Source organism: Mustela erminea, chromosome 10, assembly GCF_009829155.1.
Source record: "Mustela erminea isolate mMusErm1 chromosome 10, mMusErm1.Pri, whole genome shotgun sequence".
NCBI lineage: Eukaryota > Metazoa > Chordata > Mammalia > Carnivora > Mustelidae > Mustela > Mustela erminea.
In genome coordinates, this window is record NC_045623.1 from 57980190 (window position 1) to 58268547 (window position 288358).

Sequence of the window (288358 nt, forward strand, 5' to 3'; positions counted from 1 at the left end):
AAGCTGGAAATGGCCTAGCAAATGAATCAATAAACAAATTGTGGTACATCCATATAAAAAGAATACTACTCAGGGTTGCCTCGCTAGCTCAGTCAGTAGAGCATGCAACTCTTGATCTCAGGGTTATATGTTCAAGCCCCACAAAAGAGAGATTACTTAAAAATAAAACCTTTGAAGAAAAAAGAAGAAACACACATGCAAAGAAGTAGAAGGAAATCAAGGTATATAACAGCAATTACCTCTGGATTATGAGAGACGGTATTTTTATGATCCCCTTTATACTTTATTTATAGATTTTTCATGTTTTCTATGGAGAATCTGTATTCTATAAATAATTTCTATAACTAAATTAATATTGCGCTGTGTTAGCTAGCTGGAATCTAAATGAAAACTTGGGACGGGGGAAGAAACTACACTATGTGGGGAAAAAGATTCCACTATTTGTTTTCTTTTTAGTACCACCTTTAAGTGGTAATTCTCCTGTCTTTTTACTGATAAGTTATCCTTTATCATTTAGATAGATGCATGCATTCATTCATTCACTGACTCTTTCAATTCACAAATATGTATTATACTTCTGCTAAGCACCAGCTCTTTGAAAGGTGTTAGGTGAACAAGTCAGGATGGTCCTTGGTCTCATAGAAATTGCAATATGTTGGAGGAGACAGATATTGAATGCCAATCATGACTGTGAGAAGTCCTACAAAAAAGTATAGGTGCTGTCGGAATGTGGACAGGAGGAAATAGCATTGGAGGGAGACAGGGAAGATGTCCGAGAGAGTGATGTATAAACTGACTGTAAGGGTTAAGTAGTAGTTGGCCAGGTGAGAAGGGAGAAAAACCACTTCATTCCAGGGGAAAGAAGATTTTAAAGTAAGAAGTTAATGTATCATCATTGAAGGTTTAAAAGGCAGCCAGTATAACAAGAGCATAGAAACGGAGTAGAGTGGAAGGCTTAATCGTATCGGGCTTCTAGATGGTGTCAAGCATTGCAGTCTTTAGCATGACTCCAATGAGCAACCAAAGGGGTTTTTTTGTTTTAATTGTGGTAGAATATATACAACATAAAAATTACCACTATAGGGATGCCTGGGTGGCTCAGTTGGTTGGATGACTGCCTTCGGCTCAGGTCATGATCCCGGAATCCCGGGATCAAGTCCCGCATCGGGCTCCCAGCTCCATGGAGAGTCTGCTTCTCCCTCTGACCTTCTCCTCGCTCATGCTCTCTCTCCCTGTCTCTCTCTCAAGTAAATAAATAAAAAAATATTTTAAAAAAAATTACCACTATAACCATTTCTAAGTATAAGTTCAGTAGCACTAAGTACATATACATTGTTGTGCAACTATAACCACAATCTATCTCTGGAACTTTATTCATCATCCAAATTAAAACTCTATACCCGTAAGACAATAACACCCATTTCTCTTTCACCTTGCTCTTGGAAACCACTATTCTACTTTCTGTCTCTGTGAGTTTGACTATTCTATTCCCATATAAGTGGAATCATATAATATTTGTCCTTTTGGTCTGGCTTATTTCACTTAGCATAGTGTCTTTAAGGTTCATCTCTGTTGTAGCATTTCAAAAGGGTTTTAAACAGAGGAATATTGCAGTCATAACATTTTAAAGCAATAATTCTGGCTGCCTTTTGTGAATGAATGAAAGGAAAAAATGAAGTGAAACCGGATGGGGGGAAATGGTAGACTGTACTAGGTCAAAGTCAATGGAGATGGACAGAAGTGAATAGACTCAAGTTATTTTCAGAAAATGGAGTCAACAGTACTTGCTAATAGATTATATGTATAGGGTGAGTGAAAAGGAGCAGTGTCTCCTGGCAGTTTGAGTCTGGGTCTGTTATAAGAAATGTGGAGTTGGAGGGTGGTACAGTATGATCATGACTTGTTTGGTACGCATAAAGTTGGAGGTTTCTGCCATGCATCCAAAAGGAGGCACAGAAGTAAGTGTTAGATACAGAGTTCTAGAGTTTAGAAAAGACATGTGGCAGAGTGATATGAATTTATAAACCATTAGCACATAGATAGCATTTGAAAACTTGAGAATGAATGAGATCACTAGGGAGAGAATACAGAGTACAAAAGAAAAAAAAAAAGAAATGAAAGAAGTCCGTCACTGAGGTCTGAGAAACTCGAACATTTAAAGGCCAGTAACTGCCATGTGCAAAAGTTAGGCTTTTCTGCCTCTGAAAGAGAATTTCTTTAGGAACATCAATCCAGCAGGAAGATTTAGATTCTTCTATAAGCCATCCAGTTTTCCATAAACCTGAGCTCAAATCACCTAGGTTACATTCAAAGGCTAGGAAGATCTACTTCTTCAGTAAGTTATTAATATGCCATTTGGGAGTCTTCCTACAAGTCCAGAATTTTGTCAGGTTTCACCAAGATTAAGGGGGAAAAATAGCAGTTGGCAATTCTGTGAAAAGAGCTAATGATTTCTCATATAATGATTTATATATACAAATACGTATAAATGAGAGGTAGGTTAAGTCCTGGCTAGATAAATATACAATGCTTGGTCAATCCCATTTCCAAATCTTACAGTGTTCATTGAAGACAGCTTTACCTTCACCATTTATAAATCATTTGCATTCCAACAACAATGATTTAAAGAAATGTGTTTATCATAGGATATCAATCTCTGATAAATGCAACAAATAACAAATGGCTTGCATATGCAGTTTATAATGAGAAAAGACATGGAATTTAAAATGGAAACATTGGATGGTGACATGGTGATCTAGTGCCATTAGGCATTAGCAGTTATTAGTTACATGGCTCATACAGAAATTGATAATTAAAATACATTGAAAAGTGGGGCACCTGGGTGGCTCAGTCCGTTAAGCATCTGCCTTGGGCTCAGGTCATGACGATCCCACGGTCCTGGGATCGAGCCCTCCTTCACGTTCCCTGCTCCACAGGAGACTGCTTCTCCCTCTGCTCTGCCTGCTGCTCCCCCTGCTTGTGCTCTCTCTCTCAAATAAAATCTTTAAAGAAAAATTTAAAAATTAAAAAAAGTATGCTGAAAAGTAATTCATTAATATGTAGACAAATGCTTTAGAAAGCACCTACATTGTCAAAAACAAAACAAAACACAATGCTGTATTTGTGTACACTCAACTTCCTGTCTGGTGAAATCTTCCTGTACTGAGAAATCTTTATTTTTTTATTTTTTGGGGGGACACACAGAGATCACAAGTAGGCAGAGAGGCAGGCAAAGGTGGGGGGAATAGGCTCCCCACCAAGCAGAGAGCCCAATGTGGGGCTCGATCTCAGGACCTTGAGATCATGACCTGGAGATCAAGACCTGAGCAGAGGTTTTAACCCACTGAGCCACCCAGGTGCCCCAGCACTGAGGAATCTGTATTGGGATAGTCTCCAGTTTAGGCCAAGAATCGTGGCCCAAATCTCTCTCCTTTTTTTTTTTCTTTAATTTTAGGATTTTATTTATTTGTCAGAGAGAGAGAAAGAGAGCACACACGGGAGGTTATCAGGCAAAGGAAGAAGCAGGCTCCTTGCTGAGCAAGGAGCCTAATGTGGGACTTGATCCCAGGAACCCAGGTTCATGACCTGAGCTGAAGCCAGATGCTTTGAGCCATCCCCCAAATCTCTCTTCTACCCAAGAGTTCTACTAGGCCTGAAAGGTGGTCTCTCAATTAAAAGAGCTCTGACAGAATAGGTAAATTTTAGATAATCTCTTATAAGAATTTTCAATTATTTGTAGCTGGCAAATAATTAATTGATGATTCCATATGAATCCATACAAATTAATGCTGAGCAACACTGCAAATGTTATGTTAGTTCATTTGTTAAACCCAAATCACAGATTCTTCCTGGCTGCAGATTTTTTCATTATGTTAAATTTTGATTTATTTGTAACTTGCTGAAATGAAAACAATATGAAACCATTTAATGTCTTCTATTTGTATCCATAAGTCATTCGGTGCTTAAAACTTTTATTTGAATAAAAGTTCATGGATATCTGGAGTCTCTGATTCTGAATTAAGTTTGTTCCTGTGCCAAAATAATAATAGTTTCTGAACTCATGTTTCAGTGTCAAATGGTTATTAATGAAGCTATATGTGAAAAAGATTGATATATAATAAATTGGGTTTTTCCCTTAGAATTCATTTTTGGAATCTACTATAAAGGATATCAGTCTGAATTAATTTATATTAATATTTTATATGCAAATATTAATATTTCAAATGGCAAAAAGATAAGATTTTTAAAAATACAGATTATGAAGGACATTTTTTAAGAGATAATGAATGTCTTCTGTTACCCCTTTTCACCAGTGTTCTTGACTAAGGAATCAAGATGGTGTGGGAGGTTCAAAAATGGCTGCCTAAGAGCAATCCACATCCTAACCCCTGCAACCTATGAATCATATGGCAGGAAAAGGACTTTGCATATAAAATTAAGGACCTTGAGATGGGGAGATATCCCAGATTATTCAGATGAGTTCTAAATGCAAAAGTGCAAAAGAACATAAGTGTTCTTCTAAGAGGGAAGCCAAGGGAGATTTTATTACAGAAGAGAAGACAGTATGACCAATGAAGTAGCGACTGAGGTGATGCAGCCACAAACTATGAAATGCCAGCAGCCATCAAAAGGAAGAAGCAGGGGACGCCTGGGTGGCTCAGTTGGTTAAGCAGCTGCCTTCGGCTCAGGTCATGATCCCAGCGTCCTGGGATCGAGTCCTGCATCGGGCTCCTTGCTCGGCAGGGAGCCTGCTTCTCCCTCAGCCTCTGCCTGCCATTCTGTCTGCCTGTGCTCGCTCTCTCTCCCTCTCTCTCTGAAGAATAAATAAAATCTTTAAAAAAAAAAAAAAAGGAAGAAGCAGGAAATATACTCTCTTCTAGAACCTCTAAAGAGAGCACAGCCCTCATGACACCTTGTTAACCAGTGTTAACCAGTGTTAACTCAGTGATACTGATTTTGGACTTACCAGAACTGTAGAAAAATTCATGTTGTTTTAAGCATGGTAAATTTTACCATGGTAAATTAAGCCACAGGAAACTAATACAAATGCTTTAATTTTATGGAGGAGTATGAGTCAGGAAGCTCAAACTCATCTCCTGATTCCCTAAAGTGTGACATCAGAAAGTCAGTAAGAGAATAAGAAAAAGAAGGGGCGCCTGGGTGGCTCAGTGGAGAATAAGAAAAAGAAGACTATATTCTAAGTGTCTACCGGTGAATAAAAAATAGAGAAAAGTGTATCAGATACAACATAAGTAAAACAGGGAATCAAGAAATCATGGAGTTATTTCCAAATTATTTTGCTCAAATTATATGAATAAGTTAAAATGTTTTTTTTTTTCTTGAATTGGCTAGGAAAGTTTTATTCACCATGTAGAATTGGATGCAACAGACTGGGAGTGTTCTGTATACCACCTTGAGGTTTTGAATACTCCCTATCAAAACTAGCTTTAACGCGTGTTAGCAATTTTTCATAATGAGTGAATTTTTCTTTCCTTTGACATTACTGACTCTTGTAGCTCCTATTATATATTTTTCTTAATTCTGAAGATATCTTTGAAATAATTTATATTCATTGCCCTCACTCTCCTTTTGTCCATCTATCCCTCCATTCAAATAATCTATAAAATACTAAACACATAGTGCAAAGTACTTAGGGTTCAGATTAGTCATCTCAGGTAAGATCCTGTAATGAAGGAGTTAGAAATAGAATAGTGCAGGGGCACCTGGGTGGCTCAGTGGCTTAAGCCTCTGCCTTCAGCTCACCTTAGGATCTCAGGGTCCTGGAATCAAGACCCGAGTCAGGCTCTCTGCTCAGAGGGGAGCCTGCTTCCCGCTCTCTCTCTGCCTGCCTCTCTGCCTACTTGTGATCTGTCTGTCAAATAAATAAAATCTTTAAAAAAAAAAATAGAATAGAATAGTGCAGACACATATAAGAAACAAAGTATGAGACACAAAAAATATTGATTTTTAAAGCTAGTATTAGAATTAAAAAATCTGGGGTGCCTGGGTGGCTCAGTGGGTTAAGCCACAGCCTTCAGCTCAGGTCATGATCTCAGAGTCCTGGGATTGAGTCCCGCATCAGGGTCTCTGCTCAGCAGGGAGCCTGCTCCCCTCTCTCTCTCTCTGCCTGCCTCTCCATCTACTTGTGATTTCTCTCTGTCAAATAAATACATAAAATCTTTTAAAAAAAACTAATCAATAATCAAAACTTCTACCTTTTAACAAACTAGGAAAAGAACAAATAAGCCCAAGGCAAATAAAAATAATAAAATAATAAAGATAAGAGCAGAAACCAATGAAATTGAAAACAAAAATAAAGAAAAATCAATGAAACTAGAAGTTCGTTCTTGGAAAAGATCGATAAAATTGATAAACTTCTAGCAAGACTGACAAAGAAGAAAAGATACATCTTATTACTATCAGGAATGACAGAAGAAATATCACTACAGACCCAATAAACAATAAAACTCTCTACACATAAATTTGACAACTTGGATTAAATGGACCAATTCCTCAAAACCCACACACTATCAAACCCTCCTCCACCAGATGAAATAGATAAAATGAATGGCCCCATAACTGTTAAAGAAATTGAATTAATACTTCAAAACCCCCCAAATTCTCCACACCCAGATGTATATTTAAACATTTAAAAAAGAAATAACACCCAATTCCACTCAGTCTCTTTAGAAAATAAAAGGAAGAAACATTCTTGACTCATTTATGACGTCAGTATTGCCCTGATACCCAAACCAGACAAAGACATTATAAATCAAGAAAACTAGAGAGGAAAAAAAAAGAAGACGAAGAAGAAGAAAAAGAGGGACGCCTGGGTGGCTCAGTTGGTTGGACGACTGCTTTCGGCTCAGGTCATGATCCCGGAGTTCCGCTCGAGTCCCGCATCAGGCTCCCAGCTCCATGGGGAGTCTGCTTCGCTCTCTGACCTTCTCCTCGCTCATGCTCTCTCTCACTGTCTCTTTCTCAAATAAATAAATAAAATCTTTAAAAAAAAAAAAAAAAGAAAAAAGAAAAAAAAAAAGAAGAAGAAAAAGAAAAAACTAGAGAGGGGTGCCTGGGTGGTTCACTCAGTTAAGCAGCTGGCTCCTGGTTTTGGTTCAGGTCGTGATCTCAGGGTCCTGGGATTGAGCCCCTTGCTCAGTAGGGAGTCTGCTTAAGTATTTTCTTTCTCTCCCTCTGTCCTTCTCCCCACTCTCACATGTGCTCTTTCTCTCCCCCTCAGGAAAAAAAACTGGAGACCAATATTCCTCATATACATAATCACAAAAATGCCCAACAATGTGCTAGCCAGTTGAATTCACAATATATACTGTAAAAATAGCATATCACAACCAAGAGCGCTTTATCCTGGGAATTAAAGGCTGGTTCAATATTTGAAAATCAATTTTCAAATTATGTGGATTACACAACAGTGCAATCCATCATATTAATAGCCTAAAGAAGAAAAATAATATAATGACAAAAAATATTCAACATTTCTGCATACTGAAAATATTTCAGTAATTCAGGAAAAGAAGGCAACTTTCCCTACTTAATAAAGGGCATTTGGGGGTGGGGGTGGGGCAGACAGAGATCACAAATAGACAGAGAGGCAGGCAGAGAGGGGGAAGCAGTCTCCCTGCTGAACAGAAAGCCCAATGCATAGCTCGATCCCAGGACCCTGAGATCATGACCTTAGCCGAAGGCAGAGCCTTAACCCACTGAGCCACCCAGGGGCACTAAAGGGCATCTACAAAAACATCTTCAATGAACTTCATATTAATGGTGAAGTACTGAATGCTTTCCTTCCTAAGATTGGGAGCAAGGTAAGGAGATCCACCTTCATCATTCTGACTCCACATCATTACAGAAGTCTTAGCCAGTACAATAAGGCAAGAAAAAAGAAAAGATATACACATTGGAAAGAAAGAAATGAAACTGTCACTATTTGCAGATGACGTGTTTTTCTATGTACAAAATCCTAAAGGATCTACAAAGAAAAAACTCCTAGCACTAATAAATGAGTTTAGCAAGTCTCAGGATACAAGAGTAACATGCAAAAATCAATTATGTTTTTTGTATAGTAGCAATTTATAACTAGAAATTGAAATTTAAAAAATAATACCATTTGAAATAGCTCATAAAAATAAAATATTTAGATACAAATCTTATAAAGGATGTACAAGATTTGCAAGCTGAAAACTGTAAGATGATTTTTAAAGAAATAAAGGAAAACCTAAATAAGTGGAGAAATATACCATGTTCATGGATTGGGAGCAACACAAGAAACATGTCAATTCCCCAAAATGATCAGTACATTTAACACAATAGCAACCAAATCCCAGCAAGAGATTTTTATAGACAACTAGTTCTAAAATTCATTTGGAAAGGGAAAGAAACTAGAACAGCTAAGATAATTTTGAAAAAGAACAATAAAATTGAAGGAATCAACATTACCTGATTACAGATTTATTATATACAAACTATACAATGAAGACAGCATAGTATTGGTGAAGAGAAAGACACATAGATGAATAAGATAAAATAGAGTCCAGAATATAGCCACACAAATATATACAAGTCTATACAATCAGTTGATTTACAGCAAATACACAAGAGCAATTTAAAGGAGAAAGAATAATCTTTTCAGGAACTGGTGCTGGGACCACTGACATCCATATGAAAAAAAAATTAACCTCAACCCAAACCTCAAAACTCATACAAAGATTAACTCAGAATAGATCACAGATATGACTGTAGGAAGTGAAATTATAAAACTTATAAAAGAAAATAGAAATTTTTGGGTGACATGGAATTATGTAACAATTTCTTAGACTTAACACCAAACACATGACCCAATAAAGAAAAAATTGATAAATCAGACCATCAAAATTAAAAACTTTACTCTCCATATGATAGTTAAGACAATGAAAAGATAAGCAACAGACTCAGAGAAAATATTTACAATTCACATCTCCAACAAAAGGCATATCCAGAATTTATTAAAAAAAAAAAAAAAGTTTCAGGGCGCCTGGGTGGCTCAGTTGGTTGAGCAACTGCCTTCGACTCATGTCATGATCCTGGACTTCCAGGATCCAGTCCCACATCGGGCTCCCAGCTCCTTTGGGAGTCTGCTTCTCCCTCTGACCTCCTCCTTTCTCATGCTCTCTCTCACTCATTCTCCCTCAAATAAATAAATAAAATCTTAAAAAAAAAAAAGTTTCAAATCTCAAAAGTAAGAAAACAACTCAATTTCAATGGGTAAAATAGGGCACCTGGTGGCTCAGTTGGTTAAGTAGCTTCAAACTACCCTTCTTTCATTCCTTCAATCTTCTGGGAGTCTTATTCCCATCAAAAAAATTGCACAAGCCTTCCCCTCCTTTTTTGTTCCCAGGACTTCACCTGTATTTTATGCTTAATGATCACTGCTAATTAATTTAAGACTTAATATTATTCCTTAATAGGCTAATATGTAACACATTTTCTTAATCATGGTATCTTGACCAGTTCTTTCTCTTACAAGTCTTATAATCTGTCTTAACTAGGCTGTGCCCGTATTAGGAAGAAGTAGATAATATTTAAGTTTCTTAGATTCCTTAATTTGACTTTATTTTTCTTATTGACAGAATGATGCTTGTGGAGGCAATTCAGCCAAAGACTCAGAGAACCTCATCTGTAATAAATGTCCAGGCCTTAGCTTTTATAAGGAGAGCTATAAAGAAAGTGAGGCTCTACTTCAGTGGTTCTCAAAGTGTGGTTCCTGGAACCCCATAGCCTAAACCTGTTAAGGGGTTCCAAAAAGGCAAAATTATTTTTTTAAGAATTTATTTATTTAGGGCACCTGGATGGCTCAGTGGTTAAGTGTCTGCCTTTGGCACAGGTCATGATCCCAGAATCCTGGGACTGAGGCCCATGTTGGGCTCCCTGCTGGGTGGAAAGCCTTCTTCTCCCTCTCCCACTCCCCCTGGTGGTGTTCCGTGTGTGTGTGTGTGTGTGTGTGTGTGTGTGTGTGTGTGTGTAATAAATAAATAAATAAATCTTTTTAAAAAATTTATTTTTTGAAAGAGAACGCACAAGCACGGGTGGGGAGGGGGCCCACGGGAGGGTATAGACAGGAGGTTGAAGAAGAAGCAGACTACCCACTGAGCAGGGAGCCCAAAGTGGAGCTCGATCCCAGGACTCTGGGATCATGACCTGAACTGAAGGCAGATGCTTAACTGACTGAGCCACCCAGATGCCCCAGCAAACTATTTTTTTTAATGCAAGATTTTTTTTTTTTTTCCTTTTTACTGATAGTGCAAAAGCAATGGTGGGTAAGTCACCTTAGCCTGAATCAAGATAGAGGCAACATACTGCATTGTAAAGATTGTATTCTTCATTGGCACACACTACTTAACTTAAAAACAAATGCCGGTTTCACTTTAATTCTCAACCCTTGGCCACATATTATATTATATATTGGCAACATATTACATTAATATGCTGTGTGATGAAGAGAAAGAACATACAAAGCACTTCTACACATTCCTAACTACAGCTGGTGTTTCAAGGGCTTCCCTTGAAACACCAGCTGTTTCAGGTCTTTATTTGAATTGAAATTTGAATGAACGACCTTATCATTTATACCATTTTTACTTGAATAAAACAAGACAAAAAAAAAAGGCTCACAGGGAAAAAAAGTATTAGATTTAAAATAGAAGCTCAAGAAGTAGAATAATTTCTTCTGGATTGGATAAAGGATTAAAGGCTCATGAAGGATGAGGCATTTAAAAATATATGTTAAACGTACAAAGTGTTAGTACTTGTCACAATCTATCTTCTCTGACAAAGCAGGGCTCTATACATTTTTGGCACTCAACAAATATGTGGCTGACCTATTGTGTATGATATTAATAGTCAGAGACACAATACAGGAAATTCTAGGAAAAGTGAAAGACATGAGAAAATGCCTGATACTTCTTTCTATCCTTTTCGAAATCCCACTTATCCCTTCAAATTCATTTAAAGTTCTAGCTCATTCCTATTCTTCCAGCCCACACTAGTTTTTCCAACTTCCCTAAACTTGTTCTATCAAACTTAGTCTAATGCCTTAGTGTAGTACTTCTCTAGATTTTAAAACTCATGCTTCATTTCCTTTAATAGTTATTAAAATGTGCTTTATATTATTTAAATTTTAAAATACATTGTACTGTATGACTAAAAACAAAGCACTATTTAGCTTCAAACTACCCTTCTTTCATTCCTTCAATCTTCTGGGAGTCTTATTCCCATCAAAAAAATTGCACAAGCCTTCCCCTCCTTTTTTGTTCCCATGACTTCACCTGTATTATATGCTTAATGATCACTGGTTATTAATTTAAGACTTAATATTATTCCTTAATAGGCTAATATGTAATACATTTTCTCAGCTTTTCCTTTTCTGAGGTCAGAGATCATGTCTACTACTTCTCTGTTATAACTAATGCAATATGTAATAGAAACTTGCTAATTGGATATCCCTGAATACCATTTACCAGCCCAGTCATGTAAATTTTTATTCCCTTGTAAGAAAACAATTTAAAAGATAAATCCAATTTTTGGCAACAGATATTTAGAAAAAAGCACAGAGAAATATACTTTTTAGCAATGCTGCATACTCATATCTGAAATTCTTAGAAAGCTTACAGCTTTCTATAACCAGCAGTACTGTATTTACCTTAGCCTCATTCACATGACTGAACTTAAGCTGGCAATAAATTTAAGTTGGTTGATCTTGTATTAAATTGTAAAGGAAAGAATAAAATTAAGAATATGTTTAAAATGTTGGATATTTATCAATTGTGTCTAAAACAGGGGCTCAGTGGGTTAAAGCCTCTGCCTTCGGCTCAGGTCATAACTCCAGGGTCCTGGGATCAAGCCCTGCAATCAGGCTCTCTGCTTGGCAGGGAGCCTGTTTCCTCCTCTCTCTCTGCCTGCCTCTTTGCCTACTTGTGATCTCTGTCAAATAAATGAATAAAATCTTTAAAAAAAATTGTGTCTAAAAGAAATTAAAAAATATATATTTTTTAATTTTCGGAGAATGGAACCATACCTCTAACCCCTTTATAATATGCAGGTCTTCTTTTTTAATATTAATATATCTCTTTTTTTTTCTTTTGACTTATTTATTTTTAGAGGGCGAGTACACACGAACGCAGGGTTGGGGGTGAGAAGGGGCAAAGGGAGAGAGAAAAGAGAGGATCTTAAGTAGATGCTCCACAAGGCGCAGAGCCCCATGCAGGGCTTGATCTTACCACCCAAGTTCATGACCTGAGCCAAAAATCAAGAGTCAAATGAGTAACTGGCTGAGCCGCCCAGGTGCCCCTTAATATATACCTTTAGAACTGTTAATATTTTTTAAAAATAAGAGAACTTATTTCTTATTATTCATGTTATATAAAACAAGTACATATATATATATATATATATATATATATATATGTTTTTTTTTTTTTTAAGTAGTCTCCATGCCCGAGGTGGGGCTTCAACTCACTACTCTGAGGTCAAGAGTCACATGCTCTAAGGACTGAGCCAGCCAGGTGCCCCAAGAATCCATCTTTAAAGTACAAATTAACTTTGGTCAAATATCACAAATATAAGCCACTGTGAATAAGTGGCATAAGAACTGAGAATCCTATTCTTCATCTTCCTTAGACAAAACTAGCCATAGTTAACAAGTACAGATACTTTTAAGCAGCCAAAATCCTTTACCTCTTCGACTTTAAGCAACCATTCCCAGTCCTGCCCCTCAAACTGTCTCTCACATTAATTTCATCTGCTTTCCCTAATTTATTTCCACGATTTGCAATCTTTCTCCTTGAATCATTATGGTTTTTTGGTTTGTTTTTGTTTTTGTTTTACTCAAGCTAAGCTGAGTAGCAAACATAGGCTTTACACTTCTAAGTAAAGCTAGCAGGGCCATCTTAATATGTCCTTATACTTGTAACTTCACAAAGAAGCGAGTCAGTATCTTTTTAAGAGCAGAAGACTTAGTATCTACCTCACAAGTTAGAAATAATTTTTATATATTCTCTAATAGGGTGGGTGCATATGTCTCTTATAGATAGATCCTTAATATACAATATATTTCACCAAAGCAGTCTTAGAAGTCATAAAGGACTTAACCCAGTGCTGAGAAATATTATCAATCGGTCTCTCTCTTTCATTTTCTCTCTCTCCCTCTAATGAATATTATGAATAATAAGTAATATGCTCACCCTCTGGTGGCCAAAATCAGAAATATATTTTCATTTTCCTGGATTATATCCAAAATATGATTAGTGTGGTGTATTAAATTTCTGTATCATATTCAACCTACACCAAAAATAGATCTAAAAGAAGGCTTCTGGCTTTAAAAAAAAAAAAAAGGCAACAGATCTACTAGAATATCTAATGAAAAATCAACAAAACTATTAAATGTAGTTGTCTTAATCTGTTAGTTAATGACATAAAAACAAAATCTGGGTAAATAGAATTTAATAGTAATGAGCCATTTTTTCTTACATGTATATATTTTTTTTAAGATTTATTTATTTGATACAGAGAGAGAGATTACAAGTAGGTAGAGAGGCAGGCAGAGAGAGAGGGGGAAGCAGGCTCCCTGCTGAGCAGAGAACCCGATGCAGGGCCTGATCCCAGGACCCCGAGATCATGACCTGAGCTGAAGGCAGAGGCCCAACCCACTGAGCCACCCAGGCGCCGCTTATGTGTCTATTTTTAATATGTCCTAATAATTAGGAAAAGTTCATACTGCAGGTAAGTTTAGTTTAATTTTCCACCCACTTTATTCTACTGTCCAGGAAATATTTACTGCATATCTATTGTGATTCTATGCTATATACTGGAATTATAACTGTCCTTGCTTTCAGCCTTTTACCTTTACAGGTAAAACTAATCAGTTATTCCCATACAGTATGATGAGTGCTACAACAAAGAATAAACATGAACTTTTGGGGCCACCAAAGTAGTTGTTGTAGGGCCTTGATCAGGGAAGGATCCTTAGAAAAAAATGACATATTCACTGAGACCTGAAGGAGGAAGAGGGAATAGAGAGATAGTTACTATTCTTTTTTTTTTTTTTTTTAAGATTTTGTTTATTTATTTGACAAAGAGATAGAAAACACAAGTAAGCAGAGTGGCAGGCAGAGGGAGAGAAGCAGGCTCTCTGCTGAGCAGGGAGCCCGATGCAGGGCTTGATCCCAGGGCCCTGGAATCATGACCTGAGCCGAAGGCAGCTGCTTAACCAACTGAGCTACCCAGGCACTCAGATAATTACTACTCTATAGGCAGAAAGAAACATTGCATCCAAATGGCCTGAAGTGAGAGACAATGTGGAAACTGGAAGAAGCTATAGAAGTGTGGGTGAAAAGAAATGTCAGAGGTAAGAAGAGAATCTGAAGAATATTAGAGAGAAGACTTTAAAATATACACTATAGGGTGTCTGGGTTCCTCAGTAGGTTAAGCATCTGACTCTTGATTTCGGGACAGGGTATGATCTCAGGCTGCTGTCAGTGACACAGATGGAACCAAGATGGGACCCATAGCCACATTTTATCAAAGGTATTGAGAGGTAGCAGAATCTGCCACCTCAAAACGTGCTCCTTTAACATGTGGATTGTTTTCAGCTGAAGGCAATTAAGACCTACCGACTTGGGAAAATCTTATTACTTCTCACTTAACTGCCTAAAAGAATTTTGATAGATGGCCTGTACCAGACAGCTATTACTAGAGATAGTTTTTTTAATATCAGAAAGACTTATCTCCATAGCATGGCAAACATCTGTTTAGCTAACATTCACTCTTCTCATCTTCCTGTGAATTGTCTTCTTCCACTTTGAAACCCCAGACTCCTATCCTCTCTCCTCTGCTCAGGATGATATATAAGCCTCAATTGGCTGACTGCCTGCGAGTCTCATGTCTTTCTTGGGCTCCCATATGTACATAATGAAATTTCTTTTTCTCCTGTTAATGTCTTATGTCTATTTGACTCTTAGACCAGCCAATGACTCTAGAAAGTGAGGCTAGATACTTGGTTCCTAGACCTGTTTTGAAAGCAGAGGCAGAACTATAGTTGTATTAGTTGCATTAATTTAGCTCCACATTCTATTTTGTTCCCTACTTATGTTTTATGCATCTCTTAACTTCATACATGATCAATCACTACTACTCCCTATTTACCCACTGACTGTAGAAACCTAATGGGTAACATTTGTCTTGAAATTATCTGATGTACTAGATCATACCAGGTCCCAAACGGCCCCTCATTGTCTGGAAGAATGCATACCTCCAGCTTTTTTCAAGGCCTCTCTCTTCCTGGTTCAAGAAACTCTTCACCCTCCTCTCATGTATTCACCTCCTTTCCCAAACATATACAAACTGTCCTTAGGCTCAAAAGGGCAAGGCAGCTTTGGGAACGATCTCCTGACTTCTTTTTGGGCTGCTCTTCTGACAATAAAGCTCCCTTTGCTTAAAAAACCAGGCTCTCGGGGCGCCTGGGTGGCTCAGTGGGTTAAGCCTCTGCCTTTGGCTCAGGTCATGATCTCAGAGTCATGGGATCGAGCCCCGCATCAGGCTCCCTGCTCAGCAGGGAGCCTGCTTCCCCCCTCTCTCTCTCAGCCTGCCTCTCTGCCTATTTGTGATCTCTGTCAAATATATAAATCTTTAAAAAACAAAAAAAAAAACCCCAAAAAACCGGGCTCTCAAACATACTGTGTATCAGGTGCTCGGACAAGCTTGAGTTCAGTAACAAAAGAAAGGGAAAAATTTTCCCCAGCAATAACTTGAATGCTTTTAGCTAACCATTTCTTTGAGTAGTTCAGGGATACAACATCATTTTGCATGAGGAAAGCTGAAATTCCATACAGGTACCACAAGATACTATGCATGCTCTAATCCAGTAAAATGTCTATTGCCGCAAGAATGAACTTTAACACATTTATCATAGTGTGCTTTCCCATCTCCTGGATGGCTAAGGCCCCAGGTTCTGTGAGTTAATGCTATTACATTACATTCTGATGTGTCTCATCTTATAGATCATTTTTGGCAAGAAAGGACAGATGATAGCAGAGCAGACTGTATAGTTGAAGAAACTGCATATACACTTTCTTTAGAGCACCAGCATTATATTTGCATGGCCTCTGACATCTAAGAGAGTTATAAGATTATGGTTCAGGTTAAAGATCTTCTCATCAGGGAAAACATCCTTGAATTTGTGATTTGCTGCAGTTTTTTTCTCATTTGTTCAAATGTCAAATCACTCACCAACCACTACCATCAGTTGTCATGTCTACTGTGCTATGGTACACTAAGACAAGAATCCCCTCAGAAGTAAATTCAACACCCCATCCAGACCTGTTGCTCCAATCATACCGCCTGCCAAATGGCTGCCAGTATGGACAATGGTGGAATAGCTTCCAGGGCTTGCATACCTACAGGGCCAGAAGGGGCTGGAGGAAGAAGCATCAGTTCAAAGCTGAAAAGGTGCATCAGGAGTAAAGGCTGCTGGTGGAAAGGCAGGTTTTGAAGGGGCTATACATTAGCAGCAGCAAAGAGAAGGGGCCCAGGAGGCTCCCTGGTCTTCCCACAGCCACATGCTTGTGACCACAGTGGCATGGGTGGGAGTCTGTGACCTTTTGGGCTCCTGGGACAGAAGAGTGAGAAGACAGGGTGAGAGACCAAAGCACTAGCTGCAGTTGGCCTATTTTCATTTTCTTTGAGTTTATTTTTGGTCAGTAAGACTAAACCAAAAGTATACAGGATTTTGTAGAATTCATCAAATACTACTTTTTAAAAGCTTATCTGTAATTTTATTTATTTTTTTTAAAAGATTTTATTTATTTGACAGAGAAATCACAAATAGGCAGAGAGGCAGGCAGAGAGAAGGGGGAAGCAGGCTCCCCACCAAGCAGAGAGCCTGATGCAGGGCTCGATTCGAGGACCCCAGGATCATGACCTGAGCTGAAGGCAGAGGCTCAACCCACTGAGCCACCTGGGTGCCCCAACTGGTAATTTTATTTTGATTTACTCTTGGTAGATGAAATAGGCCCAGATTTCTCATTAAATTAATAAGAGAGTCACACATTAAAAACATTATTATTTCTATTTTATATTTATACTTTAATCATAAAGTATATAACATGGGTATAAAATATAAACACATACAAATTAAATAGGTTGTTTATGTACATCAGTTAAATTGATTAGCATTTAGTTTAACAAAAATAACAGACTAAACCTGGAAGAATTCTTAGCTTGACAGCCTCAAGTAAAAAACAATATTTAAGATACAAGGGAATACACACAATGATATATCCATTCTTGTCGTTCATTCAGAGGCATTACATGTTGACAAACCTGCATATAAAAATAGAAAACTTTTACTTTCCCTTTACATATTGTTATTTTTGGCTACTTTTTAAACAGGGTAACATTTCTAGGTCCTATGCAAAAAATAGCCCTGTGAGGATAAAATTCTATACCATTTGTCTTTAGTGGATACCTACAATCTATGATCTGATGTCTAACAGAATAATCCAGCATAAATTCTACTCAAATATAGTAGTTGATATTTGGTGTATATAAATGTGAGGTAGGAGTAGTAGAAAAGGGAGTAGTGGAAAGAGGAGTATCATTTTTTCACTAAACCTAGAGCATTTTCTTAAAATTCTCTTTGGGATTCTGTAGACTCCTCTTTATTCGGCTTTAGAATGTTTTAGGATTTCATGGACAGAATGAAGAAAGGGTAAGTAAGAACAGAAGGCTTTTTCTTTCTTCCCTTCACTAGAGCAGTTTCAGAGTGCCTGCCTTTGAACCCCTAGCTAAATTAGAAACCCACAGCTCTGCTAACACTAGAAACTACAGCTGTTCCTGGCTCTTGACTTAGATAACTTAAGTTGTCTAAAACTTAAGAGGCCTTTTCTCTCTCAGGTTACTTTGGAAAATCTTAATAATGTAGATAAAAATATTTTGGATTAGCAAAATTCCCATTTATTATAAACATTACTTTGTCTTTCTATATGATGTTGCAAAATGTTTTCACTTACACCATTTTATTTTTATCTTTACATTTTTTTTTTTTTTTTTTTTTTAAAGATTTTATTTATTTATTTGACAGAGAGAGAAATCACAAATAGGCAGAGAGACAGACAGAGAGAGAGATGAGGAGAATCAGGCTCCCTGCTGAGCAGAGAGCCCTATGCGGGACTCGATCCCAGGTCCCTGGGATCATGACCTGAGCCGAAGGTAGAGGCTTAACCCACTGAGCCACCCAGGCGCCCCTTTTTATCTTTACATTAATCTTGTGAACTACCTAACACTAGTAATATTACATTAATTTTACATTTAAAGAGACAGGAACAGAGTGGGTAAGTGAATCTCTCATAATCACTGGACCAAATAGTGAGAACTGAACTAGAACAAAAATCTCCTAATATAGGATGATAATAATATGAATATCATATTTAGAATAATTTTCTACTTTATTTCATACTTCCACTTATTCATAGTATTATTAGTAAAAATGTTTTTTCAAACAATAAAACAAAAAGCTTAAATTAGAAAACAATACATTACCATTGTAGATTTTGATGCCACTTCTACTGCAAATATGTTGAGTCCTCTGTTATTTACGCAGTTTTTACTTAGCTCATTGTTGATGTGAATAATCACTTTATTATCTGACTATAAAAAAAATTTCATAAGTTGCCAGTCCTTTCTTTAATAAATACAAACAAATAAAATGATTATTATAAACATTTTGTAAGTCTTGTGATAGAGGTATTCACAAGGTCTACAGAAATATAGAAAATACCATAAAAACACAGAAACATTAGCTTAGACTGGGTTAGCAAGGAAGACCTTAAGGAAGAAGCAATACTTGAGATAATAGATCATAGATATTAGATAGCCTCTGAAGCTGGTGAATGAAAGATACGTAGGCACCAAAGTATTCCCCTGCTAAGAAAACTACAAGCACTCCCGAGTGACTACAAGGGGACAGTATAACATTATACTACCTAGATTCATTTCTCAGCTCTACTACTCAGCATGTGACCTTCTGCAAGTTATTTAACGTCCCCATGCTTCAATTTCTTTGTGTGTAAAATGTGGTTAGTTGGGTTGTTGGGTTGTTGTGAGAAGTAAATGTGTTAATAAATGTAAAGTACCTAACAAATGGGAAACTCTAAAATATTATTATTATTATTACATCATTTTGATGCAGGGAAGTTTAGTCTTCCTTGAGGGAAAGGAAGGAGATGGAGGGTTGAGAAATGATAGCTAACAACAGAACAGAGAAACTGTGGTTAAGATAGTGACTCCCATCCATGCTTTTAGTTTTAATAAAACATAGAACGGAAGGGAAGGCATGCTGGATCTTAGGAATCACCCTCCAAAGCTTTATGATCCACTTGAAGACTGGAATCTCCTAGCTGGGGACCCTAACTGTTTTTATGAAGTCCAAGTCCTCCACCTCATTTTCAAGATAATATATATAATCTGTACCCATACCACCTATGTTATTTATCTTTGTACTACTCCTCCAAATAAAGTTCTCTGTTTCTACACAGAAGATATTCCCACTATTTCCTCTACTCTCCACATTAACCCTCTTACATATTACTCCATACACTGTTTCTGTGCTTCTAATGGCTGTCTCTGCATATCTAATCTTAATTTGTCTCCAATCCCATACCACTGTCCCCTTCCCCTCATCACAAGTCTTTCCTTATCTTCTATAGTCCAAATTAACATCAAGCACAAGAGACGCAAATATAGTAAAACTACTGCACAAGTAAGCAGTACCAGATAATTTAACATTTAATTATTCTCTGATCTATTTTGAGAGTATTAATTCTGTCTCTCCAACTAGGCCAAAGCTCCTTGAAAGCAGAGATCATATTACAACTGATAGTGGTCTCTTTTGTGACTAGAAGAGTTAGTTACATAGTATATATTCACATTGACTCAATACTCAGCCAAACTTTAAGCACTTTAAGAAATTCATGGTAAGCATAAAAATAATGTTAAGTATCACCAGGAACTAAAAGAAATAGCCAATAGTCCTAAAAATCCAGCCATCTTGAGTAAGATTTTATGAAAATTTACGTTTCCAGAAAGCTGAGTATCCCTAAGCATTTATATTCTCTTGGCCTGCAATATCAGTAGTAGCAGGATGGTAGCCAGAGTTAGCAATAATTGGCTTGATAAAAATAGGTCCTGGCCAGTGGAATATATTAGATAAAATGATGACAGTCTATAGAATTTCTAATATTTCAAAGTGTGGAAGAAGTAGGTCTAAATTTTTTCTTTACTTTGTCTTATTTCTTTAAAACCTAATGTCTGTTATTTGAAATAGTTATGTATGTGTGAAGATTTTTAATAACAAACTAAATAAAATACTTTGTACCCATATTATGCTCTATCTTCAGAGATCTCCAGATATTTAATTTTCATAATACAATTATCTCAAACTTTAAAAAATGTGTAAAAATTATCATGCTGTTTGAATTAGAAGCCTAAAAAGAAGAATTGCCCATTATAAATATTATTAATATAATGTGATATTAATTACTGTGCAAGAATAGAGTAAGAAAGAAGATGGAACATATTAGTAAACAATGCAGTTACGAGGAGAACACCTCATAAATAATACCTTGTTTTCAATAACTGATGTTATCCAGGTGTCACGCTTATAAGTATGTACAATTATATTTTCATAGCCATCCATTACCCTGGCATCGCCTTTATTAAGGACAGATTTACAAATGGCCTTCTCAAGTTGCCCACTGCATGCCTCCATATGGACAGCTTTAATTCTTGGCTTGCATTTGTCTGCATAGATATCGATGATAAATGGGCATGCCTGATAGGAAAGAAAAAGCGAAACTTGTTTTAGCTTTCTGATAAAATTAAAAATAATCTGTTATTAATATGTTTATCATGTGGTTTAAGAAGATATACTGTACCTTCCAGCTTGACCTTCTCATATACCTTTAAAAGATTTTAGTAGTATGAATTCAATAATAAAAAAGCATAAATTATTTTTTGTTAACATATAAACTGACAATGTTCACAAAAAAAGGAAAGAAAACTATAATCTCAAGCAAATCAGTAATCTTCCTATCAGCCACAGCACCATCCCTCCATTTGGTTTAAAATTAAATATATAGCATATTAGTTATTTAATTTCCTATTCTAACTTTAAGACTACAGAAAGAAATCCTCAAAGGACTGTAAAAAAAATTAATCTATTTAAAATTGAAACTTAAATCATGGATATAGAGCACCAAAAGGAATGTAGAAAACAAATTCACAGTTCAAAGTTAGTGTAAAAGCACATTTAAAATCTGAGATCTAAATGACATTCTGTATTTGGAAATGGATCTTTCTAATGTCTATCTTTTAGTCTTTACCAGAGCTAACATGATGATGCACACAGGAGCCTTTGTCTCTCTATCCAACCAAGTCTTCCTGCCTTGCTATATTCTTGCTACTCTGATCATCCAGATCCTAGAACAAATAAAGCTCTTTCCCGTGTCAGAGACTTTGTGTATAGTATTATATCTGCTTTGAAGGTTCTTTCACATCTTTTTACATAGGTACCACATTCTCCTCCTTCAGGTTAAGGCTTAAGGGTCACGTCTACAGAGAGAGTTGCTTGGATCTCCCAGTCTCCTTCCTGCCTATACTATTCTTCTCTAGTTTGGTCTATGGCTTGTTTCTTTCAAAGTGTTTTTTAAATAATTTTATTTATTTTCCAATTAATTAATCATTCTCCATTGTGGAACGTAAATTCCATAAAGGCAGGAATTCTGACTATTCTATTCACCATTTATCCTCAGTGCCTCTTTGTTACAGACTCACCACATGGTAGGCATCCAATAAATATTTGTTGAATAAATAGTGAATTTATACATATTGATGGTCACCTTTTTATTTGGAGGACAAAATATAAAAGCCTGAAATTAGTAAAACATGATCAGAAATTTTTATTTTTAAAGAAGTTTTTAATGATTCTAACCTTCGGCAGTAATAAAGTTATTTTTATAAGAGAGACAGTAGAGTGAAACATCACTGGACGAGAAAACAGAAGACCTAGGTTTGTAATTGGATTTTGCCATTTGCTAGCTATGTAGTCACTTAACTTTTATGAAGTTTAGTTTCTTTAAAGGAAAAGTGGGAATAATTAATATATATTCTGCCAAGGGTTGTTGGAAATATCTAATAGGCAATATGTGTGAAAATTTCTTACAATGTAGAATTCTAAAAAAAGAAAAGATTTGTGATAGTTACAAGAATATATAAATATATAAATCCTTTGTCTTTATATTTATTTTATTTTATTTTAATTCCAGTATAGTTAAAATAAAGTGTTATGTTTCCGGTATACAATACCGTGATTCAACAATTCCACACATCACCCAGCGCTCATCTCAAGTGCCCTCCTTAATCCTCATTACCTATTTTCACACATCCCTCCCACCTACCTACTCCTACATCAATCCTTTAAATCAAATGTTACCACATATATACAACCCTATCACTAACAGAAACTATCCAACATATTTATACCAATTTGTTGATTATGAGTTATTTTCTCCTTCTTATATTACTATTTGCTGGTGTAAACAACTCTAATTGAATTGTAAACAATTCTCAGTCCAACAACTCTATAAGCCTTATTTTTCTCAGACATAAGATAGTAAAATATATAAACTAATAGCTAGTACGCTTTTAGAATAACTAACTTTTAAAAAATGCTGTAGAAAAAAGGAGGATTTCCCCCCTCTGATCAAGTAACCCTTAAAAATGAAGAAGGAGGGAGTGCCTGGGTGGTTCAGAAGGTTAAGGGTCTGCCTTCGGATCAGATCCTGATCCCAGGGTCCTGGGATCAAGCCCTGCATCGGGTTTCCAGCTCTGCTTCTCCCTCTCCCACTTATCTTGCTATGTCTCTCTCTGTCAAATAAACAAATAAAATCTTTTAAAATTTTTTTTAAAAAATGAAGAAGGGGGAAGAAAAAAACAAAAATAAAATAAAATTGAACAAGGGGTGCCTGTCTGGCCCAGTCAGTAGAGCATGCAACTCTTGATCTCAGGGTCATGAGTTCAAGTCCCACACTGGGTATAGAGCTTACTTTAAAAAAAAAAAAAAAACAACAAATACATTATATGATATCTAAAATAATGACCATAAAGGAAGAGACTCAAAGTAAAAGAAATTCCATAAAAGCTAATATAGTATATTATAGATACTATACAAGTAGTTTAAAAGTACTATAGAAACACTTTAGAAATATTAAAGTCTGTACATAAAACAATAACAAAATAGAACAAACCCATGGAGAAGTTTAAGGATTCCATCACAGATAGGCAAAACCTGGACTGCTAAATTCTGAAGCACTGTGTATGATTGTGTTCTAAAAAAAAATGAGGGTAAGATCTGGAAAAACCAGAATGTCCACCTAGATACTAGATAAAATCCTCCATGAAACAACTCATTCCAATAGGGATAAACTGGCTATAATATTAATCATTGGGGAAAAACTTTCCTAAGATAATGAAGGATGTGGTTAGTCCATGCTTTATCTATAGGTAAATTGACCTGGAAAAATTGTGGTATATGAACTAAGACTAGGCTCCAGAAGACTCTCTAAGCATTTCCAAATTGATTTTATACAGTTGAATCTTTTTCTATGATTTATGAATATGTACTATTAATAACAGTACAGTTATTTTCAGGATGGGTCAAAATATTTCACTGTTGAAAAGCCACAACCAGGGCACCTGGTTGGTTTGGTAGAACTCTTGATCTTGGGGTTATGTTTGAGCAGCATGTTGGGTGTAGAGATTACTTAAAGCCTTTATTGGGATGCCTGGGTGGCTCAGTCCATTAAGCGGCTGCCTTCAGCTCAGGTCATGATCCTGGGATCCTGAGATGAAGTCCCTCATTGGGCTTTCTGCTCTCCCTCTCCCTTAGCCCCTACCCCTGCTCTTCTCTCTCTCAAATAAATATATAAAACATTTTTTAAAAACTTAACTTATTTTAATTTAAAAGTTTTTTTAAAAGATTTTATTTATTTATTTGAGAGAAAGAGCGCTGCACAAGTGGGGCAACGGGCAGAGGGAGAGGAAGAAACAGACTCTCCACTAAGCAGGGAGCTGGATGCGGGACTTGATCCCAGCACCCTAACATCATGACCTGAGCTGAAGTCAGACGCTTAACGGACTGAGCCACCTAGCTGCCCCCAAAATAAAACCTTTAAAAAACAAAACAGGGGTGCCTGGTTGGCTCAGTCATTGAGCCAGTCGGTTAAGTCAGTTAAGTCCAATTCTTGGTTTCAGCTCAGGTGGTGATCTCATGGGTGTGAGATGGATCCCTGTGTCGGGCTCTGGGCTCATCAAGGAGTCTGCTGAAGATCTCTCTCCCTCTCCTGCTCCTTTCTGTACACGTTTTCTCTTTCTCTCTCAAATAAATAAATAAATCTTAAAAAGACTTCTTTTAATCTCAGAAATCCTTCTTGCCTATGGCTTCAAAGGTTAATGACATCAGTAAATGCTATAGAGTATCTTATATTGCTTTTCACTAATTTCTCTTATTAACTGAGGACATGTGTAGTAGATACAGTATTATTTATAGATTAGATACTGATTTTGCACCACAGGCAGAATGTGGGATTCACTGAACATTAGGTAAGTACGATGTAAAAAGTTATTATAACTACTCACCTCTTATTTTTAAAAATGGCAAAAAAGTTATAGAGAACTTTTCAGTAAAGAGGTTTATGAGGGATTTTGAATGATGTCAAGGCTAGGACTTAAACCAAAGTCTCCACACACACAAAATTTAAAGCTTGTTGATGTTAGTGTTACCCTCCTGAGCTGATTTATTTAGAGAAAGGACAGATACTATTTTTAAGAATATGAATGACAAATGTACTGTTATTTGATGCATGGCCCGAAACTCATAATTTTTTTATTTTACACCTGACTCAAAAATATAGAAGTTAAGAAATCCTCATTTTTATTATTTCTCTGGTTTACTGCAAATCTTAATAATGATAGCAAATACATACACAATGCTATATATAAGCCAAGTACCATCCCAAGTGTTTTACACATATTAACCCAAGAATCAGAATTCCAATTCTCACATAGACACATTCTCCTTATTTGCAGGCTTTATTCTGTTAGGACAAAGAATTCCCTATAGACATGAGACTTCAGCAACTAAAACAGCCATTGTCAATTAAGAAATATGATTTTTTAATTACCAATTTTTTTCTGCATATCATAGCTCAAACTCTTTTGTTCCTGAATTATTTCAATGCTGGAAAAACTAAATTTCAAGTAAGAATAGGAACTTTCATAAACTAGCAGGAACACACTGCTACACTCACAATTCATTCATATATTGAAATTCAAGGATATGAGTACCCAATTCAAAAGTCATGTGTCAGGAAAATGTTGATGGTGTAAAATATTATGGACCTTAAACCCACTGCAAAACTTTCAGACTGCTTTACCTCTGTCAATTCCAGAGCTTTATTGTAGCCCATTGAATGCAGAGTTACCCAAAGGTCACGAGGATCTCCTTCTCGATCATTGGCTTCCATTAGATTCAGATCCATAAAGCCCTGTCTTGTTAGTTCATTCTTCTTTGTATCAAAATTGTCTGTTAAAACAACGAAAAGTTTCTCTGTTACATAATTTTTTAAAGATTGATTTAGTTATTTTCAGAGAAAGAGCAAGTGAGCAGGGGAAGGGACAAAGGGAGAGCAAGAGAGAGAAGCAGACACCCTGAGAAGCACAGACCCCAGTGAAGGGCTCTAGCCCACAACCCTGAGATCATGCCCTGAGCCAAAATCCAGATTCGGATGCTCAACTGACTGAGCCACCCAAGTGCCCTTCTTACATAATTTTAAAAGTCATACAGCTAATAAAAGGCCTATGTGTATTATTACTCATAATTATTTATTTTAAAGTATGCCTTCCTATGATTCCATGAACAATATAAAAATGGAATGAAAATAAGTCAATTGGAGAAAGACAACTATCATATGATCTCCCTGATATGAGGAAATAGAGATGCAACGTGGGGGGCTTGAAGGGTAGGAAAAGAATAAATGAAACAAGATGGGATCAGGAGGGAGACAAACCATAAGAGTCTCTTAATGTCACAAAACAAACTGAGGGGGGCCGGGGGGAAGGGGGAAGGGAGAGGGTGGTGAGGTTATGGACGTTGGGGAGGGTATGTACTATGGTGAGTGCTGTGAAGTGTGTAAACCTGGCGATTCACAGACCTGTACCCCTGGGGCTAATAATAAATTATATGTTTATAAAAAAATTTCAAAAAGTTAAAAAAAAAAAAAGGAATGAAAATGGCTCAAAACATACTAGTGATAGCAAACAGGATCCAATAGCACATTAAAAAGATTATCCACCATGACCAGGTGGGATTCATCCCTGGGTTACAAGGATGGTTCAACATTCGCAAATCAATCAATGTGATAGAACAAATCAATAAGAGAAGAGAGACGATTCACATGGTCCTCTCAATTGATGCAGAAAAAGCATCTGACAAAATTCAGCATCCGTTCCTGATTAAAACGCTTCAAAGTTTAGGGATAGAGGAAACATTCCTGAACTTCATAACATCTATCCATGAAAGACCCACAGCAAATATCATCCTCAATTGGAGAAAGCTCTCAGCCTTCCCGTTGAGATCAGGAACACGACAAGGATGCCCACTCTCACCACTCTTGTTCAACATAGTATTAGAAGTCCTAGCAACAGCAATCAGACAACAAAGAGAAATAAAAGGTATCCAAACTGGCAATGAAGAAGTCAAACCCTCTCTCTTCGCAGATGACATGATTCTTTATATGGAAAACCCAAAGACTCCACCCCCAAACTACTAGAACTCATACAGCAATTCAGTAATGTGGCAGGATACAAAGTCAATGTACAAAAATCAGTGGCTTTCTTATACACTAACAATAAAAATACAGAAAGGGAAATTAGAGAATCGATTCCATTTACTATAGCACCAAGAACCATAAGATACCTGGGAATAAACCTAACCAAAGAGGTAAAGGATCTGTACTCAAGGAACTACAAAAGACTCATGAAAGAAATTGAAGACACAAAAAGATGGAAGACCATTCCATGCTCTTGGATCGGAAGAATAAACATTGTTAAAATGTCTCTACTGCCTAGGGCAATCTATACTTTTAATGCTATTCCGATCAAAATTCCACTGGTATTTTTCAAAGAACTGGAGCAAATAATCCAAAAATTTGTATGGAATCAGAAGAGACCCCAAATCGCTAAGGAAAGGTTGAAAAGCAAAAATAAAACTGGGGGCATCACGTTACCTGATTTCAAGCTTTACTACAAAGCTGTGATCACTAAGACAGCATGGTACTGGCATAAAAACAGACACATAGACCAGAAGAACAGAGTAGAGAGCCCAGATATGGACCCTCAACTCTATGGTCAAATAATCTTCGACAAAGCAGGAAAACATATACAGTGGAAAAAAGACAGTCTCAATAAATGGTGCTGGGAAAATTGGACAGCTATATGTAGAAGAATGAAACTCGACCATTCTCTTACACCGTACACAAAGATAAACTTGAAATGGATAAAAGACCTCAATGTGAGACAGGAATCCATCAGAATCCTAGAGGAGAACTTAGGCAGTAACCTCTTTGATATCAGCCACAGCAACCTCTTTCAAGATATGTCTCCAAAGGCAAAGGAAACAAAAGCAAAAATGAACTTTTGGGACTTCATCAAGATCAAAAGCTTCTGCACAGCAAAGGAAATAGTCACAAAACAAAGAGGCAACCCAAAGAATCAGAGAAGATATTTGCAAATGACAGTACAGACAAAAGGTTGATATCCAGGATCTATAAAGAACTTTTCAAACTCAACACACAAAACAGATAATCATATCAAAAAATGGGCAGAAGATATGAACAGACACTTCTCCAATGAAGACATACAAATGGCTATCAGACACATGAAAAAATGTTCATCATCACTAGCCACCAGGGAGATTCAAATTAAAACCACATTGAGATACCACCTTATACCAGTTAGAATGGCCAAAATTAGTAAGACAGGAAACAACGTGTGTTGGAGAGGATGTGGAGAAAGGGGAACCCTCTTACACTGTTGGTGGGAATGCAAGTTGGTGCAGCCACTTTGGAGAACAGTGTGGAGATTCCTCAAGAAATTAAAAATAGAGCTTCCCTATGACCCTGAAATTGCACTACTGGATATTTACCCCAAAGATACAGATGTAGCGAAAAGAAGGGCCATCTGTACCCCAATGTTTATAGCAGCAATGGCCATGGTCGCCAAACTGAGGAAAGAACCCAGATGCCCTTCAATGGACGAATGGATAAGGAAGATATATGGTCCATATACACTACGGAGTATTATGCCTCCATCAGAAAGGATGAATACCCAACTTTTGTAGCAATGTGGACAGGACTGGAAGAGATTAAGCTGAGTGAAATAAGTCAAGCAGAGAAAGTCAATTATCATATGGTTTCACTTATTTGTGGAGCATAACAAATAGCATGGAGGACAAGGGGAGATGGACAGGAGAAGGGAGTTGAGGGAAATTGGAAGGGGAGGTGAACCATGAGAGACTATGGACTCTTGAAAAACAATCTGAGGGTTTTGAAGGGTGGGGGGGTGGGAGGTTAGGGGATCCAGGTGGTGGATATTGGAGAGGGCATGTATTGCATGGAGCACGGGGTGTGGTGCAAAAAGAATGAATACTGTTACACTGAAAAGAAATTAAAAAAAAAAATGCTAGTGAATTATCATTTCAGTTTCCCACAACTCAGCACAAAGCACCATCATAGTTCATGATTTGAATCATGAGGAAATTGTCATTTTTCTGGGTAAGTCCCAACCTGCTTGCTTATCTAGAGTATATACTGATACATATTTTTAAAAATTAAAATGCTTCATATATGTTTGCCACCTAAACACAGGAGAACCTGGATGAATATGATGTAATACCCCCTAAACTACTGGTGTGTCAAAAAGGGAGATGTGGATGGTGCCAGGTTTAAGGAGACTGCTATATGCCTAACTACTCTAATTTTAACCAAATTGCCCTTTGGTCCTTAAAAAACTGTCAGATAATGGGAAACACTTTCGGTTCTATGAATGTCCCAGACAAATAAATCTACGTATATCTATTTTAACATTATTTGTAAGTAAAACTAAATTCACCTAGAAATATCTACACATGTATAATTCCTGAATTTGTCTATTATATGGATAACAAACAACTACTCACCTTGGGTTATATTCTGTTAACTGCCCTACAATAAGAAAGATTTTATTTTCCAGCTTCCAACTGTAATATACCCAAGGAAAATAGGTATTCCTTATGTAAGATATCTCTTTTGGATGCATTATTGTGAAAAAAGCAGCAGAAACATAACAATTTAAAACTGATTAGTAGTTTAATAGTAGTATAATTGATTAATGGTATTAATAGATTAATAATTTATAGAATTTGGAAAGTGACAAAGAACTTTTGCAAGAAAAAAAGTAAATGTAGATTAAATTAGGTCATAGAAATGGTAATAATCAGGGCACCTAGGTGGCTCAGTGGGTTAAAGCCTCTGCCTTCACCTCAGGTAGTCCTGATCCTCAGGTAGTCCTGGGATTGAGCCCGGAATCAGGCTCTCTGCTCAGCAGGGAGCCTGCTTCCTCCTCTCTCTCTGTCCGCCTCTCTGCCTACTTGTGATCTCTGTCTATCAAATAAATAAATAAAATCTTTTAAAAAAATGGTAGCCATCAAACTGGGGGCTGGAGCTACAATGTAATAAAGTAAGATGAAAAAAATAATTGATATCAATACAACAAAATTATTACTTCCAAGAAAAATATATATAGATACTATACTATAGAGACTATCAATAAGTAATCTACTTTTAAAACTTAAAATTCTCAATCCTCCATTACTTTTTTATAAATTCATTAATACCCAACTATAAGATTTTCTTTAAAGCTATATAGTATTCAAGACAGTGTGATGATAGTGGCAAAAAATTAGGCACATAGATCAGTGGAACAAAACAGAGAAACCAGAAAAAGACCCACACAAATATAGTGAACTGATATTTGACAAAGGAGCAAAGTCAATTTAAAGGGAAAAAGGATAGTTTTTGTTTTTGTTTATTTTTTTTATTTGGAAAAAGGATAGTTTTATCAATAAATGGTGCTAAAACAACTGGATATCCACAAGTAAAAAAATAAATATAGACAAAGACCTTACATATGTCGCAAAAATCAACTAAAATGGGTCACAGACCCAAAACACAAATCTATAAAACTTCTGGAAGATAACAGGAGAAAAAATGGGTGACTTGTGTTTGGCTATGTGTTTTTAGATACAACACCAAAAGCGCACAATCCAAAAGCATAACATATGAAAAGAAAAAACACCTCAATCAAAAAGTGGGCAAAAGATCTGATAGACATCTCACCAAACAAGAGATAGATGGTAAATAAGCATATGAGAAGATCATGTGTCATTAAGGAATTGCAAATTAAAGCAATAAGATACACACCTATATTCTAGGCTAAAATCCAAAAAACTAACACCACCAAATGCAGATGCTCATTCGTTCCTGGTGGAAATACAAAATGGGACAGCCAGTTTGGAAGACAATTTGGCAGTTCTTTCAAAATTAAACATAGTTTTATTGTACCAGCAATCACTGAATTGAAATGAATTGAAACAAGTTGAAAACTATACATGCACAAAAATATGCACGTAAGTATTTTTGTTATTAAAGATTTCACTTATTTATTTGACAGACAGAGAACACAAGCAGGGGGAGCAGCAGAGGGAGAAGCAGGCTCCCTGCTGAGCTGGGAGTCCAATGAAGGGCTCAGTCCTAGGACACTGGGATCATGACCTGAGCAGAAGGCAGATGCTTAACCAGCTGACTGAGCCACCCAGACACCCCTGCCCATGAATATTAATAGCAGCTACATTCACAATTACCAAAAATTCAAAATAACCAACGTGTCTTTTAATAGATGAATGAATAAACAAACTATAGTACCTTCATACAATAGAATTATTACTTAGCGCTAAGTGCTGAGCTGTCAAGTCAAAAAAAGAAATCTAAATACATCCGCTAAGTGAAAGAAGCCAGTCTGTAAAGGCTACATACTATATGATACTCCAACAAGGCACTCTGGAAGAGGCAAAACTGTAGAGACAGTAAAAAGATCAGTGGTTTTGCCAGGGGTTTGAAGGGATGAATAGATACATGAGTAGCTAGAACACAAGGGATTTTTAAGGCAATGAAATTACTCTGTATGATACTATAAATGGCAGGTACATGACATTATATATTTGCTAAAATCCAGAGAACTGTACAGTACAATATAACCCTAATATAAGCTATGGATTTTAGTTAGTAAAAATGCATTAGTATTGGTTCATCAATTCTAACAACTGTATCAAAGTAATGCAAGATGTTAAAAGTAGGGGAAATTCGTAGAGGGTGGAAAAAGAATATATGGGAGATCTAGTGAATCCTTACTATAAACCTAAAACTATTCTAAAAATAAAGTCTATTAAAAAATAATAAAAATAAAAGTACTTTTAAGTTTAAAAAAGTTTATTATCTTACAGATAAATAACACAGATTCATATTATCAAGGAGGATAGATAAAATTAATATTATGTATGATTAGAAAAACAAAAATTTTTAGAACTTAAAAAGCCTAATTCTTTTCAGTATTATTAACATTGGTGAAGGAGAATCCCCTCTAAATCATTTTTAAGTCAACCAGACTTGGGGACTTTTTTTGTAGCAGGGGATTTAAGGTTCTGGTATTTAATTGCCTGGATGAGAAACTCAGCTGTGAAATTTCTTGCTGTTTGATCAGATGACTTACTGTCTTTGATTCTGTTTTCCTTATTTGTAAAATAAGAAATAATAGGATATACCTCAGAGAGTTGATGTATAGAAGTATTTCCAACTGGGGGCACCTGCGTGGCTCAGTTGGTAAAGCATCTGACTCTTGATTTTGGCTCAGGTCATGATCTCACCTCAGATCATATCACGGTTGTTAGGTTGAGCCCTGCAATGGGTTCTGTGCTGGGTGTGGAGCCTGCTTAAGATTATCTCTCCTTCTCCCTCTGCCCCACCCCCCACTTCTCTTAAAAAAAAAAAAAAAAAAGAAGTACTTCCAACTGGTATATGGTAAATTTTCAAAAAAATGTTAACTATCAATTCTACCAATTAAATTATTATTATTTTTTAAAAGATTTTATTTATTTATTTGACAAAGATTACAAGTAGGCAGAGAGGCAGGCAGAGAGAGAGGAGGAAGCAGGATCCCTGCTGAGCAGAGAGCCTAAGGCGGGGCTCCATCCCAGGACCGTGGGATCATAACCTAAGCCGAAGGCAGAGGCTTAACCCACTGAGCCACCCAGGCACCCCTACTATTATTTTTTTTTAAGGAGGCTTCAAGCAGGGCCTGAACTCGTGACCCTAAGACAAAGACCTGAGCTGAGATCAAGAGTCAGATGTTTAACTGACTGAGCCAGCTAGGCTCCCCCAATTATGAAACTAAAATTTTATTCATCAAAAACTTTACCCTAAGAAAATTCTAATTATGATTCACTCTTATTTTTTTTTTTTTAAATATTTTATTTATTTTTATTTATTTGACAGAGAGAGATTACAAGTAGGCAGAGAGGCAGGCAGAAAGAGAGAGGAGGAAGCAGGCTCGCCACTGAGCAGAGAGCCCGATGCGGGACTCGATCCCAGGACCCTGAGATCATGACCTGAGCCGAAGGCAGCGGCTTAACCCACTGAGCCACCCAGGCGCCCATGATTCACTCTTATTGAATGTGCTCTAGTGCCAACAATAATCAAAAGATTGTATCGTTAAAGTTGGAAGATGATTATATCTTCCTAAAACTATTCTGTGTATTATCAATCTTGTTATTCAAAGTTTAATAGTATAAACCAACATGTATTTCTTGTTCCTGATTATATTACATAAACTTCCAGTTAAAAAGATATATTTATGCGGGGCGCCTGAGTGGCTCAGATGGCTGAGCATCTGCCTTCAGATCAGGTCCTGAACTCAGCATCTTGGGATCAAGCCCTGCAGTTGGGGCTCCCTGCTCAGTGGGGACCCCGATTCTTCCTCTTCCTCTGCCATTCCCTCTGCCTGTGCTCTCTGACTCTATCTCTCTGTCAAATAAAGTCTTCACAGAAAAAAATATATATATATTCTTGAAAATCTTTCTATTAATAATATTTCTACTTTATTTGCTGTTTAGATAGACAGATTTATAAGACTCCCACTTGGCTCACTGACTTTGCCAACCTTAAACCGTCTTAAGAACCAAAGGAGTAGGTAACACATTACTACCCCAGTGACACCAATATGTGAGTTAATCTGTCTTCTGACTGCATTCTGGTTTTCTTATTCAGTGATCTATAGCTGGCTATGGCTTTTTGGTTTTCCCCTTTGATCTTTCAGTCCTTGGCTTAAATATGTAAGTCCTCCTCTCTTCCCAGACTTCTCCTAAGAGATAACAGAATTTGTCTCATCCTCAGTAATTTTCTTTGCCTACCTTGGTATTTTTGGTGTCCATACCTCCAAGGATGTACTTTCTCCCCCCTTTTCAATGGGGAGACTGCTTCTCCCTCTCCTCTCTGCTCATCTTCTCTCTCTTGCTATCTTGTCTCTCTCTCTCTCAAATAAATAAATAAAATCTTAAAAAAAAAAGAGAGAGAACTTTCTGGAAACTGCTTAATTTTTAGTAAAACTCTAGCCTGTTAGTTCTTTGATGTCCTGTCCTGGGCACAATTCGGGGCTCTCAACCACTTCAGTCCCATTATTATCAAGAGCTGGGACAAAATTTTTTTCCATTCTAAGCTCCAAAGAGCATAGGCTAAAAATGAAATTATATTTAAGTAATTGATATTTTAACTTAAATACTATACCAACTATCAATCTAAGGAAAATAAATGTTTATGTTTTTATGGTCTACAAACAATTTTACTACTTTAAAAAAAAAGATTTTACTTATTAGAGAGAGAGGGAGAGCATGAGCATGAGTATGAGCAGTAAGGGCGGGCAGAGGGAGAGGAAGAACCAGGATCTCCTCTGAGCAGGGAGCCCAACGTGGGGCTCTATCCCAGGACCCTGGGATCATGACCTGAGCCAAAAGTAGAAGCTTAACTGACTAAGCCACCCAGGCACCCCTCAATGCTATTACTTTTTAACTGTCCTAATTGCCCTAATAATATTCTATGGAGAAGTTTAACATTTTACTTCTTAAGAATGAAAAGACACTACATATTTTTATGTATCCACTAAGAAAAAGAAAAGTGCAGGGTACCAGGGTGGCTCAGTCAGTTAAGTGGCTGACTTAATTTCGGCTCAGGTCATGATCTCAGGGTCACAGGATCAAGCTCCACATTAGGTTTGGTGTTCAGAACAAAGTCTGCTTGTCCCTCTTCCTCCTCTTACTTGTGTACTCTCTCTCTCTCACATAAATAAATAAAATCTTAAAAAAAAAAAAAAAAGGAAAAAGACAAGTGCTTACCACGGCAGACAGCCCAAGCATCTTCATCACATTTCTCACCACTTGTTCTCAATTCAAAAAAATTATATTCTTCAAGGCTTAGAAGACCATTTCCATCTAAATCAATTACTTCAAATATATCTAATAAAGTTGACCTAAAATTACAAAAATAAGAAATTATTTGTCTTCAAGACAACTAGACTAAAATGAAGTAATATCAAGGCATTAAACAATTTTTAAAAACTAAATGTACCCAGATATATTTCTTACTAAGTCTACTTGAGATAAACAAGCTTCTGAAACAACCATAGTATCTCAACACATAGTAGGACCTTAATGAATAGTAATACCCTCCTTTTCTTCTCCTTTCTCCAATCTACTCTCTTCTTCCTCTTCTACCCAATGTTATTATATCTATTTAGGGGATGAGAGAGCCACCTAAATATTTGGATTTCATATTTGATAGTTATCTAAGTTAACAGTGCAACTAGCAGGATCTATTTCCAAGGCAGTGCCTACCTAGTCAGGTAGAAATCTGTAGATGTGTGACTAAAGTTGACTTGCTAAATGCAATCCAGAAATGAAAGGCAACTAAAGTTGACTTGCTAAATGCAACCCAGAAATGAAAGGCAATCCCAGATCTGTGAATGGAAAATCATTTTCAAATGCCCAGTGAGTGAGTTGAGTTACTGAATTCGAATCTAGGGGTGGTGGCTGGCCAAAGGAAAGGATGGAAGACAGGCTATTAATCTATAACCTGTTTAGATGTTATAGTTCTAGCCTTAATAAACAAAACTTACCTAAATTCTTTTGTAAGAGATAATTCCCCTGTTTCATCTCTATACACAAGTTGGGCCTCTTCAGTTATTGGTTTTATTTCTTTCTTCAGCCTACAGCCAGTTGTGGAAGGAATTAACCAATAAATTCCAGGTCCTAGTTCTCCAGTCCACCCAAACACCTTTTCTCAAAAGAATTAGAAAACAACAACCACCATGAATCTTACTAACTTTTGATCTTTCTTCTGAAAGAGAAGTGTTAAAAGTAATTTATCAATATTCACCAACTCTATTATGCTTCTGTTAATCTTTTACAGGCTTCAAAATCTTTTTATGGGGGAGCCTGGGTGGCTTAGTTGTTAGATGCCTGCCTCCAGCTCAGGTTATGATTGAGCCCCACATCAGGGTCCCTGCTGGGCAGGAAGCCTGCTTCTCCCTCTCCCACTCCCTCTGCTTCTGTTCCCTCTCTCACTGTGTCTTTCTCTGTCAAATAAATAAATAAAATCTTAAAAAAAAAAACTTTTTGTTAATGGTAGCCCTGGCACAAGACCATTAGATGTAGTTCATAATATATTTTAAAAACAAATGCCTAACAGTATAGTAGTAAGAAGTTACATAACTTCTCAATCTCTTCAAAAATGTTTGTGATGCAAATATCTTCAACAGAAAGCAGAGATCTTAGAATAATTTTTCAGTCACAATTCCCTAGTTTGATTCAAAACAAAATATTCGAAACAAAAATATGTGATTTGTAAATTAGATTTCAAATTACCGAAATTAAAAATATTTCAAGAGTTCACTATTTATATGAACTAGCCACATTTGTAAGAGTGTAATTATGTAGACAGAAGCACTGGAATCCTACTATCATTTATATAATATGGACTATAAAACAAGATGGTAGAATCCCAGATAAACCTACCTTATACAAAATTCTTTTCCATCACAGTATATTTATGAGTGCCAGGACATTTGTATGGGAAACATTTTATTCTTCTGTTTCATAAAAGAAAGTATAATGGCATCTCTCTATGGACCTTCTAGGTGTGTTCTGGAACCAAACGGCTACTTATAAAACCTAGGGGTTATCTCTGTCAAATACATTAAAATCTAAGCATTTCTCATGGTGTATAATAGCAAGCAAACAGCTATTTGCCCTGCAGCACAGAATCGCCTTAGGGAATCTACCCAGTATTGTATCCAAAAACTTCCAAAATGCAGATGTATTTTAGATCATCCTGGGGACTCATACACAAAATAAAGTTGCTTATATGAATTCTGGGATCAGCCCTATTTCTGCCCTCACAAGTCAGCAGAACCATAATCATTCTAAAGTAACAACATTCTATCTCGATACAAGAGTAATCCAGTAAAACTAGGGTCAGGTCATTTTGAAGCCTAAAGACTGACCAAATCCCTCCTTGGGAAATCATAATCTTATAAACTGGTCAGATTTAGGCTGATATCTAGGAGTGAGAAGCAGTTCCTGCTGTTTCCTAATACATGTTATCCTGAGAATTTCCCTATCTCCACATATAACCTTGAGCTGCCACTGTGGATGGCAAATGGAAAGTCTTTCATGGGCACAAAACTTTGCTTAAAGAAAATTGTGAAGCTAAAACTAAAGCTAAAAATCTTTTGTAAATATGACACATTACAGAAAAACAGAAGCCGATATAGTAAAAAGGTAAATAGAAACTCATTCAAAGTTTATTACAGGCTTGCTATGTACTAACATTTTTATACATGCAATATCATAAGAAAGCAATTTTATCCAAAACAAAATGGGAAAAGCTATTGTTTTAGACAATGCTTTATCTTGAACTTAACTTTGTAGTCAGTTCTGAAGAAGAGTTTCATCAAAACATTAGCTTCTGTCATTTTATTTGTTTCTTGCCTATAACTATTCTTGCCTGTTAGGAAACCTACAATAAAGACTTTTATACAACATTCCATCAGGGAAATGTTTGTCTGCCGCTGGACCTATATAAAGATTAAATATGATACTGCAGTAAGCCCTTGAATAGTATTATTCCTGTTGTTGTGTAGCAGATGTATTTTGTAGTCCTCATAAAATAAATAGCCACATTTATGTATCTGCCTCACATATTTGGCCTCTGAGTAAATATATAATTAGGAAAGATCAGAACAACCCCACAGGCAACATATAAAATCATTTAAAAGCATTCCTTCAGATCAATCTATTTTTGAACCCTATGAGTCAAGCCTGAGGATAGTAATCTTGAAGTTTTTCTTTTTTGCAGTAGGATTATAAGAAAGACAAACATCTAAAGCAACTTTTCCAAAGTCTTGAATTGCTTGTATTTAGGGAAAAAATCCACTGGCATCAATCATTTTCATTGCATATAAAAAAAATGTTCACATGTGAGTCATCTGGGCATTTAGAGAAGAAGAAAGTGAAGTAAAATGTCATACAACTTATAAGTTATGAAGCCAAGACTACTAATCAATCCTTAGCTCTTAATCTCAGCAAACAAGAAAAAATCCAACACAATTAACGAGATATATAATATGCATAGTGCTTAAGTACTGTATATACCCTAACTGGAGGGGAAGATACAAAAATTAAAAACAAATATAGAAAAACTACTATTTTCCCCAAACTTGAGATCATATTTTATTTTCAAATTAAACATTAGGAAATAAATATGTATACTTCTCTATTTCGTAGTTCAGTAAAACACATGAGTTGTAGATTTGCTTGACTCTCATTTTCCTTAAGAATATATAAGGCAGTATCAACTGATAACCAAGGGGATGGTTTTCCTAGAAACAAAAAACCCAAACATCTTAAAATAAGCAATTACTACTTACTCTTTCCTATGTAAATAGAAGCTGGTGGTTTCTTTCCCCTTTGGATTTTTTTTTTTAAAGAAATACATAACCTGTTTTTATATAGAAATACATAATCCTTTTTTAATATAGAAACATCACAGCATCTATAACTATATACAGGGACCTTGCTAGAAATATTGTCTATACTTACTTTCTAAAAATCAGAACTTTTCTTAAATTTATCAGAAAGCTGAGGTTGCAAGGCCTGAAATCCAAGGAAAAACAAACCCTTTCCAAGAGATGAGATTCAAGCACTAGCTTACCTATGGAAAGGCACTGGGGGAAAAGATGTTAGACCCCACCCATGTGCTGGCAACTCCATAATTTACATCTCCAACTGGAACCTTTTCTTTGAACTTTAGACCCATATAATCAACTGCCTATTTGACATTTCCACTTGAACTTCTATGTCTAAAACTGACCTTCTCCAACCCCTTAAAAAAAAGCAACTGTCCATCTATATTCTTTCTCAGTCTCAGTAAATAGTAATTCATCCTCCAGTTGTCATACTTCCAATCAAGCCAAAAATCTTGAAATCATCTTTAACTTTTTTCTTCTCCTGCATATGATAGTCAGTCTTCAGGAAATCCTGTGGTTTAACCTTCAAAATATATCCAGGATACCCACTTCTTATCACTTCTACATTTCTGATTCAAAGCATCAGCAGTACCTTCCTATAAGTCTATAATAGCATCATAGCTGGACCCCTTACATGCACTTGGGTACCCTTCAATCTATTTGCAATATAGCAACCTGACTGCTTTTGTTAAAATATGTCAGGTTACGTACGATCTCTACTCAAAATCCTCTCATGGAGTTGAGAGTTGGATTAATGTTGCTCCTACCCTAACAATAAGAAACAGTACATAAATCATAATTTCTTATTCCTTGAACTCATCAGAGCTGAGGTCCCAGGGTAACCAAGTAGTATGAAATCCAAGAAAAGTCACACCCTTCCAGGAAGAGAGGAGATGCAAGCACTGGCCTATCTGTAGTGCAGCATGGCAGACTAGATGTCAGGCACCATATAAATGGAAAAAGAAAAGAAAGAGCAGAAGAAATATTTGAAGAAATAAAAGTGGAAAATTTTTCTAAAAAATAATGAAAGACAGTAAGTCAAAAATCCAAGCAGAATAAATACAAACACACTCCACAATAACAGCATCAATGAGAAAAACAAAAGTACCTAGACATATATTCAAACAGTTGTAAATTAAAGATAAAGAAAAAATCATGAGGGCAGCCATGGGAAAAATCCTCCTAACATTCCTCATTTCTCTCAGAAGCCCGAGTCTTTATTATGGCAAAAACAAACCAACAAACAAAATCATTTCTACCCCATTTTGTCCTGGTTCCTCCCTGTCTTCATCTCCTGCTTTATTCCTTCATTCTCCTAGCTCATTCTAGCCATTCTAGTGACCTTGCTATTCTTCTAACACCAGTCACACTCTCACCTCAGAGCATCTGGTTAGAGTATTCCCTCTATGTGGAACGCTTGGCCACCTACCACTCTTCACCCATCCTTTCCACCAGCCCTATATCCAGAAAACTTACTCCCTTGCCTTCTGTGGAACACAGCAGAAATGGCTGCCCTCTCTATATTCACAGCACATTACAATGCAACTTTGCAGCTCCTCCAACAAGAGAAAAGTCTAGTTTTCTATGTTATAAATCTGGACTTGCTTATAACCTGCTGTGAACAATAGAATTACATGAAGAGAACAAGTCCAGGCTAACTCACTAGAAGGTAAGAGATTAAATGGGGCAGAGTCCAGTTGTCCCAGCTGAGACCTCACATAGAGACCAGCCAAGACCAGTAAAGCCAGCAATGACCTAACCTGCAGCTGATCACAGATGCATGAGTGAGTCCTACAGAAAAAAACAAAGCACAGCTCCAAACAAAATAACTATTTAGCAAACCTGCTTACTAGTGAATAACTATTTAATTGTTTTAAGCCACTGAGTTTTGGGGTAATTTGTTATATAGCAGTTGATAATTGTTACACCTCTTTCAAAGTCTTTGCTCAAAGGTCAACTTCTTAATGAAGTATACACTAACCACTCCATTTCAATGGCAACTCATATTCCCTCAGGTTTCACAATGCCTTATCCCTCTCTATTTTTCCCATAGGACTTGTCACTTTCTAATATGCCCTACCATTTACTATTTATTATGTTTATTATTTATTATTAGTTTCCCCCACTAGAATGTAAGTTCATAAGGGCAAGAAGTTTTGTCTTTTTTGTACTCTGTTGTTGTTGTACATGTACTCTTATGTATCCTAAACACCTAAAATGATATTTGATATATAAGGCTCTCAATTGGTAACTGATAAAGTATTGAATAAAGGATCTCCTTCATAAGAATATGGAGAATTAACATCTGCATTGAATATGCAGGCCTATCTTGATACTTTTATCTAAAAAAGTGATAACTGTAATTGTCACTTAAAAGCATCAACCACCAAATGTTTTAAGTATCTCATAAGATACACAGTAAAAACTTTTATAATCTTTACCTTAGGAAGAAAAAAGAACAGAATGTGGGAAAGATTCATCTAGTTATAAAGTAAGTATTTTCTTATTATGTAAACAGAATAAAATAAAAATAAAAATTGATATTTAGAATAATCAACATTAAAAGGATATCTAGGGAAAGTACCCTTATAGACATTTTCACTAATTAAAAATACAATAACCATTTCAGACGCTAGGAGATTAATTTGTACCTAACATTCAAATACAAAAAAACAATATTACCATGAATGCAAAGATTATTAATAAAGGTTGTTTGCAGCTCATATTGGCACAAATTATATTCCTATAAAACTTCTCTTAAACATATGAATTTTAAAAATTCACAAATGGAAAAGCTACAAATTAGTAAATAAAGCTAATTCTATGTCATGAGGAAACCAGTGTACACTTTGTTCTGCTTTTAAATGAATTAAAATATAACATGCTTTAAACATAACAAAAAACAACTTAAATACTTTGCAAAATATGATAACACAGTCCAAATATAAACTAATTCTTTCTTGAAGTATATGTATCTATGTTTCTTAGGTAGATTATTTTCTTTACTAAGGCTACCAAATATCTACCTAAATATTTTCAAAGAGGGCATAAATTGAGATTTTAAAAATACATGAAAAACTTAAAACTTGCCTTCAACTTGACTCAGGTTTAATGGTTTAATTGTTAGATAAACCATGGATCTCTGAGCTATTTGCATCCTATATTGATGACTAATGATTTCACCATCTTCTTCTAAGAAAAAGCAACCTTTTGATTGTACACATTGCCACTCCTGAAATAAAGGAAAAAAATTTTTTTTCAAATACTTAGTAAATGTTTCTAGCATGCAGAATAATAAAGAAAAACTGAGGAGGATATAAAAGAAATGTCAAATATAGCACTGATCTCCAGGAATCTGCGATATCCTTAAGAGGTAAAACAAACAAACAGAAAACCAACCTAACATAATCCAATTATAATTGACAGTAGTACACGGTTAGAACAAGAAAATAATCACATGTGCAAAATAATAACTCTAGTTCCTAAAATAATGCCTGGCACACTGTAGGTATTCAATAGTGCCTGACTGATGGGGGGTGGTGCTTGGGCATCGATGTAAACGGAGAGGGCAATCTATGAACCATATCTTGAAGGATTAGCAGAGTTTATGAAAAGCTAGGAAAAGACATCATGGAAAAAAAGAAGAAAGACAAAGTTCATGAGAGTGAGGGAAGTATGGAAACTGTGTAATACATAAAAATGGTGCTAGAGAGGCACCTAGGTGGCTCAGATGGTTGAGTGTCCCTCCAGGTCTCAGTTTTGGCTCAGGTCATGATCTCATGGGTCATGGGATCAAGGACCCTCCCCACTTTCCATAATGAGTCAGGCTCTGCGCTCAGCAGAGTATCTGCTTGAGGATTCTTTCCCTCTGCCCCTCCCACCACTCATGTGCTCTCTCACTCGCTCTCTCTCTCTCAAATAAATAAATAAATCTTTTTAAAAAATGCTGCCATGATAATTAGGGCAGGATTAGTGCTTGGAACATGGTAAAAATGATTAAGGACCACTAAAACTGATGTTAAAAGGAAAAGTGATGACTTTGTATTTAAAAGTTAAAGTATATGACAACCAAACTTACCTCCCAGGTAACCAAAACAATACTGAATAAGTTTTATAGATATAACAAAATGCTCAAAAACATCAATTTTGAGAAAACGTTCTATGCGATCATTTCTGCTATTTCTGGTTACCCAAATCACTTCTGGTTGAAACCGAAAGCTCCAGGAGCTCTCAACTAGAATTAAATAAAACTCGAAGATGACGCCATATGCAAAAAGTAAAAAATTCTCCATTGAAGATATGAGAAATTGTGTCATTGCCATAAATGTGTACAAAAATACCCTTCAATTTATCATTATAGGCTTGTCTACCTATAATATAAAACATTTCTGTTGTATTCCTAATGAATTCCAAACATATTTACAAGGTTTTGAAATGACTTTATAAAAAAGGATTTTGAAAAATTATCTGGGAGGATATTTAAATAATAAGCCCAAGACTTTAATCATATTAAGAAAGCTACTGAAACCATACGCATTAGCTATATACAATATATAAAAAACACTAGGAATTGATTATAGAATTACTTACTATGGCACTAAAAAGGGGAGAACAAAGATAATTTACACTGAGAATGACTTCTCACCCACTTTGTTAATTTATTGTTTTTTTAAAAAGATTTTATTTATTCATTTGACAGAGACACACCAAGAGAGAGAACACAAGTGGGGAAGTAGGAGAAGAAGCAGGCTCCTCACCCAGGAGGGAGCCCAGTGCGGGGCTCGATCCCACAATCCTGGGATCATGACCTGAGCTGAAGGCAGATGCTTAAAGACTGAGCCACCCAGGCGCCCCACACCCACTTTTTCTTTAAATTAATTTTTAAATTTTTAAATAAACATATATTTTTATCCCCAGGGGTACGGGTCTGTGAATCGCCAGGTTTACACATTTCACAGCACTTACCATAGCATATACCCTCCCCAATGTCCATAACCACACCACCCTCTCCCGATCACCCTCCCCACAGCAAACCTCAGTTTGTTTTGTGAGGTTAAGAGTCTCTTATGGTTTGTCTCCCTCCCGATCCCATCTTGTTTCATTTATTCTTTTCTTAACCCCCAAGCCCCCCACGCTGCATCTCCGTTTCCTCCTATCAGAGAGATCACATGATAGTTGTCTTTCTCTGATTGACGTATTTCGCTAAGCATAATACCTTGTAGTTCCATCCACGTCGTCGCAAATGGTAAGATTTCATTTCTTTTGGTGGCTGCATAGTATTCCATTGATGCCACATCTTCTTCATCCATTCATCTGTTGATGGATATCGAGGTTCTTTCCATAGTTTGACTATTGTGGACATTGCTGCTATAAACATTTGGGAGCACGTGTCCCTTCAGATCATTACGTTTGTATCTTTAGGGTAAATAACAAGTAGTGCAACTGCTGGGTCATAGGGCAGCTCTATTTTCAGCTTTTTGAGGAATCTCCATGCTGTTTTCCAGAGTGGTTGCACCAACTTGCATTCCCACCAAGAGTGTAGGAGGGTTCCCCTTTCTCCGCATCCTCGCCAGCATCTGTTATTTCCTGACTTGTTAATTTGAGCCATTCTGACTGGTGTGAGGTGGTATCTCATTGTGGTTTTGATTTGTATCTCCCGGATGCCGAGTGACGTGGAGCACTTTTTCATGTGTCTGTTGGCCATCTGGATGTCTTCTTTGCAGAAATGTCTGTTCATGTCTTCTGCCCATTTCTTGAGGGGATTATTTGTTCTTTGGGTGTTGAGTTGGATAAGTTCTTTATAGATTTTTGGATACTAGCCCTTTATCTGATATGTCATTTGTGAGTATCTTCTCCCATTCTCTCAGTTGTCTTTCAGTTTCATTGACTGTATTCTTTCTTGTGCAAAAGCTTTTGATCTTGATGAAGTTCAAATAGTTCATTTTTGCCCTTGCTTCCCTTGCTTTTGGCAATGTTTCTAGGAAGAAGTTGCTGTGGCTGAGGTCAAAGAGGTTGCTGCCTGTGTTTTTCTCAAAATTTTGGTGGATTCCTGTATCACACTGAGGTCTTTCATCCATTTTGAGGCTATTTTTGTGTGTGGGGTAAGGAAATGTCCCAGTTACATTTTTCTGCATGTGGCTGTCCAATTTTCCCAACAACACTTGTTGAAGAGACTGTCTTTTTTCCATTGGACATTCCTTCCTGCTTTGTAGAAGATTAGTTGACCATAGAGTTGAGGGTCTATTTCTGGGCTCTCTATTCTGTTCCATTGATCCATGTGTCTTTTTTTGTACCAGTACCATACTGTCTTGATGATGACAGCTTTGTAATAGAGATTGAAGTCTGGAATTGTAATACCACCAACTTTGGCTTTCTTGTTCAATATTCCTTTGGCTATTCGAGGTCTTTTCTGGTTCTATATAAATTTTAGGATTATTTGTTCCATTTCTTTGAAAAAAATGGAAGGGATTTTGATAAGGATTGCATTAAATGTGTAGATAGGTTTAGGTAGTATAGATATTTTCACAATATTTGTTCTTCCAATCCATAAGCATGGAACATTTTTCCATTTCTTTGTGTCTTCCTCAATTTCTTTCATGAGTACTTTATAGTTTTCTGAGTATAGATTCTTTGCCTCTTTGGTTAGGTTTATTCCTAGGTATCTTATGGTTTTGGGTGCAACTGTAAATGGGACTGACTCCTTAATTTCTCTTTGTTCTGTCTTGCTGTTGCTGTATAGAAATGCAACTGATTTCTGTGCATTGATTTTATATCCTGACACTTTACTGAATTCCTGTACAAGTTCTAACAGTTTTGGAGCCCACACCCACTTTTTTAAAGGCTAAGTAACCCTAACATGTATTTATATATCATTTTCCTATTATATAAATGATAATTATTTCCATAATTTATATTTTAATATCTTATGTTATTAATATGTATATTCATAGCATCAAAATACATATAAAATTGGAAGTTTAGAAATAGGGGAAAAATCTGCATAATTCTATCATCCTAGTTTGATTCTTTGTAATCCTTCCTAAGATGGGTCTTACATAAAAATTTACTTTTTATATTCTAATTAACATTATTTTATTGTTATTATTATTATTTAATGTTAATCTAAAATATTTGCTACTGAAAAATAAGAACAAAGTTAGAGAACTTATATGTCCCAATTTAAAAATTCACTTCAAAGCTACATAATCAACAGTGTGATAGTGGCATAAAGACAAATATATAGACCAATGGAATACATAGATAGCCCAGAAATAAACTCTTACATGCATGATCAGTAGTTTGCAACAAAGATTCTAAGACCAGAGGCACCTGAGTAGCTCAGTTGGGTAAGCCCCCGACTCTTGGTTTTGGCTCAGGTCATGGTCTTGGGATCCTGAGATCTAGCCCGGTGTCAGGCTCCATGCTTTGCTCAGAGTCTGCTTGTCCCACTCCCTTCCCCTTTACCTCCCCCTCACTTACCCGCATGCTCTGTCTCAAAAATAAAATCTTTTTTTTTTAAGATTTTGTTTATTTATTTGTCAGAAAGAGAGAGAGAGAGTACAAAGCAGACAGAGTGGCAGGCAGAGGTAGAGAGAGAAGCAAGCTCCCTGCTGAGCAAGAAGCCCAACATGGGACTTGATCCCAGGACTCTGGGATCATGGCCTGAGCCGAAGGCAGTGGCTTAACCAGGTGTCCCAAATAAATAAAATCTTAAGGAAAAAAAAAAAAAAAAAGATGTTCAGACCATTCAATGGGAGAAAGGATAATCTGGCCAACAAATGAAGCCGGGAAACCTGGATATCCAAATGCAAAACAGTTAATTTGAATTCCTTACACCATTAACAAAAATTAACACAAAATGGATCAAAGACCTAAATGTAAGTACTAAAGCTATAAAATTCTAAGAAGAAAACATAGTAGAAAAGCTTCATGGCATTGGATTTGGCAACTCTTGGATATGACACCAAAACGATGTGCTATGACTATAGAAAGGGCAGCCATTTTTGCTGCACAGAAGGCAAAGGAGTAAGCTTTGTGGATGTAGGGCTGGTAGAAGGGATGGGTGAAGAGTGCTATATTACTTTTTTTTTAATGGATTTTTTTTTTCAATTTGAATCACATGGGATTTTTAAAAATTTTATTTTATTTTTTCAGTGTTCCAAGAGCTTACTTAGTACTATAATCTGTGATAATTACCCACTTATGTCAACCGGGATCATGTGACCAATCTTTTTATGAGCTAAAGGAATGGTGGGTAGCAAAGCCCACATAGAGGGAATACTCTATCAGAAGCTCTGAGGTAAGAGTGTGCCTGGTGTTAGAAGAACAGCAATGTGACTAGAATGGCTAGAATGAGCTAGGATAATGAAGGAAATGAAGCAGGAGATGAAGACAGGGAGGAACCAGGACAAAATTGGGTAGAGTAAGGGTTCCTGGGGTGCTGATAATATTCTATTTTTTAACTTACATAGTGGTTACATTGATTCCCTTAAGTCCATATTTAATTTCAATATGAAAATTGAGTACCTACACTTAAAATCTATTCATATTTCAGTATAGATATGTGCCATCTCTAAGGCACTAATTTTTATTATTAAACAAAAGATATGTATATTAAAAACAGAGCTTGAAGAAAATGTATCAACACAGTGAAAAAGCAGCCCACAGAATGAGAGAAAATATCTGCAATCATACACCTGAAAATGGATTAATACCCAGAATATATTAAAAACTCTTATAACACAACAAAACCCCAAAAAACTCGATTAAAAAATGGTCACAAGACTTGAATACACATTTCTCTGAAGAAGATAACAGATGGCTAATAAGCACATGAAAAGATGCTCAACATATCATTAGGGAAATGCAAATCAGACCACAATGAGCTACCACTTCATACCAAATAGGATAGCTATTAAAAAAAAAAAAAAAAGAAACCCAAACCAGAAAATAATAAGTGCTGATAAAGATGTGGAGAAATTGGAAATCTTGTTCGTTGCTGGTAGGAATGTAAAATATGAAGCCATTGTGGAAAAGATTGTCAGTTTCCCCAAAAATTAAACATGAAATTACTACATGACCCAGCAATTCCATTTGTGGATGTGTATCAAACAGATATTTGTACAACCGTCTTCATAGCAGCATTATTCTCAAGAGCTGAATGGTGAAAAGAATCCAAATGTCTACTGATGAATGAATGGATAAACAAAATGTGGAATGCACATACAATGGAATATTCTTCAGCCTTAAAAGGGAATAAAATTCTAACATATGCTGCACATGGATAAACCATGAAGACATTATGCTATGTGAAGTAAGCCAGACACAAACGGACAAATAATTGTATGATTCTAATTATATGAGGTATCCAGATTAGTTAAATTCAGAGACAGAAAGTAGAACAGTATTTGCCAAGAGTGGAAAGAGGAGGAAATGGGGAGTTATTGTTTTATAGGTAAAGAGATTCAGCTGGGGATGATGAAAAAGTTCTAGATATGGATAGTAGTGATGGTTGCATAACAATGTGAACGTACTTACTGCACAGAATTATACACTTAAAAATGGTTAAAATGGTAAATTTTATGTTATGTATATTTTGCCATAATGAGAAAAAACATTTTGCTAAGTAATAGTTTTTTTTTAATTTGACTAGTTCTATAATTAATCCATTGAATTGGAATACCATTACTTATTTCTAAAATGTTGGATATCGAGGTATTTTCTAATTTCTCATCAGTATAAATAATAATAAAATGAAGGCTCTTTGTCTAAATGCTTTTCCTTTCATGAATAATAGCCTTCAAAAGAACTCCTAGGCCAAAAGTATGCACACTTTTAAGGCTAATGACATGTGTTACTATATTGCTTTGTAAAACAGTGATCCAATTTTACAATACCACCAACAATGTATAGTGTAATAATTCTGCCACTACCATAACTTGGTCAGTAGTGTTATCATTTAAAAAAAAACTGGATGGTGGGGGGCAACTGGGTGTCTCAGTCAGTTAAGCATTTGACTCCTGTTTTGGGCTTAGGTCATGATCTCAGGGGTCCTGGGATGGAGCATGGCATCGGGCTGCATGCTCAGTGGGGAGTCTGCAGGAGATTCTCTCTCCGTCTCCTTCTATACCTCTCTCAGGTCATGCTGTATCTCAAAATAATAAATAAATAAATAAATAATCTTAAAAAAAAAAAACTGGGTGATGGTGGGGAATGTTTTCTTAAGCAAGGTGTGGGTCCATAAAATATTCATTATAGTATTCCACATATTTTTGTATACGGTATTATATCAATTTTGTGTCAATTTGTATTTATGCAATAAAATGATATTATAAAGTGGTATTATACCAACTTTTGCATTAATTTGAAGTTCTCTGATTACTAGCAAGATTGGACTTTTCCTGATATGCTTATTATCTTTGTCTCCTTTTGTGTCAACTGCCTATTCACCTCTATTTTCATAGGTCTATTACAGACTTGGTATTTTTGTTACATATTTTAATAAATTATTTTGACTGTTTAGATGTTGACTGCCCTTTGTAAGCTTTGATGTATGTATTTTCTCTGTTTCATTTTATTTTAGTTTTCGTTACTTTTCAACTTATGTAAGTTTTCCATTTTTATACTCATCTTTTCTTTGGAGATTTCTTCTTAAACTGAATTTTAAGAAATTACTATTACTGCTGAGCTGTTACTCAAGCTTCCAATCAGTCATTAATCACAAGCACCGCTACACCTTTGGGGTATAAAAGATATGTGTATTTTTAATTCTGAAAAATTAAAATGTGACCTTAAATTATTAGAATTCATCTTTGTAAGTATATTGCCTGTGACAGAAACGAGTCATTATATATGATGTTTCAACAACATCCCTATGAGGCAGTAAGGGGTAGATATAAATTAGTCATTTTAATAAACAGAGAAATTAAGGTACCCAGAGGTTATATAGAATCTGAATTTTACAAGGAGTTTGTAGAAATATTAGGTCTACAGCCTAAGAATTTTGGATCAATGCTTCTACCATTAGATCATATTTCCAAAACAAAATATACTCTGGGTACTAAATTCAAAATTTTTTATGACTCAATGAGGCTCAAACAGGGGCATGAGCCAAAAGTTCAAGTTCCACTATTAATGGTGAGTAAGAGTATATACAGATTTTCATTTAGCCCCCCTGTAAATCCCTTGGATGGGAATATATCAAGGACTAATAACAGATGCTGACATTCTTCAAAGCCAATTGGGCAAGGTATAATTAACATGACCCTGGAAGATGACAATTGTTACACAGAAGAAAGGAAAGATATACTCACACAGTATTTAGACAAGTTACCATTTGAGAGTTTGAATTAAGATTCTGACATCAAATAGAAAACATGATTTCCTTTCAAATCAATTTTGACTATAGCATTATCAAATGGAATTAGATCTAAAATATTTTGTGAATATGTTTATAGTCACCCATATAGAATGGTAAGGGATACTAGTTTAGAATTATAAAATATTTAAGGTAGAAGTATAAAAAGCAATCCATTCCAGACTTCTCTTTCATTGAGGAAAGTCTGAAAAATAAAGAAATGTATTTGTCACAATTCTCCTTGATCGCAGAACCAGAGATGGACCTAGGTAGGTCTCCTTTGTCTCTCTCCAAACTACCAACTATATTCAAAATTCTGTTCTTTTTCCTCACTTAAATATCTGGCATGATTTTTTCAAAATCTGGTATTTAAAGAAAGCTCATGTTGAAAGAAAAATCTATTATGCAATTACTAATAAAGTATGAGAAAGCATTATTACTTGGAATTACCCATATATTACAGTGTTAAGATAAAATTAGGGGCACCTGGGTGGCTCAGTTGGTTAAGCATCTGCCTTTGGCTCAGGTCATGATCCCCAGTTCCTGGCATCAAGCCCTGCATGGGGCTCCCTAATCATCAGAGAGTCTGCTTTTCCCTTTACTCCTCCCTCTCCCCCGCTCATGCTCTTTATCTCTCTCTCTGTCCCTCAAATAAATAAATAAATAAAATACTTTTTAAAAAAGGATAAACAATTATTTGGGTTCCTTATTGAAAAATGCAGATTTTGGGCACCTGGGTGGCTCAGTCGTTAAGCATCTGCTTTTGACTCAGGTCATGATCCCAGGGTTCTGGGATGGAGTCCCGTCAGGCTCCCTGCTCAGTGGGGAGCCTGCTTCTCCCTCTACCCTACCCCCTGCTTGTAATCTCTCTCTCTCAAATAAATCAATAAAATCTTAAAAAGAAATGCAGATTTTAGTGGCTGGAAAATTTGTATTTAATTATGGGTGTTGCAGCCTCCTCCTCCATAGTTCATAAAGTGTTTAAACAAACTAAAAATAGAGGTGTACCTCGGAGATAATGCTGGTTTGGTTCCAGGCCACCACAATAAAATGAGTATCATAATAAAGCAAGTCAAACAAATTTTTTGGTTTCCCAGTGCATAGAAAAGTTAGTTATGTTTACACTATACTATTGTTTATTAAGTGTGCAATTTTAGACATAATTAGCATTATGTCTAAAAAACAATGTACACACCTTAATTATAAGCTACTTTATTGCTAAAAAATACTAACCATCATTTAAACTTTCAGCAAGTCATAATCACTGATCACAGATAATTATAACAAATATAATAATAATGAAAAGTTTAAAATACTGAGAATTACGAAAATGGGACATAGAGACATAGTGAGCAAATGCTGTTGAAAAAATGGCATCAATAGACTTGCTTGATATAGGATTGCCACAAAACTTCAGTTAAAAAAAAAAAAATGCAGGGGTGGGGGTGCCTGGGTGGCTCAGTGGGTTAAGGCCTTTGGCTTGGGTCATGATCCCAGGGTCCTGGGATCGAGCCCCACATCGGGCTCTCCGCTCAGCAGGGAGCCTGCTTCCTACTCTCTCTCTGCCTGCCTGTCTACTTGTGATCGCTCTGTCAAATAAATAAATAAAATCTTTAAAAAACAAAAAAATGCAGGGGTAGCCTGACTGGCTCAGAGGAGTGTGTAACTCTAAATCTTCGGGTTGTGAATTTGAGTCTCATGTTCGATATAAAGATTACTTAAATGAATGAATAAAAACTTAAAAAGAATGCACTATCTGTGAGGCACAATAAAATGAATCAAAATAAAACGAGGTAAGCCCATATTGCACTTTGCCTGGTAAGCTGGTAGTGACCATAGGATGTGACATTTGGGAAACTCAAAGATGGAAGAATTTTTCCATGTGCTTATTGTACTTTCAGGGGGCAGTGCCATGGGCTGATAGGAGATGCCTTTAGCTGGGGAGTGAGTTAAGCATTATCATTGGAGGTCTTTCCTAAATTCCAATTTTAGAAAAAGTACAGGAAGGGAATTTATAAGTTTCCTTGGAAAAACAGCCAACCTAGATTTTACAATACATGGTTAAGAAGGCTGGAAAATGATGGAACAATAGCTATTATAAACAGAGAGACAAATGCCACATTATTTATATCAAACAAACTTCAATGTAATAATCAGATTATTTTTAATACTAAATAATGACATTAGTAAGGAGAATTTGTAGCTCTCCTGTTAAAAGGAAGCATTCAAATTCAAATTCTTAAGATCTGCCAGAGTTATTTTTTAAAAAGAGCTTATTTAATCTAAATTTCTTTTAAAACAAATAGACTTCCAGGGGCACCTGAGTGGCTCAGTGGGTTAAGCCTCTGCCTGCGGCTCAGGTCATGATCTCAGGGTGGGATCAAGCCCTGAATTGGACTCTCTGCTGGGCAGGGAGCTTGCTTCCTCCCCTCTCTCTCTGCCTGCCTCTCTGCCTACTTGTGATCTCTGCCTGTCAAACAAATAAGTAAAATCTTAAAAAATAAACAAACAAACAAAAATACAAATAGACTTCCAATCACACAAAGCTCTAGAACCTAGATGAAAATGCTATTAATTAAAAGAAAAAAGTATGGGGTGCCTGGGTGGCTCAGTGGGTTAAGCCTCTGCCTTCGGCTCAGGTCATGGTCTCAGGGTCCTGGGACCGAGCGCCGCATCGGGCTCCCTGCTCAGCAGGGAGCCTGCTTCCCTTCCTCTCTCTCTCTCTCTCTCTCTCTCTCTCTCTGCCTGCCTCTCTGCCTACTTGTGATCTCTGTCAAATAAATAAATAAGATCTTAAAAAAAAAAAAGTATGGATAAAGTGGCTAGCTCATTCAAATAAATCAATTTGAGAGGATTATAGATTAAGTTGACAGTTTGAGTATTATAAGAAAAATGGAAGGAGGTTAAGTTTTTAGAAAAAGTTTTAGAATAACAGTGTAAGAAATTCTGGTGATACAGTTTTTAACAATACAAAGCAGAAATAAAATAGTAGCTTGTAATTCTTACACAGGGCATAAGGTGGTGCTATATTCTACCAATTCAGGTAAATTCAAGTAAAAGGAAAAAGAACTGAATTTATTTGTCATATACAAATTTTACTTATTTTCATTCACAATGTATAAGGAAATGCTGAAAAGAAGCACAAATTAAAATTGGTTACTTGAAAATTCTACTTATCAAAAGACTTAAATGTATCAGTAAAGTGATATTTCTTGGAACACTATAGAGAATACAATTTGTTTTGACATACAATTTTATATTATTATTAAAGTTTTAGGTGAGGTAGAATTACTAAGCAGTAGATCTAGCATAGACTTAGATTGCTATCTAACTGACAAGCTGAATCGATCATCATTTTGAAAATATGAGGAATTTAATTATTTGGAGCCTTCATAAAAATTTAGACAACCCCTTCTACTTTAGAATGTTTGTATTTGAATTGTTATATAGACATATATAAAACAAATGTTATATAACATATCATACCCAATATATGCATATGTTATATAACATATGTGTTTTATACAATACACATAAATATTTAAAACACATTCTATGAGTCTGGATGTAGGAAGTATTGCATCTCTAGAGTTTACAACTCATGGTTTGGGCTTTCTCTAATTCTAGTCAAGTCTGGCAATCAAAGCTATTCCTCTCTCAAAGAAAAATTCCTAACATTCCTTGCATATGACAAAACCTAAATGAGCAGGATTCAGGATTAAATACAAAATAGTGATAAAGTACCTACACGTGATCTATCGAAAGGGTCTTATTTTGCTCCTGTAATTCATGTCCTTTACCAATTGTATGAATTTGTAGTTTAACGTATCATTCATGGATACCCTATTTCAACAATTTTCTAACTTCTGAAAAGACCTTCCTCTGTCCCAATTCCATATTCCTCCACTACACATGAAACTGAGGCACCCAGTGCACTGGAGTGTCTCATTGTGTCTGCCTTTGCCTGGGGTCATGATCCCAGGGTCTTGGGATTGAGCCCTGCATCGGGCTCCCTGCTCCATGGGAAGCCAGCTTCTCCCTCTCCCACTCCTCCTGCTTATGTTCCCTCTCTCAATGTGTCTCTCTCTGTCAAATAAATAAAATCCTTTTTAAAAAGAAAGAAATTAAGGTACCCAAACTTGTTTAAATAGATCTTAAGTATTTGAAGAGAAAATTAATTTAACAGTTTTTCTAATAACTTAATTTATCGATCTTAGTTAAAACAAATCACACTTATGCTAAGCAAAATAAGTCAATCAGAGAAAGACAATTATAGGATTTCACTCGTGTTGAATTTAAGAAACAAAACAGAGAAGCATAGGGGAAGGAAGGGAAAAATAAAACAAGATGAAATCAGAGAGGGAGACAAAGCTTAACAGACTCTTAATCATAGGAAGCAAACTGAGGATTGCTGGGGCAGGGGCAGGGGTAGGGTTAGGGGGATGGGTAAGAGGGTGACAGACATTAAAGGAGGGCATGGGATGTAATGAGAACTAGGTGTTATGTAAGACTGATGAATCAATGAACTCTACCTCGGAAGCTAATAATACACTATATGTTAGCTGAATTTAAATTAAAAAATAAATTTTAAAAATTTTAACTGAAAAAAATAAATCACACAGTAACTATATTTATAATGAGTACTTCTCAGAAAATACTTATAAAATTCATGAAATTTACTTTAAAATTTCAAAGTAAAATGCAAACAACTGAATCCTGCTAAATAGAAGAATCTTTAAAATTCACAGATTAAAAGAAAATCATTTCAGCTCATCTAAGAAATATCAGATAGTAAACAATAGTGAGAAGTATTAACAACAGAAATAGGATATAAAAAGTCAGATAAGGGGCATGTGTGTAGCTCAGTCGGTTAAGCGTCTGCTTCAGGCTCAGGGAGTGATCCCAGGATCCTGGGATTGAGCCCCACATTAGGTTCCCTGCTTAGTGGGGAGCCTGCTTTCCCTCTCCCATTACCCCTGCCTGTGCTCTCTGTCAAATAAACACATAAAATCTTAAAAAAAAAAAATTAAAAGCTGGGTAAATAATATGAAGACTATGAAATATTTCCAAAACACATTAAATCTTACATGAAAGCCACAGAATTTAAAAGTTGACAGTACGCCATTTTCTTCTTCTTTTTTTTTTTTTTAAGATTTTATTTATTTATTTGAGAGAGCACAAATCAGGGCCAGAGACAGAGGGAGAGGGAGAAGCAGAATCCCCAGTGAGCAGGAAGCCTGACTCAGAGTGTGATCCCAGCACCCTGAGATCATGACTTGAGCTGAAGACAGACGCTTAACCGACTGAGACACCTAGGTGCCCCTGCCATCTGCTTTTAATCATTAATTTTTCCAGTATCTTTTACTCAATTTCTCCTTGTCATCAGCACCATTCCCTTCTCTTGATGTCTTAGATGCAAAATATAAGTTGTCTTTTGTTACACGATCACTATGGCCTATAGACGGACTATGGGGTTATCTGTTAGATCTGTTCCTTCTTTATTTTTTTCAGGTACTAACCTAAGCCTACCTGTTGTCACTTTATATCTGGATATCTCTATCAGCCTTTCAGATAGTCTCCCTAAATTGAGGCTTCCATACATAACCTACAACAGTAACATAAGTTCTCTTTCTTTCTTTCTTTCTTTTAAAGATTTAATTTACTTATTTGAGAGAGAGAGTAAGCGGGAAAGAGTGCACATGAGCAGGGACAGAGGGAAAAGGAGAAGCAGACTCTCCTGCTAAGCACAGACCCTGACCTTGGGCTTGATCCCAAGGATCCCAGGATCATGACCTGAGTCAAAGGCAGACGGTTAACCTACTGAGCCACCCAGGTGCTCCAGCAGCTTGAGTTCTTAAACTATACTTTTATCATGTCATTCCTATATAAATACCTACAGTCATATCTTAGTTCTATAATATTAGTAACAGTATTATCTAAGTGATTACTATGTTCCTGGCACCATGCTAAATGCTTAATACATGTGAGATCATTTAAATCTTTCAAAAATACACTAAATATAATTATTCTCAATTTATAGATAAGGAAACTGAGACTCAGAAGAGCTGCTGACTAACTTAACAAGTGACAAAGCTAAAATTCAAGCATAGGCCTGTCTCTATTCAAAGCCCTTAATCAGTATCTAAACCAGAGCATGTCACAGTGTTACCACTCAATAAATATTTGTTAAATAAATGAGTGAATAAATGAAATACTATGCTGTACTACCTTGGTATAATATTAATAGACAAGTAAATTTTTCATTTTTTAATATAATACCCATTTTTTACACTAAGCAAAATAGCTGGCATATATTACCTTTTGAATGAATATTTGAGTTAGGCTACATTAAGAAATTGTATTAGTTAAAACAAAAAGAAATTATATTGGTAAGAGCCCCATTAACAGGAGCATGACACTGAGAAAAAGTCTTATTATGGTTTTAATATAATCCATATTAATATTTCTCTATATTGGTTAAAATTATTTATAGTTTTGAATTAGGTAAACCACAATCACTTAACTAAGTTAATTTTATGAGCATTTAATTTAGTTAAAAATACAGGAAGCTTCCACTGGTAGAATATAATATTGCTGGAGCACTAAATATTGTGTGTGAACATGTTGGACATGCACACCAAATTGCTTAGGGTGTAGAGATTCCTAAACAGTCTGGACAAAATTCCTTGGAGATAATGTTTTAAAATTTTAATATAGAACAAATGTCACTCTCTAGCAATTTAAAGATATAAGGGACTTCAGAGTTCAATAACAAATACAGAGTTGTTATTTGAAACAAAAATGTAGCCCTTGAGAACAATCAGTTCAGTTTTCTAACAGCAGTTATAGTATGTGGTCATAACCATTTTTCCCCCTTTTACAGAGGTCTCTAGGTACACATTTTTAATGTATCCTAGCAGTTTCCAGTTAATGTTTTATATTTCTGTAGCTATTATTTTCTGTTGAAAGAAAACTAGTAAAGGTTGAGTCTAAAAAGGGAAAACAAAGAAAGAAGATCAATATTAACACTCGACAAATATTGACTTAGCAAAGTGACTTTGTTGTCTTTCTCTCACAGGAATTGATATTGAATGAATGATTTATTTATAAGAAATACCTATGGAAAATATTTGTTAAGCAAAATTTAAAAATTGCTTGGCAAAGTAGATATATATAGTTTTATAAATATATATATATAGCTATATATAAATATAAGTTATATATATAGCTTAATATACGTTGCTTGGCAAAGTATATATATATATAATCAATTCTTCAAAAACTTGAAAAGTCACCTCTTTCAAACTAAATACCTTTTAATAATATTCTTATTCATCATTTTTACTTTAAAATTACTAAAACTGGCCTATAGGTAGAAATGCTGTAATCCACAGAAAAATCTCAGAAAATTACTTCACAAATTTCACTGGTTCTCTGTAGACATCGAATAATTATATATACACTTATTGTCAATATTTTTTTCAGAAAAATTCTTACCTATTAATTTATTAAGATACTATACCTTTGGGGCACCTGAGTGGCTTAGTTGGCTGGGTGACTTCGGCTCAGGTCATGAGCTCAGGCTCCTGGGATCCAACCCCACGTCACAGAGTTCCCTGCTCAGCAGGCAGTCTGTTGTCCCTCTGCCTCTCTCCCCCACTCATGCTCTCTCTCAAATAAATAAATAAAATCTTAAAATGTAAATAAATAATATAAAATATAATACCTTTATTGAGTTTGGCTCAGTTAACTTTGAATTTCGGTTACTATTAGCACCCATGATAATTGTGAAGGAAACAGATGTTTTGAACTTTCTAGTTGTTGCCATTAAAGAACTCCTGGTATCACCTGTAACAAGTAATAGTCTCACATCATGAAAAGTTATCAATACTAAGTCTATTTCTAAATACAGTGTAGTATAAAAGACATGTCTATTAATTTCTTTCTCTTTGCTCTTCCTATTGAAATAAAGTCAGACATTTCATATTTATCTGTCTTTAATGGTCCCTAATATATGGGCTACTAATAAGATTCTATATTTCAGTATGTCACTCTTTACCCTGAAATTTTAGTTTTAACAAAATATAATAAGCATAGCCAAGCTAAGTTCTACAATAAAATTTTTACTTCAATAGATTTTTACAGCTGAGAGTCTAGAAACAGTACCTAACAAAAGCTGGCTTCTCATTTGTTTTATTACTGATAAGCTTAGAAGAAAAATTTATCTGAATAGGACTCTTCATTCTTGACCAAGAAATCCTTAGTGTCAAAAGTAAATACCTTTATTTGAGAATGTTTCCTGATCAGTTTTTCTTATGATTCTGGGTGATGGTTTTGGTACTGGTGATGGGTCCCTTTCAGGGGATCCTTCAGTGTGGCTTCCAAACTGCTGACGCTTCAGTTTACTGTCAACCTCCAGTTTTTCTACAGTAGTTTTGAGACATTGCTCAATGGTTGTCATGTATAATTTACAAAACTATAGGAAATAAAAAAGTAGTCCAGTGGGTGAGACATTCAATCATACATTTGGGAGGAGGCAAATGCACATTAGTAGGCAAGAGATAGACTGATAGATGGTATATATTTCCTATTGAACTAGGTTAGTCATTTTATTTTCCTGAAATCAGATTGACCACCCCCAAGTGACCTAGTGAAATGCAGCCATGATTCAATGAGGAGGTCATACTCTGAGTGAAAATAAAATGTTACACAAAGAGAGGTGATTTATTATTTTTTTATAAGACATGTGTAGACTTGAGTTTGTTCTAAATAATTTTTATGATTCTTCCACCCCCGAAAAGGTATATTCCTGAGGATAGTCTCTATGTTTTATGAGTACATGCATGTATTTTACCTTGATTGTTTCTAATATAGTCATCAGATTACAATACTCTTCAGATTAAATTTCAAGTGTAACTTGTACACAACATATTAAATATGTCATTGCCAATATTAAAAAGATATTCTCCTTTAAAAATTCTTCTCCTATACAGTATACAAATTTACATTAACATGATCTCATGTACCTTGATATAATCGAATTTGCCATCAGCATTTACATCTGCCAAACTTATTATGGCATTTACTTCTTCACGAGACATCTTCTCACCTCTCTGAAAAAACAAGATTTATTTTAAAGAAACATGACAATCACTTTATTATGAGGGGGAAAGGGCAGAGTGGAAATTCATTTTAATTTTTTCTATAAGTCAGCTTGACTATATGGTTTCATTATAAATCTCAGAATATTGAGCAAGAATGAAACAATAAAATAAAATTTCACAATTTTACTGAATTTTGTAGAAGTATGAACTTCAGTTTGCTAAATTTCAACAATATATATCATCAAACCAGTAATAATATTATCACTGAATTTAGAGTAATGATGATTTCTCACGGTATACCAAGAATCAGAATGGATTCCCGATCCCATTTATACTTTGCTTCTTATTTATTTATCACATATGAATCTATTCCCAAATTACAAAACATTCTGGGCAGCAAATAATTGTAAGGGAACATAAGGGATTGCAACATGGGTTCAATTTTATACTTTAGGTTTTATTTACAGAGCACCTTTCATCCAGAAGGATCCTTAAGTACTTTATAAACAACATATATGTGATTCATTTCACCTGCTAATGAAATAATTATTTTTAATGTGGCCTTGGTAGCCAAAGCTACATTCCAAATAGTTTTGCCAGCAATGCATATTACAAAACTATTTCACAAATCTTACCTTTGTTAGAAGTTTATAAAGGTCAGTGTGTAAAATAGAGCCATCGTCATTTACATCTAATTGCTTAAATGATTTTAGTAGTTCTGATTTTGAAGTAGGTTTCTCCTTCCTTAAAATTATGCAAAAATCATCAAAATTCAGTTTGGCAGTTTGAGGAGTCCAATACTTATTAATGGTCTTTTGGGATGGATTTCTTCCTGCATGCTGTAGAGCTGTCCAAAAAAGCAAGTGTTATTTGTTATAGTAATATTTGGGATTGTTATCTGAATGTATTTTTTCTTTCCATCATTATTTTATATTATAATATTATACAAAAGTACATACATACCTTTGGGGTTCATAATCTAGTGATTATCAATGTATGCCTGACTTTCAAAAATGAAAAAATATCTATGTTACCAGCTACAGATTCTTGATCTATTAATACCAGAATTAAATATTTTTCTGTTCTGACAGTTGGTTCTCAACCTATATGGTTTAACTGATAACGTGATTTACTTTGTAAAAGTGCCTGGAAAAAAAAGATTAAAAATAATCATCCATTTAATTGTTTTGAGGACCTAAGAATAACCACAAAAAGCATTAATTATTACTTTTCTGGCCCAACAAATACATTAGTGAAATAAGGAAATCATTAATTTGAGAAAATTATTGTCAATAAGGCATGATATCTAAAATGTTCATCATTGCTAGATATTAGGGTTTCAAGAATATTAATCACGTCACAGATGTCAGATACATGCACAAAATTTAGCTATTTGCAGTTATAGCCTTGCTAAAACTCAAGAATCTCAACATACTTTGAGAGAAGTCTATTACGGAGATGCAATGATTGAATTACTCTTTTCTTAACCAGAATCTTTAAAAATACTCCTATAACCAGTTATTCATGAGATGTTATTGTTTTAAAAGGCATGCCCTTATATCAATGTGAGGTAACAAATCACAATGTGAGAAAGGCTTTGTATTTGTGTATATCCTACACACTGAAATATAATAGTTCTAAACAATTATATTTTGTACAGTTTAAAAGAAGTAAACTGGCAATTTGTACATAAACAAATCTCTACATATTAAGACTTAATACTATCTAAAATGAACCAGTGATAAGATTCCTAAGCACTATAGATGGAATTAATAAAATTAAAGGTATAACTGTCCTGAATTTTGTTACCAACTTCTACTAGAAAGCCTTATATTGGGGATTTCTAACTATCTTAGGTGAGATTTCACAAGATCTGGGCACTGTCAATCAGCACTAAAAAATGATCATACGGATAGCCCACAATATGATGAATAAGGACTAATATATATAAAATAATTTTTAAAAATACCCTCAAGGAAATAGAAATTAGAGCAGAGTGATAAATACGGATATTTGTGAGTCCATTATATTGAACATTCACTGTGTAGAAGCATAATACAGGGTGGGTTTTTTTTTTTTTAAGAGATTCAAACTTTTTGGTTGCTAAAGTTTCTAATCTAAATAGGAAGTCCACACCTGAAGTGTAAAATTGCTACCTGTGGTCATGATTTAAGGTTAGTAACATATTAGAAGTCCACAGACTAAGAGAAACGTTCCCATCCTCCAGCTTATGCAGCATTCCTAGATAACTAAAACTTTGGTAGAGAAAAGGAAACATGACAATCACCTAAAGGCAACAGAATTTGCACCTAGGAAGGCTTTGTGAAAATTTGTAGCAGTGGAGAAAATGTAATTTTTTTTAACTTCCAAAGGCTTATTTTGGATGTAGACAAAGGCCCTGATTACATGCTGCCCTAGGAATGAAAAAAAGATAAGTATTTGCCTAGCATAAAAATGAACAATTCCATAATTCATTTATTAAGATAATCAGGGAAAAGGTACATGTGTTTTAGGATTCCATCCCCAGCCAACCTCCACCCTTTAAAAGGTAAGAATACAAGTAGGACCTAAATGAAGTTGTGATTTGAGGTGAAAAGTCCATGTGTCTGGCCAGCTTGGTGAGTGGAGCATACAACTCTTGATCTGGCGTCATGAGTTCAAGCCCCAAGTGAGGGGTGGAGAGAAAGAAAGAAAGAAAGAAAGAAAGAAAGAAAGAAGGAAAGAAAGAAAAAAGAAGGAGAGAGAGGAAAGAAGGAAGGAAGGAGGAAGGAAGGAAGGAAGGAAGGAAGGAAGGGGAAAGGAAAAAGAAAGAGGGGTGCCTGGGTGGTTCAGTCAGTTAAGCGTCTGATTCTTGGTTTCAGCTCAGGTCATGATGTCATGGGCTGTGGAATGGAGCCCCTTGTCGGCTCTGCACTCAGTGGGGAGTAGGCTCAAAGATTCTTTCCTTCTGCGCGCCGCCCCGCCTTGTGCTCTCTGTCTCTCTCTTTCTCTTTTTAAAATAAATAATCTTAAAAAAAAAAAAAGAAAATGCTATTTTTTGTACAGCTTTGAGACAATGGGTATGTAACTTTCCTACAAGTAGCAGGTCAGCATACACTTGATGCTGTCTTTAATAACAAAATGGCTTTTGGGGGCACCTGGATGACTCAGTCAGTTAAGCTCCAAGTCTTGATTTTGGCTCAGGTCACGATGTCAGGGTTGTGAGATCAAGCCCCACAATGGGTTCTGCAGTAGGCATGGAGCCTGCTTAAGATTCTCTTTCCCTCTGTCCCTCCCCCTCTGTAAAAAAACAAAACAAAAACGGGTTTTTAATGTACTACTAATTACAAAACTTTCTCAGAATAAAATTAATTATGCCTAAACATGTACTCAGTAAGCAGACATTCTCTTATCTAAGAAATAGGTATAACTTAGTAATTACTAATGTAACTAAATTTCTAATTTTGGAATTAGTTGGAGTCCGTTATTATGTCTAATAACAGTAAAAACATGTAACTGTAAATGTTTAAAGGTTTACATGAAAATACTGATCTTTTGCCAAGGTTTACTTTAAGCTTTAACATGAATCCATAATACCTGTTATTATTTATAAGTTGGGAAAAAAAAGGAATCTAAAACTTTGAAAATGGTACTGTCCTGTCCAACCTTGAAATGGAATGTCAAAGCACATGTTATAGGCATAAACGACAGAAAGATATAGATGAAAGATAGAGTAGTAAGAAAGATATCACTGATTTACCCTACTTTTAAAAAATCTAGATTATCTGAACTCAATCATTATTATGTTACAAAGAGAATTTCACCATAAAACCGAAAGTGTATATAAACTGAAGAAACACTGAATTATCCCGATAATTCTCTAAAACTGATAGCACCTTAGTAATACTCATATACTCACCTAGTAATATATATTCTATATTACATAGTATATATAGATTCACAAACTAAACGTCATAATAATGAAAGACAGGTTAAACTTTTAAACAGGAGATTCATGACCTCACACTACTTTCATAAGAATAAAGAAAAAAACTAAAATTGTAGTTTATAATAAAAAATGTAAATTTAATCTTTTCAATTTTCGTATTTCAAATACGGATTTCCTCAAATAGAGATCTTACTGCGTACAAACCTAAGACATTATTGCAAAAATATGTCAGAATTTTTCTTTAAGGAAACCCCAACTTCTAAAGTTGGCAAAATAACTCAGTTTCTGTATTCATGAAGTTATTAGCTGTGATGAAACTGACATGGGTATTCACATATATATAGATATCTACATATATGTGAATATATGTGAATATATAATCACTTATAATCATTCAACCTGTTTTTATATATTCTTGACATTTTCCCAGTGTAGCTCAAATTCAGGCTAGTGATTCAGATGCCACATGCTTTAAATTCTATTATTATAGACTCTTAAAAATCTTATATATCTAGAATCTTATATAAATCTTAAGGTACCAAATAAGAATTTTAAAAAATATATTTTAAGCAAGTAATTGATGGACGCTTTAAAAATACTAATCTAGTTTATATAAACATTGAATGTTTTATTTTGAAGCTACTAGAATATATAAATATATAAAATGGTATAATGGCATAATATAGTTCCATTCCTCAAGCTTCCCTAAGAAACTGGGATGATCCAACAAAGTAATTCTTACTCCTGTCTTTCTGATCTATTAACTTTCAACAAATAAGGAAAAATATGTAAATTTTAAAGAAAAATTTACCCAAGTAAAGTTGTTCTTTCGAAATAATGTTTTCTAAGCTGCTTTTAAAAACAGTTAAGTAGGCAGCTCTACAATTCATATAAAATAGCTCTTCTTCGGTTAGTGGAAATTTCTTTGTTCGAGGACTCTCTGAAAGCGCTGACTTCTGACTGGAGAAAGCTGCATCTCTTCCTGGACTGATGGCCATTCTATTAGAAAATAATTTTATATTTTAGTCAATGTTAATCCCCTAAAATGCAAATGTCACCTTGCCTTTCAAATGGGGGGAAGAGGAATCAATGCATTAAAGCTTTTGTATGTGGGGGGAAAAGACAACTATAATATGTATCTGGTTGTATTATTATATGCTAAATTAGAATAAGCTTTTGGCAGTACATACATATATATAAATATACATGTACATTTAGAAATAAACTATATATGAGATGCAACATATACATATGTGTGTATATACATATATATATATATATATGAGAAGCCAAAAGGATAAAGCCAAAGCAAGGCTGTAATATAAAAACAAAATAAGTATTGTCAAATAAATAAAATCTCAAAAAAAAAAAAACAAAAACAAAATAAGTATCATAGAGCAAAGGAAAAGCACACAACAATACTCTTAGAGGACAGTATGTTGGGGCACCAGGGTGGCTCAGTTGGTTAGTGGTCTCCTGCTGCTCAGGTCTTGATCCCAGAGTCCTGGGATAGAGTCCCACATCAGCCTCCCTGCTCAGTGGGGGAGTCGGCTTCTCCCTCTGACCTCCCCCCTACTTGTGCTCACTCTATCTCTCATACTCTCTCTCTCAAACAAATAAAATCTTTTAAAAAAGGACAGGAAGTTAAGTTTTCGTAAGGTTGTCAAGAGGATTAAATATGGTAATACGTGTGAAGAATACAGAACAGTGCCTTGCACATAATAAATGCTAAATAAACTCTGAAAGAGTGAAACTCCACAATAATGAGACTTTGGATGTAATGTGATCAGCAGTTGGCATCCATCCCCTCAGCAAGAGCAAAAGGTCACTTCACCAACAATTCAGTAATGCAGGCCAACCTTTTGAATGACTGAATTTTTTTTTATCCCATTTACAGCATTATTGTGAGATTTTACTGCATTCCTTACTAATAATGTTGTGGGGTTATATAGCACCTCGGCTCATAAGCCTTAAAGAATTACCATACATCTTAATTTATCCTTATTACAGCGGTTAGGTACTTTTAGACCCTTTTACAGATAAGGAAATTGAGGAACAGAGACGTCACCCAGCTAGCAGCAACAAGAGTAAGTACATTTTGATAACAGTTTCTTCTTTATTAATGTGAATGAAGGCTTCTTGTACCACAGTTACTCTGAGGCACTAAATTGTGCTGGTGCTAACCGTTTCCGACATCATTTTACCCAGCTTTGACTTCTAAAAATACATTCCAACCTAATAAATTGAATATTTCAAGTTCAACAATAAGACGACACAGGTAGGGTCCCCTTCAGGACTCATTGGATTCTTACTCAGGAGGCCTAAATCACTTGCACCTTCTTGAATTATATAGGTCTTTTACACTTGGGAAAGAAAGATAATAATCGCTTATCATGGATGAAGTACCCTATTTATAATACACAGACTGCCTGCCTGACACTTCCATATTACACCAGATTTAGAAGGACCCCATAGGGATGCGGTGTCACAGTCTGGTTACTGCAAATTGATACCACTATAATTAGGCATCAGTTTTAAACACATATGCGTGCACGCATCTCCTCACGAATCTGGGGGAGGGGCGTGCGGAAACGGTTCTGATAAGGGAAGAAGAATGAACGTTCATTTCGCAGCAAGCCATTTTTAAATTTACGGTTTTGGGTTTTTTAAAAAATTTTTTTCTGGGGGGGGGGGTCGTCCTCGAATACGCTTTCGAAATAAGGTGACTCCCTCACGTGGAAATCCCACAGCAGAAATGTTCCACAATTCTATTCTTTTCCCTTGTTGTGACGAGAGACTAAGCGGACGCTTCAACAAATCGATCACCGCTCCCCTCCGGCTTGGAAACCGCCTTCACGGAAAACTCCAGCCCGAGACCAAGACGGGGGCCTAGACAGCCCAGCGCAGCAAACGGCTCCGTAAATAACCCGCCACACGACAGCAAGAAAAATAAACTTGTTTTTAACAAGCGCCTCAGGCCGCTCTGAAGGGCGGAGTGAAAACAGAGCCGCCCAGTCCCCGGCCCTGCGCGGTGGAATCCGTTCTCAGACGACCTCGGGCAAGCTCTCTCTGTCCTGGGGTTTCTCTAGGACACGGCTGCCGTTTTATATACACTTGAGGTGCACACGGACCCAGCGCTGGTGTGACAGAGAAGTAAAAGAAGCAGGTGAGAGAAAAGGAAGCCGGACAGCGAGCGAGGCAGGGCGCGGCGCAGAGACAGAGACAGCGAGCTGTTTGCTACCTAACTGCAGCTCGCACGCGAGGAAGCGCCGCCAATTCTCTCCGCGGATTTCTGATCCTCTCACCGCTGCCACACCGACCTCGGTCTTTCCTTTAATTACCATGGCAACTGCGCCTCTTACCCCCCTCCCCACCCACACACCGGAAATAAGATTCAGAGCACCTCCCCAAACAGTCCGGGTAGAAATCTAGGAAGGTGAATCAGGAGAGGACAGAGTCGGCTGTGCCGCTCGTCTGTCGGGGTCTGGAATGACCAGAGCGGAGAGAGGGTCCTGGGGTGCACTGGCAAGGGTGGATGAAGTCCTAGGTCCTTAATTAGACTCTCTTCCCCTTTCCCCCCTACACTCGGATCTCTTGGAGGGGGGAGCGTGTTTCCAGCGGGCCACCTTGCGTGTGACACTGCGTCTGGCGGCCGCAGGCCCGCGCTTTTCAGACTCCGGCGTTTCCTGACGAAGGGTTTCTGCTTTAGGAAGAAGGGGGCTCCGTTCCTTTTAACTCGCGGTGGTGCTTTCCTGAGTGTCGAAATGCCGTAGGTATCCGCCCTCCCCACCTCATTGCTGTTTGTTGGGTCCCTTTGTGAACAAAAAGAGTAGATACTATGTTGTCCTTAAAAATAAAAAGCCTGTTCTTTTACTAGCAAAATGGGTTTACTAGGGAATAACAAAGCATTTCTATTCGCTGCGTGCAAGCTATGGCTAAATCATAGGTAAAGTCCAACAAAGGCGAGGAGTTATTTTACGGAGAAGAAGGAAGAAGTTGGGAGGGGTCATTTTGACCCAAAGTATGTGGGAGGGCAGTCAATTCAGGTTCAAGTTGAAGGTTTCTCCTTGCCCGAGTTGCAGGAGTGCTCTGTATTTTGTAGGAGGTGCAGTGTACGTCTTTCCGTATTGCGACTTGTAATTAAGGGTTCTTCCCTGTGGAAACTCTTCTGTTGGGGTGTGTCATTGACAGTTCTTGCTATAATTGACGTTCAGTGGTATGAGATCCTCTTTTAGCCTCCCCTTCTATCCTCCCTACTCTACTTTAACGAAGCTTCCCCTTTATTATTTTTCACATTTCCTCCCTTTGGTCAAGATCTTTCTCCGAAAGCATTGCTGATTAAGGGTCAGGTTCTTCTTAATTCAGTGACCTCTTGTCTTTTAGTGCCAGGAAGGATCTCTCCTGGATGTTATGTCCCACTTTGGAGGGAAATTGTACAAATTGGAAACCTATTAAGGTCAAATTTGAGTAACCAGGGGTAGCAGGGAGAACGCTCAAGGCATTTTCCCCTCTATGGTCCATATTATCAAGACTGTAAGCTTTGGAAATGGTCTTACTGAATATATCGTTTTTACAAAGATTTGACAGGCAGCAAGTACACAATGGAAAGTAACATCCCAATTACAAATTGTGTGATGGTTCTAAATCAGGATCCTAGATCTGAAAGTAGCCAACTTAAAATATTGGCACTTATTCCAACTTGGGGAAGAAAATTAACCCCTGCTGAAGCAAACCCAAGTCGTGTATGCATGCCTTCTTGAAGTCCCTACTTTAAGCGGTCATGAAAGCAGAATGATGATTACTGCAAGAGCACACTGAAAGAATTATCTTGTGCATTTGAGAAGATACAGTGTAGGTATAAACTGTTGGGTCCTTAATCAAAGGAACAAGACTGATACAAAGCGAAGGTCAAGCAAAGCTTTATTTCCACACCAAGCATCACGAATCAAACTGACCGGTCAGGGCCATCTCTTACAAAGAGGTGACCCCTCCCAGCCTCACAGACTAACTTTTATAGAAGTGGTTGAGCCTGGCTATACACAGGTGGCCAATGAGATTGCAATACACAGAGAAAACTGCATAGTCATGCTAGGTCAGCAACACAGAACTGCACAGTCATGCTAGGTCACACACAGGTGGCCAATTGAATTTCAATTTACCCTAGTAGATATATGCTCACCCCGCTGATTGGATGTCTCCACCTGGCCTGACCTGCCCTTGTATCTGGGTTTTGCAAGTAAGTTCCTCTGGGAGGGGCAGAATCAATCTAAGTTCCCTGCCTAAAGACAAAATGGCTCCCTCTGGCTAAGTAGGTCCTTACATAAACATGAAGCAATAGCTGGTGAACTTTTTGAAAAACAGTAAAACTTCAAAGACCTTTTTAAAAAAGTATTGTTATCTCAAAAGAACTGTTGGAACCAAATGTGTTGTTAATAATACAGTAAAGTTGAAAATTCGGAAACCATGACTTTTGGATAAGAATCCAGAGTTAGCTAATATTCCAGATGAAAAAGAGAGACTTCTGTGAATCCCGAACCTTCTAATAGACCTGGTCCAGACATCTTGGAAATCTGTGTTATCAGGTATTGTTGGCCTCAATTCCAGGAAATCTTTGTGATCAGATGGTGTGCAGATCCAGTCAGGATTTGATGCTTTCTTTGAATGTGTCACATGAATCCAAGAGTCCATTCCTTAAGGTTTGGCACAAAAGGGTTGGCTGACAGTCCCTGACAGGGGCCTTTCCAACTAGGTTGAAGAGAGTCTTTCTGGAGGCATTTGTTTGTTTGTTTGTTTGTTTTGGGTTTGGGTGGTTTTTTTTTTTTTTCAGTAGTTGAAATCTCCCAAGTTGCAAGAGGAGGTGCTTAAAGTTTTTGTCTCCTGAGAGTACACTGGAAAAGATTGCTCTAACAAGGCATAATTAGTTTTGATAGAAGCAACTAGGCCTTTGTAATATTGAAATATAATCTCCTTTTATCAACTGTGGGTCAAAGGAATCAGGAGCCAAGTGCATTGCAAGTCCTGTGACTGTCTCAAAGTCTATGAGTTCCCAAGGGAGTGGGTCTGATACTTAGAAAGAACAAAGGCAATGCTTTAGGCCAAGATATTTGTGGCTTTGAGTCTTAATAGTGCCATTAGTGTGTTCAACTAACCCTGAGGATTGATGATGGTATGCACAATAAAAGTGTTGTAAAACTATCCAAAGAGCACAGACTTGTTAAAGCACCTAACCAATGAAATGGGTTCCCTAATCACTGAAGTTCAAGAGAAGTTCCCCACGTGGGGATAATTTTTTTCTAATAGAATTTTGGCCACAGAAGAGGCAATGGCCAGTCTACAAAGGAAAACTTTAGTCCAGTGAGGAAACATACAAACCATAACCAAAGCATATTTAATCCATTAGATGGGAAAGCTTTATGAAATCCATTTGTGAAAACTGAATGATCTTTGAGGTAATTTAAAGTGTTGGAGAGCTGTGCAGGCAGGTTCCCTGCATTGTGTTTTGGGCAGGTGGGACAAGTGAGGTGGGCACTTTTTGTGACCTCATTAATACTTACTCACCAATATTGGTTCATGAACACTATCATTTTTTTTAGTAGACCAATGGTTTAATGCATGTACAGGGGTAAATAGTGGGAATTTTAGGATTTCTGGTAGGGCCAGATTGTTAATTGGTTCAAGTCAGTTTTTTCTTTTTAATCAAATGAATAGTTATTAGATTTGTAGTATTTTTTCCTGTTCTGGGGCTAATTGTTGGATGTCTCTGGTCAGTTTTTCAAAATTATCATTTGGGGGACTATCCCTTTGGAACATGACAGAGGTTTGGCCATTGGTTTCCTTGACAGTAGCATTTTTGGCAGAAGTATCAGCAAGATGGTTTTCCTTTGGCATCCAGGGAGTCGTTTAGGAGTCATTTAGAATGCTCAGGATCTTAACAACCAGAGCAGGCAGCAAAAGTATGGGATCTAATAAATTGTAGACATAGGAACCATTTTTAATTTTATCCCTATTGGAGGTAAGGAAACCTCAGTGTTTCCATAACATATCAAAGTCTTGAACTACCCTAAAGGCATACTGGCTATTGGTATAAATGTTTGTGGTTCTACTCTTGGCTAAGGTACAAGCTTGAGTTAGGGTGTATAACTCAGACTGTTGGGCCGAAGTAGCCAGAGGTAAAGGTGCTACCTCAATGACTTCAAAGGAGTTGCAGTAACATAGCTGGCACAATATTTACCATTTTCATCCTTTAAATGAGAACCATCAGCAAACCATGTAAAAATCTGTATTGATTAGAGGAGTTTTCTGTAAATTGTTACAGGGAGTCAGAAGGTAATCTGTCAGCATTTAGCAGTAATGAGAGGTCTTGTCAGTGTAGGAGAGGAGAATAGCCAGATTAAAGTCACTACCGTGAGAAAGAATTATACAAGGAGTAGTTACAGGATTTCACAGATGAAATGACTAAAAAGGGGGGACATAGGTGGCTCAGTTAAGTGTTTGCCTTCAGCTCAAGTCATGATCCCAGGGTCCTGGGATTGAGCCCTGCTCAGCAGGAAGCCTGCTTCTCCCTCTCCCACTTTCTCTGCTTGTGATCCCTCTCTCGCTCTCTCTCTCTCTCTGTCAAATCAATAAATAAATTCTTAAAAAAAATTGACTAAAAAGTGTTAGTGTAATGAGAATTAAGAAGGGCTTCTTGTGCATGGTGCACAAAGATGGGATTCCCTGACTATTTCTTCAATGGCTTTATCCAAAAAGGCAGAGGCAATGTGGATATCCTTGTGCTACAGGGTCTAGTTGTTATCTATAATACCTATGAGTTAATGAAGGTCTCCCCATTTTGGGGTCAGTACTCTAAGGGTATTTCCTTCCCTCTCATATGCAAAGAGGAGAAAAAGGGAAGTTGATAATTAGGACATCTGAAGGCAGGGGGCTTTATTTAAGGCTTTTCTTTAAAAAGCTTATCTTCCCTGTCTTTAAAGTCCCCAAAACTTGTCTTCCCTATCTTTCCAAATAATAGGGTCAAGTTTGTTATTTTTTGGTAAAGAATATAGAGTATGAGTCATAAGAGAAGTTTGAAATCAATTTCAATGGCAGCCAACTGGTCCAAGAAAATATTGTAATTAGTGCTTTAGTTTTGGTTTTGGGGAAGTTCAGGATGCCATAAATCCTGGATCTAAATGTAGTCCTTATTTCAAGGTCACATGTCATTAAGTATCAAACCGGGATTTGACCAAACTGTAGTTTTTCTTTGGAGAATTCATGTCCTTTTAAGACCAAAAGTTTTAACAGGTAGATGCTGTCATCCTGTGAGGAGGTTTGAGAAGGGCAGCAGAGAAGCAATCATCTGTGTATTGTAACAAAGCAGAACCTACAGAATACTTTATGTCATCCAGTTTTAAGGTTTGTGAAATGTAAGGACTCTGTGTAACCATGGAACATTACTATCCAGGTGTATTATTCTTCCCAAGTGAAAGCAAAAGTATCTTTATCAACTAGAATACTAAAAATGCACCACGAAGATGAAGTATAGTAAAATGTTTTCTTTTAGTGGGAATAGATATCAGTAGTATGTGGGGGTTAGGAATGTAGGGTGCCAAGGGATAACAGTGTTACACTTATTGCGCAGAGGTCTTAGACCTCTATCCTTGGACATTGGGTTTTCTCACAGGAAAATAGGGGAATTGCAGGGACCACTGCAAGGGATAATAAGGGACTGAGTCTTGTAATCTTATATTATGGACTTGATGCCTTGAAAAACTCTTTATAAGATATTGATTAGTTCTGGGGAGAGGTTTTGAGATCTGTTTGAATCTTGATGGGAGGTGCACTGTAGATTCTACCAACACCAGTTGAAGACTTTGTCTATAAAAAGGATGGTAGCTGGTCCAAGAGGGATAACTGATCATTGTCCCCAGACACAGCTATAGTGCCATCAGAGGGATCAAATAAAAGATGTCAAGGGTCATTTAATTTGCTTGGTTGGCTATTTTGGTTACTACTATCAAATTTTAGACTTAAATTCCCCTCTAGAAGAAAGAAATTTCATCATAATATTTTTCTAAAAAGTCTCAGCCCAATAAATGGATAGGGGCAGAGGAACTAAGGAGAAAGGGTCTGTAGCTCTAAATCACCTAAACAGAAGGGAATAGGTTAAGAGGCAAGAACTCATTAAGGTTTATTCGGCACCCCTCCCCTTTGAACTGTTTTAGTATTTTGAGGCAGGGGCTGCTTTATAGCAGTGGGATTAAGCATTGAGAGTGTAGCTCCACTGTCAATAAGGATGGAGAGATTCATTCCCAATCTGGAGAGTAGTTTCTCCAAGCTGATTAAGAGAGGATTGGGAAGAGCCCCTATTAGTTCCTTGGAGCCCCACTGGGAATTAGAACAACATTGGAAAGTCTGGCTTAAAGGGCTGAAGGCACGTTCAACACTTAAGTTTGTTAACAATCTTTTTTCCAGTGTCCTGGTCCTTTGCAATAATAGTAGAAACTAGTGGAGAGGAAGGTTGTTTTATTTAAGGGCTTTCATTTACTAGAGTTGAAAATTGAAAATTTTAGATGTCTTCGTTTTAAAGTACTCATCTAGCATGTGGGTGAGCTGGTTTGTCAGGTTAACCCAATATGGAGGAGACATGATTTCCCATTCTATCTTCATCCCTTTAAAAGAGAAAGATTCTAGTTTAGTCCATTAATAAACATAGAGTTAAATTCTACCTGGGTAGATTCAACATCTAAAGGGTGACCAAGTTATTTAAACTTACCAACCTAGTTTCTCAGATTTCTGTTAGTTAGTCTTCATACTTTTGTGGGGACCAGGCCAAACACTGGATGAAACTAGCACAGTGGGGACGTTGTAGAAGGGATCTGGAGAAACAGACAACAATCTTTGGCAAGATGCTAGAACAATCACTGGAAATCTCCACCAAGCAATTATAGTAGCTTTTCCTAAGCTAGCTAATTGGAACAAAATTCAGGCTTGCACACGAAAGCCTGACAAACACGTACGTAACTATTACATTCAACACCAAACTGTCTTCTACAATAATTCTGGTCTTCTAGATGTTGAATTTTTCAGCAAACCCACTGATGTCCTCAGTCACTTTAGGAAACTTTATGGCTTGTAATTTGGCCTTAGTTCAGAGAGTATAAGAAATGTGAGGTTTATTAGGATCCTCAGAAGACTTAACTTTAAAGGGGTAGATTTTAAGAGGTTCAGGAAAGTAGGGAGTGGGGGAAAGATTTGAAGGAAAAGGGAAGTTTGGTGAAAGGATTAGCACGAGGGACAATAGGGGAGGTGGTAATGGTGTGGAGAAAAATGGCACCAGAGATAGAACCTGAGCACAGAACATCTGCCACATGTCCTGAGACAAAGAAGATGGGGAAGGCCAAAAAGAGGCTTCAGAAGCCCATCTGTCTGTCTTTCTTTCTTTCTTTACTTCAGTTAGTCTAGAAACTGTAGTTTGCACAGAGGCAACTTTAGTTTCCCAGTAACTTTTTTTTTTTTTTAAGATTTTATTTATTTATTTGACAGAGAGATCACAAGTAGGCAGAGACGCAGGCAGAGAGAGAGAGAGAGGAGGAAGCAGGCTCTCTGCTGAGCAGAGAGCCTGATGCGGGACTCGATTCCAGGACCCTGAGATCATGACCTGAGCCGAAGGCAGCGGCTTAACCCACTGAGCCACCCAGGCACCCTCCCAGTAACTTTTGAAAGCTTCAAAATACTAATCAAAATAGGCATCCAATTCAGTTTTGACAGTTTTAGAGCTGTAGCTATCCAATTCAGTTTTGAGAAAAGTTAAGTTTGGAGAGAGAGAAAGTTTCCCATAATGGCCATTGAAGTTCTAAATTACTTTTGGTAAGTCATTTCATTTAAGGAAGGACCACAGTTTTTAAACCTAAAACCAGCTGGGGTCACAGAGGGGGTGGGAAGAGGTGGGGTACCCTTAAATCACTTTGATGACAGGGATTCCATTTCTTAAAAGATTTTCTTTTTAGAGCAAAAAAGAAAAATTCCTAGACAGCACAGTTTCAGCAGGAGCAGCCTGGTTCCAAAATAGTAACTTTAAGTGAAGTAAAGACTCCAATGAAGAAGCAGAGAATATCAGACTAGATTTAAAATCTATGTATAGATTTAAAATCTATAGATTTAAAATCTATACATAGATTTATCTATACATAGATTTTACATACATATACATTTTAAGTTATATGTTTATGTATAATTGTATAATTTATATACAACATATATGTAATATACATGTGTTTAACATATATATATTCCAACTCATTTAATCCTCATAACACTGATATTACCTAACCTGATACCAACATATGGTAAAAGAATTAATAAAATATTACTGACCAATATATTTCATGAACATGGAACCAAAAATCCTTAGCAAAAGATTAGCAAATCTAGGGGCGCCTAGGTAGCTCAGTCAGTTAGGCATTTGCCTTCTGCTCAGATCATGATCCCAGCATCCTGGGATTGAGCCCCTTGTCGGGCTCCCTGCTGAGCCTGGATTCTGCTTCTCCCTCTACCGCTCTTTCATCCTTACATATGTGCTCTTTCTTTCCCTCTCAAATAAATAAAAAAAATATTTTGAGATTTTTTATTTATTTGACAGAGAGAGAGAGAGAGAGAGCTCACAAGTAGGCAGAGTGGCAGGCAGAGAGAGAAAAGGGGAAGCAGACTCCCTGTTGAGCAGAGAGCCCGATGTGGGCCTCAATCCCAGGACCCTGGGATCATGACCTGAACCAAAGGCAGAGGCTTAACCCACTCAGACACCCAGGCGCAAATAAATAAAAATCTTAAAAAAAAAAAATTAGTAAATCTAATTCAACATATAAAGGGGACGATGTATTATGTCCAATTGGGACTTATCCCAAGAATGCAAATTGTTCTGTTATTTTAAAATCAATTAACATTTCAAAAAGAGAATAAAGGAGATCATATTAATAGTTGTACAAAGAGCACACTCATTCATGCTAAAATAAAAACTCACACTCGAAGTAGAAAATTCTAATTCTAAATTCTAATTCTAATTCTAAAAACACTAAGAAGTAGAAAATTCCTGTGAAAAGCGTACACATATCATACCCAGCATTAAACACTTACTCTAAGATTAAGAATAAGGCAAGATGTGCCCTCCCACCACTTCTATGTAACAAAGCACTAAAAAGAAAGGAAGTGTGTAAATGTTGGAAAGGAAAAAGTAAAACTGATGAATTGTGGTGATACTGTCATGAACATGGAAAATACTAAGGAATTTGTAAAATAGTTATTAGAGCTATTTAACAAAGATACACGTCATATAGTCAATATACAAAAATCAATTCTATTTCTATATTTTAGCAAGAAACACCTGGAAATGAAGCTTAAATGTTTCCATATACAATCACATTTTAAAACTACTTGAAAGAAGTTTAACTAGAAGACACTTAAGATTTCTACATTGAAGATTAGAACATGTTGCTCAGAGAAAAAAATCTAAATAGGGGCATGTTTATGGACTCTAAGTCTCGATAATGTTAAATTACTAGTTCTCCCCAGTTGATCTTTAGATTCAATGCATTTCCTGTCAGTCCCAGCAAACATTTTATAGAAATAGAAAAACTGATTTCAAAATTTTTATGAAAAGGCAAAGGACTTATGAGTAAATAATCTTGAAAAGAATGAAGTTGGAGTACATATGCTAACTAGACTTACCATAGTGGTTCTGAATTCAATGTGGTTTGGGCATAAAGACAAATAGATAAAATGGAAGGGAATCTGAAGTCCAGAAATAGACCCACGGAGGTGCCAAAGCAATTCAGTGGGGGAAAAAAAGTCCAGATGGTTCTGGGACACCATACAGAAATATTAATGAAATACCCTCAACTTCTATCTTATGCCATATACAAAAACTGATTTGAAATATAGCATACTCCTATATGTAAAGGTAAAGTTTCTGAAGGAAGCTTATGAGACTCTTGTTACAACATGGGGTAGGTAAAATTTCAGGCAAGATACAAAATCAGTAACCTAAGAGAAAAAATGATAGATTAAGACTTCATCTAAATTTTGAACTTACGGTCATCAAAGGACACAATTAAGAAAATGAATTGTCAAAAGCTGGAGGTATTACAATTTCAGATTTCAAGTTATACTACAAGGTTGTCATAATAAAAACAATATGGTACTGACACAAAAAGCGACACATAGATCAATGGAACGGAAAGCCCAGAAACAAACCCATGATTATATGATCAATAAATCTTCAACAAAGGAGGCAAGAATATGCAATAGCAAATAGTCTCTTCAACAAATGGTGTTGAAAAAGCTGTACAGCTACATGCAAAAGAATGAAACTAGACCACTTACACCATACATGAAAATAAACTCAAAATGAGGAAAATAAACTCATTTTTTCTCTAAATGTGAAACCTAAAACCATAAAAATCCTAGAAGAGAGCACAGGACAATAATTTCTTTGCAACTGGCTGTAGCAACATTTTTTTAAGACCTATCTCCTACGACAAGGGAAACAAAAGCAAAAATAAACTATTGGGACTACATCAAAATTAAAAGCTTCTGCACAACAAACAGTCAACAAAACTAAAAGACACCCTAATGAATGGGAGAGGATATTTGCAAATGACATATCCGACACATAAAAATTTATACAATGCAACACCAAAACCCCCCAAATAATCCAATTAAAAAATGGGCAGAAGACATTAACAGACATTTTTTCAAAGAAAACATGCAGATGACCAACAGACACATGACAAGGTGCTCAGTATCACTCATTATCAAGGAAATGAAATAAAAACTATGGTGAGATACCATCTCAGTATGGCTAAAATAAATATCAGTATGGCTAAAATTAAAAAACGCAAACAAGTGTTGACAAGGATGGGGAGAAAAAGGAACCCTTATGCATTGTTGGTGGGAATGCAAACTGGTGCAACCACTCTGGAAAACCATATGTAGGTTCCTCAAAAAATTAAAAATAGAATACCCTGTGATCATAGTTAACACAATACTAGGCATTTACCCAAAGAATACAAAAGCACTAATTCAAAAGGATATATGCTCCCCTGTGTTTATTGCAGCATTATTTACAATAGCCAAATAACCATATATATATATATATATATATACACACACACACACATATATATGTGTGTGTATGTATGTATGTGTGTGTGTGTGTGTGTGTGTGTGTGTGTGTATCTATATGGAATATTAGTCAGCCAGAAAAAGAATGAAATCTTGCCATTTGCAACAACGTGGTTGGAGCCAGAGAGAATAATGCTAAGAGAAATAAGTCAGTCAGAGAAAGACAAATACCATATGATTTCACTCATATGTGGAATTAAGAAACAAAGGGTTAGAAAGGGCGAGAGCCAAACCAAAAACCAGACTCTTAATGTAGAGACCAAAAAGATGGTTACCAGAGGGGAGATGGGTGGAAATAGGTGAAAGAGATTAGAAGTATGCTCATCTGTGGCATCTCAGTGGCTCAGTGGGTTAAGCCTCTGCCTTCGGCACACGTCCTGATTCTCAGAGTCCTGGGATTAAGCCCTGCATCGGGCTCTCTGCTCAGTAGGGAGCTGGCTTTCCCCTCTCTCTTGGTCTCCCTCTCTGCCTATTTGTGATCTCTCTCTCTCTGTCAAATAAATAAAAACTTTTAAAAAATAAATAAATAAAAATAAAAGTACGCTTATCTTCAAGAACCCTGAATAATGTCTAGAATTGTTGAATCACTATATTGTACACCTGAAACTAACATAACACTATATGGTTACTGGAATTAAAGTAAAAATAAAACTTTTTAAAAATGATTTGTTAGGGTACCTGGCTGGCTCTGTCTGTAGAGCATGCACCTCTCTTGATCTCTGGGTTTTGACTTTGAACCCCACATTGGATATAGAGATTACTTTAAAAAAAATTTTTTTTAATGAATTGTCAAGCCACTGAGTAGGAGAAAATATAAGATATATTTTAAACAATTAACATTTAAAATAAATATAAAGAACTCTTATAACTCAACAGTAAAACTAACTTAAGTAAACAGTTAAACTCATTGAAATAATAGTTCAAAAATTTGAACCAATACTTAATAAAAAAAAAAGTTATATAAATGGCAAGGAAGCATTTTGTTAGTCATCAGGGAAATACAGATTAAATCTATATTGAAATACTGCTTAACATTTGATAGAATGACTTTAATTACATTTTATAGTTAACAATATTATGCTGGGCGCCTGGGTGGCTCAGTGGGTTAAGCCGCTGCCTTCGGCTCAGGTCATGATCTCAGGGTCCTGGGATCGAGGCCCGCATCGGGCTCTTTGCTCAGCAGGGAGCCTGCTTCCCTCTCTCTCTCTCTCTGCCTGCCTCTCCGTCTACTTGTGATTTCTGTCTGTCAAATAAATAAATAAAATCTTAAAAAAAAAAAACTATATTATGCAAATACTGAATCTTAGTAAATAGATTTGCTTTGGACAGGGGTCTGGATTAGCACTTCTGAAACTGGTTTCTGTGTATTCTACACTTGAGCAAATGATTAGTGTTTTGCATGTAATAGGAGCTAGGTTTTCATTGTTGGATAGAGGAATTTTAAAATATGTTGGCTTGGCACTGGAAGTATCAATATGAAATCACAGATTTTTTAACTATGCCTATATACAGAGAGATAGATGTGTATTTTCTGTTCTAGCTCTGTGTATCTTTATATGTACACTTAAAAAATCTGTGATTTTTTGGGGCGCCCGGGTGGCTCAGTGGGTTAAAGCCTCTGCCTTCAGCTCGGGTCATGATCCCAGAGTCCTGGGATCAAGCCCCGCATCGGGCTCTCTGCTCCGACCTGCTTCCTCCTCTCTCTCTACCTGCCTCTCTGCCTACTTGTGATCTCTGTCAGATAAGTCAAATCTTTAAAAAAAAAAAAAAAAAAGCTGTGATTTTTTTCCTGGCTACTGATACGTAATACAATAGTCTTTTGTGGTGCTAGGCAGTGACATGGAGCCACAGCTCTCAATCAGCTCCACCCAGTTTCTAGGGTCAAAAACTGATAAACTTAAAGCCATTCTATATCCATATAACCATTCTGTTTTTTACTTTTGGTATAGAATTCAGTAAATTACATGAGATGTTCAGTACTTTATTATAAAATAGGCTTTGTGTTAGATGATTGTGCCCAACTATAGGCTAATATGTGTGTTGTGAGCATGTTGTGAGATAGGCTAGTCTAGGCTATGAAATGTTGTAGGTTTGGTGTATTAATTGCATTTTCAACTTGAGATATTTTCAGCTTAGTTGGGTTTATCAGGGCATAACCCACAGTAAGTCAGAAAGAACTAGAGCAAGAGAGAAAAAGAGAATGATAAATAGGACAAAATGTAAACAAGTGATAAGTCTAGGTAAAAGATAAGCACTCTTACTCCTAAAAATTTTTTTTAAGTTTGAAATTAAGTAAAAATTAAGTTACCTCCAAAGCTCATCAAATTGTTTAAAACAACAACAACAACAATGCCAATGGGTGGATTAAACAGTAAATTAGATATAATTGAAGAAAGAATTAGACAATTGGAAGATAGATCTGAAGGAATTGCCCATACACAGTACAGAGACAAAAAAATGCTAAGGAATAAGAGTTTAGAGATATAGAAAATGTAACTAGAAAGTCTAAAATTACTACTAGATGAAGTCTAGAAAGGGAAAAAATGAAGGAAAGTCAATCTTTGAATATGGTTTAGATTTTTCCAGAACTATTAAGACAGAAATCTATATGAGACTATGTTAGAGATAAGACCGTTAATATGGCATCTTTTGGGTACCTGCATTGAAACTACCTTAAACAGAATTGGAGGACATAAAAAGTTAAAAGAATTAAAGTCTCAATTTGAGACTGAAGTTTTAAGTTAAAAATAAATACAATTAATTGAATAAATCGTTAATTTATATAACACTTTTCTTCCCATCACTGTGTCAGGCTTTGGGCATTCAAATATGAGCAGATACTGTATTTGCTGGGAGTCTTAATTTTTGTGGGAAAGATAGTTTAACAAGGATATTTAACCACATCACTTAACAGAGGAGGTGGTAATGATATAAATATCTTAGTCCAGGGAGGAAAGACAAACATATAAACATACTATTTCAATGTTGGTAAGTTTTGTGAGAGGGGCATACACAGTGCTATAGTGCTACAGAGTAGAAAGATCCTTAATGCAATGTGGACTGTGTCAGAGAAAACTTAGAGATTGTGCTAGATTCTCAAGGGGAGGGTAGACATCAGTGTAAATTTGTTATTAATTTTTATGCTATAAAATATAATACCAAAAATATGTAAAATATCACCCATTTCCCATATTTAATTCTGATAAAACTATTTGGCCCCTTTTGATAAGTTTTAAAAGGATTTAACTTACATCCTTTATATATATGTATGTGAGATGATACACACATATATGTATATGTAAGTTTCTCACAGGAGGAAATAATGAATATTAATGTTCGTTTTTGAGAATACTTAAGAATGAAATTATCTTATGACATTTCTCATTTTATTTTGCCCAGTGACAATGTCTTCTGTATTTATTTATCTTATGGAGTCAGTGTTCCCAAATATATCCCTTTACTTCTGTAAGAATTGTTTAGCTAATTCTCTGTTAACCTTTTAATAAGGAAGCTTTTGACACAAAAAACATCTGTTACCCAATAACTGCTTAAGGTTTTGGCCAGTTTTATCATGAAGAATAACAGGATGCATTATTTATTTAGGTGCTTTCACATGATGACCATATTTCTACATGTAACAATATTTCTCTCTACTCACCCATATGTGATAGTAAATTATATGACCGCTTGAATGTTGAACACAAAAGAGCACTTGAGAGTACACAAAAGGCTTGAATGAAAGGAAGAATATAAAAGGGATATAGAAGATTCTTCTCCCTTCTCTTCTCATTCTCATGCATAGAATGGAAAATAAATCATTTCAGATATCTCAGATTACACCAAAGGAGTCACATGGGATGTGAATTTGGTCATTGCTTTTCATCAAAGGATTTCTAAGCATCTCACAAGTATACTCACTCCTTTAAATTCTCTTGAAATATTGTCATCACTATTATAGTGAGAAGTAAATGGAAGCACTGACATTGTAATTGATATTTTTATCTTCCATTCAGAAATTACCTACTAGTTTATAGGCCAGTATTATCAACTTTATGAAGCTTAGTGAAATTATGTAATTTGCCAAAGCTTAGGGGAGGAATTCGGCTTAGCATCAAGGCCCTTTGACTCTTACCTGCTTTACCGAGTTTATCTGTCTCCTCACACACACACACACACACACTCTTACCCTCAGCTCTGCTATTCAAAATTATATTTAATCCAGTGTTTTTGTTTGTATTTATTTATTTATTTATTTATAGATTTTGTTTATTTATTTGACTGAGATAGATATAGTGAGAGAGGGAACCCAAGCAGAGGGAGTGGGAGAGGGAGAAGCAGGCTCCCTGGTGAGCAGGGATTCTGATGCAGGGCTCAACCCCAGGACACTGGAATCATGACCTGAGCCAAAAGCAGATCCTTAACTGACTGAGCCACCCAGCCACCCTGATCCAGTGTTTTTAAAGAAAAGCTCAAAGGGACATTTGGATGGCTCAGTCAGTTGGGTGTCCAACTCTTGATTTCTGCTCAGGTCATGATGTTGGGGTCGTGAGATCAAGCCCCACATTGGGCTCTGCCTTGAGCATGGAGATGACTTGAGATTCTCTTCCCTCTCTGCCCACTTGCACTTTGAAGCTCAAAGCATTCATTTTGTGTTTTTTGAGGTATCATTCTTCATTCTTAATTAGAAATCAAATGAAAATTTGTTTTTTCTGGAGTAATTTCTTTTATATTGTCACCAGTGTTAGTATTTTCTGTGTTTATGAATTTGTATAATAAAACTCATGTACTTGTTCTGTTCTTGTTGAATCAGAGAATCCTATTCAGGATACTACCACATGATAATTTAAATAAAATAGGGGAGGATAGTCTTACTAATATAACTAATCCTACAAACATAGTTACTTTCTATTCTTGATATAAAATTGTATGTCAAATATATTTATCTTTCCTAAATTCTCAAGAGCAAAATGTTGGTAGGAACCAGAATTTTCATCCCAATGAATCTAAACTTAGTACAACTAAAAATGAAGCACGGTAGTTAAATTATGGACATAAGAGTAAATTTGGGTGAAGTTGGAAGTGGGAAGTAATCTGCAGAGGTAATAAGATTACTAATAGGAGGGAGGAAATTAGAATATAGTACATAAGTGCCCATTTAAAAATTTATTTTTTTTTTTAAAATTATTATTATTATTATTATTTTTTTTATTTCCAGCATAACAGTATTCATTATTTTTGCACCACACCCCGTGCTCCATGCAATCCGTGCCCTCTATAATACCCACCACCTGGTACCCCAACCTCCCACCCCCCGTCCCTTCAAAACCCTCAGATTGTTATTTTTTTTTAAAGATTTTATTATTAGAGAGAACAAGAGATTGAGAGAATGAGTGGGAGCAGGGACAGAAGCAGAAGCAGGGAGCCCGACAAAGGACTTGATCCCAGAACCCTGGGATCATGACCTGAGCCAAAGGCAGAGGCTTAACCAACTGAACCTCTCAGGTACCCCCAAAGTTTATAGTTTAATCATTAAGTGTACAGTTCTATGACATTAAGTATATTCACCCTGTACAACTATCACCATCATCTATCTCCAAAACTTTTTTCATCTTGCAAAACTGGAATCTTATACCCATCAAACACTAACCCCCTATTCACCCTTCCTCTCAGCCCTTGGCAACCACTATTTTCTGTGTTTATGAATTTGACTACTCTAAGTAGCTCATTTGAGTGGATCATACAGTATTTGCCCCTTTGATATTGGCTTATTTCACTTAGCATGTTATCTTCAAGGTTCATCTGTGTTGTAGCATCTATCAGAATGTTTTTGCTTTTTAAGGCTGAATAATATACCACTGTATATCTATACTACATTTTGTTTACTCATTTAGCTGTCAATGGGCACTTGCATTGTTTTCACATTTTGGCTACTGGAAATAACATTGCTATGAACATGGGTGTACAACTACCTGTTTGGGTCTGCTTTCAGTTCTTTTGGATATATACCCAGAAGTGGAATTACTGAATTATATGGAAGTTCTACACCTAATTTTTTGAGGAACTGCCAAACTGTTTTTCATAGCAGCTGTACCATTTTACAGTCCCACCAGCAGTATGTGAACATTCCAGTTCTCCATATCCTAGCCAACATTTTCTGGTTTTGTTTTTGTTTTTATATTGGACATCCTAATGGCTGTGAAATGGTCTCTCTTTGTGGTTCAGATGTGCCTTTTCCTAATATTAAGGATGTTGAACATTTTTTAATATTTTATTGGCCACCAGTATATCTTCTTTGAAGAAATGTCTATTTGAGTCCTTTTGGGCCTATTCCATTTTTTTAAATCAAAGTAGTAACCCCTAAAACTACTTATAACTTTACAGAACGACCAGAGATACACCACTTTTAATTGCCAACTGGCACTGGTAACAAGTGAGTAAATACTTTAGAAAAATATTTACCCCACATATTTAATCAAGTTTTGTCTGTTTGTTCTTTATAGTGTATGTTTCAACCATCTCTTCCTCTCTGTTCTTTATTAACATCATCCCCTTCCATGTAACATAATTTCATGCTTATAGTTGTTTATGGATAAAAGAGTAGATTAAAAAAAAAAGAGTAAAAGCATACAGTATGTGCTTAATAACACACTTGACAATGGGCCTAGTTCTAATAGATCATCATAAAATCCTCTAGTAGGTTTGCTGTTCAACTCCTCCCCAATTCGACAAAGATTTGTTGTGCACAGGACCTGAGATCTGAGTTTCTGCCCTTCAAGCTGTGGGACCGTGGGCACATCACACCAGCTCTTACATATTGGATGAACTAAGGGATTTTTTAGATTTCTCCTAGTCTCATCTATCAAATCTTCTCATGATTCTTGTAAATATTACCAGGTTTTAGTTTCCATGCCTAAATTATCTGAAAACTGTATCACCGACAATAAATCATGTTTTTCAGATTCTCACTAAACTGTTAAAGTAGAAAATAACAGTCCAAGTCTGCTCAATTTCTTGTTTACTTATATATTTCCTTGGGCTTCTTAGATCAAACCTGGGATGTAAACCAGAAATCTCTTAAATCCAAACATCGAGTTACTTTCTTTAAGAATTAGTCATCAATGGGACGCCTGGGTGGCTCAGTTGGTTGGACGACTGCCTTCGGCTCAGCTCATGATCCTGGAGTCCCAGGATCGAGTCCCACATCGGGCTCCCAGCTCCATGGGGAGTCTGCTTCTCCCTCTGACCTTCTCCTCGCTCATGTTCTCTCTCACTGTCTCTCTCTCAAATAAAGAAATAAAATCTTTAAAAAAAAAAGAATTAGTCATCAAGGGGCGCCTGGGTGGCTCAGTGGGTTAAGCCGCTGCCTTCGGCTCAGGTCATGATCTCAGGGTCCTGGGATCGAGTCCCGCATGGGGCTCTCTGCTCAGCAGGGAGCCTGCTTCCCTTCCTCTCTCTCTGCCTGCCTCTCTGCCTACTTGTGATCTCTCTCTGTCAAATAAATAAATAAAATCTTAAAAAAAAAAAAAAGAATTAGTCGCCAATAAGTAATATATATATTTTTTAAAGATTTTATTATTTATTTGACAGAGATCACAAGCAGGCAGAGAGGCAGACAGAGAGAGAGAGAGAGAGAGGAGGAAGCAGGCTCCTCGCTGAGCAGAGAGCCTGATGCGGGACTCGATCCCAGGACCCTGAGATCATGACCCGAGCTGAAGGCAGCAGCTTAACCCACTGAGCCACCCAGGCTCCCCAATAAGTAATATTTTGAACAATTAATGTCAGGGTGGGGCTTATTTCCTTCTAATAGGTAGTATTACATCTTAGCATTTAAAAATAGAATTAAAAAACTCTGTGCTGTGTACTTTTATTTATTTATTTATTTATTTATTTATTTATTTTTTTAAAGATTTTTATTTATTTATTTGACAGAAATCACAAGTAGATGGAGAGGCAGGCAGAGAGAGAGAGAGGGAAGCAGGCTCTCTGCTGAGCAGAGAGCCCGATGCGGGACTCGATCCCAGGACTCTGAGATCATGACCTGAGCCGAAGGCAGCGGCTTAACCCACTGAGCCACCCAGGCGCCCCATGTGCTGTGTACTTTTAGTTTTTGATTTCTACTTTCGAAATTTTGTAAAATACCAAAATATCTCATATACCTGAATAGAGTACTATGTATTCCAAAACTAAATATATACACTTTTTTTGGATCATGTGCCATTTTTATTTGTTCATACCTCTATTCTCTTCTTGCTTCATTGAGAATTCACATTAAATTTATTTCAAGTCGACTTCTAAAAGATACAAGTTATTTTTCAAATTGATTTAATCTCAAGAAATAATGTTATAGGATAAGCTAATGTAGATATAATAGCAAAATTAAGTGAGCCCTTTTTAAAAAAATTTTTTTTTAAGATTTTATTTGTTTATTTGACAGACAGAAATTACAAGCAGGCAGAGAGAGAGGAGGAAGCAGGCTCCCTGCTGAGCAGAGAGCCTGATGTAGGGCAGGATCCCATGACCCAAGCTGAAGGCAGAGACTTTAACCCACTGAGCCACCCAGGCGCCCAAGTGAGCCCTTTTTTGATAGATTAAATTTACGTATTTAATATTTACTACTCTGTAATATTTGTAAATTGTCCATCTCTTCTATTTTTTTCTTGTTCTTGTCACTTGTTTGAAAGTCAGTATTCAGGAAAAAAAGTAAATAGTTATTTATGAACAGTCATTTTCTAATATGTATAAAATTTTTCTAATTTTCTATAATATAAACTTTACAATACAATCCTCTTTTTTTTCTTTTTTCTTTTCTTTTCTCTCTCTCTCTCTTTTTTTTTTTTTTTGCTTTATGCTCAAATTCTCTAGTATTTTAAATAATGTAATTTCTTTTTCTCAGGGATCAAGAAAGTACTTTTGATGCTGCATTTATTACTGGGAAAACTAGTTTTAATTTATATTGACCTTTTTCTCCTTTGAGCATTTAGCCTGCATTCAATAAAATGTTGATGACTGCTCTTTAGAAGACAGCTGTACGAAATAAAGTATTATAAATATTCAGCTTTCCTTTCTAAGCATTGTCACCAACAGCTGGGCATCCAGTTTAGCAGAACAGATTTTGCACAGAGAGAGCCTGGCATGTTCCTGAATCAGTTTAGTGAGGGAAACAAAAAATAGTTTCTTATGGATTGGGGACTTATAAAGACATAGAGCATCTGTTCCTCAGTTAAGTCATAGTCTGGTAGCACTGAATCATGCTTAAAGCTAGAATAACGTGCAAAACTTTTCACCTTGTTCATACCTTTATTTTAATACCTAGTACATTATTTCTACAAATAATATACTTTCAACATTTCCATTAAGTTGTATAAATTGTTTGGTCTTTATGCTTAATTTTTCAATAGTGTTATTTTAAAACACAAATATATTCATTTTTACTAAGATTATTTCATAATATGACTTTAATGCTTGAATTGTACAATAGTGAATGTATATGAAACTGTATATAAAAATCCATTTGAATATTTAATTATTCCATATTGAAATATGCTATTAAAAAAATCCAGTTTCATCGTCATGAAAATTGCTCTCTTCATATGGTATTCTGCTTTCATTGGCAAAAGCAACTCAGAATCTTTGTTTATATTTATTACTCTCAAATATTTGGCTACTTAAAACATATAAACCTAAGATTTCTTTAAATATTTTGTTGGCAGAGTTAAGAGATCACTGAAATTGGATCATCTGTTAGAAGCAAATGTAAGTATTTACTTGTGAATTTGTAACTGCATAAGAAGAATGTATTTTTAATTTATGGGAAATTTAATTTACAGGAAATTTACCTTAAGAAATAGAAAAATTTTCAAAAAACACTGTGACATTATTGTGATTGGTACACCATTTTCTATATAAAATATTATTTATAAATCAAATATATGGAAATTCCTGGCCAGATTAAGGTTTTCACTTAAGAGGCAAATTATTTAGAAACCTTAATAAAATAATTCAGTAGAAATGAATTTACTATTTGTGGAAAAAATATTCTGCCACTTAAATGCACAAGAAACAATATGGAACAATGGCAGTGCTTTAATCTGTATTATATAATCTGCTAAATTGAAATAACAACATTAAGAGCACTTTTATATCAAAAATGTAATTACCTCCCTAAGCTATTCTGGCATAATTAAACAATAAAATACTAACAGTGTAATAAATTTCACCATGGTTGTCACAATAAAAATAAAAATGTACTGTTGCTATTACTTTTTGTAAATCTAGTCATAGTACATTCCCAGTGCCAACATATCATGACATATGTTGGTTTATTATCTTTTCATACCAATTGTGGAGCTAGATACAAATACTAATATTGAGCTACTTAATCTTAAATGCAAGTAAATTGATGAGAAAGTAAATTAAAACAAATAGCTAGTCAATAAATGGCACTCTTACAAAATCCCATATGAGAATGCCATTTCAAGAAATGGATGTTATATGGAATTTCTCTTTGGACGACTCACTGATATTTAACAATTTACCATTTTTAAAACTTCCAAGATGCTTTTTAAAAAAAATTTAAACAAAAGTGGGAAAATAATGCAATGCCACTAAAAAAATCATTAGCAGTGTAATTAGCAATTTAGAGTACCATTATCCAACTTGTTCTACACAGAATGCAGCTGTGACTATAATTCTACATCTGTTTCTTTGGTCAGAATGGTATTTTGGTAGATGAGTAGTCCAGCTTAAAATGAAATATTGTTCTTTCCTGCCCTCAAACTGTTCTTTGGGAGATGGTAACATTATTTGAATAGCAGAGACTGGCCATTTAGGAATTCATCCTCTTCTTGAAGTACAATTGTCATCATGGCAAGCTTTCAATACATTTTTACTTCAGATTAGGATATGTCAAGGTTGCCAGTGCCACAGCTAATATCCTGTAATAGAAAAATACATTGTTATGTTTGGCCCAATTCTGTACCCTTAAATCAAGGAGACTTAGCTTGACTTAGCTTGGTATCACATGGCCATTCCCTGCTAATTGCAGGTTCCTAGCATCTAGCCTGGGTCTTTCTTCATCATTTCTCTTCTATATTCTGACCTATTTCTGGTAATTTCTTTTTTTTTTTTTTTTAAGATTTTGTTTATTTATTTGACAGAGAGAGAGATCACAAGTAGGCAGAGAGGCAGGCAGAGAGAGAAGGGGAAGCAGGCTCCCTGCTGAGCAGAGAGCCTGATGGGCTCGATCCCAGGCCCCTGGGATCATGACCTGAGCTGAAGGCAGATGCTTAACGACTGAGCCACCCAGGTGCCCTATTTCTGGTAATTTCTGCCTTTGTATTCTTGCCTCATCGTTTGTTGGCAGCTCTGTATTCATATCTTAGAGCTGGCAGCTTTTGTTCTGGTGTTTAGTCTAGGATTCTCTCCTTCGCTACATTTATGCTTCCATCTACTCGAGTAACAACTTAGCCCATGCAAAGGAAAATCAGACATTCAAGATATACCTATAATTCTAAGAGTACCTAATTGCTGTAAAACTGCAGAGGAACTAGTAGTAACTATAAGGTCATTTTGCCTTACCAGTATGATACTGAAGGAAGAAGACCGATATCCACAGAAAGGAGATGGCCCTTATATTCCAGTTGGTTAAAGTGGAACCTATTCATTCTCATCTGCTGCTTTTTCCTCTCAGAGACGTTCTAAGCTCCCAAATCCCGGTGTTCCCAAAGCATCTACAGACCTTCATAGAGATAAATGCTGCATGATGTTAGGGAAAGTCTGCAAAAATCATTTTCTTTAGGAGTCTCCTAATGGAGAAAACAGCTATAATATTGTGACCTTCCTTTAATATCTGGAATATATACTACAAGTACCATCATTTGCTGAACCTCCCACATTGTTGGGGGGTGGTGAGGAGTTAAAAGAATGTTCTAGTTTTTCATCACCTACAATATTTTAGCTGCTCAAGTCATTGTCATCCAAATACTGTTTCTAGAAGAATTTTTAGAAATGAAGATGAATTATTTATTACAAACTGCTGCCAGTGGCAATTCAGATGAATTTATAGGGATAGCTAGCTACCTAATCATGTACATAATTTTGTTCAGGCCACCTCAGAGAAGGAATGGAAGAAGCAGATGCTACAGGTAGGAAGGGAAGGACCATTCTTCCTACCAAGGCCAATTCAGTAGGCTTGCTGCTAGAAGGAATAGCAGTGCAAATTGGGGAAGGTTGGGGAGGTTGCTAATTTAGGCATGGTTGCCCAGGCTAGATTACTCCCTTACTATTGGTAGGACACTTCTGACTATTCCTAGGGCCTAAACTTGTCTTATCTCTCTGGGACAAGACTTCTGCCACCTCCTGAAATTAGAAAGAACTTTGAATTTCAGGACATTGGAAAATTTTATAGCTCTCATTCTGCAGTCCTACTTACTGATTTGGTTCAAATCTACTTTCCTCTCTCCTTCCCTCCCTCTCCTTCCCTTCCTTCCCCTTTTATTACAGAAATTTTCAAACACAAAATAGAATAATACAATGAACTTCTGTGTTCAACGATTATTAACATTTTGTTAATTTTGTTTCGTATGCATATATGTATATGTACATATGTGTGTATATCTGTGTATTTTTTTTCCTGGCATGTTTTACAGGACCCAGACATGTCATTTCATCAGAAAATTCTTCAGTATGTATTTCTAACAGATAATGACTTTTTTCATAACCACAGTGCCATTATCATCCTTATAAAATTAATACTAATTCCATAATAATATCTTCTACACAGTCCATATTCACATTTCTGTGGTTGTTTCAAAATATCCTTTTATAGTTGGCTTATTAAAATCAGGATTAAAACAGGCTTATACATTATAATACTTTTTATATATATCCTAAGTCTTTTTAAATCTAGTTAAGTTTTACCCTTTTTTTATAATTTATTTTTTGAGAAAACTGAGGTATTTGTTTTGTAAGCATATTTCATATTCAGGAGTTCATTGATTAGTTTCTTGTGGTGTCCTTCAAATGATTTCTCTGTTCTTCAGATTTGCTATGAAACTGATAAAGTTAGAGGCTTGATTAGATTCTCTTTCAACTTTTTGATAAACATACCTCATAGATAGTGTGTATAGTTCCTATCACATCCCCTCAAGAGCACAAAATGATCTGATTTTTGGTTTGGGTATTAATCACCTTGATTAACCCATAATAAAATTCCCATTAATCTTTCTTGAGTGTTTTTTTTTCCATTGATGATTATTTCCTAGATCCTTTATTTCACTATAGTTACAAAATAGTGTTTTTTTAAACTTTTTATTATTAAGAATTTCAAACAGAGACAAAGGTAATGCACTACCTGTTAATAAGCAAGCTTTGATAATTCTTAACACAAGCCTACTTATTTCACTTATACTCCCTTATATACTTTAGTACCCCATACTAGATTATTTTGAAACAAATCTGAAATATCATCCATATCATCCATAAATACTTCAATGATTATTTTTAAAAGAGAAAACTTTATTTTTTAAGATTTTATTTATTTATTTGACAGAGACACAGCAAGAGAGGAAACACAAGCAGGATGAATGAGAGAGGGAGAAGCAGGCTTCCCTCAGAGCAGGGATCCCAATGCGGGGCTCGATCCCAGGACCCTAGGATCATGCTCTGAGCTGAAGGCAGACACTTAATGACTGAGCCACCCAGGTGCCTCAAAGAGAAAGACTTTTTAAAAAACTATAATAGTATTATCGTATTTCTCAGAATTGATAATTCCTTTACCATCAAATGGACAGTCTTTGTTTATATCTTCTAATTATCTCATATACTTTCTAATAGTTCTCTTTTTTTAATTTCAGGAATTTTTATTGATATATAATTCATATAACATTCATCATTTTGAAGTATACACCAGTCGTTTATAGTATACTCACTATGTTGAACAACCTTCACCACTATCTGATTCCAGAACATTTTTATCACCCCCTCCTGCCAAAAATCCTGTATCTCTTAGCGTTTTATGTTTTTTTTTTTTTTAAGACTTTATTTATTTATTTGACAGAGAGAGACAGGGCGAGAAAGGGAACATGAACAGGGGGAGTGGGAGTAGGAGAGGGAGAAGCAGGCTTCCCACTGAGCAGGAAGCCTGATGTGGGGCTCAATCCCAGGGACCTGGGTTCACAACTGGAACCAAGGGCAGAATGACTGAACTACCCAGGCACCCCTCTCTTAGCAGTTAAGTGGTGCTAACTTCCTCCTCTTCTCATCCCCTGGCAACTAATTTACTTGCTGTCTCTATGGATTTGCTCATCCTGGACATTTCATGTAAATGGAGTCCTACAATATTGTGGCCTTCTGTGACTGACTGCTTTCATAACATTTTCACGTTTCATCATCTTGTTGTTTGTAACAGTACTTCACTCCTTTTTATAGATGAATCGTATTTCAGTTTTCTTTAGATATTTAGGGGTGGAATTGCTGACTTACATGAGAATTCCATCCTTCTTGAAAAACTGTCAAACTCTTTTCTACAGCTGCACCATTTTACATTCCCACTACCAGTGAATGAGGAGGGTTCCAGTTTCTCCAGATCCTCCTTGCTATTATCTGACTCTTTGATTCTAGCCATCCTGATAAGTATGGAGCAGTATCTCATTGCGGTTTTAAGCATTTTTTAATGATATTGAGCATTTTTTTACATGCTTATTGGCCATCTATATATTTTCTTTGGAGAAATATCTACTCAAATTAGTTACCCTTTTTAAAATAGGATTTTGTGCTTTTACTTTTGTGTATTCTGAATACTGTCACCTAATCATGGGTTCTCTGGGTTGTCTTTTTACTTTCTTGGTAGCATCCCTTCAATGCACAAAAGTTTTAAATTTTGGTGAAGTTCAATTTACTTCTTCTTGGTTGCATGTACTTCTGGTGTCGCATCTAAGAAACTGTTACCTAATCGAGTTAATTTGGCACATGATATGAGAGAAGGGGCATGTATATTCAGTTGTCCTAGCAGTATTTGTTGAAAAGATCTTCTTTCCGCCATTGAATGGTGTTGATACCTTTGTTGAAAATCAATGAGCTATAAATGTAAGGATTTATTTCTGCACTCTCAAGTTACTCCATTCATCCCTGACTGTCTTTATGTCACTACCACACTTTTTTTTTTTTTTTAAGATTTTATTTATTTATTTGACAGAGTTAGAGAGATCACAAGTAGTCAGAGAGGCAGGGAGAGAGAGAGGAGGAAGCAGGCTCCCTGCTGAGCAGAGAGCCCGATGCGGGACTCAATCCCAGGACCCTGAGATCATGACCTGAGCTAAAGGCAGAGGCTTTAACCCACTGAGCCACCCAGGTGCCCCACTACCACACTGTCTTAATTAAGTTTTCAAAATAAAGTTATAATTACTGTAAATTTGAAATCAGAAAATGTGAACCCTCTTTTTGTTGTTCCTTTTCAAAATTGCTTCTGCTATTTTACATCTGTTGCAATTTCATAGGAATTTTAAGATCATCTTGTCCATTTCTGAAAAACACCCATTTGGAATTTTGACAGGGATTACAGATCAACTTTGAGAATTTGCCATCTTAACATTAATAATTCACCCAACAACAGCAGAACATATACTTTTCACATGTATTCTCTCAAAACAGCATCCCTATCCAGGCCACTTTCAAAAGCTTTAGATTGTGGAAGTAGAGTTGCAGATAAAGTGTTCAAGTTCTAGGGAGATTTTCCATGAAAGCCATTGTTTGAATAACAGTGTTGTGAGTTCCTTTGCCTCACTCCTTCCCCTCACCAAGAGGGAAAAGGAGGTGATGCTGTGAATCCTGGCCCAAGAAATTGGCAGTACTAGCTGCCTATACTGACCCTATCTATCCTGCTTTTTCTACTATTTTCTTCGTGTTCCTTGAACTTTTCTGATTGCAAATCACTTACCCACCATGGCTACATTCTGTGCCTCTGGGAGGAGGGCAAGTAGATGAATCTCATCCTTCTCCTGAAAGTAAGCTGGCTTTCTCTGTGAAGTTGGGGCCTGCTGGGCTTTCATTGGATATGAGGCCATCATCTGGCCGATGCTCTGATAGAAGTGGCACTTCTTGGACTGGAGCAGTCTGCATCCCTTAGCTTGATGGTCTAGACATCCAGTTGTAGCACCAGTCTCATTTGCATCTTTGCTTCTGCATGTTCTCTTTCGGCCACCTCTCACTTCCCAATACTGAATACCTCACCAGGACTGGGGACACAGAGAGATTCTAGGCCCTTGGAAGACATCTTAAAGGTGAACTCCACTGCCTTGCCCTTCTTCCTTCAAGCTCTGGAAGCCCTCCATGTCACATAGGCGTTAATATTCCAGGGATATGCTAGATTGAGTGAGGAAACTAAAATTCAGAGTAAGTGGTATATCCACAACAGCACAGCTAAGACACAGCTAAGCTATTATATGAGCCCAGGCTGCCTTCCATTAACATAGCTGCTTTTCCTTTAGTGTACCTAAAGTGTTTTTCCTTTAGTCCTTTATGAATCTTCATTCTATTTGGCAAAATCTAGTTTCTAAAACTTTTTGGTTCATATTATCTTTACAGTTGACTAAATTTATTAAATTTTTTAAAAAGATTTATTTATTAAAAAGATTTATTTATTTACTTGGTGGGGACAATTGGAGAGGGAGAGAGAATCCCAGGAAGACTCTCCACTGAGCAAGGAGCCCAGCGTGGGTCTTGATCCCATGACTCTGGGATTATAACCTGAGCTGAAATCAAGAGTTAGACACCTAACCAACTGAGCCATTCAGGTGCCCCTGAAATGTTTTGAAATATTGGGTTGATTCAGTAAGAACAAAGTTTTTTAAATATCCCTATGGAAAAAAATAATCTTCATCTTTATCTCACTTGATACACAAAATCATAAGCATAAAGTAAAAGTTAAAAGCATCAGGCTTCTAGAAGGAAATACAAGAAGTTATCTTTGAGACCTAAATTTGACAAAATTTCATACAACAGAAAAAGTACTAACTACAGAAGATAAAGTTAATAAGGTAGACTTTATCAAAACTAAAAATTTTTGCTCTTCAAAAGCCACCATTAAGAAAATGAGTAGCCGGAGTGCCTGGGTGGCTCAGTTGTTAAGTGTCTGCCTTCAGCTCAGGTCATGATCCCAGGATCCTGGGATTGAGCCCTGCATCAGCCTCCCTGCTCAGCGGGAAGCCTGCTTCTCCCTCTTCCCTCCCCCTGCTTGTGTTCCCTCTCTTGCTGTGTCTCTCTCTGTCAAATAAATAAATAAAATTGAAAAAAAAAAAGAAAGAAAAAGAAAATGAATAGGCAAACCAGGGATTAAGAAGAAAATATTTGTCATACATCTATCTGGCAAAAGACTTGTATCTATAATATATAAATCAACAATAAAAAGTACAATAAAATGCACAAAAACTTGAACCAACATGTCACAAAATAAATTTAAATGAATATGAAAAAGTGTTATGAATATGAAAAAGCATATGAAAAAGTGTTCAACATCATTTATCATTGGAAATACAAATGAAACCCACAAATGGATACCACTCCTGCCCACTAGAAGAGCTAAATAACAAAACAGAATGGCTTTTAAAAAACAACACTAGAGGAACCTGACTGCTTCGAGTTGTAGAACTTGCAACTCTTGATCTCAAGGTCCTGAGATTGAGGCCTATGTTGGGAGTAGAGATCGCTTAAAAAAAAGGGGGGGGGCATCTGGGTGGCTCATTTGGTTAAGCATCTGCCTTTGACTCAGGTCATAGTTTGGGGTTAAGCCCCACTTCGGGCTCCCCATTCAGTGGCGAGTGTGCTGCTTTTCTTTCTCTCCCTGCCCCTCCTACCAACTCATGTTCTTCCTCTCAAATAAATAAATAAATAAATAAAAATCTTTTAAAAAAGCAAACAAACATGAGAATGACTAAAACAGTGCTAAAGACTGATAAGGATGTCGAGCAGCTGGAACTCTCTTTTACTGATGGGAATTTAAAATGACACATGCGGGGCGCCTGGGTGGCTCAGTGGGTTAGGCCTCTGCCTTCGGCTCAGGTCATGGTCCCAGGACCCTGGGATCGAGCCCCACATCGGGCTCTCTGCTCAGCGGGGAGCCTGCTTCCCTCTCTCTCTTTCTCTGCATGCCTCTCCATCTACTTGTGGCTTCTCTCTGTCAAATAAATGGATGGAATCTTTGAAAAAAAAATAAAAATAAAATGACACATGCTTTGGAGAACTCCAGCTTTTATTTAGTTGTTTTTTTTTTTTAATTTTTAAAAATACTTTATTTATTTATTTGACAGAGATCACAAGTAAGCAGAGAGGCAGGCAGAGAGAGAGGAGGAAGCAGGCTCCCTGTGGAGCAGAGAACCCAATGTGGGACTTGATCCCAGGACCCCAGGATCATGACCTGAGCTGAAGGCAGAGGTTTTAACCCACTGAGCCACCCTGGTGCCCAAGATTTTTTTTTTTTTAAAGATTTATTTATCCTAGAGAGAGAAAGCATGCATGTGAGTGGGGGGAAAGAGGAGGGAGAGAATCTCAAACTGACTTCCATTTGAGTGCATGGAGCCCTACCTGGGCTGGATCTCATGAGCCATGAGATCATGACCTGAGCTGAAATTACCAGGCTTAACTGACTGAGCCACCCAGGGGCCCCAACATATACAAGAATGTTTTTAGCAACTTAATTCATAATAGCCCAAACTGGAAGTAATCCAGATGTCTCCTAATCAGAAAGTGGAAAAACAAATTCTGGTATATTTATACAAAGGAGCACTATTCAGCAATAAAAAGGAACACACTACTACCACATGCAATAATGTAGATGATCTCAAAAACAAACCCAAACCAAAAGTTACATTCTTAATTTATATGAAGTCCAAGAATAGGTAGAGGTATCAGTGATTACAGGAATTAGGAAGCAGTTGCCTATGGACTAGAAAATGGAAATTGAGTAGAAGGGTGTACAAGAAAACCTGAAATGGTTGAAATGTTCTATATCTTGTGTGGTAGTTGCATCAGAGTATACAGTTGTCAGATCTCCTCAAGCTGACCATTTTAATGTATGTAAATTATACCTTAATAAACAGACAAGGGGTGCCTGGGTGGCTCAGTGGGTTAAGCCTCTGCCTTTGGCTCAGGTCATGATCTCCAGGTCCTGGGATCGAGCCCCTTTCTCTCTCTCTGCCTGCCTCTCTGCCTACTTGTGATCTCTGTCTGTCAAATAAATAAAATCTTTAAAAAAAAAATTTAAAAATAAACAGACAAAAATATATTTGAGCTGGAACTTACTTTATATTCTGAGAAACATGAGGATATATGAAGGAATGGTGGGAAACATCCATGAAAATATTTCATTAAAATCTCAGGAGTTATATACAGGACAGTTGCAGAATAATGTTAACTTTAATATTCATATTTTAGGTGCACCTGTATGGCACAGTCAGTTAAGTGTCCAACTCTTAGCTTCAGCTCAGATCATGATCTCAGGGTTGTGGGATTGAGGTTTGCACTGGGCTCTGCACTCAGTGTGGCATCTACTTAAAAATTCTCTCTCTCTCTCTCTGCCTTTCCTCCCCCTGCCAAAAAATAAATAAATACATCTTTTTATTTTTAAAGATTTTATTTATTTATTTGACAGAGAGAGAGAGAGAGATCACAAGTAGGCAGAGAGGCAGGCAGAGGGAGAGGGGGAAGTAGGCTCCCTGCTGAGCAGAGGTGCCCAACGTGGGGCTCGATCCCAGGACCCCAAGACCATGACCTGAGCCAAAGGCAGAGGCCTAACCCACCAAGCCACCCAGGTGCCCCAATACATCTTTTAAAAAATATTTTAGTATTTTTAAATTGTGGAACAATAATGAATATAAATAGAAACTATCAATGTATCAACTTTGTAAGCCAATGTTTCTTTTATTTTTCTATTAAAATTTTTTTATCAAAGTAAAATTTATATATTATAAAATCCACAGATCTTGAGTGTACAATCCAATGAGTTTTAACAAGTGTATACCTCTGTGTATCAAACACCCAATCAAGAAATAGAACGTTTCGGGGCGCTTGGGTGGCTCAGTGGGTGAAAGCCTCTGCCTTCGGCTCAGGTCGTGATCTCAGGGTCCTGGGATCGAGCCCCGCGTTGGGCTCTCTGCTAGGCAGGGAGCCTGCTTCCTCCTCTCTGCCTGCATCTCTGCCTACTTGTGATCTCTGTCAAATAAATAAATTAAATCTTTAAAAAAAATAAATAGAACATTTCTATCACCATAGATCTAATATGTTGGTTATATTCTTTCTCTGCCATCTCTGTAGATCACTGAGATTAGTGCACAATGCTTTTGCGCCCATAGCTATTATAACAAATAACAATGAAACCCCACATTATTAGAACCATTAAGAATGATAATCATGGGGCGCCTGGGTGGCTCAGTGGGTTAAAGCCGCTGCCTTCGGCTCAGGTCATGATCCCAGGGTCCTGGGATCGAGCCCCATATCGGGCTCTCTGCTCAGCAGGGAACCTGCTTCCTCCTTTCTCTCTGCCTGCCTCTCTGCCTACTTGTGATCTCTGCCTGTCAAATAAATAAATAAAATCTTAAAAAAAAAAAAAAAAAGAATGATAATTATAGTAGCTGATAAGAAGTTAGTTGGTCCCTAGGACTGTTCTGAGAACCCTAGGCCCAAACTGTGAAAGGTACCCAAGACAGCTAATATTTAGAGTATTTAAATATAAACTCCATAATAGTATTAATAATTTATAATAATGTCTTAGGTAAGACATTCCAATGACCTAATTAACCAGTGTAAGGTTATGAAAAATTATCTCCCTTTAATGCCCTAATTTTTCTTTTGTTTCTGGTTACCCAAATATCTATAGTACCTGTGTTTTAAATATTTCACTGATAGCATAGGGTAGTACTTCATAATAATAATAGCACAACCTTTCCATCATATTTCATCCCAAAAGAACCCTTAGTTGGTACTTTCTAAACTGTTTATAATAGGTAAAAATCAACGCAATAGAGGCATCTTTTTGGTAGAATATGCTTTAGACAAAGTGACAAAGCAAGCTACAATTTGTGAAAGATATTGAAGGAGAATGTCATCTATAGTTGAAATTATGAAGCGAACATTCATTTCTTTTTTTTAGACAGAAAGATCAATGCTCAAATTTTAGTTTTGCTAATATACAAAGTTTGACCACTTTACAAAAAGTATGGTGGTATTTGGGCTGATCATAGCATCTTTTTTAATAGTGGCATTAACTATCTCTAAGGAGTCACTGAATATTATAAGCAGTTATAAATTATTATTATAGAATTATGACTTACTGATTTCTCTTTTCCTAATTTTATTCACAACCTTAATTCCTTTCCTTCTCTAGCCAAATCTAGTCTGCTCACTTTCTCTTCTACTGTTTTTTAAAGGATCTGATAGCTAGCACTCTTCATTGCAGAGTGGAAAGAATGCTAGACTTCTCAATTTGTAGCTGTCTTCTCTGAAATCCCAATCTTGACTGTTCCTGGTATAGGTTAGATGGGTTCTGGGATCACTTTTAAGCATCTTCTGGGTTTTAAAGTTAGAGGACCTGGACAAAACTTTTGAGGGGGGAAAAAAATCTTAGAGAAGTAAGATTATGCCTTTGCGTATATCAGCAGTCAGGTATATAAAAATGTTAATTACTGAAGAACATTTAGTGGGATAGTAAGGGAAGGTAGAATTTCATTTTTCCCTCTTTGTATAGTAATTGTAGATAGACATTTTTCCTCTTAACTAACACAAATGGCCTAAAAAAGAAAGCAGCAGAGAAGTCTTGGGATTTTTCCCCTCCTCTCCCCCCACTCCCCCACCCAAAAAGTTTCAGTATTTTAAGATATGGGGGAAAAAATACCACACACACACACGCAAACACACACAGACTTATTTTATGAAAGCTAGAAAATGGTTTTCAAGGAGAAATGTATGATCTATAGGTAATGTTTAGATATTTGGCAATTGGAAAAAATAATTTTTTGATAAAATAGGAAAACAGATTGACATAAATGTACATTAGTGTAGTGACTTCCATTTCTTGTACATATACAGTGAAATAGTTCTGGGCAATAAATTCTTGGAAAGGTAGGGTAGGATTGGATAAATGTCATAGTTTATGACTAAATACATACAAACAGGTGAAAACTCAAGATGGAGAGGTAATAATAAACATCTGATAAAGAGACTTAAAAATCTTTTCACCCTACAATAAAGATTGCTTTAGAGTTATAACTTGATATTATAGTTTGATTTTTAAAAAAGATATTGGTTACATTTGTGGCTACCGTGGATACATAAAATAAAGAATGGAAAGCCTTCTGGTTCCCCAATATGGAAAAGTATTTATCATTTAAAACCTTAACTGTAAAAAAAAAAAATTGATGCTATAGATACTGGAACTAATACCAAGATTATTGAAAAAGGTGACACAGCCACTATTTTTGCCAAGATGTCTTAGAAATCAAGAATCATTGACAATGGAGAATTATATAACTATTTCAAGTCAGCTACCAAAATAAGTTTAATTCTACAATGTTAGTAACATCATAACCTTCAGACCTTTTTTAATCCCCTAAATCCAGTCTATGCCATCTGTAGCACTTCTAGATTTCAGGTTTTTCATACCTTTCATTTTTGCTTATCTAAGCCTCATCTTTCCTCCTCACAAGAATCCTTCTGTAAGAGTGCCTGGGTGGCTCAGTTGGCTGGACGACTGCCTTCAGCTCAGGTCATGATCCTGGAGCCCCGGGATCGAGTCCCGCATCGGGCTCCCAGCTCCATGGGGAGTCTGCTTCTCCCTCTGACCTTCTCCTTGTTCACGCTCTCTCTCACTGTCTATCAAATAAATAAATAAAATCTTTAAAAAAAAAATCCTTCTGTAAAATTACTGCAGCCCACTTTGATTTTCCTTTCCTCTCAATTCTTGTAGCACCTATACTACTGTTAAGTAGTTAAGACCTCTACTACTGTTTGGACACTTCTCTGCTGTTCATGAGGCCAGAATAATTTTTTCTCTTTCTTTGTACACATTAGTTAGCAAGGTCTGGGTGATTAGTAAGCATTACAGAAAAGAGTTTAAAAGGAATTTAGAAGAACAAGAAATTAATAGTGTGATAATGGATGTTTGGAGGAAGTGGATCATAAATGGGGACCTAAACTGAAGAACAATTTCATCCTGGGGAAGATAAGAAAGGACATTCCAGCCTAGGATCACAGAATGAGCTGTGGCCCGAATGTGTTTAATCTAAGTGACTGGGATATGGGTGTCATTTCATATTGGAAGAATGAACTAATGAACAAATGAATGAATTCAGAGTGGCTTGGCCAAAGTTATTGGACTATTCCTTTTACATCATTCATTCATTACAGATTTTTGAGTTCTAGACCACAAAGATGAAGAAATATTTATTTTTAGGAATTCAGATTTTAATGGGGCAGACAGAAATGTAAAAAATTATTAAAATAATTTGTAATCTTATGGAGTCGATAGTCTCCAATGAGAGGTATGCACAAGGTGTGTAAGGAACAGAGGAGAGGATAGAAGGATATCCTATAGGATAGGCTGAATTCTCAAGGGCCTTAAATGTTTTTTTTTTTTCTTTTTTTTTTTCTTTTTTTTTTTAATTTATTTATTTATTTGTCAGAGAGAGAGAGAGAGCAAGAGCGAGCACAGGCAGAGAAGCAGGCAGAGTCAGAGGGAGAAGCAGGCTCCCCGTGGAGCAAGGAGCCCGATGTGGGACTCGATCCCAAGACGCTGGGATCATGACCTGAGCCGAAGGCAGCTGCCCAACCAACTGAGCCACCCAGGCGTCCCAAGGGCCTTAAATGTTAATACTCAATTGTTTGAACATTATTTTGATTATTTTTTGTAAAGATTTTATTTATTTATATGACAGAGATCACAAGTAGGCAGAGAGGCAGGCAGAGAGGGGTGGGGAAGCAGACTCCCTGCTGAGCAGAGAGCCCAGTGCAGGGCTCAATCCCAGGACCCTGAGATCATGACCTGAGTTTAAGGCAGAGGCTTAACCCACTGAGCCACCCAGGTGCCCCAACATTATTTTGCTTATTCTTAAGACAAGTCACCATGTCAGAGCAACTTTGTGAAGGTTTAAGAAAGCACTTACCCCTCCTAGGATTTCCTTGTGGTGGGTTTTACTACCAGTACTTCTGAGAGTTTCCCTGGCCCAGCCCATAATTATACCTCAGGTTCAGCAGACAGCTCAAGTCAGGATGTAACTGGAAGAGTCAGTCATCTCTAAACTGTTTGGAAATACCATCTCAGAAGGTAGTAAACCTTTAATATTAAATTTTCACAAATAACCTAATTGAGATGCTCTAGTCAGTATGGAGACCTGAAATATCTACAAAACTTTAAAAATAGTGTTCATTTTGGAAATGATAATTGAGTGTATTTAAATTCTGAAAAGAAAGAGCAAGGAAAATAATGCTGGTTTGAATTTTACAAGTTTTAAAAGGCATTCTCAAAGAACTAAACATAAGTATTTTTGTCTCAAATTAATATTTATTTTCAGTCATTCGATTCTTCAAAAATCACAAGGAAGAAAAGTATTATAACTTACTCTCCAACAACTGGAACTTGTCAAATGAGCCCAGTTGCTTCTCCTGCAAGCTCTATAGAACAAGAGCACAAAAATGAACCATCAAATGGTTAGTTGAACATTCTTTTCCATTTATTGTCATATTTTTCTAGTTACTGGTTAAATCAGAATTTTTATTTAATAATATATGGGTCTTGCTGCAACTGTTTTTTTCTTAAGGAATTCAACATAAAGAAGTCTAGAATATATAGGTATGACTTTGGACATAAATGTAAACTTTCTAGGCACTTATTTTAAAATGCTACTGCAGACTTTGTTCCCTTACTATCCTATCCATTAAATAGAAATTATGGTCTGACTGCCTTCAGCTACTATCAATTATAGTGGTTACAGATATACCCCTTAACAAGCTATCCATCATGTGCATAAATTAAAGGGCATATAATTCAGGTACTGCTGCACTACAGTTTAAGAGAGATACTTATAAATGTTATTTTTATTCATGTTGTCCATTTAGTTTTATCCACATTTCGTTTATCTTTATATAGCTTGCTTTTATTTATTATATTTCATTCCCTTCTTTTCCTTTACTATCTTAAATGCATTTGCAAAAAAATTTGTAGGGTTTTCCACTAGAGAATAACCTAATTTTATTATGAAATTGTTTATTTTAAAATATTTAGTTTAATTTTGACCATGCATATTTCTGTTCTCTCGTAGTTTATTGCTAAAATATTTATTTAAAAGATATATGATTGTAGATTTCATAGACTTAATTTTTAATATTATAAAAGGTCATGAATCAGCAACATGTCAGGTTTCTATAATATAAAATTCTAAGTAGGCTCAAATTTAATAAAATATATTTTAGATGTGCTGTGATTAGCCTAATTCATATTTTATTGTTTAACATTTATTGAGTGCTAAGAATATACTAGAAGCTACACAGAAACAAAGAAGTCTCATTTTACCTAATTTGTTGTAATGAAACCTATAATGAGATCTTAAACTTTTGATTGACTTTTATTTTACTTAAACCTAGTGCTTTTTATCTTAAAGCTATTACTATTAGGTTTGCTTTCACAAAAATGTATGAAGATGTATACATTTTCTTCAAGCTCTATGTGTTTTTAATACACTTAATTTATCTTTTGTTTAAAATTAAAAATTAGTGCCTTAGAGATGGCACATCTCTATACAGAAATATGAATAGATTTTAAGTGTACATACTCAATTTCCATATTGAAATTAAATATGGACTTAAGCGAACATTCCTTTTGCCCATAAAAAGATTGGTCACATGATCCTGGTTGACATTTAAGTGGATAATTATCACAGATTATAGTACTAAGTAAGCTCTTTTTTAAAAAGTCATATAGCAAGTGTTCCTGAGGTACTGGTAATATTCTATTTTTTAACTTAAATAGTGGTTACACTGATTCATTAAACTGTACACATATATATGTTTCATATATTCTTTGATATATATATATATATATATCAAAAGTCTCAACATAGAATTCTCTAGGATCTTATATCACATTATGTCATTTGTAATCATTACATTGCTTGTCCTAATATGTTATACATGTTTTAGAAATAAGAAATCCTGAGTCATAAAGTAAAAGTTCCATGTAAGTTCCATGAGATCATAATTTAAGTTATGATCTCATAATTTCTATTAACAATTCTCAGTTTTTAAATATTGTATAAAACATAAGATGCCACTTAAATAAGTACTTTTATTTAAATAGCATTTTCAAGGGCATTTTAAGTGCAATTCACTTCCCATCACACTTGGGATATAATTCAAAACCTAATCATAACTTCTAAGGCCATACATCATCAAATTTCTGACCACCTCGTCTATCTCCTTTTCTGTTACCCTTCCCATGTTTACACTACTTTAACCACTCTTACTTTCTTGCTTTTCATCAATCATGTTAAACCCCTTCCTGCCACAAGGTCATTGCATTTACAGGTCTCAGCCTGTATTCCTTCTGGAATACTCTTCCTCTAGGTATTTATATGTATTTTCTATGTACATTTGAACTATGTACTATGTGAATAGAAGATTTATTATTACATTTAAATACATTTATACGTATAAAAAAAGAAAAATCTGTTCCTAATTCTTCCCTCTACTTAGACTTCTTTTGGCCCCATGTGGGCCAAAAACAGGGAGAGTGAGTTTATACTTTTGAGAGATATGTATTTAATTTAAAAAGTGAGTTTATAAAAAAAAAAGTGAGTTATAAAAAAGTGAGTTTATGGGGTGCCTGGGTGGCTCAGTGGGTTAAGCCACTGTCTTTGGCTCGGGTCATGATCTCAGGGTCCTGGGATCGAGCCCCACGTCCAGCTCTCTGCTCAGCGGGGAGCCTGCTTCTCTCTGCCTCTCTGCCTGCTTGTGATCTCTCTGTCAAATAAATAAAAAAAATCTTTAAAAAAAAAAAGTGAGTTTATACTTTTGAGAGAAATATATTTATTTACTTACCATCATATATATTTTTCCTTGTTATATATATTTGTATGTGTGTGTTATCATTATATTGCGGCCCTCCCCTGCCCCTTAGCAAATTTCTCCAAACTATTATGCTTTTCAATAAAGATGAAGGATGCATCAGACTTATTATTTAATAATTAGAGTAGAAGGATAAACAACAAATTTGCATAGCCAAAGAGAATATTTGTGAATTAGATAATAGATCTGTAGAAATCAGCCAGACTGTAGCAATGTGATAACACAGAGATAGAGAAATGGAGACCATGATATAATGGTAAAGAGAAATGTTGAATAGACTAAGAAGCTCCAATATATGTCAGATAGGAGTTGCACAAGGAGGAAATAAGGAAAGTGGGCTGAAGCAGTATTCTAAGATAAAAGGACTATCAGTTTTTCATAATTTCAATTTCACAGTTTAAGGAAAGATGAGAATTTCCAGATTGGAATAGCATACTTAGTATGAGCAGGATGAATAAAAACAAATCCACACATAGTCATATGGTAAAATTGCAAATTGTCAAAGACAAAGAGAAAATTTTAAAGGCCACCAGAGGAAAGACATATAACCCCCAAGGAAATGACAGACTGATTGTAGACTTTTCATCTATATCAACAGACTTCAGCAGGAAGTGGAATAATACCAACTAAAAATCACAGCTGAATATTTTTATTTAGGAATGAAGATGAAATAAATATTTTTTTTTCAGACAAAGTCTGAGAGAATTTATCATTCAGAGAGACTCCCTGAAGGGACTACTAAAAAATGTACTTGTAGAAGTAAACTGAGCCTCAGGTAAAGGAATGGAATGCAGAGAGCAATGGTAAGAAAATAAATTAGCAAACATGTTGGCCAATTTAATTATAAATCCAAATACAAAAATGTGACTACAAATTCTGCTGACTATAGAAAAAAAGACAAACAATTTAAGATGGGGTTAAAAACAAATAATAGACTATAATAGCATGGAATACTGATGAGGAAGCAAAAGAAGCTAAAGTATTTTAAGATTCTTATAATTTTTAGAGAGCAGAAGAATATCTGTTAACTGACTTTATAATTGTGCGTGCGTGTGTGTGTGTGTGTGTGTGTGTGTGTGTTTTATTTACTTGCCTGTAAAAATGGGGAAAATGATAGTTTCTACCTCAGGATTGTTGTGAGAATTAAATAATGTAATATACAAAAAGCACTCAGAACATGGCCTGGCATGTAGTAAGTTTTCAATACATACTGTTCTTATTAATATCATTATTGTTTAGACTTAAAGAAATAGGATGATTAAATGTAAAGGGATAGAAAAAAAACAAAGCAAATATTGACTTTAAAAAATTAATAGCTGTGTAAGAATATTAATGTAGACAAAAATAGAAGTGAAGACAAAAAAAAGCTCTATTGAAGATACATGAATCTATTCATAGTGAGAGAAAGGAAGAGTCACTACTAGAAAAAGTTTCCTGAAACTATGTGCATCTAAAACAAAAACAAAACATAATGAAATAGGACAGGAGTACAAGAAGAGACTCACAAATCCCTAATTATAGTAAATTTTAAAGTACCTCCTTCAGAAACTGATGAAATAAATAAAACTTAGGAAGGGTATAAACAGTTTGAACATAGCTAGCAAGTGTGATCTAATGAGCTATGGTCAAACAAGTGTAATACCCAACACATGATAAAGCATGTGTTTTACAAAAACTTTTACAAAAATATAACCAGTCTGGAGTCTCAAAATACTAAAATTGCTGTCACATTCTCTGACCAAAATTTTGTGTAGTTAGGAATCAATAATAAAAAGGCAGCCCTCTAAAAATTTTAGCCCATGTGTTTGGAAACCTAGAACCTTCTAAATAATTCATTGTTCAGAAAAATCATAATGGAATATATAAAATATTTAGAATTGAATGATGATGACAATAAAAACTTAGAGGAAAACTTTAAATACTGAATTATACTAAAACAGTCCTTAGTGGAAATTTTATACTTATAAATGCATATATTTAGGAAGGAAGAATGATTGAAAACTAATAAGCCAAGCATTTAACTCAGAAGGATGGAAAAAGAATAGAATGAATCCCAAGAAATACAAGAAAGGAAATAGTAAAAGATAAAAGGTATTAAATACAAATAAAGTGTTAAATAGAAAACAAGGCAGTGATAAAGAAAAGCAACAAAATCAAAAGCAGTTTCTTTGAAAAGACTAATCAAATGGTAGACCTCTGGCAAGACTGATTTCTTTTTAAGTGGGAAAAGGAACAATATGTATTTCAAAGGAGCTGATAAATTACTATCAGCTTAAATATATGATGAGCAGTTTGAGATATATGGGCCAAATGCTTCTTAATGTGGTCTACAATCTAATTTGGATGAAAGATTTTAAAACTTACCATTCTACTTCTCAAATATTAATGTTTTAGTAGCTAAAAAGCAATTCTAATTTTCTCATTGATACCTTTCTGTTCAATAATATAGGTAATATTTTAAGAATATTACATTTCTTCCATGGGACTCAATAAAGGTATTTTGAATTTTAAAAAAAGAACCATTAACATTGTTATTTTTCATAAATTGATCCTCTAAAGCACTTCTTTGCTCTCCACTCTTGTTTAAAATAATTTGGTTAATTAAAAGAATAACATGATTTCGGGGTATCTGAGTGGCTCAGTGGGTTGGGTGTTGGACTCGGATCCTAACTCTGCCACTTACTAGTTTAGAGCCTTGGATAAGATATGTGGCTATTCCGTGCCTCTGTTTCCTCACCTGTAAAATGGGAATAAGAGTGACCAATGCAGAGTTTTGCAGATTAGTTTATATATGTAACATTTAAAACAGTGCCCGGTCCTAAAAATACTATTTAAGTGTTAGCTGTTACCATTAACATCATTGATTATATTTCTAAACATCATGATCTGTTGAAAATTATCTTCATTAGTTAGAGAAGGGGCTCCCTGAGCCTTACCAGAAAGTCCAAATACAATTTTGGTTGGTTTGTTTGTTAAAGGGTAGTTTTCTTTTTTTTTAAGATTTTATTTATTTGACAGAGATCACAAGTAGGTAGACAGGCAGGCAGAGCGTGGGGGGGGGGGGGCAGGAAGCAGGCTCCCTACTGAGCAGAGAGCCTGATGCAGGGCTCCATGCAGGGACCCTGAGACCATGACCTGAGCCAAAGGCAGAGGCTTACTGAGCCACCCAGGTGCCCCCGAATACAATTTTGAATGTAGCCCAGATTCAGCGATAGTACATATTTCACCAGTGTTTTATGAAACTGTCCTTAAAGGAAATCACATTCACAAGTATTTGTTATATATAACCTAGCAAGAAAAAGTCTGTATAGAATCTGTAGCTGTTTACTGTATGTTAATTGCTAATAGAATGAAATGAAATAAAGAAAGCAGTTATTAGTAACTGGAATACTCTTTCTTTTTTCTTCTTTTTTTAGGGGGATAGAGGGGCACAGGGAGAGGGAGTGAGAGAATCCCAAGTCACAGAGCCAAATGCAGGGCTGGATCTCACAACCCTGATTTCATGATCTGAACCAAAATCAAGAGTCAGATGCTATAACCGACTGGGCCACCAAGGAACCCCAGTAACTGGAATACTCTTAATAATATATTGGAGTCCCAATAGTCTCTGCTGACTGATCCAAGTGTTATTCTTAGAGATATAAAACTCCTCCTATTTAGCAATTGGAAAAGTATATTAGAAATGTAAGTCCTTCTATAAGAAGATTGAGATTAATGCTATTGATTATATTTTATAGAATAAGATATCTAATCCCCTTACCATAATAAAAATGTTTCAGCAGGCATTGAACACCTGGTGAAAATTCAAATAAAGCATTCTTTTACTATTTCTCACCTAACTTTATAGACTGATGGTACTAAAATGTGAAAATTAATTACAAGTTAAAGGAACAAAGGAATTTTAATATTTAATTGTGGACCTTTATTGAATGCAGACAGCATAGCACAAAATTCAGGAAATTAGTATTAACCTTTAGGCTAAGATTTTCTGAAAATAAGGTTTAATGTGTATCAGGGGATTTCATACCCAGCTTGATTTTTTTCTTTAAGAAAGATGGATTTTAACAAATTTTTTTTTCCTCAAGAGTTCTCTAAAGTCATAAATAAAATATTGTTACTGTTTTTCCCTTTAATGCTTTGTTAAATAAACTCTTACTATTTGGAATTTAAGGGTAGAGACAAGTCAAATAATGAAAAGTTAAAATGAGAGAGATAACCAGTACTTTAGGAAGATCTCTAAATCATAACTTTTTCTCTTTTTAGAATTAAAGACTATTTTGAGTTAATTTAGTTATGATACAGTTTTGGGGTTTTTTTGTTTTTTGTTTTTTTTTTGTTTGTTTGTTTTTTGGGGTTTTTTTTGAAAGAATCTATAAGATCTAAAGTAACAATGAGGGAAGTTATTGTTCATCAGTTTCTGAACCAACTTACTCAGTGAAATTTTAAATATCAGAGAATAGAAAATATACATTAAGTAAGCTTTTCCCCTAGTAATAGGAGCAAGTAAGAATAATGGAATAAAAATTAAGTGAAGGAAAAGGGTGCCTGGGTGGCTCAGTGGGTTAAGCCTCTGCCTTCAGCTCAGGTCATGGTCTCAGGGTCCTGGGATCGAGGCCTGCACCAGGCTTTCTGCTCAGCAGGGAGCCTGCTTCCCAGTCTCTCTCTGTCTGCCTTTCTGCCTACTTATGATTTCTCTCTCTGTCAAATTAATTAATTAATCAATTAATTAATATTATAATATAAATATATTAATAAAAGATTATAATATAATAAATAATAAATAAAATAAAAATTCTTTTTAAAAAGGAAGCAAACAACAAAACAGCTTCTGTTAAAAAAAAAAAAAATTAAATGAAGGAAAAGTGTAAACCAGCATTGGGAAGTCTGTTCCAGACAGTACATTAATATGTTAATGAATTATGTTTGAAAATTTAAAGAAATTGCCTTCGTGTTATTTCATCTAGAAGTATCGGATCCTCCTGCAGTAGTACATGGAGCTATACTTTCCAATTCATGTAGACACAGAGCGTTTGGAGTGTGGCTTATCTGCACACTTTTCTCAAAGACAGTGTGAGAAAGAGAATATGAATGATCTCACTAATAATTTTATATTATTATGTGTCAAAATTGTAGTATTTTGAGTATGTTGGGTTACATGAAATAATAAAATTTATTTCATCTGTTTTTCCTTTGTGAAGAATAAGGACATTGAGTTAAGTAATAGTTCCTGTGCCAGTTGTTAAACAAATGGAACAACATAATAATACATAGTGTAAGGAGGTTGTCACCAACTATACATTTAAAAAATGATTTCTTTGGACTTCATTAGTAGTAAAAAGTTTCGATTATTCATTCATTTGCTTGCTTATTCACTCAATAAACATTTATTAAGGGCAGTGTATGTAAGATATTAAGAATTTTTTTGCTGGGCGCCTGGGTGGCTCAGTGGGTTGGGCCGCTGCCTTCGGCTCGGGTCATGATCTCAGGGTCCTGGGATCGAGTCCCATATCAGGCTCTCTGCTCAGCAGGGGGCCTGCTTCCCTTCCTCTCTATCTGCCTGCCTCTGTCTACTTGTGTTCTCGATCTGTCAAATAAATAAATAAAATCCTTAAAAAAAAAAAAAGATTTTTTTTTTGCTAATATGTCCTCAAATACTTGCTATACATCAAATATGTTTGAAGTGTATGTTATACTGTACCATGAAGTACACTAGAACCAACAACTAAATGGAGAACTCATAAAACAATTATCTACTTGACCACTAATAAGTGCAAACATCATATTCTACTAGGCTGTAAAATCAAATTTACCTTTCATCCCCACACACAGGATCTTTCCAAGAATTTAGTAAATCATTATGCATTTTTTCAATATGCTTTTAAAGTCAGGCACATTTATCAAATTTATTTTACTGTGACATCACTAGAAACTTACTGTTTTGTAGATATAAATATCACCAACCGGGGCGCCAGGGTGGCTCAGTGGGTTAAGCTTCTGCCTTTGACTCAGGTCATGATCCCAGGGTCCTGGGATCAAGCCGTGCATTGAGCTCTCTGCTTCTCCCTCTCTCTCTGCCTGCCTCTCTGCCTACTTGTAATCTCTCTCTCTGTCAAATAAACAAATAAAATCTTTAAAAAACAAAAATCACCAACCCACTGTTAACTTTGAGGCAAAAAATAGGAGTGAAATAATACAAACTGGAAACTTTAAGATGATATTGTTTATTGAAATATCTGATGAAAGTATCCTTTATCTCTAAAGTTTGGTTTTTTTCTACATAAAGTCATTATGAATAAAATATTGGGATATTGGGAAATTTTAAAAAATAGCTATTGAAAAATTATTCATAATAGTGATTTTTCTTTTCTATAGCCAATTTTAGGATACTTTTTCTTTACTTCTCTTTCATTAGTCTACCTTTTTATTCTCTATCTAAAGTTTCGTGATCTAAATTCTATTTAAAATTTGACAATTTCCCCCTTAACTTTAAGTTCTTCTTTTTACTCTATGTATATAGGAAAGAGGAAAAAATTGAGTCACCTCAGTTTAACCAAAAGGAAGAAATCTACAACAAAGGACAATGATGAGTAAGTTTATTATTTTTGAAATAATAAATACATGTCTTGAAAGAAAAGAGTCATATTTCTTAAAGTAATAATTTAAGAGAAATAGCTTATTTGCAAAAATTAAAAAATAGTTTATACCTGAGTCGATATATTCTTTTTTAAAGAAGTAAAATATTTTGTGATGCATTTTGAAGGGTTCATGTGATCATGATATGTGATAACTTTTTAAAAATATTTCTTCATTTGAGAGAAAGAGAGAGTGCAAGTGGGCTGAGGAGTGGGAGAGGAAAAGAGAAAATCTCAAGCAAACTCCCCACTGAGTACAGAGCCCATGCAGGGCTCAATTTCAGTACCGTGAAATCATGACCTAAGAGAAAACCAAGAGTTGGACACTCAACTGACTGAGCCACTCAGGTGCCCCTGTGAGATCTTAATTTTAATATTCATTGAGCACAGCTTCCCAGTCCATGAATAAGAGACCAGCTTAAGATAAATCTGGGGGAAAACAACCTTTTCAGATTTTATATGGATGGAAAAGTAATCCCTCGTCTGGGAACATAGTGCCTAACAAAGAGCTGGTTCAAGAGCTAGGAACACAGTGAATGAAGCCAGCACAGTAAGTGATCCAGAGGAACCCAGCATGCTTATATCCCAGCACCCAACTATTTTCATACTGGCCAGCCAATGCTGCCTTGAATGAAGATAGTATTTACAAAAATTTACTTCTGTATATTCTAGGAAGAATAGTTATATCTATCCACCGAGGCTGGAAAATTGAATTAACCAGAAGAGAGGGTTAAATTTTCAAAGTAGTTCTTATGTTCAGCTCATTGACCCTTTCAGCTATGTTGTCTTTGTGCCATGCAATATGATGGGTGGGTAAAAATGAAGAAATTGGGAGCTTATGGCTTTATGTTGTAAGTTAATATACCTTGCCAAACTTAGAAATAAGTTATAAGTTATGTTTCAAAAATTTTTTACTCATTTAAGTGGAATTCAGAATGCATTTTCCATATAAATAGTGTTGTAACTAGTGGTTATGACCCCAGAAGTCTGTTTTTTTTTTTTCATAATGTAGCTGAACTATAGTATTAATCGGTACTAGTCTAGAGTAAAATATGCAAAAATTGAATGCCATTTAGAGTATGACAAGGAAAAAGAGAAGTGTTTCACAAAGAAATTTCTTTGTTTGGCATCTCCTACATCTACCATCATATCTCCTTTATTTGCTTTTACTAGATGCTTTTCCTAGCCACGCTCCCCCAGCTCCAAATATTTTCATTTTCCCTGTCCCACAAGTATTTTTGTTGTAAATTACTACTCCTTCCTTCCCCTAGCAAAGTTCCCCTTTCCTCAGTGAAACCCATTGCAACCAGATATTAAGAGGAAAGCGTTCTTTGGGTTCCCAGGTGGCTCAGTTGGTTAAACATCCAACTCCTGGTTTCAGCTTAGGTCATGATCTTGGGGTCATGAGACTGAGCCCTGCATTGAGCTCCCTTCAGCATGGAGGCTCCTTCAGATTTGCTTCTCCTCCCACTGATGCTCTCCCTAAAAAAAAAAAAAAAAAAAAAAAATTAAAAATCTTTCCCCAAAAAGGGAAAGAATTCTCTTTTTGTTTAACTTATTTCATGTATTTTTTAATTGGCAATGTATACACACAGAAAAAGAAATTTTACAAAAGGATATACAGTGAGAGCAAGTGGCAAGTAACACATTTTGAAACGTATGATTTTATATTTGGAAGCAGATACATGGGTGTTGTGTAAACTGATGAATCACTGAACTCTGTCTCTGAAACTAATAATATACTATATGTTAATTAATTGAATTTAAGTTTTAAAAATTAAATAAATTAAAGCAGATACCTGCTAAACCAAATGAACTTCTGATATAATTATAGGAAGTATAACAAACTTAGGAATAAAAGTAGGCAGTGAAGGAGGAAAATTTTTTGGACAACAGAATACCACATAAAAAAGCAAAACTTAACCTTGCTTCCCGCCCAATCAGCCCCCCTTACGCTATTCTGACTTTTTATACTTTTATCCCTTCCTTATTCTTCTGAACCCATTGATTTGCTTACAGTGCCAGATTTTTAACAATAGCTCTTGTAGCAGTGAGCTTTCACGTAGCAAGGGAACAAGAACCCTTGTTATGATTCATTTAGAGATTTGCCTGTATTTATTTAATATCTCTTAATATTTAGTTCTAAAGATCCCTATTACTTATGTGTATCATTCCATTACTTGATATTAGAGTTATTGAACTTAAGGACAAGCCCAGGATATTTTACAAAAGATAAAAATAGGCTTGCTGATTTTTTTTTTTGCACTCATTATATAATGAGTCAATCCCAGTCAATAAAGCCATTTTACTAGCTTTAATAATGGGTTCTTCATTTGTTCCATTTGTTTGGATTTCTTCTATTGTCTTGTAAACCCATTCTAAAGCCTTGATTTTTGAAAACCTGAAATTAAATTGAACACTTCACATGTATGCATCAGTTTTAAATGATAAAACATTTTATTTTTTTATTTATTTTTAGATTTTATTTATTTATGATAGAGTGAGAGAGGGAACACAAGCACAGGGGAGCTGGAGAGGGAGAAGCAGGCTTTCTGCCAAGCAGGGAGCCCAATATGGGGCTTGATCCCAGGACTCTGGGAACATGACCTGAGCCAAAGGCAGACACCTAAGAACTGACCCACCCAGGCACCCCGATATAGCATTTTATATTTTGTTTTGGAAATTGTGTAAGTTAGGGTTGTCCAGAGAAACAGAACCAAGTGCAGAGACATATACATGTAATAATATAATAATAATATAGTATTAATAAAATATAACAGTTGATAATAAAATGGCATTGATGTAATTGTTATTAATAATTAAAATGTATTGGGGTGCCTTGGTGGCTCAGTTGGTTAAGCATCCAACTCTTGATTTCAGCTCAGGTTATAATCTCACAGTTGTGGGATCAAGCCCATTGGGCTCTGTGCTCAGCAGGGAGTCTGCTGGAGATTCTCTCTCCCTCTACCTTTACCCTTCCCCCCACCTGCACGCGCACACATATTCTCTCTCTAAAATAAGTAATCTTTAAAAAAATGATTTAAAAATACTGATGATGAGTTTATATATATATGTATACATATATATATTTGCATATATAGAGATAGATTGATTGTGAAGAATTGGCTCATGCAGTTAGAGAGGCTAAGTCCTACCATCTACCATCTGCAAGCTTGAGACCCAAGAAAGCCAGTGGTGTAATTCAAGTTCAAGTCCAGAGGCCTGACAACCAGGGAAACTGATGGTGTAAATCCTAGTTTAAGAGCAGAAGAACGGGGCACCTGGGTGGCTCAGTGGGTTAAGCTGCTGCCTTCGGCTCGGGTCATGATCTCAGGGTCCTGGGATCGAGTCCCGCATCGGGCTCTCTGCTCAGCAGGGAGCCTGCTTCCCTCTCTCTCTCGCTCTGGCTGCCTCTCCATCTACTCGTGATTTCTCTCTGTCAAATTAATAAATAAAATCTTTAAAAAAAAAAAAAAAAGAGCAGAAGAGCAATGTCCCAATTCAAACAAGCAAGTAGGGGGAGTTGCCTGGGTGGCTCAGTGCCTTTAGGGTCCAACTCTTCATTTCACTTCAGGTCATGTTCTCAGGGTCATGAGATAGAGCCTCATGCTGACCATGGAGCCTGCTTGAGATTCACTCTTTCCCTCTCCCCCTACCCCTCCCCTCCATGCTTGCTCTCTTGCTCTCTCTCTAAAAAATAAAAGAAATTTAAAAAATAAAACAATTTAAAAAAATAAACAGGCTAGGAACCAATCCTCCCTTCCTCCACTTTTTGTTCTATTGAGCCCTTCAAAGAATTAAATGGTGCGCACCTACTACGGGAACCCTACAAAGTCAAATAGTACTGAAGTGGTTATACAGTGGTGATTTTTTAACTCCATCATTCCTTCTATTAGTCAGCCTTTTTAAAATTCATGGGTTTATAGTGATAAAGGGTTTTTCCTAGCTTTCCCCTTTCCACATTTGCAGCCTTTCTCAGAGACAGTAGATCTTTGGCTCCTAATAGCAGCAATATATTTTCATATTTGCTTAATCTTACACAAAATAGTTTTGGAATTCCTACACTCATAGTGCTATTAAAAACCAGCTTGCAAAGCCTTCAAGATTTGTTTGCAGTCTTTTTTGTCTTTAATTTGATAGTATATAGACAAATTACTATGTTCAGAACTATGTGGATTAGTTCTCTTTTAATATTGTTTTCTATTTTAATTCCAGTGTAGTTAACAGTGCTGTATTAGTTTCAGGTGTAAAATATAGTGATTCAGCAATTCGAAACATTACTCAGTATTCAGTATGATAATTGTACACTTTAATCCTCATCACCCATTTCACCCATTTTCCCCCCACACACAAACACACACAGCTCCCCTCTGGTAACCATCAGTTTGTTCTCTGTCATTAAGAATCTGTTTCTTAGGGTGCCTGGGTGGCTCAGTGGTAAGCCGCTGACTTCAGCTCAGGTCACGATCTCAGGGTCCTGGGATCGAGTCCTACATCGAGCTCTCTGCTCAGCAGGGAGCCTGCTTCCTCCTCTCTCTCTCTCTCTCACTGCCTGCCTCTCTGCCTACTTGTGATCTCTCTCTGTCAAATAAGTAAATAAAATTGTTAAAAAAAAAAAATCCCCTGTTTCTTGGGGAATGCTTGGGTGGCTCAGTCAGTTAAGCAGTCTGCCTTTGGCTCAGGTCATGATCCCAGGGTCTTGGGATCAAGTTCCAACTCAGGCTCCTTGCTCAGTGGGGAACCTGCTTCTCCCCCTGTGTGCCACTCCCCCAGCTTGTGCTCCCTAGTGCTCTCTCTAACAAACAAAATTTTATTTACTTTTTTTTTTTTTTTACAAACAAAATTTTTAAAAATCTTTAAAACATTTTAAAAAAAGAATCTGCTTATTGGTTTGTCTTCTTTGCTCATTTATTTCTTAAATTCCAGGTACGAGTGAAATACAGTACCTACCTAAGTCCATTCACATTGTTGCAAATGGCAAGATTTCATTCTTTTTTATGGCTGAATAATATTCCAGTGTGTTTGTGTATGTGTATGTATCACATCTTCTTTACCCAGTTCATCAATTGATGGACACTTGGGCTGCTTCCATAATTTGGCTATTGTAAATAGTGCTGCAGTAATCATAGAGGTGCATGTATCCCTTTGAATTAGTGTTTTTGTATTTGGGAGGTAAATACCCAGTGGTGTGATTACTGGATAGTAGGGTAGTTCTACTTTTAACTTTCTGAGGGACCTCCATGCCGTTTTCTACAGTGGCTGCCCCAGTTTGTATTCCCATCAAACATGGGAAAAATGGTTCCATTTTCTCCACATCACTTGGGTTAGTTCTTTGAAGAATTAGTTATTCACCTGAAGTAGTTAGGTTCTCTTGTTTCTATTTGTATTCAATTTTAATCTTTTTTTCTCTCATCCTTTTTGATTTAATTTTTTTAAAAGATTTTATTTATTTGACAGAGAGAGACACAGCGAGAGAGGGAATATGAGCAGGGAAAGTAGGAGAGGGGGAAGCAGGCTTCCTGCTGAGCAGGGAGCCTGATGCAGGGCTCAATCCCAGGACCCTGCGATCATGACCTGAGCTGAAGGCAGACACTTAACGACTGAGCCATCCAGGACTTCTGATTTAATTTTTTTAACGATGTAAAACATTAACATGGTTCCAAAAGCCAAAACTTTACAAAAAAGTATATTCAGAGACGTGTCACTTGCTGCCCCATTCTTTCTACCTACTCCCTGTAGGTAACCAAATTCATTAATTTCTGGTTTACCTTTCTTGTGTTTATTTTTATAAAATTCGGTTGTTTCATTTCTTTTTTCTGATTTCCCTTTTTATATGAAGATGGTGTATAATATATACTCTTTTATACTTTTTGTTTTTCAATTATATATTCATAGTCCTAAAATGACACCCTGTTAATCAGTTTGGCAAGTTTTAAATATAAGAATTCTTCCAACAGGAAAATATAGTTCCTTATTCTAGGCTTAAAATTTTTTACCCAGAGGGACGCCTGGGTGGCTCAGTTGGTTAAGCAGCTGCCTTCGGCTCAGGTCATGTTCCCAGCGTCCTGGGATCGAGTCCCGCATCGGGCCCCTTGCTCCGCAGGGAGCCTGCTTCTCCCTCTGACTCTGCCTTCCACTCTGTCTGCCTGTGCTCGCTCTCGCTCGCTCTCTCTCTGACAAATAAATAAATAAAATCTTAAAAAAAAAAAAAAATTTTTTTACCCAGAAAACAAGCAGTTAGTGACATGTCAATAAAACTCATTTATAAACAAACACCTACACATTAATATTTTATGTGAAGTTCCATATCCTTTATATTCTGAAAGGAAAATATATTATATAATTCACTGCCATTAGCTTTTCTTCCTCTTGGCAGTTTGCTGCTGGCTACTGTCACTGCTATGAAAATGCAGTAATGGTGACTATCCTTCTGCAGGGTTTACTTCCATTAAACTTTTAATTTTCAGATTGTAGATTCACGTGCCATTGTGAGAAGTAAAATAGATCATGTGTAACCATTTCCCACTTTACTGACATGATAACATCTTGCAAAACTGTGGGACAGTATCACAACCAGAAAATTGACATTGCCACAGTCCACTGGTTTTTATTCAGATTTCTGAAGTTTTACATGCACTCGGTGTTGTGTGTGTGTATTCTTAGTTCTGTGTAACTTTATCACATGTGTAGATTCACCACCACCAAGATACAGGACATTCCCATCACCACAAAAGTTTCTCCTGTTGTGTAAAGGTTATTTTTAGCCGTTGGCTTATTCTCTTGTAGATAAAAAGTAATTTATTTTAGATTTTAAAAAAATTTCTACACTAATCCAAATAAAATCTTTCTAATTGTAAGGAATTATGCTAGAGAGGTGCCTGGGTGGCTCAGTGGGTCAAGCCTCTGCTTTGCCTCAGGTTGTGATCTCGGAGTCCTGGGATCAAGCCCCACACCGGGCTCTCTGCTCAGCAGGGAGCCTGCATCCCCTGCCCCCTCTGCCTTCCTCTCTGCCTATCTCTCTCTCTCTGTCAATAAATAAATAAAATCTTTTATTTTATTTTATTTATTTTTATTATTATTATTTATTTGTTTGACCGATAGAGATCACAAGCAGGCAGAGAGGCAGGCAGAAAGGAGGAAGCAGGCTCCCTGCCAAGCAGAGAGCCCAATGCGGGGCTCAATCCCAGGATCCTGGGATCATGACCTGAGCTGAAGGCAGGAGCCCTAACCCACTGAGCCACCCAGGCGCCCCAAAATCCTTTAAAAATAAAATAAAGAATTATGCTAGAACTGGGCTTTTTATTTGTTTGTTGTGAATGCAGTTAATTGTGACAGGTAGCCGCTGTCCAGAATTCTAAGTCTGGGGGAAAAAAAGAATTCTAAGTCTGAGTTAGTGTTTATTATATTTTAAGCATTCAGTAATGCAACAAGAATCGGATTTATGGATCATTTTCTTCTTAAATCTTCTTAAATCACCCAGTCTCTAAGGGTGAGTTAGTTGAACATGGTTATCAAAAACTTAAAATGAAAATAAAGTCATGCCTGTATTCTGTAGGTACATAAAGACTAAAAGAGAGACCAATATTGACAAGAGACTTACCTTTCAACTGTTCAAAATTTTTGACACGGAAGAATGAAAACCTTCCCCCAAAGATCGATAACAAGATGGGCATGCCCATTTTCACCACTAGTACTCAACAGTTTACAGGAAATTCTAATCAGAGTAATTAGAAGGACGGAGGGAAGGGAAGAAGAAAGAAAACAAAAGATAAAACTGTCTCTGTTTGCAGACAACATGGTGCTATATAGAAAATTCCAAAGAATGCACAATGACTGTGTTCCTTATTATGTAACTCTGAATAATTAATTTGTTTCAGTTTCCATATATGTAAAATCGTATAGATAATGTTTATCACAGAGTATTATCTTAAAGATTAAGATAGAGCTTGTAAAAAGTAGCAAGTACCATGCTTTGACTTCAGAAAGAGTTCAAAAAAAACCTTAGCAATGTATTTCATCAGTTACAGTCCAGCTATCATCATTCAAAATAATCAGATAAGATAAGTAGAGGTTCTGTGACCAATTTACCTTTTTCTCTATAAGACATAATATTAAGAGGACAAAGAAAACCCTGAGGATTCTGTCCTTGTAATGTACATATAACTTTCAGGTTTCTTGAGATTATATACAAATACATCTCTTATAGGTAGTGACTTTGATGTAAATTATTAGAAATGGAATTAACTAAGAGTTTATTGTAGCCTTTGATAGAATATGGTACCAACAGAGTAGTAAGGCAAAAATCTGAATATAAAAGTTTAATTTCAGTATGGAGGAACAGAGTTTGTGTTTAGACCATTATTTTGAGCAGTGGTTTGTGGGGAATAAAAGAATGTTCATTAAATTAAGTAAAAGCATTAAGCAGTATCAAGGGCCCAGCAAATCATATACTTGTAATATTGACCATCAATACTGCTGTAAGATTTCTGTAGCACTCACAGTTTAGGCCAGAGAGTGAAGAATCCAAATAGGTAGGAAATCCAGGATTACAGATTAGAAGGACATGTGTGTGGCAGAAGGTTAAGGGGCTTTTGTTCTTTTTGTAACTATCCCCAACTTTTTAAAAACGTAATTGACAAATAAATTTGTATATATTTAAAGTGTATAATGTGATGATTTGAAATATGTGTGTGTGTACCCATTCCATGAAACTTGTTGCTATCAAGATGGGAGGAGTTGATTTCCTTCAGAAAGAAGTAAAAGAAGGAGAGGAAAGGAGATTAAAATAAAAATGGTCTGGCTGGCTCAGTCAGTGGAGCATTTGACTCTTGATCTCAGGATCCTGAGTTTGAGGCCCATGTTAGGCATAGAGTTTACTTAAAAATTAAAATAAAATTTTAAAAAATGAAATAAAAATGAAAAGAATGATGGATTATCTACTAGACTACTGGAAGACAAGTTTCCCTGAGAAAGCAGCTCAAGCATGTGAAGGATATTCTGAAAACAGTTTCCTGAGTTATTTGATACTCAGGCCATACGGCTCTCCAACGTTGTCAAAAACAGTTTGCCTAGCTGAGGCCCTCAATAACTATTTTAACTTGAGAAACAGAATCATTAACAGGTCCTTTGGAGATGCTACATGCACAACTCCTGGGAGCACCATTCCCATCTTAATCTATCTTAACAGGCCCCTTGGAGTCATTCAAGTGGCAGCCCTGTAGGACCCACTCTTCCCACATAATTCCATAAGGGTCAGTTCTTCAAAGTGTGGTGGGTAAGATGGTGTAGAGAGACTATCACTTCAGTCCTCCCAGGAAAAGAGTGCAAGGTGAAGAGCCCTTAGCATTGCTTCTCGTGGTGAAATAGCTCATTTGCCCCAGCATTGCCCCTGTGAGGCAGTGAGTAACGTTGATATAACGTTAGGGGAAGCTAGAGGTTCCCAGCCCTGGGTGGGAATCATTTAAACCCACTTGCTCCTTGAGACTTTTGGAGCTCAATGGAAGTAGCTGGAATTCCTTTATGACACTATCTTTTAAACTGAGGTTCAGGTACTAAGCAAGTAAGGCCTCTGACAGGTGATTCTTCATTGAAATACATGATAATAAGGGAAAACGTTTAAAGAAAAAAGATCACCTGCAATTCCATTTTCCTCACCTAAGTTTTAGGTTTTGCCTAAATGCTGTTTCTCCATTCCTTGCTTACATACCTCATATATTTTACTTGGATGAAACATACTGTACATATTCATTGTGTATGAAAACTTAACATATCATGTTAGTCTTATTTTTAATAGTACAGAAATGTTAATGGATAACACTGATGTGGTTTTGAAAGCATTTAAATAAAATTTCTGGCTTCTTTTCATAAAATCAACAGTACAGATCTGTGGTCTCTGAAACAGTAGTCACTAGCCAGTCACACATGAGCCTCTGAAATGTGACTAGTCCGAAATGAGATGTGCTGTAAGTATAAAGTACACACTGGATTTTGGAAAAAAAGCATAAAATAGCTCATGAATAATTTTTATTGATGATACTTGAAATGATAATACTTTGGATATATTAATTAAAATATATTATTAAAATAAATTTCACTTGTTTCTTTTTACTTCTTTTAGTATGGCTACTGGAAAATTTTAAATTACATATGTAGCTTACATTTTATATCAGACTGCACTGATATAGATTATAAAATTGGAACAGACACTAAAACTAGAACAATAAGGGAACGGTTAAATCATCTTTGGAATGTTTACTAGGTACAGTATTACACAGCCTTGAAAATTACAAATCTCTGGGTGATGTGGCCAAAAAATATATATGTAATATTATATTTAGGAAAGTATGATATAAAGTCATATAAATTGTTTCAAAAAAAAAAACTAAGAATTTTTCCTATACGCTAATATGCTAACTAGCGATATGTTCAGGAGGTAAGATTACAAATGAAGTTTTCTTTGTTTTCAAATTTAAAAGAATACCTTTATAATCTTTATCACACTGAAATTTATTTATTTGTTTATTTTTTTAAAGATTTTATTTATTTATTTGACACAGAGAGACAGATCACAAGTAGGCAAAGAGGCAGTCAGAGAGATAGGGGGAACCAGGCTCCCCACTGAACAGAGAGCCTCATGTGGGGCTCAATCCCAGGACCCCGAGATTATGACCTGAGCCAAAGTCAGAGGCTTAACCCACTGAGCCACCCAGGCACCCCCACACTGAAATTTATTAAGCCATAAATCTTTTTTTTATTTTTAAGATTTTATTTATTTATTTGACAGACAGAAATCACAAGTAGGCAGAGAGGCAGGCAGAGAGAGAGGAGGAAGCAGGCTCCCCACCAAGCAGAGAGCCCGATGCAGGGCTCGATCCCAGGACCCCGGGATCATGGGCTTTAACCCACTGAGTCACCCAGGCGCTCCATATCTTTTTTTTTTTTTTTAAATTTTATTTATTTATTTGAGAGACAGTGAGAGAGAGCATGAGCGAGGAGAAGGTCAGAGGGAGAAGCAGACTCCCCATGGAGCTGGGAGCCCGATGTAGGACTCAATCCCGGGACTCTGGGATCATGACCTGAGCCGAAGGCAGTCGTCCAACCAACTGAGCCACCCAGGCGTCCCTCCATATCTTATTTTTTATTAAAAAAAGAAAAAATCACTGGGTAACACTGACTCATAGACTTAGATCAAGATAAATAAGGAGAGTGGTAAAATTAGGGTTCTCAGGGGCTCCTGGGTGGCTCAGTGGGTTAAAGCCTCTTCCTTTGGCTCGGGTCATGATCCCAGGGTCCTGGGATCAAGCCCCGCATCGGGCTGTCTGCTCCGCGGAGAGCCTTCTTCCTCCTCTCTCTCTCTCTGCCTGCCTCTCTGCCTACTTGTGATCTCTGTCTGTCAAATAAATAGATAAAATCTTTAAGAAAAAAAAAATTAGGGTTCTCAGAGTGGTGCTGTGGAGAAAAGAGCAAGCCAATTAACTCCATTTCACATCCTCTCCCCCTGTTCAATGGGAATGAAAGAAAGCAAAAACGCCAACAGCAGGATGACTGAGAATATATGTTGTGTTTATAAAGAGATGAAAGAATGAAGGAGGAACATTTACATCTTTTACCACCTTGTAAAGAAAAGGATTTAAGATCTTTTAAAAAGAAAGGTGTGAAAATGACTTACTATGTTTAAATGCTTGATCTTGGTAATTTTTTTTTTTCATTCATAGATTCATGGTGTTGCTAGTTAAAGTTGAGAAATCATCAGAAGAAATCATGGAAATAATGCAAAATTTAAGCAGTCTACAGGTTAGCTTTTTTTTTTTTTTTTCCCCCTTTGGGGCATATAATTTTTCTTATGTCTGTTACCTCAATTGAAAAAGGAAAATAGGAAAGAAGCCCCAGCTTGGAGAATTCAATCCAGAAATGAATTCGCAGGGAATATGTCTAATTTCCTTTTCATGGGAATTTTTCTTATAGGAACATGAATTAACTATAATATTTTAGTAATATGTGACTTTTTCACATTTTAAAGCTTGCAGTACTTGACCTGCCAAAAAAAATTAAATTTCCCACCACAGATTTTAAGCTTTTCAGATGAAAGAAACCATAAACTATATTTTCACTAGACTTGTCAGTAATATTATATTTGTAGAGAACTTAACTTATTTAAGATGTCTTTTTTTTTTTAGGCTTTGGAGGGCAGTAGAGAGCTTGAAAATCTCCTTGGTGTCTCCCATGCATCATGTTTCTTACAAAGAGAAATGCAGAAAATGAAAGAACTAAGTAAGAAAAATTCATGAGTTTTCAATGGTATCTCTCCATTCCTTATTTGTAAATGTAAATATAGATGCTAATGTGTTCAGTTTTAGAGATAAACCTAATTTTCCCAAATTTAAATCTGATAGAATTTTTTATATATGGCATTACTGAACATGTAATGGACATATTATTTAGAGAATAAGAAGCCATATATATATCTTTTGCCAGGATATGTTACTTTAGGGATTCTTGTTGAATATGAAGGAAAAGAATATGCCTTGCAAACTGATAACCAGACTTTTAAAAAATCTGGTGCTTATTCTTTAAATATAGGATATAATAAGGTATTGCATTTTGTACTTGATACCTGTGTATATTACTTCAAATTATTTTTTTCTCATGAAGTTATCCCAGGATGAGAAATTATTCATATGCCATGCTAATTCTTAACGTGAGTTTTTTTTTTGTTGGGTTTTTGTTTTTGTTTGTTTGTTTGTTTTTTGTTTTTTTGGTTTTGGGGTTTTTGTTTTTTAGTGATAAAAGTAACAGAACAAAAACTGCTTGAAAAGAAGAGTTCAGGACTTCCCAACAAAGGTAAAGAATTGTGTTTTCATTTATATAAAAAAATCCTTTCATCTCATTTCATTATCAAAAACCAGTCATCATGAGTCCTTTTTTAGTGTGATCTTTTTAAAAGATCATAAATCTCATTTGCAAACCTTATACTGAATTTGACAGACCATGTCTGATAAAATAACTTCCCTGATGATTAAACTTTTAAAATAACTTTTGAAATACAATGTTCAGTGTAAGATTTAAATTTTGTCTTTTTATTAAAAGTTCTTGAGAATATAGACAAATAGGGAGAACAAAGCATTAATATATAGCAACTTTTAATGGTGAATTAGGATTACACAGAGCATAAAAAGTTACTTTGTAACCAGTGTTCTGAAAACTTTCAGATCATTAATGATGTTTGATCTACTGTGAACTCATATGCCTCTGAGCGTTTCACAGTATGGGAAACTAAATTAGCAGGTTTTCGCATAACACATGCACATCCATACCTCAGTAAGCAAAATGATCATGGACTATAAACTATTAAAACCTTTAGACCAACTTAAGAGAGATCATTTTAGTATTACTGACATGAATGCCGTTTTGCAATCTCTGCAAGTAGAGATTGGCCTTTAAACGGGTAGCCATGTTTTAGTCTACCATTTTTGAGTTACCAATGACTACCATTTATAGTAATGGACCAGTAATTACTATGTACTAGGATCAGCGAGCAGATCTTTGTAGCAACTTTGCAAGATATTATTATTGTCATTATAGATAAGGAACAAAGACAAAAAATGTTAAGTTACTTGCCCAAAGACACTACTACTTAAGTGTCAGAGTAGAGATTGCAATTAAAGACTAGTCTAACCTCAAGTAGTATGGTTTTTCTCATTGTTCCATGTTCCCTCTTCCTACAACAAATGCAGTCGTCTAGTCATCCCAGTGTTTAGATTCAAACATATGAGGCATAACTGAAACCACTTCAGCCAGTGTAGTATATTAGACTGCATTTAGGATCTTTTACAAGCCAGTGATGAGTTTGCACTGGAAAGTGCTGGGATTCCCTGTTCCTTCCGAAGGCCACCTGGGTAATGCAGGGCACTAGCCCTGGCAGGATTCCTCCAGGGCTCATGTGGGAAGAGAGCTGAGCAGGTTTCCTGAGCCATTCAGTAGAGCAGGTAACTTTCACTATGATCCCAAGAATTTTAAGACTATGAAGTTAGCTTTTAGGAAAGGCTTCTATATTTCTATATATATTCTATATATTTAGGAAATCTCTTCTATACTGTGAAACTGGCTTATAATGTGTAGCTGGGTTTCAGTCTCTTTTAACTTGACAAGTTTTAGAGGATCATAAGGGTAAATTAAAATGTTTACTATTTCCAAAGCAGAGGAAATCTTTCTTCTATATATTATATGCTGGTGGTGTGAATTTTTTTCAGTCTGTAATTTTCTAGAATTGACTAGAATTAGGCTTTACAGAGTTGACTTTCACTAAATTTTGAGAAATGAGGAAGGGAAAATTGTAGAATAAATAAGTGAATTGTCACTTTAATAATGAGAAAAAGTTTTCCAAAAGTATTGTTGCCTTCCCTAAATATTTATTAAGATGTTGAAGTTATATTCCATGTGTTAAAAATTATCTCCCTTCAGTTACCTAGTATATACCAATCCTTTGTGTGCTTATGCATGACCAGCCTCAAAACTATTTTCTAGTATTTTAGGCATTGGAACTGACTTGCCCATTACCAAGTTTTCCCTAAGGACTGTTTGTTCATGCATAAAGGAGATTCTTATGACTAAATCATGTTTTAAAATGTCTAATTAGCACTGATTATTTGTTGTGGTTTAAATGAAAACTGAGGGGCGCCTGGGTGGCTCAGTTGGTTGGGCGGCTTCCTTTGGCTCAGGTCATAGTTCCAGAGTCTTGGGATCAAGCCCCAGATCCTGCTCCCTGCTCAGGAGAGCCTGCTTCTCTCTCTCCCTCTGACTGCCGCTTTGCTTACTTGTGCTATCTCTCTGCCAAACAAATAAATAAAATCTTTGAAAAAAAATTTTTAATGAAAACTGAATTTAGATAAATAAAATGTATAATAGCTATAAAAATATATACTAGAATATATGTCATCTTCCATTTCTGTATCTTGGCAAGAGCTGCATTAGCTTTTATATTTCCCGAGGTATTCAGATCTTCATTCGTTTTTCAACTAATTTTTTTTAAAGATTTTATTTGTTTATTTGACAGAGAGAGAGAGATCACAAGTAGGCAGAGAGGCAGGCAGAGAGAGAGGGAGAAGCAGGCTCCCTACTAAGCAGAGAGCCCAATGCATGGCTTGATCCCGGGACCCTGGGATCATGACCTGAGCTGAAGGCAGAGGCTTTAACCCACTGAGCCACCCAGGCTCCCCTTTTCAACTAATTTTTTTAAAGTGCTGTTGCCTGAAAAATCTTTTGAAGCTTACTTCCTTTATAATTTGAGTTTGAGTGTTTTTACTGAGTGTTTTCCCTTCTTCTCTCTCTGGTTCATAATATATGTATTTTTTTATTTTGGTGGGTTTGTTTTGTTTTTGATTAAAGATGATGTACATCAACACATTTATACACATACAATTTTTTTTTGCTGAGTTCATAACTTCCAACCTTTTTTATTTATACATTCATTTTATAAGGACTTTGCTAGTATTTTTGACATCTCAAACTAATTTGCTTTAGATGTTCCTTATTTGGGGATCCAACCTTCAGCTTTTTATTTAAATTTCTCCTTTACTTCTTTCTTTTACTGTGCTGTTATCCAGAATTGTTTAAAATTTAAAATGTTTGGGGAATCTTTTTAATATTAGAAATTATATAATATAAAAATAACTCCCATAATATGTATTAGATTTGTTTTATTAGGTACTTAATGAAAATAACAAATTACTTGTTTCATGATCAAAACAATGTCCTTCAGATTCTCATAAAATTTTCCTAGAATAGTTAAAGTAGGCGGTATCAGGAAAATTCCAACATTTATGCTGTTGGGCCTCTTCATGTTGGTCCTGTAGTTCTATTTGTTTTTCCATGTCACTGCTAACTTGTTTTAGCATCAGTTGCAGTCTATATTACCGGCCGAGCAGTATAACTGTGAAAATAACATGCTAGTGTTTTAAATAAATAGACATCTGACACACATTCTTAAGCTTTTATGTAACATTCAGGGGAAATTAAAATGTATACAATAACATGAAAAGGTACACTGAGATTTACATAGTTTTAAAAAGAACTGGACATCGCAAATCAGGGAATGCTTTGATAGAGTATATGAATAAAAGAGGCTCTCCCCTGCTAAATACAAATTTCTTAAAACAAAGGAAAGCTTTCTCTCTTTTTTCAGTTACTTAGGAAGTAAGCCTGACTTCACTTTCCTTAATAATATTGGCTTTATGACTCTTAGAAAAATAATGAGATGAAAGGTCCTTTTTCTGTTAGATTTAGATGTGAATTTTCATAATTATTCTTAATTTGTTATGCTGAAGATATAAAACATGGCCATTCAATGGGTTGATACAGATGGAATGTCACATTATCATCACATGGTAAGGCATGAAATTTATTTACTTTACATAATCAACCTCTACTTAAAACAACTTGATACAAATATTCCTAAGTCAATAGATGGTATTATATGGTACTTAGTATTTTCATTTTTTTCTGGAAATATTAAAAAATACCATCATTGTTTGCCTATGACCAGTACTTCCAGTAAACAAAATGTTTTTGAAAAGAATGTAAGCAAATTGTAGAACAGTTGCCAAGATATGCAATCTAGACACTTAGCTTTAGTCCAAAACATATTTTATCTGTTTTGAGAATAATTGTGTAGGTTGCAGTATGCATATTTGAAATGAAATGTAACCATCTGAACTTTACATTGTTCAAAAAAGTTGATTGTCTCAGCTATTTGTAATACAAAATATTTCAGAATTTCTAGCTGTGGCCTTCAAAAGAAAAGCACAAACTATAACATTTCTGTTTTCTTTAGCTACCTTACTGTCTTACATTGTAAAATACATCTGGGTCATAGGATTTTAAGTTTTCAAATTCTTGGACTACAGGACAAATTTTAAACTCTTTTTGTTCTAAGACTATAAAATAGTTTGATATGGCCTTTTCATTCTAACCACCCACGGAAGTATTTTTTAACTTAAAAATACGTTGTTCTTTCCCCCACTCAATCTTGAAAAAGTATTTATCATATTGGCCAAATAATTTTACTCCCTAGAAAACTACTACCCTTTTTGTTTTTTATATCTTAACATTAGATCATTTTTTAAATACTTCAGTTTTAAAAGTACTAAGATTGAAGTCGAGACATGATGAGTTTTAGAAGAAACAAAAAAAATTCCTTCCTGTGCCTTAATGTTCTTGGTTTATCTGGAGATTAAAAAAAAAATGGAGATACTAGTTTTGGTGACCTAGATCTACATTAATCTACAACTATAGTCCTTAGCTCTTTCTCAGAATTCACCTACCATGTATGTTGTATGTGGTTCATACCTTTCCTATTAATAATGTTAATGCCCCTGTCTTACACTATTCATCACTGTTTTGGGGATATATTTTGACTGCTTACTTGAGATTTGTCTAGAATTTAAGAAAAAACAAACTGATCTATTACTTTTCAAAGCCTTTTAAATAATTTCTTCGCAATTTGAATTTTTGTATATCTCTTTAGAAGTAGGATCATTTTAATCTTTTAAATAATCAGTTAAAAAAAATTAAACCATAGATTTGAACTAACTTAATAGCAATTATGTGTTTAAGAGGTGTAAATAACTTGCTATCAGACATTACGAATATCCAGGTGCTCTGTATGTGCTGATGACAACAAAATTGAAACGAAAGACTGTAATAATTCTGACTGGTTTTCTCTGCAGAAGATATTGATTATTTGTGTGTGGTGAGAGATTTGGAAAATTCAATTAAAGGAGTTGTGCAAAGGTTTCATAAATTTTCCTTCTACAGCATGTACACAGACATTGTTGCGTATTAAATCAATGCAGCACTTCACAATATATTTTCTTTGAAACATAAAAATAAATAACATTTAAACAGTTCTGCTTACTACAGAAACAAATTTTATTTTCTGTGAAGCATTTAGTCATGTGCTATCACTGACTCATACACATTTGCCAGCTGTAACAAATTTTATAGACATTTTCTCCAGAGACATATCTCACATACTATGAATTTTTAAATGAGCAAATGGTGAAGAAGGGATGTCAGCAATATAAAAATTGATCAGTTAAAAGATAAAAGCATAAGTAAAGAGATTTGTATGGTAGTCTTAATAGGTTTTATTAAATAAAAATACTATAAAAAGACAGTAATGAACAGACTGAAGACTAACCATTCTTGAGGTGGAGAAAAATTATTCTGGCACATTTAGTAGAAATTGGTTTTATGTCACCTGACAGGTGAACATTTTTTTCCCCCATTTTAACTCTTAGAGTAGTCAGAAATGCGCCTCAGAAAAGAGTTAGATAAATTTTCTAAGTGGTTTATGTATTAAACACATATATAAAATAATATAGCAGGTATTTATGGTGTCATATAGCTAATTATATAGTTAAAAGCAGGACTTCTGTAAAAAGTATTAGGTGATTTTTCCTCCAGCTCAGACCTCATGCAGGAGGAAAGACATTTGAATGCATATGTTCCCACCATGTGACTTCAGCCCTCTGGAATCTCTCTGTGGACTCCAGACCTCTCTACTGCTTCTCTCTCTACCTTGATTGCTCTTTCTTCCATCTCTGTCTAGTAAATTCCTGCTCATTCTTTAAGGTCAGCCTCAGATGTCACATCCTCTGTGTAACTTTACCCAGCTTGCCTAGGTAAAGCTAAATTGCTTCTTCTGGCCTTCTACAACACTTGTCTAAATGTTTATAAATGTATTATGCTGTAGTATTGTAGTGTATTGTAATTGTCCAGTTACAGGGCTCCTGGGCTCCTCCTTGGCAAACAAACAAAGCTCATATCTCTGTATTATAGCCCCAGAGCCTAGTATATAACCTGATAGAAGGCCACAATGCATGTTCAATGAATGAGTAAAAATAAATGCCACTCTAAGAATTTTTTAAAGGAATTTAAATATTTTCAAATCCTTATAAATCATGATCTCCTTTGAGGCACCTGGGTGGCTCAGTGATTTAGGCCACTGCCTTCAGCTCTGGTCATGATCTCAGGGTCTTGGGATCGAGCCCCGCATTGGGCTCTCTGCTCGGCCGGGAGCCTGCTTCCCCCACCCCGCTCTGCCTGCCTCTCTGCCTACTTGTGATTTCTCTTTCTTTGTCAAATAAATAAATAAAATTTAGAAACAAAATTATGATCTCCTTCCGTGCCTCATCCATTTAATATTTACTAAATGCCTATGATGAGCCAGGCCCTTTTCTAGCACTGGGGATACAGTAATGAACAAGGCAAACATAGATAGTCCTGCCCTCGGGATTGTAGAATCAGTCACCAAAGACAAATAATTTTAACAAAGCATAAGCATACATAATAATAATAATAAGTCTTTTTGGCACTTTTTATCCTAAATTCTTAAATGTACATTCTGAAAGAGAATTGGGCAAATTGGTAAGATGTTGAAATGAGAATTTATAACTCCAAAGCTATTTGTAAGGTAAAATAAAGCTTTAGGTTCTTTAATTTCATTTGATTCAGCATTTATTCTACATCATATACTGTGACAACTTACTTTGAACTGTTTTCTGAAAAAAATATTTTTTTCTTATAGGATTGTATCATCTTGACAGCTATGAATTCCTTAAGGGCATTTTAAACTAAGGTAGGCTTTCACCTTTCTAATAAAGGTTAGCCTTGTTAAATTTCCCTGTTTTGTTCAGATGGAAACATTTTATTTATATTATCAAATTTGATACTGTCTATGAAGAAAATAAGGACATGAGCTTTGGAGGTGTTTTTGAAATTACATTTAATCTATTTTTATAAATAACAGGATAATCTGACAAGATATGTGAATGAGAGGCTGGTTAAAAAGAACTGTAGAGCTCATCAGCCTAGCTTTAAAAGTGAAAAAGCACATATATTTAGGTGAGTGTATAGAGGGCTCTTAATTTAGCACCTTTAGTATAAATAACTAATTAGGTACTGACAGGTGGGTTATAGTTTCTGTAGGACACATGTAACTGAATGAGATACAAGTCTATGAATTTGGAAATTTGCTGAATTAAGTAAATAATTATATATTAATTAGTTGTATCTTTCCTTCAAAACAGTTCCCTGTAGATTCAGCAATATAAGTAAAAAATGATAAATTTATAGCATTAGCTAGAAGCAGTATTAGTCATAATGTGGTATTAGTGTCTAATGTGCCTGTAACTGAAGGTTTTCATTAAGAACTAGACTATCCCAGACTTAGTGGCAGTGATATTCCAATTAAGATTCTTAGACGCTAACCCCATGTTGCCTGCTATCTCTTAGAAACAAATTAAAGCAAAATAAATTCTATACTGAAAATACATTTCTTTGGAAATGGTATTTCAAATGATTAGTATTAACTTCCTAACTAACAGTTTTCAAAATATTTGCAAAGCATCTTATGTACAAAATTGTGTCACTTTTCATTCATTATAATGTTTATTCTGTTGTACACAACAAATAATAGTTTATAATAATAACTGATACTTACTAAGCACTGCCAGCGTGCCAGATACTACTACAGGCATGTTATACAGATTACACTCAACCTTTTCAACAATGTGTGTGATATACAGTTATTGTCTTTATTTTATAGTGAGGAAACTGAGGCACAAAGAGGTTAATAACCTTGTCCTAGAATTACCTCAGAAACAGAGCCAGGAGGCTAACCTGAGTAGGCTGGTATCAGAGCCTTTGCTTTGCCCACTCACAATAGTAAACTATGATTGTCAGGCTTCACTGCCAGTCAAAGGTTTTAGTTCCTATGAAATAGTAAGGATCTAATATATATACATAAACACATGTACTCGTCATAGGGTTAAACATTTTGTGGAAAATTTCTGGTCCATGGCAGTCCACAGACAACTATTAGATGGCTATCATAAATACATAGTGACTGTTATACATCTGGCTAATAACATACACATTTAGTATATGATGGTCTCATTTGTGAACTTTGGAGAACTTAGAGTACTGAGAATAGCTTTGTGTTCCTGGAGTCTAATAAAAATTAGAATGTTAGGGGTGTTATTCTGAGTCTTTAATATGAGTAGTATTTACAAAAAACTTGCAGGAATGAAGGTTGACCCACCACTCAGCTTCCCTTTTTGTGGAAAGCAGTAGAGAAATAACAATGAAATGAAATTGGACTAAACCTTTGAGGCATTTCTCTGGGTTCATTTGACTGTGTTTTCTTATTTTGGGCACTTTCTTCATGATCGTACCCATTCCTTGACTTTAGTTCTTACCTTAGTGGAATTGATAGTTTCCAAATCGACTTTGATCTTCCTGAGCTATAAACCCACAATCTCAGCTGCCATATATTGTCCCCTAAGAACATTGATTTCATCATTTCCTCCCCAAATTCTAACTCATTCTACTTTTGTAGGGATTATATTCATGCAGTGATAAGGCTTACAACCTCAAAATTCTCTCCCGTTTTTGTGCCCCCATGTGCAACTGCTGCCAGGTCAGCTCCCTTCTAAAAATGTTTACCTCTCCCTTCCATGCGCCCTGTGCATGCCCCTTGTACTGTACTGACCTCTCATCCAGATTATCCTCCCCATTGTAACCTGCCTCTGCTTATTGGTCTCTTTTCCCTACAGCTTGTCCTGCTATTGAACAAATTATGCTTAAGAAGATATCACTCTACCATATTCACAGTAAAATCCAAATTTATATTTATCCTCCCCATTGTAACCTGCCTCTCTGCCTCTCTGCCCCTCAGTCCCTTATCCCTACAGCCTGGCCTGCTACTGAAAAAATTATGCTTAAGAAGATATCACTCTACCATATTCACAATAAAATCCAAATTTATACTAACATTCAGAACTCTTCCTAATGTGACCACAGCTTACCTTGTCCTTGGTCCTTAGTCTCTCCAGATTATGTACCATTCTCCAGACACACTCCTCAGAGAGAAACTTTCTCATTCCCTTATCTTTGTTCTTGTGTTTCCTCTGCTTAACATGTTTTCCCCCGTCATTGTAAAAAATTTACCCATCTTTCAGAACCAGCTTATGACTCACCTTGCATTAGACTTCTTCAGATCCCTCTGTTCCATGTTCTCTCATTGTTCCTTTTTTGTGCATTTGTCATAGTTGTCCAACTGATTTTGTCCTGTGCTCGAAAAACCTTTGACAAGCACAGTACTCCTAATACCATTGTGGCCAACTTCCCCATCCACGTCAGTTCCTGTCCTCTCTCACACTTAAGTGATTATTCCTCCTGACCTTTATTGTTCAGGGGGGAGAAATACCCCAGATTCACTCCCAGAGCCTTTAACAAGCAAAGCCATTATAAAATAATGTTAGAATAAGAGAGAGTGTGAGTAAGAGAGGCGGCAACCTGTAGGCCACAGACAGGACAAAGACCAGCAAAGGACTGGAGGGCGCATGGTAGACTAATATTAACAGGGGATACTGCAGGAGATACTGGAGTAATATATCTAGAAACAACTGGATAAATAACTTGGTTAACAAAAGTGTGAGCCTTAGTATAAAGGTAGCACTTGCATTATGCCAACCTTTTAAACCTAGTGATAAAGCTGAAGATCCAAGATTTATATTCTATACATGAAATGATAATAAGGCAAGCTATGGTAAGCAATACAGGTTCAGACCCCTCTTCTTTCTAGGATTCTGGGCAATAGCAACCACCAATTGGTTGTCAAGTTGGCAACCTGCCTTCTTCTAGGACAAGAATATATGTGGACTCTCATGAATAGGGAAATATAGGAGCCTACCATGCATTACTTAATGGCTGCCAATGTAAGCATGGAAGGGGTATTTCAGGAGTGAAAGGTCCATGTACCCTATGGGAAATATGCCATCATTTGCCAATGGCTGAAGGCTTCCTCTCACAGAGGTCCTAATCCAAACGGCAAGAACTTCTGCCACCACTAGGAGGCCCCAGAGGGACATACTCTGAATAGGAATGCCAGTAAATACGGTCTCTTTTTTTGGGGGGCAGCTGTTGGAGGAAACACCTGCTGAAAGGCCCTGAAGGCTTATAGACAAAAGGCATGTAGATTTTGGTGTTTTCAGCAAGTAGATCATGTAGGACTTTTAGAAATATCTGAGAAGTACCTCACGATCCATCTTCACATAAAGAGTGTGGTGTCTGAGTAAGCCCTATTGACAATTATTTGTGAAGGTGAATCTTGTTAGAAGACCCAAAAATAAGCAAATGAGAGATTACCAGTATCTAAACGAGGTACAGATTACCTGGTAAATGGGTGTTTAAATCATTTAAGTAGTGTATGTGATGCATGTTAATGTGGAATCTAATTCTTGATTTAATAATCATCTTTTATATCCTACAGGCATTTAAAAGAAATGCACTTACTATGAACACCAACTTCTGCATCTGCCTGATCATATTTAAAGGAACAGAAGAAATGTTTGTAATTAATCTGCCCAGTAAATACCAGATCATAGCACTAGGCAGGTGCGGGTCTAGATAAAATTTCTTGCAGCTAATTTAAACTTTCTACACACACCAGTAGATAATCTCAATGTAAATAATACATTTCTTCTTGACCCTTTAATGTAAGCCAACATGTAGAAGAGGATATTAACTTCTATTCTCTATCACATACCCTTCTGTAGACTTTTAGCATTTGTGGATAGGGGTTTTGGGTTTTTGTTTTGTTTTGTTTTTGTTTGTTTGTAGTTGATCGTGGATAGATTTTTAAAGCATTTATGAAAATGGCACTTTAATAAAACTGTGTTTTAAAACTCAGATTAAATTTAATGGAAAGTGGAATTAGGTATTATTTTTCCAATGATTTTCCAAGCCCCAATGCCTATTAGATTCTTTTTAAACTTTTAAATTTTTTCTAGAAGTTTATTGCGTAGCCACTATCTCATGGGTGAGTTTTTATCCTCTAAGTTATTTCTACGCTTATACCAAAGAACTGTTTTCCAAGTTTTAAAATTTTCACACCTCCTTTTATAAAATTGTGGAATGTATTTTTCAGTACAAGTTGTTCTTAAACTGAACTGCAGACTCCACTGAATTTAAAGAAGAGATCTTTTTATGGGGGATGTAATCACCTCCAAATTATTTTGAAGCATTAATTTCAATTTGTTTTTCTGTGGTGTTATTTTGTATCATCCTCGTACTATCACAAAATAAAGGGGAAGTAGGAATCACAGGGTGTGTTACAAATTGATAACTGTTTTTTAAGACCTCTATTTTTCTTTGACCATTTCTACAGGGAAAAAAATGCTACTCCCTTGATACTTGCCATAAGTCTTGACAAAATTTGTACATTATTGTATCCTGTAAATAAAAACACTATAAGAAGATCTGAAACAAAATTTAAGTTTGAAAATAACTGATCTTCCATTTAGAGAAATTTCAGGTTTACCTCTTACCTCTTAAAATGAGTTTTTAAAAACTACTAAATGACATGGATAGTAAATAGTAACCCAAGTAACTACTAAACCTAATTCCCTTCAGTAATGATTTTATTGGTACTATTTAAATAAGATTTTAAAGATAATCAGTCTGCTAAATATTAAGAACACTTTGTGAAACAGTCCTTCTAACAGGACTACCTATTACCTAAGTATACCAAAAAGGATAATTCCTTTGTGTTCTAGCATTGCAAACTAACCTTAGGATATAAGCCAAAGCATATAAAGAAACTTATATTAGTCAGGAAATAAAGGGTTAAGAAGTAGATTGGTTGCATATGTAATCCAAGTTATGTAGGTATGTGCTTAATGCTATTAAGTCAGTTACTGTATGTTTGACCTCGATACACTAAGCTTTTGCCTTTCAGAACAGCTGGGTCTGCTAAGAATCATTTCCCAGTTCTCTTCATTGTAGATCAGATGACTCTCGCTTTATCACCCTTGGAGGCCACATGAAGGACAAAGCAGAAAGATCCACAGACAAAACTAATGTTTATATGGGGGGGAGGGGGGTGCGTCATGGAGGAAGGGGGGGGATACACTTGGCCCTGATCTTCCAATGAACGGAACAGAAGAGAGACCAATTGAGACTTGAAACCTCTGTGTTACTCCAACCATTATTTAGTTACATCCTATCCATCTTTTACTCCTTCTATTGAACAGAGAGGCTCCTTTGGCTGCCTTGACTTTTGTAAATGTTTCGTTCACTTAGTTGTGGTTTATCATTTGGACAGAATGCTACATCTAGGATTTTTCTCCCCTCCTTAACGCCTCAAGGGAAAATGGCTTCTGTATGCTTCATATTTGATACATGAACATACACCCTGTTCTCTTCATTTTAAGAAGCAAGCCTAAGTTTATTGGTAACAGAGAAAACTGCATTTTTCAGACACAGCCCTTCCCTCTAAAATGAACTTGAACATAACTTAGAAGGGTTCATTTCCTAACAGGTATATTGGTGAAGTAACTGAGAAATCTTCAGCATGTTTGCATTACTTAAATATATTAAAACATCTGAATAACCCTGAGTATAGCTGAGAAGAGTACTTTGGAATTGCCTATTTCTGTGATCATAATTCATCAATGGACATTTTTGGTATTCTGGAACCTAATCCTTCGAAGTTCAAAGTGGACTCTTCTTAAATTGGTTTCTAATGGATATAAGAGATACTTGACTTATAACTGCTGCACATCTCCATAAAAGCTACAAAGTTACTTGATATGATTAAATTATGTAATTATCTAAATTATCTAAAATGTGTATTTAGAGGATTTACCTATAAGATACCTTGAATATGGGTATATTCTATTTTATTAAAAATTTATATAATATACTTTTATTTTCAAATAATGTTTCTCTGCTCCAGTTATTTAGAAGTTAGAACTTTCTCATCACTGATTTAAATCAACATCCTTTGTTAAACCCATGTATGCTATTACAAAAATAAAAACTAAAAAAATAGGAGTACACCAGCCAGCCAAGATGCTGACATTTGGGCACAGTGATTACAGATGGTGACCATGGACAGCGATGTTCCTGCTGATTCGGCAGTGATTCAAGGCTGCTTTTCTGTGCTGACCTGCCCTTTGAGTCCTTATGCACATTTGCTTTGAGAAAGAAATACTTCCTGATTTTTGCTTTGTCTAAACCTACTTCCTTTATCAGACATAGAAGCATATACCTTCTTGCAGCCTGTCCGTGTCTAGAACCAGATTTTCTTTGTGTCTGTGTGTTCAGTGTTTTAAAATATATCACCACTTAGTCAAGATACTTTAATGAATGGCTTACAAAAGAAATATATTCATTAAAAACATAGGTTGATGTGAAAATAATTGTTTTATTCTTACCACAGAAACTGAAGAAAACACATCTTTTTTCCCCTGCCCTCCCAAAAGAACAATCTTGACATAAAAAACTATAACATAGATAGGATATATTATTTTTACCAATTGAATATGATAGCAGAGATGAGCTTCTCCTAATATAGAATGATATGTTATTAACAGAGCCAAGTTAACATGAAACATGATATGAATCAATGCTTATGGAAGTGGTAATCTTAAACCACTCAAAAAAGATCAAAAGGATGAAATCCTGTATAAAACTATTTAACTTGAACAGAATGATCCTGGAAGTTTAGAACTAGTGATCACGAGTAATTAAAAAAAAAAATCACTCAAACCACTTAAATTCAGTAAAATTCACCGATAAATTACATTCAAGTAGATCAGCATTTTTGAAATAAGAATATGGTCTAATTTCTCTGCCTTGTTATAAAGAAATCAAATTTACACATGTAATAAGGCATGTTCAAACGTTAAGCCTATAAATTGCCTTCTCACAGTAATTAAAAAGATCATCACAAATTTAATCCCTGAGATATAATTTGTAAAGAATGAAATACACATGACTTGCATTCTAAAATGTAAGGAAAACTAAATTTATATACCAAAATTAGTGATTTCCTTTAAAAAGAAGGGCTGGATTCTTCCAGTAAGCTCACTGGATTTGCAGATCTCTTTTTAAGACAACAAACAGTAGTGGTACATTCCCTGAGTAAACACTGGGATTAAGGGCCTTTTCTCTTATTTTCCCACTTGGATAACTGAACATTAATAAAACTACAATATGTCTTGACCACTCCACAGTTAGAAAATAAAAGCCTCCACTGGGCTTGGGTCCCCATATACATTTACTTTGTATATAGACAACAATGACTTGTCGCCATTTTTTCCCTATAACTTTCGTGATTCTCAAAATGATAATTTCATTTATATGTACCAAAAAAGTTAAAAAAAAACCTTTCAGCACTGTTAATATTTTCATGTTTATTTGTGGAAATAAAGCTAGTTGGTTTTCTTCTGATTTCTTCCATTTTTGGAATCCCACATGATTATAATGTTAAAATATACCAAGAAGAACAGGAAGTTCAAGCAGGATAAAAAACAAACCAATACAGAAAATAAGTCCGGTAATTTCTGAGGAGGTTCCAGTGTGACAGTTATCAGTGTCAGAAGTACCATAGTGAAGACTGAGGTAAGAAACTGTAAGGAGGGAAAAAAACATTATTGAGTAATATAAAAGACAGAATTTAAATGCACTGGTAACATTTACTTATAGCTGTAAGTGAGCAGAACTGAAGGTGAGGGGTGGGGGGTCCAATCTTCTACTGGTGGATCTCAACCTAGGCCACATGTTAGAACCATTTGGGGGGTAGGTATAAAAACCTCAATGCCAGACCACACTTCAGAACAATTAAATCAGAGTTTCTGGTGTAGGTCTTAGGATTTAAAAGCTTACCAAGTGATTCCCATGTATAGCCAAAGCCTCAGGATACCTTTCATACTTAATAACACCCACATACTAATGAAAGTTACCTGGAATAGACAATATTGCTAGTCAGGGTTAAATTCAGGGTATGCTCCAGGACCTTGAGTCCCTATAAGGATATAAAGTTCTAAGCTAATCTAAGAACCTGTCTATAAAAAAGCCTTCCATGGCAAATAGAAAATTATATTTCATATTCATGGAACACTTTCAATGGGCTAATGCTGCAGTAAGTCAGAGTGGAGCATATGAAAGAAAATGTAATCTTGCCTCAAAGACTTTTCAGTTTAATTAGGGGAATGGAGGAACTAATTAAATAAAATCACAAGGTCATATTTTATTAAATGACAAGATGAGTAGTAAAGATACTTTATTGATTGTAATTGTGTAGCAGTCAGTTTTCTTTAGACTAGTGTACTGTACAACAGAACTTTCTACAATGATGGGAAAGTTCTATACCTGTGTACATCAAGAGAATAACTGCTAACCACACATGGTGGTCACTGAGCAGGCAAAATATGCTTATTGTGGCTGAGCTGAATTTTTTATTTTATTTAATTTTACTAAGTCTAAATTTTTAATGTGTCTAGTGGCTACTGTATTGGACAGGTTTTTTTTTTTTTTTTTTTAAAGATTATTTATTATCTGAGCGAGAGAGTGTGCATACAAAGAAGGGAGAAGGGGAGAGGAAAAGAGGAAAGAACCACAAGCGGACTCCCTGCTGAGCACAGAGCCCCAAGCAGGGCTCGATCCCAGGACCCTGAGATCATTACCTGAGCCGAAATCAAGAATCATACCTAATCAACGGAGGCACTCAGGCACTCCTACCATATTGGACAGTTTAGCTCTAGACTGTGAGCTCCTTTAAGACAAGGACCAGACAGATCTTATTCATTTTATCTTGGCATAGCACATAAGTACACAGAAGCTGCTTAAGTAAGTGGAGAAAGCAAGCAGTCAGAAATCATAGTGACTTTCATGAAGGAGACGGGACATAAATGGAACCCTAAAAACTGTTTTAATGTCTATATTATAACAGGATTTAAAGATCCGAATAGAGTAATGTAGTACTTATTCCAGATGGAAGCCTGGGAAGGATAGTAACCAAAAAGGCTCACAAATAGGTATGAACGGTATAAATATCCTCCAAAGGGAAAATCCCTGTCAACCTTAGTGAAAAGTGAAAACTTCTGAAGTGAAACCATCAAATTTAAAGTTTCAAACTTAAGGGACATTTTCATGGCTCAGTCAATTAAGCATCCAACTCTTGGTTTTGGCTTAGGTCATGATCTCAGGGTTGTGAGATAAGAGCCTCGCATCAGGCTTCCCACTCAGTGCAGAGTTTGCTTGAGATTCTTTACCCCTCATTCTCCCCCCGCCCTGCTCCTCCCCCTCTCCACCTTAAATAAAGAAAATCTTTAAAAAAAAAAAAAAGTTTCAAACAAGAAATATGGGACTGGTTGAAATGTCATGACACCATGATCCTGAATCAGCGTTGAGGGGCATGTTGAAATTCCTCCTGCTTTATTACTTTTTATTTTATTTTAAATATTTTATTTATTCATTTGAGAGAGGGAGAGCATGAGCAGGGTGAGGGGCAGAAAGAGAAGCAGACTCCCTGTTTATCAGGGAGCCCAATGTGGGGCTTGACCCCAGGATCATGACCTGAGCCGAAGGCAGACACTTAACCAACTGAGCTGCCCAGGCACCGTAAAATTCCTCCTGCTTTAAACAAACTCCAGCTATTACCCCATTTGTCTACTTCTGTTTACAGCAAAGTTTCCCAGAGGAGTTTATTTAACTTACTGTATCCAATTTCCTTCCCATTCTTTACTGAATCCACACGAATTAAGATTTTTACCTCAGCTGCTCCAATCAAACTGCCCTGGCCAAAGATCCATAATGATCTCCACTGTACTAAATCCAGTGGTTATTTCTTATTGCCTTATTTGATTTCTCAACAGCTTCTGAAGGTGCATATGCCTCTAATCTCCTTGAAACACTTCCTTCACTTGAATTCCAAAACACCAGACTCTTCTGGGTTCTTCCCACCTCAATAGCTAATCCTTCTCAGACAACTTTGCTGGTTACTTCTCATGTCCCCTACCTCTGAGCACTGTAATATCCCAAGGCTCAGTACTTAGTCGTCTAATATACTCACACCTTTGGTGAGCTCATCTGTAACATGACTAATTATTATCTCAATGCCAAAGACTCAAATTACTGTCTCCAGCCTGGACCTCTCTCCCCTAAACTCCAGACTCATTCAAATGGATATATAATAAGCACCTAAAACTACAAGTGCAAGCTACCCTTAATAAGATTAACAGCCGACCTCTTATCAGAAAACACTGAGGCCACAAGGCAGTGGGATGGATGACATTCAAACTGATGAAAGAAAAAGATAAGAATTCCTTTTCAAGCAAAATTGCTTTTCTAGTCACCCCTTCAGGGTGCCTGGGGGGCTCAGTTGGCTTAGCAACTCAGGTCATGATCCCAGAGTTTTGGGACGGAGTCCCATATCAGACTCCCTGCTCAGCAGGGATCCTGCTTCTCCCTCTGACGCTCTACATAGCCACCCAGGCGTCCCGACTACGTTTTCTATGATTCCATGTTACGGTCTGAATTATGTCCCCACAAAATTCATATGTTATAGCCCTACCCCCCAATGTGAATGCATTTGGAGACAGAAACTTTAGGAAGGTTAAATTAATATTAAATTGAGGTTGTAAGGGTGGGGTCCTAATTTGATAGGACAAGTGTTCTTATAAGGAGAAGAGGCACAACAGAACGCTCTACACACCCACACAAAGAAGAGGCCATATGAGGCTACAGCAAAGTTGCCTATAACCCAGAATTAGAGGCCTCACCAGAAACTGTGATAAGGCACCTTGCTTTTGGATTTCTAGCCTCCAGAACTATATGAAAATACATTTCTGTTATTAAGCCCCCCAGTCTGTGGTATTTTGCTATGGCAAAGCAAGCTAATACATAACATTTATATGAAATGTCCAGATCGGTAAATACATAGGTATAGAAAGTATATTACTGGCTGTCCAAGGCTAGAGTTTAGGGTAGAATGGGAAATGGGTGCTAATGGAAAGAGGGTTCCTTTTTGGGGTGATGGAAATAATCTAAAATTAGATTGTGGTCATGGTTGTACAACTCTATGTACATACTTAAAATCACCAAATTGCACACTTTAAATGGGTGGATTTTATGGGTGAATTTATGATCTCAAAAAAGCTATAAGAGAAAGATATTACTTTTTTTTTTTTTTTTTTTTTTAAACAGTGGTATGCTAAGTACCATTCCTTAAAAACTAAACAACTCATGGCCAGCTATTGATTTCAGCTCAGGTCATGATCTCAAGGTTGTGAGACTGAGCCCCATGTTGGACTCCTCACTGGGCATGATGCCTGCCTAAGATTTTCTCTCTCCCTCTCTCTCTCTCTGCCCCTCTGCCCACAGCACAAACAAAAACCAAACTGAACAACTTACCAAATACTGTATAATTCTGGGAAGAAATGTAAAACATGGAAGGTATTTCCTAACAGAAATGGAAAAGGATTTCAATTGCAGTTCTTCTTCAGAAGTCTTTTCAAATATTGAAAAAGAAGTTGCACAAGCTATAAAAAATGCCATCGTTGTCACAACTGAGGGGATTAGGAGTTCATCCTTTAACAGAAGAGGTAGCATACTGTAAGGGATAACAGAAAAAAATATCAAAAGAGAATTGCTAATTCAAAACATAATCACTTTGTAAAAAATTTTTAAATGAGTTTATGATAACTATACTGAAAATATATAAATATGGGTTTGACTCACCTAAATGTTGACACAAGTAAAAACCAAGTAGACATAAAAGGAATTTCACTTAAAACTAAGCAGACTGGTCTAAAATGATAAAGAAAAAATATTTTAATCTTAGGAAACAGAATTTCAATTCTTGTGAAAAATATAAACACATTGTATCTATCTGATCTTTGGGGTAGCTAAACAAACAAATAAAAAACAGCCAGTAAGGTCTCCATATAGATCACTGGTTCATTTTTTTGGTATTAGTCCAAACTCAGTGAGTCTAAACACAAACAAGGTATCAACTCCTCCCAATAACTGAAAAACTGCTTATTTCAATATTCCATTAATGGAACTTTTTTTTCCTTGTCATACAAACAGCAGCTTATAGAAAGGATCAGATAAACAAATTCAAACATTCAGAGAAAGAGAGCTTTTTCAAGTTGCGTCCTACTTGAGAAATAAATTAATTCCCAGTACAGTGGTTTCAAAGTTCTTTTTTTATGACCCTCCATGTTACATATTACTCCATGTTACATATTACTAATCTAAGTTAGATCCTCTGCCATAGAAGTGAGAACAATGGAGAAAGAAGAATTTTAAGAGGAAACAAGTTGATTATGGTAGAAGATAAGAGGAAAAAACAAGTAGGAAGCAGTCAAACGAAAAGAGCAGTAATATAGGAAGAAGAGGCATAATACCAATGAATGGAACTACAGGATTTATGACAGAGCTTAGGGTCATAGGTCCCAATTCTGTGACCTCCTTACGTGCACCACTGTCTCATTACCTTCTGGATTCTACTGTGGCAATGCTCAAGAAGAAGGGGACCTGAGTCCTAGTCCCATCTCTGCCCCTTACTGGATGACCTTGAACAAATGATTAATTTAACCATCTTTCTTTGGTGTAAATGGAAATAGGAGTAATACCTTGTATTGTTACATTGTTACATAATTGAAAGAACCCTTTTACAAGTATTATCTAACTTTTTAATAAAATAACTTTTTACTAATGATGGCAGTTGTTGAATACTTGTTGCTATTGTTGTTATCATTATTATTTTGGGTCTCCTTATTTTACTTTTTAAAGATGTATTTATTTATCTGACAGAGACACAGTGAGAGAAGGAACACAAGCAGGGGAGTGGGAGAGGGAGAAGCAGGTCTACTGCCAAGCAGGGAGACTGATGCAGGGCTCGATCCCAGGATCCTGGATTCACGACCCAAGCCGAAGGCAAATGCATGATGACTGAGCCAGCCAAGTACCCCTTCGGTCTCCTTATTTTAAAAGGTTTGAGCATTCTCTTCCTTTCTTAGAAGGATGACTTCTCCCCATATCAACCGGCATATGAAATGTAAGTCCAGAGATTACAAACTGATTGAAAACTACCACACTAAAAGAAAATACTAGAGGACTTTCAATTTCATTACTTGATGCCTTTTCAATCAGAGTGTATTTGTTTAAAACATGCACATAGTAGCTGCTCAATAAATACTTTCTCTTTCTGGGTCTTAACTCTTTCCCATTTATTCATTCAGTATTCATTTTTTAAAAAAAGATTTTATTTATTTATTTGAGAGAGAGTGTGTGTCTGAGAAAACATGAGATGGGAGAAGGTCAGATGGAGAAGCAGACTCCCCATGGAGCCAGGAGCCTGATTCGGGACTCAATCCCGGGACTCCAGAATCACGACCTGAGCTGGAACACGTCCTGAGCTGAAGGCAGTCACCCAACCAACTGAGCCATCCAGGTGCCCCCATTCAACACTCATTTACCAGATACAAGTATTTATTGAAAACTTATGTACAACTGCTCTGAAAGGAATAAAAAGAGGAATATAACTCAGCCCTTGACCTCAAGGTACTTAGTATTTATATTTAAGCAGCAAAATCCCCTGCATCCTAACCTCTGAATCTTTTCTTTCACCACGTTGTTGAAAACAAACCCTTGCTCCCTTCGCCTGAGGAAAACGCTGCCTCTCAGCCCTCTCAACCTCACCTGTTTTGTTGTAGTTTCCAAAGCCTTCCAACAACTTGACCCAGAGCGAGATAACTTTTTTGGTCTCTATCACTTCTTCCACATCAGTTCTCCCCCCTCTGCACCCTAACAATCTCCATGTCCTCAGGCTTTATCCCTATTAGTCCTCAACTTTGTCATCAACCAACCACAAGAGTCACTTCCCTCATTACTCGGTCATTTCAACTCCTTACTCTCTACAAACCTATTTATCCTCATTCCTGGCAATTTTTACATAGATGATTTTCCAATACCCTGACATCTCATTTGCTGGAACTCCTCTCTTCAAGTGATCTCATCTTTTTATCCTCACTAGACAAAACCACAAACCTGGAAAGACCTAACTCTCCTCCTGTACTTATTCCAAAAATACTGAGCAACTGCTCTTGAGGAAAACATTTGCCTACACGAACTGTTTCACTTTAAAGAATTATTTATTTTGAGAGACAGAGCAGAGAGGACAGGCAGAGAGAGAAAATCTCAAGCAGATTCCCTGCTCAATGCGGAGGAGCCCGAGGCAAGGCTCATCTCACAACCCTGAGATCAAGACCTGAGCCAAAACAGAGTCAGATGCTTAACCGACTGAGCCATCTAGGTATCCGTTTTCACTTTAGACACGTGATCGTGATATTCAAGTGTCTAACAGCTACTATGTATTTCTCTAGTCTGTTCACATGTGTCTCTTAAGAAAAATAATTCCCACCTTCCCATAATCTCATAATCCCAACAGCTCCAATCTGCTCTTGCCTAAATACCTTGCCTTCCACTTCATTAAGAAAATTGAAATAAAAGAACTTTTACAGATCCCACCATCACATCACATCTCTTCTCAGCATCAGTACCAATATACTCTGTTGCCTCTTTTTATTAAATGAACTATGCCTGCACCTGTCCAAAGCCAGTCCTTCCATTTATGCTCTGGGTCAGATCCCATCTCCCTTTCCAAGGGGTATCGCTTCAGCAACCCTTAACTCCCTCCTATATCATCAGTGTTCCCTCTCTACAGACCATTCCCACACCATTATTTCTCCTAACACCTTAAGCAACAAGCCCCACTTGACTCTAATTTCTCTACCAATTATTGCTTTTTTTCTCCCCTTCTCAGCAAAACTTACCTAAAGAACTGTTTACCTGTCTCACATCATATATAAAAATTAACTCAAAAGGAATCAAAGACTTAAATATAAGAGCTAAATCCATAAACTTCTTAGAAATAACACGAGAGTAAGTCTTTATTACCTGGGATTTGGCAATGGTTTGTTGGACAGGACACCAAAAGCCCAAGCAACAAAAAGAAATAATAGATAAATTGAACTTCATCAAAATTAAAAACTTGACAGTTTTTAAAACCTTAAAAAATGCTCAACATTATTAGGGAAATGCAAATCAGAACCACAATGAAATACCCCATAGAATGGGGCGGGGGTAGGGGGAAGGAAAATAACAAATGCTAGCAAGGATGCAGAAAAACTGGAAACATATATTACATTACTGGTGGGAATGCAAAATGGTATAACTGCTGTGGAAATAGTTTGATGGTTCTTCAATCAGTTCAATACAGAATTACTATGTGACCCAGAAATCCCACTCCTGGATATAGACTCAGGAGTACTGAAAACAGGGGTGCCTGGGTGGCTCAGCCAGTTGGGTGTCTGTCTTTGGCTCAGGTCATGATCCCAGGATCCTGGGATCTACCCCCATTTCAGGCTCCTTGCTCAGCAGAGAGCCTGCTTCTCTCTCTCCCTCTGCCTGCTGCTCTGCCTGCTTGTGCTCTGTCAAATAAATAAATAAAATCTTTAAATTAAAAAAAAAAAAAAGAGGTACCAAAAACAAATACTCAAACAAAAACTTATGCAGGGATGTTCATACTGGCACTATTCACAATAACCAAATGTCCATCAAATGATGCATGGATGAAGAAAATGTATAGCCATACAATGCAATACTTTTCAGGCATAAAAATGAAGCATTGGGGCACCTGGGTGGCTCAGTGGGTTAAGCCTCTGCCTTTGGCTCAGGTCATGATCTCAGGATCATGGGATCAAGCCCCACATCGGCTTCCTGCTCAGGGGGAGCCGCTTCCCCCCGCCCCCGCCTACCTCACTGCCTACTTGTGATCTCTGTCAAATAAATTTTTTTTTTTAATGAAGTACTGATACTTGCTAAAACATAGATGAACTTTGAAAATACTATCTTACATGAAAGAGGTCAGACATAAAAAGACAAATTTTATATGATTCCAATTATGTGAAGTACCCCAAATAGGCAAATCCATAGAGACAAAAAGTAATTTAATGGTTACAAGAATTGACAGATGGGAAGAGTATGGGGATTGACTGCTTCAAGGGTACAAGGCTTCCTTCTTGGGTGATAAAAATATTCTGGAAGTAGATAGTGGTGATAGTTGCACAGCACTGTGACCACTGGTGTATTTTGCCATAAATAAATTAAAAAAAATAATCTACAACTATCTTCAATTTCTCTCTCATTATTGCTTAAACCCACCTTAATCAGGCTTTTCCCTGCATCACTCCATCAACATTAGCCTTGTCAAAGTCACCAATGACTTCCATTTTGCTGAGGCAAATAGTCTGTTCTCAGCCCTCATCTTGAGTGATCATCTTGTGTTTTTTCCCCTCAGCTTTACTAATATAATTGACATATAACATTGTGTAAGTTTAGGATGTACACCACAATAATTTGATATAGGCATATGTTACAAAATGATTATTGCAATGTTAGTTAACACATCCATCAATTCAGTCACCTCTTGCGTGTGTGTGTGTGTAGTGAGAACTTTTAAGATGTATTCTCTTAGCAACTTCCAAGTATATAATACCTATTAAATATTACTATGTACAGCCATCATGCTACACATTAGATCTCTAGAACTTACTCATCTTAAAACATTCATTTTGACCACCTTCGCCCATTTTTCCTTCCTTCTCCCCTGCCCTGGCAACCACCAATAGTACTCTGTTTCTATGAATTTCTACTCTGTTTCTATGGATTAGTTTCTGAGTTTTGATGACTTAGATTCCTTATTTATGTGAGATCACACAATATTCATCTTTCTGTCTGACTTATTTCACTTAGCATAATGCCCTCAAGGTTCATCTATGTTGTTGTAAATGGCAGGATTTCCTTCTTCCTTATGACCGAGTAATAGTTCAAAGTGTGTGCGAGAGTGTGTGCCATGAGTGCATATATAGTATACATTTTCTTTATCCATTCATTTGCTGATGGATATTTAGGTGGTTTCCATGTCTTGGCTACTGCAAATAATGCTACAGTGAACATGGGGATGCAGACACCTCTTCAGGGTCATGATTTCATTTCCTTCAAATATATACCCACCTGTGGGACGGCTGATCACATGCTAGTTCTATTGTAATTTGGGGGAGAACTGCTACAGTGTTTTCCATTGTGGCTATACCAACTTATATTCCCAGTAAGAGTGTACAAGGGTTCTCATTTCTCCACATCCTTACCGGTACTTGCTATCACTTGTCTTTTTCATAAGAGCCATTCTGACCGGTATAAAGTGTTACCTCATTGTGCTTCCGATTTGCATTTTCCTGATGATTAGTGATGTTGAGCACCCTTTCAAGTACACGTTGTATAGCTTCTTTGGGAAAATGTCTATTTAAGGTCCTTTGCCCATTTTCAAATTGTTTTTTTACTATTGAGTTGTATGAATTCCTTATATATTTTGGAGATTAACTCCTTATCAGGTATATGGTTTGCAAATATTTTCTCCCATTCCATAAGTTGCCTTTTCTTTTTTATTTTTAAGATTTATTTATTTATTTATTTGACAGACAGAGATTACAAGTAGGCAGAGAGGCAGGCAGAGAGAGAGAAGAGGAAGCAGGCTCCCCGCTGAGCAGAGAGCCCAATGTGGGGCTCGATCCCAGGACCCTGGGATCCTGACCTGAGCCGAAGGCAGAGGCTTTAACTCACTGAGCCACCCAGGTGCCCCCATAAGTTGCCTTTTTCATCTGTTAATCATTTCTTTTGGTATATTGAAGTTTTTTAGGATGTCAGCCCACTTACTTATTTTTCCTTTTCTTCCTTGTGGTTTTGGTATCATATCTAAAAAATCATTGCTAAGACCAATGGTAAGGAGCTTTGTTCCTATGTTTTCTTCTAGAAGTTTTATGGTTTCAGGTCTTACATTTACATCTTTAATCCATTTCAAGTTAATTTTGTGAATGGAGTAAGATAGGTGACTCATGTCCTTAAAATACCTTCTTCACTCAGGGCACCAACTCTTGTGGTTTTTCATCCTACCTTTTAGCCATTCCTATTTGCCTCTTCTCCTAAGACCTCTTAACACGGTGCGGTCCAGGACTCAGTCTCTGGTACTCTTCTCTGTATATACTCACTCCCTTGGTGATTTCACCCAGTCTTATGACTTTGTCCTCTTTACTGACAATCTACTAAATTTGTATCCCCAGCTCAACCCCCCTCTAGAACTGCACTCATATGTCCAACCCAGACATACATCTAAATGCAGACTCAACATCTATGCTTGGACGTCCAAAGACCTGTCCAACACTGAACTTGCAACCCTCTCACGAGGTCCACATCTAGCTTAACCCTGTTCCACTGTCAATCTTCCCCATTTCAGTCAATTGCTATTCTATCTTTGCAGTTGCAAGCCATAGGCACTCAATGAATATTTATTGAATGAAATATCTATTTACTGATAGATTAGCTAGGAACGACCAAGAAAAACTTTTAATGCTGACTTTAAAATATTTTATCAAAATTATATTAAGCCATGCACTATTATATATAATCTAAGTATAGCTGTAGAGTAGGAACTCCCAGAAATTCAGGGCCCAAGAGCTAATTTGAATGGTCAGGTTACAGATCACTGAATGGACTGCCTTAGTATGGGGTAGAAAATCTGGGGGAAAATACATGTGTTTGAAAGCAAACCTTTCCATAGTTTCATCCCCTTGTACTAGGAATGTGTGGATGGTCAGCCAAGCCTCACATAAAAGTGAAAGAAACTAACTTGGGTTTAGACTTTGGGGGATGAAACTAAGCTGTCCTCCTGGTCTGCAACAATGTGAGACTATTTAGTTCCAAGCAAAGAAGCTTTCCATATAGGCAGCCCAGCTTACTATAAAGCTCTGCTTTGAGTTTTTAGTTCAACGTTCCACCTAATAAACGCAATTCATTGCAGAATAAATTTGTCATTGGTTATTCTTTAAGGGATCTTCCATAGGAACCTAGCAAACACAGGATAAGGGGTGGGATTGATCTAGGGCAGGATTCAAGTACTCCAATGCGTTCTGGACAAATACTATTTTAATATTGGGATAATATATCCCCACTGTCACCCAATTTCTATGATAACCAGGAAGAATTTTAATGCTCTTAAAGCAAAGTAGTCTGACTGGGGATTGCCAATAGGGTCTAAACAAAGGTTTTTGTTTTTGTTTTGATATTTTATATATTTATTTGACAGAGATCATAAGTAGACAGAGAGGCAGGTAGGCATAGAGAGAGAGGAAGCAGGCTTCCTGCTGAGCAGAGAGCCCAATGTGGGGCTCGATCCCAGGACCTTGAGATCATGACCTGAGCTAAAGGCAGAGGCTTAACCAACTGAGCCACCCAGGTGCCCCTTCATTTTTTTTTTTTAAGATTTTATTTATGGGACACCGGGGTGGCTCAGTTGGTTAAGCGGCTACCTTTGGCTCAGTTCATGATCCCAGCATCCTGGGATCGAGTCCCACATCAGGTTCCTTGCTCTGCAGGGAGCCTGCTTCTCCCTCAGCCTCTGCCTGCCATTCTGTCTGCCTGTGCTCACTCTTGCTCCTCTCTCTCTCTGACAAATAAATAAATAAAATCTTAAAAAAAAAAAAAAAGATTTTATTTATTTATTTGACAGATAAAGATCACAAGTAGGCAGAGAGGCAGGCAGAGAGAGAGAGGAGGAAGCAGGCTCCCCACAGAGCAGAGCCATTGGGCTCAATCCCAGGACCCTGGGATCATGACCTGAGCCAAAGGCAGAGGCTTTAACCCACTAAGCCACCCAGGCGCCCCCTAAGCAAAGGTTTTGATAAAAGAAATAGCAAGGGGTCAACATATGAAAGTCCCAAAAGAGGTGAATGAAGACAACAAAGCTAAAGAGATATGGAGATATGGAAATGAAGGAAATGAAAAAGGCAAAGATGACAAACAGGCTCCAACCTGAGGAAAATCTCTAGCATATAAAAAACATATAGGAAGAAACAGAAATAATTATGCCAGTAATAATTCTATGAAACTTTTTCAGTTTAAAATATATTTTAAAAGAAGTAAAACTGTAAGAAATCATTATGGAAAAATATAATTTTATGAATAATTTTATGCAACTACATAGTAACATTTGTGTGGTTTTGTTTTGTACTTAGGTGATTATATGTAGCTGATAAATTTATGTATATATAATACACACATAGTAATAAATAAATAAAACACATTTTTACTTACAATGATACCAAGAGAATGGACTTTTCATGTACTTGGAAAGAAAATAAAAAGAATGACAGTGCACAGCTAACCTTTAAGAAAAAGGGGGGAGAATGAGATATAACAACTTATAAACTATAATAGTTTAATTATGAAGCTAAATAAAAATCATCTGAAGTAAAATTTTAAAGCTTAATGTAGTTTCTATCTAGAAGGAAAATATCTATACAACATTAATGCATAATATTTTACTCAAATACAGAAAAACCTTGCTTGAAAAAATAATGATAATAAAGCTATACTTAACCATCTAAAACAATTTCATTCAGACTCAATTATTAATAAACAAAACTACTAAATACTTCAGACACACAATCAGATCTTCATTCCCCCCTTGGAATCTTTGACAATTAAAAGGGACTGAAGGACAAGAAGTTCAAAAACACCTCACGAAACAAATGTGGGTATTAAGAAGGGCACATATTGCATGGAGCACTGGGTATGGTGCATGAATAATGAATTATGGAACACTGAAAAAAAATAAATTTAAAAAATAATAATTAAAAAATAAAAACAAATCTATTTTAGTACATTTTTTAAATGTACAATTCAATAAAATATATTAAATGTTTTATGAAGTCATCATTTGCTATTTGGGGTTTAAAATTAAAATTACTTAGGTCTATTATCAGAAGTTTATGATCTGCATACTGAACATCTATCTACACACATGCAATCCAGAGCAAATCCTATCTACACCATTTTCTAATTACAATATCCACCCACTTCTCTCCATTCCCCCCTGCTAATAGTGGAAAAGGAGTGGTCTAAGCCACACTCATCTTTCTCCTGGACTACTGCAATAACCTCCTAATTGGTAACACTCTTGCTTCCTTACAGTCCATTATGTACTCAGCCACCATATCAGATCATGTAAATTTCCCTGTTTAAAATCCTCAAATAGCTTCCCATTAACACTGAGAATAAAATCCAAACTCCTGTCTGGGTCCTGCCTTCCTCTTCCAGTCTATTTCTTACTATCTCCCTCACGCACTTCACACCAGCCACTTCATACCTGTCCCTTTTTGTGCTGAACATGCCAAACATGTTCCTGCTTTAAGAAAAAACTTCATTTTATCAAGTCAGAGCACAGACCTTCTTAGTGAATGGTTCCTTCTGGCTAGTCATTCAGCTCAAGGCCTAAATGTCACTTCCGTAGACAGGCCTTCCCCTGTTCAAGCTAAAGTACTGCCCCACCAGCACTCCTTTCATATAACACTATTTTCTTCATAGCTCCATCACTTCCAGATATTTTCTCAGGAACAAATCTATTCTGTTTACTGTCCTTCTCCTAGCGTTGGCATGAAAGACCCCAATTAAGAGAAAAGGGATATGAGCTGTCATTCACTTACACACCAGTACTTGGAAAAGGACCTGGCACATTAGCGGGCACTCAACATATGCTACTTGAATAGATTAAATATGATCACCCTGCTGCTATACATGTATTAGTATCATACCATCAATTACCTCAATTATAGGCTTATATTGAGAAATAATTCAATCTTTATTGAAAGGAAAACATTTAGAAATAATTATATATATAATATAATGGGAAATGTTTTCAAAGTTCTCAGGAACATTCAGTAAGAATTCAAAACATCAACATTAATAAGAAAAATCATTAATATAAATCATTTTTAGTTTTTTAAAGATAATGGCTTATATACTAAAACAGCCAACAGAATAAAATTAGGAGATTAAGAGAAAAAAAAGTTTTTTCTGGCTTATAATCCTAAAAGTAATTACCTCTAATACTGCTACAGTTACTCAAACTCTGAAATTCCACTCGATTATCTTTGAAATAATACCTTTATTTAGCATGCTATTTCCTAGAAAAATAACATAATCATATGTAAGCTTGTAAATATTTCAAGCTAGGGCTATTAACAACATCAGAGCATTATTATTATTCCTTCTATTCTAAAAGTCCTATAGAATAGTAACAGGTGATGTAGAATGCTCAGAGTTCATTCTCAGAATGAAACAAGAAATTGTCAATAAAAAGGTAATAAAAAAGAAAAGAGGAACATGAAACTATTGTTTTGCACTGTGGTACCCATATGCACTTCTGAAGTATTTTACTGTTTTGCTCTGTTCTGGCTTGTTTCTGAAATGCAATATAAATAAGTGCCCATCTCAAAATTGAAATCCTAATTTCTAAAATGTCCCCTTATTAAGCCCATTAAGAGTTTTAATAAACTAAATTTTCTTGAGTATCATTTTAGAGACCAAGGCATAAAGGAACCAAATTTCAAATACCACAGAAATACAACCAGGAAGGAATTTGTGAGCCTACTCAGAGAAACCCAAAGGTGTAGGAAATATAACCAATTCATCTTCAAACTAACACAAGTCATCTTCCTTAAACAGAGATCTGTCCCCTATCCTCAAAAAGCTTTTTTGGCTCTTCTGGCACACAAATCAAACTCCCAACTTTTTTAAGCCAGCATTCAAGGTCTTACCCAATTAGAGCCTTTTCAACTCTTATCTCCCACTATATCCTTTCCTAACCTCAAAACACACACACACACACACACACACACACGTCACACAATTTTCACTGTATGCTATTCCCAGCATTCCCTATCCTTTCCTCCACTGTATCCAAGCTCTTCCTCCTGCCTTGAATTCTCTAATGCTACATAACCTCCTATTCCAAATCTTGCCCAGCTTTCAAAATTTGGCTCCAATTCCACTTACTCTTAAGAAGCTGTCTAAAATCTGCCCCAAAGTAATATTTCCCTTTTCTACACTATCACAGCATTTAATATGTAACTAAAAGAACTTACTACCTTCTACTTAATAGCATAATTATTTAAACATGTCTATTCCCACTCTTTTCTTCTCTGTATTCCCTAATACAAAGCAGAAATTAAAGAGTTGTTGAATTAAACCGAAAGCTTCTGATTATTCAGCCTAATATAAAACACAGCACCAACGTATGTCACTCAGTAAATGTTCACCAAATAAATGAATACCTTATTTCCCAGTCCAGTAAACCCCATTCAGAGGAAGAAAATAATTACCTGTATTTTTAAAAGATCAGATGCAGCAAGAATTAAGTATTTAAAGTAATGAGAAACTTACCAGAGTAAATCTGAATCCTCTGGGAGAGGGCTTAAGTGTTAATTTTATACATGCAGGAAGCAGGCTCAAAAATGTAAAACAAAAGCTAAAAAAAAGAATAAAAAGAAAACATTTGTTTTCTTTATAGAGCTATGTAATTAAAGCAAGGAAATATCGTTTAATATAAGGATCACGTTACTTGTTTATTTCAAATTAAAGGTTTTCTTATTTATTAAATGTGAACTTAACACCAAATATTTAAATAAAATCCATTCATTGAAATATTTACACACTTTTATATGTAATTATATAATACAGAAAAACTATTATAATGGTTACATTACTTTTAGAAAAGATACACAAAGATAGCAAACACTCAAAATAAGAAAACACTATCAGGCATAAAAAGACAATATATATTTGTAACACAAACATTCATAAAATTTTCTCACAAAAGTTAACTATTTGATTTTCAGCCCATGGTAAATCAGAGAGAACAAGTTAGAAAGGAAGTGGGTAGCTGCCAGAGCTTCTCCTAGTGATGGCCTATGGGCAGGGAGGAAAAGGAACTCAATGAGCAGAGCCATGGGGAGCCATTTGGTACCAAACAGCTTTTGCAAGCCCTAAGGACAAATTATAACACAATAACTGATTTTCCAACTGTTGGTGGTTTTGTGGTGTGTCAACTTGGCTCAGCTGAACTACGGTTCCCTGAATATGCTTCTAGATAGAGTGGGCTACAAGAGATATTCTCAGAACTGGAGGACAGAGGGAGGCAGCACCATTATGCAGCATGCACACACAGATACCTTCTCCCAGTTATTCAAACACTAATCTTGGAGCTGCTGAGGCGATTTTGGGCAGATGTAATGAAAGTTTCTCTTCAGTTGATTTTAACTTAATCAAAAGGGGGATTCTTGGATGGCCTGACTTAATCAATTCGAAGGCTTTTAAAAGAGAGCTTAGGTCTGCCCTAAATTGAGATTCCAAACAGCAACTGGGTTTGAATTGCTCTTCCTCCCCCTTAGATACTCTTTCCTAAATGCCTGCCTTGTGGACTTCCAGTTTGTTCAGTCAGATCCCCTGACGGTATATGCCAATTCCTTGTAATAAATTCACACGCACACACACCCTCCTACTCATTCTTCTTCTCTGGTTGAACCCTGATTGATACACCACTGAAAATCACGGTTCTTCAAGATAATGTTTAATCATGTTTATTAGACTTTGTTTAAGGAGGAGGGAAATAGGTAACAATCCAGGAAGATTATCATTTCACATACTTCAAATAGTAATTTTGGTATATAAAGCGATAGGTAATGTTATATGGAAAATTCACTAATGAAGAACACCTCATTTCCTAATGACACCAGATAAATGAGATATTACCATAATACTTTTAGAGATGAGCTTCTACAACACCATACTCGAACTTTATATCTCTTACCTGATTTTTATCTGGATGTGACGTGGCAAAATATCCTTGATCTTCAGAAAGATACTGACGCTGCACCAAATATTGGCCACTTTATCCTTAAAAGAGATTTGTGAGTTTTACATTCTGATATAATAGAAATATTAAACTCTATCAAAGTACAGCCCATGATTTCTAAATAAACTTTTGAGACATAAAACTTTTGTTCACAACTGTTTTATAACTGAGTTGCTTAAACTCTCCAGGAATACACACACACACACACATTTTTCGTTTTTTGCAATGAGAGTTGACCTAAATCACAAGCCAACCATAATCCAGACATTCCCAAGAAATATTTATTATTTTTCAAAGAACAGCACACTATCCCGAAATATTTAAGTTACTCATCTTTGGACATTTTTTCTAGGAAATCTTTTTTCCTAATTTGTAGAACATACATTTTTTGGACCCATTTTATCACACACCTAAAATTGTCCCAAATATAACCTACTAACAACTCACAATGACAAGAGTTAATTGCTAATAAATCAAGGCATTTAAAGACATTAGCAGTTGTGGTAGGATTGCTTTCAAAATTAAATTTGTAACTACAGCACTCTGCTTGTGAAACCCACCCTCTACACAGCTGCTTAACTCACAGCTGTGTAAGCATAACATCAAGAAAGTAACTATCACTGACAACTGCACCATCCCACTACCCCTGTCGATCAAAGAAAATGCTCTTCAGATTTTGAGGGTAGTCAGGGAATGGAGGTGGCCAGCAACACTGTCAAACATGTATGATACACATCTTTATAATTATTGTGATAAATACTATTTTTGAAATGGAAGGCAAGGCAGAGAACCAAGAAGCTTAGATGGAGAATTAACTTTTCTTTATATAGGTTTTAAGGTTAGAGGAAGTATTAGGAAGAACACAGTTTCAAAATTCACACCACAACTCTGCCATGTACAAGCTCTGTGAGTCTCTGACCTCAGTTTTCTGATCTACAAAATGATACTTCAGTCAGACCTATTATGAGAATCAAATAAAATCACATGTGAAGTATGTGGCACCTAGTAAGTAAGAGTGATGACAAGAATAGTGACGATTTGTGATTATCACTATCAGGAGCGACAGCATCCCCATCAACATTTAAGTCGCATATGCCTGTTCCATCAACACCAAACTCTTTCTTGGCCTCTTTCAAAATGCTTGTACCATCCTACTAGAGATCCAGTGAAAGACAGATAATCGATAGCAATTTATATATTCAAAAATTAGAAAGATATATATGCTTTTCTAATTCTTTTTAAAAGAAATGTTTATCAAAAGCAAATTATCTATAAATATGTTGTCTCTGTCTAACTTTATTAAAAGGCCTTTTCGTTTCAGAAAAATGGTTTGTTTAATTTAATTACCAAATCTAAATCATCAAATTATCCATGTAATAAAAGTTTAACAAGAGTGATTAAGCTAGCATTAAATGAAATGAAAGATTCTCATTAAAAAATTACTATGGATGAAGGTTATATAAGGAAATTATGAGATCTTGCTGAAGCAAACATGATTTAGTTTAATAAATAATTTCCTAAGACTAAAAAGAGAATATAAACCAAAAAATTACAGAGCTGTTAACTTTGTAGCTGCAACTACTCATGCTGTCTTTCACTATGGATCTTATTTCATTAGAAAAATATATAACTGAAGGGTGCCTGGGTAGCTCAATCATTAAGTGCTGCCTTCGGCTCAGGTCATAATGCCAGGGTCTTGGGATCAAGCCCCACATTGGGCTCCCTGCTCTGCGGGGAATCTGTTCTCCCTCTCCCGCTCCCCTTGCTTGTGTTCCCTCTCTCGCTGTGTCTCTCTCTGTCAAAAAAATAAATAAAATCTTTTTTAAAAAAAGAAAAATATATAACTAAATTATGGATTTCATGATGGCATAAATATTATCTATTCATTTAATGTACTAGAAAACGCCAGCTGAGCTAGAGGTTATATACTGGATTAAATAACTGGCAAGGAATGATTGCAAGGAGAGTAGCTGAAGTTACTGCTCCTGTGTGTCTCCTATATGAAATCCCCAGAGGTCACAGCAAAACAGTGTTAATAGAAAGGAGTAAGGAGAAAGTACTTAAACATACCTCAAATAATCCACGATCAACTGGGAAGAGTCTTCTCAGAACTTGCATTGTTTGCTCCCTTTCTGTAAAGAATGGCAGCCAGCAGAGAATGAAGGAAGCCACAACTGTACAAGACAGCTTAATTAACAAAACAAACCTAGAACAAAAACAAAGGTACCCAGTAAGACAGGGAGAGATTAAGAATTCTGAGAAATCAGTCTCAGTCTCACTGAAGATAATAAATATAAATGTATAGTAATGACAAATCTATGCTACTAACATTAACATGGGAGTCTACTCAAATCAGAGTTAAGAAATTCACAATTAATAATATATATAGCTCTCCAACAAAAAGACTATCACCACCTTAATTAACATTTAACTTACATGCTTTTCCAATGCAGTCATGAAGAAAAACGTCAAATTGGGATGTATTTCTATTAAGTATAAAATGTAATATGCTCTAAATGGATGAAATCCTATAGCAATGCTCTAACAAACCAATCCACATTACCTCTGATAAATGTACATTGATCAAAATATTCCTCTTGTTAGGAAGAATTAAAATAAAATTAGAGAACAGGACTTAATCTCTCTTCCAACTCACTCCACAGTCAACACATTATTAAGAAATCACCTGAAGGCAAAAATGAAAGACCACCTTCTTCCTGGTAAGTATGCCAAACAGATTCTCTGAAGTACTTTTTAAAATTCTGTTGTTTAAAAGCCACTCACCCCTCTCCTTTCAGGCCTTTTTTAAAACACTTGCCAAGCAAAAAGCAAAAAAATGGCAAGGAGTGGTAAAGTTCCATCTGTTTATAATTTATAGCTAAGCAAAATGCCAGTGAGCCTAGGAGGTCCCAGTCACAAGATACTCCAAGAACACCCCACAACGCAAAGCCAAGACTCACAGAATTATATATGTTCTTATGTCAAGGAAATTAACTCAAAAATTAAAAGAAATAAATCTTGTATTTTATAGAGCATATTTCATATGTGATTTTAAAATAATATATAATGAAGGCTATTTCTAAACAGAAATTGGAAGTATTGAGATGATAAACTAATATGAAATTGCATAATGGCCTCAAATACATCAAATTGACTGCTAAACAGAGCAACTGATTTGCTTAGATTTAAAACATCATTAAACAGTTAACACATAGCTTTCTGTTAGACTATCTAAGAATATTACTATAATAACATACCAAAATCTAGAGAATAAAACAATGCTCCAAAGTAAAACACACACACACAGCCTTACTGATATCCCCATACTTTCTTCTATAATCAATATTATAAATTAATATATGTCTTTGATTGAAACTGATAACCTTATTATAGTAAAACAACATCACAGTTAGACTTTGCAGTTCAAAATGGTTGAGCTGACCTCTCACATTTACCTCCACTCCTTCCTGAGACCCCCCTAAAGTGACAGGGAATTTTATTTCTTTATTTTTAATTTTTTAAAAGATTTTATTTATTTGACAGAGGGAGACAGCAGGAGAGAGCACAAGCAGAGGGAATGGCAGGCAGAGGCAGAGGGAGAAACAGGCGCCCCACAGAGCAGGGAACCCAATGTGGGGCTCGATCCCAAAAGCAGACATGTAACCAATTGAACAACCCAGGCACCCAGATGGGGAATTTTTAAAAGTAAATATTCACAGCTGTAAAGAGAGCAGGAAGATGAGTTACAACAGATGAAGATTTCAACACATTTTCAGAAGACAGAGGACACGGAGCATAAATAAAATACGACAGAAGAAGCCAGAGCTTAGAAAATGCAGAGAAAGGCTGAGCATCCACTCTGCAAGCCCCTAGAGAACTCAAGAAACACCAAGTAGGTTAGAGTGCTTGAGTAACATGTTGAAAAGAAAACAGGAGGATTAAATGAAAATGCCTACATGGAGGCATTTTCCTTACTCCTACCCCACCTTACTCCTATGCAGAGGTTATCTAGGAACCAAATATTTATCCCCCAGGCAACAGAAGAAGGAATATTTCTCCAAAAACATGGAATTAACTATCCAGGACAGCTAGTGTAGAAGTGAACACCAGCACTTTAATTTAAGTGTAAATTAAAATCTCCACATTCTGACACTTACGGAGCCTAAATGTTCTGGCCAGCTCCCTGCCCACTTACTCTACAGTGGGCCAAATACACAGAGAACTCACATGCTACTTTTTCTTCTGCCTTATTTTTTTTTTTTTTTAAGTTTTATTTATTTATTTATTTGACAGAAATCACAAGCAGGCAAAGAGGCAGGCAGAGAGAGAGAGGAGGAAGCAGGCTCCCCGCCAAGCAGAGAGCCCGATGCGGAACTCGATCCCAGGACCCTGAGACCATGACCTGAGCCGAAGGCAGAGGCTCAACCCACTGAGCCACCCAGGTGCCCCTTTCTTCTGCCTTATTCTTAAATAAGAATAGATACATTAGGATCAAACAGACATTTTAGAAAAACCTGTAACAAGAAAAAAAAAAACCCAAAATGAAAAGGGGAAAAAAACTGACCTTAGAAGAATGGAAATAATTCAGGGAATAGTAGAAAAAGAGTAAATTTAAATTTAAGATAGGATTAATTAAAAAATGAGATTTAATAGATGTATTAGAGATAAAGTCATGATAATCTAAACCATAAAACAAAAGATAAAGAGATGCTCAAGACGGAGGTGAAGGGGTGCCTGGATGGCTCTAACAGTTGAGTGGCAGATGCTTGATTCTGACTCAGGTGGTGATCTCAGGGTTGGAGATCAAGCCCGACAAAAAGCTCCGTGCTCAGTGGAGGATCTGCTTAGGATTCTCTAGATTCTCCCTCTGCCTCTCCCCCCACTCAAATGCACACACTGATAAATGAGTAAATCTTATTTTAAATCTTAAAAAAAAAAAAAAAACCAAAAAAGAGGTGAAAACTCTAACATCTGTCTAATAAACTCAAGAAAGAGTAAAGTGAGAAAATCATTGAAGAAAATACAGAATTTCCCAGAACTGAAGAACATGAGTCTTCAAAAAGAATGACTCACAGAGTATCCAAACAACTGTTGCAAACCCATGCCTAAACAAATCACTGTTAAATTTCAGAGCCCAAAAGGTAAAAAAATAGTAACAGCAGCAGCAGTAACAAAAGATAATAATAGCAATAAATAACTCATATAGAGCTTAGTATCTGCCAGGTACTATTTTCTTTATGTATAATATTTCACTTAATTCTCAAAACAAGCATACAGGGGCACCTGGGTGGCTCATTTGGTTAAGTGTCTGCCTTCGGCTCAGGTTATGATCCCAGGGTCCTGGAATCAAGCCCCGAATCGGGCTCCCTCCTCTGTGGGGAGTCTGCTTCTCCCTCTCCATCTGCCCCTTCCCCTGCTTGTGGTCTCTCTCTCAAATAAATAAAGTCTTTAAAAAAAAAAAAAAAAAAAAAAAAGCACACAAAGTGGGGCACCTGGCTGGTTCAGTCAAAAGAGCATTGATTCTTGATCTCAGGACTGTGAGTTCAAGCCCCACACTGGGCACAGAGATTACTTAAATAAATCAATAAGTAAACATTTTTTAAAAACATACAAAGGGTAATTATTATCCCCGTGTAACAAATGAAGAAAGTACATAGTGGTTAAAAAAATGTGTCCCCACAAAAATGACAAAAATCCCAAAAGCTTGAAGACTTTGATTTTAACCACAGAGGAAATCCACTACAAATTCACCAGAAGGGTTAAAATGAAAATGACTGACAGTTGGTGAAGATAAGCACCTGGAAATCCTACCTTGTTTCTGATGGCAGTGTGACTGGTATAACATGCTTGAAAATAATTTGAGAATATCTGAAATTAAACATGTGCACACCTGGGGCACCTGGGTGAATCAGTCAGTTAAATGTCTGGTTCTAGATTTCAGCTCAGGTCATGATCTCAGGGTTGTGAGATCAAGCCCTGCGTCAGGCTCCACACTGGGCGCAGAGCCTGATTAAGATTCTCTCTCTCTCCCCCTCTGCCCCTCCTCACCTGGCTCCCTCTCTTAAAATAAATAAATAAATAAACATGTGCACACCCTATAACGCAGCAATTCTACTCATAAAAAATATATTTAGGAGGTGCCTGGGTGGTTCGGTGGGTGCCTTCGGCTCAGGTCATGATCCCGGGGTCCTAGGATTGAGCCCTGCATCGGGCTCTCTGCTCAGCAGGGAGCCTGCTTTCTTCTTTCACTGCCTGCCTCTCTGCCTACTTGTGATCTCTGTCTGTCAAATAAATAAATAAAATCTTAAAAAATCTATATACATATATAGATATATATTTAGGGCACCTAGGTGGCTCTGTCAGTTAAGCATCTGATCCTTGATATCAACTCAGGTCTTGATCTCAGGGTTGTGAGTTCAACCCTGTGTTGGGCTCCAAAAGAAAAAAAAATTTTTAAAAATGTATGTAATGGGTACAAAGAGACATTTACAAGAATGTTCATAGCAGCATACTCATCATAGCCAAATCCTGGAAACAATCCAAATGGCTCTCAGTAATAGAATTATGTGTGTTCATTCAATGGAGTATAGAGCAAAAATACCAACACAAAGGAATACTTAATATGTTGTCTCTCTTATATAAAATCCAGAAAAGGAAGAAAACAAACTATAAGATAAGCAGTTAGTATGTGGCTATCTTTGGAAAAGGAAGAGAAAAGTACTTGGGAGTTGTACAAGTGTAGATTTATACAAGCAATGTTTTGTTGTTGTTGTTGTTGTTTTAAAACAGATAATAGTATGTCAATGCACTGAGCCATACAATTACATTTTGTGTGCTCTTCTATGTGACTGTTATATTTCAAAATAAATATAGTTTTAAAAATCTTGTAAACAACTTTTTTCTTTATATCAGTGTTCCTGATATTACCAGAGTACCAGATGGCCGTGATCCCAACATGCAAAACAAACAAACAAAAAAGTCAACTTGGAAAGTGGACAGAATAAAAACTCTGATTTAAATCTTTTCTAAGTCCTTTGACAAATACACATATTAAATTTGTTATAACTAAAACAGATTGGCTTCAAAAGGCTATTAATCAATCATGTTGCTGTGAGTTATGTCTTTTTTTTTTCCTTTGGGGACAGATGGGTACAGACAGTAACAGTTAACACAAGAGAAGACAAACTGGAGAGCCATGTCCAGATTTTATCAACTTTCCTCTAAGATTTCCTCTAAGAATGTTCCTTCAAAAAGTTACACACAGAGGTGCCTGCATGGCTCAGTGGGTTAAGCCTCTGCCTTCAGCTCAGTCACGATCTCAGGAGCCTGGGATCGAGCCCCACATCGGGCTCCCTGCTCAGGGAGCCTGCTTCCCCCACTCTCTCTGCCTGCCTCTCTGCCTACTTGTGATCTCTCTCTGTCAAATAAATAAATAAAATTTAAAAAAAAAAGCTACACACATAAAATCCACATAGATTATAATTATTCAATTTTAGTTCCCCAAAGCTTGCAGTTACCACCATCTGTAAAAGAAACATCTTGGTTTCAAACTGGAAACTGATTGTTTTCCTTTTATCAGTGTCAGATAACATTTACAAAAGAGAGAAGATTGTGATACCTCTTTTGAATTAGGAGAGCATAACCATACTTGGCACTCTTTTTCCAACTCTTTAGAAGAGCTAATCCATGACCCACATTTTGTTCCCAAGCTAAAGGATGTAAAACAGCAATTCTACTTCCAATAAATCTGTACTTTACCCTTAAAGTAAAAGCCTGGTGAAGAGATTCTTTTATATTGTTGTGAAAAATAGTTCATATAAGCAAGTGCCCTAGCAAATAAGACATTACTATGTTACTTAACATTATACACACTAAGCCCAGATTTCAAAATACACAGCTGACTTCATTTCTAAATTAGTAAAGGATACTGAAAATGTCCATAGTCGATAAGAATAAGGCCTGGATACAGCAATATGCATAATACATTAGCAATCTGTAAAGAAAAATATTGTGAAAAATCAAAGTAGTGTTACTCGAATCAAACAGGGTAAAACTGCTGTTTGATTTAACAGAGCAAATTTCCCCTCTCACCTTCTATTTATCAAAATATTCCTTTTTACAAAACAATTTTCTAAATACTAAAGTTTTCATGGAGTTGACACAGAATACTTCAGTAAAAAGGAAATAAAAAGTCACTAAAAGGTATTTGTCAGAGAAAGCACTTTTAGGTACACAGATCAAAGAAGTTAATCTAATGATTGACCAGTAAAAAATGATCCAAAGGAATATCAGTTAAATGGGAATAAGAGAATATACAATGACATATCAAAATGCCTTCCCATTTAGTCATTCTCAAAACCAATTCAAAATTCATTTACCAGTAAAGCCATAATAAATTCAGCATGCTGTGTAATTCAGCAGTACATAATTTCTTAAATTCAATGCATCTTATTACTAGAGTAGAACATTAAAATTATTAGTCTAAGGCAAGTTGATGTTTTCTAAATGAAAATTAATTGACAAAAGAATCACTGCTCTACAACAGTCTATTGCCCAAAGCATGGCTTCTATATGCTCTATACTTTAATAGTTAAGTCAATAAAATATTTCAGAGATGATACTTCAGGTTGCTTTAAAACTTACCTTTTTCTTGGTTGAGATTTCTTTTAAACAACAACAGTATAAAATCACTGCAGGTATATAAATCAGCAAATCAGCAATTAACACTGAAAAAACAAGTAAATCATTTTAAACATGAGTCTGTTCGGATTTACAACAACCTATTAAGTGCTGTCCTCCCCGCTCCAACCTCGAGTGGGAATTCTGTTAACAGAAGGCTCTCTCACCCACTCTGGACAAGGCCTTTACATCCAGCCGGAAAGTTCAGTCCCTTCACCTATTCCTAATTTCAATTACTATGGTGCTACAATTATGATTAAGAGTTTCTTAATTTTCTCTAACAAATTCACACATTAAATCAATTAGATGTATTCAAAATTGATTCCTCTTTGCTTTGAGACTTAAAAATTAAATATACTCAAAGAAAAGGAAAACAGCATTTTTTAGGATCTGTATATCCCAAATTATCTGGTATGAAATGTGGCAAATCACCTATGAATTCTTTTTAAATGTTAATATTTATAAAAACTTCATAAATTTGCTAATTAATGCATATAAAGAGCTTGACAGACCGAGGCAAGGAGGAAACTGAAAAAAGTTTAAAATAAAAAAATACAATTCATAATTTGGGATGTTCAGTCCTTTTAGAACAAAGAATATCAAATACATTAAGTTCTTCAACAGTACACCATAGCTATCCAAAGAGCCTATTTTTTTTTGTTCCACACTAACTGTAGTGTCCAGAATAATGTAAATGACAGTAAACTGTCAGTTTTAGATGCACGCAATCCTTTTTAGCTCTAGAGGCCACATTTAAGATGACAATGACAAAATGGAATATATTCAAAGGAGTAAAACCAGAGGCCTCAAGCCATAATCACATTCAACAAGCTGGTCAATCTGAAAAATAGTTAATGTATCTAAGAATATTTAACCTGGAGAAGAGGTGACTTCAAATGTCTTCTTCTACATAGCCCAAGGAAACAGAACCTAAAGTGATGAGTGGAGGTATAAGGTAAGAAGGAAATGTTTAGGGGTGCATAGGTGGCTCGGTCAGTTGGGCGAATGACTCTTGGTTTCCAGCTGGGTCGTGGTCTTGAGCTCATGAGATCAAGCCCTATGTTGGGCTCCATGCTGGGCATGGAGTCTGCATGGGATTCTTTCTCCCTCTCTTTTTTGCCCCTCCCGCTCATGCACACTCTCTTTCAAAATAAATAAATCTTTAAAAAAGAAAATTTAAAAAATGAAAGAAATGTTTAATGACTAGGACTCTCTGAAAATAGAACAGACTGTTTCTTTTTTTTTTTTTTTTAAAGATTTTATTTATTCATTAGACACAGAGAGATCACAAGTAGGCAGAGAGGCAGGCAGAGAGAGAGAGAGAGAGGAGGAAGCAGGCTCCCCGCGGAGCAGAGAACCCGATGCGGGACTCGATCCCAGGACCCTGAGATCATGACCTGAGCCGAAGGCAGCGGCTTAACCCACTGAGCCACCCAGGCGCCCAAACAGACTGTTTCTAAAGGTTGTGAGTTCCCTGCAGATACAGGTATTGGTTCAGAAGTTAAATAATCTTCCAATGAGTATGCAGTTCAGAAAGGATTAACACACTAAGAAGGAAAGGAGAGTGGTATGGCAGAGGGAATGACAGGAAGATGATCTCTTGGGTCTGGGGATTCCATGACTGGATGAATGATAAAGAGAACAAACTCTGAGTAAATTTAGACTAATTAAGGAAAAGGTGGAGAGGAGCATTAAAATCGAAGTCATGCAAAGCTTTTTAAAAAATTGGGGGCAGGGGCAGACCTGGATGGCTCAGTTGGTTGAGCGTCTACCTTTGGCTCAAGTCATGATCTGGGGGTCTAGAGACTGAGCCGCGCATTGGACTCCCTGCTCAGCGGGGAGTCTGCTTTTCCCTCTGCCCCTTACCCCACTCTCCTGCTCTCTCTCACTCTCTCAAATAAATAAATAAAATCTTAAAAAAAAGAAGAGAGTCCAACTCTTGATTTCAGCTCAGGTCATGATCTCAGGGTCTTAGATGGAGCCCTGCATCAGGCTCCACGATCAGCTGGGAGTTGGCTTGAGATTCTCTCTCCCTCTCCCTCTGCTTCTTCCCCTGCTCACACTTTCTCTCTCTGAAATAAATAAATAAATCTTTAAAAAAATTAAGAAATCAGGGGGGACTGGGCTGGCTCAGTCACAGGAGCACACAATTCTTGATCTCAGGATGGTGAGTGTGAGTCCCACATTAGGCATAGAGATTACTTAAATAAGTAAACTTGAAACAAAAAAGTTTTTAAAGAAATCTAATCATTTTACTTTCAAAATCTTAGAACACCCACACAATAGATGTTCAATAAACATTTGTTGAATGGACTGTTTAATTTAGCAAAAATGTACAGCAATACAAAAAAAAAAAAATGTACAGCAATACAATGTATGGGTTATAACCAGAAGGTTAACTTTAAGAAAAATGCGAAAGGGATGTGGAATTAAGATATTAAAGCAGCAGCTAAACAACTAAAACTTCAATATATGTCTATCTGACCTCAGGTAAACTATTAGCATCACTCAATTGTGCCTCCACCTCCTCAGATTAAAGTAAGGATAATAATAGTATTTACCTCATTTGGGTATTGAAAGAATTGAGATAATAGGAAGGGAAAGTACACAGAAAGAAACCATCCTATTCTTTTATCTTTAGCTTACATAAACATTTGGTCATGTATTATACATATATATGTATACATATGGCCATACAATATTAAAAGTCAGTAAGAACAATAACAGGACTTTTTATCAGTTTGCCCAAAATGTTTTAAAAAATCAAAATCTGATTTAGAAAACCAAGACCTTGTTGCTCTTTTACCTGTGGTGCGCATAAAAAGCTTATGTGCCTGACTTTCATATCCACGTGATGAATGGAGAGCAATCCAGTCTGGATTAATGAACTTGGCGCTGAAAATCAAAGCATATATACATATACGGTATTACTTGTCATTCTTAGCAATAACGACACTGAGGACATATTAATTTATCTCAAGAAGTGGCCATTGCTCTTACAAAGTGAGAAAGTCAAGGCTTAAGCTTTATTTTTTTTATTTCATCATGTGAAACTGACTAAAGCTATAAGACAGGGTCTACCTCACTTGCCTTCCAACAAAACCATGTAACATGTCATAAAAAGCCTTACCTTCACAATTTCAGTGTGAAAACAATCTGATGTGTCACATTTCATTTCATTCATTCATTCATTCATTCATTTACTTATTTGATTTATCCTTTGGTTACTACTAAAGGATCATGTTTATAATTCAGTTATAACAGCTGGAAATAATAAATAGCTACTAATTACAAATCCTTGCATAAAACTGAACATACTGCTAAAGATAACTTTTCAACCATATTACATTACTCTGAACACTGCAAAATATAACTGATAATCATGAACTTTAAAACTTATTTTTAAACCAGGAAGCTAATTTTTACAAAATATAAATAGTCTATTCCAGAAAAAAAGCTTTGCTATACACAACTAACCATATTAGATATATTTGTCAGTGTCCATGTATAATTGGTAGAATCTCATCTTCAAAACAAAGATAGATTTTTACATTTCTTTCTAGCCTGTCCTCCAAAGAAATTATGGAAATGTTCAAACTTTGATGGTTAACTTACTTACAACCCAACTGCAAAGGTATAGTGCCTTATTTATTTATTTATTTTTTAAGATTTTTATTTATCTATTTGACAGAAGGAATGAGAGAGCACAACCAGGGGAAGAAGCAGGCAGAGGGAGGAGCCCGATGCGGGACTCAATCCCAGGACCTAAGCATCATAACCTGAGCTAAAGGCAGACACCCAACTGAATGAGCCACCCAGGCAGCCCAGGTATAATGCTTTATAAACCACAATACAAAAGTAGATACGAACAATCTGTTCTCTCTATTCAGCCAAGCCAGATTACACTGTTCCTTACTAAACCTGCTAAGGGCATAAATACGTAATTAAAGAAAAAAACTGGGGCACCTGAGTGGCTCAGTTGGTTAGGCAACCAACTCCTGATTTCGGCTCACCTTACGATTTCAGGGTCATGGGGTTGAGTCCCATATCAGGCTTCAGCTGAGGCTGGAGCCTTGTAGGAATCTCTCTCCCTCTTCCTATGTCCCTCCCTCACTTGCACACCCCCCCAAAAAATAAAAAAAGGTAAAAAACACTTACACATATGCACATAAAAGACTATGATAGGCCGTAAGAGGAGGATAATCCAATCCCCAATACTGTAAATTGTTATCACTACTGTTAAAATACCTGGGAAAAAAAAAAGCAATATTCCATTAATCAATATTCAAGAAATAGACTTAAAATTTAACATCTAATATAATTAAAATGAAAAAATATGTTATGCAAGGTCAAAAGAGCAAGTAAATAATTTATTGTCTAAACCAAGACACTCTTGAGAGTAAAAGAGGAAGTTATTAATAATTAAGCCATAATAAGAAATGTAAACCAAGATTGCTCCAAAGAAACTGGAACTTACTGTCTCTCTATTAATAGAATAAATTGATGATTAACATATATACAACAAAAAAATATGCAGCAAAAACAGATAATTCACTTCTGATAATCTAACAAATTAGAGAAACAATATAAAAATCACAATTTAAGAAAATAAAATTATCAGTAACAAAGAACACACAGATTTGATTTATAAAGAGAAATACCAAAAAAAGAGAGAGAGAGAGAGAGAGAGAAATATCTAATGGAACAGGTAGAGGTGTTCTTTGGGGTTTTTTTTAGGATTTTTAAGTAATCTCTATACCCAACATGGGGCTCAAACTCACAACCCCAGGATCAAGAGTCACATCCTCTACCCACTGAGAGAGCTAGGCACCCCAGAACAGACAGACTTTCAATAAGACTTTCAAAACAATTTAACCAACTTATGAGAGCTTACTATATGCAAGATTATGTGAACTGGGAAGAAAACTGGGTCTAACATCTATAAATTAAGACTCCTGCAGTTGGCCAGAATGGGAAGGCATGATATACAACAACTATGACTGAAGAAATGAAAACTAAGCTTACAGAAATATATTCCTTAATTATATATCCTTTATAACTAAGATGCTTCTTCTATCCAACTTACTTTCTCAGTCCTAAGAATAATCTACAGTAATGGAGACCAAACTATATAAACCACAAATTATGAGCGCTCATAACCTGTTTCAAATGGGTCACGATTTTTTGGTGTCACAATCTCTTTATTTAGGACTAAATTTTTTTCTTTTAAATTAACATTCAATCTCATTAAATAAACTATTGTTCATCTTCAGAAGGTCTGCTTTGTTTAGTCATATAAATTGTAGGTTTGTATGGAAGGAATGGGAGGTAATAAAATGATCAAGGCATGCTATAAGAGACTGGTCTATTACAGTATGTACCATCTGGTGGCAATTGTCCACTCCAGGAACAACATCCATGTGAACCACCCTACATCCTATATCTGGCTGGAACATGAAGCCAGGAGACAGTGAATCCAAGAATTCCCCAGGTTAGTTGGAGCCCCTTTTGATAGCCTGAATCTGGGAAACTGGGCCAGGCCAAGAGTCAAGACCAGAGGACTCAATTCTCTGGTGCCCTCTGAAGACAGGCACCAATTGTGTTATTTCCAAATTCACCTTATTAACAGGCACAGGGGCATAAAGTTTTATTGCATCAACCTTACAGAGCTGTTGAAGGACTGGGTTAAATACATAAAGCTGTTAAATCGTTGCCTGACACACGGCAAATACACAACAGTAGTTCTAATTGCCTATTAGCCACAAAATTACTAGAATGGATCTAGCAATGGAAAACCACTTTGACCAATATAATTTCATTTGGTTTTCTGTTTCTTATAAGACAAAAGCTATTTGGGGGCACCTGGGTGGTTCAGTGGGGTAAGCCTCTGCCTTTGGCTCAGGTCATGATCTCAGGGTCCTAGATCAAGCCACACCTCAGTCTCTCTGCTCAGCAGGGATCCTGCTTCCCCCACCCACTCTCTGCTTTCCTCTCTGTCTACTTGTGATCTCTTTCTCTGTCAAATAAATAAATAAAATCTTTTAAAGAAGATAAAAATAAATTAAAAAATTTTAAAAAGACAAAAGCTATTTTTTGTTTACTTTAACCTTTAGCTATTCTGGAGATAAGTAAAAGAGGCACTGACAGCAAAGATATATACTAACAATAAAGTCACTAGTTGAATTGGGAAGAAAGAATGACAGGGCTAACAACCCTCATGGAAAAAGTAGCTTTAAAATGTTTCACATAGGGTGCCTGGGTGGCTCAGTCAGTTAAGTGTCTGCCTTTGGCTCAGACCATGATCAGGGGTCCTGGTATGCAGCCCCTTGTCAGGCTCCCTGCTCAGCGGGGAGTGTGGTTTTTCCCCTCCCTCTACCCTTCTCCCTGCTCTCTCTCTCTTGCATTCCTCTCTCTCTCAAATAAATAAATAAAATATTTTAAAAATAAACAAACTGGGTGCCTGGGTGGCTCAGTGGATTAAGCTGCTGCCTTCGGCTCAGGTCATGATCTCAGGGTCCTGGGATCGAGGCCCGCATCGGGCTCTCTGCTCAGCGGGGAGCCTGCTTCCCTCTCTCTCTCTCTGCCTGCCTCTCTGTCTACTGTGATCTCTCTCTGTCAAATGAATAAATAAAATCTTTAAAAAAATAAATAAATAAATAAATAAACAAACTGTTTCAAGTAAAGCTGCAAAATCTACCAGTAAAAACAAAGCAACTAGTTAATTCTTCTGCCTTATGTATTTTGAAAATATCTGACAAATTGTATAAATGCTATCAATATGCTGAAATGTATTTTCCCAACATATTCCCACATAATCTCAGCAGATGTTTTGTCAGAAAAAATCTAGCTGCCATATGAATTATGAAATTACACTCGAGTGTTATCATTAACTTCAAGATATAATTTTTTCTAATATACAACCCACAGTCATGGGTATTTTTGCTTTTAAAAATATATATTTTAGGGTACCTGGACGGTTCAGTGAGTAAAGCCTCTGCTTTCGGCTCACATCATGGTCTCAGGGTCCTGGGATCCAGCCCCGCATTGGGCTCTCTGCTCAGCAGGGAGCCTGTTTCCCCTCCTCTCTCTCTCTGCCTGCCTCTCTGCCTACTTGTGATCTCTCTCTGTCAAATCTTATTAAAAATATATTTTAAAGTGATATAGTTTCAAACTCACAGAAGAGTTTTAACAATAGTTCAAAGAACTTCTGTACAACAAAATGTAAATTTTTTAAAAGAAAAAAGACACAAGAAAAGTTCACATACATACACAAACAAATGAAAAATTACTAAAACATAGAATGCTGTTATAGAGACAGACTTTAAGCTCATCACCATGACCCCATCTCCTGTTGTTCAGACCCCTGAGCATGTACAATCCCCTCCCCTTGAGTGTGGGCATGACCTATGACTTGCTTGTAACCAAGCGAATATGGCAAAGGTGACAGAGGTCACTCTTGAACTTATGTTTTATGTGTACGTACGATTCCATCTTGTTAGCAAGTATGCTAGGGAGACTCCTTCCACTGACTTTGAAGAGGCAAGCTGTCATGTTTTAGTAAGTGACCATACTGGAGAAGCCACATGGCAAAAAACTGCAGGTAAACTCAGGAGCTGAGAGTAGCTTCTAACAAGAAAATGAAGCCCCAAGTCTTACAGATGCAAGAAAATTCATTCTGCCAACAGCCAGGGGTACCTTGTAAGTGGTTGCTTCCGCAATTGAACCTCTGAGAAGACTAGAGCTCCGGCTAACAAGTGGATCGCATGCAGCCTTCTGAGGCCCTGAGCAGATTATCCAGCTAAGACATGCCTAGACTTTTGACCTAAAAAATATCTGTGTGATAAAAAAAATACGTGTTTAGGGACACCTGGGTAGCTCAGTCACTTAAGTGTCTGCCTTTAGCTCAGGTCATGATCCCAGGGTTCTAGAATCGAGTCCCCTAACGAGCTCCTTGCTCAGCAGGGAGGCTGCTCCCTCCACCCCTCCCCCTGCTTATGCATGTGTGCGCTCTTTCTCTCTCTCTCTGATAAATAAACAAATAAAATCTCCCAAAAAAGAAGAAATACATGTTTAAGTAATTACCATTTGTGTTCACTTGTTAACACAGCACAGAAAATACACAGTGGTCTTTCCTTATCCACAATTCACTCTCTATGATTTCAGTTACCAGTGGTCAACAGCAGTCTGCAAGCAGGTTGTCCTGATGTAACCTCAGGAGTCAGTAGCTTAATACTGTATCACAATGCCTAAGTCATTCACCTCACTTCATCTCATCACATAGACATTTTATCATCTCACATCATCACAAGAAGAAAAGTGAGTACAAACCAATAAGGTATTGAGAGAGAGAAACACATTCATGTAACTTCTATTATACTACATTGTTATAAATATTCTATTTTAGTTATTGTTATTTATCTTTTACTCTGCTTATTTATCAATTAAATGTTATCATTGGTACAAATATATAGGAAAAAACATAGCCTATAGGGTTTGGTGTTATCCATAGTTTCAGGAATCCCCTGGGAGTATTGGAGTTTATGCCCCACGGGTAATGGGGGACTATTTTAACTTTATTTAAAAATCACAAGAATTATCATAAAAAAGATCAGCAACCCAACATAAACAAGGAAAAAAGATATGAATATGCAAATTGGAAAAGAAACATGTTGGTCGGGAAATATATTAAAAGATGTTCAATGTCACAAGTACTCAAGGAAATGGAAATTTTAAAACTCTGGTATTATTAAGTGTTGATAAATGTATGTGGAAAGATATTCTGGTATTGGTATCCATTAAAACTACTTCAGAGATTCCGCTACTAAGAATGTACCTAGAAAAAACATGTACACAGGGACAATATACTTTATTTAATCATTCCCCTATGAAGAGATATTTTAGAGTATTTCAGGTTTCTCATAACTATAAACAATGCTGAAATAAACAGCCATGCCTCCAATTCTCTTGATTTATAAAACTCTGATTTCATTCAGAAAGCAACAAGCTCAGGGCAGGTGGACTCTTCTCTAATCCAAGGTAGAAACCATGCCTGTACTGAGCCAACCATTTCTTTTTAAATAATGATTGCTTTAAATGTGGGAAAGATTTTGCTCCTTGACAACAAGAAAGGTAGAAAAAAGGTATTCCTATTATTCTTGCCTTGACCATGGTTGTGTAAAGTTACAATGCTTGTAGCCTGAGCGGTCATCTACTGACCATGGAGTGAGTATACTCAGGATGAAAAGCCAACATGCCAAGAAGAAAGAATGGCAGAGAGAAAGGAATGGAAAAGACTGAGTCCTGGATTGTTATTACTGGGCCACTTAACCAGCATTCCAATGACCTACTTCTTGAGATAACTGAATTAGTTTACTGCTTAAGCTACTATTACTCAAGTTTCCTATTACTTGATGCCAAGTGCTCCTGACTGTACACATAAGGAATTTTCATTATAAAATATATCATAAGATTAAAGAAATAAGTTCTACTTTCCTTCTTACAATAATACACAATGAATAAATAATAGAAGTTTTCTTTTAATTTAGAATTATCAAAACTAAATTAACACGACCAATCCTGATACCATATTTTAAACAACTATGTCACTTGGAGAGAGTTTTGACTAATTATACTACAGCTTACTCTCTAGGTAAAAAGAGAAAGACTTCACTCTTTAAAAACTGAAGTAAAATAAATCAAGAAATCACACCATTCAAACATGAATCTGAAACAGATCAGTTTCTCTTAGAATTGCCAAGTGTACATTTTTGGCTTTTCTAGTCTATCTACTCATAAAGAGAAAATTTCTGACATTTATTATACTAAATCGTATTTCTTAGATTTCTTATGAACTTTGTGAAGTATTCCACGATCGACTAATGATAAATCATAGTTCTTTATACCATATGTCTCCGTTTCGGAGCCTACCATTTAGGATTCTCATGCTACACACTGCTTAATAAAGATTTCAACACCATAAAATTTACCACCACGATTACCTCAGACATTTCATAATATTTAAGACTCACAGATCATAGTTAATACTGAATCACATAATTACATCTGAGGTATACATTTCTGATTTTCAACAAAGAAAAAGAATGAAAATGTATATATATTGTCAACTCTTGATTATCTGGGCCAAAGGAGACATCTGGTACAAAAAACTGAAAAATGAGATACATATATTAGAATAACCCACCCTCCATATTGAATTGAGATTATATTCTCACTCCTAGAATCGATGTTTTCTCCACTAACATCAAGCCAAATGCTGCAATTTATCACTTTCTCTAATTTTTCAATACTAAATATCAGTTACTTTTGCAACAAAATCTTTGTTGAGAAGTACCTACCAGAGAATAGCCAAAAATACAATTATCTTTTCCATGTAACTTTTACAAAGGAACAAAAAAGAATTACAAAACTCAAAAGCAATGAGCTGGTTTCCCTCAGCAAATATTACCTTACTCTATCAATCAAACAAGAGAAAAACACAATTAAGAATGTACTAATAATTGGAACAGTAATACTGATCGGTTAAATCACTATATGAATAGCCTTCTTAGTGCAGTGGGCAATGCGTCAGTCTCATAAATCACCGCATGAGGATATGAAAGATGCTCAAAATAGTACAATAAAGAGTAGTGCCAAATATTTATCTGGTCACTATTTTAAGTGCTCTCTGACTACAGTTCAGCCTACCAACCTATTAATAGGGAGTTTAACATAAAGTTCGTGCATGAAACTCTCTCATAAATGAAATATAGATAAGCAGTAACCAAGAACAAAGAAGCCTAAACCGTTTATGGAACCACAAAAGATCCCAAATAGTCAAAGCAATCTTGAGAAAGGACAGGCTGGAGGTATCACACTCCCTGATTTCAAGCTATCAAAGCTATAACAATCAAAACAGTATGGTACTAGAATGAAGCAGACACAAAGATCAATGGAACAGAATAGAAACCCCAGAAATAAACCTATGGATGTATGGTCCATTAATCAATGACAAAGGATGTAAGAATATACAATGAGGAAATGACAATCTCTACAATAAATGGTGTTGGGAAAACTGGACAGCTACATGCAAAAGAATGAAATTGGACCAATATCCTACACCATACACAAAAATTCAAAATGTGTTAAAACCTTGAATGTAAGACCTGACACCTCAACACCACCTGAAGAAAACATAAGCAGTAAGTTCTTTGACATGGATCTTAGTACTGTATTTTTGGACCAGTCCCCTAAGGCAAGGACAACAAAAGCTAAAATAAAGAAACAGGATTACATCAAACTAAAAGCTTTTGCACAATGAAGGAAATTAAAAACAAAACAAAAAGGCAACCAACTGAACAGGAGAAGCTATTTGTAAATTATATATCCAATAAGTGATTAATATTCAAAATATATAAAAAACTTACACAACGTAATATCAAAAAACAAACAACCCAATTAAAAAATGGGCAGAGGGGGCGCCTGGGTGGCTCAGTGGGTTAAACCTCTGCCTTCAGCTCAGATCATGATCCCAGGGTCCTGGGATGGAGCCCTACATCAGGCTCTCTGCTCAGCGGGGAGCCTGCTTCCTCCTCTCTCTCTGCCTGTCTCTCTGCCTACTTGTGATCTGTCTGTCAAATAAATAAATAAGTAATGGGCAGAGGACATAAACAGCCACTTTTCCAAAGAAGACACTCAGATGACCAACAGGCACATGAAAAGATGCTCAACATCACTAGTAATCAGAAAGATGCAAATGAAAACACAATGAGATATCATCTCATCACACTGCTCATACTGGCTAACATCAAAAAGATAAGAAAAAAGTTTTGGTAAGGACATGGAGAAAAGGGAATCCATCAACTGCTGGGAATACAACTTGGTGCAGCCACTGTGGAAAATAGCATTAAGGTTCCTCAAAAAGTTAAAAATAGGGGCGCCTGGGTGGCTCAGTGGGTTCAGCCGCTGCCTTCGGCTCAGGTCATGATCTCAGGGTCCTGGGATCGGGTCCCGCATCGGGCTCTCTGCTCAGCAGGGAGCCTGCTTCCTCCTCTCTCTCTGCCTGCTTCTCTGCCTACTTGTGATCTCTCTCTGTCAAATAAATAAATAAAATCTTAAAAAAAAAAAAAGTTAAAAATAGAACTAGCATAAAATCCTAGTTCTAGGTATTTATCCAAACAAAAAGGAAACACCAATTTGAAGAGATATATGCATCCCTAAGTTCATTATAGTATTATTTACAATAGCCAAGCTATTAAACCAACCTAAGTAACCATTGCTAGAAAAACGGATAAAGATGTGGCATACAAGTAACTCTTGAACAATACAGAAGTTAGGGGCCTCGATCCAACACAGTTGAAAATCTATGTATAACTTCTGACACCCAAAACTTAATTACTAATAGCCTGTTGACTGGAGGCCCTACCAATAACATAAACAGTTGATTAACACATACTTTGCATATTTTATGTATTATATATTATATTCTTCCAGTAAAGTAAGTTAGAGAAAAGAAAATGTTATTAAAATCATAAGGAAGGGAAAACAGATTGATAGTACTGTACTATATTTATTTTAAAAATCCACATATAAGTAGACTTCTGTAGTTCATTCAAACCTGTGTTGTCAACTAAATAGGATGCCTGGCTGGCTCAGTCGGTAGAGCATCCAACTCCTGGTCTAAGGGTTCTGAGTTCAAGCCCCATGTTGGGTGTAAAGATCACTTAAATAAATAAAACTCTAAAAAAGGGGGGGGGTCAACTGAATATATACAATGGAATATTACTCAGCCACAAAAAAAACACAAATTCTTGCCATTCGCAAAAACATGGAGGGTATTATGCTGAGTGAAATAAGTAAGAGAAAGACAAATACTATGTGATTTCACTTGGTATAGAATCTAGATAACACATGAACAAAAAACAAAAACAGATTCATATAAAGAGGAAACAAACTGTTGGTTATCAGAGTGGGAAAGGGTTGTGGGGTGGACAAAATAGGTGAAGGGGATTAAGAGGTACAAACTACTTATAAAATAAGTAAATCAAAAAAATAAAATAAATAAATCATGGGGATATATCTAGGGAACACAGGGAATATAGTCAATAATATTCTAGTAGGTTTGTATGGTGACAGATGGTGACTAGACTTATCATGGGAATCATTTCAAAAAGTATAAAAATATTAAACCACTACGATATACATGCAAAACTAACAGGATTTTTTATGTCAATCATATTTCAATTTAAAAAATAATAATAAATGTATTTTAACTTTGGGGAAAAAAGGTATTATATAATTTCCTCACATAAAATTCCATGAAATGGTTCTTTCAGACTCTAATGACTCAAATAATTTATCAACATACAGAAAAAAAAAGCAGTGACTAAAGCAATCAACAGAACAATGCAAACAGTTTATACAGCCAGTCTCTAATAAAATAATCTATTAAGCATCCAATAAGTCAATATATGTCATCAACTGTTACCAGAATATATACAATAAAAATGACACAGGCACAAATTTCTGTAAAGATATAACCACATCTAATACATTTCCTGAAAGCTCGTTTTGTTGCAGGCACTGGTCTAAGTGCTTTACATGTATCATTTTTTTCAATCCTTGCAATAATACAGTGAAATATGTACTCTATCATTTCCACTCTACAAGTGATAAAACCATGGCAGAGAAAGTTAAATAATTTCACCAAAGGTCACACAGCTAGTAAATAGTAGAGACAGGATCTGAACTCAGGTGGTTCAACTTGAGCACCAACATTCCTTACCACTAAGCTACTGCTGGTCCATATCTCATTCAATTCCTAATAAAGAAACTTTGCAAAACCACCAGAAAAAATACTGTTAGCCCAGGATGGTTCTTCAGTTTATGTCCAAAGGAGCCTCTAAGGCATAAAGTGTTCTGCTCTCAAAGTTCTTAGCATATTCCAGCTGCTGAGTACACAGGTAACTTCAGGAGAATAAAATTTCAAAGATGAGCCTATAATACGCAAGGTAATCCAAGAAAATGAGGATGCTGAAGATGAGTAACATATTTTCCTTTTAAATTTTCTTAAATAATATGCATTAACTATGATAAACAATAAAATCAAGTTAAAATGATCCATACCATTGTTTGACCGGTAAATTAAAAGTAATTTCTTGCCAATGTCTCTGAGCTTCATAATCACCAAACATAGGGGGTTTTCCAGCACCTAGATGAAAGGTAAAAAGAGCCAGACAACAATATACTTTAATATATCAATGATATTTATTTCCTTACAAAAATTTTCTAAATCATAGAAAGGCAGTCTAGGTTAAAGCAATACAGTTTTAAAAAAAGAACACAGACATTACCAAAACAGCAGAGATAAGGTATGAATCCTAGAACTACTAGTACAATGAGTGACTGTGTGACCTTGGATGAATTAATTACTTAACCTCCCTAAGCCTTGGCATGTTGAAACAGGATCTACCTACGGGCCCCTGGATGGGTCAGTTGGTTAAGTGTCTGCCTTCAGCTCAGGTCATGATCCCAGGGTCCTGGACTGGGCCCTGCTTTGGGCTCCTTGCTCAACAGGGAGCCTGCTTCTCCCCTGCCTGCTGGTCCCCCTGCTTGTTCTGGCCCTCTCTCTGTAAAATAAATAAAATCTTTTTAAAAATAAATAAATAGGGCGCCTGGGTGGCTCAGTGGGTTAAGCCGCTGCCTTCGGCTCAGGTCATGATCTCAGGGTCCTGGGATCGAGTCCCGCATCGGGCTCTCTGCTCAGCAGGGAGCCTGCTTCCCTCTCTCTCTCTGCCTGCCTCTCCGACTACTTGTGATTTCTCTCTGTCAAATAAATAAATAAAATCTTTAAAAAAATAAATAAATAAATAAATAAATAAATAAATAAATAAAAGCTATTGTTAACATTAATTAGTTAATTGTACTAATTATAAAATATCCAAGTTTATTTTTACTTCATGAGAGAGACTATCAATTATACTGTCTGGTAAGTATCAAGTACAATAATAATAATGAGTATCTGTGTTTTACAAGGGGTTTTTGCAAACTAAATATAAATAACTGAAGGTCAAGTATAGAAGCAAAGCCAGACTACATGTTACAAAGAAATCTGTTGGGGGCGCCTGGGTGGCTCAGTGGATTAAGCCGCTGCCTTCGGCTCAGGTCATGATCTCAGTGTCCTGGGATCGAGCCCCGCATAGGGCTCTTTGCTCAGCGGAGCCTGCTTCTCTCTCTCTCTCTCTCTCTGCCTGACTCTCTGCCTACTTGTGATCTCTCTCTCTGTCAAATAAATAAATAAAATCTTTAAAAAAAAAAAAAAAGAAAGAAAGAAATCTGTTAGGGGGCACGTGGGAGGCTCAGTGGGTTAAGCCTCTGCCTTCGGCTCAGGTCATGATCTCAGAGTCCTGGGATCGAGCCCCGCATCGGGCTTTCTGCTCAGCATGGAACCTGCTTTCCCCACTCTCTCTGCCTGCTTCTTTGCCTAATTGTGATCTCTCTCTCTCTCTCTCAAATAAATAAAATTTAAAAAGAAAAACAAAACAAAACAAAACAAAGAGATCGGTTAGGTCAGGCTTTGCTGTCAAATGACTGATATAAAAAGAATATTGGTTTATAGCTTTTTTTTAAATTTCAAAATTGCTAATTCAGCATAATAAATCTTTAATAACTAATAATTGATAGCCCCTACTATGTGCCAGATATAGCAATGAAGTAAGTATTATTATTATCCCCATTCTACAGCTGAAAAAACAGGCAGTTTACCCCTGCATCAAGTAGCAGGGTCTGGATTTGAACCCAAGCAAACTGGCTCCATAATGCATGCTTTTAAATCCTACTTTATATTGCTCACAACTTGGTTAAGTAGCTTATTAACCCTAAGTCATGTTAAAGATATAAAGGTAATTCCATTTAGTAAATAGCAAACATCTACTATTTAAATAGCAGGTAACTACAAAATTGTGAGAAGCCCAGACACATACAGTTTTTAAATCAGCAACTGAAAATCACACTCAAATGTACTCAATAATCTATTAGTTATTAATTAATGCCACCTTGGAGAATGATATATTACCTCTGACTCAAATCCAACCCAGATTTTCTCCAGCTTTGGAACACTACATTAAATAGGGGCTTTTGCATGTAATGACTATATTATACCAACATTCTTTAATGACTAGCATCTTCACAAGGAGATATCCCCACTGTTGAGATGATCGTGGGAAAAGCAGATTAACATCTCCAAAACACAGAGTGACTATCACAAGCAATTACCTACAGTACACAGACACAAGAATATACACATATATACATACACACACCTCAAAATCTCAAAAAATACCGTATCTTTTCCACTTCTGTGTTCTCAGATACAAAGGCAAACTGCCAGACTCTCAGTGAATGATGCTGAAGCAAGAATACTGATACAATCAGAGTGATAGAGCAAGGATTTGAAGATGAAAAGATTTGAAATTTTGAGTCTGATTTTCCACTTACCATATGTGCAACATTAAGCAATTTGTGATGGCAGACCAAATTATGCTGACTATTCTAATACAATGCCCATTTAGTGGTTCTTGCCCAAAACATCTTGAGTTATTGTCAGAGACTTTAAAACTCCAAGCCTCTGTTCATGCTGCTTACTCCCTATTCATATATCCCTTTCATCAACTCATATCCAATCTTTAAGAATCACCTGAATTCCAAATTCTCCATGAAACCTTCCTTATAAATTTAAAACACATGGTTTGTTGATTTTTTAATTAATTTTAATTAAATTTTTAATTAATTTAATTTTTTAATTTTAATTTTTTAAAAAAATTTAATTTTTTTTAAAATTTTTTTAATTTGAGGGATAGGGACAAAGAGAGAGGGAGAAGCAGGCTTCCCTCTGAACATAAAGTTCAGCATGGGACTTAATTCCAGGACACTGTGATTTGATCAGAGCCAAAATCAGATGCTTAATTAACTGAGTCACCCAGACACCTCCTGATTATTCGCATAATATTTTTAGTATCACACATTTTGTCACGTGACTATACTATTTCCTAATTGCTACCCAAGTAAGAATTTTAGTTTCCATGAACAAGAGAACATGATTTTCCAGAGTTCAACGGAAACATAGTACTGTGTACATACTTTCATTAAAAACTTAATTAACCGAACAGGAGAGGGAGAATAACCTGTATTTTTTGAAAAGGAAAAATATATCCCTAATAAACTGCAATTTTACACTACAGGACTGTGTGTTTCTTTTTAAGCAATACAACCATTGTCTATGGCTTCTTTTGTGGGAGGAGGAGTTGATTTCTATTTTTTGTTTGTTTAGTTTTTATTTGGTTGTTTAGTTCCACTGGGATAATAAAAGTCAGAGAGGATCTTAGGTAATTTTCTACACCTGAAAAAGATCCAACTATCTAGATTTTTTTGAAATTGCTCTAGATGTGTGGTCAATGTAGAAGAATTTATTACCATTCTCTAACAAATAGAAGAATGGATAATGACTCTCTTTAGGGTTGAGAAACAAGTTTCTATCTAGAGTCTGACCTACTTCAATAAATCCAGCTGACACTGGCTATGAAATTAGTACTTAAGTTTTTAAAACTGCTAAAGTGCCCTTAAAGCAACCCAGAAGGACAACCCAACTGTACCTATGGGAGCTTCACCTGAGAAGGACAAAAAGGATTTGTTCCACAGTGATTAATTCTACAAATTCATTTACATAAAATTCAGAATTACATAAAGAAAACACATTAATGTATATTTGCAGAGTTTCAATTTTGTCTTGTTCTCAGGTAAATGGGCTTAAGCAGCACTTAGATGTTCATTTTATCAACCATTGAATTATTCAGAATTATGCTATCACTTAAAAAATAAGTACTTTCTTCGATAACAATACATCCTGTCTTTACATTTAAATTTTAAACATTCTAAGAAAAGAAAATTTGGCTAAAATTTTCCAGAACAAAATCCCCCTTCTATATGTTCTTGGTGAGTAAGAAGAAACATTATAAATAGCAATGGGTAACTTGAGAGACATTAACCAATAAAATAAACATTTCTTTCTCCTTTTTTTTTTTTTTAGATGTACTTATTTATTTGAGGTAAAGAGAGACAGAGGGAGAGCACATGAGTGAGGGAAGGGGTAGAGGGAGAAGGAGAGAATCTTCAAGCAGACTCCCCACTGAGTATGGAGCCTGATCCCATGACCCTGAGATCATGACCTGAGCCAAAACCAAGAGTTGAATGCCTAACCAACTGAGCCAACCAGGTACCCCAAAACTGATTAATTAAACAGAATACAGTTATATTTTAACAATGATTGATATGTTAAAAAAAAAAAAAAAAAAAAGATTCTCTGTGGGCTTATCCCTCCTAAACAGCCAATACAACTTTTGGAAAAAGAAAACTAGAATAAAATAACTTTCCTTGGTTCAAGTGTTGCTATTTGCTCAAAAACACTGGTAACACTTTGGATCAATTATAAAGGAACTGTGAATCTCTACAAGATATAAGAAATGATCAGTACTAAAATCAGAATTTGTTTCTGCCCTGGGGTTCCTGGCTGGCTCAGTTGGTGAAGCATGTGACTATTCATCTCAGGGCCATGAGTTCAAGCTCCATAATGGGTGTAGAGATTACTAAAACATAAATAATCCCCCCTCAAAAAAGAATTTATTTCCTCCCCAAAGATTATTTAAAAGTAACAATCAGAGGTGCTTGGGTGGCTCAGTGGATTGAAGCCTCTGCCTTCGGCTCCGGTCATGATCCCAGGGTCCTGGGATCAAGCCCCGCATCGGGCTCTCTGCTCAGCAGGGAGCCTGCTTCCTCCTATCTCTCTACCTACTTCTCTGCCTACTTGTGATCTCTGTCAAATAAATAAATAAAATCTTTTAAATAAATAAATAAATAAATCAAAGTAAAAATCAAGGGCACCTGGGTGGCTCAGTGGGTTAAGGCCTACGACTTCGGCTCAGGTCATGATCCAGGGGTCCTGGGATTGAGCCCCGTATCGGGCTCTCTGCTCGGTGGGGAGCCTACTTCCCCTCCCCTCTCTCTCTGCCTGCCTCTCTGTCTACTTGTGATATCTGTCAAATAAATAAATAAAATCTTTTTACAGGGCGCCTGGGTGGATCAGTGGGTTAGGCCGCTACCTTCGGCTCAGGTCGTGATCCCAGAGTCCTGGGATCGAGTCCCACATCGGGCTCTCTGCTCAACAGGGAGCCTGCTTCCTCCTCTCTCTCTCTGCCTGCCTCTCTGCTTACATGTAATCTCTCTGTCAAATAAATAAATAAATAAATAAATAAAATAAATCTTTTTACACAAATTGAAAAATCGAAAAAATAAATAAATAAAAGTAACAAGCAGGGGTGCCTGCATTGTTCAGTCAGTTAAGTGTCTGCTTTTGGGTCTAGTCATGATCCCAGGGTCCTAGGATCAAGGCCCAGGTCCCCAGGTCACGCTCCCTGCTCACCAAAGAGTTTGCTTCTCCCTTCCTCTGCTCCTGCTAGCAAGTCCACACTCACTCTCTCTCCCCCATGTCTCAAATAAATAAAATCCTTTTTTAATTAAATAAATAAAAGTAACAAGCAATATTTATTCAATATTTTTAGGTCTATAAAAATCAATCACATAAGCAGCACTTAAGTAAGGGGTATAATGTAAACATTGTAAGGCATATACATTTTAGAAAAATTTAAATTACAATACACATAAGTAGTTTGCCTAAACAATATATGCATTTCCAAAGAATAATGGATTAACATGAAGCAAGCTAACCTGAGCTTCCTCACTTGAGTGCTTCTTAATTACAATCTTAAAACAAGATAAATGAAAAGCAAACTAAAATAAGCATGTTAAAAAGAAATTATGATAACAAAAAAAGTATTTTTTTTTAAGATTTTATTTATTTATTTGACAGACAGAGATCACAAGTAGGCAGAGAGGCAGGCACAGAGAGAGAGGGGGAAGCAGGCTCCCTGCTGAGCAGAGTCCCATGTGGGGCTCAATCCCAGGACCCTGGGATCATGACCTGAGCCGAAGGCAGAGGCTTAACACACTGAGCCACCCAGGCGCCCCCCAAAAAAGTATTTTAATTAAAAGAAAAAAATCTCAGCACAATCACAGATCTAATACTCAATTCTTTAATTCTCCCAGCATCCTATGATATAGAAGGTTTTTTGACGAGTGCTAAAGATGCTGTACTTTTTATGATGGGGTTAAGAACTCTAACAGAATCACAGTTTTTCTTAGTGCTTAGCACTTTATTCTTCTCTTCTGAAAAATGACAAAAACACATAATAACCACCTGTAAAAGATGTATACGAATATTCTACTACTATACAATAAGAATACTTTCCTATAATCCAAAGTAATCTTGTTACGTCGACTTTCTTATGGGACATTCAAAGTGAAGTTTAAAATAAGCCGGCATCCAGTTTTCCGGATAAAGTAAGTAACTAAATAAACTCAGACTTTAGGAGAGAAATGTTAGAATATATAATGTAAACCACAAGGACAGAAAAGTATATATACGCTTGTCCTCTATTCAGTTCCCATTAAGCATTTGGTTAATATGCTAGTAATACTGAAGTAGTGTGATTTCTTAAATTCTGTTATTCTATTCTATACCTTTAGTTCTTTTCTACTTCATCTCAACATGAAAAGTTCAAAGAAAATAATATATCTGTCAAAATTAGAACTAAAGGAAAATTGTAAGAATATAATGATCAGGAATGAAATAGTGCTGAAGGAAGAAAAGGAGAGGACCATTCAATAGACCAGTTATAGGCTGAAAGCAAAGGTAACCGTAAATTACATATTTTAACTTTTTTTTTTTTTTAACATTTTATTTACTTGACAGAGAAAGAGAGCACAAGTAGGCAGAGCAGCAAGCAGAGAGGGAGAAGCAGCTTCCCCACAGAACAGGGAGCCCAATATTGGGCTCGAGCCCAGCACCTTGGGATCAGGACATGAGTCGAAGGCAGACACTTAACTGAGCCACCCAGTTAAAAGTTAACTTTTTAAAAAAATATATTGTATTTATTTATTTGAGAGAGAGAGCGCACGCACACAAGTAGGGGGGAAGGGGCTGAGAGAGAGGGAGCAGCAGACTCCCCGCCAAGCAGGGAGCCTGATGTGGGGCTGGACCCCAGAACCCTGGGATCATGACATGAGCCGAAGGCAGAGGCTTAATCCACTGAGCCAAGACACCCCTAAAAGTTAACTTTGAACAGGTCTTTTCTTCCTGACCTCCTTACCCCATTCCTGTTACCAAACTAACTCCTTCCTTCAATTCACAAACTTCTAAGAGTCGCTCTGCCCTCTTAACTCCTCTAAATGGGAATTATCCCATTTAGTCCTCAATTCATTACAGTCTGATAATTAAAAGGCTCACAGTGGCCTCCTTAGAAATCTTTGGTCTATTCTTAATTTTCACCCTACTTAGCAGTCTAGAACTTGCCACTATAGCCAGTCATTATTTCTTAAATTTCTCTAATTTCCTGGCTCTAATCCTCCCTCCTCATGGTTTCTTCTCAGCCTCCTTTAATCATTTCCCTTCTCTGTGAAGTGACCAGTGGTTCAATCTGTTTTCTTCTTGCAGTATAAATGCCCCCAACCCTGTGGCTTTAACCATTACCTGTATCACCATTTTATAAAGTTCAGAGTAACCTGTGGAGCTTTTAAAGAAATAGATGAGGCCAGTTTTCAGCAACAAGGCAGACTTAAAAGGCCAGAAAAACACCTCCAATGGAGGTGGGGGAAAGGAGTAATGGCTAAATTAGCATCAAAACAAGAGAATTCCTTAGGAGCCAAAAATTACAAAATAAGTTTAAGATCCAGACAAGTAACCATTTGTCCTGAGGTTACCCAATGACTTTCTGTGGCCTATGGCCTGGCTATCGAAGTTCTATACAATGAAGAAAGAGGTATAGCCTAGAATTTGAATAATATTCAAATTCTACATTTTTAATTCTAAAGTTTTAATTCACAGATAAAAACTTCAGTGTCGGAGAACCATCTACTAAGATAACAAAGTAACAACGCCTTTGGGGAAATGGTGAAGGCAATATTTATCTCTGCCTTGGCTCCTGGTAGTACAGGGAAAAAAAAAAAAGTCTCCTGAAAATTCCTAACATTATCCTGCATTCACCCAGTGTGGGGCCTGAATTCACACCAAGAATTACAGCCAAAGAAACCTTAAAATGAGAATTTAGTTTGACTTTTAATATGTCCAAAGTGCCAGCAAGAGGCAACCTAAATCCTCTGTGGAGAAATACACAATAAACTTGGTCCTCAAAAATTTCTCACAGGTAAAAGTTCCAAGTAACTTGAGCTTGCAAGTTTTAAAAAAATCACTAAACCCTGAAACAAAATAACATGAGCTAGAGTCCATAGAACCAACAAACCAGGAAATTAAACTGCAGGTATTAGTATTCTCTGAAAAGGAATATAAAATAAGTATGGCTAATATGCTTAAAGATATAAAAGATGACACTGAGAATATGTTGAAGGAATAAGAGACAATCAGAAATGAAGATGATTTGGAAACAAACATCAAACAAACAAAGGAAAGAAACAAACAGAAGTTTAGAAAATAAAAAAAAATACAGTACTAAAATTGTAAAAACTAAACTCAGAAAGGAAAGGAAAGGAAACAAACAGAAGTTTAGGAAATAAAAAAAGCTCAGGTCTTGATCCCAGGGACCTAGGATTGAGTCCAACATCAGGCTCCTTGCTCAGCAGGGAGCCAGCTTCTCTCTTGGCCTCTGCCTGCCACTCTGTCCGCTTGTGCGCGCTCGCACTCTCTCTCTCTCTCTCTCTGACAAATAAATAAATAAAATAGTTTTAAAAATAAAAAATAAGGGCGCCTGGGTGGCTCAGTGGGTTAAGCTGCTGCCTTCGGCTCAGGTCATGATCTCAGGGTTCTGGGATCGAGTCCCGCATCGGGCTCTCTGCTCAGCAGGGAGCCTGCTTCCCTCTCTCTCTCTGCCTGCCTCTCCATCTACTTGTGATTTCTCTCTGTCAAATAAATAAATAAAATCTTAAAAAAAAATAAAAATAAAAAAATAAAAAATAAAAAAACAAATTAAACACAACTACAAAGAAAAGTAACAAAAAGGAAGATAGATCTGGTGATTATTTTTTTAAAAAGCAGTTTGAAGAAACTGAGATGGAAAATATATGAGATTATGAGACACAGAAGATAGGATGAAAGAAACCAACTTACATCTAATAAGAGTTACACAAGGAAAGCAGAAATGAGGGAGATACAATACTTGAAGAGAGAACTGAAAATATAAACTCAATGAGATGAAGAGATTGTTGTCTATTTTATTTTCTGCTATATCACCTGCCTTTGGCATGAGTACCCTACACATATGTGGTGAATTAATAAAAGACCAAAGAGCTAACATATATCTAACCAGAGTTTTACGAAGAGGAAACAGAATGAGAGGAGACTAGCTGAACAGTTTCAAGAACAGACAGAAGGTTACCATTCATTAGAGTCAGAAATCCCAGGAAATCCTGAGGATAAATTTTTTAATACTCACACTTTGATACATCACAGTAATACTGCAGCAAGAGAGAAAAGACAAATTACCTACAAAGAAATAACAACTGAAAAGACAGCTGATGGTCTGAACATAGCAACAGAAACTAAAAGACAATGAAATGAGATTTTCAAAATACTAAGAGCAAATAATTATCAACACAGAATTCCAAACCCAGTAAAATGTTAGGACCTAGAGCAAAATAAAGGCATTTTCAGATAAAAACTACGCCACCAAAAGCCTCTCACTAAAAGAACTCCTGGGGGTGCTAGTTTGGCTCCGTCAGTAGAGCATCTCAGGGTCCAAGTCCCACAATGGGAACTGAGCCTACTTAAAATAACTGTTTTCTAATTGGAAAAAAAAAAAAAAAATTAAAACCTCCCAAAGATTTGGGATGCTTGAGTGGCTTAGTCAGTTGAGTGTCCAACTCTTGATCTTGGTTAGGTCTTAATCTCATGGTTATGAGTTCAAGCCCCACATTGGGCTAAGTGCTGGGTGTGGAGCCTACTTAAAAAAACAGAAACAAAAACAAAAACATTATGCCATGCAAAATAAATCAATCAAGAGGAAAACAGTATCATATGATCTCACTGATATGTGGATTTAAGAAACAAGGCAGAGGATCATAGGAGAAGAGAGGTAAAAATGAAGAAAGATGAAACCTAAGAGGGAGACAAACCATAAGGGACTCTTAGTGTTAGGAAGCAAACTGAAGGTTGCTGGAGGGAAGGGGGTGTGGATATGGGGTAAATGGGTGATGGACTTTGGGGACGGTATGTTGTAATGAGCACTGGATATTATGTAAGACTGATGAATCACAAACCTGTACCCCTGAAACAAATAATACATTATATGTTAATTAGCTGACTTTAGGGTCGCCTGAGTGCCTCAGTCGGTTGGGCATCTGCCTTTCGCTTAGGTCATGATCCCAGAGTCCTAGGATCGAGCCCCACACTGGGCTCCCCACTTGCCAGGGAGTCTGCTTCTCCCTTTGCCTGCTGCTCCCCATGCTTGTGCTCTTTCTCTCTCTCACTCTCATTCTATCTCAAACAAATAAATAAAATCTTAAAAAAAGAAAAAGGTTATTACTCCTCCCACCAAAAATTGGAAAAAATGGGAAAAAAAATTAGCCGAATTTAAATTTTAAAAATAATCCAATTAAAAAACAAAAACAAAAACAAAACAAACTCCCAAAAACGTACTTCAGGAAGAAAAACAATTATCTCAAAAGAAGATGCAATATGTAAAAAGGAAGGTTAAGCACAAATGATAAACGTGAGGGTAAATCTAAGTAAATACTAATTTTATAAAACAGTTATTAATGTCTAAAATCTTACGCAATAATATTTTAATAGCAGGGGGAAATTTTAACTAGAGTTTAAGCATTTCATGGCCCCTGCATTGTTCAGAAAGAAAATATAAATATTAATTTTAGATTGTTAAGTTATATAGGTATATGAAAATCTCCACACCATACTGTGAAAGAATAAAATAAACCATAACTTTTAAAAACCATCAGGAGAAAGTGGAATTAGGATGGGGAACTCATTTGTCAGGTCCAAGTCACAGGGACTGAAAGACAAAGAGTAAAAGGATAGAAAAAGATTTATTAAGCAAAAATTAACCTAAAGAAAACTAGTAAAGTTTATTAATTTCAGAGGAAATGGACTTTAAGATAATAGCATTACTGTAAATAAACAGGGACACAACAGTAATGTCATGAAATTCAAGTCCCAAGGAAAAGAATTCAACATCACCTAATAATATAGATACAAAATATACAAACAAAAATTGACAAAACCACAAAGAGAAATTGTAGTTCTCTCAACTGGTAGTTTAATTGGGCAAAACTCAGTGAGGATATTAAAAATTAACATCAAAATAATAATATGGAGTTAATGGATACATGCAGAATATTAAACTGGAGGACATGTATTTTTTTTTAAAGATTTATTTATTTATTTGATAGACAGAAATCACCGGTAGGCAGAGAAGCAGGCAGAGAGAGGAAGAAGCAGGCTCCCTGCTGAGCAGAAAGCCCGATGTGGGGCTCGATCCCAGGACCCTGGGATCATGACCTGAGCCGAAGGCAGAGGCTTTAACCCACTGAGCCACCCATTTTTTAAGCACAAACAGAACATTCACAAAAACTGATCACATAGTATGTCAAGTCTCAATACACTTCAAAGAATATGTACCAGAGGGGTGCCTGGGTGACTCAGTGGGTTAAGCCTCTGCCTTCAGCTCAGGTCATGATCTCAGGTCCTGGGATCGAGCCCCACATCAGGCCCCCTGCTGAGCAGGGAGCCTGCTGCCCCCTCTCTCCCTCTCTGCCTCTGCCTACTTGTGATCTCTCTGTCAAATAAATAAATAGTCTTAAAAAAAAAAAAGAATATGTACCGGAGAGTAAGATTCTCTCTCTCTTTTTTTTTTTTTTAAAGATTTTATTTATTTATTTGACAGACAGAGATCACAAGTAGGCAGAGAGGCAGGCAGAGAGAGACAGGGAGGCAGGCTCCCCGCCAAGCAGAGAGCCCAAAGCGGGGCTTGATCCCAGGACCCTGGGATCCATGACACGAGCCAAAGGCAGAGGCTTTAACCCACTGAGCAATCCAGGAGCCCCGTAAGATTCTCTTCTACAATGCAATTTTAAAAATATCAAAAAACCATTTTTAAAGCCTAAATAATTGAAAAATTTTTAAATATGCTTCTAAATAATTCATGAGTCAAAGAATAATCGCAATAGAACACAGAGGGATACTCCGGTGGCTCAGTTGGTTATGCATCTGCCTTCACCTCAGGTCAAGATCCCAGGGTCCTGGGATCAAGCCCTGCATGTGATCTGTGTCCCTCTGCTTGTGATCTGCCTCTCTCTCATGAATAAAATCTTTAAAAGAAATAAAATAAAATCTTAAAAAAAAAAAAACATAGAAAATATTACTTGTGGGGCACCTGGGTGACTCAGTCAGTTAACCACCTGCCTTCAGCTTAGGTCGTGATCTCAGGGTCTTGGGACAGAGCACCACGTTGGGCTCCCTGCTCAGCAGGGTGCCTGCTTCTCTCTCTCCCTCTGCTAACCCCCCACTACTTCAAATCACTATTCAACACTGTAATAAGGTCTTAGCAACAAAAAGACAAAGATAGTGATAAGAAATAAAACTGTTATTCATTATTCATGGATTTTTTTTTTAAATGAAGAAAATCCACAAGATCCTTCAGATTCTTAGAATTATAAGAGTTTAGAAAGGTTGCCAAATATAAAAAGTCAACTTCATTTTCATACCTTAGCAACATGCACTTTTTTTAAAGTAATCTCTACAGCCAACATGGGACTGGAACTCACAACTCCAAGAATCACATGCTCCCCCGACTGAGCCAGCCAGGTACCCCTCAGCAAAAAGCACTTAGAAAAATAATTTTTTAGGGGCACCTGGATGGCTCAGTAAGTTGAGCATCTGATTACTGATTTTGGATCAGGTAGGATCAGGGTCATGAGACTGAACCCTGCATCAGGCTCTACACTCAACTGGGAATCTGCTTGAGATTCTTTCTCTTCCTCTCTCTCTCTACCCCTCCCACACCCCCCACCTATCGCTCTAAAATAAATAAATCTTTAAAAAAAAAAAAAAAAAAGAAGAAAGATAAACAATTTTTAAAAGATACCATCTATAACAATGAGGGAAAAAGGGAAAAATATGTAAGACAGGTAGAAATACATCTAATAAAGGATATATAAGACTTTCATGTAGAAAAGAAGACTTAAACAGGGGCACCTGAGTGGCACAGTCAGTTAAGCAACTAACTCTTTATTTAGGCTCAGGTCATGATCTCAAGGTCATGAGATTGAGCCTTGCATTGGGCTCCTCGCTCAGCACAGAGTCTGCTTGAGTTTCCCTCTCACTCTCCGCCTCTGCCTCTCCTCATGCCCCCCGCAACCTGTGCTCACTCTCGCACTCTCTCTAAAATAATTGAAAAAAAAAAAAAAAAAGAAGACGACTTAAATATTAAGGGAGAAAAAAAACCCTACAATCTTAGTGAATTAGAAGTCCCAGTGTGGGGGCACCTGGGTGGTTCAGTTGGTTAAGCATCTGCCTTCAGATCAGGTCATGATCCTGGGTCCTGGGACGGAGGCTTGAATCAGGCACCTCGTTCAGCAGAGAGTTTGCTTCTCCCTCTCCCTCTGCCCCTCCCCACTGCTCATGGTCTCACTTGGTTTCTCCTCCCTCTCTCTCTAATGAATAAATTTTTAAAATCTTAAAAAAAAAAAAAGTCCCAGTGTAATAATGATTGCCAATTCTCCCCTAATGTAATTCCACTCAAAATGCCAATAGGGTTGGGGTGCCTGGGTGGCTCAGTGGGTTAAGCCTCTGCTTTCGGCTCGGGTCATGATCTCAGGGTCCTGGGATCGAGCCCCACATCGGGCTCTCTGCTCAGCGGGGAGCCCGCTTCCCTCTCTCACTCTGCCTGCCTCTCTGCCTACTTGTGATCTCTGTCAAATAAATAAATAAAATCTTTAAAAAAAAATGCCATTAGGGTTTTTCATTGGACTTTGACAATCTGATTTTTATTAAAGGCAGAGTCAATTAAGCATCTGCCTTCAGCTCAGGTCGTGATTCCACGGTCCTGGGATCAAGCCCCAGATCAGACTCCTGCTCAGCAGGGAGTCTGCTTCTCCCTCCCCACCCCACTCATGCTCTCGCGAATGTGCACTCTGTCTGAAATAAATAAAAATCTTTTAATAAATAAATTAAAGTCATATATCTGTATATTAGCTTTCTATTGCTACATAACAATTATTACAAATTTAGTAACTTAAAACATCTCACAATTCTGTAGGTCAAAAGTCGGAATGGGTTTAACTTGAATCTTTGCTCAGGGTCTCACAAGGCCAAAATAAGAAGTCAACCAATCTGAACTCTCAACTGGAGGCTCAGGGAAGAATCTACTTCCAAGCTCGTTCAGATGACTGGCACAATCCAATGCTTTGCTGCTACTGACGGTCAGCTGGGGGCTATTCTCCATCTGCAGCCAGAGGCCACTTGCGTTCCTCCAGACATGGCCCTTCCAACTGTCGAACCAGCAACCCTTACGTTATGAATCTCTCTGGAGTCCCTTTCTGCTGCCAGCTAAAGAAAGTTCTGTTTCTAAAGGCACTGAGCAACCCTGGATAATCCAACGCAATCTCCCTATTTTAAAGTCAACTGTGTCACAGAACCTAACAATCACTCTTGAGTGGGTTACCATTTTCACAGTCCTGGGGAATAGGGCAGGACATCTTTGGGGGACCATTTTAGAAATTCTGCCTACTGTAATATGAATGAGCAAAGCCCAAAACAGCTAACTCCTGAAGTAGAAATTATCAGGTGGGAGAATGTGCCTTACAATATATCAAGCCTTATTACAAAATTATAATAAGATACAGCAGTAGTGGACCAAGTGATCAGAATGAACAATCAGAAATAGAACCATGCATATATGAAAACCTGAGACAGAGCTGATAATGCACATTAGTGGGGGGAAATACAATATTTGATAAAAGGGTTTAAAGAACTGATTACCTATGTGAAAAAATTTTAAAATAAATGCCTATCTCACATGTTATATATAAAATTCAATTTTAAGAAGACTTAAGTGGGATGCCTGGGTGGCTCAGTCGGTTAAGCTGCTGCCTTCGGCTCAGGTCATGATCCCAGGGTCTTGGGATGGAGTCCTGCACCAGGTTCCTAGCTTGGCAAGGAGCCTGCTTCTCTCTCTGCCTCTGCCTGCTACTCTGCCTACTTGTGCGTGCTCTCTCTCTCTGACAAATAAATAAAATATCTTAAAAAAGAAGAAGAAGAAGAAGAAGAAGAAGGAGGAGGAGGAGGAGGAGGACGACTTAATTAGGAGAGACAAATCTTAAAACTTTTAGAAAATCTTGGGGGCACCTGGGTGGCTCAGTGGGCTAAAGCCTCTGCCTTCAGGTCAGATCATGATCCCAAGGTCCTGGAATCGAGCCCCACATTGGGCTCTCTGTTCAGCAGGGAGCCTGCTTCCTCCTCTCTCTCTGCCTGCCTCTCTGCCTACTTGTGATCTCTTGTCTGTCAAATAAATAAATAAAATCTTAAAAAAAAACTTTTAGAAAATCTTAGGAAAATACCTTTGTAACTTGGAGTAGGGAAGAATGTCTTAAAGATACAAAAAACACAAATCATTAATAAAGATTTATAAATCTCACTATTTTATCCTGTTCATCAAGACACTTTAAGATGTGGGGCTCCTGGCTGGCTCAGTGGAAAAGCATGCAACTCTTCATCTCAGGGTCTCAAGTTCAAGCCCCACATAGGGTACAGAGATTACATACATACATACAACTTTAAAAAAAGACACCTTAAGGTATGAAAAGATAACCTATAAACTGGGAGAAGATATTTATGATTGTACAAAGGTTAGCTTCCAGAATATAGACTACTTAAGAAAAAAACCCAAAATACAGAATATAAAAGAAAAAAATCAAATAGAAATATGGGGCACTTGGGTGGCTCAGTGGGTTAAAGCCTCTGCCTTCGGCTCAGGTCATGATCCCAGGGTCCTGGGATCGAGCCCCACATCGGGCTCTCTGCTCAGCAGGGAGCCTGCTTTCTCCTCTCTCTCTCTGCCTGTCTCTCTGCCCTACTTGTGATCTCTGTCTGTCAAATAAATAAATAAAATCTTTAAAAAAAAAAAAAAGAAAGAAAGAAATATAGAAAGGACACAGCAAATATCCTAGAAAGGAAATATAAATAGCCAGTAAAGATACAAATATGCTTAAGCTTTTAGTAATGAAGGAAATTCAAATTAAAACACAACAAATTATCATTTCACACACTCCAGAGTGGCAAAAGTTTCAACACTACGAAACATTGTGAAGTACGGAACTGCTTCAATACTAAAAAAGCTAGAATGGATGACAAGAGATAAAATTTACTCTAGGAATTGGCACTAATGTTTTCTGGTTCGTTTCTTGCACTTTCTTTGTAAGATCTCAGATTGAATGTGAGCTTAGAGAGAAACTCAGTGAAACAGGACCTGCCTACTTTGGTTCTAGCCAAGAAAAAAGGATTCCTACAGTTGGCCCAGCCTTGTTCATCACAGAGCTGCACTGAAGTATGAAGCCAGGGCCTGGACTGTTGTTCTCTGTGACCAGCTGAAGATGGAATTTATGCATTCTTGCACCCCCCAGCCAAATTCCATGTCTCCAAATTCACCCTTCTTTATACAACTAAAATGCACCCAAACCTTAACGGATTCAAAATGGAATTCATTCATTACCTTCCCCACTGAATCTGCTCTGTTTTCAAGTCTCAGTATCTCTGAACTAGAAACCAGACTGTCAAACTCTTCCCCTTCTTATTTATCCCTACAATTCATCATTACATTTTGTTGATTTTTACTCAATGGCTCTCAAATTTAGTCACTTAGACAAGCCTCATCATCCCTGGCCTAGACCACTGCAACCAGCTTTATGCAGCAACACTCCAAGTAAGCATTAAAAATGGAAGTCAGGCTATGGCACATATATGCTGCCAGTGTAGTCTTGCTACCATCAGCCTCTCCTTGTTCTACTCCAAACTCCATGCTGCCTCCACAGTTGTCTTCTTAAGCAACATACCTGATCATGTAAATCCCTACTTAAAAACCTCCACTGCCCAATAGATAAAAACCCTCACATGTTACTTTAGCTTACAGTCCGGCCCCGTTTATTCCTACATCACCCACCTACTGCTCCATCTTAATTATGCACCCTGTATTCCGGTCACACTTACATCCTCAACATACCACAAAGAACCCTTGGCCTTTGTTCATGCTATTTCCTGTCACTGGAATACTATCCACCTAGTAAACCCTCCCCACACTTCTTTCAGAACAAACATGTTATCGTTAATGTGATACTCTAAGCCTTTCTTGTCTGAATTACAAGTCTTTAGTGTCCCCAGTCTACTTGGTTCATATCACACTATATTTTGATGTAGTACCTATTTACAAGTCTGTCCTACCCACCTGACTCTGAATATCTCTAGAGAAGTAAAAGGGTGATTCAGGAATCCAATTACAATGTGGGGATGGGAGATTTCCCTCATATCCAACAAGCAATGCTCTAATGCCAACTCCATATCCTACAATTCAACTCAATTCTGCCTCTATCTGCACAGAGATACCATCAGATTCCACAGGTTATGGGTGCAATACTACAAGACTGCCCCCTCCCTCAAAGTCACAAGCCCAGATTCTGATCAGTTGGAGGTTCCAACAACCCCCTCCAACTCTGAATGCCAAAAGCAAGTCTAGATTATTAACTGCACTTCTGACCGACTGGCTATAGATTAGATGTTCTCACAACCTCCTCCTTGGTCCAACTAATTTGCTAGAGCAGATCTCAGAACTGAGAGAAACACTTACTTACTAGACTACCAGTTTATTAAAAAAGGATTTAACTCAGAACAGCCAGATGGAAGAGATGCATAGGGCAACGATGTGGGGAAAGGGTGCTGAGCTTCTAATCCATCTGAATCTCCACGTGTTCACCAACCTGATCATACTTTTGGGTTTTTATGAAGGCTTTATTACAAAAGCATGATAGATTAAATTATTAGTCATTGGTGACTGATTCAACCTCTGGCCTCTCTCCCCTTCCCGGAAATCAGAGGGTAGGCCTGAAAGTTCCAACCCTCTAATGATATAATCTGGTTTTCTGGGCAACCAGACCCCATCCTTAGGTGGGTCCAAAAGCCAGCATTACCTTAACAAAAGACAACTTTATCACTTTCACTTAGAAAATCCCAAGGGTTGGGATGCCTGGGTGGCTCAGTTGGTTGGACGGCTGCCTTCGGCTCAGGTCATGGTCTCGGAGTCCCGGGATCGAGTCCCGCATCGGGCTCCCAGCTCCATGGGGAGTCTGCTTCTCCCTCTGACCTTCTCCTCGCTCATGCTCTCTCACTGTCTCTCTCTCAAATAAATAAATAAAATATTAAAAAAAAAAAAAAATCCCAAGGGTTTTTAGAGGCTCTGTGCCAGAAGGAGGACAAAGACCAAATACATTATTTCTTATAAATCACAGTATCACAGGAAGATACAAATTATTATTCTTGGCCACCCTGAAAGCCAGTCTGAAAAACATGATCACCAGTAAGATATTTTTGCTGCACAGCACACACTCAATAAACATTCTGGGGTTAAATGATCTGATTTAAGGATAAAACAAGAAAATAGTTGTGAACCATCACTGTGCTGATTATATTCCTATACTACTAGAAAAGAAAACACACTGGGCATCTGGTTGGCTCAGTCAGTTAAGCCTTTGGATCAGGTCATGATCCCAGGATCCTGGGATCCAGCCCTGAATGGGGCTCCCAGATCAGTAGAGAGCCTGCTTCTCTCTCTCCTTCTATTGTTCCCCACCCCACTTATTCTCTCTTTTTCTGCTCTCAATCCCTCTCAAAGAGTGAATATAATCTTTAAAAAGAAAAATAGGTGGGGCGCCTGGGTGGCTCAGTGGGTTAAAAAGTCTCTGCCTTCACCTCAGGTAGTCATGATCCCAGGGTCCTGGAATCGAGACCAACATCGGGTTCTCTGCTCAGCAGGGAGCCTGCTTCCCCCTCTTTCTCTCTGCCTGCCTCTCTGCCTACTTGTGATCTCTGTCAAATAAATAAATAAAATCTTAAAAAAATAACAAAAGAAAAAGAAAAATAGGGCACCTGGGTGGTTCAGTAAGTTAAGTGTCTGTCTTCAGCTCAGGTCTTGATCTCGAGAATCCTGGGATACAGTGTACATGCGCAGTGAGCCTGCTTCTCCCTCTCCTCCCAACTTGTGCTTTCTCCCTATCTCTGTCTCTCCCTCTCTCTATCAATAAATAAAGTCTTGGGGTGCCTGGGTGGCTCAGTTGGTTAAGCATCTGCCTTAAGCTCAGGTCATGGTCCTGGGGTCTTGGGATCAAGCCCCACATTGGGCTCCCTGCTCAGCAGAAGTCTGCTTCTCTCTCTCCCCATGTCCCCTGCCCTACCAACCCTGCTTGTGCTCCCTCTCTTTCACTCAGATAAATAAAATCTTTTTAAAAATAAATGCTTTTTAACAAAAAAAGAAAATAGGGACACCTGGGTGGCTCAGTGGGTTAAGCCTCTGCCCTTGGCTCAGGTTATGATCTCAGGGTCCTGGGATCAAGCCCCATGTTGGGCTCTCTGCTCAGTGGGGAACCTGCTTCCCCCCTCTCTCCCTGCCTGCCTCTGCCTCTCTGCCTCCTTGTGATCTCTCTGTCAAATTAAAAAAAAAAAAAAAAAAAAGGAAGTATGTTTCATACATATTATCTCAAGTAATTCCCACAATGCTGTTAAAATACGTATTAATATCCACACTTTGTAGAGATGGTACCTTTGTAAAAGGTTCATGGAGATTAACTAACTACTCCAAGATCTGGCAGCTAACAAGCAAAAAAACTATAATTTGAACCCAAGTCTACTGCTGTATCCAAGTGATTTTACTTCCTCACTATTCCTCAAATTCATTTATCCATCTTTTAGCTGGCTTAGTTTGACTTCTCTCTCAGAAGCCAGAGTAGTGTCCTAAAAGCACTCCTTTTGGAATAAAATACAACTATATTTGAATTTGAGTCATTTATCAGTTGTCTCTTTTTCCATTTGTAAATTATAGACAATATCTTTTTTCAGTAGTCATTGTAAGTAAAAGAAAATGCTCAGTGTCTAGCATATGACAAATACTTAAAATAGTACTCATACTTAAATTATTATGATTGTGTCATTTGTCTCTTTACCAATAACCTGCTTCCTACAACCCTTTCAATACAAAGTTATTTTTCTAAAACACAAGTTATTTGCCAAGCAAACTGTATAGCTAAATCTTGAGCTCTCCCTCCCCATCCTTTTTATTCCTTCTTTTTATGCAACTCCAATACTCACTACTTAAAACCATGTTCTCATTCTACCATGTTTTTGTACATGTTCCCCATTTCATTTGCCTAGCAAATTCCGACTCATCCGTCAAACCCTGAACTCAAACATCAACTTCTCTGAAAAGTTTTCTCTACTGCAACCTCATTATTCACTTCTCTGTATTACCTTTGTACTTAACAAATACTTCTAGTCATAATAATCACATTGTCCTGTGACCACTTACCTACTAAAATGTGGACCATTTCAGTACTGGACATTCATATAGGTTAGCACCTAGCACAGTGCCTGGGACATGAGCAGTGCTAAATAAATACTCACACAGTGAAATCCAATCCTATCCCCTATCCAGGACCTATACCATCAATTCTCCCTCCCTCTCTCTCACATGGTTCCCAGTCTTAAGTCTCCACTGGTCTCTTCCCTTCAGTCTAGGAACATGGTTTCTCTACCCTAAACAAACAAACAAACAATAGCCTCTTTTGATTCCACTCCCATCTTGAAGTACTACCTCAGTTCTTTCTTCGATGCCTAAGACGTAATCATTTTTCAACTTGTCATTTTCCCCATTAGAATACATTTTTGTTTTCTCATGTCATAAATTCTATGCCTCTATTAAGCTCTTACACTGTTATTTTTACCAGAATTCAATGTTTAAGTGTATTTTCTTGACCATACCCATAAAGCCTCAAATTCTTCTCTGTCCCAGGCAGGTATCTATAAACTATTACAAAAAAGAAGGAGGAGGAGGACGGGAAGAGGGAGGAAACTATTCAAAGTCCATCTTCTACAGTAAAGATGCATAAGTTACCTGAGTAAGAATTAAGGGAAACTGTCCACCGTACTGTTAGTCCTAGTAGGACCACAACTGCCATCAAGTTCCATTTCTCCATATTTTTTCTACAAATGTAAGGAGGGAAAAAATGGGACCAGTGCCAGAATACTTCTAACTGGTAGTCAGTCACTTCTTTTCTTTATTGGAGAAAAGTTATCAATTCTTTGGGATAAGGAGTATGAGAGAACTTTTAAGTGATGCTTCCTTTCCAGTTAAATACGGACTTTTCGGTCTGTGAAGAAGTAGCCTGGAGGGGGAAAAAAAAAAAAGAAAGAAAAAAAGACCAGGAGTTAGTTGAGCACAATAAAACAATGAACCCATTAAACCAAGTAGGAAGATGGGGAATTAGGTGTGTTGATAAGGAGGAAAAGTGGGTAGTTTTAAGTACTTTATTCACTAGACCTCTAGTTAGGAAATATACCTTAAAAGGTAGCTCTCCCTGTTAAATGAGACTCAGTATATCTAAAGATGTGGTAAGGGTCTTTCTTACAAAGGAATAGTCCTGAATGAAGAAAAAGAACAGATAAATATAGTTGAAGAGTCAATTCCATCAAAAGCATGTTTGCCTACATGTAAAAATAAAACTACAAAAGTTAACAAAGAGATAATTTATCTTTGGTACAGAGAGAAAGAGGAATTTTACCTTTCTATTAGTTTGAGAAAGGGTAATTTATGTAGTTTGACTTTTACTTCTTTTCTTCCAAAATATACTTTCACTAACCACACCATCTTTCCATCTTAGAGAATGAACCTTTATTAGAATCAAATAATAACCCCAATTTTTTCTTTAAGAATTTACTTATTTATTTGACACAGGGTAGCAGCAGGCAGAGAGAGAAGGAGAAGCAGGCTCCCCACTGAGCAGGGAGCCCCACTCAGGACTCAATCCCAGGACCCTAGGATCATGACCTGAGCTGAAAGCAGGCGCTTAACCAACTGAACCACCCAGGTGCCCCAATGTCACCAATTCTTGAGAGAAAGCAGTAAAATGTAATTAACCATCTACGTGTTTCTTTTTTCTTTCAGTTTTTCTCTTGGGTTGGATACATTAAAAGTAAAAAGCTCTGGGAAATAATGGGCCATTTTAACCACAGGATATGCTTTAGATGTAATCAGAAAAATACAGTAAGTCAACTGAAAAAACTAGGTGAAAATTGGCACATTCCACCTACTGGGCAAAAAAAATTTTTTAAGGGGCGCCTAGGTGGCTCAGTGGGTTGAGCCTCTGCCTTCCGCTCAGGTCATGATCTCAGGGTCCTAGGAACAAGCCCCGCATCGGGCTCTCTGCTTGGCGGGGAGCCTACTTCCTCCTCTCTCTCTTTGCCTGCCTCTCTGCCTACTTGTGATTTCTCTCTGTCAAACAAATAAATAAAATCTTTTAAAAAAAATTTTTTTAAGAATGTAATTAAACATATTAATTTTATTTATCTTTTATTAAGGTTTTTATTTTTTTAAGATTTTATTTATTTATTTAACAGAGAGAGAATGAGAGGGCACAAAATGTGGGAGTGACAGAAAGAAGCAGGCTCCCCACTGATCAGGGAACCTGATGTGGGCCTCTATTCCCAGGACCCTGGGATCATGACCAGAGTTGCAGGCAGGTGCTTAGCTGACTGAGCCACCCAGGCACCCCAAGTTTTTAAATTCCAGTACAGTTAACATACAGTTTCAGGTATATAATATAGTGACAAAAATTATTTTCTTATTTAAATATAGCAAGGGTCAGGGCAACTGGGTGGCTCAGCTGGTTAAGTGGCTGCCTTTGGTTTAGGTCCATGGTCTGGGGGTCCTGGAATCTAGACCCTCATCAGACTCCCTGAGAGCTTCTCCCTCTCCCTCTGCCTCTCATGAATAAATGAATAAAATTTTTAAAAAACAAAACAAATAAATATAGCAAGAATCAACTCTAGAACTAATGAAGTCTAGCATCCCAATTAGGTAGTATGACTCAAAGCAGTAAATAAGTATACGTAAATATATTAGTCACATTTAGATTGTATAAATTCCACTTCCTCCCTCATACCACATCCATTTTTTATCATCTTACTATTCACTAGAACTTTCATCACAGAGGCAAGGTAAGAGGAAAAATTAAAATTCAATCATTGTGGCACACCTGGGTGGCTCAGTAGGTTAGGCCCCTGCTTGGGCTCAGGTCATGATCCCAGGGTCCTGGGATCAAACCCCACATCAGGCTTCCTGCTGGGTGTGGAGTCTGCATCTTCCTCTCCCTCTGCTCTCTCCCCACACCCCCAAAAAAAGAAGAAAAAAAAAAGCTATACACTAGGGGCTTTTGGCTGACTCAGCTGGTGGAGTTTGTGACTCTTGATCTCAGGGTTGTGAGTTCAAGCCCCAAGTTGGGTATACAGATTCTTAAAGTAAAACTTAAAAAACAAACAAACCAACATAAAAACAGGAAAACTTCAGTGGCTCAGTGGGTTAAGCATCTGCCTGCAGCTTAGGTCATGATCGCAGTGTCCTGGGACTGAGTCCCACCTCAGGCTTCTTACTCGGTGGGGGGGCTTACTTCTCCTTCTGCCTGCAACTCCCTGTGCTGTGCACTCAATCTCTCTCAGACAAATAAGTAAAATCTTTTTGGGGGAAAAAAAAAGGTTCAACACCAAAGAATACATAATATTTGGTTCCATTTATGAAAGGTTCATAAATGGACAAGACTAATCTATGATTAGATAACAATAAAAAGGTTACCTTTGGGGAGGAAAGAAAGGATGGTGATTGGGAGAGGTCTCCAGGGAGGTCTTCTGAGAAGAAGCTGAGAACTTTGTGTTTTTGTTGTTGCTGTTGTATTTAAGCATTTTTTAAAAATTTTATTATTTATTTGACAGAGATCACAAGTAGGCAGAGGCAGGCAGAGAGAGAGAGAGGAAGTAGGCTCCCTGCTGAGCAGAGAGCCCAATGCAGGACTCGATTCCAGGATCCAGGGATCATGACCGAGCCGAAGGCAGAGGCTTAAACTACTGAGCCACCCAGGTGCCCCTGTTGCTGTTGTTTTTAAAAGAGGGATGGAGGGTAGGAGGAAGAGGGAGAGTGAGAACCTTAAACAGGCTCCAGGCCTAGAAACGAGTCCCAGGCTAGGCTTGAACTCAGGATCCTGAGATCATGACCAGATCAAGAATCCCTCGCTTAACCAATGTGGGTACCCCACATGTTGTTTTTTGATTTGAGTGGTGGTTAAAAGATGTGTTTACATGGGGCACCTGGGTGGCTCAGCGGGTTAAAGCCTCTGCCTTCAGCTAAGGTCATGATCCCAGGGTCCTGGGATTGAGCCCCACCTGGGCTCTCTGCTCAACAGGGAGCCTGCTTCCCCCTCTCTCTCTCTGCCTGCCTCTCTGCCTACTTGTGATCTCTCTCTGTCAAGTAAATAAAATCTTTTTTTAAAAAAGGCTCTAGGGACGCCTAGGTGGCTCAGTGGGTTAAAGCCTCTGCCTTTGGCTCAGGTCACGATCCCAGGGTCCTGGGATCGCCCCACATAGGGCTCTCTGCTCTGCAGGGAGCCTGCCTTCTCCTCTCCCTCTCTCTCTGCCTGCCTCTCTACCTACTTGTGATCTCTGTCTGTCAAATAAATAAATAAAATCTTAAAAAAAAAATTAAAATTAAAAAGGCTCTTAAAAAAAAGATGTTTACAATAAATTAGCAAGTTACAACTTATGATTGCTGTATTTTCTTGGACATGTTATATTCTAATAAAAAAGCATAAAAGGAAATTACATCTTTTTAAAAATATTACATTTATTTAACAACACAATATAAGTTCCGTACGAGCAAGGATCCTCCTGTCTTAGGCCCTGGCTCTGTTCCCTGCACCTAGAACAAAGTTGCAGAAAGCAGGTACTCATAAAATATCTTTTGAATAGAGAGATTCCTTTGTACAAAGAGGGGAGGTACCTAATTTTACTGAGTCCTTTGTGGCCAAAGTTATTATGAGACTTAACGCATCTCTACTTGAACACTAACAAAGGTGCTTTATTACTTTTTCCATCTGCAAAGCAAAGTGCAGTAACTTTCTAACCCATCCACACAACACGAATTCTTCACGCAAGTGGCAGATAGGTTTTCCGTCCTACTGTGTCCTAAGATTAGTATATTTCGATCAAAAACAAAACAAAACAAACAAAACCTCAGCGGTTCCCTTCCACTGCCGAATTTGTTCTTTTTAGTCGGAAAGGTCCTTCCTCCAAGGTGGACACAAAACCCAGGGAGTGCGGCTATTCCCGAGGAGTACGTCTGGCAAAAGGGACCATCCTAACATTTCTCCTCCCTTTCTCCAGCGGGCCAGACCCTCAAGACCGCAGGAACACGAGCGTCAAGGGAGCGAAGCCCGCTGCCAAGTCAAGGGGTCCACCACCATCAGCCCGTCCCGTCACTCGACCCCCACCCCCACCACGCAAGCCAGCAGGGTGACCTGGAGAGGCCTCGCCAGCCGCCCCTCTGAGAGAAGGGGGGACTGGAGCCGCGCTGCTACCTGCGCGCGGAATCGCCGCGCGTCGCGAATCCCCCTTCTCCACCCCCTCCCCACCCTAGCCCTGAGACCAGATGCCCCAGGATCCCGGCCTCTTACCCCACCGCCCGCGGAACGTTGGGATTCGCGCCGGCAGCTAACCCAAGAAGGCGCCTGCGCGCTCGCCCCCGTGGCGGAGCGCTTCTCTCCGCCTTCCGCCTCCGCGTGCGCGCGCCCCGCGCGCGGGAGCGAGCCCGTCGAACGTAAGGGGAGGGGCCGGGAAAAGGCGCGGAGAGGCGGTGGCCGGCTTAGGAGGCGGAGCAGCGGGGGCTGGAACCCGAGAGGCCTCCCACCCCGGTTTAGGCTTGGGGCAGGTGGAAAGCCCCTTGCTCTTCTTTCCCGGGATGATGGCCAAGTCCTGAGCGGCTGCTTAGTCCACGGATTCCTGTCAGGGGCGCGTCCTGGCTCCCTTCGCAGAGTGGAGAGCCCTTGGCTAATCCTCACCAGCGGGCAGTGGGTCTTCCTCTGCGACTGTGCTCTCAAGGAGCCAGGAAGCCAACCTGCTTCACAGTCTTCAAGCCATACGCCTACGGAGAAGAATGTATTAAGGCTGGTAAGGCACTTCGTGTAAGAAACATTAAACGTCCAACATTTTTGAGAGCCTGTGGGTTATACAAAAGAACAGCCCTGCCCTCAAGTAGCCACTACACCTTTCCCATCAAGCAGCTTGGATCACTTATTCCCAAACTTGCCCCAAACAACTACCTTGCCTCCTTTGTTCAGAGAACGCAAACGTTCCTCTCTACTGAATCCTACCATTCTCTATATGCCAGCCCCTCTGATTTATAACCCATAATTACGGGAAAATATTTGACTATGGCTGTATACTAAGCGGATCTACCCAACTCTCTGGATCTACTTTTCTTCATCTGTGAAATGAGTGATAAGTCTATGTAAACTTCCACATCTAAAACTTTATATTTAAAAGACTGTCAAGGGACTCCTGGGTGGCTCAGGTCCTGATCCCAGGGTTCTGAGATGGAACCCCACTGAGGCTCCCTGATCAATGGGGAGCCTGATTCTCCCTCTCCACTCTGCTCGTGCTAGTTCTTCGCTATCTCTCTTTCAAATAAATAAAATCTTTTAAAAAGAAAAGAAAAATAAGACTGTCAATACTAGAAATATGGAGAAATATGGCCAAGTCCCTGCCCTCAAGAGATTTCTCTTTGGAAAGACATTTTTATGCATAAAAGGATGTAAAGCAATAGACGGGAGCACATGCTAAATGTCAGATTATTGGATTATGCGTTAAGTACTGTAGGAGTTCGGAGGAGTTCCAAACTGTAAATTTAAAACTATCAGTAGGGGGTGCGCCTGGTTGGCTCAGTGGGTTAAAGCCATTGCCTTCGGCTCAGGTCATGATCTTAGGGTCCGGGGATCGAGCCCCACCTCGGGCTCTCTGCTCAGCGGGGAGCCTGCTTCCCCCTCTCTCTGTTTGCCTCTCTGTGTACTTGTGATCTCTCTCTCTCTGTCAAGTAAATAAATAAAATATTTAAAAAAAAAAAAAAAACCTATCAGGAGGGGCGCCTGGGTGGCTCAGTGGGTTAAAGCCTCTGCCTTCGGCTCAGGTCCAGATCTCAGGGTCCTGGGACCGAGCGCCAAATCGGGCTCTCTGCTCAGCAGGGAGCCTGCTTCCCTTCCTCTCTCTGCCTGCCGCTCTGCCTACTTGTGATCTGTCTGTCAAATAAATAAATAAAATCCTTAAAAATAATAATAAATAAATAAAACTATCAGGAAATGCCTTCCCTGAAGCAGTCAGCAGAGCTCTGAAGGAAAGCCTGGGAATATGGGAGTAGGACTCCAGGCAAAGGAAATGGTTCAAGTCAAAGTTGTGGCAGCTGAAAAGTATAGAACATTTCCTCCAGTTCAGATTGTGGCTAATGAAGCTGGAAAGGAATAATTGTGGAGAACCTTGAATGTGGTGGTTGTGGTGTTTGGAATTTATTCAATGATTAGTAAGGAGCCAATAAATGACTTTTAGCAGAGATTCCAGTGTACAGCACAGTGTTAGAGAAAATTTAAAGTGGTGATAGTGGTTAAGATGAGTCAGAAGAAGAGGTGGAAACCACTGTAGTAGTCATGCATGATTAGACAAAGGCCTGGACTGAGATGATAATTGTGGACCTGGAAAAGAAGAAATCAATGCAACAGGAAGAATGGACAGGTCCTGGCAACAGTAGATATGTAGATGTGAAACAAAGGAGAGGGTAAAATCAAGGAAGGTTCCCAGGGTTTCAAGTCTGAATTACTAGAACATCTGAAAGATCTAGGGAATCCTAAGGAGAAGCAGGCTTGGAGGGAAAGGCGATGCACTGTATTGAATTTGAGGTGACAGCAAGACAACAAATTAATAATCTTTAGATCCCAGTTATGAATCAGACCCTAGAAAAACAATTGGGGTTGAAGATAGAGATATGAAAGTCTTTCATTTGGTTGAAGAATGAGGGAGACAGTACAATGGGAGAATAGACAACCATATTTCAGCAAACCCATATTTAAGGTCAAAAGGAAAAAGATAAGCTAATGAAAAATATTACATGGTTACAAGCATAGGGGAAAATCCAGGACACTGCAAGATACAAATAAGCATTTTATGGACAAGAACCATGTTTGGTAGACTAAAAATCATGTTTTACTTAATCTTATTGGCTTGTAATACATCAGTTGTAAGAAGCACCATTATTTTATGTACTACTAAGTAAGAAGCTTCCCATTTAAACTAGTTATGACTGTAAAACATTTAATTTCAGAGATATTAATATGTTAGAAATATACATCTTCAGTTGGCAAAATCCTCTCTCCTTTCTGCCTAGCTTCTGGCAGAGTATGAAGAACACAGTTGGTACTTAAAAAGTTCATTGAATAGGGGCGCCTGGGTGGCTCAGTGGGTTAAGCCACTGCCTTCGGCTCAGGTCATGATCTCAGGGTCCTGGGATCGAGTCCCGCATCGGGCTCTCTGCTCAACGGGGAGCCTGCTTCTCTCTCTCTCTCTCTCTCTGGCTGCCTCTCCATCTACTTGTGATTTCTCTCTGTCAAATTAATAAATAAAATCTTAAAAAAAAAAAAAAGTTCATTGAATAAATAGTAGAAGGGACCTCACAGACTCTAATTCATAGCTGAACTGCCCTACCAGTCCATCTACATCCTGCTCCTGCTCTTTCCCTCTAGTAAATACTATCCTCTCTGAAAGCTTAGTACCTATATGTAACAGATGCTGAGTAAATGCATTTTGAATGAGGTCATTAGGGTAAGCCCTAGTCCAACCTGTCTCGTGTCCTCCTAAGAAAAGGAAATTTGGTCACAGATGTGCCCATCCACAGAGAGACCATATGAACACACAGGGAGAAGATGACCATCTACAGCCAAGGAAAGAGGTCTCAGAAGAAACCAACACTGCTGACACCTTGATCTTGGAATTTTGACCTCCAGAAGTATGAGAAAATAAATTTTTGTTGTCATCCAATCTGTTGTATTTAGTATAGCAGCCATAATAAACTAATTCCTACCTTATGAAATGTACCTTAAGTACTCAATACACTAGGCCAACTTCCTTACATAACTCATACCTTAATGGTAGTTTCTAGCTCCTTCCCTAGATTACTTTCACCCACTAAGAAAACAAGCCCTTTTCTGTCTCAAACCCAGGGCTTCCCTGAGTCTGGACATAGCTGTTCTTCGAAATAGAATCATTTTACCAGTCTGTACATCTTCCTAATTTGGTCCTTGTATGTCATTTTCCTTTTTTCTGCAGTCTCCAAGTTTCAGTACTCCCTGGCCCTCTCCAAGGAGTAAGTCCACCTAAGTAGATTAGAATTAGAGTTAATCCCCACATTTCCAAGTTTGATTACAGCCATTAGCAAAATAGTAGCCTCTTCTATCTACTAAAAATCTTTCATATCCAGACAATAACTCAGAGAATGGTAGAATAGGCCTTATCCCTTTCTTTTTTTTTTTTTTTTTTTGGCATTATCCCTTTCTGACATACAAGAAAACTTGAGAGCTTCAGTTTCCCAAGTATGCTCCATAGAACTCTCATTCACTAAGTATTGTTTAAAAAAAAAAAGTCTGAAGACAGTCTCTCTTTTTTTTTTTTTTTAAAGATTTTATTTATTTATTTGACAGACAGAAATCACAAGTAGGCAGAGAGAGAGAGGAGGAAGCAGGCTCCCCGCTTAGCAGAGAGCCCGATGCGGGGCTTGATCCCAGGACCCCCGGATCATGACCTGAGCCGAAGGCAGAGGCTTTAACCCACTGAGCCACCCAGGCACCCCTGAAGACAGTCTCTTGATGCAGAAATAAATAAGTTTGAAAACAGTGGGTTATACTAATATAAAAAGGATTTCTCACTCCAGGTCTTTTCAGAGCCTTTTATGTGTTAATATACATCATTCTCCAAGAGAATATGGAATTTTCAGACTTATTTTGACCATGGTATCCTATCCCCACACTCACCCCGCCTCCCACTTCCCATCTTACAAAGTGGTCAATGAAACTCATACTTGGAAATGCTCGTTTGAGACATTATGTAATTTCTGTAAGAGATATAGCAAATCAATGTCAGAACTATGATTGAACATGAATCTTACTCTGATTCATTTTCAGATCGATATAAAAGAAGTTCAGAAGCCTAGAGATTGCATACAAAAAAATGCCAAAACATTGACATAAAGACTATCCTTAGTATGACTATGAACCTTGAAAGTTAATTAAAAAGAAAACTAAATCGAAAAAGAAATCCTTAAAAATCAAAAAATGAAACAAAAGAACTGTAATGTGTATCCAGGTGGTGGCTCAACTACACAGAAAGTAACTCTTCCAAGTGACTTTAAAACATGGTAATTTGACAGTAAATCCCTACTGCAGTATACCCTAAGGAAAAAAGATCTCTTTAAAAAAATAAAATAAGGGGGTGCCTGGGTGGCTCAGTGGGTTAAAGCCTCTGTCTTCGGCTCAGGTCGTGATCCCAGAGTCCTGGGATCAAGCCCCGCATTGCGCTCTCTGCTCAGCAGGAAGCCTACTTTCTCCTCTCTCTCTGCCTGCTTGTCTGCCTACTTGATCTCTGTCTGTCAAATAAATAAATAAAATCTTTAAAAAATAAATAAATAAAATAAAATAAGGGGTGGGGGGTGCCTAGATGGCTCAGTCGTGAAGCATCTGCCTTGGGCCCTGTCATCATGCCCTGCTCAGCGGGAAGCCTGCTTCTCCCTCTCCCACTCCCCCTGCTTGTGTTCCCTCTTGCACTGTGTCTCTCTCTGTCAAATAAATAAATAAAATCTTCAAAAAACATAAATAAATAAAATAATTGTTATTAGTAATTGTGTTGTTGGTATTAGGATTAGTGTTGTTATTCTAAAACTGTATGTGTAAAGTGGGATATAGAACATGAAAATTTGGGGTGCCTGAGTGGCTCAGTGGATTAAATCTTTGCCTTTGGCTTGGGTCATGATCCCAGTGTCCTGGGATAGAGCCCAGTGTCAGACTCTCTGCTCAGAGGGGAGCCTGCTTCCCCCTCTTTCTCTCTGCCTACTTGTGATCTCTGTCAAATAAATAAATAAAATCCTTTTTTTTTCTTCTTTCTTTTTTTAAGATTTTATTTATTTATTTGACAGAGAGAGAGATCACAAGTAGGCAGAAAGGCAGGCAGAGAAAGCGGGGGAGGCAGGCTTTCCGCTGAGCAGAGAGCCAGATGCGGGGCTCGATCCAAGGACCTTCAGATCATGACCTGAGCTGAAGGCAGTGGCTTAACCCACTGAGCCACCCAGGCGCCCCAATAAGTAAAATCTTAAAAAAAATAAAAAATAAAAAAATAAACATGAAAATTTATGTGATACTCAAATTTTATCATGCTGATGTTTGGATATCAGGATTCTTGGTGTGAAAAATGAGTTAAAGATATAAGATTGAAGTTAAGTATCAGTATAAACTAATGATTTATTTTATTGAATTATGGAAGGGATGGGGAATTGAATTATGGAAAGAGATGGGGTAGGAGAAGAAGGAAGAAAGGGAAGGAGAAAGGGAGAAACAGAAAGAAAACACATTGCCGGGCGCCTGGGTGCCTCAGTGGGTTAAGCCTCTGCCTTCGGCTCAGGTCATGATCTCGGGGTCCTGATATCGAGCCCTGCATTGGGCTCTCTGCTCAGCGGGGGGCCTGCTTCCCCCTCTCTCTCTGCCTGTCTCTCTGCCTACTTGTGGTCTCTGTTTGTCAAATAAGTAAATAAAATCTTTAAAAAATATATACAAAAATCTGGAACACTTTGTTATACTATCAAGGAAACTATCAAAAATTATGCCAAATGTCAAAAACTAGCCAATGTCAAAAAGTCTCAGGAACTAACTTGAAGAGATTCCCACTGGTCATAGGTGGGACAACACTGAGCATCAGTAAACATAAAAGCCAATGGATCGAAACACATCTAATCTGAATTGTCTGTGGAATTGTTCCATTCTCCATGAGTTCATAATGATTTAAAAAAAAAATCATCAGTGGACAGAGCTGGTATACCACTTATTATTTTGAAAACTGGTAAATAAAGAATCAGTTATTCTGCCTTTGTTATACAGATTATTCCCCTGGGTAACCAAATAGTTTTTATACATATTCAAACACACACACAAGAAGTCACCCTTGTTTCAAACCACCAAACAGCCTTATGGATGAGACTAATTGCTTTTGGGACTTCAGAAACTTACCTCTCATTTGAATGGAACCAAGTGGACTCAACCTTAACTGCATCATTGTCTACTGTGAATATAGTGATTTACATTTCTTTATTGCTTAAATGAAACTAATCGAGTTAATTTATCATTACTTATGGATATACTCATTTACTCAACAAATATTTATTGAATAAATAGCCTGCCTTTAGGGAGTTTATTACCCCCAGGGGGTAATAAATCATTGTTATTTTTACTGTCAAGTTCAGATGGCACTTGGAATTATTCTCCTACAAATATAAATTTTTCAACTATATATACATAATCATACATATAAAATTATTCTGTTGATAAGGACCTAAAAGAAATAATACATGCTTCTGCCACATAGTTCAAACACTGTTATTGTAACAGAATCTAGGAACAATTCTAAAAAGTTCATATTTCTATATCTTTTATTTATTTTTATTTGACAGAGAAATAGAGAGCACAAGTAGGCAGAGAGGCAGGCAGAGAGAGAAGGCTCTCTGCTGAGCAGGGAGCCAGATGCCAGGCTTGATCCCAGGACCCTGGAATCATGACCTGAGTCAAAGGCAGCCGCTTAACCAACTGAGCCACCCAGGTGCCCCATATTTCTCTATCTTTATATTGAGGTATAAATAAAACAGAAGAAATAGAAATCTATAAAGGTCTACAGATATAATTTGGTATGGAAGTCTAAGTTCTTTAGAATCATAAGATTTTAAAACTGTTTTTATAAGTTATTAAAATGGAGGATGGTCCTTATATCTTTTCAGATAAAAAGAGTTCTTTAATGTGACAATGTAATGTATTCATTGGTTCATGGTCCCCAAACCTCCAAGGAGTGTTGCAAATCTAGATTCTCTCAGCCCAGGATTCTGAATTTAAATTTAAATATATGACATAGCATATTTTGGAGAATTATAAACATCTATAATTTCCAATAATGAGTAACACTGTTGGGTCAGTGTTTAACTAGATTTGTAAAGCCACTGTGATAACACAAATGCTACTTTATTACTTTATCTTCAGTGCCTTTCACAATTGAGTGGATTGTCACACTCTATTATGTGGCACACAGATCCATTGGCTAGAGCTATCACGGTACTTTTCTAAAATGGTCTTTGAAAATGAAAATTTGGGCTAAATATAAAGAAGGCAACCTGCCAGGAAGAACTATTCAAACCAAAAAGTCTCCCCGAGGGAAATGGTAAGAACTCCATTTTAAAATCATATAAATCAAGATGGTAGGAGGTTCCAACCTGTAAATTTTACAGTAAATACATCAAGATTTAAAGTCAGATTTTTAAATAAATTTTTATTTATAGTAAAGGATGAAAGTCCATACCAGAGAAACAGCGTAAGTACAAAATAAAGCCTTTGTTTCCTACTCGATTTTTTTTGCTTTGGCTCACCAATTTTTTTAAAAGATTGCCAAACTAAAAAAGAGCACTGAGGAGAGGGTAAGACACAAAATATGTAAGGTGTGATTTTTTTTTTTTTTATCACCGTTTTGTTTTACAGTGGGTTTGGGGTTTGGTTTTAATGAGAAGGGAGATGGCAGTTGCTGTCAATAGCAGCCCTCTGCCCGTGGGAACATGGATTAAAAAATCTAAATGAGATACCACATGTGCCCAATAATAGTAGCTACTACATATCACCTGAATGATTCTCATAAAACACAGGAAGAACCTAGATGCTTTGATGGTGTGAAGGAAAATAATCCTTCCTGGATATGCAGTGAAGACAGGTTTGGAAAAAACTCTATAAAAAGTTATTTTCTATAATTGATGGAGTTAGCTTTCTGGAATAAGACTACTGTTGAATCCACAGGAGTCAGTTAAGCAGGAAAAATAACCTCGAAGTGCCCTTTCTCCTCCAGGTTTACTTTCGGGATCTGGAGAAGGAGGCTAGAAGGAGGAAAACATCTTCCTTAAATTATGGCACCCAAATTTGCAAACCAAGAATGTATAGTAAGAAAAAATAAAAAACAACCAAAAAAGTTTTTTTCTAAAACCCCTTACCCCAAACTATATTGTAGTATCGTTGTGTTTACATTTCAAATACTGGAGCTCTTATTCTTTATAATTGTTCTTGGGAAAGATTGAAACTAATGCATTACCCTAGGTATACATTTGGGCTGATTGGGCGGGTGGGGCCAGAGAGTACTAAATCCTATTCAAATAAATGAGAGGGGCTAGAGAGAAAAGTGTAAACAGTCATTCTCCAAAATAGACCCCAGTGAAATGCAATTACAATTTATCACATATCCACATTTTCCTCTCCAAAGAATTCTGCGGAACATCCTAATTTAAAAGAAATGCGCCAAAGCTTGTTATCTAGTTACACTAAGCCCAAATTTGACTCCTTAGTTTTCTGGAAGCTTTCTGTCTGTGTATACTTCTCTTTCCCAAATGGATTTTCCCTAAAGGCATCAAGGAAGTGGGAAACTTTTACCTAGAATTTCCTTTTCTAATTTTTGCCTCTTTATAAAAACACTCAGTTCCTTTAAGCCGTTTCACAGTGAGACTTAATTGCATTCTGGGTTCCTTTTTTTTTCTGCTCCTTCCTTGGTGTTACTGATTTGATTGAAACCCCCAATTAGAAATTGTATTGGGTCTTGAGATCTAAGACATCCAGATCAAATTTTGGAAAACTTGTGTCTTAATAATGTTCTCTACTTTCTCAGCAGGGTTATCTTACAATGAATTAATAAAGTTTTGGTAGTTGTTTAAATAGATTAAATGTCACACTTTAAATAGAAAGAGAAAGCTCTACCTAACTGACCTATTTTTCATCTGTGATTTAGAAAAAGGCAAGATTAGCATGGATATTGCATTTTCAAGGACCTCGCCACTATTAAATAGACTGTTAAGTGCATTTTATGGCTGAAGAGTCTGTTCCCAGTTCAGTCTACAAGACGTGCTAAGTTCATCTCTACCTGCTACATTGAACATTCACTGACTAAAATACTTTCTGTGGATGTAATACCTATGCTCTGTATCTTTTAAGTACATAACTCTAAATATTTTAGGACTAGTAAAATGTAACTCAATAAATGTCCCAAGAATAGGTATTGTCCCTCAAGAAAAATACAATGTTCATATTTATCCAGTGATATATATCCTGTGCTCCTGCTTATGATTAGCACCTGCTTATCAAATAAGGTGACCAGACTTTGAAAAATAACAGGCACTCATAAAATGGGACTGAAAATCTTGTTCACCTGCTCAGCGGGAGCCTGCTTCTCCTGCCTACTTCTGCCTACTTGTGCTCTCTCGGTCAAATAAATTTTAAAAAATCTTAAAAAAAAAAAAAATAAATAATAATAAGTTCTCCAACTTGAACTTTCTGTGAGGAAATCCTGTTAATTACTCTAAATACAGAAGACTCTTTCAGGGGCACCTGGGTGGCCCAGTCGGTTAAGCATCTGCCTTCTGCTCTCATCATGATCCCAGGGTGCTTAGATTGAGTCCTACTCCCTGCTGAGCAGGGAGTCTGCTTCTCCAACTCGCTCTTTCGATCTCTCTCTCAAATAAATAAATAAAATCTGAAAAAAAGTCTCTTATTTCTTCTTCCTTTCCACTACAAATAATGATAAAGCTTTACCTACACTGCCCAGTTGGCATGATTGTTATTGTTCTTTAAGAGAGTGGGGGCAGAGCAGAGGGAGAGAGAGAATCTTAACCAGGCCCCATGCTCAGAAGCACAGAGCCCAACCTGGGACTTGATCTCATGACCCCAAGATCGTGACCTGCACCAAAATCAAGAGTCAGTTGCTTAATCGACTGAGCCACACAGGTGCCCATAGATATTAAGCTTCTTAAGAGAAGAGGGACTGACAGTTTGGGCTCAGTTGGGGGCTCTGCTTGAGATTCTCTCTTTCGCTCTGTCCCTACCCCTACTCCCACTCTCACTCTCTCTCTCTCTAAAAAAGATAAAAATCTTAAAAGAGAGTGAATGCCTATTCTTTTCTATATTCTTTCTAATTTTCAGCATAATATTTTGAACTCGTGGGATCACAATAAACATTTGCTGGGTTAATTTAACTATTAATTAACCAACCGATTTATAATCAAAATTATATTAATTAAAGACCAAGGAGAGTTGTTAAAGCACGCCTCAATTCCCAGTGGGATCAACAAGATAATTTGAATCTACATAACAATACATCTGGTTTTTAAAATAGCCCAAAAGGAAACATCGGCTAGAGCCATCATCTAGAGCCATTTGAACATTTTATAAAGCAATTTTAACCAAGTCACTTATGACTTGGTAAATTAGTTATTCCACAGATACACTAAGGCTAGGTTTCTTTTTTTTTTTTTTTTCCTTTTCAAAGATTTTATTTATTTATTTGACAGAGAGAGAAAGAGCATAAGTAGGCAGAACAGCACGCAGAGGCAGAAGAGAAGCAGGCTCTCTGCTGTGCAGGGAGCCTGATGTAGGGCTTAATCCCAGGACCTTAGAATCATGACCTGACTCAAAGGCAGACACTTAACTGAACCACAAAGGTGCCCCATAAGGCTAGGTTTCTTGAATGAATGATTGAATGAATGAGTGAACAAACGAATGAATAAATAAATAAATAAATAAGAAGCACTGAGACTAGACAACCAACCTAGATAATTCAAATTCTCATATTACATTTCTCAGAATTGCTTAGATTCTTTATTTAGTCTTTTCCTTCGTTTGGTTGAGATTAACTTTTAACATTTTTTTTTTTTAAGATTTATTCATTTGCTATAGAGAGAGAGGGAGAGAGCACAAATGAAGCAGCAGGCAGAGGGAGAATCGGGCTCCCTGCTGAGTGAGGAGCCCAATGTGGGACTTGATCCTAGGACCCTGAGATCAAGACCTGAGCTGAAGACAGATCCTCAACCGACTGGACCACCCAGGTGCCCCAACTTTTAACATTCTTAACTACAAGAGCAATAGGGCTACAAAGTTGTAATACTGTCTTGAACAAAGGTCACTAATAAGCTTTGCTGGCCAAAGGAAATCTTACTGTGGAATTAAGAGCAGGAGACTGGAAGTCAGAAGATCTGGTTCTTTCCTGATGCTACTACTGAGTTAACTTAACCAAAACACTTTACCTTTCTGACCTCAGTGTCCTTCCTATAAAATTAGAGGGCTTTATATAAGATAATCTCCAAGGTTTCACCCAATTCTTTAAAAGGTTTTTTAAGAAAAATTTTTAAGAAATATAGGCCCCTGGGGCGCCTGGGTGGCTCAGTACGTTAAAGCCTCTGCCTTCGGCTCAGGTCATGATCCCAGGGTCCTGGGATCGAGCCCCAATCCGGCTCTCTGCTCTGTGGGGAGCCTGCTTCCTCCACTCTCTCTCTCTCTGCCTGCCTCTCTGCCTACTTGTGATCTCTGTCTGTCAAATGAATAAATAAAATCTTCAAAAAAAAAAAAAAGAAAAAGAAAAGAAATATAGGCCCCTAATGAGGGTCTCAAACCTACAGCTCCAAGATCAAGAGTCACATGCTCTTCTGACTGAGCCAGCCAGACACCCATACCCAACTCTTAAACTCCTATGAATTTATTACAGTTGGCATTATTTTATTTAAGTAACCTTCTATTTGAAAAGGTAATGTGTGAATGTGGTAGATTAAAAATGGCCACAAAGTCTTTGCAGCTCCTTGAAGTAAGAGGTGGAATCTATTTCCTCAGTCCATGAATCCGGGCTAGTCTTGTGACTTCCTTTGACTAACAAAATGCAGCAGAAGTGTTGTGTGAGTAACTCTGGGACTCTGAGTTTCAAGAAGCCTTGTAGCTTTAGCTCCTCTCTGAACAAAGGCATCGTATTAAGAAGCTGAGGCTGCGGCGCCTGGGTGGCTCCTTGTGTTGAACCTCTGCCTTCAGCTCCGGTCATGATCTCAGGGTCCTGGAATGGAACCCCACATCGGCCTCTCTGCTCAGTGGGGAGCCTGCTTCCCCCTCTCTCTCTGCCTGCCTCTCTGCCTACTTGTGATCTCTGTCCATAAAATAAATAAATAAAATCTTTAAAAAAAAAAAAAAAAGAGGCTGAGGCTAATCTACTGGAGACAGATGTCTCTGACAGCCAGCAGTGAGTTTATCTTAAATCATACAGCTCTTGTCCAGTCACCAAAATACCTCAAACACATGATCAAGAGAAGACCAGGAGAGCTGTCTGGCTGAGCCCAGCCCTAACTACTGTCCTAAAAATCTTAAACAAATTAGATAGTTGTTTAGTCACTAAGTTTTGAGATGATTTGTTGTATACCAACAGATAACTGGCATCATACATCTGGTTAAAAAAAATTTTTTTTAGAACAAGCAAAAAATGTGTCTTCCTTCCAAAATCTTCGGTCCTCATTCACAGAGACAACAGGCATTACAATGGGAGCATATTGTAGCCACTGCTCTGTGTCTTGCTTGATTCTCTTAATATAATATGTAATTTACTCTACATCAGCCATATATATGGCTTTAGAGCATCCTATTATGCAGATATACCATAATTTTTTTAAGTAGGCCCCTTCAAACGGAAATTTAGATGGTTTATGCTTTCTTTTGTTATTTACAAAGACTGAAGCAACTATCATCTTTGCATGTATTTATCTATGCATACATAGTGTATCTTCAGTGAAGATCAAGGATGGTGCTCCCACTTGGATATGTGGAGAGTCCACTCCAACAAACTTCTGTCCAACAGCCAGAACTAGCAGGGGAACCCTATGGTCCAGCAAATGGCAATGAGGGGGATCCCCACTGAAGGCAGCTTAGTTTTTGCTTAGCTCTTGTCTCCCTGCCAAAGTCACTCTGTGTTGTTTTCAGTGCTGTGTGTTCCTCTTGGTACACTAAAGCAGGCTTATGAACTTTTACCCAAAGCTGTAACTGTCATATACCTTGCCCAGATATCTATCCTATACCCAGGAATCTACCCAAGCTTTTTTGACTATGATCACCAATCTCACCATGGCCTCTCACTGAGAGAAGCCTGCCCCCTGATAAGAGAGCTATCAAACAGGTAAATGCTGATAAAAAAATAATGTGTAGTTTTCTTGATTTCACTTGTTACCTTCCCTACTCCAGCTCTCACCTTCTGTGCTCTCTAGAGCCCTTCTTAGGGCTATAATTCTTCAGCTTTCATTTCCTATAGTCTTGAAACAGGCCTGACCTCCGCAAATGCCTGACAGGAGGAACTGGCTTATAGAGAACGCAAACCTCCTATGGCTCTGGTTCAAGGCATTTACCAGCATTCCCCATCAAAGACTCTTAAATCTCTCCATTCTCAATTTCCAAAAGTACCTGAACCCCCAGTTATGAGAGGCCCAGTTTCAGAGGCATCCTATCATTATGCCTCAGGCTGCTGAAGATGAATGATAACCCAGCACATAGGACCGAGACTTTCTCAGGGCGCTTTCTCCCAGATGACAGGAACCTTCAGTCACATATTCCCAGGTCCTACACCTCAGCATAACCTCTTGTGCTTTCATTAATAATGAATTGAACCCATCTACAAAACAAATGAGACTGGAGAGTGAGTTACCTTCCTACCCTCCCTTGGCTAGAAGTAGCCATTGTGTCCAAGTTCTAGTCAATGATGTATAAAGGGAAGTCAGCTGGTAGCGTGCTTGTGAAAGTTTTTTCTTTCCTGACAAAAGGGATAGATGTAGCATGCTCTGCCCTTTCAAGCCCTACTTTTTCTCCCTGCATTAAATATGAAAGTAATCCCTGGAGCTCTGACAGCCATCTTGCAACCATGGGTGATGTATTAATTTTCTATTGCCAAATTACCACAAACTTAATGGCTTAAAAAATATTCATTATATTACAGTTCTTGGAGGTCAGAACTTCTCCAACTTTTAAAACCTCCCTTCATCCTTGAATCATGACTCCTTCCTCCATTTTCAAAACCAGCAGCACAACTTCAAATCCCTGTTTCTCTGACCTCTGCTTCCATCAACACATTTCTAACTCTCCCACCTCCCTCTTATAGGGACCCCATGATTACATTAGTCCCACCTGAATAAGCCAGGGTAATCTTCCCATCTCAAGATTCTAAGCTAAATCTACAATGTCCCTTTTATAAGAGAAGTTAATATATTCATAGGTTCTAAGTATTCAGATACGAATATCTTTGGGGGGTGCCTTTATGCTTTCTACCAAAACTAATATGCATAATGACCAAAAGTTGAGGATGGTGAAACAGAAAGATGGGAAGAGCCCAGATTCCTTTTTTTTTATTTAAAAAAAATTTTTTTAAAAGATTTTATTTATTTGATAGAGAGAGAGAAATCACAAGTAGGCAGAGAGGCAGGCAGAGAGAGAGAGAGGAGGAAGCAGGCTCCGCACAGAGCAGAGAGCCCAACGTGGGGCTCCATCCCAGGACCCTGGGATCATGACCTGAGCTAAAGGTAGAGGCTTTAACCTGCCTAGCACCCAGGTGCCCCCAGATGAGCACATTCTAATGGTACTACACTGTGAAAGATTTTTTTTTTTTTTAAAGAGAGGCAGATTTTTTTTTTTAAAGATTTTATTTATTTATTTGACAGACAGAGATCACAAGTAGGCAGAGAGGCAGGCAGAGAGAAAGGAGGAAGCAGGCTCCCCACCAAGCAGAGAGCCCGATACGGGGCTCGATCCCAGGACCCTGAGATCATGACCTGAGCCAAAGGCAGAGACTTTAACCCACTGAGCCACCCAGGCACCCCATACACTGTGAAAGATTTAACATGTTGGATTAAACAAGATTGTGTTTGTGTATGCTTTGGTCATATTGAAGTCCTTGAAAGCACCATGCTGTTTTGCCTTTGAGCCATTGTTCTTCCTTCTTGTACTGTTTTTCCTGTCTGCCTTCTCTCACGTGTACCAACACTTATACCACCCCCATTCATGTGGCTAACTCATACTCATTATTTTACTCTCTCCTTACATATCCCTGTCTGCCCAGAAGTCCTCCACCGATCTATCTCTCTGCTCACTAAAGTTCTGGCTAGGTATCTTGCATTGGTGTTTCCAGGGTAGCCTGATCCTTTCCAATCATACTGTTCCTTTCCTGCCACAAAAATCTTAGTCACCCAGGGCACTTGAGTGGCTCAGTAGGTTAAGCGTCTGCCTTCACCTCAGGTCATGATCCTAGGATCCTGGGATTGAGCCCCATGTCAGGCTCCCTGCTCAGCCAAGCCCGCTTTTCCCTCTCCTCCTTGTTTGTGCTCTCTCTCTTGGTATTTCTTTGTCTCTCTCTCTCTCAAATAAATATATAAATATTAAAAAAAAAAAAAAAAAAAAAAGACTTGACCCAAATCACTCAGTTGATGAGGGGCAGGGTTGCACCAATGGAGCATGTCTTCCTTCTACTTCATCATTCTGCTCAGTTTAGGCAACTTTGTGTAGGGCAGGATGGGGTAAGACAACTGGGGTGATAGTGCCCATCCTTTGGCAAATAATTGCAACTTTGAGGGTTTCCCTCAGTCTTCAGTACTCATTAATTAACAATCTGTCTTACCCTGCTTGGATTGCTATAACAAAATACCACAGGCTGGGTAACTTAAACAACATAAATTTGTTTTTTTCGCAACCCTGGAGGCTAAAAGTCCCAGATCAGGGTCTGTCGGGGTAAGTTCCTCATGAGAACTTTCTTCTAGGTTTGTAGATGGCTACCTTCTGTGTCCTCAAATGACCTTTCCTCGTGAGAGTGTGTGTGTTGGTTGGGGGGTGCTTGGTTAAGGGGGTTAGGAGAGACGTAGACTGAGTCTCTGTCGTCTCTTCCTCTTCTTACAAGGTCATCAGTCCTATTTGCTTAGTACCGCACTCCTATCACTTTGGGGGTGGACTTCCAACATACAAATTTTGGGTTGGACACAATTCAGTCCACAGAACAGTCCTATTAAAAGTTAGGAGAAGAAACAATGTGTCATCTCAGAAAACATTCTAACCTAACTCCCCAACTCTTTGTGAAGACTTAATTATGAAAATAATGAACTATAGGGGTGCCTGGGTCTCTCAGTCCATTAAGTATCTGCCTTCAGCTCTGGTCATAGTCCCTGTGTCTTGCGAATAAGCCCCGCATCAGGCTCCTTGCTCAATGGGGAGCCTGCTTCTGCCTGTCCCTCTGCCCCCAACTCGTGCTCTCTCTCTCACGCTCTATCTCAAATAAATAAATAAAATCTTCAAGAAAAAAAGAAAATACTGAAATATGGATAAACTCGAGTTTTCATTAATAGGGCAAAAGACCTTGCAAATTGCCTAATAATTCTTGAGTGACTACTATTTGTGCCAGGCACACTATAAGCACCTTACATGTATTAACTAATTTCATCCTCACCCCACCTTATTAGGTAGATACTGTTTTAAAGATTTATTTATGTATTATTTATTTGTTAGAGAGAGAGAAAGAGATGGTGGAAGAGCATGAATAGGGGAAGTGGCAAGCAGAGGGAGAAGCAGACTCCCTGCCAAACATGGAGCCCGATGTGGGACTCCACCCTAGGACCCTGGGATCATGACCTGAGCTGAAGGCAGATGCTTCACCATTTGAGCCACCCAAGCATCTCCATTTTTAAAAAAAATATTTATTTATTTAAGGTAGATACTATTTTAATTCCCATTTTGTAGATGAAAAAATGGAACCTGTCGGATATGACACAGCTAGTAAGGGGCAAGGATTCAAACTGAGTCTGGCTCCACAGCCTGTGCTCTGAGTCTAACCACAGCTCCATATTACTTGTACTTATTATAGTTATTTCTAATTTCCTGTGGCAGATAAACAGGGTTATATAAAACAATTTGAAAATAATATATATTTTATACAACTTAGTTATGTAAACTGCTTAGAATAATTTTAAATTGAAATGCAAAAATAGAAGCAATTGGGACTGCCTGACTGGCTCATTTGGAAGATCATGCAACTCTTGATCTTGGGATCATGAGTTCAAGCCGCATTTTGGGTATAGAGATTACTTAAATGAATAAGTAAATAAAAACTTGTAAAAAATGGTACCAATTGAACACTACAGCCAACTGAAGTCAATAACGCATTGAAAAAGCATTCCCCGTAAAACTTTGGGGAGTTCCAGCTATCTACTTATGTCATATAGAATAAGAACACTGAAATACCGCCAAACTTTGCCTCTATTAGTAGAATATGCAATTAAAGTCTTTAATTTAGGGACGCCTGGGTGGCTCAGTTGGTTAAGCAGCTGCCTTCGGCTCAGGTCATGATCCCAGCGTCCTGGGATCGAGTCCCACATCAGGCTCCTTGCTCGGCAGGGAGCCTGCTTCTCCCTCTGCCTCTGCCTGTCATTCTGTCTGCCTGTGCTCACTCTCTCTCCCTCTCTCTCTCTCTCTCTCTCTGACAAAAAAAAAAAAAAAAAAAGTCCTTAATTTATCCTAACAACACAATTTATTTTGTAAATACAATGTATAATTGGAAGCAGAATAACCTCCCTGCCAAGCTAGGATTACCAACTGTCCCAGTTTGCCTAGGACTATCCCTCTCTTCCAGTCCAGAAAATGTATATCTCCTCTGAAACCAGAAATAACTGTACTCATCCAAAGATGTTTTTTGTTTCTTTGTTTTGTTATATCTTTGGGTTTTGGTGCTCATAAACCAAAAATTTAACTTACTTCGTTTCTTATAGTTTCCCTTTCCTGAGGTAGTAGATGATGGTCTGGTTTGGACTGGAGAGAGTGATGGGATTTAAAAAAAAAAAAAAGGCCAAAATATATATTTCTTATTATAAATCATAAATACCAAACTAAAGGACATTATGCTAGATGAAATAAGCCAGACATAGAAAGACAAATACTATATGATGCTGTTTATATGTGGGACCCAAAAACTCAAACTAATAATACCAACAGAGAGTAAAATGGTCGCCAAGACTGGAAGAGGGTGGGAGGGAATGGAGGAATGCTGATAAAGGATACAAACTTTCCGTTATAAGATGAATACATGCTGGGGATCTAACTTAAAGCACGGTGATTATAGTTAATACTGCATTATATACTTCAAACTTGCTAAGACAGTAATTCTTACGTGCCCTCACCACACACACACACACGTGCACACACACGCACACACACACACACACAAAAGATTGCATTGCAAGAGTCCAAAAAATATTCATAGGAAGCATAATTGTCCTCTGCTGTCCAATTCTCAAATCCGTCCAGAGGGATACTTAGCCCAACTCAAGGAATTAGTCTGGCTTGGGGCAGGTCCCCAAATACCATCATTGGCTTCTCCCTCGTTGTTTCTCCTCTATTCTCCCCAGGACTAGGACATTTTACACAATTTGGCCAGGTGAGACTCTTTATCTCTTGTTCCAAAATGAATTAATAATGACATAAACTTTTTCCTTGGGTACATAGGTTTTTGACAGGAAAGGAGCCCAGTTTCTTTCAAAAAGCTTCTTTCCCATGGCATTATTTTTGCCAAGTACTTCAAAATGTTCGTTTTAAAGCTCAACAACTGGTATGCCTGGGTGCCTCAGTCAGCTAAGTGTCTGCCTTCAGCTCAAGCCATGATCTTGGGATCCTGGGTTCGAGTCCCACATCTGGCTCCTTACTCAGCAGGGAGCCTGTTTTTGCCTCTGCCTGCCTTTCTCGCTGCTTGTGTGCTCTCTCTCTCTCCAATAAATAATTAAATAAAATCTTCAAGAAAATCAAAATAAAACTCAAGAACTAAGCAGAGGAGTACCTGGCTGGCATAATGAGTAGAGCACCAGACTCTCTTGATCTTGAGATTGAGTTTGAACCTCCTGTTTGGTGCAGAGATTACTTAAAAACAAAATCTTTAGGGGCACCTGGGTGGCTCAGTGGATTAAGTTCTGACTCTTTTTTTTTTGACAGAGAGACACAGTGAGAGAAAGAACACAAGCAAGGTGAGTGGGAGAGGGAGAAGCAGGCTTCCTGCTGAGCAGGGACACCTCCCCCCACCACACCCCCGCTTGCTGGGCTTGATCCTAGTACCTTGGGATCATGACCTGAGCCGAACACTTAACGACTGAGCCACCCAGGCACCCCAAGTGTCTGACTCTTGATCTCTGCTCAAGTCTAGATCTCACGATGGTGAGTTCAAGCCCCACCCTAGGGCTCTGTGCTGGGCATAGTGCCTACTTTAAAAAAATAAAAACATAAAATAAAAATCTTTTAAAAAACTAATCAGAGGCTTTTCTCTATGAATTTCTGCTATAACAAATAGTAATAGCAAATATACACTACATTTTATAATAATGGTACTACCTCATGGGGTTTTGGTGAGGATTAAATGATTTGTTAATATGTACAAATTTCTTATCGTAAGTTAGTACTCTACAAGTGTCTGCAAGTCACCCACTATTGCAAGCACTTTACATGCATTTTCACAAATGCATAAGGTAGGTATTACTACCTTATGCATTTGTTCATAAGGTAGGTATCACTATTAATTCTTTTACAAATGAGGTCACTAAGTAACAGTAAAGTTACATGGGTCACATGGCTAGTAAGTGGCAAAACTGGATTTCAAGCCAAACTGGATTTCAAGTTCCAAAGCCCTTCTTTACTCAGCCACACACACACACACACACACACACACACACACACACACACACACACTTCTCAGACAGGAAAAGAAGAGTTGCAGGAATTCCAAGGAAAGAAGCAAAGGTTAGCATTTCAAAATATTGCTGCAACACCCTATTTTGAAATGCACCAGAAAAGTAAGGGGGGGATGGATGGATGAAAGGATGAGTGGCTGGAAATTCTGTGATAGAGGAAGTGTATTAAAATGTTAATGGAGTACCTGGCTAGCTCAGGCTGTGGAGCATGCAACTCTTGATCCCAGGATTGTGAGTTTGAGCCCCATGTTGGGTGTAGAGATTACTCAAAAAATAAAATCTTTAAAAAAAATTTTTTTTAAAGGTTAATGGTAGGATGGTGAGTATACAGGGGCTTGTAAAATTCTTTCAACTTTTTTGGGGCACCTAAGTAACTCAATTGGTAGAGCATGTGACTCTTGATCCTGGAGTTATGAGTTTAGAGATTGCTTTAAAAAAAATTTTTTTTTATCTTTTAAAAGACTTCTTTCAACTTCTGTATGTTTGAAATTCTGCATGATAAAACGTTAAATATGCTTCCCCAAATATTACTGTAACACAGTCGTACCCTAAGAAGAGACGCTCAGGTGCTTTTCTTTTAAAAAAATTCTGTCCTATTCAGCATCCCATTACATATGATTACATACATCTAATTGTGAAATTGTATAGGATAAGTAAGGTGCCATTGGGGCTCTGAAATAAGGGCAAGCAGAGTGGACTAGCTTGAAGACAGCAAAGAAGTCTAAAAGTATCCCTAAGAGATGTCACTGTGAGACTCATTTCTATGGACTGTGGCAAGGGGGAGGAAAAAGAGTAAATTACCATAGTTAGCACAGAGAATGAAGCAGTAGAAGGGCCCTGTGCTGATAATCAGTGAATCAATATTTTTGAAGAAGGCAAGTTAAAAGCTGAAAGTTAATTATTTGTGCAAATATTTAGATTGTATCCTTTGGCTGTTAGTGTTAATATAATAATAAGAAAAGCTAACATTTATTGAATGCTGATATACTGAGGACTGTTGAAAGCATTTTACATGTATTAATTCATTTAATCTTACTATGAGGGTAAGTTCTATTATTGTCCCCATTTTACAGATAAGGTAACTAAGGCATAGAGAATTTAAGTAACCTGCATAAGGTAACACAGCTGAAAAGTGATGGAGCCCAAATTTGAAATTAGGTAAATTTATTTTCATACCTGTGCTCTTAACCACTCCCTTATATGGTCTCTTCTTAGAGGTTTTTTGTTGTTGTTGTTGTTTTAAAGATCGTATTTATTTATTTATTTATTTATTTATTTATTTATTTGACAAAGAGAGACACAGCAAGAGAGGGAACACAAGCAGGGGAGTGGGAGAGGGAAAAGTAGGCTTCCCATGGAGCAGGGAACCTGATGCAGGGCTTGATCCCAGAACTCCGGGATCATGAGCAGAGCCAATGGCAGACACTCAATGACTGAGCCACCGGGGTGCCCCTCTTGTTAGAGTTTTAAGTAGTTCATTCATAACCTTTCTCTTCCCCCACCTAATTTAGAACCTTCTTGTCAGAGACAAGAAATATTAGTTTTAATTCTAATGAAATCTAAATTAAGTGATGTGCAACCAAGTGAACTTGCTAACAGTTGCTGAACTAGTTAGATTTACCTAGTCATTGGCGGCACCAAACAGCTGCAGGCCTCAATCACAAAGAACGTATTTTGCTACGGTCATGGTATGACAGAAGCTGAAAACCTGAATGTGTCCTCTCTGAGAGCAGGCAACCCAAAATGTGTTAAGAGTGGCTGATCCACAAATGCTCAGCTCTTCTTCTAAACTCATTAATCAGATAAGTCCTCCTCCCTCCCTCAGGAGAGGAGTGAATAAGAGGTAAAGTTTTCTGGTGCGTGGGTGGCTCAGTCTGTTAGGCATCAAACTCTTGATTTTGGCTCAGGTCATGATCTCCTGGTTGTGAAATCAAGTCCTGCCTCAGGCTCCATGTTCATCTTGGAGTTTCCTTGAGATTCTCTCCCTCTCCCTCTGCCCTTCTTCCTGCTCCTGCTCCTGCTCATGTGGACTCTCTCTCTAAAAAATAAATAAAATCTTAAGAAAGAAAACGAGGTAAAAGTTCACATGTCCTCAGATGAAAATTCTCCCATTCTAAATAGTAGGAAATAAGTATTTTCTCACCTAGCCCTTCTTAGCTATTAAATTTAGCTATATCAGGGGCACCTAGCTCAGTTGGTTGAGCGTCGACTCTTGATTTTGGCTCAGGTTATGATCTTGAGGTAGTAGGACTGAGCCCCAAGTTGGGCTCCATGCTCAGCAAGGAGTCTGCTTGTCCTGCTCCCTGTGCTCCTCCTCCTACTCTTTCCCCCCTCCCTCTCTCAAATAAATAAATAAATAAATAAATAAATCTTTTAAAAATCCAGCTGTATCAGAAGAAAAAATACTGGCTACACACACATGAGTAATTTGGAGGTTTCCCAGAAAGTATATACAATATCTGAAACTGAGGTACCCTTAGGAGGGCCTGGAGTATAAAAATCTAAGGGGACGAATTCTACCCAAAGCAGTATCTAATTTAAATAATCCATGTAAAGTGCTAAACACATTTCCTGGCATGTCAGAAGTAGTCAATTAATCAATCTTCTTAGCTTCTATCATTATTATCGCAGTGACTGTTGTTCTGTACACAGCCACAATTCACTTTCTGTGTGAAAACACAGAATAAAAACATTTAAATGGCTGGTCAAGTCCTGGTCCAGAATATAGAAACATTTTACACTTTATAGCACTGAATTTTGCAGAGCGCTTTAACATATATTATCTCATTTGATTCCCAGAACAACCCTGGTAAGGCAGATATTATGATGGAAATTGCGTTTTGTGCTGGAGTTAGATTATAAAGTAACATGTCAAGTAAAAAATCAAATATAAGAAAAATTAGTCACAAAATCCCTTCAAGTTGCCCTTAACTGTATACAAGCATACCATCTTCCATTGATCTAACAGCTTTTTCTCCATTGTTAGAAGAGGTTGATGTCTTCTTGGCTGAACTCCAGATGTAATAACTAGCTTGTATTTAGGGACTATATTGTACAAAAATATAAGGAAAGTATATTTAGACACTGAGATCCTATCCCATTTTCTGTAGCAAGATGCTCACATTATAAAATACTAAAGGGAGGGGTCCCTGGGTGGCTCAGTGGGTTAAAGCCTCTGCCTTCAGCTCAGGTCATGATCCCAGAGTCCTGGGATCGAGCCCTGCATCAGGCTCTCTGCTCAGCAGGGAGCCTGCTTCCCCCCGCCTCTCTGCCTACTTGTGATCTCTCTCTCGCAAAGAAATAAATAAAATCTTAAAAAAAAAAAATACTAAAGGGAGGGGCACCTGGGTGGCTCAGTCAGTTGAGTGTCTGCCTCTAGCTCAGGCCATGATCCCTAGAGGCTGCTTCTCCCTTTCCCTCTGCCTGCCACTCCCCCTGACTGTGCTCTTTCTCTCTCTGACAAATAAATAAATAACATATTTCAATAAAATTTTAAAAACGGCGCCTGGGTGGCTCAGATGGGTTAAGGATCTCCTTTCGGCTCAGGTCGTGATCTCTGGGTCCCGGGATCAAGTCCCACGTCTAGCTCCTACCTCAGCAGGGAGTCTGCTTCTCCATCTCCCCATGCTTGTGCTCTCTCTGCCCCCTCTCTCTCTCAAATGAATAAATACAAATCTTTAAAAAGTTTTAAAAAAATACATAAAGGAAATGAGACTAACTGGAAACAGCAACTTCACACCATTCTTACACATTTCTCTGTGTCCCATAATCCCTGGAAAGAATTAAAGGCAGCTTCGCATTTCAGTGGTTTTTCATTCTCTCTTTCTCTCTCTTTCTCATACTTTTTGTGTTGATTTGTTTAATTTGAATAAGCTAAATAGACATATGTATCAAATGATTATCATAATTTGAGGTTTCAAGTGACTAAATCACCAGGCAGCAAACCCCAATCAATCTGATTTCTATCACATTTTCCTTTAATTATATGACATCACATCCTCCCATTAACCAGATAGGATAACTGAGGTGATGTTTGCAAGCTCAAAATTAGGTGTTTGCCTGATCAGATCCAATCTAGGCAGATAGTGACTTCTCCTAGTGAAATTTTACAGCAGATCTAGAAAAATGTTAAAATTAGTCCACCTAGACCAGAGCTCAGCAAAGACATAAGGCACATGTCCTTGTTCTTGTGAAAGTGCTATCATATCTTTAATGACTATTGTCAAGACCTCTCATCCACAAGACTGAAAAATACCCTGAAAGTGAAAAAGTGATTTACCAAGTGGCACTACAGAGTAAATTGTTTCACATTTGTTAAGTTGTGAGAACACAAAAATGATACCTCGCTCAAACAGATGGAAGGGACAGTGGTATCAGCAACTTCATTTTTAAATATGAAATGTGACAACTATTGGTATATGACATCAAAGGAAAAAAATAAAGGTAGCCTCATGAAAATATGACCGCTATAAAATCAGCAAAACTGTAAAGTAGAAATAGCCACCATTTTTGAGCACTCCAAACATTATCATAGTAAATCTTCAAATTATGAACCCCATTTTATAGATAAGGAAACTGAGATTCACACAGACTAAGTAACTTTGATGAAAATCATATTTAGGAAATGACAGAGCCAGGACTTAACCCTAGGACTATTAGATCCACAGTTCATATCCTTTCCAGAATATCATTCTGGACCTCAAATAATAAACCTTCCTTAGCAAGGGAATGAATTTTGAAAATACAGTATAGCTGTCTCTTACACAGTACATTTTTAGCTCTCAAAATTTTTATTTTTTTTTAAAGATTTTATTTATTTATTTGACAGACAGAGATTACAAGTAGACAGAGAGGCAGTCAGATAGAGGAGGAAGCAGGCTCCCCGCTGGGCAGAGAGCCCGATGTGGGGCTCGATCCCAGGACTCTGGGATCACGACCCGAGCCGAAGGCAGAGGCTTTAACCCACTGAGCCACCCAGGCGCCCCAGCTCTCAAAATTTCATAAAGTTTTTCCTCACACTTCATCTCATCTATATAAGAATATTTAAAATCAATAAAATGTAATCCATTATGTATGTATATTGAATATACTGTACTAGAATGATGGTTCCCCAAGTGGAGGGTGGATTCATTCTCAGTGTCCTGTGGAGTAGGGCTTCAATTTATTCATGGGGCCCCATGGATGGTGGTGGTAGAGAGGGATGATTCAGGCTCCTACCCTATACTACACTATATACTATCAATATCAATAAAGGACTCATTAAACTGCTGGAGGTTGGAATGACAGAAGTCTTGGGGAAAAAGGTATCTTAGAGGCACCTGGATGGCTCAGTCGCTTAAGCCACTGCCTTTGGCTCAGGTCATGATCCCAGGGTTCTGGGATGGAGTCCTGCATCCAGCTTCTTGCTCAGCAGGGAACCTGGTTCTCTCTCTGGCTCTGCCTGCCACTTAGCCTGCTTGTGTTCTCTCTCGCTGACAAATAAATAAATAAAATCTTAAAAAAAAAAAAAAGATATCTTAAGCCAAGGTAAAAGTGAAATTAAGGGGGCACTTGTGTGGCTCAGTCAGTTAAAAATCTGCCTTTGGCTCAGATCATGATCCCAGGGTCTTGGGTTTGAGCCCCACATCAAGCTTTCTGCTCTGTGAGGAGCTTCTTTCTCCCTCTCCCTCTGCCCCTGCTTGTGTTCCCTCTCTCACAGTCTCTCTCTCCCTGTTAAATAAATAAAATCTTTAAAATAAAGATTTTTTTAAAAGTGAAATTAAGGTTTAAAAAAAATCTCTAAATTTTTAAACAGTACCCCAAAAATATCCATTGGCTAAAAATCTGAAATGATAGTTATAATACCATAACTCCTCTCTATCTCTCAGCTAAGTTTTCAATAACAATCTTTACATGGGCAAATACAGAGTTCACCAGATACTTCCAAGTTCAATGTCAGGAGTAGGACTAGGAATTAGTCTTGTCTTTTAATCCAATCTATTAATACTTGCACTTGATTCCCTCTAGCAACAAGAGCAACTTTATCATAAAGTCATAATTCCTGATGTATGTGGAAAGGTGATGCTGTTGAAGTACCATCAATAAAGCAGATGTTTCTCAGTGGTTGTGATTAATTTGTGCTGATCCGGATACCACCTTGCTCTTGTAACCAACATTTACATTTGCAAGATAGTAGAATTTGAGAGATGGCTTACTGGCATAATCTGTAACAATGGCAGAGGAAGAAGCTAACTGGGCTATATAAAGACTAAATCAATAGGACCACACAAACTACATATAAATTTACAAAAAAAATTGCATTAAGTGCATAAAACTAAAGGGCATATCCTTATGGTCCTAGTGGAAGGGCAATAGTCAAATAATCTTGGATTTTCCTTCCTTCTTCTTTATATTAAATAGTAGAATCCACATAAATATTTTTCAGAGAAGAAACCTCGTTTCATATGGTGAAGGTTGAGTTGAATGACAGGTAAGAGATAACTATTATGCCAATGGTTATAGCAAGGAAAGAGAAATTAAATGATTTAACTTAAAAATTTTTTTTCTGGTTAAAATAAAGAACATGAAATTCTAAAACCATCTCAAAAGACTTTTACCGCCTGTATTGTCTGAACCCAATTCTAGGAGAGATGGTAACTAGAGGTTTCCAAATTGGTCTCAGAACAAGGCTCCTGGAAGACCTGGAACACATACACTGAATACAGAACCCTGATGCTTTCAGTTTTAATGTAAAATGTAATGTAATGTAATGCTGTTACTACTTCACAGTTTTGCTGATATAATTTAAAAGCCAAACCACATTGAATATTGTTTCTAGATTAAAAAAAAATCCAACACATGATATATAATCATCTTATGGAATGCCTTGGGTGGCTCAGTCAGTTGAGCGTCTGCTCAGGTCATGACATCAGGGTCTTGGCATCAGGCTTCTTCCTCAGAAGGGAGCCTGCTTCTCCCTCTCCCTCTGCCTGCTGCTCCCCCTCCTTGTGCTCACTTTCTCTCTGACAAATAAATAAATAAAACCATATATATATATATATATATATATATATATATATATATATATATGATTATCTTATATGGTCATCTTTATTCTTAAAATCTAAGCAAATGACTCTCAAATCCTCTATATTTTACTAAAGAAATAAACAAGTTCTATGAAAGAAAGTGTAGCAAATAAAGATGCCCCTAAGAGCAATGAATGTGAATGTTTGGTGAGGTTTGATTCCTCTTCCACTGGAAAAAACTGAAGCAGAGGCTAGTTGAACCCTGAAGTATCCTAGAGGGGGTTTCCCCCTTAGGTTGGTGGTACAACTGTCTGATGCTCTTTCGGGTAGAAGGCAGAGAAAACATTCCAGAAAATCAAATTATATTATGAACCTGACATCTCTTACAACTTTTAGACCTTTAATAAATATTTTTAAAATTCTTTCATTTAAAATACTTAACATGGTGTTTACAAAAGCATTATCATAAAGAAGGGGAATAAAGAAAAAAAATGGGAAGAAAATAATCACCCAAACTCTTGAAAAAGACCTGATTTGATCAATTAATAGCCTTCCTCATCCTCATGCCCATGGTCCTCGCTTGTCATATGCTTAGACAAATCATTTCAGTTGTCCCTTTTGCGCTAGGCAATGTTAGTAAGAAACTCACAGGGCATTAGTGACAACGGTTCATTAGTTGGCACAGTGGGCTCCCACGAGGTGCAACTAACCTGGGCTGCTACCCAGAGGTGCTGCCTCCCAGGTGGAGCTTGAGAGCAAAGAGAACATTCGGAGTTTGGGTTGTTCTGGCGCTGACCACAAAGCTCTCTGCGATACCAAGTGCACGCCGCTTGCAAAAAAGGGTAACTTTGCAATATGTTGTTGATCTTTGGGAGAAAACTGAGTCTCTCTTACCATGCATGTGTCGAGAGAAGAGAATGGAAGGGATGAAGTGAGGAAAAGAAGCAAAACCCTTCTTCAAAAAAGGCGTGCACTGCAGCCCCTCTTGCAGATCCGGGGAAGGAGAATTCCAAATGCCAAGTCCGCTTAAGAGGTAGCGGGCAGGGGCCGGGAGACCTTGCGGCGCCTTGGCAGCCGGGCGAACAGGCCCGGGTTGGCGATACTTGGGACTGTCCACCACGCAGGCCGGGTCTCCGCAGTCCTCACGACCCATCCTCCTTTTAAGGCTCGCCAGGGCTGTGGCCTTAACTAGAACATAGGAAACTTCCTCTTGGTTTCCCAGAGATCCCAGGCTGGGGCTTCCAGGCCGCCCAGGTCCACTCGGCGGGGACTTGTTTCGCGTGGCGAGCTTTCCTAAGTGCCTGCAAGTGGGGCTCCGCGGGAGAGGGCCGGGAGGAGAGTCCCCACCGCGCCCTCCGCTGCCCCCACTCCCGCAGCGGGTACCTTTTACAGGGTAATTAATTCAAATTCTCTTCTTCTCTCCCTTCAGACAGGGGGAGCTGGAGTCCCGCAGGCCGAGCCTTAGTGCCTTGCGCAAAAGTGGACCCAGAGTGGGAGGGATGGGGAGGTACCCACGGGGACCGACTGCGGACATCGGAGCGCTGTGGATGGACCGCTGACCTGCAGGGTAAGGGGAGGTGTGGGCCCGGAGTTTCCGCCTTCCTTCTTCCCCTCCCAAATCACGCGGCAAAAAGGAAAACTAGCCCTTGGTCTCTGCAGAACCGCCCAGTGCTGGGCTAGCCGCGCTCGCGCGGGTTGGGGCGCAGGGGACTTCAGTTCCTCGGAAACGCCCCAGGGTCTAGGTCTTCGGTCTTCCCGGAGCTGAGTCCCGCTGCGCCCCGCGCTTCCTTTGGGTTTGTCTTTTTTCTTTTCTCTTCTCTTCCCAAGCTTGCTTGCCCCGTGGTTTGCCTTTTCCTTTCCTCAAATGAACATCCTTCCTAGCTGGAGAACACTTTTTCGTCCTCTGAGCATTTCCATAGCTTACACTTGGGCTGCTGAGTTACCTTGGGGGCAGTTACAGAACCTTCTGGGGCTGTGTGAAAAGAGGTGAGGGTGTTCTGGAGGACTGTTTTTCTGAAAATACCTCTGAAATTCAGCCCCCAGGGAGAGGGGGGACACAGACAAGGGAATGAAAGTGTTCCCTCCTCCCCAACTTGGCACTGATGGGAAGAAGCTATATGCCTAAACACAACGTCATCTGGAAAAGAAGAACTTGGGTATGGGTTTTATGTTAAAATAGGGAAGGGGATTAATGTAATTCTTATTTTGAGAAATTCTGTTGTAAGACACCCCCTTGGGAAATAAAAAAAATAAGATGACAATGCTTTCTTATGACTTCATGGGTGATTTTGCAACATTTCTTTTCAAATCTTGTTCTGCACACCCACCCTCCTTGGCTGGTCTTGCTCCTGGGGAACAGAAAATGGCCGCCTGTACATTCCTAAGAGGGCAAGGGGTGGGGGTGATGATAGTTAAGAGAGAAGTTGGCTCTAGGTGCAACTGCCAACTGTTGGAAGGACACAAAAGGATGGTGGTCTTTTCTGTGAGTTTACGTTCAGCCTACCTTTAACTCACCCCAGAGTCCATGTCTTGTGCTAATGGGCATCTGTCAACGAAGAGTTCCTGTTTCCCTACTTGCCTCAGTTGGTGGAAGCAAAGGGGCAAACAGCAAAGTGGACCACTCAGCCAGAAAGAAACATGCCAGGCCTCTGGAGCTGGCCTGATGGTCAGGCCCAAGTTACGGTGGAAGGACTCAAAACCAGGAGGAGACTCTATTTTCTAAAAGTCCATTCTGATTAGCCTCTTTTACTCCATCCTTCCAGGCAGCAAGGGACTAGAATATGTTCTGTGACTCCTCTTAGAAAAACCCACTTTTTACACCTAAATTGAGTTTTTCAAAACCAAACCAAATACTGTTGGTGTTTGGAAGAGAGTTGATCCTCTGTCCAGAAGCCATTAAAAACACTAAGTAAACTCCTTACATTCCCTTAGCTCCTTAGAGTTTATAAAACATTTTTCACTGACACCAACTCAGCTAATCCTGCAAGCCCAAGCATCAGGGGGACTCCTCATTCTCATTGTAGCAGTAAAGGAATAGAGACTCAAAGACACCAAGCAGCTTGTACAAGGTCACAGTCACAAAATACCTATCCCTGATTAAAACCCTTTCTACAAGGCCTCTCTCATTCCATTGCTTCCCATTATCCCCTCCCATGAAATAGGCCCCCCACCCCCTCATGACTGGACCTGGTCACCCTGAGAATGTTCTTCCAACACCCCCCCAAGCCCCCAAAGGGAGAACATTGACTAATTCAGGCTGCAGTTTGCCACCATCAGAGACGAAAGTAGAGTCCCAATGGACACATGGCTTTGGAACTGCCTTTCAGATCACATTCTCTTCTGGACAGTTCTTCAAAGAACCCACATTAAAACACATCCCCCACCCACCAACCTTTCATGTTCCCCTCACTGCCAAGACTCTCCCTATAAACCATGTAAAATAAATAACCTCAAATATAATTCTTAATAGCAACCAAGTCCATGTTTCCTCATCACTAAATTTTATTGCTTCCCAATCTTTAAGACAAATTTCCCATGGGACTCTGGCCCTTTCAGAAGACAGGCCGAGGAAGCGGCTTTTCCAAGATTCTACCTGGATGCCCCAGGCCCTGATGATGAGCCAGGGTGTCAGGGTGTTCAGAGGCTTTGAGACAAGGAGTGGCCTCAGAGGGCTGGAGCTGGACGCTCGGAGACAAAACCGTAGGTTTTCCATCTGCTCGTCGCCCCCTACAGGTCACATCCGCCATCGCAACGAGAGCCCATCATAGTCCGTTCAAGTATCTTGATCTAGTCTAGGTTCGCATTTCCCTGGACCTGCAGATTCACCCATTCCCAGAGGAACTGCGTGCGGGGACCCCACTCAGGCACTCAGTCCTGGGGAAGTTCTAAGGGCTACAGGCCTCGGAACTGGATTCACTTTCTAGAAATGAGTGCTGGAGGAGGTGAAAACCAGTTTAAATTCGTGTGTAGCCGAAAGCTAAAATTCTCCCCTATAAAAACCAACCCGCTTCCTTTTTTTTTTTTTAATTACAAATAAATCTGCCTAAGTGGAATAAAAAGCGGATATCAGTCGTGTTGCCTTTAAATCTCAATGTAAAAGGAGATTTCCGTGTCTTTCGGGCTGGTGCGTTCACATCAAATGTGAGTTTCAAGCACCCCCCCATACCAAATGCTTGCGTTCATTATACATAGTTGTATTTTCCCCTTCTGCTCTAAACCTTCGTGGCTTAACAAGCTTAAACCAAAAAGAGCTTTTCAAAGTGGGTACAGCCAGATCTATCTCCAAGACATCTGCCAGCACTTTAAACAGCCGCCGTCCCATTTGGGGTCTGACTCTGGGAGTCTCCTATTCTCCAAGAAATAAAGGAAGGAGACCATCTCCAGGCTCTAGTTCAAGGTTGAGAAGTGATTAGAAGGAAAGTTGCTGGCGGATCACTCCTCTACTCCCTGCAGCCTAATGCAGCGCTGGAAAAAGCCCCGCGGATCTCAAGCGGCGGCTTGTGGCCGAGTGTCAGGCTGCGGGCTCAGGCTCGGCCGGTATTGCTGCTATGCGTGGAAATATGAGCGAGTAATTTTATAAGTAACAAAGGATCAGGGATGGAATGAGGCCTCTGTTATCCAATGTCATTTAGAAGCCTTGGATCAGCAGCTTCTTGAGGCTAAAAGTGAATTCAAGAAGCCCTGCCTTTCCCTTTTCCCAGGGGTGTCAGCTAAAATTAGAAATAACCTCTATGTGTTTGCACAAATCATGTACCATTTGCTGTTTGTGTAAAAACCGATTAGCCAGACACAACTGTGAAACAACTTGTTACTTTTATAGCTGCAACACACAAACAAATTTAGATCCGTTTAGTTTTCCTTGTAAAAGGAGATTAGAAGGGACTCGCCCGGAGACTGTGTGGTCCATAATCTCTTCTCCGTGAAGGTTACTGTTGCGCCTCTCCTGCGAGGCTGATTATCAGGTTCCTGTTTATCAAGTTAAACTATCTCACCCCCGGCAGCTTGTTTTATTTTAGGACCCTGATCCAGGAGTAATGTTTACTCAGGACACAATAATGTTTACTGTTTACCAGGAAAACAGATTCGGTATTTTCGAAGACGTGTCTTTCAAAGCGACTCCCTAACCCACGCCGACAGCAGAGGAATAAAGCTCGGATCCGAAGCCGGATGGCATCTCCACGACCAAGAGCCGAGGTGGACGCCACCGACAGGGGCTGGCCGTGTTTTGCAAGCAGGACGCGCATAGGGCCGAGCTGGCAGCATTGCTACCGGTTCCGGTATAAAAAAGCGATTTCGCATAAGTAATTGTAACAGCTAAATTAATTACAAAATAATTAGAATTGATGCCGTTTGAGGATATGTTGGTGGTGAATGGGAAACGACCTTCCGCGTCTAGACGTTTTATTTCTACCTTAATACTTTAAAGGTTGCAACAGCTGAAATGCACATTAAAAATAATCTACGGGGACATCTCCCCATTCCTGCCCTATGATCTCTTTTCCCACTAATCTAGACTGTGGTTTGCTTTTTAAAGATTTGAAAAGAGGGGAATAAAGGTAAAGGGGAGGGGTGATGTGCACCTGTTTTTAAAAGGGTGTTAAGGCCCCTATTCCTTGGCCTTCCAAAACACTGTGGGTTGAGGAGAGAGGAGGCATTGGTAGGAATCCTTCAGGAATCAAAATTATGTTGTGGATTTATTATTGCCATAGGAAAAGAAATATCTTACTTGAAAATATTCTGAAAGAATAAGAATTACGTCTTATTGATCAGATTAATATAGATAATACAGTTTCACTACAAAAATAAAACTGCCATAACATACATTTAAAAATTAACTGTGTTTATTTACCATTCCCACTTAAGGAATGAAAAAAATTTTTAAATGTAAGATTTAAATGCTAAAATGGAGGATGTTTGTAATTTACATTCTTTTGAAAGGATAATTGAAATGACCAAGAACTCTCATTATGGAAGACAAAAGTCTGGTATTTTAAAAAAATATATTTAAAGATTGTGTGGTTGTTTAGACTTAAGTTGGTTTTTTTTTTTTTAATGGCAGCTTATTTTATCTATAGAAATATCTGGTCAGACTTAATGGATTGGTATGAATGAGATCATCACCCACATCCCAATTTTGTGTGAAAACTAAAAGAAAAATATTAATACAATTTAAATTAGGCACATTCTTTCCTTTCCTCAATTAAATTTTTCTTACATTGCAATCATGCATAGCTAAGTTTAAAAGGGTCATTATTTGAAACTCCTTGAATTTCTGGTAAAGATAAAATACAAATACAATTTTAAAATATTGTTTACCTCAGACATCTAAATAAAACACTAGGGTGAACATTTTAAAAATTTATTTACAAAGTTGTGTACAACACGATGGAATAACATTTAGAATACCATATATATTCATTCATATATAAACAGACTTTTATAATAGAATGACACTTTTCGCCTTTTGAAAATTTTTATATTTAAAATCTCCCAACGTCTCTATACATTTTTTTCTCACATAAAACTGCGGAGAGTGAACCTTCAAAAAAAATGAAAGTTCAGAGCTCTAAATCTACTGAATTTGTTTTTTCTTAAAAAAATAAGAACCCCAAAAGGAAAGTCAATAATTTTTATACAAATATGTACAAAGATTTCCCTCCCATTCCTACGGTACTGAGAGCAGGAGCCGTCGGGGTACATTTTTGGAAAATTCGGTTTTCGGTTTTACCTGTACCGCAAGCTATTCCCGGCGGGCGTGCGGTGAGAGTTTGCTCCGCCAGCCTAGGTGTGCGCGAGGGGGTGGAGGCCGCCGAAGGTCGGTGTTGAGGGGTCGGGGGGGCGGAAATGGAGGAGAAGCAGAGTCCGGGATTGGGCAGGGGGGCCGGGCCCGGGGCGGGGCGCGCAAACTAGAAGTGCAGCCGCCACCCGGCCCTCGGTCCCGGCCACCGGCGCGTCCCTATTGAGCGGGCCACTTTGCTTGCGCTGCAGCGGCGGCAGCAGCGGCGGCCGAGGCTGCGGGCTGCAGGAACTGTCCAGAGAGCGGCACGCTCAGGATGGGCGCAATGGTGGCCGTCGTCCGGCTCAGCGACAGCGGCTGATGCGTGGCCATGAGCGCCGCGGACTGCACGGTGCCCGGCGGCCGTAGAAAGGACTGCGCCGCGCTGCCGCCCCCACCGCCCCCGGTGCCCCCAGTTACCCCCGTGCCCCCAGCGCCCGCTGCCGAGCCCCCGGGCGCAGCGGGGCCCCCGCCGATGATGTTTTCGATGCTGAACGACGGCCGCGCGCTCGGCTCGGACTTGATCAGCGACGCCGTGGTGCCCGCAGCGCCCGCCGTGCCCGCGGCGGCCGCGGCGGCGCCCAGGCTGTTGAGCTGCAGCTGCAGGCCCGGGCCGAGCTGTGAGCCGAAGGCGGCCGCTTTGCGGCCCAGCTCGCCCGAGGGCAGCAGAGGCACCGCGGGCGGCAACACGGGTGCCACCGGCGGCAACGCGTAGGGGTACTGGAGCGCCGCCGCCGCCGCCGCGGCGGCCGCGGCAGCCGGGTGAGAGTAGGCGCCAGCCGCGGCCGCGGGGTGCAGGCCGTAGGGGCGGCCGTAGGGCCCCGCGGCGCCTGCCGCCGCCGCTAGGCTGTAAGCGCCGAAGCTCTGCATCATGAGCGCCGTCTGCTCGCGCAGGTGCTCCTGCTGGTGGCGCTTGAAGCGTTTCCGGCGCCGCAGGAAGCTGCCGTTGTCGAACATGTCCTCGGACTGCGGGTCCAGGGTCCAGTAGTTGCCCTTGCCCGGGTTGCCCGGCTCGCGGGGAATCTTGACGAAGCAGTCGTTGAGCGAGAGGTTGTGGCGGATACTGTTCTGCCAGGCGGGAAACTTCTCCCGGTAGTAGGGAAAGCGGTTGCTAATGAACTCGCAGATGCCGCTCAGGGTCAGCTTCTTCTGCGGACTCTGCAGGATAGCCATGGTGATGAGCGCGATGTACGAGTAGGGAGGCTTCACCAGGCTGTTCTTGGGCTTACTGGGGGCCAGGCCTCCCGTTGCACCGCTGCCGGCGCCCGGCCCGCCGCCGCTCCCGCCGCCCTCCTCGCCGCCAACGCCGCCCTTGCAGCCGTCAGGTTCGGAAGCGCCCGCCTCGCCCCCTGGCCCTGCCCCGGCTCCAGTCGCCTCTTTGGGCAATGCCAGAGGCTGTTGGTGCGGCGGCTGAGGCTGCCCATGGTGGGGTGCCGCGGGCGTCACCTCGTCCGCCTCGTCCAGGCGCAGCTCCGGCGGCCCCACGGGGCTCTCGCAGCCCGCGTCGCTGTCCTTCTCCTCCAGCCCGTCGTCGCCCTCGCCCACCACATCGATGTCCACGTCCTCGGCCGTCAGCACCGTCTGGCCGGACATGTCGCTGGCGCTGCCGCCGCCGGAGAGGGTCATCCCTCCTCGGGGTTGGTGGCGGCGGCGGGGAAGGATCGGCGGACGATGGGAGTCGTCAGGGACTACCGCCGAGCTCCGGGGGAGGGGGTTTGAGTGCTCCCGAAAGATGGGAGACTGGGAAAGGGGAGGGGGGCGTAGATGGTTCGGGGCCCTCCCGGCTTGGCTCACACTCGGCAGCCCGGCATCGCGCGGCGCGGGCACTGCCGTCTGCCCCCGGCAGCCGCGCTCCTCAAACTCCTGCTGTCCCTGGCGCTCGGTACTAGGCGCTCGATGCCGCTCCGGGCCACGACTGCTTCTCCACGCCGCGCCCCCTCACTTCGTCCGCGGTCCTCGGCCTCTGGCCCGGGCGTGGAGAGCAAGAGCTGCGCAGACGGGCGCGGGACGCCGGGCGCCGAGCAGCTCTGGAGGGCGCGGGAAGGGGCAACGGGGGGAGGGGGGTGTCAGGGACGCCAAGCCCCCGTAGTCGAAAGTCCCGTTTTAAGGACTGGCCTGATAGATTACTTTCTACTTAAAGATCCAGCGGGAGGCGGGGCCACGTGACCGCGCGTGACGTCAGGGCCGCGGCGGAGCCGGCCAAACTCAAGTTGGTTCAGGGAATTGTCAACAAAGGGACGAGGGACGCGCCACTCTGCGCCGTACGGTGCGCCAGCATCCCGCGGGCTCCGAGGGCTTCCTGGCCCGCCCCGGGACCCCAGTCTAGGTTGGAGCCCCGCGCGGGGTCGAGGGAGCCTATGGGTGTGAGTGCTGGACGGTGGGTGTGAGCGAGTGAGGGCGTGGGCCTGGGAGCGTCCGCGGGACCCGGCAGCTCTCGCTGTTCTGCCCTCCCTGCTCCCTCTCCCTTCCCCCTTCTCCCTTTTGCCAACACTCTTTAGGCTGGGACTGGGCAACTTAGAACGAGATTCCCATCCCCCCCCCCCAGCCTTTTTTAAAGAAAAACTTAGTAGTCTCTGTTCTTCTTTTTTTTTTTTTTTTGGATTTCTTTTCAGCTCTTGGGTAAGGGCTGCGTACCCGGCTCCGTTTTGCTAATTAGACTTCAAACCCCCTCCGGCCTCACTGCTCATTAGGAGGAGACACCTACTGAGGGGAAAAGTATCCTTTCCCCCCCAAAGCCAAACCACCCGTCCTGCCTTTGCTTTCCCCGCTCGATGTGGGCGTGTTATATATATATTGCACCCTCCCCCCGCACCCCGCGCGGCCACAACAGCATCAGCTGGGGTTCCCGAAGGTCAGAAAATAGTTATTGATTAATCTATTAGAATAGTTGCCGAGAGAAATAAAAACGACGTAAAATAACAGCGAACCTATAAATAAAGAGGCTGTAACTAGCTGCTGGGAGTTGTTAAACGACTTAACATGTGAAAAAGTCGGAAATGAGGCGCTGGGGAAGGAGCCGGGACTCAGCGGCCTGGGTAAGTCGAGTGGAGCGGAGTGGAGGCTTCCGGGCCTCTATGTTAGACGCTGCGCTCGGGCTGGGACGGCAGAATGACGCCGGGAGCTCGCGATGTGACTTCCCTGGCGGTGGGGCCCATCCTCTTGGGAGCGAGGGGAGGCCTCGGGTCTGCTGGAGGGCTAGGCTCTCAGTTGCTGCTAACTAACGTGAATTCTCTCCTCTTAAGGCTTAGGTAAATCCTCCAAGATTTAACTTCCGCGCAGACCAGTAGCAGAGCGGGTGGAGGAGGCGAGGATTCGGCTAGTACGCACCGAGTATCCTTGGCGAGGAAAACCATTGGTGGTAGGAAAGGCTGTGGGGATTTAACTGGAATTGGGGATGGGGGATCGCAAACCGACCACGGGTGCGTGGCACTACCCGTGCGCTCGGGCCTCGCACCTCGGAATAGTGCTCCTCACCGGGTGAGTCTGCGATGGGCCACCTCTCTTAAGTTTTAGGCCGCCTGAAAGCTAGCTGCAAGCGCCTGCCGTGTGTGGCCGGGCTCCTTGAACCCAAGCTCTGCCGGTCCGTTGAGTCCTGGGAGGAGAAGGATGAGAGGTGAGAGAGGAAATAGTTGGTGAAATATTTACAGAAGGCGCGAGGAATCCGATTTAATTCTTGGTGGACAGTGGTGCTTCTGATTCCCTCAGGCTGTGTGCCTCTCACCTACAATTCCCTCAATCCTTGGCCAAGGGAAAAAAAAAAATCCGTAAACTTACTTCATTACAGGCAGCGAGACACACAGATTGACTTTCATCTCCATTAGATAATATTCTGGATATAATACTAGTCCATTGGATCTGCGTTTCGCAGACAGTTCTGGTTTGTGCCGGGGTTGGGGGGGGGGGGCGGTGGCAGTTACTCCATCCTGAGACAACAGCGAAACTCCACAGTTTTTTTTTTTTTTTTTGTATCAAAATCATTCCCCGTTGTACCGACCCTAAAATGCATCTCTGAGTTGATTTCCGCAGTTGCACCTTTTTGTGGCCCCGCAGGTCCGAACCGTTTGCAATGCCATCTAGACGGCCCTCGGACGCGAGCGGCGCGAGCTGGCAGCCCACCACTGCACCCGGCTGCAGAGGTCGAGGCTGAAACTCTCCGAGCAACCCAGCAATTACAAAAGGAAGGTCGGAAGGACAAAAACGAACCCGGAATTTAAAATTCAGAAATTACTTTTGAGCAGTTTCTGTGGTCCAGCTGCAGTGAGAGGCGCGGGCCGCGAGCCCTATCGCAGCCCAAAAGGCTGGACCCGCGTGGCCGCGTGCCGTGTATGTGTGTGTGCGTGCGTGTGTGTGCGCACGTGTGCGTGCGCGGGAGTGTAGCGGCTTCGGGGGCTGCCCTCAGTAGTCTTCTGAAAGTAGCCTCCAAATGAGCCTAATTTCGATTCTGCTGCCCTCCGGAGCTGCGTCTCAGGACTCCCTCGGTGCTGCCGGTCGCTGCCTCGCCCTCTCTCGGCCGAGACCTGGCCTGATCCGTCCATTCCCTGGTGTCTCATTGGAACCTCCCTGGGGGAAGGGGTGGGGGATGAACAACTCCCAGCCGCCAGTTCCATTTGTTGCGCTTTTTTCATTCGACACAATAAAAGTCAAATTAATTGATTCATACCATTAATTACGGCGCGTAGCGTGAAAAGCAACGCTTCCCCTCGGTTAGAGATCTATTGTGCTAATCTCTTGTTCAATCAGTGTTACCATCTGATGCCGGGTCTGGCCCTTACAGAAACTTTTCGACTCGATTAGCTCAATGATGAGACGTTTCAGGACCTACTGGCTGCGGCCGCGACGTCCATCGCCCGCGCCGGCCCAACTGCTTAATATCGATTTCCAGCGGAGGCAGCGGATTTTCCCGCGATCACTCTCGACTGGGAAACCCGCCACCGTTCTCCCCCTTCCGGGCGGACAGTACCACCAGCGCAACCTCCCGGGGCCGGAAGGAGGCAAAGCGGCAGCCCAGGTGGGAGGCCGGAAGGTTCCCGCAGTTCCCGCTGCAGGACGCCGCCCGGGCGGAAGGGCCAGAGCCCAGAGCGGTGCAGGGACCTGCCCTACGCTGACTAGATTTGGGGCTAAGTAAATCCTGTTTGCCGCGTAATTGCAGTTTGCTGCTAAGAGCCCACAAATCGTCAGATACTGCCAAACTTCAGGACAGAGCGAGACTGAAGAAGCGACACAGCTACAGAAAGAGACATTAGTGAGGGGAAGAAAAATGTGATAGAGGGAATGGAAATATTGGGGGGGGGAGAAATGTGGATATTCTGGGTTGCAGAGGGTTACTGGGGGAGATGGAAAGAAGGAGGAGTACACACACAAAATTATATGAGTGAGAGTAACTACTTGGGTCACAAAAAGCAAACTTAACTGGAGGGATTTAAAGAAGATGGCACCCCGCTGTCTCACTCATTCAAAGGTTTGAAACGTTTCAGCCAAAGGAGAAGGGAATAAGCATCCCTCTCTTTCTCCTGGGGCCCGCAGAGTCTGTGGTACCCAGGTGGGGCAGCCACCCGGACGGGAGCTGTCTAGGGCGGTTGTTGTTGGTGGTGGTGGTAGAGGCGACCGAGTTCCCAGCAACAAGAAACAAGAAAAGTAGAGTCCGGATCGATAACATGGAAATTGAGACGTCTTGGGGGAGGGGCGGTTTAGTGTGTTCTGGGGAGGTGAGTTGTGGGGGGGGGAGTTGAATGGAACAATTTATGGCGGAGAAGAGGAAGTTAATTACAATTCAATTTGGGTTCTTAAGTGGTCAACACGCGAGGAGGGGCACGGTCAGAGTGTGTGGGAGGCAGGAATGGCCCACCTACCCCTCGGCAGGTCTAAGCGAACCCAAGTGCCTTCTTCCTACTCCTTTAAGTCAGAGTATATGCCAATGGCTTGGATAAATCGTTGGCCCGAAAGTGAGACAGAATCTTCATGCCCGTGTGCGGGTGCACTTTTCTTATAATCCGGGGAGATGGGGCCAGGTTCTGCACAGTGAGGGGAGCATCCCCCACCGAGAGCAGCCTCCGTCGCTCTACTGCAGAGGGACCGAAACGTAGGTAGAGCTCATTTGGAAAATACCCCTCCTCTCTCTCCCCCCCCCTTCCAAGGACCAAAGTCGGTTTCTTCTCGACAATCTTCATAGATTTATTAAACTATTACCAGCCTATACCTGGATGGCCACCACCGAGGAAGGCGGGATGGGCCGAGATGATACCCAGGTCCCCAACCCACCCAGATGATTTCTATTTCCAAGTGGGTGGGATTTTAAACGCACTTCCCACCAATCTTGTGTCTCCAGATCTCTTCGGGGTGAAAAAAAGGGGGGGGTCAATTTAACGTTCTTGTTTGGATTTTCATCTTAAAACTTCATTTACTTTCAAGGTGTCCGCCACTGAGGGTCCATGCCAAGAAGTGCCTATAAATGGCGAAAAATCAAAGGGAAAGGAAGAGAAGGAGAGAGAGGGAGAGAGGGAGAGAGAGAGAGGATGGGTTCGAATTTATTTATATTGGAAATGTATAAACATCCATTCTGTAAAAGGCAACACGTTTAATTAACGATGAGAGAGCAGTTAGGGGCAGAAAGCTAGTAAAATTGTGTGATAAATTTATGGCATTGTTAGCGTGCTTTTAATTATGGCTATTATGTTAATTATTTCACATTAGCATGGAGTTATCAGCAGCATGTCAGATTTAATCAAAACGAGCCTTTCTCTCGAAAATTGTTCTTTTCATCCACGAGGAGAAAGGTCCTGGGCAGGATCGGGGCTTAAAAATGACTTGGCATTGAAAGCTCCAGTCTTTCCGACACGGTTTGGAAGGATGCGGCGGGGCCCGGCTGACGGCTGGGTCCCTCCAGGCTACGGGCAGCTTGCGGAGGAGCCGAGGGCTGGGTTTTTAGGAATTCACCATTTTCACCCCCTTCGGAGCCGATACTTCATCATATGGGATCACTCTGTCAAACAATATGATGCTGCTCATTTTTATCTGTCCCACTTTACAAAACCCCCATTCAGCCCGCGGAGGAGCAACAAAAGCCTCGGAGCAGCTCTGCGGCCGCTGGCGGCCACTGCCCGCCCGGCACGCCAGACTAAAAGGCAACAGGGGCCGAGGAAAGCAGGCGGCGGGCGCGCGCGCCCCTCGCCGCCCGAGGGAACGCGGCCTGCCGCTGCCCGCGCGCGCAGGTGACTAGCCCTCGGGTGTGGTCCGGACGGGACACGCCTCTCCCAGGCCCGCGCCCGCCCGCGGCCTCCCCGCGGGCGCAGGGCGGTAGCACCTTTCTCTCCCCGCTGGCGACTCGCCCACCCATGCCACATCGATTTCTTAATCACTGACGATCGATTTATTGGGAGCAAATAAATAGCCCGTTTTGGAAATGTTTCAATTGTTGCCTTGATGGTTGGGGCGCTCCCGCGCGCTGGCGCGCAGGGCCGAGGGGCGCGCGCCGGAAGGGGCTTGTGGGAAAGCGCGGAGCGCAAAGGCCGAGCGCGGCTCGCCGTGGGAGTGCTGTGTCTGCGCGCGCGGGGCCGCCCACTACAGGTACCCCTGCGCCTCCATCTCGGGCGACGCCTCGCCCTCCTCAAGGGTCCGGCTTCCTCCTCTCGCACTCAGCTCCCTCTGGCGGCGGGGCGGGCATGAGCTCCGCGCCAGCCTTTCCAGCTTGTCACGTCCAGGCAAGTTCGCCGGGGTTCTGATTCCTCAGTAAAGTTTTTCTTCAGGCCACCGAGCGGCCCTGAGCCCAGTGCCTGGGACGCTCGCAGGTGGAGACGTCTCGGGCCCAAAGCAGCTTGCGGCCACGTCGCTGGCCCTCCGGCCCAGGCCTGCGGACGCTGCCTCCCGTCCCTAGTTCGGGAGCGGCCTTCAGGCGCAGGACCACTCGGGCCCCCGCCCTTCCCGGCACAGGGCTGTGGACGCGCCAGCTGTTGCCTTATTTTTAGCGCCATTCCATTCGCGCGGTTATATTTAACTCGATCCACTCCTCCGAGGAGGTCGCTCGGACATCGAATTCTCTACATCGCAGCCTGGGCCCGCCCGCCTTGCCTCAGGGGCAAATTGGAAAACCCCTGCTTAAGAATCTTTGACATCTCTGGAGTTTGGCTAGAAGAGGAGAGGCTGAGAGGGCTGGTTCTAGGAGCAGTCGCTACCGCGCCAGCATGCACATCAGTAGGGGTGCAGTCGTGTGGGGGAGGGGAGTATGGCGAATTTGCCTGTCCCTAGGGAAGGATTCTCTGCGGGGAGTATCGGGTCCACTTCCTTCTTATGCACGGCCCAGAGTATCCAGGAAACCTGGAAGACAGAAAATTTATGGGTTTTTGTTTTTGGTTTTGTTTTAATTCATGCAGAGATCCTCTCTTCTCCCTACTCCCAAACACACACACTCAACAGGATACTTAAATTTGAGTAGTATGTTGGCTCAGTGGCCCTGTTTTTTCCTTGACCAAGTCTCAGGAATACCATGCCATTGATTCAGTTACTTCCTGGGGAAAGGACCCACTTAGATAACGTATAGGAGCACCATTCTAATACATACTTTACTCACTCAGGTCCAGCTGAATTTACAAACAGTGCAAAAGCTACATGCTTAAAGATACACATTCATCTGGGATAGGAAACACACTGTTAAAATTTAAATTCTCCTAACACTTTTAAAGAAAGAACTTTCTTAACCTTTGGCCCAAAGTGGACATTTTTGGTACGCTCTTTTTGTAGATCTCCCTACAATGTGTAGAAGGATGGAAGTCACACAGCTGAACTCGGGGAGAAAATACACAGTTCACCCTTGAACAATACGGTTTGAATTGCACAGGTTCACTAGTAGACAGGGTTTCTTTCCATAGAGTACAGTACTAAAGTGTATTTTCCTTATGATTTTCTATTTTATTTGTTTGAGAGAGGGCAGGTGGGGCAGAGGGAGTTGGAGAAGCAAACTCACTGCTGAGCAGAGGACAAGGGGCTCCATCCCAGGATCCTGGGATCACTACTGAAGCTTGCGCTGAAGATAGACGTTTAACTGACTGAGCCACGCAGGTACCACCCCTTCCCTATGATTTTCTTAATAACATTTTCTTTTTTCTAGCTTACTTTATTGTAAGACTACAGTGTATAATACATATACAATATATGTGTTAATTGGCTGTTTATGTTATTGGTAAGGCATGTCAGAAGTTATACCCAGATTTTCAGCTGCTTAGGGGTGGGTGCTCCTAATCCCAGCGTTGTATGAATAAATATACATATATTCATTTACTCATTTGTTGATGCTATATTGAAGAGTTCTAGACTGAAAAATATAGGGAAGAAAAGAATTAAATTCAGTGTTCCAGGGTGATAAGGACTATGATAGAGGTAGACAGAATACTTAAGAAGCTCAGTGGGTGGGAAATGAGAAAATGTGAATGAAGCTTTCCAAGACAGATGATATTACTGACCAGCTACCTCTAATGTCAGGGGCACTGGGGACAATTAGAGAGGAGTAATTAGAACCTGGGACACGTTAGGAAAACAAACTAAGATGCTTCATTGTACTTCTAGATCGTGAGTACTTGGTAGTGTACTTGGACAAAGGGTACTTGGTCTCAAGGGAAAGGGGGACTAGAGTGTGACAGGGAAACAGGAAGAAGGAGGAAGGTATAGAGTTAAAATAGAACTTTGCTGGGACGCCTGGGTGGCTCAGTTGGTTAAGCAGCTGCCTTCGGCTCAGGTCATGATCCCAGCGTCCTGGGATCGAGTCCCACATTGGGCTCCTTGCTCAGCAGGGAGCCTGCTTCTCCCTCTGCCTCTGCCTGCCTCTCTGTCTGCCTGTGCTCGCTCTCTTTCCCTCTCTCTCTGATAAATAAATAAAATTAAAAAAAAAATAGAACTTTGCTTAGAAATTTGGTCTATGGGACGCCTGGGTAGCTCACTTGGTTAACTGTCTGGCTTTGGCTCAGGTTATGATCCCAGGGTCCTAAGATTGAGTCCTGCTTTGGGCTCATTGCTCAGGGAGGAGCCTGCTTCTCCCTCTGCCTGCTGCTCCCCCTACTTGTGTTTTCTCTTTCTCTGAGAAATAAATACATAAAATCTTAAAAAAAAGAAAGAAAGAAATTTGGTCTAGGTCCAGTAGACTCATTTTAGATTACATGGACGTGCTTTGACTAACACATAGGAGAAATTTATAAGGAAACATAGATAAAAGGAAAAGATCCAATGGGAGAGCCTGACAGAGAGGGACTATCAAAAAGACTGGCTGATAGGCCCATCTACTACTTTTCTAAACTTATTATATTAGCTCATCAAGGGCTGGACACTGGAACTACAGGGGTAAATGGGTAGGCTCCACTTTTCCTATGTTAACTCTACAAGTTCAGGAATTTTCATCTGTTCTGTTCACTGTTGTAACCCTGGCCTCCAGATGAACATTCCTTGGGTGGGGAGTATGTGAAGGTTGGGGGGTGGTGGTGAAGATGGGGAGGGGGAATCATGCTCAATATATATTGGCTAAATGAAGGAATCAGTAAGGCACAGCCCTACTCTGATGGGTGACTTATTCAAGAAAATCCATACATAGTGTGATGAATTATACATACTTATAGAATGTTACAGGAGTGCAGAGTAGACATACCTAACTCTGCCTGGAAAAGACAAGGGTGTGTAGGAAGGTTTCCCAACGAAAATAATGCTTGAGCTCTCTTGAATAATGGTAACTGCTGTTGGGTGGATAAAAAGAGGAAGAGTTCTAGATAGATAACACAGTATGAGCAAAGATGCAGAGAAGACACAAGGAGAAGCGTATAGTTCAATATGACTGAAAAAAGAGGTGGGGGAGTGGCCGGAGTTGATCCTAGAGAGCTAGAGAAGGATGAAATCATGAAGATTCCTGAATATTGTACGAAAGAGCCTGAAGGTGATAAGGAGTCACAGATGGGTTTCAAGTTTATGGTTGGCATGATCAGATTAAAGTCTTGGAACAGTCTTTCAGGATATACTAGATGAAGTAAAACTGGAGGTAGTAAACAGGCTATTTCAGTTATCTCAAAAGTGAAGAAGATGTGGCTCAAATAATTGGCAGTGGGACTGGAGAGGGGGTATGAATTGGAGACGGAGTTAAGAGCTAAAATTGGTAGGACTAAGTGTCTGATTAATAAAGGAGAAGGAGTTCATGGAAACTTCTAAATATGAAATTTGGGTATCTAGGGGAAATGTTGGAAGAATACACATGCAGGAGCATTAGCTAGTCTCTTGCTCCTCAGTTATCCACATGACTACCTGATATCTCCTTAAATACCAGTTAGAACATGACGGTGACTTTCTGATCAAAAGCCTCATTTGTTTTATTTTGGTCTTCATTTTTCTTTTTTTATTTGCGAGAGAGAGAGAGAGAGAGAAAGAGAGAGAGAGAGCATGAGAGGGGAGAGGTCAGAAGGAGAAGCAGATTCCCCGCTGTGCAGGGAACCTGATACAGGACTTGATCCTGGGACTCCAGGATCATAACCTGAGCTGAAGGCAGTGGCCCAACCAACTTAGCCATCCAGGCACCCCAAAACCCTCATTGTTTATTGAAGAAAATCCAACTCTTTTTTTTTTTTTTAAAGATTTTATTTATTTATTTATTTGACAGACAGAGATTACAAGTAGGCAGAGAGGCAGGCAGAGAGAGAGGAGGAAGCAAGCTTGCTGCTGAGCAGAGAGTCTGATGCAGGGCTCGATCCCAGAACCCTGAGATCATGACTTGAGCCGAAGGCAGAGGCTTTACCCACTGAGCCACCAAGGCGCCCCCAAAATCCAACTCTTTAGGGAAGTATTTTAGGCATTCCATGATCTTTCTCCACCTTACCTTCTAGTTTCATTTGTACTCCATGCTCCAGCTCCATGAGATTGTATACTATTCTCAGGACACGCCATGAACTCCATTATATACCAGTTGTGTGACTTTGAGCAAATTCCTTGGACTTTTGTGCCTTATTTCCTCATCTGTAAAATGAGGATAATAATACCTTCCTTATGTGGTTGTTTGTAAGGATTAAATATACCCAAAACACTTAGAACAACTTTAATAAATACTTAAATTTTCTCTTTCTCTTTCTTTCTTTCTTTTTAACTAAGTTGTGTCTTTGTCTTTTTCTGTTTTCTATTTGAAAGGCATATTCCCAGCCTTCTAGGAATTTTCAGTTTAGTTGTAGGAGTAAGAGAGGCAGTCATTGTAAGCCCTTGAAGGTAGAGATTGAGAAGCTTAGATTATTATTAACTTTATCTTGAAAGTGACTACTGTAGAATTTTGAGCAGGGAAGTGATATGATTGGATATGTGTTTTAGCAATATCACTCTGTCACCAGTGTGGAAAATGACAGACAGGAGAAGATGAGTTTAGTTTTCTACATACTGAGTTGGAGGTGCTGGTGGAATGTCTGAGTAGAGATAATTAGTAGAAGGTAAGAGTTTAGAGTGGTGCTGTCTAATGGGTATATAGTGTGAGCTATAAATGTGAGCCATGCATGTACTTTTAAATGTTTAATAACTACATTTTAAAAAGTAAATAGGGGGTGCCTGGGTGGCTCAGTGGGTTAAAGCCTCTGCCTTCGGTTCAGGTCATGATCCCAGGGTCCTGGGATCGAGCCCCGCATCGGGCTCTCTGCTCAGCAGGAAGCCTGCTTCTCTCTCTCTCTCTCTCTCTCTGCCTGCCTCTCTGCGTACTTGTGATCTCTGTCTGTCAAATAAATAAATAAAAATCTTAAAAAAAAGTGAATAGAAACAGATAAATTGTTTTATTTTATTTTATTTATTTATTTGCAAAAGAGAGAGAGGGAGAGAGACAACACAAGCAGGGGGAGTGGAAGAGGGAGAAGCAAGCTTCCCACTGAGCAGAGAGCCCAACGTGGGGCTCAATCCTAGAACCCTGGGATCAGATCCCTTGACCTGGGCCAAAGGCAGATGCTTAGCAACTGAACCATCCGGGGCCCCTGATTTTAATGATACATTTTATTTAGTCTAATATTCCTAAAAAATGTTGTCATTTCAACATGTAATATATATGAAATATTTTGAGATATTTTCCATTCATTTTCTTTGAAGTCTTTGAAATATGGTGTGTATTTTATCTTTACAGACATCTAAGTATCAGCTAGTCACATTTCAAGTGCTCCATAGCCACACGTGGCTAATGTCTATGGTATTGTACAGCTCAGGTCTAGAGCCTAAAAGAGAAGTCAAGACTAAAAATAAAGATTTGGGAGTCATCAGCATTCAAGTGTGATAGTTTAAGCAATAAGAGTGTGTCAGCACAGCAAAGCAAATGGGAATGTGTGGGATGAGGCCAAGGGAATATCAGAGATGGGAGAAAGAAGAAAGAAGGAAGAAAAGCCCATAAATGAAAGGTGAAAAAATAGAGCATAAATTAGGAGGAAGTGCTATCATGGAAAGCAAGCAAGAGGGGCTTTTGAGAAGATAAGTATAGTCAACAAGGCCAACTGTTTCTGAGATGTATTTTTTTAAAAAAATTATTTGACAGAGACACAGTGAGAGAGGGAACACAAGCAGAGGGAGTGGGAGAGGGAGAAGCAGGCTTCCTGCCAAGCAGGGAGCCTAATTTGGGGCTTGATCCCAGGACCCTGGGATCATGACTTGAGCTGAAGGCAGCTGCTTAACAACCGACACCAAGGGGCCCTGAGTTGTATTTTTATTATTGGTAATTTTTTTTTTAAAGATTTTATTTATTTATCAGAGAGAGAGGGAGAGAGCGAGCACAGGCAGACAGAATGGCAGACAGAGGCAGAGGGAGAAGCAGGCTCCCTGCTGAGCAAGGAGCCCGATGTGGGACTCGATCCCAGGACGCTGGGATCATGACCTGAGCCGAAGGCAGCTGCTTAACCAACTGAGCCACCCAGGCGTCCCTATTATTGGTAATTTCTTAAAAAGATTTTATTTATTTGTTTGAGAGAGAGAGAGAGAGAGCATGAGCAGGAGGGGCAGAGGGAGAGGAAGAGAGAATCTCAAACAGACTCCACGCTGTGCACAGGCCTGATGTGGGGCTTAATCTTAAGACCCTGAGACCATGGCCTGAGCTGAAACCAAGAGCCAGACGCTCAACCAACTGAACCACCCAGGTACTCTTATTGGTAATTGTTATATAGATCTTATTATAAGGGTTTGGTCATCTCTGATAGGAATTATTTCAATATAAGCAGATTAGTTTTTCAAATTCTGGCAAGACAATTTTTCAAGAGTAGATACCATTTCTTCCTTTTTGTGCATAGTAGCAAAATGTTATTATTTGCTTTCATTAAAGCATGCATATTGCCTCTTTCTATGAACTTGTGCCACATTTACAGTGACCAAAATGTCCCTTGCTGCTTGACTGGACGGATTCCAGTTTAAGCCTACTTTTCAAATTTTTCTAGGGCCCATTTTGTTCTCAGAAGTGTCCCAGTTTGGATGATAAATTATTTGATCACTCTGTACATAGTAGACATAATTTTCAACACCTCAAGTATAGTCAAGCTGCCCATCAAGTTTTCTACTGATGGATTAAAAAAGTGCTGCAAACAAACATAATGCCGCTTACTATAGCTTTGATTGCCTCCCAGTTAGATAAGGGCTTCTCTTTCCACTCTCCTGAAGTGTTCTGAAGGGAAATTGAAGAATATTACCTGTTAGGTAAGACTATGACTGAATCGTCTTTGTGAATATGTCTCTACATTCTCATCCCATCCACATTCCCAGGATAATGAAAATGATTTATTAAGCGCTTGCTATGTGCTACACGTTCTCTTAAGCAATTTACATGTATTTAATCCTTACAACAATCTTATGAGGGAGGATGAGGGAGGGGCTATAATGATTCCCATTTTACAAACGAGGAAGGTTACTCAACCAGAATTTGAACCTTTAGCAGTGTGGCTTCAGAGCCCATGCTCTTAACCACTACATTGTACTATTCTATATTATCATCTTTCTTTTCATATGCCCCTTCGATTCCTTCCTCAGCCCCAATAACTTTCTCACTGACACTCACAAGTGAAGTAAACTTTTCTTTTTTTTTTCTTTTAAAGATTTTATTTATTTATTTGACAGAGAGAAATCACAACTAGGCAGAAAGAGAGAGGAGGAAGCAGACTTCCCATGGAGCAGAGAGCCCGATGCGGGGCTCGATCCCAGGACTCTGGGATCATGACCTGAGCCAAAGGCAGAGTTAGCCACCCGGGTGCCCTGAATTAAACTTTTCAATGGGACATATTGATTAAATACTTATACACATTTTTAAAAGATTTATGTATTTATTTATTTGAGAGAGAGAGAGAAAGTGTGCAAGTGCAGGGGTGGGAGGAGGAGCAGAGGGAGTGAGGGACAAGCAGACTCTGCTCTGAGCATAGACCCCAGAACAGGGCTTGATCCCATGACCCCAAGATCATGACCCCAGCTGAAATCAAGAGTCAGAAGCTCACCAGCTGAGCCAACCACATGCCCCAATACTTTTATACTTTTAATATTAATTATTTGAATAATTGAAGATGAACAAAGAACAGACAGAGATCTTTAATGGCTAGTTATCACTTTGATATTTTGATATTTTGCTCTTTTGTGGAAAGAGAAGATTTTTGTCCACCATTTTGTGTTAGTTTCTTTTAAAGGGGTCCATAGTACTTTTAAAATTAAATTAAATTAAATTTTTTTGAAGTAAACTCTATGCCCAAGGTAAGGCTCGAAGTCATGACCCCAAAGTGTAAGAGTCACTCTACCAATAGAGCCAGTAAGTGACGTCTAATAACAAACATTTATTTCTCATAGTTTCTGTGGATCAGGAATTTAGATGGGGCTTAGCTTGGAGGTTCTTGCTCATTATCTCCCATGAACCTGCAGGCAAGCTGTTGACTACCTTCATCTGAAGACTTGATTAGGGCTCACTCACATGGCTGTTTACAAGAGGGGTTAGTTCCTTGCCATGTAGATCTTTCCAGAGGAGCACTTAAATGTCCTTATGACATGGTAGGTAGTTCCCCAGAGAAAGAGAGAAAGCAAGGCAGAATCCACAATGTCTTTTATGACCTAACCTCATCATGTGCTATCACTTTTGTTGAGTATGTTGGTCACACGGAACAACCCAATACAGTGTAGGAATGCACTACATAAGGATATGAATACCAGAAGGTAGGGATCACTGGGTGTCCATCTTGGGGCCTGGCTACCACAATCAACTCTATGGTCCCCTATGATTCATGTTGCTCCTGCATACAAAGTGTACTCACTTCTTCCCAAGGTTCCTAAAAATCTCTTTTCATTACAGCATCACCTTAAAGTTCAGAATCTCATCATATAAATCAAGTTCAGGTGTAGGTGAGACTCTCTGATATAGTTCCAAAAGTATAGCTCCTTGAGTCCAATTTCTCTTGATCTGAAGACCTGTGAACTAAAGAGACAAATTATCTTCCTTCACACACACTCAACATATAATAGTAGGATGGGCATAGGATTATTGCTATACAGACACTCTTTTATTTATTTTTTTATTTATTTGACACAGAGAAAGAGAGGCAGAAAGAGAGGGAGAAGTGGGCTCCCCACTAAGCAGGGAGACCAACGTGGGGCTCCATCCCAGGACCCTGGGATTGTGACCTGAGCTGAAGGCAGCCACTTAACCAACTGAACCACCCAGATGCCCCTAGACTGACACTCTTATTCAAAAAGGGGGAATATGGGAGTTACACAAGAGTAACTAGCTCATAGCAATTCCGAAATCCAGTTAGGCTCAGGTTGGCATTCCTTGATTAGGGCTCAGTGCCCGAGAATAAGTCTCCATGATCTTGTCTCCACCTTCTAGGTTATTTCCATCCTCCAAATCATCCTTCCTTTCTCACGAAAGATACCACATGTTTGCAGTTAAGTAGTTTCTTTAGCCTGCTTCTTGCTTGTGGAAGTTTTGAAAGATCCAAACTCCTCTTTTCATTTTATACTGTTTATGTCCCTTTTCGTTCACTCTGGTGATGTTTCTGGCAGTCCAGTTCTCTTCTGCCAGTATAATTCTGCAGGTGTCTCCTGTCATCCTTATAGCTATGAGTATTAATGAAAATTAATCCCGTTCCAACTCTAGGGAGGTGAAATTTGGTTGATTTAATCCAGCTATGATGTTTTCGTTCAACTTGCCAGAGACTGATTAAGACATGGTCAAATGATACCATTTTGTCCAGTGAGAAAGAAAGGGAAGGTAGTTCAGAGGTTCCTAGAAATGGTTTTCTTTGCTGACAGAGATCTCCAGGGAATAAAGAGTTCCTCTTCTGCTGTAGACATTTAGGTCTGCATATCATATTTGCCGTTGTCATCTTTTGGCCTTGAGGCTAGCAGAGGAAGAAGATGGAAAGCACTTAGGTTCTTCATTATGTGATTGAGCAACTGAATTCATCAATGCCAGAAAATAAAATTTTCCTTTATTTTTAAACCAGTTGCTAGTGGTAGTCATGAATTTTAAGTGAAACCTAGTTAGCATGACTATGTGGTTTTTTGCTTATTTATCTGTTTGTTTTTTGGGGGCTGATTGCTTGGTGAAGGCTGGAGAAAAATGGTGGAGAATGAGACACAAACAAGGTTATGTGCTTATATGTTTACCAAGTACAGTATGTGTACTTTACAAAGAAATTTATTACAATTATGGATCTCTCTGTCTTTGCTGTATTCTCCCTTCCCTGCTTTCCTGTACCCCTACCTCTTTCTCCTATTCTTTCCCGTTCTCATTTCCTCGTCCTATTTTTCCTTCCCTTTTCTTCCTCCTGTGTGAGTAACTTTTCTTCCATCTTCTTTGAGCTACCACTTATTTTTAATGCATTGTTTTACTCAATATCCATTACAAACTTGTCTTGTAGATACTCATTAATATTCCCATTTTTTAATTGATAAGATTAGATTAAGCAACTTGCTTATGGTCATACAGCTAAAAAGTAGCCAAACAAGTCTATAGGATTCCAAAGTCTATGCTTTAACCATTATGTGGGAGTGAACCACTCTTAGAAAAGTTGCTAGCTCTCAGTGTTAAACTATTGGAGTTCATATATTTACTTATATAGCTATATTAACAAAAAACTGTAGTTAAGACTTCTAATTCTCATGGTAGCCAATACTGTAAAATAATCAGTATTTAAGAGTTTATTTTCCTTAAAAAAAAAAGGAGATCAAATCCCAAATTTCTCTAACTACTTCCATCGTATTAAATTAGCCAGTTCCCGGAAGACCTGAGTACTTTGCCACCCCTTAGGTAGCTAAACAGGAGGAAAATGTCAGTCCCAGATCCTCTGACCAACCCCCATTTGTGAGGCTGCTCAAAGGGTGGCAACTACCTCTAACAGTTATCTTTTTTTGGTAGAATATTTTATACCTAATCATGGCCTAGAAAGAGTTCTGTGAAGCCTAAGGAATGAATCCTTGTGTATCAGTTTAGCTGACTTTACATTTACTGCCCTGATTTTGCAGTTGTTTAGAATCATATTTAGTTTTGACATAGATCTTCCCTTTTTAGGAATAAGAAATTGGTCTCAAAAAAGCCATGAAATCTTCTGTCTCTGGTAGTTTTATCAGTCTGTAACTTGTTGAGATTATTTAGGAATTCAAAATTTTTTGAACACTGCCTTGGAGAGGAAAAATGTTTTCTTTGTGCTCTGATTTGGGTGTTGTTTAGAGAAAGTGGTACATAGTTTGGGTACTAACAGCCCTCTTGTCTTCTTATAGACCAGTATTGATAACTGACAAAAAGCCCTGATGTCCCCAGGACATTTACAGTTTTTGAATATTCACTCTTATTTATTTAAAAGACTTTGAGGAAAACAGCTATACGTACTCTTTTATTATGTTAATCTAATTTACATACGGACTGGAATTGTTTATACAGGGGATTTTGACTGTGGTATTGTTTGCCTAAGGAAGAAAACTTGGTAGCAATCTTGTCATTCAATATTTACAGTCTGTAAGCTGTATATATTTGGGGAATCTTTCTAAAATATTGCATGACAGGAAATTTCAATAAGCATGTTTAAATGAATTCTAAGGAAACAGACAGAAAGGAAATATGCCTCTCTGGTTCTGAAACATTTATCTCCCTGGGTGGAAAAGGGTAGGGGTAAGCCTTTGAATGATAGATAGTCCAAGAGAAAAATGCACATTAATCTGAGGTTTAATGTGCTCCCTAAATGTCTTAATTGCTTTTAAAGTCATGTAAATAAATAACATTCAAAGGGTGTGAATTAATATCCTAAGAAATGACTTTCCTGATATAAGGGCTCCTATTTCAACTAATATTTATATGGCACTACATATAATTTTCAGCCAAGAATTAAAACCTCAATTGGGAAACCAGAATTTACAAACTGTTAGGTAGAAAACATTTTTGTTTTGTTTTGTTTTGCTTTTTTGTTATACCAGAAGGCTAATCCTTGCCCTAGGTATTCACATATTATCTGACAAAGGAAGGAAGGATCAACACTCAGGGAGAGGACAGAGGATCTTGGATTGCTAAATCGTTATGGCAGCATTACAGTACTTTAAGGCTAAGAATTGAACCTAAAGATAGATTTAGCATGTTCTTAGTTTTATTTCCAAATACAATATTTTGTGTCTTATAGAGAGAGGTTTAAAAAAAAGGTTTGTCTTAAATGATCATCAATTTTCTGAATTAAAAGTAAGTGTATCTGGTCATAATGCTTTCTTCACTGTCCCCTCAGAGGCTTAAGTTAAAAATCTGTAAGCCGATTAACATTTTGGGGAAGTTTTAATATTGGGCTTCATTTGATTTGTAAGACTCAGCTTATTCTCTTTTTTGTACCTATGAGCGAGCCCCCCCCCCCCCCCCCCCCCCGCCGCTTACTCAATCTGGACATGTGAAGGTTCTATGATATTTTTACCTTTGACTCATTATAAATTTAAGATTGGGTACATAAATACATGCAACAAGATGCATACCTATGTGATACCCACTTTTCACAGAAAAAGATTCACTTTTTCTGTGTGTTGTTCTGTGTGTTGTAATATGATTTTTTTCCTAAGTCTGGGGGGAAAAATGCTAGTCACGACCCACAAAATTGATTTCATGGCCCACTAATGAGTTGCAACCAACAGTTTGATAAAACACTATCCAGACTCTAGAGAAATAACAGAATTGAACAAGCACTTTCTTTTTGACTTGCTGAAATTCTGAAGCCAAGTGAAACCTCCCGCCTTCCTTTTTATCATCTTCCATGTTTTTCCCTAAGTATTTGTTTCCTCCTGCTATATTGAGACCTGGGACTTCACACATTTGAAAGGTGGAAAGCTGATTTTTGTCATTGCTAGCTTCAGAAGTAGGGAAGTTGCAGCCAGGAATTGTCTCATGGAATAACCTGCAAAGGAATGAAATGGCTATAATTTTGGTATGACTATCAGATTCTGGTGGGGACACTTTAAACCTATGGTTAGAGGTGGTCTTTATTAGAGATACTCAGTCCTTTATGATAGATGAATCTGTAGCCTTGTTTTTTAAGCACTGTGAATGGCTATTTAAAAGAATCTGTTTTTGAAAAAATACACAAATTTCTCAAACTTCATAAATCCTTTTGTATTATAGGAAATAATATTAGAATATCAACTACAGGGTATATTCACTGATATATTCCTGATCCCTAGAACACTGCCTGATACAAGTTCGTACCTGTGAAATATTTGTTCAATAAATTTAAACGTAGTAATTCCTAAAGAATTCCCCTGCTGGGACAAACCTGTATTCACATAGCATGGACAATTATATACAATGTTGCTGATCAGCTTTCTCTATCACATTTTCTAGAAGATTGTTTGGGCCAAGGTAACATTTAAAAGACGACCTTAATATAGTTTATGCATGTCAATTATACCTTAATAAAGTTGTTAACAAAACTAAAATAAAATAAATAAATAAATAAATAAATAAATAAAAATAACCTAATTAACATAAATGTGTTGCTTTAAATGAGGCAAGTGATGCAGGGAAAGAACTAATAACCAATGGGAGAGAAAAGAAATTCTAATATGTATAATATCAAGCATTTATTGAGTGCTTAATAGCTAAGGAGAGGGAGAAATAGTCAGTCCGATGTTACTCAGTTTTCATATTTCTGAGAAGTGCATACTATTTTTAGTTCTTTTTCTTTCTGAAAATACTGAGATTTAGAGAGCTTAAGTAAATTGCCCAAGCCTGCACAGATTATATGCAGTTAAATTACTTGGGACCCGGGTCCTTTGTTTTTAGTTTACAGTATTTGAGGTCAAAGCTTATTAAGCCACCAAAGTCAATTTATATGCTTCAGTTTTATTTTTATTTATTTATTTATTTATTTATTTAGTAAGCAAGCTCCATGCCCAACATAGGGCTTGACCTTATAACCCTCCGGTTATGAGGTTATGCCCTACCCATTGAGCTTGCCATGCACCACTATACATTTTAGTTTTATATTCATGTTTTTGGCAACTTTTCATTATTCCCTTAAGCGAATGAATTGAGGCCCCACTATATATATACACCAGGTATTAGGTCTATGTTGGTAACTTCATAGGTGTAGTCATTGCTCTCATGTCATAGGATCTGATGGAGCGGACACATCATAGATAAGCTAAGAAAAAAATGCAAAATGTGATAAAGGAAGAAATAAGAGTGTTACAATAGGGAATAATAGCTAGGAGGTCTGGGGTGACTTATTTTAAGGTAGAAATGCCTGATGGGTCTGTGGAGCTAAGATCTAAAGGATGGGGAGCCAGTCTAGGAGAATGCGGTAGTTGGTAGGTGGTAAGGAGGGTGACAAAACTGTGTTCCAGGTAGCAGAATGACTGGAAGCAAAAGCCCAAGGCAAAAAAGAACTAAAGTAATTGGACAGGAACTTTGTATGGCCGAGGAACAGGGATTGTGGTTGGAGAGGTTGACCTGGGGCCGGAGTATACAGGGTCTTGTTAGACATGGAAAGGAGTTTGAATTTCGTTACATATGCAAAAGGATAGCTATTTTCAGATTAATCCTTCTGATAACACTGCCAATGAGATTCTTAATTGGAATACTTGGTAAACCCATTGCAATCAAATGAAATTTCAGTATCTAATTAATTAGCATGTATTACATTAACTATTGTGTATCCCTTTACTATTATCCAGCCCTCTAATGCCTTTTCAAGAGTGCATGTAGTTTCTTTGGTAATTTTCCATTTTATTTTTATTCCTGTACTATCTATCCCTATAATAAATTGATTGGCTTTTAGAAAGCATGTATTGAAGTCTTTACTAACTACTGTGGATCCTGACCTATGAACTTGCAGACTAATAGCAGAGTTAAGATACATAAAATATTACATTATAAAGTAAAATGTGTTAAGTGGGTTAAAAGATACCAGTAAAGTACTCCCAGGAATTCAGAAGAGAAAGAGATTCCTTTTAACCCTGAGGGATTAAGGAGAAGGGGAGCGGGAGGATTAAGAGAGACTTCCTGAAGGAGGTAGCTTTTGCTCATGGTTTTTGAAAGGATAAGTAGGATTTAAACATAAGGAAGTTGAGAAAAGGTAATAATCTTATTAAAAATTCCAAGTATAGATGAGTGTATATGTGTCTAGCATGGTCCTTACTGCACTGTGGATCCTCAATTTGATATGATTGTCACCAGACCCTTGGGAGACATCCAGGACTAAAATAGTTTGGATGTGTTGTGCTGTAGGATTGAAGTTCATAGTGCTCTGCAGGAAATTATCTGTAGTTCTAGCCAGGGCTGTTTGTCTTGACTTTTTCAGCTGCTTAAATTTATTAACAAATAACATGGAGACCTAAAGAATTAGAGAGGTAGTTAAAAGAGCACTGGATCAGGACAAAGAATCCAGTCTTGTTCTCTCGCTATCCTTTTTTTTTTTCTTTTGTTCTCTTGCTATCTTAATGAGTGAACTTGTTTCTAGAACTATTTCTGTTTCTCTGTCTGTAAAAGGGAAAATGGTAATTCCGTACTCTATCCCCTACATAGTAAGATATCCATTAGGATGAACAGTGATGGGAAAAAAGCTCAAGAAAGATGCTGCATAAATAAAACAATAAAAATAGCAATTAAGAAAACACTATTATGCAAAATGGCTTTTAAGCTCTTTTAAGCAGGAAGTTTTATATAGAACCTTGAGGGTATTTGAAATTTCCTCCCTTTTTTTTTTTTAAACAAGATATCTCTGTGGAAGTTAAAAAATGATTGGAGGTATTTAAATTTGTGGTTAAGTGTGGTCAATTCACAAGGCAGTCTAAGCAGGCAGTTCATAAGGCTGTCTGTCCGTATTATCTGGGGAGGAGAATGGGGGTGGGTGGGTCTTGATGGTGTCCTTTGTTAAAATCTGGAAGTGAAAAGCTAAAACCTACATCAATTTAAAAAGCATTTACAGTAACTTCAGGATGCAATTATACCAATTATAGTTAAAGCATAAGAGGTATTTGGAGTGAGGTTCAAGATGTTATAAAGACAGATTTCTTAGAAAATAAGGGTTTCTTAGAAAGCTAAGGCACAATGTTGCTATATTTTATTCTGAGTGACTTTACTGTATGGTATAGCTTGAAAATAAATCTTTAATTTGAAGCATGGTAAAGTACATTGCAGTGAAGAACTTGCTATATCCACCAAGTCACAGTTCTCTCAAACTTAGTTTATTTATTTATTTATTTATTTATTTATTTTTAAAGATTTTATTTTATGTATTTATTTGACAGACAGAGATCACAAGTAGGCAAGGAAAGCAGGCTGCAGAGAGAGAGGAGGAAGCAGGCTCCCTGCTGAGCAGGGAGCCTGATGCAGGGCTCGATCCCAGGACCCTGGGATCATGACTTGAGCCGAAGGCAGAGGCTTAACCCACTGAGCCACCCAGGCACCCCAAACTTAGTATATTTAAATAATTGTGATTACTATCTGAAGATTATTCTTTCTGATCTTAATTTGAAGATTCTAGTTTTAAACACTAAGAAAACAAAAGAAAAAGGAATTTTAGTTAGTTAATAAAGATGTTTCCTAGAGAACTAAAAAAACCCTCGATACATTTTAACCTTACAAAATCACAGCAATATCATCGATCAAATATTAGTTTTACATATTACTAATGATTTAAAATATCTTCTTCAAAAATTTTTTTTGAAAAAAATCTTGACTTTTACATAATAATTGATAAATAAACCCTGTTCCCAGGGTTCCCTAGGGTTACTAGGGGTTGTGTTCTAATATGTAAAAATTTAGAGGTTTAAAAATATATATATTGAAAATACTTCTCTTTCATCTTTTATACCAAAGTTTTAACATTTATCAATGTCAAACCAGGTTGAATGTGGACTGATGTTATGGGAATGAGAAAATAAACTTTCTTGGAAATGGCATACCATAAGAGGGTTAGTCTTGTACTTAACAGAATTATACTTAAGTACTTAAGGCCAGCTATAAGATAGAACACTAATGAAATCAATTATATATTTTCAAAACTTTAAACATATTTCTCTAAAGAATAATAAAACTTGGGGTGCCTGGGTGGGACAGTTGGTTAAGCCTCTGCATTTAGCTCTGGTCATGATCCTGGGGTCCTAGGACTGAGATCCTCATCAGGGCTCCCTGCACTGTGGGGAGCCTGCTTTTCCATCTCCCTCGGCAGTTCTCCCTGCTTTCTCTCTCTCTCTCAAATAGATAAATAAAATCTTAAAAAACAAAAGAATAATAAAACCTTCATTATCATATATATATTTATGTATGTATTGAGTATGAGTATGTACATTTTTTAATCTTTTTTTTTTTTTTTTTTACTTATTTGACAGACAGAGATTACAAGTAGGAGGAGAGGCAAGCAGAGAGAGAGAGGAAGCAGGCTCCCCGCTGAGCAGAGAGCCCGCCCCGGGACACCCTTGGGATCATGACCTGAGCCAGAGGCAGAGGCTTTAAACCACGGAGCCACCCAGGTGCCCCAAGTATGTACATGTTTTAAATCCTGCTTATTATCTGGGCCAAACAAATAGACCCTTAAAATGGGTACAATAATAGCTGATATTAAGCAGCTGCTGGTAATGGTTTTTTGATCATTGTAAATAATGAACATTATAATTAAAATGCTTCTTTTTCTTTTTCCTTTACCTTTTATTCATGTTATTACTCATCATTTCCAAGTTCTCTTCTATGAAATACTCCAAAATGAGTATAAAGTATTGATCTACAATTAACAAGATGTCATAGATAGATATTTTATACTCACAACTAACTTTTGACTCCTAATTAGTACTGCCTTGATTATCCACTTTTCTATAAGTCAGTTTTGGAGATTATTGTCTAATATAAAAGCCAGCTTCAAATACTGACATTTCTCATCCTTAGGGATGGTCAAAAGAATCTACTTTAGTCTACGAAGGCCTCTCCAAACAGGTTTCTAAAAATGTTTTGACCGTTTGGAATAAACATATAACTTCCCATAATGATCTCTCAGAAAGAAAACAGTCATCTGAAAAGAGAAGAATAGCTTTAAGCAACACTGATTTTCTAGAGTTCTGTCTTTGAAAAATTTTCCATATAACTATAATGCTTGTTACCATAATTTAAGTATGTATCCCGCCCTCCTCCAGCCCCCATGTTCTATGAACTGTTGATACTTTCTGCTATTGAGCTCTCAGGATATCTGATCTCTGGCCATCTGCTCTCATCCTCAGAGCTCTTCATCTTGCTCTCCTGAGTTGGGTGCATTTTGCAATGGTGTTCTCTCTCTGCCATTTATCCAGTGTTCCAGCAAATCTATAATGTCTGACAAAAGATATACATGAACAGTACTTTGTGATGAAGTAACAAAAGAAGAGAGGTATATTGGCTGTTAAAACGCATTTTAAGGCAGCTTGAGGTGTCTTCAAGTGAAAGATGAAGGAAGAGTCAGGAGCAGCCAGGAGTTCTTTAAGGACCGGTGGAGATTTTCGACGTTAGGAAGGGCCTTCTAAACATCACTGAAATCTTTCAGGATTGACCTGGTTGTAGGAAAGGTGGCAGAAGTTAACTGCTGTTACCTAAGGGTTGTAGTGACTTCAGGGGATTTGAAGAGAACAATTGCTGACTAACAAAGCAGCTCCACAGGGGCTATGCTAAAACAACTACATATAGACTGATTTAGTTTGCACACCTATATCAGGAATGCAACCCACCCCCCTTTCCAAAACTAAACAGGATATTCATGCAATTCACCTTTACTCTGGCATAAAAACCTAATAATAGTCTGTGATGTGTTGTGGGGAAAGTACCCAGATTTGCTATTTTTCTCAACATCAAGGAGGAAAGTATTGTCCTTTCTTTTGCTTTGGTTACTTAAAATTGTAGTCTCCTAAATGGAAGAAGGTATCACTAATGTAGATGAAGCTTTCTGAAAAAAGAATTGAATACAGAGGGCTTCCAGGGACCTTTGTTTTTTCGTTGCTTCTGATTTTCTGTGAGTTTATTGCAGTTAATTTGCTGGATTAAGCGAATTTGTAGATTATGTTATAGATTATATTACACAGTGAAATAAAACAACTTTACAAATTGTACCTATAATGTAAGCTTGAAAAAATTCATGCAAAGAAATTTCAGTTTAAATATATACTAATGATAATTGTATACATTTCTCCTATAGTTCTCCCTTACTAGTAGAGGTCTTCCTTCCTTCCTTCCTTCCTTATCCACATTACAAGATAAAAATAATGATGATCTAATTAGAACTTTTTATCTAGCACATTACAAAACAAAAACTGCAATGATCTAAGTAGAGCTGACAAGAAATTGGCCAAAAAACTTTAAATTATCAATACAAAGTTTTTGAAATATGGATTTATATCTACTCTTGTTAATGATAAACCTCATCTTAAGTATGTATTATTCCTTGAGATAAACAATTAAAAAATCTTTATAGAGCACTTGTCTTAAACTAGGCACTGTTCTAGGTGCCCAGGGCATATCCGTGAAACAGGTGAAGTTAATTATTCTAGTGGAGCTTACTTTCTATCAAGGCAATAAAAGATGTAACAAATTTATATTTTACCTTAGAAGACAATAAATGATCAAGCCCCCCCCCCCAAAAAAAGGAGGAACAGGTAAAGGGATTAGGAGTGTTGGGAGTAGGACAAATGGTACAATTTTAAATAGGGTTATGAGGGTAAATCTGAAAGGTGACGTCTGAGCAGCCTTGAAGGGGATATTGACATCCTATACTCTCCTCCTGAGATATCGGCATGCTATGTATTCTTTAAATTGGGATTTATTTATAGTTATTGAAGAGAATATAAAAATGCTAGACCCACACTATGTTCTAGTTTAAATAGCTATATGGTTGAAAGAAAGATAAACATTAAATAGCTACTTAGGTTAGGTAATGATTATATAATTTTGTATAATCCTGTGAGGGAAATGTCATCCTTGCTATTTTATACCAGTGCTTAGGGATACCCAGTGTCTTGTTTACAATCACATAGCTAAGAAGGTAATAGAACTGCTATATATCTAATTCCAAATCTCATTCTCTTTTACAATGCCAGGGCCTGCAAAAAGTTGGGTCAGCTGGTCATAGCTGCTAGGAGAGTTGTGTTGAGAAAGATTCTGAGGCCAAATACAACATCTGTTGAAAATACCTATATCAGTATAAACAGGAGAATGAGGAACAGTATATATCAGTGTATATACTGATTTCTATGTTGTCATGAGATGTTCATCTCAAAAACAAATGAAAGACAATTTAGATACAATGGTGTGGTTTGTAAACAGTATTTCGAAAGGATCTATATTTCTTATTTCAATCATATTATTCTTTCTAAAACATGTCATTTCCCTAATAATATTCTTTTTTTTTTTTTTTTTAAGATTTTGTTTATTTATTTATTTGACAGAGATCACAAGTAGGCAGAGAGGCAGGCAGAGAGAGAGGAGGAAGCAGGCTCCCTGCCGAGCAGAGAGCCCGATGTGGGGCTCTATCCCAGGACCCTGGGATCATGACCTGAGCCGAAGGCAGCGGCTTAACCCACTGAGCCACCCAGGCGCCCCTCTTTTCTGTCTCTTTTTAAAAAATTTTAATTTAATATTTTTAAGTAGGTTGTATGCCCAGTGTGGGGCTTGAACACATGACCCTGAGATTAAGAGTTGCATGCTCTACCAACTGAACCAGCCAGACACCCCTTTTCTCCCTTCTTATGGACTGAATATTATGATTCTATTGTATCTGCTTTGTTGACTACTAGTTATAACTTTTTGTTATTTTAGTGTTTGATTTAGAGTTTATAATATTCACCTTTATCACGGTTTATATTCAAGTGACATTGTACTGCATTTACTGTATAAGCATCTTCTAATAGTATATTTCTGTTTCTCTCTTCTTAGCTTTTGTGTTGTTGTCATACATTTTACTTTTCAAAGATATATATTCCAGGGGTGCCTGAGTGGCTCAGCTGTTAAGTGTCTGCCTTCAGCTCAGGTCATGATCCAAAGGTCCTGGGATTGAGCCCCACATCAGGCTCCTGCTCAGTGGGGAGTCTGCTTCTCTCTCTCCCTCTCCCTCTCCCACTCCCCCTGCTTGTGTTCCCTCTCTCACTGTGTCTCTGTCAAATAAATAAATAAAATCTTAAAAAAAAAAAACCATATATATCCCATATCACACTCTTATTATTTTTTTTATATTTTAATGAGATTTAAATAAGATAAAAATGCATATATTTATTCACATAGTTACCATTTCTAGTGCTCTTTACTTTTTTGAGTAGGGCCATATTTTTATCTGGTGTCATTTCATTCTCCCTAAAAGACATTGCTTTAAAAAACATATAAAGAGATTTTATTTATTTATTTATTTATTTTTAAGGATTTTATTTATTTATTTGACAGACACAGATCACAAGTAGGCAGAGAGGCAGACAGAGAGAGAGGTGGGGGAAGCAGGCTCCCTGCTGAGCAGAGAGCCCAATGCCGGGCTCCATCCGGGACCCTGGGATCATGACCTGAGCCGAAGGCAGAGGCTTTAACCCACTGAGCCACCCAGGCACCCCATCTTCATTTTTTAAAAACAGCTTTGTTGAGATATAATTCACGTCAGTACCATTCAATTACTTGAGGTGTACAGTTCAACAGTTTTTAGTATGTTTACAGTTATGAGCAACTATTACCACAGTGAGTTTTAGACTGTTTTCATCCCCTGAGGAAGAAACCTTATCTTCCTTAGCTATTACTCCCTGTCCCCCCGTCTCTCCCATCCTCAAGCCCTAATTAAGCAGTACATTAATTTCTGTCTCTATAGATTTCCTTGTTCTAGACTTTCATATGAATGAAATTAGGTAGTATATAGTCTTTTGTAACTAACTATTTTCACTTAACATAGTATTTTCAAGTTCTAACTTTTTGTAGCATGTATTAGTAATTCTTCCTGTTCATAGCAGAATAAAATTCCATTGTATGGATATACTACATTTTGTTTATCCATTCATCCACTGGTGGAAATTTTTTTTCCCCACCTTTTGGTTATTATGAATATTTTCCTTTATTTTTGAAAGATATTTTCCCTGTATATAGAATTGTATTTTGGTGGGGCACCTGGGTGGCTTAGTCATTTACGTGTCTACGTTAGGCTCCTGGAATCAAGACCTGTGTTGGGCCCCCTGCTTGGTGGGGAGTGTGCTTCTCCTTCTCCCTCTGCCACATCATCCCCCAACTGTGTGCCCTCTCTGTCTCTCTCTCTCTCTCAAGTAAATAAATACAGTCTTTTTTTTTTTTTGTTAATTCTAGTTTGACAGTTTTATTCTTTCAGTACTGTTTAGATATTGTTCTACTGACTTGTTTTCATTTGTCTTGATGAGAAACTTGCTGTAATTCATATCTTCATTCTTTATAAGTAATATGACTTTTTTACTAGCTACTTTTAAGATTTTCTATTTATTACTAATTTTAAGTAATTTATTATAGTGTGTCTTGTTGTAGGTTGTTTTTATGTACTTGGGGTTTACTGAAATTCTTGAATATGTAGTTTGGTTATTTATTTATTTATTTATTTAATAGCCTCCAATGCCCAGCATCGAGCCCAACTCAAGGCTTGAACTCATGACCCTGAGATTAAGACCTGAGCTGAAATCAAGAGTCAAATGCTTAATTGACTAAGCCACCCAAGTGCCCCTTGAATTTTGAATCTGCAGATTTATAGTTTCATCAAATTTGAAAAATTTTTAGATACTATTTCTGCAAATATTTCTTTTCTGTTTGTCTCTTCCTTTTTTTGTGAATCCTAGTTATAAGTATACTAGATCACTTGAAGTTGTGACATAGCATATTGATATTATACTATATTTATTCTTGCTTTCTTTTTCCTTTTGAGTACTTATTCTCTGTGTGTTTGTGTTTATTTTCTAATGCTGTATCTTTAAGTTCATTGGTGTTTTTTTCAGCAATGCCTAATTTTCTGTTAATTTCACCCAGTACATTTTCCATTTTAGACCTTGCAGTTTTTTTTTTTTAAAGATTTTATTTATTTATTTGACAGAAAGAGATCACAAGTAGATGGAGAGAGAGGCAGGCAGAGAGAGAGAGAGGGAAGCAGGCTCCCTGCTGAGCAGAGAGCCCGATATGGGACTTGATCCCAGGACCCTGAGATCGCGACCTGAGCCAAAGGCAGCGGCTTAACCCACTGAGCCACCCAGGCGCCCAAGACCTTGCAGTTTTTAATCTCTCTCTCTAGAAATTCGATTTTCTTTTAAAGGTTTTATTTTTAAGTAATCTCTATACCCAACATGGACCTCGAACTCACAACCCTGAGATCAAGAGTCACACCCTCTACCATGTGAGCCAGCCAGATGCCCCAAGAAGTTTGCTTTTTAAATATTCTTTAATGTGTTTACTTAACATGTGTAACAATTCCTCTAGCCTTTTGAAGATTTTATTTATTTATTTGACAGAGAGAAATCACAAGTAGTTGAAGAGGCAGGCAGAGAGAGAGAGAAGCAGGCTCCCTGCTGAGCAGAGAGCCCGATGCGGGACTCGATCCCAGGACCCTGAGATCATGACCTGAGCCGAAGGCAGCGGCTTAACCCACTGAGCCACCCAGGCACCCTCCTCTAGCCTTTTGAATGTATAAAATGTGGATTATAATAACTGTTTTATGTCCTTATCTAATAATACTAACATCTATGTTAGTTCCGGCTTGGTTTTGGTTCATTGATTTTCTCCTCATTCTGGCTTACGGCATACCTTTAAACATAGAATATGTAGAATTTTGTGTCTGGCTTTTTTTTTTTTCTTTAGAGAGAAAGAGTGTGTGCATGTGGAGGGAGGGGCAGAGGGAGAGACAGAATCTTTTTTTTTTTAATTTTTTAATTTTATTTATTTGTGTGAGAGAGAGCATGAGAACACACAAGCAGGGAGAGAGAGCACAAGCAGCAGTCAGAGAGAAGCAGTATCCCCACTGAGCAAGGAGACCAATGTGGGACCGAGCCTAAGGCAACCGTTTAACCAACTGAGTCACCTAGACATCCCAAGGGAGAGAGAGAATCTTAAGCAGGTTCAGGATCCCATGATTTCATGACCTGAGCCAAAATCAAGATTCAGATACTTAACCAACTGAGCCACCCTGGTGCCCCTTGTGTCTGGCTTCTTTCACTGTGTAATGTTTCCAGAATTCATCCATGTTATAACATATATTAGAACTTCACGTTTTTGTAGACAAATGATATTTCCACATTTGGATATATCATATTTTATTCATTTATCAGTTTATGGACAGTTGAGTTGTTTCTATTTTTTGGCTATGATAAATAAGGCTGCTATTAATATTCATGTACAACTTTTTGTGTGGGTATATGTTCTCAATTCTTTTATAAATATACCTAGGATTTATTGCTGGATCATATTGGAACTATGTTCAACTTTCTGAAGAGCTGCCAAACTATTCCAAAGTGGATGTACCATTTCTGTAGCCATTATTTCTTGAATATTGCATTTCCTCTATTCTTTCTTTTTAACCTAAATATTTTATTTAATTTGTCAGAGAGAGAGAGTACAAGCAGGGGGAAATGGCAGGCAGAAGGACAAACAGGCTCCCCACTGAGCAAGGAGCCCAATATGGGATTTGATTCCAGGACCCCCAGATCGTGACCTGAGCTGAAGGCAGATGCTTAACCAACTGAGCCACCCAGTCATTCCCATTCCCTCTATTCTACTGATTCCCTTCTTATCAGAGATAAGTTGGAGTTTTTGATTCTTTCATGTCCCTTTACTTCTTTTAAAATTTTCCCATTTTTTTTAGATCTTTGTGCTTTATTCCTCAGATCTTTCAGTTCAATTTCTTTTTTCAGCTGTGCTTAATCTTTTATTTAGCCCATTCCTTGAGTTTTAGCTTTCTTTCACTTTTTTTTTTTTAAGATTTTATTTATTTATTTGACACAGAGAGAGAGAGATCACAAGTAGGCAGAGAGGCAGGCAGAGAGAGGGAGGGAAGCAGGCTCCCCGCTGAGCAGAGAGCCCAATGTGGGGCTCGATCCCAAGACCCTGAGATCATGACCTGAGCCGAAGGCAGAGGCTTAACCCACTGAGCCACCAAAGTGCTCCTTTCTTTTGCTCTTAAGAGTTTAATTTTTTACTTCTGAAAGTGCCGATATTATTGTTTTTTAACCTTTATAGTATTTTTTCCTCCATAATCAGCTTCTTTTCATAGTACTTCCTTTTTTATGGCTTAATCCCTTTCTTATGTTGTCTTACAGAGTGTTGTTTTATAAAAGTTCTTAGACACAGATCTTGATCATTATGGATTGTTTTTTACTAACTTTACTGAAGCTTTTTTGCTTTGGCTTCTACCAGATACTTCAGAGAGATCACCAACCAAAGCTCAGTTATCGTGTTAACGTCTCAATTTGAGGCCCTGAAACCATGCATATTATATTTATTTTAACCTCAAATTTATGGAAGGCACAGGCCTGAGACTGTGAATTTTGGGGAGGTCCCCCCCCACCCTCCAACTTAAAGCCCAAAAGAGACAGATAAGCTTCTTTGTCATCTTATCGTGGTAAACATATTTCTTTTCTAGTTCAACTCTTCTCAGAAAAAGCAGACATTTAAGAATCTTGGTTTTATCCATTAGTTCTCAGTCCCTCATGCACACCCAAAGTCCCATGTTTGTCTGTTTGTTTTTTTCCTATGTGAATATTAAGACCTAAGTCTAAGTTACTGAAAACAGTTCTTCCCCCAAACCAATTGAAACTCTGTTCTACGTTATCGGTTAGCAATCTGTTCATTTTTGGTACCTAGGATTGATTGATTTCCTTTTTTTCTTCTTTCTCAGTTGTACTTTTAAAATGTTTGTTTTATTTCTAGGCATTTCTTCATTTTTATTTCTAGCATTTCTAGGTCTTAGTAGTGGACAGCTTGTTTTTGTTATCTTAAATCACTGTATTGTCAGAAGTCCCAGTTTCCTCACCAGTAATGTGGGGAAAGTAATTTATTTACCTCATAGGATTTTTAGGATTAAGTGAGATAATGTAATAAAGTGCTTAGCATAGTGCCCATTATGTAAATGGGGCATAAACTCATGACTCAGAGATCAAGAGCCATGTGTGCCACTGACTGAGCCAGTCACGTGCCACACATTTTTTTTTTTTTAAATTTTAAATTCAAGCCCTTATATGGGACTTGAACTGAGGACTACAGACCAAGAGTTGCATGTTCTACCAACTAAGCTGGCCAGACACCCCAGTTATAACATTAATTAATGCTGATTAACAAGCTCTAGATAAGAACCCACATCTACATAAGGAAAATTACTAAAATAAGTTTAAAAATTAACATTTTTGGCCTCTTTTTAGAGTGTAATGTTGGCCTATTTTAAAGATTTTTTTTTAAATTTATTTATTTATTTGACAGAGAGAGATGACAAGCAGGCAGAGAGGCAGGCAGAGAGAGAGGAGGAAGCAAGCTCCCCGCTGAGCAGAAAGCCCGATGCAGGGCTCGATCCCAGGACCCTGGGATCATGACCCGAGCCGAAGGCAGCGGCCCAACCCACTGAGCCACCCAGGCGCCCCTGGCCTATTTTAAAGTTAGCTCCCTATTTGATAAGATGTGAACACACAAAACTTAATGCTTGAGTATATTCTGTCTTGCAATTTACATTTTTGAGTGTGTCATTGCACTTTGATCCTGCTCTGCTTAGAATGTGGGTGAGGCATGGAACAGTATTTATAGATATTTGATACCTGATTCAATTGAAATTTGTCTTTTTTCATTTTACAGATAAATTTCAATTCAATTCCTTATAATGTACCTTATTTTATAAACATGTTGATAAGTTTCTCTATCAAAAATCATCACATTTTAAACTGACATAAAATTAGATCATTTGAAACTCATTTTATTAAGAAAAATATAATCTCTCAGTCTTATTCTAGAATATTTATTTACCAGAAGTTATGAACTTCAAAAAGCATTGCATGGATTATTAACAGGCTATCTGGTTTGATTATTTCTCCTTAGGAATATAATTCATTTAAACAAAGGCCATATCTGATTAAAATGCTGTGTGAAAGTGATCTCTTTCATGTTCTTAAAATAGAGGAATGATGGAGGAAAAAAAACAATATTTTTGATCTGAGTTTTTAATGTAAAATTGAAGTAGATGCTATTCTTTTTGCTTCCATTCTGTAGCAGACGTTGTGTTTGTGATGCAGTCTGTGTATGTTGCAGTCCCACTTTTGTTAATGTGTCTTCATTTCTCTGTGAAATGAAAGCTGACCTAGAACTGTGGTCATTCCTGTGTCAAAGTTGCAACAACTGTGGTCACTGAGCAATTACTATGGCAATCCGACTGGTCCTAAAGGGATAGTTGTGTTAGACCAAGATCTAAAATAATCTGTAGAAGGAGAATGAGCTGAGCTGTATGAGCTGAGTGCACTGTAATGCAGTTGGATCTTGTGTCACTGTTGAACCAGACGACCAAATTCATAAACAAGTAACTTATTCTGCAGAAGGATTAAAATCCTAGAAAATCTTTAAGTGCTGCTTTTTTTACTTAATTGCTTTTTCTTTTTTTAAGATTTTATTTATTTATTTGACAGAAGGAGATCACAAATAGGCGGAGAGGCAGTCATAGAGAGAGCAGGAAGCCGACTCCCTGCTGAGCAGAGAGCCCGCTGCGGGACTTGATCCTAGGACTTGAGATCATGACCTGAGCCGAAGGCAGAGGCTTAACCAACTGAGCCACCCAGGTGCCCTTTAATTGCTTTTTTTGATAATTTTATTTTAATAATGAAATATTGGTAGAACTCTAAAAAATGATACAGATTTCTATGTCCAAATAAAGTTCTTCTTCTTCTTTTTTTTTTTAGAAACATTAAAACATTTTTGAACTGGTATGTGAATAAAAATGTTATTGGTTTTCTTTTTTTTTGACATGATCCTAAAATATTTACAAGGTATGTAACCGATAGAGATTACTAGTATATAGAAGAAAATTTGGAAAAATAAATATGTAGCAATAGGATATGTGTTTTCATTCCTTTTTCCAGAGGGGTAATAGGTTAGTACTGATCCATCTACGTTTTCTCCTTCCCTCACATCTGTTGTTCAGTTGTGAAATTTTTGTGTGCAGCTAGTACTCAGCTGGAAACAAATGAAAATCCTGCCTTTTTCAAAACTGTTTTTGTTTATTTCTTTATCTTCATTCTTTAGTTCATTCAGCATATACCAAACACTTGTTCTATACCAGGCACAGTGGCAGATGGTAGGGGTACCTTATTGAATGACTATCAGGGCTTCCTTGATAAGTTTCTGTTCTAGATAATTTTTTCCCTCTCTTTCCTTTTCATTCCTGTATTTTCCTATTGTTTTCGTTCTGTACCCCTTCTCTTCCTTACCTTTATTTCTTTCCCTCATTTTCTTGCTTTTCTTCCTTTCTTTCTTTGTTGGGAAATTGCTAGAGGGCTTTCCTTTCTTGTTCAGGCTTGTCTAGGCTCAATAGATGAAACTCCTTTCTTTGCACTACAGTCTTTTCCCGTGGGAATTCAGGGACATTCATAACTTTTGGCCTGACTTAGCTGTGTCTGTACCTCCTCTGAGGAAAATTGGTTGCCAGCTGATGAGAGTATCATTTCCTCTACTGCCATGGAATCATACTCCTCTGCCTTTCATCATGCTGCCAAACTTTGTGAAGAGTGAATCCTTTGGGGAAAGACATCTTCCTGTCTCTGTCTACAAGCAATCATTTTTCGTTAAAACCATTTTTTAAAAATTGGTTTTTATATCTGTGTACTTAAATTTATCTCCAATTTGGTTCCATTGGTCACAGAATAGTTTTACCTTACTGGCTGAGTATTTTCATTCTTGCTGAGCTTCCCTCAGTGAATATTATAGGTATTTTCCAGCAGTATTTTTGGGAAAGAGGGTATAGTGGTAGACAGATGTCTCATATAAATTCAGATATAGCATTGTCCTATTACTTTCTGACACAATGTAGTAAGAAATCAATGCAATCAGGGTCACAAATGACAGTAGATAAGGATAAGCAACCTGGGTTTATCTGAATGCACAGATGAATTAGAATTATAGGATTAATTCTATCCTGGAAGAGTTCTTTTGATCCAGTCCTGGCTCTTTAAAGTTGAAGAGCAGAGATGTGACATGCTAGAAATCATACAGCAAGTTAATGATAGTTGGGGTTAGAACTCACATTGCAATTCCCAGTTTCTTTTCTTTTTAAGATTTTAGTTTTGAATAATCTCTACACCCAATGCAAGGCTCCAACTTACAACCCCAAGATCAAGAGTCACATGCTGTACTGACTGAACCAGCCAGGTACCCCTCAATTTCCAGTTTTCTTTTTCACCTGGCAGGATATAGGAAGTAAGGCATTGGGAAAATTATCTTTTTGGTGGGGAGTTATCATTTGATGGAAAAAGATTTGTCAAACCTGTTTGTCAAAACCTCAACTTTTCAGCTGAGAATCAGAGAATCTAGTTGCATACGATCCTTGTGCAACCAAATGAGATGTTGAAAGAACTAGTGTAATAAAATAAAGTGCTGTCTAGTAAATATTCAGTCTGTGTCTTTTAGCTCTTATATCCATAGGTGTGGGTTTATTTTATGTCTTGTTTGTTGATGTTGTCTATTGCTCAGGAGAAATATGATTTTTCCTTCACCCCAAGGGTTGCAATTAAAGGTAAAGTTGAGGAAGGTAGATTTGCTTTTGGTGAATTCAGGGAATAAGTGATACAATTAAAAGTTGGGGATATAAAGCCACAGAAATAAGGAATCAGAACTCCAAGTTCATTTACTTAACTGTTATTTGAACTGGCTTAGTACACTTTAATCTCAGTGCTGAGGAAGTCATTTTGACTCTGGCTTTCCATCCCCAATTGAATGATAAGAATCATTTCTTCTCTGCTCCATTGGCATAGATAATAGTTTCTTTTTTGGCGTGGTAACCAGGCTCCAAGATGGTCCCCAGTGATGCCTTTCCTCCTGCTAATCATGGCCTTGTATAGTTAGTCCCCTCCCAACATTATATCAACATTGGTTTTTGTGACAAATAGAATATGATAGAAAAAATGGTATATCACTTCTGAGGTTACTTCACAGAAGACATTGTGGCTTTTTTCTGCCATGTACTCTCTTGCATCCTTCACTCTGGTGAAGGCAGCTGTGAGCTCACGAAAATACTCAGACAGCTCTATGAGAGGTCCACATGGCAAGGAACAGAAGCCTTCCACCAATAACCAGTGTTGGTTCTTGGTTGAGGAAAACCAGCTTTTTGCTAATAGACATGTGAGTGAGCCGTTTTGGAAATGGATCCTCTAGCTCTGGTCAAAGTTTCACATGGCTGCCGCACTAACTGGTTGTTGGACTACATGAGAAATCTTGCCCCAGCCCCACTTAGCTTAGTCACACTCAGATTCCTGACCGCTAAAACTGTAGGATAATAAATGCTTGCTGTTTGGAGTTGCTAAATTTGGGGGCTAGGTTACACAGCAGTGGATAACTATGTAATTCACAAGAAAAAAGTTGAATATTCTCAATTTAAAAGCAATTATAATAGCAATAAATGTAGATATTTTTATTATAAGATTTGATCCTTAGAAACAAACACTGTGTCTATACTTGACCTATATCAGTATTTTCATTTTATGACATAGGAAACAGGAATAGAAAATTCAAGTTATTGGGGTACCTGGGTGACTCAGTGGGTTAAGCCTCTGCCTTTGGCCTGGGTCATGGTCTCAGGGTTGTGGGATCGAACCCCGCATGGGGCTCTCTGCTCAGCAGAGAGCCTGCTCTACGCCGCCACCCCCCCGCCAAAACCCAGCCTGCCTCTCTGCTTGTGATTTCTGTCTGTCAAATAAATAAATAAAATCTTTAAAAAAAAAAAAAAAGAAGAAAACTCAAGTTATTTGTGTTGGAGGAATGGTGGTAGCTAAAAATTGAAACATAGTTTTTTCCTTTTTCCATTTCTCTTTGAACTATGGTTCTATTAAAATACAGGTAAAGGTTAAGTCCAAAGTGACACCAACAAATTCAAAAGAGTTACAGTTTGAGGACACTTACTTAAAGAGAAGTTTGCTGACGGCTCTTTGTTTTTTGTTTACTTGCTAAGATTTTATTTATTTATTTATTATTATTTATCATCATTATTTATTTATTTATTTATTTAAGAGAGTGAGAGAGAGATTAAGGGTGGGTGGCAGAGGAAGAGAATCTTTTTTTTTTTTTTTTAAAGATTTTATTTATTTATTTGACAGAGAGAGATCACAAGCAGGCAGAGAGGCAGGCAGAGAGAGAGGAGGAAGCAGGCTCCCTGCTGAGCAGAGAGCCCGATGCGGGGCTCGATCCCAGGACCCTGAGATCATGACCTGAGCCGAAGGCAGCAGCTTAACCCACCGAGCCACCCAGGCGCCACCAGAGGAAGAGAATCTTAAGGAGATTCCATTCTGAGCACAGAGACCAGTGCTGGGCTTGATCTCACAACCCTGAGCTCATGACCTGAGCTGAAATCAAGGGATGCTTAACTGACTGAGACACCCAGGTGCCCCAGCTCTTGTTTTAATATTAAATAATTTCAAGTGGTCGGAGTCATTTTATCTTTAAATGCAGATCAGTTATGCCACTTTCAATTAATAAATGTGGAGGTGGTTTCATGGATAATTTATCTCAGGCCTGGATGTGAATATTTTTTATCAGTTCAGCAAACATTTGTCAAGAGCACCATTGCTGGCTAGGGGATACAAAGATAAATAAGATATCTCTGCTCACGAGTAGCTTATACGTTAGTGGTGGGGAAGATCATTTCAATAGTATGGGAAGAGTTCTGATACAGGATTTAAAAGGAAGAGGTAGATGTAGAGTAAGTGTACCTAACCCAACTTGGGAGTTCAGGGAAGGCAAGTGACTTTCTCAAAGGGGTACAGCCCGTTTGTAGCATTTTGAATCTGCCCTGGCTGTTTTCTAGACACATGGAGTCATAGTAAGAAGATTGTATGCTGCCTGCCTATTATCTATATATAATGGTAAGGTGCTCTCTGTTTTTTACAGTGACCCTTTCTATGACAATTATTCATTGAGATATGATGCAAACTTTTTTTTTAAACTTGCTTTTTCTTCCAACCAGGATAAAAGGAATGGGATAGAGATACCAAGAAAAAGAAACCTTAAACTACAAAACAAAACCCAGGGAAGAGAGAAGTGTTGGGAGCATGAATTAGGAGATTGAAATATATGTCAAACTATAAGAATAAAACATTGAGGGTATGGAATTCTTTTTTTTTTTTTAAGATTTTATTTATTTATTTGACAGAGATCACAAGTAGGCAGAGAGGCAGCAAGAGAGAGAGGAAGGGAAACAGACTTCCTGCTGAGCAGAGAGCCTGATGCGGGGCTCGATTCCAGGACCCTGAGATCATGATCTGAGCCGAAGGCAGAGGCTTTAACCCACTGAGCCACCCAGGCGCCCCAAGGGTATGGGATTCTTAAAAAAAACTTTATCAAGCATATCTTCTTAGTGATTTGTCACATATATTTTTAGCCACCAGTCAGTAAGAAATCTATGACAAAGTCCTGATTTGGCTTTAAGGGAAGATTGTACCTGTGGATCAATTTGGTAGAACCTGGGGATCTGGGGTGCCTGGGTGGCTCAGTAGGTTGGGTGTTCAACTCCTGACTGGGTCTTGATCTCAGGGTCATGAGTTCAAGCCCCATGTTGGGCTCCACTCTGGGCATGGAGCCTATTTAAAAAAAAAAAAAAAAAACAACAATTGGTAGAATCTGGAACTTATTTATTTCAGTATGAACAAGCAAGTTTCAGACATCAGGGAGCTAAGGAAACTTCCAACATTGTTTTATGAATAATGCAGTATGAATGAACAGGCCTTTCACATCTTCATTCTGAGCTCTGCCCACAAACCAGAGGTCAGCAGGCTCTTTGATCCAAAGGGGGAACACAATGTCTAGAGGTGCTGGTGGTGCTGGTGGTTGGTACTGTGGGACAGGTGGGTATAAAAGAAAATAAGATAAAGATAAAAAGAGAGAAAGAGAGAAGATAAAAAGAGAGACTGGAAGAAGTGAAGAGGGAGAAAGAAAGAAGGAAATGGGAGAATTAATAACTATAGTTTGTTGCACACTGCTAGCCACTGTACCAAGTACTTCGCAAACCTCATCTCAGTCCTCACTACAGTCCTATGACGTGGTTGCTGATAATTTCTGCTTTACTGATGAGGATAGTGAGGCTAAAAGATGGTCATTTGCCGAAAGTCATATAGCTAGTAAGTAGCAGAGCTGTGATTTGAGCTCTGGTCTGTCTGCCTCCCAAATCCAGCACTCCTAACCACAATGCCGGGAAGGGAATATATTTACCCACTGTGTTGTGGCGGGGCGGGGGGGGGGGGTACCACAGACAACCAACTGGACTGCTCCATGGCTGGCTCTGGGAATTTTTTTTTTTTCTCTAAGTTTGTAGACAAGTCTTTAACAGAATGAAGATCCCTTAATTGGATTTGCCTGTTATCCAATATTGCACACCACATCACATGCTGTGCTTCAGTTCCCTACATGAATCAGTTAGAACCTTCCCATTTAGTCTAATGAACCCTAATTTCAGACAAAGGTAACTGTCACCTTTTGTTTCATCCTGTGCTTTTATTTTTCAAATACCAGAGCCGACCTCTGAACTCAATCTGCACTTGCCTATTGATGCATAAATATCTATAATATCACAGTAAATTAAATTCTATTTTAAAGGGTTTCTATTTAACAATCTGTCAGAACTTTCACAGTATTTGATTTCTGGTCTCCTCCGTCCAGTGACAGGTTTATCTCAATATGGCTTGATTAATGAAACCTTTTATTTGGTGTAAGCACACCTATTATTACCATAATCTCTTAATGCTTGCTTAGGCAACATTGAGGTCTGGCGGCAGGGACTCTCAAAACTTCTAGCTTCTTTAGCTCTACCAGAACATTGGGTGAGATTAACGGGCCGGGAGACTGATGCCCTCCTAATGGGGAGCATGGTAATGTTAGTGTCAGCTAAATGATATAGCACTCTGTCTCAGAGCCTTGGCCAAACTCCCTTTCAACCTCTAGGGTTTAAGAAGTGTTTCCGACTTAGTGCCAACAAATCCGCCTTCCTCTCCATTGCTACCTTGTCCTTGCATGTCAGTCATCGGGGGGCGTGGCTGACATCTCCCTTGGTAGCCAGGAAATTGCAATGTGCACTGTGTAGCTGAGAAGTGGGATGAAGTCTAAAATAAAAGAATGTATTGAAAAAGAGTGTCTTAATGAAGCCAAGGGGCCAGGCACTAATAGCTCTTAAGAAATAGAAATGACTTTATGATGGATATTCCACAAGCAACCTTTTCAGAAAAGAAGAGTGCAATTGAATTATGTTTTGTTCCTGACAAGTATTTACCTCTAAGAGGAGCTGCCATTACTGCTGGATTACCTCCTACATGCTTCCAAAGCCCTGCGAAAAAAAATATTTTGGATTTCACATAGACTCAAAGCTGTCACTCTGTTTTACTTTGCTATTAAATATTTAGTAATGTTGAAAGTGAGACATTGAAAATAAAATGTGAAACTTGTTTGTGCTGCAGAAATTGTCTTCTCTGCAGGTTTTTCCTCTCTAGTATTTTCTGCACTGGTAAAATGATAGGCTTCTGCCGTATATTAAACTGTTCCTTTATTTGTACCCCTGTCTGCCTCTAATGCTTAAAACATCTCATACTGCCTTTTTTCCCCCTTTTCTCTTTTCAGTTTGTTGTCATTGTGGTTTTAAGTGCAATAAAATCCACCTGGAGAGTTCTGCTGTTTTTAAACTTCCTGAGGTAGGAAAGAGAACAAGATAATGTTCATAAATGTGAGTCAATGTCCTAACAAATAATTAAATCAGATAAAAGAAACAAGTGAGTCTGTTATTTAAAAAGAACATGTTTTTAAGAGCAAGTTAGTTAAAAAGTGCTTTATGATTATTATCATTCTTTGTTCAGACTGAAATAATCAGAAGGAAAATAACCCTTGAAAACAATAGAAAATAGTATTTGTTTATCTAGTGACTGTAGCTTGATTATTAATTTGATTGTGTTTGCAATTTGTTATTAAATATATATTAAAATGCAGAAATTTTTTTTTCTGGAGTTTCTGGAATGAAAAGGAAAATACTATAGAAAATATTTTTTTGAAGTGGTGACATCAGATTTTTATTATCAGTTTAGCTCTAACTGGATTAATTACAATCAGATTGAATAAAGAAGTATGGTTAACTGTACTTTCAGAATTAGGTATATAGCTTAAGAAAATCCATTCAATAAAATAAGGAAGTAGAGAACCTAGTTTAATTTAAAATGAGACTGAAAGTCAATCAAATAATTTTCAATTAACATAATTAATAATCCGGATCTCGTGTTCTGCTGAAAAGTATATAACATTTTTCTTCATTAAAAATATTCTGTGTAAGAAAATACAGAAGCCTCTCAATGAGATACTGAGCGGAGGATTATTATAATTCTCTAACATGTTTCTTAGTTTTTAGTTTATTTCACATCATGCTTTTTAACCTTAGACAACAAATATTGTTGTACCATGAAGACAGCAAATCCAAACAATTACATATGTAGTCCAAAGGCATACACAAGAAAATCAATATTTGACATCTTTGCAACTCCCTCTTTGCAGTAGCGTTCAATAGCTCTTATTCATTATACACTTATATCTCTTTCAGATTCGCCTTTGTCACTGGAAACCCATTTTTTTTTCTCCTTTGACTTCCACATAACTTCTTTGCCCTGTACTTTTACAGATGCCTTCTGGCTATAAATACTAATGAAATCTCTTTGCTTAATTCAATTTTGCTGGTACACTTACAGTTATGACCTAACTTTCCCACGAGAGAGACTGATTGAACATTCCACTACCTTATGGATGGGAGCAAACATTCTTACAGAACTGGACTGACAATTTCCATAATTATAGAATTCACAGCCTAATGACCTTAAAAAACAATAAAAAGATCTCTTGTTAATTCCATTTCTGTTACTGACATTCAAGATATTTCATTTTTCACGGGACAACAAATTTACTTTTTTATTTTCCAAAGAGCAGTCTATTCTTTCCCCCCAGATTAAATTTTCTGAATATTGAAGTATTCCATTGAATATTTAGCATTTCTTTGTCTTTTAAAAGTTAGAATATTTATGATCCTTAGAATGCGTTTGACTGATTTATAGCAATCAATTATAAGAGTACGTTTTCAAATAGCCCTTTTAAAAATGAAGAATAGAATAATTAAAAAGATCACAAGTCCTCCCTTGCATATAATTATTTCATTATTTCATTACAGTGCAGAAATTATTTTTGCTGACTGTGAGCAATTTTAATTGAGCGAGATCTGTGTTAATATACGATAGCAAGCAGTTCTTCCTAAGAAATAAGATCACTAATTGCCTAAATTTTTATTCAGTACAGTGAGTCTTATGAGTCACATTGCAATATAAACCTAATCACTAGGTAGAGTGGGTACAATACCTTTTCTGTAGTGTAGATATCCTAAAAGCATAACCTTCCTGCTAATTTATTCCTTCAACAGGTTTATTACCTTATTAAGCATTTGTTTTGTAGGAAATTCTTAATCTATCCAGTTATCACAAAAAAACTATGATAATGAAACATTAAAATTCAGACTCGAAGTCTACTAAAGCTGGCATAATAAGCAAAGCTAAAAAAAAAAAAAAACATTTTTCATACTTCTTAAATACCAAAGTGTTTAGCATCCTAGAATATTCTAGAAGCTTTTGGCTTGCAAGTAAAGACTGTTCCTGAGATATGGAAATCTTTTTTTTTTTTTCAGATATGGAAATCTTGAGGGTAGAAAGACAGTCTGCTATTAAGTGAAACTAAATTAGATGTTAATAATAACCATATTCTTGCAAAAATTTAACATTCATCATAAATGTTATAGTATCTTTGGCATATCTAAATATTTTATATGTATCTGAGATATTTTCTTCCCAATAGTATTTTACATATATTTATTATTATGAAAGAATGAATAAATTATAATAAAATAAATCAGAACCATTATCTTTTTTTTTTTTTTTAAGATTTTATTTATTTATTTGACACAGAGAGAGAGAGTAGGCAGGCAGGGAGAGAAGGGGAAGCAATCTCCCTGCTGTGCAGAGAGCCCGATGTGGGGTTTGATCCCAGGACTCTGAGATCATGACCTGAGCCGAAGGCAGAGGCTTAACCCGCTGAGCCACCCAAGTGCCCCCAGAGCCATTATCTTAACAACATAGACTGTTTTGATAAAATCTGAATAAAAACATATTGTTCTTATATATAGTTTAGTATTGAATATACTGTTGAGGGTTTAACTTAGACCTTAATCAAAAAGTGCTATGTTGGGGTACCTGGGTGTCTCAGTCTTTAAGTCTGCCTTTGGCTCAGGTCATGATCCCAGGGTCCTGGGATCAAGCCCTACATCAGGATCCCTGCTCAGCAGGAAGCCTGCTTCTCCCACTCCCACTCCCCCTGTTTGTTTTTCCCTCTCTAATGTGTCTCTCTCTGTCAAATGAATAAATAAAATCTTTTAAAAAGTACTGTATTTGAGTGTTTTCTTAGTTTATATATAACTTTTGAAAGTGAAAACAAAACATTTTGAAAACTCAGTGGTATTTATTGGTTAACCCATTTGTTCATTTAACAAATACTAGTAAGACCTCTATGTGCTAGATGTAATTCTAATATGCTAATACTACTTTCTTGCACCCTTCCAAGAGAAGTGCTAACATATTTGCCTCCTTTGCTTGGATTCAGGTATGTTTGTTGCTAAATGGGGAAGTTGACCAGATTGGTACTTAACCACATATAGAAATTACAGAGTTGTTTATAATTCTAGTTTCTAGACTTCAATATTTAATATGTTAGCAGTGACTAAAACCTTTTGGAAATCTCTAAGAAATGAGTTACTATTGTGAAGAGAACAATTTTTTTAATTTAGAGTGTTTTCATTAGAAATCAGAGTTTTGTGTGTTATAAAAGGTAAAGTAACCTATTGGAGGAGGCTTTCTAACGATGAAGAAGTTCTAGCATACTGCAGTGGGAATGTGATGTGATGTAGAAAAGAAACGAGACTGTCCAGAGTCCTGGATTCTGTTACTGCTTATTGTTAACTAGCTGTAAGACTTTGGGCAAATCTTGAAACCTCACTAGACCTTGTTTCCAGATCTGGAACATGTGAATAACCCTTACTCTATCTCCTCAAATGGATGCTGTTATGATTAAATAGTAGCTTCCTCATTTGTAAATTGAGAATTGCAAATTAAAGCACTTCTTAACCTGGGGCAGTCAAAGAATCCCTTTGAAACCATGCAGATTTGTATGTATTTGTTCATTTGTACATCTTTCTGGGTAGGAAGTCTGTAGCTTTTGTCAGATTCTCAAATAGGCAAGTGACCCAAAAAAGGTTAAGAAACACTGGATTGGAAAATCTCTAGCATCCTTTCTACTCTTAAATTCAAATTTCATTCTTCCTCTCTGAATAATATATATGAAAGCACTTTGAAAGACTGCTAAACAAATGCAAAGTATCATTCTCCATCTCTCTTTATGGATCTAGCCTATGTAAAAGTCATAGCCTTACTTGAAAAGGTGATATTATATTATGTTGCATGGATTATTGAATAAACATATTGCCTGGGGAAATTCCTCAAATACAGGGTTCAGTATTGGACCCTTAGGAGAGTTAGAGAGTGTCACAGAGGCTAGAGATGATAGAAGGAAATCTAGGTGAGAGTGCAAAAATATTTTAATATAGGTTAGTATAGTCTAGTGGGGAGGCTTTAAACTAGTAATTAAACTAGCATGAGGCTACTGATCTAGTTCTAGTCTAGATTATGACACTCATAGCTGTGTCTCTGTTTCTTCTGCTCTAAAATGATTTTTACTAATTCATACCTCACAGGATTTGGGGAAAATTAAGTTAGTTAAATTAAATTAGTTAGTATAGGTGACAGTATTTTTTTTTTTTTTTTTAAGATTTTACTTATTTATTTGACAGAGAGAGATATCACAAATAGGCAGAGAGGCAGGTGGACAAAGAGGAGGGAAGCAGACTCCCTGATGCTGGGCTCTATTCCAGGACTCTGGGATCATGACCTGGGCTGAAGGCAGAGGCCCAACCCACTGAGTGACTCAGGTGCCCCTAGGTGACAGTGTTTTTAGTCAGTGGTACAGTGTTACACAAAAGCAATGAGTTCTCCCTTCAGAGGAGGAAATTCCCACTATTCAGAAATTCCTGTTAATGAAGGGGAGGTAAGTTAGGGAGGGCACATTGAGTTAGAGTACCCTTAACCACAGTGAAACAAACCTGCATAGGCAGAAACGTTTTTTTTATCTAGGAAATATTTGAAATGAGTTTCAGTCTACCTCTTTTTTTCTTTCTTCTGGATTTGCATCGGAATGGAGTGAAAAGAACACTTGGCTCTAGAATTTGTTTGCTTTCTTTCTTAGAGTGAGTGTGAGTTCCTAGATAGAAAGCAGAGATGGGATTTCATGAATTTTTATATCCACAGCCTTATGAGGATTCTGAAGTTCACACAAGATAAGTGACTTAATACTAATACCATAACCACCTTACAAATTCATTGGAAAGATAAAATTATGTAATGTACTTGACCATATTTTAAAAACTATTTAGACTACATAAATATAAAGCTGCTGCTGCTGCTTTTTTTGCTTTTTGTTCCTTTTGTCAGCTGCTCTAGTGTCAAAGATTTTTCCTTTATTAATAAACAGTCTCCTCATTCAACCAAGAGTGTTCTCTCTCTCTCTATATATATCTTAATATAGTACCTATATAGTTCTCTCTCTATATATGTATATCTTGATATAGTTCCCTATATCAAGATATAGGGTACACTGTATCCCAGAAATGCAGTTCCAGTGATGACAGAAAATGGTTATTGCTAGGTTATTTTTGATTGTGACACACCTGTTATGTCACCAAGTAGCTGCTGCTAGAAGCTGTGAGAGGAGAGGAGGAAGGGAAACCATGAATGTCTGATGAGTGAGACCCTTTGTACATATTTTGCTTGGAGCTCCTCCCACCTCCTCACCAAGTAGGTTAAGATTTTGAGAACCAAGACATTCAGACCTAAAGCTAAGACGGAAGGTTGGAGTGTCATCAGTTTTAACTGGTAAATGCAAAACCAGGAACTTTTGTGGGACCAGGCCATGAGTTTGCTCTGAATCTCATGGTTTTTCTGAATATGAGATTCATATTCAATGTATATATCTAAAATTGATAGGCTTCATAACATAACAAAGACAGATTTATAATTAGAGAAATGTACTGTCTACCAGCCTGTCATTGGAGGAGTGGTAAAGTCAGGTTAGAGGAAAACTGCTGATTACCAGGGAGAGTTACCTTTTATTTCTAACAACTATATTTCTCCTTGGTTTTAAAAGTAACTTTTTATGAGGCAATTTGATTTTGCGCAATTTTTTCTACTTAAAAAACTTATTAGGTGACCTGTTGGAGGAATTTGATCATTTATTGCACATCTACACATTCACTAGTAATGATGGAAGAATTTTTGGTTGTCTAGTTTATCGGAGAGAGAGATGAGCCTCACCATAAGAGAGGGTGGGGAATCTGGGCTCAGTGCCCAGGATTTTTCTTTGCTATTTGGATCACTGTGTTTGCTAGAATATATAATTAATCCCATTCTTGGAGTAATGCTTATTGCTGATGGCCATTGCTGAACTGAAATATTAAACCATATGTAATATATCTTCAATAAAATTGAGATTTAAGAGCCTTAAATGATGTATATATTTGACAGTCCTTAATGAAAACAGACTAAAGGAATTTCAGAGAATGGATAGGCTTAATGGTAACTTCATTCACGTGAAAGGAAGTCCAGGATTATAAAATTAAATTTAGATAATTAGCATGACATTGGGGGTAGGATTATACCAATTCTTTAATATATAGGTTATTATTGTTGTTTAGGTTTTGGCTCTTCTACTTTATCTCTGGTGAAGGCCTTTTCTGAAGTTCTTTAAGATCAATTCTTTTTGGAGTACATTTTAGCCATAGTTAGACCATCAGGGGATTCTCTGATAATTCTCTTTTGAGTAATTCAATACATGGCATGATTTTCTTTTATTATTGAACCGATGCCTCAGCAAAGGGTTAGAGGAATTCTGCTGTTTGTAGCAAAAATCTTGTGCCAAGAACATTAACCTTGAAGTTCTATACACTTTGCAGGTCAGGCAATTACCACAGTTATCCTATTTACTTATTTAAGGATGTGGCTAGAAGAGCTTCCAAAAAATGGACTGATAAATGTGAGTGGAGGGGAAAAATCAATTTCTTTTTTTTAAAAGGATAGACTGAGAATTGTAATGATGGAAAGAATTCTAAGATTCAGTTAAAATATCTCTTGAACAGGTCAGGACAAATCACCTGACATGTTGGAGTATGCCTGTGCAGTCAAGAGTGGTAGAATATTTGAAATGAGACAGCACTTACGAATTTGATCAAATCCATTGGTCTTCAAACTTTGTAAAGGCTTGAGTTCCTTTATTTAAACAAAATCTCATATACTTAATATGTAAAACAGGTTTAGGGGGGAGCTATTCTCCTTGAAGCTGAAGAGGTCATACCTGTTCATATGTTTCCCCTTCTTCCTTCCTTCTGTGCTTTGAAAATCAGTCATCTAATCCAACTCTTTCATTCGACCAATATGAACATTCATTTCCAAGAAGGGTGAAGCACCTTGTCCAAGATTGTATAAATAAAAGATGTCAGGGTTGATTCCCAGACCAGTGCTGTGCTTTATTGCATACCTTTCTACTTCAGACACTCTGCTTCTTGCTTGGAACTTGGCAAAGAGAACAAGTAGGGAATACTAGAGAAAATACCAGGGAATACTAGGGAAAAGAAATGTGGTCAGGGGTTGTGAAGACAAGTGGGTGATATGGATCACAAATACTGTTCTCTTAGCCTGGAGTCCAACCATTCATAGGATAGGTATTTGTTGATTGTCTATGATATACAAGGCATGGCTTGAGGCCACAAAGGAAGTGTAGAATCCCACAGTAGAAGAATAATGTCTTAACCATTCTTTGCCTTGTATTTTCTCCCTAGAAATGTGAACAAAAAGGGCACCTGGGTGGCTTAGTCGGTTACACATCTACCTTCAGCTCAGGTCATGCTCTCAGGGTCCTAGGATGGAGCCCCACATTGCATTGGGCTCCTTGCTCGTCAGGAAGTCTGCTTCTCTCTCTCTCTGTCTCTGCCTCCCCCTTCATGCTCTCTCTCTTTCAAATAAATAAATAAAATCTTTAAAAAAATATGAACAGGGGCACCTGGGTGGCTCAGTGGATTAAAGCCTCTGCTTTTGGCTCAGGTCATGATCCCAGGGTCCTGGGATTGAGCACCACATCGGGCTCTCTGCTTAGCAGGGAGGCTGCTTCCTCCTCTCTCTCTGCCTGCTTCTCTGCCTACTTGTAATCTCCGTCTGTCAAATAAATAAATAAAATCTTTTAAAAAAATATGAACGAAATGATAATTTAGAGAATACATATCATATATTCACTACATGGGCATAGACTCTGGAAACAGACAGCCTGCATTGGAAGTGGCCCCGACACTTACCTTGGGCAATTTTTTTTTTTTTTTAAGATTTTACTTAATTATTTGAGATAGAGAGAGCACAAGCAGGGGGAGCAGCAGGTAGAGGGAGAGGGAAGCAGGCTCCCTACTGAGCAAGGAGCCTCACATGGGGCTTGATTCCAGGACCCTGAGATCATGACCTAAGCTGAAGGCAGACGTTTAACCAACTGAGCCACCCAGGTGCCCCTAAAATGATGTCTTTAACTTGTCTTAGTCATTTTGGGATGCTATCTCAAAGTGCCATAGACAGGGTGGCCTACAAACAATAGAAATTTGTTTCTCACAGTTGTTGAGCTGGAAGTGAAGATCAGGATACCAGCATGGTGAGGGTCTGGTGAGGGCTTTCTTCTGGGTTGCAGACTGACAGCTTCACAAGGGGTAAAGAGCAGAGAGTTGGAGCAAACTCTTGTGTCTTT

General features: G+C 37.9%; 5 protein-coding genes and 1 pseudogene across 6 annotated transcripts; 2 read left to right on the plus strand and 4 right to left on the minus strand.

Moving 5' to 3' along the window:
• Window positions 1-15678: 15678 nt before the first annotated feature.
• On the minus strand, window positions 15679-16626 carry LOC116568199 (annotated as a pseudogene).
• Window positions 16627-17068: 442 nt separating this feature from the next.
• Window positions 17069-66081, minus strand: EFCAB7 (EF-hand calcium binding domain 7). Of its 2 annotated transcripts, none has more exons than XM_032361464.1 (14): window positions 65960-66081; window positions 63525-63712; window positions 59421-59632; window positions 58708-58794; window positions 57962-58157; window positions 57408-57529; window positions 41416-41557; window positions 38069-38178; window positions 35416-35573; window positions 34637-34770; window positions 25536-25684; window positions 20666-20875; window positions 18586-18693; window positions 17069-17367 (listed from the first exon to the last, which is right to left on the minus strand). In XM_032361464.1, exons 1-14 carry the CDS (start codon window positions 66055-66057, stop codon window positions 17293-17295), a joined length of 1989 nt encoding a protein of 662 aa, XP_032217355.1. In that variant the 5' UTR covers window positions 66058-66081; the 3' UTR covers window positions 17069-17292. The 2 variants fall into 2 exon arrangements, with proteins under 2 accessions (XP_032217355.1, XP_032217356.1); XM_032361465.1 differs by having other exon boundaries at window positions 17075-17367; window positions 65955-66040.
• On the plus strand, window positions 66074-134927 carry ITGB3BP (integrin subunit beta 3 binding protein). Its single transcript, XM_032361467.1, has 9 exons — window positions 66074-66482; window positions 86581-86623; window positions 101425-101560; window positions 110490-110559; window positions 122319-122397; window positions 122781-122874; window positions 123385-123444; window positions 130190-130240; window positions 133937-134927. Exons 1-8 carry the CDS (start codon window positions 66478-66480, stop codon window positions 130237-130239), a joined length of 537 nt encoding a protein of 178 aa, XP_032217358.1. The 5' UTR covers window positions 66074-66477; the 3' UTR covers window position 130240; window positions 133937-134927.
• A 2942-nt stretch (window positions 134928-137869) lies between these two features.
• ALG6 (ALG6 alpha-1,3-glucosyltransferase) lies at window positions 137870-203913 on the minus strand. Its single transcript, XM_032361466.1, has 15 exons — window positions 203825-203913; window positions 199222-199492; window positions 178067-178151; window positions 168104-168193; window positions 166752-166840; window positions 163910-163992; window positions 163195-163259; window positions 158051-158236; window positions 157337-157472; window positions 155222-155307; window positions 153796-153880; window positions 150667-150737; window positions 142192-142260; window positions 141865-142063; window positions 137870-138080 (listed from the first exon to the last, which is right to left on the minus strand). The coding sequence occupies exons 2-15, from the start codon at window positions 199301-199303 to the stop codon at window positions 137883-137885; spliced, it is 1524 nt and encodes a 507-aa protein (XP_032217357.1). The 5' UTR covers window positions 199304-199492; window positions 203825-203913; the 3' UTR covers window positions 137870-137882.
• Window positions 200320-230100, plus strand: LOC116568201. The gene is made up of 3 exons (XM_032303728.1): window positions 200320-200370; window positions 203424-204317; window positions 230023-230100. The coding sequence occupies exons 1-3, from the start codon at window positions 200320-200322 to the stop codon at window positions 230098-230100; spliced, it is 1023 nt and encodes a 340-aa protein (XP_032159619.1).
• Window positions 230101-237603: 7503 nt separating this feature from the next.
• FOXD3 (forkhead box D3) lies at window positions 237604-239441 on the minus strand. Its single transcript, XM_032303396.1, has one exon. The coding sequence runs from the start codon at window positions 239422-239424 to the stop codon at window positions 237979-237981; it is 1446 nt and encodes a 481-aa protein (XP_032159287.1). The 5' UTR covers window positions 239425-239441; the 3' UTR covers window positions 237604-237978.
• Window positions 239442-288358: the final 48917 nt, after the last annotated feature.

What these genes read in the sequence shown, in the direction of transcription:
- ITGB3BP (XM_032361467.1), top strand. An exon ending in ATCATCTGTTAGAAGCAAAT is followed by an intron (nt 86,624 to 101,424) that starts GTAAGTATTTAC and finishes ATTTATTTTCAG; the next exon opens with TCATTCGATTCTTCAAAAAT. An exon ending in TTCAGGACTTCCCAACAAAG is followed by an intron (nt 123,445 to 130,189) that starts GTAAAGAATTGT and finishes TTTTTCTTATAG; the next exon opens with GATTGTATCATCTTGACAGC.
- ALG6 (XM_032361466.1), bottom strand. Translation starts at nt 199,303, where the DNA reads ATGGAGAAATGGAACTTGATGGCAGTTGTGGTCCTACTAGGACTAACA. An exon ending in TTCCCTTAATTCTTACTCAG is followed by an intron (nt 178,152 to 199,221) that starts GTAACTTATGCA and finishes CCTTTCATCTAG; the next exon opens with GTGCTGGAAAACCCCCTATG. An exon ending in GCTTTTTATGCGCACCACAG is followed by an intron (nt 163,993 to 166,751) that starts GTAAAAGAGCAA and finishes TTGTTTTTTCAG; the next exon opens with TGTTAATTGCTGATTTGCTG.
- EFCAB7 (XM_032361464.1), bottom strand. Translation starts at nt 66,057, where the DNA reads ATGGTAATTAAAGGAAAGACCGAGGTCGGTGTGGCAGCGGTGAGAGGA. An exon ending in AAACCTGAGTCAAGTTGAAG is followed by an intron (nt 38,179 to 41,415) that starts GCAAGTTTTAAG and finishes TTTTGTTTCTAG; the next exon opens with GAAAACCATCCCCTTGGTTA. An exon ending in AAGCTCTGGAATTGACAGAG is followed by an intron (nt 20,876 to 25,535) that starts GTAAAGCAGTCT and finishes CTTTCCTATCAG; the next exon opens with GCATGCCCATTTATCATCGA.
- LOC116568201 (XM_032303728.1), top strand. Translation starts at nt 200,320, where the DNA reads ATGGGCCATTTTAACCACAGGATATGCTTTAGATGTAATCAGAAAAAT. An exon ending in GATGTAATCAGAAAAATACA is followed by an intron (nt 200,371 to 203,423) that starts GTAAGTCAACTG and finishes TGTTCTTTTTAG; the next exon opens with TCGGAAAGGTCCTTCCTCCA. An exon ending in AGAAGAATGTATTAAGGCTG is followed by an intron (nt 204,318 to 230,022) that starts GTAAGGCACTTC and finishes GATTCCCTCTAG; the next exon opens with CAACAAGAGCAACTTTATCA.
- FOXD3 (XM_032303396.1), bottom strand. Translation starts at nt 239,424, where the DNA reads ATGACCCTCTCCGGCGGCGGCAGCGCCAGCGACATGTCCGGCCAGACG.